The sequence below is a fragment of the Fistularia commersonii genome, chromosome 3, assembly GCF_037954325.1.
Source record: "Fistularia commersonii isolate RoL2024-O1a breed Wild chromosome 3, RoL_Fcom_v1.0, whole genome shotgun sequence".
Classification (NCBI taxonomy): domain Eukaryota; kingdom Metazoa; phylum Chordata; class Actinopteri; order Syngnathiformes; family Fistulariidae; genus Fistularia; species Fistularia commersonii.
The window spans coordinates 20,843,985-21,104,625 of record NC_141286.1 but is presented as its reverse complement, the minus strand read 5'-3'; the positions used below and the strand labels follow the sequence as shown (position 1 = coordinate 21,104,625).

Genomic DNA, 260,641 nt, shown 5'->3' with positions numbered 1-260,641 from the left:
GGAGGAGCAGATGTTTCGACTGAAACATCTCGCCTCTTGGCCCAAAATAAGCAGATGCAGATGATAAAAACGAGATCTAAGAGGGAAATTTGGGATGATCCTGATTATTATGACGTTACGCCGGGCTTCATATCCGACCCCGGCTGGCGCTCAGACAGAAGCTGCAAGTTATTCAACCAGAGCGGGAATCCTGAAGACGGGCCCACGGGCGCTTTTTTTCCGTGGCACCTCAAAAAGCAAATGATCTCCGGCAAAAGGTAAGTGATGTCACAGTTCAGCTGCAAGTCCAAGTTCCAGTTCTGTATTTGGGCAGCAATGGAGGAATGTAAACTACCCGCTGGATACTCATAAACACACAGGACTGCGTAACAACTGTGCTAGAGTGCGAGACCTGATTATTGTCGCACGAAGTGAAACGAAGCGTTTGTCCCGTCATCGCTTGATTAATAAAACTTGTAATCCGGTGATGACTGAAGTGATCGCATCGTCCCGCCACCGCCACCGCCACCGCCACCGCTGAATATTACTTTGCGGAAGAAAAAAACGAAACAAACAAAAAAAAAAAAAAATACCGAAAGTCCGTTCATTTATTTGGTTCTAACAGTGTGTGTTTGTTCTTGTAATCCAAACGGTTTCATGGCCCCGGGGAACACATCCTATTAAAATGTCGATCCCGTGCGTCATCTTTCCCCAGAACAATTCCGTTTTTTTTTTATTCTCTTTTTTTTTTTCAAAATTACAGTCTCATTATTTCATGCGAGTTTGCAAATCTGACGGTAATGAAAACCAAAACCAAAAACACTTATCATACGCTGTTATTTATGATAGCTATTAATAGCATCTCATTTCCTGATCGTGTCATACTTGTTAAATTGTACGTGATTATTAGTTATTTTCTAACACAAACATATTCCAGGGGATTACAGTGGCACATGCTAGAAAGCATCGCGTTGTCATGACATTTTGGAACGAAAGCTTTACCGATGGGTAGTCTTTCCTCGCTTTTCCCTATTTTTCCGAGGCAAAAAGTCATGGCGTCCTTTTTTAATAAAGTGAACGGCATTCATGACGCCTTGTTGGAAAAATGACGGACAGACAGACGGACAGAAAGCGCCGCCCCCCCCCCACTCGCCGAGACCTTCACCAGTCGGTATGTAAATCTCGCAGAGCATCAATCTCCGAGCTCCAATCTAAACACACGTTAAATACACATTCTCCTCTTTCCCCCCACCACCACCACCCCCGCTGCTCCGCAGACCCAAGGCATGGTTCTCATCTACTGGACAATAACAAGGTAGTTAATAGCGGCCCGACGTAGCTCAGTTCCACTCAATGGCACTAAATCAATCTACTTGGGAGTAAACACTGGGCTTTTACGCGACTGGCTCATCCTGAAACATGAGTTCGGAGCGTGGCGTTTTGTCATTTATTACCGTCTGGAGGAATATTTTCTGGAAAACTACCTGATACAGTTTGGACGGGCCGAATGTGAAGGGAAAGAGCGCTGCTCGTGGAGCTAATCGGCCATCCAGACGGTAAAAGCCCTCTTCTATTAAAGCCTACTTTAGGGATGCTTTATATAAAGATACAGATATTATCTTCTCAGTGGTGCCATCAGGGCGGGCGGGGATCAAGGGAGAAGTATATAAATGTTATAAATTTAGCCCTTTTCAAACTTTTTACAGTTTCTAAAACCTTTTCAGGAACAAGGCTGGTTCCTCATGTATTTGGACAGTGAACCATCTTAGTTCCTACTGTGTGGCAGGGTCTTTTTAAGGTTCCACAGGAACTCATAGTTGCTTGGTGAACCCACAAGCTATGCCCCTTACCAGATACCTTTTGCGGCACACCCTTTTTTAAAAGCAATTGTGAACACCGATCACTTGTTTTCTTGTGACCAAATGGACAGAACCATCACCAAATGGGCCGCCAGAGAGGTCCGAGTTCTTCTGGCCCGCTACGGGACAGAAGGGTTCTCAGGGCTCGCTGCAGAACGTTAACATTTTTGCTCAAATAAGTAAGGAGTTAGCTACATGTGGGTGTTGTCTCATGTCTTCAACCCATTTGATAGTCCGTGGTTATTGTTATTCCCACCATGCGGGACATGAACACTTTGGCAACTTGGCTCTCCGTGTTGTCCTTGTCATCTTCCTCTTCTTCGCGTTGGTTCGACTCTTGCATCAAACCACACCGTTCCCTCCGGTGGTCCCTTACTGCCTGTGAGGACCTTATTGTTTTCCTTTCGGCGACTCCCTTCAAGGTTCGCCACAGCGAGTCGACCTCCTCCGTCAAACCCTGTTCTTTGTATCCTCTTCTCTCACTCCGACTAATTTCATGTCCTCCGTCTTCCTCTTACCTGGCAAGCTTACCATCCTTCTACCGATATAGTCACTATCCCGAACTAACATGTGGCGGAGGGTAGTTCTTGGACCCAAATTGGAGCTGGGTAGATCTTAGAACTTTTTTTTGCAGCTCTTGCACCTCCATTGCGCATGGTAGCCAAACTCTGAGTGAAAATCGTTTTGATTCATTCGAGCCTTATTCTGGAAGCCGGAGCTTCACAGAAGTTTCTTCGCCCAGATTCATCACCGGCTTGTGTTGTACGGCGGCGAGCCAGAACGATCCCCAATTCCTCTTCGAAATACTGGGAGGATGAGATGCTGATCTTTGCGGTTTCCTGGAAGAAACTCAGCAGCTCCTTCTTTTCTGGAGCCCGTGACAACTCCATCTATTTCAGAAAGGGAAATTTGTCACGTTGTCTGCGTTTCCAGAGGAAGAGACTGCCTCTTTTGAAAGGTGTGCGTCGAATTCTGTCCCGATTCCACGCAGCTGAACAATTTCACCAAAATCTCAACGGCCTAATTCAAGCATTTTCCTTTTCAGCTTCAGCCATTTACAAAAAAAAAAAAAAAGGTACGCCAACAAACGTTAACTGAAAATGAAAAATCAGGTTACAGTTTTGGGTCCGGAGACATTCAGTGGTAAGTAAGAAAGTAAGAAGGCAGAGGCAGTGAGCAGAACTAATTTCATCAAATATTAAACTTGGTTAGGAGCCTCGGCTGAGCGGCTCACAGCTCCAGAGGGATTTCCTTTCAGTCCGGCTGCATGATAAGAGCTGTGGATGGGCGGGTACCTGGTTCTAGCCGGGATGGCGGGGGGTCCGTAAATTACCTTAATTAATAGCGGCACGTTAATCGAAGCCGGTCGGTTAACATCTTTCGTGAGATTCATCCCAATTTTCAACTCAAACTTGACTTCCTCGACCTACCGCCCACTCGGGTCAAACTTTTGGAGCCTCAGGGTGAAACCGTCGTTGTTCCTCTTTCCTGGTCCTGGTAGCCTCGGGGGGCACGCGGCTCTTCCACGTGTCCTTTCAGAACCGCCGCCCGCCCCCTCCTACGCGATTCCCCTTCGGAGTCAACATCACCGCCGGGGGAAGACGGAAGTATGTCTGAAGGTCCAACCAGGTCAAAAGATCCTCCGAACTCTTTGTCTTGTCAAGATTCTTGGCAGGTTAACTCTTCATTTGAGGCCAATTCCCTCGCGCGAAGTAGCGCGGGTTTCTGATCCCGGTCGGATTTTTCGAACCGCGCCGATGCCGTCGAGGACTCGACAGGGCATCTCGTCTTCGGGTTCCCTTCCCCATCCAAGGATATCTGTATTTTTCTACATTTTGGCAAAATGCTTGAAAGCTTATCTTTTTTATATTTTTAAACACGTCATACTTTACTGGAGAGCTTGGCTCTCTATTGAATCTTATCTAAAGTGAGTCGTATTGTATCGCAGATTGGTTTCCGGTCAGCACCCAAATACAGATCTTGATAAACCTTCCTCGCTACTTTGACAATTTCCTACTCCAACTTCTCTGAGATATTATTCGTTTTGGGACGGCACTGTAGTGCAGTGCCTCGCTGCATGAAGGTCACTGCTTCAATTCCAACCGGGGGCCTTTCTGTGTGGAGCCTCCCCATGCCTACGTCGGTTTCCTCCGGTTCTTCGGTTTCCTCCCGCAGTCCAAAAACCCGCGGTCGGTTCATTCGAACCCCTAAATTTCCCCGGTTGTCCATCTCTATATGTGGGCCCATGATTGATCCAGGCTGAACCCCACGTCTCACCCAGTGGACTAACTAAATAAATGAATAATAAGTGTTGCGAATCTAATAAAGTCATTTTCTGTGCCGAGGCTAATGTTGTTACCATAATTTCTTGAACTATAAGCCGTTACTTTTTTCAAACGCTTTGAACACTGCCTCTTAAACAATGATAAGGCTAATTTATGGAGTTTTTTTTTTAGCTAACGAGCATCATGCCGCCAAAACATTTAGCCTCGTCATATCGGACCGACGAAATTACCGCGAAATTCTCAGGCTGTTCAATTCCAACACTGAAGAAGACGAATTTAATGGTTTTAGGAGGCGATCGAAGATAGTGATCAGCTCAGGTAGGACAAAACGGGGATAGGATGGATGGACTTTCCTCGTGTTGTTTATTATTAATCTTTTTCATCGGCCGTGTTACAAGAACTGTTCGTAAAAAAGAGTTTCTAGTATGTATTTGTGGATGTAACAGGTATGTATTTAATTACAAGTTTAAAAAAAAATTCTGTAAATATCTCATGTTACAATATGGACACCTGCAGCTTTATAGACCTATACATGTACACATTTATTCATTTATTTTTAGATAGTGCAGCTTATATTATATATATGATGAGATTGTACTTGTTTTTAGTTTTATCCACCCCACTTGTAGTTTTTAATTTGATCTCATTCTTACTTGTTTCGAGTTTTATCTACTGCTTCCGTACTGTCTTTAATTTAATCACATTTTCACCTGTTTTTAGTTTATCTATTGTTTTTTTAATTTGTACTGCCAATTGTACTTGTTTTTAGTTCTATCCTCCCCCTTGTGCCTTTTAATTTGATCTCATTTTTTACTTCTTTCGAGTTTTATCTACTGCTTCCTTACTGTCTTTAATTTACTCATTATCACCTGTTTTTAGTTTATCTCCTGTTTTTTAATTTGATCTAATTTTATTGTGGTGCAATGCTCTGCTTTGCTTGTAAACTTGTCGACCCTGAAAATGAGGGAGACCTCAGTGGTCTTACAAGTATAAATAAAGGTTTGATGTGATGATATGATATGATAGATTGACAAAGTCCAACAATATCTGTATTGAAATCTGGCCTTTTTAGACCCTGTAAATTGATTTAATGCACTGAGATAAACGAGAAATTAAATTAGAGGATGGAGACGGAGTGAAGAGTACTGTAGGTACCGCAATGGAAACGCAGATATGCGATTGGCTAAGGAGGAAAACGTGAACTCGGCCCTGTATATTTGCCTTTGTCGTCAATATCAGGGGTGATGCAAGCAGTTTCTACGAGTTCAGGGGAAAAGGGAAAAGGTCACGGGGTGTATTTATCTTCGGGCATGCTCAGGAGATGTCGAAAATACATCCAACTCCATCTTAAAGAAAACTCTTAATGCACTCTGTAAAATATGGCGCCGGTTCCGCCCAGACCTTTCGCTCTTTTTAAGCTCCCCGCAGGAGTTCCAAGGTTTTTATCCTAAATATTTCGACATAAAACTTTTACGCATCCGGACGCTAAAACGGACTCGCGCGGAATCGTCCTCAGCGTCTATTAGTCATCTCCCGCACTCTTTCCTGCTACAAATCTGCGGATTTCTATTTAGAACGGTGGAGGCCCCGGTACTTTGGGTGGATGTGTCTGGTCGGCGGCGGCGGTGGCGGCGGCGGGCCCCCGCGTGGGGGACGGATGTTTTTTGGGGATAAAGTGAAGTGCATTAACTGCGGGCGGCCTGTAGGTTGGCACTACCCCATCGCCCTCCATCGCCTCCACTCAGCCGAGGCGTACTTAGCGGCATTCATAATGCATGGCCGCCGCCCCTCCACGCACAGGCCTGTCATTGCCTGTTCCTTTTGACAACTCAGCCCAACTCCACTTTTTCCCTTAAGAGGATGTGAACGGTTGCATAATTTAGATGCCGCCCGCTGTTTTCTGGGTTCATCTCTTATCAAAAATGTAACAGACTGAGTTTCTGGGGTGTGTGTGTGTGTTGGGGGAGTCTTTTTTTTTTTTTTTTTTTGAAGGGAGGGATGGAAGATGTTTGAGTTGAGACAATGGACTGAGACATGGAAGCTCAAACTTCTTCCCCTGATTCTTGGACTTTTTTTTTCTCTCTGAAACTTTTCTGATCGACGACACCTGCCATCTAAAATACCCCAAAATGGCAAAGATTTCTTTTTTATTTTTATATCAATCTTCCACTGCAAGTGAGGAAGTCTTGTGAGCGCACTTGTTTTGAGCCTGGGTATCAAAGTCCACGTGATAAATTAACGTATTGTTTTTAGGTGGAACCGGCGAAGGGAAACAAATGGCACATTGAAAGCGATTCATGCAGCTGCGGCCGGACGAGGGGGTCAAGGTTGCCGAGGTCATAAAGAAAACACAGGTATTTAGAAAGAAAAAGGAGTCGAACACCTGCCGAGAAGTTTCTAAGGATTCGAGTTATTAATAGGTGAGACCCGCTTGACTGTGGAATGCAGAAGCGAGAGGTAAAAAAAACATTCTGAAAGTAAACAGAATTTAAAAAAATGCCACGATGTGAGCGTAACCTTGTGTTTTCAATGCGTTCATTCCTGCCATGTGAAGACATGAATAAACAGGAAGGGCAAAATAGTGTGCATGTGTATAATCCCAAACAGCACACCACAAAAATTGCTTATTTGTCAAAGCGGTCAAATCACTGAAGCATGTACGATACAGGTTTTGGGGAAAAGTAACTATTACGTGAGCAGATACAGTTACGTTACCGAGCTATGACTGCGCCCCTTCACCCACTTTCTGCAGAAGTTACAAAGGTGAGCGGTTTAAAAGGTGACAGAAAAAGAAAACCAGAGTTGAGAGTATATGTGAGTACTATCTTCAGATAATTACGACCGAGCCGTCACATTATACAGCGGTAATAAACATTGTATATTAAATAAATACTGAATGTTATGGCCTCTTAAGGACTGCTGTGTTAAAAAAGTTAAAAGTTTTTAGTTAACAATGTAAGTCGCTGCTCATGTAATGGCGCAGAAATTAGAAAATTACTATGGGGACATTCATGTTCATGCAAAAAAAAGGCCTCAGAAGATGTAAAGGAACAATCTACTCAAATGAAGTCATAGAGGCGACGACTGAGTTGTACTTTTGTGATGTAATGGACACAGAGTACAGTCCCATTTTCCTTTCGGCTTTTTCCTTTCTTCTTGCACAACAACTAACATCATATCCTCTCCCACTGTGTCCATAAATCTTCACTTTGGTCTTCCTCTAGACCTCCCGTCTGGCAGCTCCAGTTCCAGTATCCGTCTACCAATATATTCACTATCCCTCCTCTGTGCATGACCCGACCATCTCAGTCTGGCTTCTTTGACCTTCTGTCCAAAACGTCTAACATGTGCTGTTCCTCTGATGGACTCATCCCTGATCCTATCCATCCTCGTCACTCGCAAAGAAAACCTCAACATCTTCATCTCTGCAACCTCCAGCTTTGACAGCTGTTTCTAAACCATACAGCATCGCTGGTCCACTACTGTCTTGTACACTTTTCTTAGTCTCATAGTCTTCTATTGCTTAGTACCCCTGACACTTTTCTCCACCCATTCCAACCTGCTTGAACCTGTTCCTTTTCCTCTTTTCCACACTCTAAACTGTAGACGCTGAGTACTTGAAATCCTCCATCTTCTGGATCTCCACTCCCTGTAGCCAAACCGTTCCACCCAGGTTCCTCTCATTCACACACATATATTCTGTTTTTCTGCAACTAACCGTCATTCCGCACCTCTCAAGATTTTTGTCAACCTGTTACCCGCTCTCACTACAGATCGCAATGTCATCCGCAAACTTCATGGTGCATGGGTTAGGGTTAGGGTTAGGGTTAGCCTGTCCCGTCACCACTGCAAACAAGAAGGGGCTCAGGGCTGATCCCTGATGAAGTCCCACCTGCACCTTGAACTTCTGTGTCACACCTACAGCACACCTCACCACTCTCTCCCAGCAAGCATACATGTCCTGCACCAGTCAAGCATACTTCTCTGCCACTCCAGGCTTCCTCAAACAATACCAGAATTCCTCTCTCGACACCTTGTCATATGCTTTTTCTAGGTCTATGGGTACAGAGGACTATACAATACAATAATTTAATCAACAATGTGATAATAAAGGTGGAGGCATGACTGTTCAGTACTTCTGTGAATTAGTTAAAACTACTTTGTATCACATGACGAAGCACTGACAGCTCATGACAACTATTGCACAAAGTACTCATACAACAAATAACAATGTTGTAATGAAGTAACAAAGTAACGGCTGCTGCCGAGGATAAATAACAGCGACATTTTGTTGCGGAGCAGTAAATAAATACTCATCTGATGGACTGTTCCCCAGAACCAGCTGGGAAGAGCCCTGTAGAAACCGAGGGCCGTTTAAACAGACAAACAACGAAACAATGCTGGCCGGCGATTGGCCGAACCACCTGCCCGTCACTGCCAATATCAAAGCCAGCGCTGAGAAGTGTTGTATAATGATTGATGTAGGCGAAAAAAAAACATTAGTTAATTATAATTATTGTTATTATAAGCGTTATTTTTATTATTAGCATTGTAAGCATTATTAGTAACGTTGTTATTCACATTATTATTGTTGTTGTATTATTATAATTGATAGAATTATGGCTATTTATATTGCATTATCATTATTGTTATTATTATTATTATTGGCATGATTATTTTTATTGTAATTATGTTATTAATGCCCACATTATTATTGTTGCTGTTATTTCTGTAGTCTCTGGGAGATTGTCAATGTTAATGCAGATCTAGAAAACAGAATGTAAACAGAAAACAACAAAATGTAACTTTTCTTTCAATCGTTTATGATATAAAATGTGTGTTGATGCCTTTGCTTTAAGGGCTTTAGGGGTCTGTTTCCTCCAGATGTGAGATAAGTGTGAGGTTGCATTCTCCAGTTTGCACGGAGTGAGCTGGAGACTTGACAGAAGTTGAAGAGCGAAGTGGACGAGGAGGCCGCCGTGAACTTTCCGTGCCTATTCTTAGTGCTCGATCCAGCGCAAAGAGCCCATCTCCTCCATACCTTATTAGGAAGGCAGCGACAAGGGGACATTGTTTCCGACAGAAACACACCAGCGCGCCCGTAAGGACCCTTTCAACAAAAACAATGAGAAAATAGTGGGGACGGGCCACTTTAGACCAGTCGCCCCCAACCTTTTTTGTACCAGGGACCAGTTTTATGCATGAAAATGTTTCCGCAGACCGATTAGAGGTTAGAGGTTCAAGAAAATCTTTTGTCAGCTCACGGTATTTAATCTGAATACAATAATTACAGTTTATACTAGGCAATCACAATAATTTTGCACTAAAATAATAAATAATAAATAATAACGTTTTTAGGGTTTCATAGCTTCATTACAGGTTATATTAGGCAATTACAATTATTTTGCACTATAATAATAAATATTAAATAATAACTAAAAGTTTTTAGGGTTTCATAGCTTCATTAGCTCGGCATTCACTGCAAATAATGCATAGCATTTGTATCACCTGTTGTGATGAAGCTGTAACTTAGGTAGGCATCTTGATATTTTCTTTTAAATGCAGCCTTCTTTTTGCTGGAAGTGTGCGACGCTTCCGCGGTCTCGTCGTTTGCTCGTTTCCTCACGAAAAAGATCTCTGGCAACTTTTGTTTCAGGCTCTTTTTTTTTTTTCAAGGGCTAGCTTGTGGTGCCCGATATGTGAAATGGAGAGTTAGGTTCGGCAGTAAGGTGAAGGCGGAAATAATCGTTTTTCAAAATAAGATCCGGAAGGTTTAATAAAAAAATATATTTGTATCAAGAATTTTCTTGGTGGACCGGTACCAAATGATCCTTGGATTGGTACCGGTCCGGGGACCCCCCTGTTTTGTGCACTTTCTAGTGGAATTAGTTGGAGAAACACAAGATGGAAGGTCAACGCGTCACCAAAAATGAGCTCTCAGAAGCAGTAAATCAATATTTTCTTTGTGCTACGGCGACAATACTTCTGTTGTCTCAGGATGATTAAAGATTCTACAAAATTGCAGGATGGACGTAATTATTTGACGTTATTTTGATGACAGGAGAATACCGTGCTCTGAGTTCTGATCTACCCGACAGTGTGTACTCCCACCCCGCCATTATGCGCCAGCGACAACAATGGCTTAATAGTCTTCTGACGATCATGCAGTAATTACTGTTTACAACAAATGTGCCTCGTGATGGAGAGCTTTCTTGATCTAACGGCGAGTCTGTAATCTTAAGGATTCTCAATCTGACACGGGTGACGAGGCGTTTTAATTTCGCGAGTCCCGGTGAGGTCCGGATTTCACACACCGTTGATCGGCCTTCGCTGTAGGGATAATCTTCGTCCACCCGTCTACTGCCTCCGTTCACACACAAGTGCTCTAAAGGGCAGATCTTGCTGAAGATGTTAAACACACCAAGGTCAAATCATGTTTTTTGGTTGGGGGGGTGGGTTGGTTGGAATAATAATAACATATAATAACAATAATTAAAAATCCACTTTTATATGTGATCCATAAGAGGTGCTTGTAGAAACTATGGGGGTCAAGATTTGTAATTACGCGAAGTCGTGCGTGTATTTTGATGCACACTGTCAACAGGCTGAGTCGCGCGTTGGTTGTTGAGCCTACTTTATTATCATTATTTATTATGATTATTACTGTAATTATCATTAGCATTATTATTAATACTAGCATTATTTGCATTATTATCATCATGATTATTATAATGATCGTCATTATTATTCTCATCATTGTTATTGTTATTATTATTATCATTATCATTAACATTACTAGCATTATTATAATGATCATTATTATTATCAGCATGGTCATTAGGATTATAATCATCATTATTATATCAATGTACAATGTATATCAAACTAATCTGTACCCTCATCAGTTCTCCATAGAGAAGCTCATTAACAGTTAAATCATTCAAACACAAAAATAAATATAAAGAAAATAAATAGATATTTTCTTTAAATTTATCTTTCAACGATATTGGAATTAACACCTTTAGACATGCTCGAGCCACGATTGCATTTCATTAACTCGCTGTTACGTTTCTTTTTTAAACTTTTATCTTCTTTATTTTTTACGGTTGCTGCTTAAAATTCTGTGAAAAAATGCAATATGATTTAACAAACAACAGTACATCAAGATAAAGCCCCTTGACATATTGTTGATGTCAAATGACACTTAAAAACAACAAGCTAACCATATTTGCTGTCAAGAGTTTTTACCCTTGCAAAAAAAAAGAAGAAAAAAAATCTGAAGAATTTTAATAGTTTAAATGGACAATTTAAAAACGGGCTGACGGTTTATTTTCCATGTCATGCAATTAAAATGATTCATTCCATAATCCATCCCGTAACATCATCATCAGTCATAACAACAACAACAATGTAAATGTTCCGAAGGCGAAGAATTCGCACAGCGTGGGAAACTGCGAGACGCCGAAAAAGGAAAACGCTTCATACGACACGACACGGATGGCGAGATGAGGCGCAAGAAGATAAGAAGGAGTGCCGCTTGAATCCCTAAAAACTTCCGGGCCTGCTCTGGGGTGCTGTCTCAGACCGGCTGCCTGGGATCTGTGGTTAAAACGCTCGAGATCGGTGACAGGATCAGGACCGGGAGCCTTGTGAACAAGTCTGATGCTTAGCCTCGTATGCTCACCGGTGTTTTTCTCCTCCGGGACCGAGGGAGACATGGCTAGATGATTGCATTGTGGGGACACTCCTACTTGTTCCTGTCGGCTCCTAATACTCCCCCCATTTCTTTCTCTTCACTCTTCCTTCCTTCTCTATCTCCTCCTCCTCCTCCTCCTCCTCCTCCTGCTGCTACCCTTCCAGCTTAGCAAGACAACATACCGCCTGCCTCTTGTTTGGATAAGTTAATGCTGAGATGTCAGCCTTGATTCTGATGTATACCACCTGTCTTGGCCTTCGGCTGACCTCGTCCTCCAGCTCCCACTGCTGAGACATTCCAGTGCTTTTCTGGGGCTGTGTTTACACTGCAGCAGATTGCCCTGAACTCCCGATCTGCTTCATCGCCGCGGACGGCGTCGGGCCTCCGTGCCTCCATCCTGTGTTGTCCCAATACGCGCGTTCATACTTAAGGAGGAGGCTGGACAAGCATCGGCCGGAGTAGGGGGTGCACTAAGGCGACTCTAAACAGAAAGTTAAGAACATGAAATAAACTCTCCGCATTTATTATGCCAGAATTCCCGAAAACAATGTCAGTTGACGCTCTAGTTGTGAGAAGGGGAGGCCTGTGAGTGCCTCCAGTTAATCGGATGCCCCGGCCCTGCCGCTCCAGCTCGTGTGAATGGCATTACCTCACTGCCTTTGTCCTTTCAATGAATTAGAGCTGTTGATGTACAGTTTAAGTCCGAGCAAGATCCGAAATGAAAGACCGACATCGTAAAAATTCGCTTTTTGGGGGGAGAGAGGGGAAAGGGTTCACTTGAAATCTTCGGCTTTAATGGACATTCATTTTTAGTGTTAGCTAAAGTCAGCTTTTCTTGCACTAGGTGAGAATTTTATACATCCAAATGACAAGATGCTATACCAGGATGTGAAAACATTGCAACACGCGCCTATTACAACAAAATACAAGACATAAAGGCTTCCCACGGAAAGCGCTGGGTAAAAGTCAAAGCAGGAAGTGCTTTCAGTTCGAGAGCAAACATCAACTCAGGCTCAAAATGGAGGGCCTTAATGTTTTATGGGTCTTGATTAAAAAATACCCATAACCTTTTTTCACAACATGAACCCCTGCTATTTTTGAAATTGCTGTAGCACAATTTAATCACTTCTAATGAAGAAATAAGTACATAAAAGCACACAAACAGGATAAAATAACCACTCTGTCTCGAAGTGTTTTTACTTGTTTTGGCTCAGAGATTAAACAATAGTCCTGATTCTCGGTTCACTGTGCTCACATTATATCCCGAAATGACTGGGAGCTTTGGTAGTTGCTTGGATTTAAAGAAAAAAAGGCTGTTAAATTAACTCACCCGGGCTGATATCAGGGTTTTATCTTTATATTTGAGCTGCAATTTGCTGAGATTTCTCTCTGAAACCGGATAGCAAGCGCGTCAGCCTCGGGTAAATCACTGTGCGTTGTCGCCACCTTGTGGCGTGAAGAAGGTAGTGCAGTTGCAAACCGAAATGAGAATTTACCTAAAGAAAAGATCTGCAAATGCATTTTTGTTGATGGTCTTTGTAATGTCAAATGCCCAATGGAAGTTTTGATGCAGTTTGGAAAAACTTCAATAATTTTATCTCATTCCATCGCAAGTTCAGTTGCACTTTGCATGGGTAAAAAAAAAGGCTTGGACAGAAATGCACACGAAAAGGGCAAGTCAATGTAGTCAAAGGATACAAAAGTGAATAAGCATTCAGCCACACCTGAAGGAAGCCAAAATAGTTGCACGGACTTGCAAGAAAATTATAAAATATGTGTGTGGAGGTTCTCAGTCATCCAGGTCATGGTGAATTCTTGTTGTGGCGACTGGACTTGAATTTCTACACTTGAAGATATTTCATGCTTCTCGGCTGAGGGGTGACACATCAAAAAGTATAAAATATGTGCATTTTTGCCTTGTTGAATGAGCCTGCTTAATCTTAATTTTTCCCTGCTGGATTTAAGGACCCATGTAGTGAGCGGTCACTGCTCTGTCTTTTTCTTTTGTCACACCGGTAACTAAAACAACTCAGAATTTTGAAATACGCCAATTCTACCAGTCTTTATTGATTTATAAATGTATTAATGAGTATTTAAAATTGGCATGAACTCACCAGCCATGTTGCAATCTGTGTTGATAAATCTTTGGCATTTTGGAGTTTGGGTTATTATTTTGCCAGTACCACCAAGGTGTTTTCCATGTGATCCTTTTACATTTATTAGTTAGCTGCAAATCTGCCTCTTTGGTTCAGGTTTCTTTAAACAGACGTGTCAATAAAAATGTTACATGTAATTTTAAAAAGTATGTGTAACTATTCATTTTATGATAAACAGATCAGTGAACAGATCAACCATTTACAAATGTTTTAATGTAAAAGACAAATCATAAGGACAAAAGGGGGACATTATCTCGTCATTTCGCTTATTTGTCCTTCTCTTTCTGCTCCTTCTCTTTTTTGTCCTTCTCGGCCTTGGCCTCCTCAGCTTCGTGCCGCTTGATGAGCTCTTCCACCTCTTTCTGTTTCAGGACCTTGATCTTTGTTTTCCCCTCTTCCCGTGTCAGGGTGGCAATCTCCACTGGAAATAACCGAGAAAATACAGCGTTTCATTCATTCACTCTAAAACTCGCTCTGCGTGCGACCACCTTGATTATAGATTAACTTGACAATGGTCAGAGATATACGTATGAGGTTAAAAAAAATTGAAACGATGCAGAGGAAGTGCAGCTGAAAATTAAACATGCAAAACCATCTTCTGGACTTAAGTCTGAATATACATAATCAAGTAAAGAATAACTATCTCAATAAACTGATTTAACAGATTTTAAATTCACAAGGAAGTGCCAAAAGTAAATTGACCTCTAGTCCCTATTTAAAATCAAGTAAAATTACATCTAACAAGAAATTACCTGAAAATTAGCAGGCAACTACTTGAAAATAATCAAGAAATTACTTATTACAAGTTTGTGATTAATTATCTACTATTCTACCTAAAATGTCATTCAAACAAACGATAAGTAGTGACCTCAAAACATTTAAATGACCAGGAAAGTATCCCAGTTAGGAACAAAACAGTGATGGGATTCCAGACTAGAGGAGGGAGCATACAAGATGCCAAGACGTTGACCCACCTTTCTCTGCGGAGAGCTTGCTGACATCCATGGTTTTGTTAAGTACTTTGACAGCCAAAGCAAGAGCTGAGGACAGGTTCATCTCGCCCTCCTTGTAGTCCTGCTTCAGCATGGACACTGCGGCCTGGAGTCAAGAAGGGTCACTGTAGCTCCAGTTTGTTCGCTGTTTTCTTGGAAGTAATTCCTTCAATGATGGCTTGCATGCGTATATTTTTTCAAAAGTATTAAAATGACTCTTTATCAAGCCCACAACCTTGAGTGTTCGTCACTTGACGTTATGACCGTAAACTTCCAGCAGTTTCTTTAACCGACAGTTACAGAAGGAGTTTGGAACCAGGTACGGATCGAAGTTTTGCACAATGTTCTTGACACACATAAATGATTGTGTATTGAAACGGAGCGTTCGCCATATTATGGTTAAGCCCTACTGACAGCTACGAGCAGAAACTGTTCATGTGTTCTTATTCCAGACTTACCGCACTGTTGTTGCCGATGCAGGTTGCCTTCCAGCCTCCGTAGTTTCCACTGGGGTCACTCTGGTAAAGTTGGAAGCCGTAGTGTTTGTCCCAGCCCATGTACAGAAGAGACACACCAAATGGCCTCTTTCCTGTCAAAAAATTCATGAGGTTCAGAGAATTTTCAAAGGAGTCTTAATCCCCTATTCTGGAACGATAATAATATCAGATAATTCAATTCCGTGTAATTTTTAAGGTAAACATAGTCAGAAAAGCTGATTTATAGGAAAAGATATAATGTTGGTGTTGACCTTTTCAGCCCCTTCACTGTTAGTTTGTCATAAAACATCAGGCACATGATACTTTTTTGATTTCTTGCATAAAATTAGACCCGTTCATAGTCGTCTTCTCACGATTTAAGCCAAGACAGTAAAGCCAATGTACAAAAATAGTGGAATTTTCCTTAAGAAAAATAATCTTTTTACATCCTTAAACAGAGAGAGATATTGAAATTAAAGATATTGCAAAAGCACATTCTAAGCAGAAAGTGTATTTACCTCCAAACTGTGTATAGGCTTGTTTGATGTCACACAGGGCCGTCACCAGCTGCTCGCAGGGGATTGGCTCCTGGTACTGCAGTAAATACCTGATGAAGGACAATTTCATGATTAACTATTTAAAATCTGAAGCACAAATGTTTTCTTGGAAAATTCTTTTCAGCACAGGACAGAGAGCATTTTCCAAAGGTCAAAGGTATTTTGTGTATTTTTCTGGTGGTTCTATGTAAATGTTATCCTTATACAATTCAAAGTCATTTTCTCTCAACTATTTATGAACAGCTTTCATTAACATGTTAACATTTCTTGATGCTTTCTGGTGTCTTTTAAGACTTTTTGTGCCAGACATCCTTATTATTTCAAATGTGGCTAATCTCAAATTAACAAATTACATTTTCCTCAACTTTTGAAAATATAATCTGGATGTATTCAGGAAATCTTGCATCAAATTTTACAGAATATATATATAAAAAAAAAACACATTTAGAGATTATTCATCATACATTGTTATACTGCTCTGCTTTAGAAGACGGTGTTTCACCTAAAACTTACCTCTGTGCAATGAGCCGTAGTTCATTTGTCAGTACATTTGCATCTGATGTGATTCCTGCAACACTACAGGCCATGTCTCTGAAAGATAATCACAAACACAAGATCGCTGGGTTAAAACTCCAGAGCCCTTCACCACATATTTCCCCGGGTGCTTCCCTGAGATACTCTTTCTTTTTCTTGAAGTTAACTCACTCGTTGAGCTTGTAGATCTTCTCTGAGAAAAAGACCTCATCCAGCAGTTTGTGGATGTTGCGTCTCTCGGCCGCCAGCAGGACGCCGTCATTCGCTAAAATCCCCAGGCATGTTCCGGCGTGTCCGATCGCTTCCATGGCGTACTCCACCTGATACAAACGTCCTGAATAACGGAGAGAAAGCAGCAGTTGGAGGCTCCGTGATGCTGCAGGCGTCCACACTCACTCATAATTATCCACTTCATGAGATTAAATGATAAGTTACCTTCAGGGGAAAATATGGTCGTCCGGGAATCATATCTGCGAGACTAGAAATCAACAAGATACAGATATTAGCTAACAAACGAGGCATGAAATGAACGATTATTTTCATATTTTTGAAAATAATGTCTCCTACCATTTTAGGTTGACACGAGAATTAACCTACAAAACACAGAAACAAATGTTATATAGGTGGAGGTTCCATCAGCCAGCAAACAAATTTGTTATACGGACGTTCTGCTTCTATCGAACTAACAATAGTAATTCCAGCGTATAAAGGTGGTGTACTTGCTGAAAATAGCGTTTAAAGAACACTACTTTGTTGTGTAATAGCGCTACAGGACCTTTATAGGAATCGATAGCACATTATGTGTGACAACTGGTTAGCATAAGCTAACTGCTACTCAACAGAATGAATCTGCAATATCCGGGCATGCTAGTTCGCTAGCACGGAAAGACTCGACAAAGCTAAACTACACTTACACTTGGCACTTATCCTAGGGAAAAGGATATAAACTTGAGAATTAAGCTGTTTTTTTTCGTCTACCTTTAAACGGAGATGATATAAAGTTTCTTTACTTTCCCACGAAGATGAAGACTCGTCTACTTTCAATTTGGTACTTCCTCCTTTACCGGTCTGGGGCGCTGCTGCAGTCGCCAATAGCTCGCTAGCGCCACCCCCTGGTTGGAGGACCGTGGTTTTCTCCCCTCCAAAGAGTAAAGTGTCCTTTTTACAGCTTAATAAAATGCACGTATTGAGTATTCTTCGCAGCATTAACCTGCACTTGAATTTAAATTGAGTTGATAATTTCAATTATTTTTTGCACATGTGTACACAAGTTAATGAGAATCATGATTAGCTTTATTGGCCAAGTATGTTCGTACATACAAGGAATTAGGGGCCGGTTAGTAGAAATCCCTTGTACTGACTTGAAGGTAAACAAAGACTGGACAAAAGAACATTAAATAGAATACAAAAGGTAGCCAATTGGGTAACCCCCTCGAGCAAAGTGGTCAGGAAGGTAGTGGAAAGACATGAATAAAATATTTATAAACATGTCTGTATGAGATAAAATAAACTTTATTTATCCCTATAGGGAAAATTCCTTTGTCACAGCAGTGTAACAGTTATCATATCAAAAATAAGAATGAATATAAATAAAAATAGAGAGACGGCTATAAGACAGATGATAGAAAACATCCACAAATAAATTCACAGCAGGGAGAACAACAGCAACCCCATCAAGGATGATAATGGATAGCAAAATGGGACAGTAAGGGTAATAAATAGCCAACCAGTGCTAAACGACAGTATAGAGTGACAATAGCAATGACAAGAATAAAATAAATGAAAAAAAGATTGGCAGGATGCGTACCAAAGAAGAGTGCGCTGGCTACCATAGACTGGTAGAAGGTCTTGAGGACGCCACGACAGACGCCAAATGACCTCAGTCTCCTCAGGAAGAACATCCTGCTCTGACCCTTTGTGTAGAGTGCATCAGTATATATGCAGTATGTATATTACTTACAACATACATATATATAATGATTGGAGAGGTGGTTTACACATGAAAAAGGATATTATAGTAAAATAGGAATACAAAAAAGAATCCACTTCTGTTGCATGAGAACATCCATATATAATCCCTAAATCCTGGCAACATGGGTATTAATTTTCTTCTGATAGACCAATATTTTTTTTCCTTTGGCATGTTTTTGGACCTTGGAAGGGAACCGCAGAACCCAGAGGAAACCCACGCAGACATGCAAACTCCCAGTGGGAATCAAACCAGGGTCCTTCGTGTTATGAGGCAGAAGCGCTAACCACTGCACACACCGTGCCCCAATTTAATCCCTATGAACATTATATTGATATTTTCTTATTATATATCGATATATAAATGTAAACTGTTATTGCTGAGTCTGTTGTCCAAATGCTTGTGTATGTTCTCTTCGGGTTTTCTGTCTTTCTCAGACCAAAAACATGCACACTTTTGAGTAAAGAATGAGCATTACAGACAACAAATGAATGGATGAATAAATTAAAGTCAAAAATGTACGCTGTTTTCCAACCCGTAGGGTGTCAGAGCTGAAATACTGGGATTATACGACGGTCACAATAAGTAACGTAGAAGAAGAATCCAGCCGCTTGTCATTGGTTGTCACAGCAGCCTAGCGTTACAATGGAAGCTGGAAGTTAGCTGATTACCCCGAGGGTTGCTAACAGCGGTGTATTGTAGAATTACCCGTTCTGTGACATCGCACGGGATAGCATGTCGTTTAGCCCGTCTCTTACACGGCGTTCCGAGCAAGACAAGGGGTTTAAAGAAAAGGTGAGCTTTTGCTTATCTATTTCTAGTGCTGGGTTATAACCCATTAACGCGTAACGCTGTGGAACGAGATTTAGCTAGCTCTCCGTCCGCTAACGCGCGATTAAGACTACCTCATACGCACGTTCTCTGCATTTATTTTAAATTTTATTTTGTGCACTTCTTTTTTTTACCCGCTGTCAGAGTTATTCGTTAAACTCCGGTGGCTTCTCATCAATGAACGTCGTGTCCCCTGACCACTGAGGTCACACTTGTTCAGTCAAGCGTCTTTTATTCTGTTCAAATCCTTGAAGCATTTCTGTAATTCCGGTGTTTTTCAACCGTCCACGTTGACCTTTGACCCCGTCCCAATGAGTCACATCTGGAAGGATGCTGCGACCGTTCAGTTATTACTGTCACTTCGGTTTACTAAGATTTAAATGGAAAAGTGGAAATTATTTGCTATCGAATCAGAAATCTAGTTCACATGCTTACACTGATCAACGTTCTAGTTTTTGTTTGTCACCTGTTCCCCGATTTACATCTGAAAATCAGAGCATTTTATCCAATAACAAATGAGAAAGAGGTGCAATTTGAGCACTTTATCAATTAGTGCTGTTGTAAACAATTTTATGTCATTCTATTGCATGGTTACCCCAATGGTGATAAGAATAAAAATAAGATTAAGAAAAACTTTATTATCCCGAGGGAAATTGTTGTCCCAGAGTTACAAGAAAAATATAGCCGTAATAAATTATAATAGAAATTGTAAAAAAAAAAAAAGAAAAAAGGGGAGAATAAAAAATACGAATAAATCATGAAGTGTCTTAAGTAACAAGTGAAAACTATAAAGTCTTTTAAATAACAAGTGTAAGATAAGGAGTGCACATTTTATGAAAAAATATTGTACTTGTAGCTGTTAAGAAATATTGCTATGAACAATGTTGCTAAGATCGGTAAGTCAGATAATGCAGTAATCGCATAACGTGTAAATGATTAGCCCTGAATCCTTGCTCTGATTCCTTCCACTTTCGAAGTTTGCTTTGTACCCTTGCGAATACAGGATGTCAATCCTTCACTGTTTTGTCACAGTAACTGAAGTTTATGTAAAAAGTTTGATTTCGATGCCACCTGGAACCGTTGTAAGTTAAGAAAATGCATCGCAATGCCGTGATTTTGTTTTGAAGTTGCTATTGCACTGCAGGTTGCACAAAATGAGCCTGAAGGTTCTCTGGGTCATAGACCTAGTTTTTTTTCCCATTGAGGACGTTTCACCTCTCATCCAAAAGGCTTCTTAAGTCCTAAAAGACTGCAGGGGGATTCTGATTTATAGGGTGGTCAGTGGCCTAGGATGAATGAGGTTTGATAAGATAATGAGTGAGTTGTTGCATTGTATTTGTGTTGAATGGGGTTGTCATGTTAATGTGTGTTGCAATTTGTGTCCCTTGAGAAACAAAAATAAGAATTCGAGGAACTCCCTTGAGTTGGAACTTGAATAGTTAATCAGTGTTTAGATTTTCGGAAGAACAAAAGAAGCCAGTTAGTTAATGCGAGCTGAGGCTCGGTTGGGGGTCGCTGCGGTCCGGTGTGGGTTGTTGACCTCCCTGGGTGACTTGTAGGTGGCAGATGAATCTGCAGATATCTCCCGACACACACATTAACATAGCAAACTCCTTTCAACCTAGAGCATTGCCCACTTTCATACCTCTGCAGTTATCCACTGGACCCCCCCCCCCCCCCCCCCACACACACAGTATTTTTAGAAGTGAAGAAGCTTCTCGGATGAGATGTGAAACGTCTTCATGGAGAAAAAAAAAAGTCCAGTTGCCACAATAACGTTTGACGGTCATAAAAAATTGTGGCGACTCTAACAGCCTTTAAAAAAAAAGCTCAATTTATGTATATATTTATGCACTGTTTTGTTTTTTTCCAATTAATGTACATACATTTTTACTCTCTGTATTTTATTCACATTGTCCAGTCAGAGCCAGATCTAAGCAGAGCAATCACATTGCAACCATACAGGGTTAGTCGTGATATATAAGTTGCTTGAAAGGAGATGTGCAACACTTTAGTGGGTCTCAGCAGTTGGATACATTTGCAGAGGTACCTGATGACGGTCGAACATTCTTGTTGTCAGGTGTCACTCTGATGAGGGGACCCCTACAGCCGGCAAGATGCAGCAGAAGAGGAACATCCAGATCATTGAGTGGGAGGACCTGGACAAAAGGAAATTCTATTCCTTTGGAGTCTTCATGACTATGACCATCCGGGCCACTGTGTACCCGGCCACGCTCATCCGCACGCGGCTCCAGGTGCAGAGGGGCAAGTCACTCTACAGCGGCACCTTTGACGCCTTCTTCAAGATCTTGCGGGCGGAAGGCGTGCGAGGTCTGTACCGCGGCTTCATGGTCAACACCTTCACCCTCATCTCGGGCCAGGCATACATCACAACGTACGAGCTGGTGAGGAAGTACGTCTCGCGGTATTCAAATGACAACACCGTCAAGTCGCTGGTGGCGGGCGGCTCGGCTTCCCTGGTCGCCCAGAGCATCACTGTGCCCATAGACGTTGTTTCGCAGCAGCTGATGATGCAAGGCCAAGGGGAGCACCTCAGTCGCTTCCGACTCCACTGCAGCCAGGAGGCCGGAAAATCCAAAAGGGTGTTCGGCCAAACAAGGAACATAGTGGCGCAAATATTCGCCGCCGATGGTTTCCGGGGCTTCTACAGGGGATATGTCGCCTCCTTACTAACCTACATCCCGAATAGCGCCGTCTGGTGGCCGTTCTACCATTTTTATGCCGGTAGGATGAAACTCTCGTTCTCTCAGAATATCAAGAAAAGACAATATTAGTTGCGTTGCTGTTTCCTTTATCAAAATTCCTGTGTATTCCTCTTTACTGCCACGGTGTCAGGCTGTCAACTCAGTAATGCTTGCGTGTCCGTTGCTCCACAGAGCAGCTCTCCAAAATGGCTCCCAGTGACTGTCCTCATTTGATTCTGCAAGCCATGGCTGGACCGCTGGCTGCAGCGACCGCCTCAACCGTCACCAACCCCATGGACGTAGTCCGAGCCAGAGTACAGGTAAGCGCCACCTAGCGTGACCTAACGGTCGGAGTAATGTGTGGTCAGGCTCGACTAGTTATACAGGTTATTGGCCCACGTGGTGGAAAATACGAAGGTCTGATGTGCCGGCTGTAAAACCAACTCTTAAAAAAACAAACAAAAAAAAAGCCAGTGGCATCAGCCGCCACGCCCATCTGTTTGTAAATGTGTGTGGAGTTTGTACGCCGTTGAAGCCACGACCTCGTCCGAAAGTTGGGAAGTGACTAGGCTTGAATTTTCGGACTTTAGGTCTTTTCGGCGGCCCTCGCTGTCTGGTTCAAGAAGGGTTTTATGCTCGATATTTTGTTAAAATCTGTAACTCAAGAGGGTGATGTGAGCATGCAAAGTGGACACAAGATGGGGCTAATATGTAATTTTTGATACTTTACATATGTGTGTGTGCGATTCAGGTGGAGGGGAGGACTTCGATCACAGAGACATTCAAGCAGCTGATCAGAGAGGAGGGATTCTGGGGTTTGACCAAAGGACTGTCGGCGCGCATCATCTCCTCCACTCCCACCGCCATCGTCATGGTGGTTGGCTATGAGACGCTCAAAAAACTGAGCTTGAGGCCAGAGCTTGTGGATTCGCGACACTGGTAGAAGATTCCCTGACCAGTATCATGCACGCCGCGTGTCATCTGAGCCCCCCGGCCCCGAGGGGGCGCCGTGCAGAGATTGAAAAGTGGCTGGTCTCCTGGTTTTTATTGGTTCCACTCTCCCACTGCCCTGGAACACTCCTGACTGTCCTCAATCACGAATGTTAAATCAGTGGAACGTACCGTGACGAACCACAACGATAGATTCAGTGGCATCTCCAGCAAGATTCATGCACCGTCTGCCATTTTTGTTTTAGATCTATAACGTCACTTTACGTAAGTGTGGTTTGATCGTTAGATTTTATCCCGGGGAACAAAATTCATTCACGTGGGCGATTATTTCAAAGGTTCGTCCGATTTGTTGGAAACCGATGAGCTGCCTGCTTACAATGTCGTGTGTTGCTGCTAAATAAGGTTATTGCTTGTTATTTAAAGTAGAAAATGGTCAATCCAAAGGATTTATTTAGCAATGGAGGAAATAAGGAAAAAAACAAAAAAAAAATCAATGCTGTTTATCTGATTTTTTTTTTTTTTTTTTTCTCCTGAAGGCCATGTAGACGATCATACTCTGCTGTCATTGATCACCGCAGTGCTGTTGCAGGCTGCAGCCGTTCCTGTTCGTCTGAACCAAACCTGCATTTTCTGTTTTTGGCCTTTTACTGTATGTCGATGCCTTCATTCTGTGACTCGTGACTTTTTTCTTTTTTCTTTTTTTTATTAATTTTAATATTCTGATTGTGTGCAAGAAGAACTGTAGTTCTGCTCGAACACGTCTGATTTATTTGTTTAAGTTGTTGCACAAACTGGGTCAGAACTAAATAAAAGAATAGTCCCCAGCCAATGATTATACATTCAACTTTTTTTTTTTAAATTTTAATCAGTGTTTGTACTAATGTGATTTTGTCGCAGAAAATACACAAGGGTAGCAGTTTTACTTTTCTGTTTCATTGGTTAGTTTTTTGTGTGCAATGATGTAAATAGTTATTTTCCTATTTTCCAGCGCAAAAATGTGACTGTACATTTCTTGTTAACTGTGCAAATAAGTTCTGAAAAGAATTGTTCAGTGATTTATTGGTTTTGTTATGATGTGACCACAGAAGTTTCTGTTTTTTCGTTTAAATATTTTGAGGGAAATGAATTTCAAATTGAAACTAATTTTGCCCATATTTTTGTATTTAATATAATGTTTTGACACTGCAGATTTTTTTTTAATCATTTATCATTAGCAGGCTTATGACTGGCTTTTTGAGGTATTGAGAGGAAGAATGTTTGCTGGCATTTTATTTACAAAGCCTTCCTCAGGCCAGATTGGTGAAGTTTAGGTTCGGGTTTGAACAGTTTATTGGAAAAAAAAAAGATGATAATCAGAAGGCGATGAAGTTGCCGAGACCTAGGAGGAGACAATGTTGATATTTGCACAGCTTTTTGCCATTTTTGTTTCAAAGGGGTGGAGATGTGTAATTTTTTTTTTTTTTTTTTAATTTGCTCTCCCTTCCCATCCTTGGCGATTTTTTTTTTACATCATATTTCACACCATGCGTCACATGTGTGTCAGTTTAACACCCCCCGTCAATAAAGGACCAGAACCTTTTAACAACCTAATCTCGCTCCACTGTTTTTTTTTCTTTTTTTTTCGTCGAACCACCTGCCTGCTTCTGAAAATCAATTTTTGAAATTTACCATGAAATAAAGAGCTTCCAGTTTCCAAGCTTGCTTGCAGTGCTGCGGCTTTTCAGCATGGGGTCTTCTTCTCCCCAGGGTTCTCCTGTGGTCCACAGAAATGCAGCAGGTTCACCGAAACCTGTATAAGGGAATAAAAATGTAATTTTACGTCTCCTTATGTGGCCTTATGACTGACAGGTGACTGGTCCGAGTAAAACCTCACCTCTTGTCCAATTTCAACCGTGATTGGCAATCCCAACCTCCCCTCACCTGTAGAATAAGTGGGTAAATAAATGAATAAAACCAAAAGGTGTTATACATTTGAGACGTAATCCTGCATTTATTTGCAAATATTCATACAATAATAAAAAAAATAATTCAACAGATGTCTGTTTTTGATAAGCTGAAAATTAATCAAACGCAAAGGAGTTTTTGTTGGTTTCTTCTGAGTTTGGTTATATTTTTTTGTCCATTTTTTTTTTTTTTTTTTTGCCATTATTTATGTGATTTACTGCTGACTTCCACAACACTGATTTTTTTTCCCCCCATTTATATATTTACCCCTAAAGGCCCCAATACACCTTTGTGCTCTTCAATGTAAAAACCAATTCTCCTTTTTCAAGCACTGGGGAGGTTTCATGTTTTTCAAATCACATGGTCTCAAATGCACCTGTGAATCAAGCTCTTGCCGTGTTCGGTTTCAACGCAAACGTACGAAACGCACGCACGCAGGAACAAAGAGCAAAAAGCATTTGACTTCGGGGGAAACTAAATAGGAGGGGAGGGGGGACAAATGAGATCAGACAAAAGCGTTTTCTCAGTCGTTTCCAGACTCTTCGTCTCCCTGCAGATTTCTGAGGTTACATCGGGTTCACGGTGCTTCACAATGATTTAGCCGTGATAGAAGCTCACACACCCGTCCTCTCGGCCCAGCTGCGGGCATGGAAAGGTATCTTTGCTGGACAAAATAAAATCTCTGGCTCTCCAGAGGGAAACCTTCCAATCCTGTTTCACATTATTGATCTTATTTTTAATGGCAGGGAGTTAACCTTTTTTTTTTTTTTTGAATGTGGAAATATGTTCCCGGCGGTTTGATTTCTGTTTCACGCTCTTGTAACTTGATCTAAAAAGAACTGTGGTCCTTTTAATTCATTCGTTATCTAGTGTATCCATCTTTTCCTTAACGTAGGGTCATGTGATGCCTGGGGGCCAATCAGAACGCAGAACAGGTGATACCTGGGGTTTGACCTGGATCGGTCGCGTGTCAATCAAAAGGTCTTAGGGGGCTTTTTTTTTTTGGAAAAACCAAACAAACCAAACAAAATAATGGAGAGCTGGAGATAACATCAAGCTGTCAGTGCTGCTGTCTTGTCACGGCAACTGAATTGAATTTTCTTTACTTGAAGACGCTTCACCATAATATAATGGTTATATTCGTAAAATCCCCGCAGGTAATCGGAACTGAAGAAGCCCTCGGACGAGGGGTGAAACGTCTTCAAGTAAAGAAATTCAAGTCCAGTTACCATGACGAGAAGAATTCGACAAGATTTCACTTTGACTTGGATGATTGAGAACATCCACAGACATATTTTCAGTATGATATAGTTTGCGCCGGTCCCTCATACCGCTCTCTGTCTCCATCGTACTCCAACCGGTCACGATCTTTCCGCTGTTTTTTCCTCACCGCTGTCACCGGGTGCTTGCTGAATCTTGGATTTCTGTGAACAATTTTATAGATATAAATGTAAGCTAAAAAAAAAAAAAAGTAAATAAACATACTTGACTTGTAAAAGAATTGAATCGGCTACCGGAATTGAACCCTCTTGTTGTGAGGTAGCGGTCCTAACCTGATGTGAGGATGAGTTAAATTTGACAAAAGCAATTCAGCGGTGGAAAAATTAACAGATTAATATGAAATCTTCATCGGGAAACGCTTACCTTGATTCTGTTGGAAATGATTCCAGGTTCGATACCTGTCAGTGCACGGCCGGTGGTCCGCACACAGTTTGGCTCCAGGCAAACCGGCAATTTATCTTCTCCTATTCTTTTATTTTTTTATTTATCCTCGGCAGCCGGACGAATATCTCGAGTCTCACGTCGGCTCCATTTGCTCCCACAAAACTTTCCCTCTCCTTCCCTCCATCACGTTCCCCGCTGGAAATAAAAGCGTCCGCAAAGCAGGAGACAAATGTACTGATGAATGAAAGATGAAGGAGGCCCGATGGAGCTGACACCGACACTTCCTGCTGGGATGACGGATGCTCGCCGCTTGACTCTATACATTAATTATCAAGCGGCGGTTGAAGGCACTTTGTCAAGAAGACTGATGAGGGGCTTTCGAGAGGGACACACACACACACACACACATAACTGACTTGGCTGTGGTTAGAGGCAGGGCCTCTCATTCTCATGGGGTGCATGTGTGTGTGAGCAGGGTGGGCGGCACACCGGCTGAGAATGCTTTTGCGGATATCGGATTGAAATGCGCGTGTTGCGTAACAGACATCATCGGTGTTGATAGCTCACCTCGTCATCACAATGTGATCCGACTGGATCCACAGGGCTTGGCGTGCGAGCCGGAATGTTCCAGGATGGGAATGAGTATTTTAATAAGGTGTTTTTATATATCCAAGAAAAGCCCCCCCCAAAATGTAGAAAAAAATAAGTTCAAATCAGAATAAATCTTAGCTTAAAATGAAATCTTGCAGTCAGGGTCTTGAGGGTCCTGGTGCCTGTCTCTCTGGGCCTGTCACCTGTTGATCGCAGCTCGCTGAAAAAAGAAAACAAATCAACATTTATTCAACTTCAAATCATGAGCACATTTTCATCACGAGCAAGAATTCAGTTTCCAAATATATTGGCGTTGTGTAGCATTGATGCATTTCAACTATGTCCAGGGACAATAGGTCGTCATGAGTATCACATATTTCCTTCGGGATAAATAAAGTTGCTCTTATTCTTATTCTTATTCTTATTCTTATTCGAGTGTCTATTTTATCTCCTGGACAGAAAATGTTGGCTTCTTTAGGTTGTTTCAAACACTGCCCCCTCTGTCGCGTGGAGTCCCGCAGGGTTCAATCCTGGGCCCCATACCGTTCTCTCATGTTGCTGCTTTTTTCGGGTTATCAGTTGCTTCGGTGGCATCTACCTTACTACTTTATGCCAATGCATTCAGGAGTGTTCTCTTTAAATAACAGGTGTCCAAACGTTGTGCAAAGAGGGCCATATTTGGTGAAAATCTTTCCAGGCTGACATTCAGCCTGACATTCTTTGAACCATTTCATGAACTTTTTTTTCTTTTATTGTTATTATTTCAAATGGCATACTTTTCATGTCTTAACACAAATCTATTTTTTTTTTTAAAATCACTGTCTTTCATATTTGAATAACACATAAAATGAGGATAACAATTGTCTGGGAAAAAAAAAAACCTTAAGAAAGATTAAACATATCTACGTTTATTTGAAAAGTGACATATTATTCACTACTAAATGCTCACTATGAACTTCTAAATTCAAAAGTGATAGTCAAAACATTAAGGGGCATATGAATCCCTGTATTACTATTCTGGTGAAAGATAAAATGACATAGATAAAATAAAAGATAAATAATTTTTGTACATTGTGTTGTATAGTGTGGTCAACAGTGCTAGTGGCCACATATGATTGATTTTATGACAGAGGTTGTGGCCTGGCGTAAATTTGAACATGACCCAAATTTAGCCCGCAGGCCGGACTTTGGACATGCCTGTTCTGAACCTAAAGGTTTTAAACAACTTGCAAAGTTAAATGGAAGTTTTGATGGCATCAAGATCGAGATGCACGATAACAGCTGTCACGATTCCAGACATCAAGTAGTGTGCTCGTCAAAATTTTTATCTCTCAACAACCCTAACCAATGAGCCGTGAAATAGAGTAACTGTTTTTGTTTGAATGCGCTAACAGAGAAACATTCTGTTGCTGAGTGGCTTGATTGTATTGTTTCTTCTTTATTTTGATATAATTTGATCCGAGTGCAATTTCTGTCTTAAAGACGGGCGAAATAAAAAGAATAAAAAAACAACATTAAAGTTAGCCTGATGTTTTAGTCGATGTCAAAAGAGTGAACGGTTATCAAAGATGGCTGCCATGCCACTTTGACTTCATGCCCTCTGAAGGTCACAAGAACATTTTTAGAAATCCTACGGTTCAAGTCTGAATTGTTTTAACACAACAGTCTCGGGGTACGAGACGGATGGTCCGGATCAGGGATGAGTCCGTCAGGAGGACGGCACATGTTAGATGCTCTGGAGATAAAATCACACTGCGATGGGAAAGAAATAAGATATCATCACAACGTTGATCTTTAAGATGAATAAATTAATTACAAATCTGGTGGTAGCTATCTTCTTAGACACGGTGATCAACCCACTCCACGACGCCCTGGTCGGGTACGGGAGTTCTTTTTGCACCAGACTGATCCCACCAAGATGCAATACCAAGCGCCATAGGAAATCATTCCCGCCGGAAACCATCAGAACATATAATTCCTCGGCCACTTGGCGTCAGCTGGCTTTTGGTGGAGTCATCATGTGTAATATTTCTCCAAATGTGTAACAGTCCAATTGTCTTCTGTACATTAACCCTGATTTATACATATAAAAACTACATGTAATCATATATGTGTACTTGCAAATACATACACATGTATATACATTTCATATATTTTTACATACCTTAAACTAAACTTTTATTTATTTTCTTCTGATCTTTATCGTTCATTTTCATTATTCTTAATTTTTATAAAGAGTTCTTTTTTTAATTCATATCCACTTTACTCTGCAAACAGGAGCTGCTTTCAACAAAACGCAATCAAATTAAGAAAAATTTATATTTTAGTGAAGAAAATTGAAACACACACAAAAAAAAAAAACACCTGAATGAAATATTTCAGATTAAGTAGAATATTTAGTTTGGTCCTCGATGTGACAGATGTGTGATGGAAAATGGAATTAAAAAGCAAAACAAATCCATGCTGATTGATGAGCCGCCTCACACTGAAGATGAGGCAGTTACCCTTCTGCATAACCTAAGAAGCGACTGTTAAGGGAGTGAGTCAGAGTGTGTGTGCACGTATGTGTGTGTGTGTGTGTGTGTGTGTGGGAGATCGTCTACTGAGGATCATTACACAGGGAGGAGAGACGCGGCAGTGAGAAGCCTGCAGAAAGGCAGCTGACGAGACAGAGGAGAAGCATCTACGGACATACCACCACCGCCAACCGGAGGAGAAAAAAAAAAATGCTGGACTTTTCGGGCAACTGGAAAATGAGAAGCAGCAGTAACTTCGACGAGCTGCTCAAAACCTTGGGTGAGAGACGCTTTGGTCCCATTTCCTGCTAGAAGATAAGAACGCGTGTTTGGTAAGAGATACCCAAACGGTTGGCTCAATGCTTGATGAACTGTCTGGTGACTTTTTTTTTTTCCTGAGCCAGTGGAGAGAAATACCTGAAATACTGTCATTATACTGCGATTATGTTTGATCGGGGTTTCAAGTGGAGACAAAATGATTTTCTGGCTCAGCAGACTTCGGTGCTATGTTGCAACGGATGGAGTAAAAGTAGGAGGATTTAGAAACTAACTTTTGTCGAGTTGTATGTACCATAGCGAAAGTACCCTGCAGTACTTCAACTGTACTATGACTGTGACGGAGGGCAAGAGTAGTAGTAATAGTAGTAGTAGTAGTAGTAGTAGTAGTAGTAGTAGTAGTAGTAGTAGCAAATAGCAGCTGACAACTTTTAATGATCTCAGCAGAGCCTTAATAAAGCAAATGTTCATGTCACTGCATGCCATACAAGCAACATTGGCTAATCTCAAAACAAGATTACCATTTTTATGTGGAACCTGTTTTATCCTGTATAAGCACTACCTGACAATTATAAGAATTTAGTCTGGGCGGCGCAATTCTCCTTCAATTCCATCTTTCGCGGATTATTTCTCCGTCAAATGAGCAGGCTGAGGGGGGACACAATGTATTGGCTGACGATGAAGCCGAAGAGACAAAAGGTACAGGATGGCATCGTCAGGGTTGCTGTTTAAAATCTTGTAAAAAAATTCAGCTAGGGGGTGACTGTTACTTGCGCTCTCAGGTGTGAACGCCATATTCAGGAAGATCGCGGGGACTGCGGCTTCGAACCCCCACGTGGTGATCCGGCAAGACGGGGAGCAGTTCTACATCAAGACCTCCACAACGGTCCGAACCACGGAGATTAACTTCGTCATCGGCGAGGAGTTTAACGAAGAGACCGTGGACGGCAGGAAGTGTAAGGTAATTCGATTTGTGGTGCACACAGCCAAATGTGAACCGTTTCAAATAATATCTGCATGGATGTCTTTCTTGCAAAGTGTTGAACCAACATCCCGCAAAACGGCTCCAAAAAGCTGTAGTGCTTAGAAACTAATGGGTAGCGGTGGATTGACAAACGATACCCGGGAATGACCTTTGTAATGACGGACAGGACCAAGAGATAATCGCACCCTGCACTTCAATCACTTTGTTTTACGTGCTGACCCCCTGAGTCCGGAGAGATAGATGCGGTGGGGAAAAAAAAAAACAAAAAAAAAACAATTGCAGTGCCGTGTCTCCACAGAGCCTGGCCACATGGGAAACTGAAAACAAGATCTACTGCAGACAGAATCTGCTGAGCGGCAACGGCCCGAAGACCTTCTGGTCCAGAGAACTCAAAGGGGACGAACTCATACTGGTGGGTAGCCATGGTGGTTTTATGATAATGAGAAATTTGGTAAAGAGAAAGAATGTACAATTATCTGTATTCAGCAAAATTAAATCAGAACTTTACCAAAGGAGAAGATAATTGTAATTGTAACATTTGTCTCCTGAGATTTCCATTCTTTGTTGGAGTCAATCGACTTCTTTATTCCTGTATTTTTCCCATCAGCCTGACGTTGATGCGCATGTACTTTCATATCAAAGATTGATGCAGGACTTTATCTCAAGCCTTTTGTTATTGCTAGCGCATGGTTAGCTTAGCTTAGCACTTGATCAGGTGACCGCCGACAACAAAATTCACCTCACACCTATCATCAACCAAGCTCACGAATCAAATGTCATATCGCCAATCCAAAAGAAAGAAAAAAAGGATAAACTAAATTTATCTCATTGAAGAAAATCCAATATTTTTGTTCATACTAAATAAAGCGTTTGGGGAGCGAAGGTCTGCTCACTATTCAACAACGATCACTTTTGACATTTTTTTTCTTAACCGAGTCAAATCACTGTGTGAAACACTTCGTGACCATGCATCAGAATCAACCGATTACAGTTTCTTGCCAAAAAAAAATAAAAAAAAATACCGAGGTGCACGAACGTCGAGGCCTGCGAGGGGTGATCAATCAGCCAGATGGGACGACCATGCTGAGTCCACGGGACCAGCCCCCTTGCAGAAAACACTCAGACGGATGCTGTTATTTGGATTGGATGCGGTCCTTCAAACTGGAAAGAATGTTAAACAGGATGAAATCTGGTTTTATTTAAGATAAGGGTGTGTGTCCGTCCGTGTGGAGTGATGTGCTGTAATCTGACAGGCATGTGAAGTAGAATCCACAGGATGAAGAGAAAAAAAAAAGAGCTCCTTTTTAAAATATAACAATCTGGGAAAGGAGAGGCCCTGGTAATTTACTCCCATTGAAAATATTGATGTTTGGCACGGAGTTGATGTGAAAGTTAGCGTAGCGATGGAAAAAAAAATGATGATGCCATCTATTGTTTCACAGACTGAAATAATAGATGGCACCAATTGGACAATCAGTTTTTTTAAGCTACTACAGCCATAATTTGGAACAGCAAAAGAGAATATGAAAGGAACTTTTGAGGTCCTTTTCGGTCATTTTTGACACGATCCAGATAAAGCCAAGAAAGAAAAACAAAGGAAACCGATAAAAAAATGTACCAAGGATTAAATGAAAAGACAGAATAGCTGAAGACCACAGTAGAAAACAGAGTACTTCAAAAATGGAGCATACATCTGTTCCCAGAAGGAACAGGAGACATACCTGAGGCCATCAGTGCTACCGCCAGATCCACGGTCCAAAGGTCTACACGCAGGCTGAACAACGATTTCATACAACACATGAAAACACAGTAAGGCAGAAAAGGGTAACTGGAGCAGAGGCAATAGAGACCTCAAGTGGAGTGCTTCTTTCATAGAAGCGTTGTAGGACAAACGGGGATTGTAGGACATCGGCCACATCAGTCAAATCCAAGAACAATACGACGGACAAGGGACAAACTCTTACCTCAGTGGGGTGTAATCACATGGAAGGACAGGAAGAAAGTGCAGACCTCTGCGAGAAGACAATCAACCAGTGTCATTGAAAGCCCTCGAGCCCTAAAATCTGAAAAGGTCCCGCACAGGTAGTTCGCCTTCCTACCTGACATGGTATCACTCAAATGCGCGAATTGCCAAACGGGCATTACCCTCCTTTGATGGAGAGGACAAAGCTTTGGTTAGCGTAAGGGGGAGTCACCATCTCAAGGACCAAATGGAATTCCAAGTACCCTGTGCAAAAATGTATAGTACTGAACTGTCCTCAGGATAGTCATGCAAATGCTTGGGGACGAACAAGAGCAGGCTTTTGTTTTAGATCCGGGTGGGAACGGACCTTAACGTGGCGTTCTGCTGCTAGCAATCCTTTCCAGGGCTACTTAGATCTCTTCAGATACCAGTTCTGCCCCGCAAAACTACCTGTGCTGATTTTCATAAGGAACAGATGGAAAACAGGGATATCATGTACGTTTAAGGCTTCTCTATAATTCATCCAAAACCGCTCTTGATGTGGTGATATTACAGAAGCTCCTTCAATCACTTCCTAATTGCGCGGCTGTAGATTAAATCATGTTCTGTTGGAGAACATATTTGGAAGTATTTAGTCATGTGCATTGATGCCTACTGATACAGTGATGTTGGACTTTAGTACATAACTTTATGGCAATTTAAATTCTGACTTCATTTTCAGACCCAGAGCGTTTGACCACTTCCTGTAGTCTTTGGCTGGATTCCGTAGAGCTCAGAATCGATTGTTTTGAGAATACTTCACACAAAAATGCAATTGGAGGCAAAACGTCAACTGAATTAAGTTTTCAATCCCAAAAGCCTCTGCTTAAGTTTGAAAGGAAAAACAGTTTTGCAGCACTATCTCAAACAAAGGCAGCATAAAATGCCTCCACAAACAGCCCATCTGGAGTCATTTTAGTTTCTTTGAACGCTCTGTGCGATTAGAAAGAAATAATTCACGAATTGTTTTCCTGTAGGAATGCCTTTTGTAGCTGCGTGTGCGTGATTATCTAATGAGTCTGGAGTGGACTCTGCTTTGACGAGTGGCCTAAAACGCATGCCATCCCTCCCGGGGTAGAGAACGCGTAAATACAAACACAAAACGATACAGACAAGCGGACAGCTAATCTTCTCCCGGCGTCACCAGTGAAATGAGTAGAGAAAGAGGATTAATGCACACAGGAAAAAACAACCTCTATTCCAAGCTAAGCTATTGTACATATATACAAAGATGTCTACAGTTTCAAATTAGCTAGCCAGTGAGGCGTCTGGGGTTCTTTTGTTCAAAAACATGTTCTTCTGTGGACTCCAATTGGCTTTGTCGAAGACTGGAGAGAATGAAAATGCACCGCTGTGTTTGTCTCCCCTCAAAGTCTGCCTGGCCAAGCGCCTGATGGGAGTTGTCCGCAAAAGGAGGCCCCTGCTGCGGAATAATAGGGCATTCTGCAGTGCTCCGCATCCTGGGGTACAGATGTATCCGCCGCCGCCGGCCGCGATGCTGCACCTATGTAGCTTCCAGACGCCAATCAAAAGCAAAAGCGCCAATACTTTTCGGCTCTAGACTGGTCTATCCTGATTTCTGATCATGGCGACGAGAGGGTGTGTTCAGGACAAGATGGTGCCTGTCAACACTTAATTACGGTGTTAAGTCGACACAAACACGACAATTGTTTTGGATGATGATAGGTATGACGATCTACCGCTGTGTGGTTTCTGTTAGGCTGCGGAAAAGGGTACATGTGAAAGCTGATGAAAGTGTTATGAATGTTTTCTTTTCAATTTCATTTCAGATCTTAGGAGCCGACGACGTGGTATGCACGCGGATCTACGTGAAGGAGTGAGCGGACGTGGTGCAGTGTCAAATGCGAACCTGTGCCAGTGGTTTGCGTCTTCTTCAACCATCTTCTGGACGCCACCTCTCCTTCTCTTCCCGAATCATTTTATTAGGCATTGGATATGAAGTGAGTCATGAAGCAGCATTTTTGGGGTTGATGCTCTGTCTCGGGAGAATCTTAAAAACGATAGGAAAGATAAAAGTTGTGGGAGAAGACAGAACGTCCAAAAAAATAAAAAAATAAAATAATAATAATAATAAAGAAATAAAATGATGTCCATTGTCACATTGATGGAAACAAAAGAAATTAGCTGATTTTTTTAAAATAATTCAAATAAGACAAACTTAAATCATGGAGATGGAAAAAGAAAATTACCGAATGAGTTTCTGTCTACTGAAAAGATTGTTTAATGCCAAACACCATACTAACACTCATGTACAACGTCATAAAACTTAAGAGGAGACATTTAAACAAGGTACAAACATTGTCTTTATGTACAATCAGCCCCCCGGGACGTCCTGCGGAATTTCATATTAAACACTGTAAATACAAAAATAAAAACCCAAGTAATAAACTGTTCAAAGATCATCTGGAGCCGGTCGTGTATCTTTTGGGGATTTGTCTGCGCCTTCCGACCCGTATTTTATTTAATCCATTCATAAAAATGTACAAATGTTGACGTGAAAAGTCTTGAACTTCCAATTTCGATTGTTTCACACCTCTTCTTCTTTTTTTTTCTTAAAAAAAAAAAAAAAAAAAAAAAAAAACAGCAATCACTGTGACGGGTGTCTTCACATTAGAAACTAAATAAAAGCCTTTAGTTTAATCCGATCATTCAGCACAAAACATCTGTAGCGTTTCCTCTTATTTTTAAATAAAATCCAGCTGACAGCCCCGTTTTAAGGGGACGGAACATTCCCATTTGTTATTCCCGGTTGCCGTACGGAAATGGAGAGATCCGATTGACCACAATGAGAGATTATTGCTTGTAAGTTTTGCAGATCCTGAAACAGCATGGAGTCACACACCTGGCATTCTGGCATAAATGCACAAGTTTTTTGAAACTACACATTAGGTCATGGAGATTCAAGAGTTTTTTTTTTTTTGTTTTTTTTTTGTGGAAAAAACTGACAGTGTTGCTCAGAATTATGTACTTTCAAAAATCCAGAGAAGAGTGGCAACTGTTACAAGCGGGAATTGCTGTTTTGCTACATTCAGTCATGTTAAAAACGACAAGTGATACTGATGGCAAAGGCTGAAGGCTTAAAAATCTTCGGAAAAGTAACATTTTTGTCAGGAAAGAAATGTATTTTTTTTTCCTACTGATGAAAACGAGAGAGTGAGTGAGAGAGAAAGAGAGAGAGAGAGCGAGAACAGACCACGAGCAAAAAGGTCTCTGGACACCCTTTGGTTTATAAAAAAAAAAAGAAAAAAAAAAAAAAAGAAAAAAGTTAAAATTTTGCATTTCTTAAATTTCTCTTCAAATTCTGGCTAAATATTGACACTAGAGGATTAATGCACGCTATACATCAATGACACTTGAAAAGAAAAAAAAAATCTAGATTTAAACAACACATATATACACACAATGAATTTGGGCATCATAACTTATTGTACTGATCAATGAGAGATTGCCAGCCATGTCGAAGATGAAGTGCGGAGTCGCACCTTTGCCATCTGGGAAAACGGGAGAACATTCAGGAGCTATACAGTTTGTGGGTTTTTTTTTTTTTTTTTTTTTTTTTTTTTAAAGATCGGATTCGGCTCCAGGTCTTTACATCTCGCTACCTAAAGGAGAAAAGCTGAGGTTCCTTTTTTGTTTTTTTGTTTTTCTGAAAACAAAACAAAAAAAAAAAAAAAGAAGTTCAGTGAAATGTTTGAGCTGGAGCCTCGTTCGGGGAGTGTTTGTGCGCCGGCTTGGTATTCTAAACACTACAGGTGCCCCCACCCCTCCCAACCCCCATCCCCGACACTACAGTGACAGCAAGACCTGAAAAACTAGTATTTCGTTCACTGCAAACATTGCAGTGGGACTTGAAAAAGTTGTGGCAGAGTTTCCCGTGTGGTTCCGCCAACATTTGCGAAAGAACAAAAAAAAACAAAACAAAACAACAACAACTTTAAATTCAAAGTTAGATCCGGAACTACTCTGAAAAACTTGGCAAATGAATCTAAATAACGGCAGGTTGGAAATTGGCGTGAAGCTGTTTGTGTGTGTGTGTGTGTGTGTAAAGTCATTCCCGGCAGTCTTGTGTGAAGAAAGTCTCTGCCGCAGTCAGCTACAGTGTTCTGTACTTCACCCGGTACTTGTTAATGTTGAGATAATGGAGGACCTCTGGGACGCAGGTGGTGGTGCAGGACACCAGTCCCTCTTGTTCGTCTCCCATCAGCCACTTCTGGCTGTGAGAGGCCATGTCACTGGTCACGTGCTCCTTGGCCCAGGTGTCCACCCAAGCCTTGAAGCGCTTGTGCAGGCGTTTGTTGACCCGCTGGTGAGACTGGAGGAGCAGACAAAAATACACAAGCGACTTGAGAACTCAAAACTCTTTTTCAGGTGAAATGGCATGAAATTGAAGCAAACAGCTTTTTTCTTTTAAATCAATAATCCAAAAGAAATCTACCTTACAAACATCTGAGGTAATTTCATTGCACCTAGGCACCTATTACAAACCTGAAAAACTTGCATCTGTGATATGCGGACAACAAAATGAGCCCTTACGATTTCCATAGATCCAATCAAAAATGCTCTGATAAACTGTGATGCGGTCTACTTTGCTACAATGGAAGCCAGGATGTGCAAAGAAATAAAGTCTGCGCAGAGGACGAGTGCTAGACATCAGGTTCAAAGAAACCGCTTGTGGACTTTCTGCAGACTTTTGCAAGGTTCCATTAGCGTTGAGTTAAAGATTTGGGCACATCATTTTGATATTTTCACTGTCGGGAAGTTTTGCAATTTTTTTTCCCCCCAACAGCTTTCAGAATAAGCTTATGGTTTATCTTCCCCGCCAATCACAGAAATACAAATAATTATGATTGTGATCAAATTTGATTTTCTGTTTACCTGATGAGCACGTGTGAGAGCTGTGTGCCGGTACATGAAGTCTTCCGATTTGCAGACATACACCATCTTATAGGAGTTGAGCTTGAACATGCACTCCATCTTCAGTTCACTCTTGCCGTCGTGCAGCTTGTCGGAACCGCCTTTGGTCATCCTCTCCTGCTGGAGTTGCTCCCATCCTCGCTGGCACTTCCTTATCCTTCTCAAATTCCTGTAGGCCAGAGCAGATTGACATTCGTAAACAACACAAAAAGACCCCAGGAAATGCACAATAGAGCAAACAAAAAAAAAACCCAACCAAACAAACAAACAAACAAACCTCGGCTTTTTATTTCACACATCAGAAGAGTGCAACATGTTTACAGGTAAAGTTGAAAAGCATTTCTAAATACGTCAAACAATTTTATTTTCAAAGTAAGCAAGTCATATGGCACAATTTAGAGATAGACAGAATGGACTATTTTTTTTTTCTTTACAGCTTAAAAAAGGTGGGAAGCCTTTATAAAAACACAAAGGTTAACAAGCTGATTCGTCTAGTCAAATTTGAGAAGACTGTCCCTTTCAACAAGAATTTTTGAACCCATGCATTGCAACTCACCGGGAAACAGAATTAGATTGGGAGTCAAATCATTCGTGGGGGGCAATGTTGATCTATAAGAGCAGCAGAGGCAGCAGTCGTGATGTGTCTTTTACAGTGCACTTCCGTTGCACAGCCACATAGTTAAAAATCGATACTTGGCAAAACAAACGGTAGTATTTAGTGAAAGTCGATCCCGATTGTGTGCAGGTTTAAAAATAAAAATGCAAAATTGTTCACCCCACCTGAATGAAGGTTTTAAATGTGTACTTACCACACAGGGTACAGGTGAGCGAGGACTGAAACCGTGAAGCATATTTTTGCATTCAGGGCTCCACTTTAAAGACATGACAGGCCAATTTCAGGTGAAATGGTTAGAAAACAAATACTACAATATCGCTGCCGGATTGGAAACCAATGAGCTGAAATGCTTTGACGTACACATACTTTCACCAACAATGTCAAGTGTTATGATCATGAGATGAAGACCCAACACAACTGGAAAATGAACTGCTGGTCTCGTACTGCCACTGAAGGATTTCGTGGAGAGCGGTCAAGTGTTTTTGACCCCTTGTGCTGCTGACCTCTCATAGATTTAGAAAGTAATAAAAAAATAATAATAATAAATACAAGATGTGGGTGAGCCCAATGATAAATCATAAGCCAGATACCAGATTTATGCAATGGGTTATAAAAGGAAAACGAAGAGAGAAATTGTTCTGTATAAAAAAGCCTTTTGAAATGTTAATGACAATGGACAGCCATCTCAAAAGAAAATAGAAAAAAAAAAAAAAACAACAACAAAAAAACAGTGCTAAAAACAAAAAAACAATAAACCCAAAAACAAATAAGACGGGCTTTGTAAGTGACACTCATCTGGAGCTTTAAGAGAGCAGACACAATCACTATTCGCAGCTCTGATAAGTCAGGAGAGAAAGAACAACAACATATGAACATATAATTTAGATGACCATTTTATTTACAAACCCTATGTCCTCTGTACAAGTGTTTCAGATAATTAGCTTGACCAGAGTATTAAAAAACTTGAGCACAAATCTCTCAAAGTGGTGGAAAAAAATCTCAGCCACAACAAAAAAAGTTGCAACGGGAGTGCACTGTTTCCACTGAAATTCATAAACATAACACTGAGTCAGACTTCGACAAAAAAAGGGACATTTGAACATTTACATTTTAAACAGTGATTGAGTCACATACAGGACCTTTGATTTTCATACAATCGAAAAGAAAGGGCTTTATGAGTTGGAAAAGCCGCTACTTCACTGTTGCTTTCTCTCAGGCCTATTACAAGAGCTGTAGTCAACATACTCAAAGACATTTTGCAAAAAAAAAAGAGAAATATAATAACAAAGAGGTGGCATCCATTTGTTTTTGCTTTCAGTTGCTTATTAAATTATGTCATTACCTAACAATGAAAATAGTTTAAGTTCAATACCATGTGAATAATCAAACCAAATATCTGCTAAACTGGAAATTCCAAACCACAATCAAACCAAAACCATTTTAAAAACCTGTAGTTTTTTTTTGCTTTTTTTTTTTTTTTTTTTTTATAAATAAAACTCCTATTAAAAAGGAACTAAATGAATAAATAAATTCCCTTTTAAAAAGAATGACCGTATAAAGTGCAATCTTCTATGGGAGGCAGAGGTCAGAAACTGAAATATGTTCATCAGCGGACAAGATTCTCCGAGACGGGAATTCAGTGTAGAAATGGAGTCACTCTTTTTCGGTAAACGTCACCAAACTCTCGCTGTCTGTCCTTTATCAACGAGGCCGAGCTCTCAGGCCCAAAATGCTTCAATTTCAAGAAATGGGTTCCTAAGTCAAAGCCACTGTTTAAAGTAGTTGTTTGGTAGCTTGTTGGCAGTGAGTGGGGGGACAGGACGGGGTTGCGCTCTGCTGGCTACGGCCTCAGGGGACAGAATTTAAAGTGAGCGGATAAAAAAAGGGTGACATGGCTGGAGCCTCACCTGGGCAGGAACACTGGTTTCTGGGCCAAATGCTCACGCAGCTCCGGAGACGCTGAATCGGAGTTCAGGTACCTGCCGACGTAGTCCGACCACCTCTGTGGGAGACACAGTGAAAGACATCTTTAGTCGTTCAACGCCATCTTGTCAACAGGCGCTTCTTTCACAGTTAATAAAATTACTGTTCCTAAAAAAAAAAAAAACAAAAAAAAAAACGATATTTTGGTGTTTTTTTTTTTTTTTGTTTGTTTTTTTACAGGCAGTGTCCCCAACCAGAAAGACTGTTTCAGTAACACAAAATCTCAAAATCTGATCCGGCTTCCAATATTCCTGCTATTACCTCGAGATATCCATAAATTTTAATTGTTGATTTTTAACTGTTGCCTAGTGTCAAAAAATGTGATAGTCAATTTAATCACGTAAAAGTCCACTTAAGAGTTATTGTACATTGCTTGTGTCATTAAAAGATTTATCAAATCTTATTTTAAATTCCAGCAAAAGAGAGGAGGCTATTTTCTATGAACAGACCCTTATTGACTGCTTTATGACGAATACTGCTTGCTGCGTTGGCATGTAAGAGCTGCCAAAACACTTAATCATTTCACAACATTTTTTTTTCCCTCCCGGTAAGGCTGTTACTCAGGAAAACTGATGTAGTCGGTTCAACTTGCTTCGAGAACGAGGCTTGTCAAATGTTACATGAATATTTATTCAGTGATTGATTCTTGCCTCTGCTGGCTCATCGGAGTTCTCCTCTTCAGTGTCCAGCAGCTCCATGGTGAGGCTGACGGATCCACGGGTCTTTATGAACATCAACTTGAAAGGTAAAGAAAGGCATACGTCAAACATGGCTGTTCCTGTCCTAAAAACAACTTTAAAACAATTGATAACAGATAAGAGCCTGAAGGATACTCTATTTTTGCAGCTGAGGCGGAAACTTAAATGAAAATAGCTACTACATATGTACATATGTATAACCTGAAAAAGCAGGGATTGCTATTATACGTATCATAGAATATTCATTATCCCATTGACATGTGCACTTAGTTAAGTAACTGCCGATACATAATGGTTTATTGATGTAAAACAATTCATACAACAGCCAAATTACAATATCTAATGGACAGAATGTATGCATGAACACTCACAAATTACTAGTTGTCTGTCATTGCACTACCAATAAAGATTATGAGTCTTTCAATTTGCAGTGTCTGACACTAATATTACAGACTGTTTTACGAACTTAGATATCAGTTGATGTTCAAAGATGGTACAGAAAGGGGCTATAATACAGCATTCCTGACACATTGATCCAAATCGTCAGTCTCTTGATAATGCAGGCTCTGTTCAAAAAGTTTCATGATATGTTGTTCGTGGTACCTTGAAGCAGTTCTCGTCTGACATGAGCTGCTCGGCTTTCCGCTGGTAGGCACTCTCTGCTGTGGTTCTGACTGCCTGAGTTGCCAGTGCGCCGCCGGTGGCCTTGCTGGCGCTCTCGCTTAGGTACACGTCTGTCACGCGAGTGCACACATCGTCGGTGACGAGGTGCTGAAGCTAAAAATACAAAAACACGCTGGGTGTACCACAACTGTGTCCAGAAAGCCGCAAGCCAACAATAACTTAGTTATTGAAAGGTTGTAACGGAATGGACAAACATACTGAGAAGCCTGCAGCGTTGTCGTGAGGCTGCACAATTGAAAATGTCCCCAATACTCACACTTGTTAAGTGTTTTTGTTTAGTTGCAAAGTCTTCAATTTACACAAATGAATGACTATCATTTAATGCTACATAAAATATTTTCGAAAAACATTGACTACTAACAATTAAAAAAATACATTGAATTAAATGCTGGTGGTTGTGATGTTGCTTTCCCTGATAATGAATAACATGGATAAAGCTGCGTTCATGAGGTTTGACAGGATAAAATAAAGGTACAAACCTGCCGGACAATGCTCTGGATGAGTTTGTCCATGGTGAAGGCAATGTAGGCATGGATCGTAAACATTTCCCTCAACGAGTCTTCGTACTGAGCCGGCTCCATGTTGCCATCCAAAAGGTTACGCACCATTTCCAGAAAGACTGAATAGTAGTCTTCTACATCAACATCCACTGCGACAAGAACAAAAACAAGGTCACAAATGTATCTACAATCACATGGTGGTGAAATAGTAGATGGATACTGTAGTGTACTGGAGTACAATTGACTGATCTCATGTTTTAAAGTTACTTCTGTACTTACTTGGCTCCTTCATCTTGAGTTGGACCGCGGGGTTCTCATTTTTGTCCTTTTTGAGGCCTAGTATTTCTCTTTCCCACGCTTTCTCGCGGGCATCCTCCTCAATCTGCTTCTCCGCCTGCCCGTAAATTCGCAGTAAACGTGTGCAGAGGATGTGATGAAGGCGAAGAAAGATGTACCAGTAGTTGTTAACGAAGAACAGATTATAAGTGTCGTCTGTGCCCCGCAGCTTCACAGCTGCTGTGTTGCCAAAGAGGAGCTTGGATTTTGACAGGCTGCTGCCGGGCAGGCCATTGTGCTTCTTGGGGCCATCTTGATCCATTTCCATGTCCTCCGTCTCTTCTTCTTCCTCTTCCTCCACATCGGAGAGCTCACCTCGCTGGGCGAACAGGAGATCAGGGATGAAGTGGTGGATGATCTGTTTGATCTTGTACTTGTCTTCCTTCTGGATGCCAACTTGTCGCTTGACATGGTGGATGATGAGCGCGGCGGCATCCTCAAGGATCTGGCTGTCCTCATAGGTCAGGTTCATGTGTGGGCCGCTGGGAGGTGGACTGGCAGTTTCCTCAGAGGCTCGCTCCTGGCGCTGGAAAAGGTACAGAATTAGCGGCTTGTTTATCTTTTGGTGCTATAGCTCTTTCAAATCGCTGACGAGGGCACATTGTTTCTTACTTCATCGTACAACATCTCAATTTCATTCAGCAAGGTCTTTGAGCGAAACACTTTGGTATCGTTCTGTTTGAAGTTGATGCCTTGGTGGTCCAGAGACTTCAGATAGTACTTCTCGTTCTGCTCACGCCAAATCTTATTGAAGCCCCTCTGGGCTTCTCTCCACTCCTCCTCCTTCATTTTTAACCTGACAATAAGAGTAACAGATGATGCACAGCCACAGGTGATTGAGAATGGAACGGCGTGTGCTTCAACAGAAACCACATCTTACCTTTTGAGCACGATAGGGACGGACACGGCCGGGTTCTTCTTGAGCCCATCGATGATGTCGTGGGCCCGGTCCCCATATATTCTCTGGATGGCTTTGCGATGAATGACCTCCGATGAGCCACCCATTGTGTTGTCCAGCTTGAAGCGCTGCTGCTCCTCAGCAGACATTCGCGAAAGCCTTCGCTGCACCGACTCGAGGGCTCGTATCGTGGCGAGGTTAGTCTCCAGCACGACGTCCAGCTTGAGGGACCCAGTCACAGTGAAATATGTTGAGATTTGATGCTTTCTAAACCAAAAGTGGTTTTCTGCAAATATCTACTGTAAATCTGATGTATATAACTGGTCATCAATAGCATTTGGGTGAAATACAGCGAGCATTCATTACCAAATTCATTAACAAATATATATATATAAATAAATATGAGGAGTAGGGCATTCCCACCTCAAAACGCTCATCCTCACATCTGTAAATGTGCTCTTCATACTGAGTCTTTTTGGAGCTTACAAATGTAGAATCCTCAGACCATGACGGAAATGACACCCAAGTGTCATTCAGAACCTGTGAAAGCAGAATTGTTTAGCTCCTACTTTAATCTACATAATGAAAAACGATAAAAAAGCCAATAGGGGACTCGCTTCTCTGCACAGTGGCGTCCTTCCTGTGCACTTAGGTTGCTGGTAGCTCTTTGGCAGTGCTCTGTAGCTTGACCCCAGCCTCTTGCAGGAAGCATAGTCGATCTCCATGGCGATGCCCTCTGTTGCTCGCTCCTTAGGTAAACTCTCCACGTGACTCGACTCCCCATGGCTGGATTCGCGGTAGCCCAGAAAGTTTTTAAACCATGAAAATATCTCTGGGAATTTTCTGTCAGGCGTTCAACAACACACGGGAAATGCAAGTTAAATAGATGTATGGGAATGTAAGGGTCTTTTAGCTTTGAAATAAAACTGCACTTGTGACCAGAGAACTATTAAACCACTGATGTAATGCTTAAATTCCAACAACAACAAAAAAAGTTAACAAGATGGCTATACAAAAAGTAGACACATAGCACGGGGACGGTTTGCCACTGCAACAAAAAGATGGCTTCTTATGACTAATGCACCAGCAAGCTGGCCTATGAACTCACCCGAGAAAAGGGATCACTAATTGGACAAGCTCAGCACGCGAGATCACCTCCTGGTTGAAGATGTGTAAACAGCGCAGGAAGTTGTCATAGGCCTCGGAGCTCCGGAGAGCCTTCTTTACCTGTTAATGTTTTTAGTGAGGAGAACAAAAAAAATTAATGACTTAACCTTGATCCAGCCCTTGCAACCCTGTGTGCAGAATAATCTGTATGGGAAGGTTGAATGAACTGAGATTATGCCATGATATATGTTCCAGCGGCCATTTTTCTGTTAAATGTCAGAGGAGAAGTCCGATGAATAACGGCGGTGTTATTGGTGTGAACAATTCTGACCTTCTCAAAGAACATTGTTTCTGTGCTGGTGCTGTGTTTTCCCACTTCCGTCATGCCATGGTCTTTCCCCACTATTTTGGGTTTCTTCTGCAAGGATGACATGGATACAACACACATGAGATTATTCATTTTTGAACAATTTAAAAAACTTTTGATTTTACGTTAGGAACCACATTAGCTAATGTCACACCAGGAGAAGGTAACTAGCAGAATGAAAACAAAGTTAGCTCGATATAACTTGTAGATAATATAAAACATAGAGCAGTGCTTACCTTGATAGGTGGCGTGACTCCCAATGCAGCAGGTCTTTTGATTGGCAGCCCATTCTGAATTAGTCTCTGCTTGTTGTTTAGCAAGGGTCTCTTTACTGTGCCGCCATGATCATTGCGCACGGACTCGGCCCTGTCTGGGGGAGTCTTGCTCAGCAGCTGAGAAAAAAATGACACGCAGTGTCACAAGGCAAATCAATCAAACTTGTTAAAATGATCTAAATATTATAGAATGGAAGCACCAGATTGATCCAAATAAAGGATGGCATACACTTGGGCAGAAAAAAGGGGATAACATTTGCAGTGTGACTGATTCAAGTTATACTTTCCATCAATTTGCATGTTTTCTGACAGGCAATGGGTTACTATCCATGTTTCACCATCTTTTTGATGGCCATTATCAAATGCTTGATGTACAGATAGAGAGCTGGTAATGAAACACCACTCAAGGGAGGTGTGAACCTTGTGTTCTAGCACTCCACTCCAAATCACAGCTGCAGTAGAAAACTGTTTGGCACATTTTCAGAGGCTTCAGCTAAACGGCAGTACCTGCTCATTCTATTTTCAATCATGCATTCATCATCTATTAATTTTATCGAATGAGATGATTTTAATGTGGCAGCTTCTTTCTGACTGTTAACATCACTCTCCATGACCTAAAACTTTTCATGAAAGCTTTTGTCAGTTCCTGATCAACTTGCCTTACATTTGAGAAACCTGATTCAGGACCATTACCGTGTCTCTTACGAGATACATTGACAGGTTTAATTATGCCTGTTGAAAATGTCTTCAAATAAAACAAATCTTCACATTTTCCCCCCTGACTGATGAAGAAAAAAAAAAGTCGTATTGTGAAAAATTCTGTGTTTCATCAGAAAAGCCTGGGGGAAACTATTAAAACTGCTAACACAAAACTTTCCACCAGTCATTGCCATGAAGAATTTTGACATATTTTCAATAACAAAATTCACCACATGATCTCAGTCCAATACAAATAGCCCTGTCTAAAAGTCTATTTCATACACACCACTGAGCTGTTGGCATCAGGCAGGAACTGTCCAAATTCTGAGAGCAAATCTTCCTGGTTCTCGAAGAGCCTCGCCACCTGAGTGTAGACTTCCTGCTCAGTCAGGGCCGGAGTATAGTTGCCTCCAGCCTCTTTAGCATTTCGCTGTTCCTTCTGTAGAATGGGCAATTTAAGAATAGACATTGAGGTTACCGCTACAGAGATCTAAATTCTCTTTATCGAGTAACAAAACCTGGGTGAATGTAGTTTCAAGTGGTCTTGAATGCTTTTTTTTTTTCCTCACCTGGTATGTATGCAGAATTTCTAGGAAGGCTTTGTAAATGTCTGGCTGACCCTGGAAGCGGTTCTTGATCTTGTTGACATAGTTTATAGCGTGGTTGAACTCCACGGGCTGGTTGTTCTGCAAAGGCGGGCCACCGGATGGGGTGCTGCTCACTGGAGTGTGAGACTGCACAGAAGGCGAGCGTGGTGAGGCGTATGACGGGATGGATGGATTAGGCTGGCTGGTTGGAGTGTGGGCTGGAGACTGCATCGGCTTATGTGACAGACAAAGAATCAACATGTCATTATATCTGGCAGAGCTGTTTGGCATGAAAGCAACACATTACCGTAATTTCCGGACGATAAGCCACGACTTTTTTCACTTAAACAACGATGCGGCTATTGTGAATTATTTTTGGGGGGTGGGGGGGATAATCAGCTTCACGCTGCTAAACATTTATCCTCATCCCATCAGACCGATGAAAATGACCGGGAAATTCTGAGTCCGTTCAACTCAGACACCGAAGAAGACGGAAGCCCAAGATAGTGATCGGCTAGCCAGTGCGGCTTATATTGAGGAACACTCAATAGTCCGGATATTACGGTACCAATGTTATCTCAATCAATCAATCAATCAATAAATAAATGAATAATAAATACGACCCCTCTATTTCATTAACCGTGTGAACAATTCATTTGTTGCCACTCTACCTTATTGGTTTTGTTTGCCGCAGACTGGGCTGGGATGGGTGGAGTGGTGGTAGCGGTAGTGGGTGGGCTACTCTGTGGCAAACTCTGGTGCTGATGTTGGTTCGTGGGTTGGCTGGGTGCCCCATTCGCAGGGATGTTTTGAACGGAGATACCGTGAGGCGTGATGTAGTGGATCTGGCCTGGCGTGGTCACATTGACCAGATCATTGGTTTGAACCTCAATCTTGTATCCAGGCGGTAAGAAAGTGTTGAAACCCATTATGAGGTCTGGATGGCCCTTGAAGAGCTGCGACACACGACTAATAACTCCAGGGGTGTCTATGCTGTAATGACAGAATACATGACGACCATTTTCAGATGCTTTATCAAAAACTCAAGCATTCTATTTTCTAAGCAAGCCATTGCTACTGCTAATAGTGGTATAGCAAGACTATTAATGTAATTGTATTTTTTATTGGATCTCACCTCTGTGATTTGAACTCTTTCATAATATCAAGGAAATCATTATAGACTTGAGGTTGATTTCCAAACTGGAGTTTCACTTGATCCAGATAGGATAATGCATCTTCAACCTGAAGAGAAAATGTGAAAAAGTTGCTTAAATCACCGAAATAAGTACAATTATAGATGACTGCAAAAATACTGATCGACTGTCGGAAATTTACGACTTGCTTCCAGACTCACTTTCAGCCGCTGAAACTGCTGCTGTCCTTGGGCTGAAGTCATGGGTGCAGGTGGATGAACATGACCTTGGACAACTGCGGGTCCCTGGGACTGAACCGCTATGCTGTGAGTGTGGGCTCCAACGTGAGGTGCAGCACTATTATGTCCATGTCCACTTGTGCTTTGAGGCATTGTGGGCACCTTTTAAAAAAGAATTAGTATTTCAACAGGCCCTTTAAAATTCTGCCAGCACACCACTAGAGAAACTTTACATTTGAGAATTAAGCTTTCAGGCAATTATGGGTTGCAAAACATGTATTGCGAACGATGTGAGCAACCAAAGAAGGGCATCTAATCAGATTGCAATATACCTGGTAAGCTTGTGGGAGAGAATACTGGATGCCAGTGGATGGCTGCATGTTGTCTGTGGTGGTGACGGTCCTGTGTTGGAAGCTCTCTCCAATACCCTGGACCAGGGGACTACGCGACTGCTGTTGCTGGGATGCAAATATTGGTTCTGGTTGGTCCTCCACAAGCCTCTTCATGTTATACACATGCTCAAAGGACTAGAAAGGACAAAGACAGTGGGAATGTTAGTAGTCTGCAGGGTAAAAAGTACAACTCTGTTTTTTTTAACCACAAGAAGAGGACATATGTTATGTAAAATTCAAAATTCAGCTTTGGACTATTTAGAAGTGTGTTATCACACAGGTAGTCCAGCAGAGTGCGCTCAGACAGGGTTGTTTACTGTTGTCCCCACTGCCTGCTGCACATGGTCGATAGGAAGGAGCACTTTAGGGCTCCACAGATGACTGAAAGGTTTCGGTCTGCATCTGTCATTCGCACTTTTGACACTGTGTTCCTACTGACTGGCATCTCACGTCATTTGAAAGTGAAACAGAATGCATCTCTGGCTTTTTCATTTAACGGTTTCAAACATTCTTAAATAGGAGTTATTGGATTATTGGGCACCTTTTGATAGTCGTATCAATACAGAATCATTTATCAATCAAGTTTCAAAATGTCTCCTCTGAAAACTTTGTAACTGATTTAAAATGATGAAATTGAATTATAATATAAATGCATTAGAAATGATAATTTGAAATCAAAAGTAAAACTAATTCAAATGTCAAACTCGAAAGGAGGAATGATTTCTTATGAGTTTATTACCCCGATGGCTGTGAACTTACAGAGCACGGGACAACATAGCAACGTTTCGCGGGGATCACGAACGCTTAGGGGGGCAGTAAACTTTGCACAAAAATATCGAAAAAAATAAAACAATAAAAAAAATATCGCGTGTTATATCTGATTGCTATCGACACGTTTCAAATGAGGGAGAACGAGAGAGGGGGGGGGAGGGAGTAAAATAAAAAAAGAGGAGTAAGCAAGCGTCACAGCGCTCGGCCGGCAGGGGGGGAACGGCTGCGTACCAAACCGAAGGTCGCTGCCTTGCCTTGCAGCACCGCCAGGTTTCGGAAAACGCAACACACGGCGGCTGAACCCCCCACGGTACCGACCCGCTGAGACTGTGCTCGATGCTTGTGCAGTTTTTTGGAATATTTCAGAAGAGACGCCTAACAATCACGGGGTGTGGGTGGGGGGAGAAGAGGAGGAGGAGATCTGCAAATGGCCGACTAATGCGACCGGGGCTAAATTTAAGAGTTAGCCGCCAGTCGACGCTTTACAGACATGAAGGCGCTGCCTCACCCCTCCCCCCTTCTCCCTGCCAAACAGCGAGCGTTACCCATTCGTTGTCCGCGAGATGACTGCTTTCGCTTGTCAGGCAGCTAGCGCTGGCTTTCGTCCGAGACAAAGTTGTGTAGCGTAAAAGCTAACATTCGCTTCGAGCGGACACCGCTGTTAAATCGGCGGCGACGGACGATACCGTCGGGGTGGTTCTGTGAGGTGACCCCCCTCCCCTGACAGTTCTCGGTATATGAAGCTAAAAAATCCAGATGATTTTAACGAGCTGGCTAAATAAACGTACATTTATGTGGAGAATGTTGAATAATGGAAACCCAGGTGACAAGTAGACAACATCGGTGGCTTGACCGGGTCGCAACTCGTCCAACGTTGCGGAGAAATTCCGGTTTAAAGTCAGTTTGTTGGTGGTAATTTTCTCGAGCTTTGCAAGTTGTGTTCGTCGCGGGGAACGCTAGCGCGAGACAGATTAGCAATAGCCGCCAAGCTAACGCTAGCTTCCACGTAACGTCGAGTTGACACTAAGTTGTAAGAGAAGTTCGACAGAATAAGCGCTGTTGCCAAACAAGCCGCCTCGCCTTCGTAAAAAAGTCACTCTCACAATTAGCCCGGCACTCGCGGTAGAACCGTGCGAGAAGCAGCGAGCAACGAAACGCATCTTGTCAGATTCATCTTCTTAGCGTTCGCTTGACAGCTAAATCATGGTCGCTACCCGTAGCATGCTAGCCCCAACTTAGTGACGCTGCAGGCTGATGCCCTCGCTACTCAACCCCTTCGCTTTCATCGACTGAATGGAAAAAAAGCGTATGGACCTCGTATCGTCACAGAAAGTCACCCAGCACACACGACTTGTTCTGCCCGACAAGGTTATATAGCCGCTATGCTACATTAGCACAACAATCAGTTCGAGCTACGTTCGGCTAACTGGCTAGTTCAACTTACCTCGCAGGGCTGCCGCCAGCAACAACATGCCGCACCGGTGTAACGGGGCTCGACCGGGGAACCGCTACTCCCGCATTCACCAAGCTGGCACAAGATGTGAGGTTTTGTGAATCGGACTCAAAAAAGCGATGTCAAAAAATTGAATTGGCCGTATTGGCCGCGTAGCTAACAACAGTATGTATGAAGCGGTGTTCCTCGAACATAGAGGCGTGTCTTTCATGAAGGCGGTCAGTCTCCTCCCACTCCGAACCGAGATTGGTCAGATCCCTGAATGAAAACAAATACAGTAAAAGCCGAGCCAGTATATGTGGCCGAGGACTTCAGGTTCATACACACACACACACACACACACTGCACACACTGCACACCTGGACTGCAGTGTCCATGTTGTTACCTGGACAGACCAGGCGAATGGCAGCACTATCAAGTGTTGTAAACAAATAAAAAAAGGTCCATTACTACATCACACTCATTACTTGGGTGTGAACTGTTTGGGCTCAATATAAAAGTATTTGTTTTTCACACTCCCTCACGCAGTTCAGTGTTATTGTCATCTGAACGGCCTGGAAAAAAGTGTTCTCTGTGCGATGGTATTCTGACTTTGCCGTCCACAGTGAAGCCAGATATTTTGATAGGGTGCCAAAGACAAAGAGAAATAGGTATAGGAGACCAAACAATAAATAAGAAGCATAACGGGATGGTATTGGGTGAGCAATGTGAGAAAGTGCAAAGGGAAAATGTAAACACTTGGACTCACTGGACATGCAAGTTGACATTGTGCAGATTGACATGTAAACAGTCATGTGCAGCTTTGGGTGTGTAAACGGTATTCATATCAAATTAATTTTCTTCACAGCGGCGTTGACTTTTCTATGCTAGAACTGAACACAGTTGGACTTCTGCGGGTTGCTGCAGTTGATATTTTAAGATAGAAAAACCGTGGTTCAGAAACTTCCCACAAAATGATGTACATGTGTGACTATTAAAGCAACATTATTACTTTGACATGATATTGCCAGAAACATGTAGACAAAAAAAAAACAAAAAACACAACATAAACAGAAACTAACATTTGAGCTGACTGAAAGATATATCTACCTATTTCACTGATTTTTCGTCATGTCTTTTGTATTTTACTTTAATATTGTTTTTATGTTGACATCTTGGAAAGGCTGATAGTCATTATGGTAATATATGATAATATATGTATATATAAGATAGAAAAACATATATATATATATAAGATAGAAACACACACACACACACACACACACACACACACACATATATATGAATGTATATATATACTGCTCAAAAAAATAAAGGGAACACTTGAACAACACAATGTAACTCCAAGTCAATCACACTTCTGTGAAATCATAGTGTCCACTCAGGAAGCAACACAGATTCATTTTGACTTGTTTTGAGGACATTACATCAAAGTTGGATCAGCCTGGAGTGTGTTTTTACACTTTAATTTTGAGTGTGATTCCTAATCCAGACCTCCATGGGTTAATACATTTGATTTCCATTGATCATTTTTGTGTGATTTTGTTGTCAGCACATTCAACTGTGTAAAGAGCAAAGTATTTCATAAGAATATTTCATTAATTTAGATCTAGGATGTGTTTTTTAAGTGTTCCCTTTATTTTTTTGAGCAGTGTATATATATATATATAATATACAGTAATATATTATGGTTAGTGGTCCAGAGGAAGCGGGGACAGCAGTAATTTTTAACTGATTTGCTTTGAATATGCCATGGAAACACCTAGTCTGGGGCTCTTGAGAATAGATCAGGGGAATAGATGCATCTGGCTGCCGCCACACAACTATCCTGTGTTTTGCGTTAATGTCAAATGCAAGTATGAATAGGAATTTGATTATGGGCTTTGCCCTGCGGACAGAGATGGATAAGTTGCAATGATAACCAAGCTCCTGCTGGAGAAGGGAAACTGTAAAGCAGCAATTGAGATTGTTTGTAACGGGAATATTATCGTTAAAAATGCACCGAGTCATCATATTGATGTACTGTAATTTATCCAATGTTGCGTTATAGTCAATTCAATAGTATTACATGTGTTATTGCAGGCACACATTTTTTGATAATGGTTCAAATATATGGTTAATTAGCATTTTGACTTTGCCCCAGGCTCTGTTTAGGACCATAACACTTTCAACACATTGCAAAAGAAAATATAAAATAAATATTTGTTGACATCATGAAAGGGAACTCCCAACATGGCAACCAACTGTTCGAGCCGCTGCCCTCTGGCTGGCGCTCCAGAGCACAAAAATGCCAAACAAACAGACTCAGAGACAGCTTCTTCTCAAAAGCAATGACCACACCGAACCCACACAAACACAATCCCATACAACTCTCCACTCCCTGCACCTCTGCACACCTCTGCCCCTTCATCCTTCAAGTACTATCACTCCCAGCGCATTATTTATACTAATTCTAGTACAATATACGACAAGTGCGATATACCTCATCTCAACATGTTTACGAGAGCATTACTGATTGCTCCAGTCACACATCTCACTGCACGGTATCGCTTTTCATTATTTATTATCATATTGCATAGCACAGTTGCATTTTTCCTTTTCATTTTGTTTTTTGTTTCCTACATCATGGAACAGTTTCGTTGTGTTTCTAAAATGCAAGTAAAACAAAAGGTGTTCTATTCTATTCTATTCTATTCTATTCTATTCTATTCTATTCTATTCTATTCTATTCTATTCTATTCCATCAAGATCTGTTCCACCTTTTCCTGTAGAGGGCGCTAAAGTTCCACTCACCAGAAAAAACAATGGCAGACTGCTCCTTTCCACAGGCCATCCCTCTGGAGACTTCAAGCAAGTGTTTGGTGACTCCCTAAAACTCAAAAAACACTTCCTACTCACTCACAACAATAAACTGCACCCACAAAATCCCATCTGGCAGATGTGTTCTGTGTTAATAATGTCTTACCTGTTTGACTTTGTAGCAGAACATAGGTGTGGAGGATGCAATCTCTTCCTCTTTCATTGGGGCTTATTCCACCTTTTGGTGCAGGAAGCACTGTGAGAGTCAACTTCTTTGACTTTAACAACCCACCAACCCAGAAAGTGGACTCCTACAAGTACCTTGGGGTCCACATCAACAACAAACTGGACTGGTCATACAACACTGATGCACCCTACAGGAAGGGTCAGAACAGGATGTTCTTCCTGAGGAGATTGAGGTTGAGGCCATCAGACTGTACAACAGCAGTCTGGACGGCGCACAACTCTGACCGCCCTGAGTGCTCCTGTGCTGTTTTCACAATTCCACAATCTCGCTACCCTTCCCCATTTACTACCTCACCCATTCACATCATGCCCTAACTCTGCTGTCTCTCTTATCCTTGTTTGTCCCAACCCACACACATCCCGCCTATTTTTATTTATTTTATTCATTTCTATTTATTTTTGTCACTCTATTTTTACTATTGTTTTGTTCTAGCTATGTATTTTTCACCCTCACTGTTCCTTGATGTTGCCGATTGTCATACCCGATGTTGTCGTTGTTGTTGTCTGCTGTCTATTTATCTGCTGTCTATTTATTTGTGGATTTTTTTTGTCTTTCTATCTTCTGTCTTCTTCTCATATTCATATTTATTTCCTTTTTTTGACATTAAAACTGTTACACTGCTGTGACAAAGGAATTTCCTTATCTTATCTTATCTTATCTTATCTTATCTTATCTTATCTTATCTTACTTCTACAACACCTAACCACTGTGCGTTGAAGTATATACATACAGTGGAATAAATCTAAAGGGGAATATACATGTACATTATATTTGAATGTTATTCTTTACCTGTCCCACATTAACTTTCAATTTTTTATTTATATGTATTTATGTGATTATTTTTCTGTAATGCTGAGACGGTCTAAATGCGTTGTGAATGAAAAAGCCAATTCCTCCCCAGGACTCTTACTTATGTGTTTCTGAATTCGGAACCATTCATCTTTATGTATTATATACATTTAAAGATTTTTGCTTTTAGCATTTTCTTTAAAAGATCAATTGTAAATGAGTAAATGAGTAAATAATGAGTAAATTAGTAAATTAGTAAATAAATTCTGAATGTTTTGTCAAAGTCATTCAACATCAACTTGTCTGCGGAATTATTTTACTGAGGCACAATTTGGAACTTCCCTACAAATGGATGAAATTCCGAGTTCTTTTATTAAAGTAAAAGAAGTTATACAACACCATAGGATATTGTCTCACAAGTAAAATTGACATGCGAAAATATTATTTAAATAAAAGAATGCAAGACTTCTCAGGGAAATACATTCAAAGAGATTTTAGTACACAGTGTGGAAGAATATCCTGTGCAACCTGTATACTATTAATATTATAATGCCGTTATTATGCTGTATGCTATTTTTTACTTGTACATCAGCGTATTTATTTGAAATTCTAAGATTCATGCAGCGTGTTAATAATTGGAGGTATCAAGGCTTGAGTCAGGCGCAACAGTTCAAAAAATTATCCCTTTGGCCCGATGAAACACTCTGAGAACATATATATTGACAACCAACCAAATGACCCTCTTCTCGACTTCATATTTCCCCCTTAAACATTTAAATGACAACCTTATTCCATACTGTATATCTATATTTAAATATATTTAACAGTATATATACAGTTACAGTCATGGTTTCAGAATAAATGTTATACATAAGACTACACATTTGCAAAATAGAAATTCCGGCTTTATTTCCTTTAACTGAATAAAGGATGAACAAACTGGAAAGACTTTCTGCGATTGCTAACGGCGAGATGAGAAACTAAACACATATACAAAGGGCAGAAAAAAATATATCAGATGGATGCCATGAGGTCAAATGTGATTTTTCCAGGATCTTTTAATGGAGGAAGAAGAGTTGAAGAAGGACAGTAGGGAGCATCACTGCTACTGTCACGACCCAAGATCGTCCTGGAGCAGCTGCAGGAGAAGTGAGGAGATGACAGAATTTACTACGTACCAAACATAGAATAATTATATAAACTAGTATGCGTCTCTGGGTTTTACTTGATTACTTCCAAAAATGTCAGCGCATGTCTTTTCCCACCATTAAAAAAAACCATCATAGAATCCTCACAACCTAAGTAAAATGGATGCTTAATAAAAAAAAAAAAAAGTGGGGGAAAAAAAATAAAATCCATCTTACCAGAGGTGGGATCAGGAGTTGCTACGGTTGGCGGGATGGGCGACGTGGGATTGGTGGATATGGGAGGAGGCGTCACCACGAGGCTCACGGGTCCAGATAATAGGGTGCGTGTTTCGCTTTTCAGGGTGTTTTGCAAGACTCTCGAATCAACTTTGCGGTCGCACAGATCGGGGCAAGTCTCAGAGGGTATGGTGGAGATGCACAGGTTGACGTTGCACTTGACGTACATCTGTGCGATGGAAAAACAACGAAATAAATATTACAGCTGTGGATGAACAGCGGAGGGTCACAGGCATTTTTTTCACGTTTGCATTTGTCTATTAACGATTGTTCCTTTTTTTTTTTTTTTTTTTTTTTTTTTGCAAAAACAAACAAAAGGCCGGAGGAAAAAAAAAATGTTAGTTACAATTCATCATGAATACCTTCTCTAAAACATATCACTCCTTCTTGGTATTCCAGAGTGGTCTATGATGCGGTATGACAAAATCATCAACAGTTTATAATTTATGATTTATAATTGAATTATCATATTATATAATCATTATATATTATTGAATTATAATTTATAATTTATGCTATAATTGCATGATAAATAAAATGAATTAAAAAAAAAAAAAGGCTGACCGTGGTTCCCTTGGTATTCATGGAGCTCATATCAAGACGATAGACTTTGGAATTGGATTGATCCGTTACAATCTCTTCGATTTCCCTGGAACTGGAGCACCTGAAAGAGATGATGACAATTGCCATTTTAAATTTGTGCAATATCATGTCAGCCAAAGGCAACATAATGGCAACCGTAGGGATTATAATGATTTTAGTTTGTTTGTGTCACTGACCCATCCTCCAGAATGGGATAGGACTCGAGAAAGTCTTCGGTCTCAGACTCCATGCAGCTGCCGACGATCATCTTGGACTCTTTCACCGTGCAGTTGGACATCAAATAGAGATCCAGGTGGCTGAGCTTGGAACCGACAGGCCCAACTCCGAAGGGGTCGGTGTCTCTTTTCGCACGAGGCGAGAAGGGGACGGACCGCAAGATGGGATTGCGGGTGAAATCTGAAAAGGGGCCCTCCCCCGGGTAGTAGAACCGAATGTCGAACGAGAGCCCGCCAAAGAGCTCCTTCTCGGTAGGCACTCTGATGCCGAACTCGGGGCCCTTGACCTTGGTAACAGGGATGCGGCAGGCCAGAGGAAGGACGAAGGATGGGAGGCGGCTGATTATGGTGTTTGGATGTACGCTTTGCAAGACATTGGTGTAAACCAGCTCAGAGCCTGAGTGCTGAAAAACACAATAAGGATACCATGAAAGAACGAAAGGTAGAAGGGTTAAAAAATGTTGACACAATCGCTGCAACCATTATGACATCACACTTGACGCGGGCATGGACGAGCCTTAATGAATGTTTAAAAAAATTTTAAGCTGACAGTTGAATAGTTAGATAGAAATGGGAAAAAAAAATAGCTTTGAATATAGTTTGACACCCTTCTAAGCTACTTTCACCACATGAGAACGCTAAATGACATACAGAGTATAATTCAATTGATTGATGGTGATATTGTCATGATGGAAAATGTAAAAATTCTATTAAATTCACGTTTATGCCTTATGTTATGTTTCCCCTATTAATGTTGAGTTGGTTTAACAGGGAAACCTCCGTCAAACTTGACTTTGCATGAAAAAAAATAACGCCACAGCAGTCACATGCATTGGTAGTTTGCTCTAACCAAAGAAAACAAAAAAATCCAACCCAGAAAAAAAATGCAATGTCAATTTTAACAGACTCCACGCAATATAATCTCACAAGTACTCTAACCTGATTAGTTTCTTTGTTGCGCTAGTCCCATTGGGGACTTAAATAAATGAAATTAAAAAAAAATCCCCTACCATTAAGCAGCTGGTTATCTCTATTTTTATGTTTGCTCACTTTTATTTTACTCAATATAAAGTTTTGCTCAATGTCCATGACAGTTGTAATACCACGGCGTCGCGTTGCCTATTTGCACACAGCTCCGAATAAAACGACATGGAAAAAACGCAAATTACCACGACTTTGGTGCCGCAGCCAGTCAGGGAAATTTCTGCCGTTAGGTGGGTGTCGTTGTAGCTGACAGGACAGGACGGGCTGTTGAGCTCCAGGTTGTCCAGGTTGATGTTGTTTAAGGAGCCGATGGGGAGCACCAGGGTCATCAGCGTCTTGTCGCAAGTCAGCTCTGCAGAGAAAATAGAGAAAAAAAAAGTGAATTACTTGCACAAAACAAGTAAACTCCCGCTTTAGAAACATTTTGTGACACTGTACTGACCTGTTCCCTCAGGCAGAGCCCCCATTTCCTCTGAAAATGTAAAGAAACAATATTGTTACAATCGAAGATAAGCCCGTCGTCGGCATGCACATGTTGTTCCGGGGCGCTCTGGGTCTTACTTTGGTACAGCCACACGCATCTGGGCTCGGACTGCAAACTGGAAAGAGAAGACGCGAGAGATGTGATATTTATTGGACATTTATTTATACGGGCGGCACGGGAGTACAGCACAACGGAACCTGGTTCGATTCTGACAAGGGGACCTTTCTATCCAAAAACATGCGGCAAGTTAAAATTGGGAAAAATTGCCCCGAGTGAGTGGTGGTCCGTCTCTATGTGTGGCCCTATATGTGGAGATTGACTGGCGAACCAGACCAGGGTGTATCCTGCGTCTTTCTCAATGATAAGCAGCAGAAGATGGATGGATGGATTTATTTATAAGTGTATTTTTTTAAATTCGCACAGAGTATAATAATATATTAATTTTATTTCATTTTATTTCATTTTATTTCATTTTATTTTATTTTATTTTATTTTATTTTATTTTATTTTATTTTATTTTATTTTATTATTTAATTATTACATGTTACGGAATAATTTAGAAAAGCAATTACTCACTCTTGATGTAACATGTTATTAATAATAGACAAGCCTTATGTGTTCACAAACAGGTTTGGGATGCCTTCAATTATGTTTGATGAGGTACAAAAAAAACAAAAAAACAATACCGCTAGCAGTCGCTGGAATTCCCACCTCTTAGTGTTTGCAAGGAAGCAGATGGGCAAAGCCCGGGGCAGCTTGTTTTGGGAGCGAACCCACGCCATGGTGATGCTCGCCATGGAACTGACGGATTCGAAGTCCACCTTGAAGAGCCCGGGAGGCCCCACGACGGCGATCTCCGAAATGCTAAAAGAACATAGGAGAACCTTTTTATTCCCGGCATTTTATAGCAGGTTACTGCACATTTACACACACGAGATGAAGACTCGGCTGTGAAGGCAATCACTCTCCTCCCCCGTCAACAAAACCAATATCCCGAGACGCTCGATCGGCTCCACTCCGACGAGCAGCAAACAAATAAGGTGCCTGTCGCTCCAGATTCATACTTTCAACTTTTACCTGTCATCAATGGATGATGAATATGAGGTGCGTCATGAGCATACCGTCAAAATTGCTTTTTCATTCCATTGTTTTTTTTTTCTGTCCCTGTCAGGGCAAGGTGTCCATCCCTCATGGCGCTTCTTTCAGCAGAAGACACACAAAAACCGGTATTTCCATTGAGACGATCTCTAACTTGGTGTTTTGTGTTGGCCGTTAATTACCTCTGATGCGAGGGTATAATCCAAATAAAAAAGAAAAATAATAATAAAAAAAAAAAGGCAAGATGAGGTAAAATTAAGGACTTCACAAGGATCGATTTCTGAAAAACAAAACCAAAGAAAACAAAAAAATCCAACCCAGAAAAAAAACGCAATGTCAGCTTTAACAGACTCCACGCAATATAATCTCACAAGTACTCTAACCTGATTAGTTTCTTTGTTGCGTTAGTCCTATTTGGAACTTAAATAAATGAAATAAAAAAAAAAAATCCCTACCATTAAGCAGCTGATTATTCTTATTTTCATTGAAAAAAAAAAAAAGTATAAACCATATCTTTAATTGGTTTCTTCTGCCGTTCCCTATTGTTGACAGTTAAAAAAAGATATATTTTAAGGATAATTTCAGATGCCGAAATGGCGGAGATTGGTTCCCTAACCCACCTCTCCTCCGCCGACTGGTAGATGGCGTTGAATTTCTCCTGGTGGTATGGCAGGATGTAAAGCGTCGTGTCCTCGGCGGGGGTTTCGCCTGACGCCATCGGCTCGTCGCTGCAGCTGGCGGAGGACTCCAACACTGGATAGACGTAAAAGATTTATAATTATAGCCCAAAAAAAATATTTTCTTCAAAAATGAATGGGTGGGGGGGCTCACCGGTGATGGAGAGGTGCACTGGAACGGCACTCATCGGGTTGTTTTTGGTGGTCTGGCTCACTTTGGGCATGGGAATCAGGTCCTCGGCCATCAAGTAGACGGAGTACCGGCCCGCCGGTGCTGCCCCGGTGAACGTCATCATGCACTTATCCTGATAACAACATGGATGATAACAACAAATAAGAGTCAAAATTATTTTCGTCCTTTTTTTTTGCTTTCAACTAATTCAACTAAACCCACTGCGTACAGATGGATCTGTGGTTATGTTTTTGAATTTGTTGGTCGAAATCTAAAAATCTACATGTGTGTGACACACATCCGAAAACACAATCAGGAAAGGCTGAGATATTGGGGGGAAAACTGCTTTATTTTGTGTTGTTTCAAGTGTGAATCCAACCGAGGCCTGAAAAATGGATTCAGAGGGCGAGGGAAATGGAATATGTGCGTCACAAAAGAGATGCTCCTTTTTTTTTTTTTTTTTTTTTTTAAGTGTTTTATTTGTAGCACAAAGGGGACTCACCTCCTCCAGCTCGATAAAGGGGTGCAGGGCGCAGCCCACGCACTCGCCCTCGTCCTCTCGGGCGAAACGGCACCGCACGCGATCCCCGTCCAAGTCTTTGACTGACAGGTGGTAGTGATGGGGGCAGTTGGTGCGGGCCCTGCATGACACAAACAAGGTGGAGTCATTCTTTCCTGTTCTTTGTGTCGTCGGAATCCCTTTTTTCTTCTTTTTTTTTTTTTCCCCTGCAACATTCTTTTCAATCAAGCCAAAGAACTAGTTCCAGTAAATTTTTTTTTTTCTGAGCGTCACTGCAGGCCCACTTCCCCTGAACATAAATGAAGCTGAGCTCTTGTTAAACTACATTTTTCTTTAACATCTTTAACGTCCTGTTTAATGTATCTGGGTCGCGTTGTGGTTGTAAATACTTAAAGATTGATGCTAATTATAAAAATGAAGAAAAAAAACAGGCGTAACTTTTGGATTCTGCACAGTAGCTGCTAAATAGATTGTAAAGCCATTTTAGCTCTGAGCTTTAATTTTTTAAAATGTATTTTTAAAATAATTTTTTTGACTTGATCTTTTACACAAAAAAAGGATATATTAATGTATATATATAAAAAAACAAAAATGTCGTACATTCTGGATTCATTACAAATCAACTGAAAAATTGCAAGACTTATTATTTTAATATTGCTGATTATGGCTTACATCTTAAGAAAACTCAGAAATCCTATCTCAAAAAAAGTAATTTTTGTTTTTTTAATTGCATTACAGAAGATAGAGAACTTTATCACAATATTCTGATTTTCTGAGACAATCCTATATACACATATCTATATGTATATATATATACATATATATATGTGTATATATATATATATATGTTCAATCCTTCTTTTCATTAAAGGGTGATTCATCAGCCGTTATTTGTGGCTGGATATTTTTTTCTTTTAACAATGAAGATCTGCGTGTGTGTGTGTGTGTGAGAGTGAGTTCATCTTACCTAAGAGGAGGAGGGAGAGCAACGAAAGGAGGGTGATTGAGGTGTCCGTTGTTACTCCGTACATGAGGCCCTGCGTTCAGCGATACATAAAACTCTGTGTCGGACCTGGAGAGCCAAGGAGAGAACGGCCGGTGTTTAAATCATGAGAAAATAAATTGTTATTCGAAAATATGCACTGAGAAACTGACAATACACGTAACACATGTGTAACTAATGTATTTGTCTAAATTAAATTGAAATGTAAAAAAATGAATGTTGAGAGAAATAAATTACAGTTCTATGAAAGCCTGGATGAGTCTTGATTATATTCTAAATCAATCAAATAAAAAAAAAAAGGGGGAAAAAAAATGTTAAGCAGCCATACAAGGACAAGAAAGTGACAAGCTAGAAATAAAAGTAAAAAATAAATAAAATAAAATAGTATGTAAAAAGTATGAAGTATATTCTAAAAAAATAAAGTAATTTTTTTATTTTTTAATTTTTTAATAAATAAATAATAATAAAATAAAAACATGTCTCTGTATTTACCAATATAGAGGAATAAATAATGTGGAAAGCATGAATGTGAAGTAACGCTGTAACTGATTAGAGTGAGAAGATGTTTAAAAGATTTCTCTGACTTTTTTTTTTTGTCAAACAGCATTCTTAGGTGTTATTTTTGGAGGCTGATAGTGAAGCCATAAATAGCACGAATAATAAACAACAGTTCAAAACATGCCATGAGGACGTCACAGAAAGATAAGGGCCTGACTGTAATTCCTTCCATAGGAATCTGGCTACAAAAGAGGAAAGAGAGAAGAGGGATCGCGGGTGAGACAGGTAAGGTGAAAGGTCAGGCCGAAATTTTCACATCATGAAAGGACTTCCAGACAACAAAAAGTGAGGAGGATGTTCGAGCCTCGTACCCCAGACTGATGGTGCTGGTGTAGTTGCTGGGAACTTTCTTCAGCCACTGCCGGACGCACCAACCAGGACTGGGCTCGCTTCCTTCGAAGGGGAAGGAGGTGGCGTGAACTTCGCAGTCTTGGTCGTCCGCGTCGCACAGACCCGATAGCGACGGGCACGGGTTGGAGGCGATGGCGGTGAAGTGGGCTTTGACCTGCGGTGGGCGACGGGTTTAAACAAAATCAATGGGGACATTCGACTCTCCCGTCCAATTGATATGTTGGCGGTTTTGCATGGCCAAGTGTAGGCAAGTGGAGTTATTGAACCGTCTTTAAATTAGGGTAAAAATACAATAATTCTCATGTTACTTCTTTGATATTCAAAGAAAATGTAAAATACAATAAAATAAAATCGTTTTCCTTCATTTTGATTTCTGCCCGCTGCATCACATCATTATCAAAGCTAGGTCTATAGCACCTTTTTCGTTTATTTAGACACCGTTCTTAATCTGTGCGCCTTTTTGCACACGCTTTGTTTCTCATTATATAATACTCAATTGCTGTGGCGCAATTCCTGGTTCGATTTCCGTCTCCCTAACTGTTCCCCTGGTCTTGCAAGATGGAAGCTCATGGTTCATCCATGATGGGGTTAAATGCAGAAAAAGAGTTTTCCTGCAGGGGATTAATAAAGTATAATTATAGTATAATTATCTTTACATGCCAATGGTAAAACGATGCACGCTTAATATTTGCAGTCAGTGTGGGTGTGTTGGTTAGACAGGGGAAAATATCTTGCCCAGGGTGCCAAAATGACAAGGCGACGGCAGTCAGCCAATTGTCAATGCAGTTCTCAGGTTCCTATTTTTTTTTAGTCTCTGTAGGTGCAGCACTGCAATATACTTCAAATCGGCAATGAAAATTTTTTGAAAAAATAATGTGATATTAGGAATAAATTCTTCAATTATTTTCTCCAAGTGGTTAGTGATAGGTTTTTTTTGTTTTTTTTTTTAAGAGGGAAAAATGTATGCCTACCATTTTGCCCCTATCGTCCCCTTCAGATTCCAGGGGCACAACATGGACTGACATCCCCAGCGAGGAGGCCTCGCAGACGGGGACGAGCAAGACCCCGGCCAAGCTCAGCAACACGATCCCCCGTGAAAATAAATACAGCATCTCTCGCCCCTGTAGAACCAAGAAAAAAAAAAAAGAGTCAGAAAAGATACGAATCAACCGGTCGTTCTCTTAAGAAAAACTAAACTCCCCCTGTGGGACTGAAGGTAAGGCACGCACAACAGGTTGTCTTGTTATTTTCATTACGGGTTAAGTGGTGGTAAAACCAGATCTGCTAATGCCCGAAGGTTTGGCGGAGGTTGGATCGGGGACGTCACAGCAACTGATGACAACCTACCCTTCTGAAAATCACAGGTGTTGTGGACTTCTGAAATTGGCTGGTGTTTTCGAAACAATGAGAAAAAAAACAATAATGTGTGTTGTTTCTTTTTTAATTTCTCATAAGCGGTCAAAAAAGGCACACCAAACAACTTTTTTGTTCTAAAGGTTTTTAACAGGTGACTGGGACTCACCTTTTCAGCTTGGACATGACCTACCCCTATTTCTTTAGTTCTAGCTAAAATAGTTTCAGGGAGCAAAAAATATATATCTGGTATGAAATCAGAAATAACTGAAATGCTTGTCTAAAGTCTGGTTAGGTGTTACATAATTGGTATTACGGCTGCCTATCAGCTGAGCTTCCGGGAGATCTTTCAAGATATGCGACATTAAAGAAAGACTTGTGTCAACAATTGGATGTTGCTGACGTTCACATCTTATTTTTCTTTCAAGGCAAAAAAAAAGGTTGTTGAGAGAGGATATGTCATGTCATTTTGACCAACGACGAGTTTTACTATCCTTAAATAGTGAATTTAGTTGCGATACATGCAATTAAAAAAAATAAAAATAAAAAAAAAATCTAATTTTAATCTTTTTTCAACTGGAAAATTTGTCCAAATGGTGATTAATAAAAAAAAGAAAAAAAGAAATTATCAATTTTTCCTAAAAATGTAAAAAATGATTCAGTGGGTCCCAAATCTGTGCCTGTCACATGTGATGAACATGTGTAGGACGTGAGAAACTTGCCACCGACTGCTCGGGTTAGTTTTTCTAAACTTCACTTTTATGACATGGAAAATGTTGTTATGTGAAACTTACGGATATTATCACTTCATTAACAAGTCTTTTCAATTTTTTTTTTTTTTTTTTAATATTTCACCGGTTGGCAGCTATGGGCGAATCACGGTTGTAATAACAGCTTTCAGGTATGCAAGGTTTTGCCCCTCCTTACACCCTTCAGGTTTGTTTTATGTTATTTTGTGGAAATCATTCCTTTGCAAAGCTGATCAAAATTGTATCGCAAATCATTTCTGAAATTTGATTTATTTTCATGTCTATTTTAAAAAATTGCCATCAGTTATAATGTTACCTGCTCTTCCAGTGACTACTCTTATTAAAAATAGCCTTTTATCAGTTGGAAAAGCATGCCATAGCAGGTTTGTAACTTAATTCTAATTATTTAGATATACACCTTAACATGAATACTGCAAAAAAAAAAAAAAATCCTATCTACCAAATTATTTGGATTCACTGCAAAAAGCAAAGTAAGAACATCATTGTACACATGAAAATTAACACTTGAATAAATCTTGAATCTATTGAGATTGGTGAATAAAAATATTGTAACTCAAGAACACTGAAAAAAAATTAAAGAGATAAAAAAAAAAAAAAAAAAATTTCATTACCTTCAAAATTCACCAAGACGCAAGTTCTTTCAAAACCTACTTATGTTCCACTTGATACGAAGTGTCTTTACTCAGGAGCATCAACAGAATAAGGTTGCTGAGGGGAGGCGTTCTACTGTATATAGGACTTTGGAATTAAGGAGGAGAGTCTGCTTTTGGGCAGAGACAGAATGGGGTTGAACTGGCTGAACCAGAAACAAGACAACAGGTCCACGTCAAGTGACCATCACACAAATATTACCCTGAGGTTAAGTCAATTGATGAGGCATTCAATTATAATACCTTTGCGTGGCTGTGCCGTCAGTGCGTTCCTGCGTCTCTGGGGATGACGCCTCACTGCGTCACAGGAAGTAGAAATAAACAAAACCAAAAAAGAAAGAAAACAAACACACACACAAAAAAAAAAAAAAAAAAAAAAAAAAAAAAAAAAAAAATCACTTAACTCGAGACGATCATTTGTTTATCAATTTTTTCTTTTAATGGAATGTCAGACAAATTATTTTCTTTACAATTGCGGTACAAGATCCCCACTCAAACTGTTCATAGCAAAAATTCTGGTCCTTTTCTCGAAGTTACGTAATACTCGGATAGGTAAAACAAAGGCTTTTTTTCCTTACTGCTTCTATTTTTTTTTTTTTTTTTTTTTAAGAATAACTGATCTTCACACAAAACATTATTATTCAAAATGTATATTTGGCCAGGTATGGAGTAACCAGCCTAAAAGGAGGTAGGGTCCCTTGAGTTTTGTCACCCAAGGAAGTATCTCCTCCTATAGTGGTAGAGTGCAAACAACGCAGCCTCCCACCTCCCTTTCCACCCTGTTGGTGTCGCAGGAGACGCCAGGACAAGGTCGCGTCGTGTATTACTGGCCGTTCTTCACGTTGAGCAGTTTCTCCTGCGATGAAAAGTACAGAAAATCAAAGTTTTAAGACAGAAAGGGTTAGCAAATGTGGTGCTTTAAGCGGAAATAAAAAAAAAAAAAAAAATTGAAAAAAAATAACAAGCCTTACTTTGATCATAATCTCCAGCTTGACGGCATCGGCGGCGAACTTGCGAATGCCGTCGGACAGTTTCTCCACGGCCATGCGATCTTCGTTATGCTGCCAGCGGAAGCTCTTCTCATCAAGCTGTATCTTCTCCAGATCACATGCCTTGGCTGCCAAAACAGCGAGAGGAGAAAAAAACAAAAGAGAATTAACACACGTGCACACCAGTCCCCACAGACGACGATTCACCTGAGGCACTCTGATGTCTCTTGGCAACTGAGGTCAAGGTGCAGACATGAAAAAATGCCGACGAATTGGTTTACTGGTTTAATATGCTGCATGCGCGCCCAAAGAAAACTTCTGTAAACTATTGACACTATTGGGAAGGGGCATATGACTGAGTGTCAGAAACACCTCGAAACGTATACTGAGAAGGTATGCTGCAAAACTTGCTCAAAAACAAGCTTTTTCTGGAGGGGGTTTTACTTTGGAGTCGGATGAGAATAGCTGGCATAGCTCGGCTTCGGAATTGGGACGGTACCTGTCTCCGCACTGAGGGTCTGCGTGACGGCGCCGTGGTCCTGGCTGAGCTCGGCCAGGAGCCCCGGGGAGATGGTGAGCAGGTCGCAGCCGGCCAGGGCCTTCACTTGCCCCGTGTTCCGGAAGGAGGCGCCCATCACCACGGTGCTGTAGCCAAACTTCTTGTAGTAGTTGAAGATCTTGGTTACACTGACCACTCCTAATGGGGGGTGGGGGAGGGGAACAGCACACGCACGACGTGCGCACATCAGTGTGATATAACAAACCTACCGAGGAGAACCGTGCATCAAAAAAACCCCAACCTGCATGCAGATCCAACTGAATTCTGCACTTCCTCTCTATTTCTTCTCAGTAACATCAGAGAAAAGTGATAGCCTACACCTCTGACTCAAAAAAGGATCAGGACTCCCTGGGGTGCGTATTTTTTTTTTTTGGGCCGGGGTCACATCTGTACTACTGGCCTGCAATAGTCACTCACTTAAAAAAAACAAACAAACAAACAAAACCCTCTTAAACAATCACTTGTATCCTCAACCTGTGAAACAAGATGGTCACTTCACAATTTGTATCAACACCTAATCTGAAATCAATGAGGAGGGGAAAAAAAAAAAATCATAGTTGATGTTAAGACTCCATTAGCGTTCCATTGTAACATTGTAAGGGAAGGTGCCATGTGTCCGGACAGACTGAATATCATGAGTGAGTCATAGTATTATGAAATCATGAGACCAAGAACTATTCCTGGTCTCGCCTACTGATTGTACATTATGTAACATTTAAATAACTTGTTTCAAAGGCTGGGTGTGGGTGTTGCTTGTTCTGGTGTTTTGCCATTCATCTTAAGTTAGCCTCTCCGATTAAAACGTGAGGAGTATGATTTGGGGCCGTAAAATCACGTTCGTGTACACGCTCCACTTGAGCAAATGCCAACACCTTGTGCGGCGAGGCCACAGAAATTTTTGGCAGATGCAAACCGTGTGCCGCTGTGACATTAGCGTGTGCGTACACGGACGCTACCTGGGTCTTCGTGGGGCTCGAAGCTCTTGCGATCTGTGTTCTCCTTGTACCAGTCCAGGATGCGCCCGACGAATGGCGAGATTAGCGTTACCTTGGCCTCAGCGCAGGCGACCGCCTGGGCAAATGAGAACAGCAGCGTCATGTTGCAATGAACACCGTGCTTCTCTTCTAGCTCCCTGGAGAGGAGAACGTGAGGGGGAACAAAAAATAAATAAAAAAATATTGATATATAAATACATATAAAAAATGTATATTTTATATAGATCTATAAATATTATAACTTTTTTTTTTTTAACTTCTTAAATACTGGGAAGTGACCCTGGGGAACATGCTCACGGTGTAGTATTAGCTCACGGTGCAGGTTTTTTTGCACCGAGCATGCGTATACACAGCACAGAACAAGAAATATGAAGTAGAGCAAACAAAACCCAGAGACACACCATGGAAAATATCTAACAGGGATAACAAGATCAGCGGCGAGAGACTGAGATAATGAGACAAACAAAGCCAATGCGAAAGCTAAGATGAGGAAATATGATAAAGGGTATGTAGCACTTGGCTTCATTTTGACTAAGGTGGGAGACGAGGAATGACCGGTGTGTTTACTGTGTCTAAAAATGTTGGCAGCTGACAGCATGAAGCCAAATAAATTAAGGCGTGACGTGAAAACGTTACGCCCCATCACGCCGATAAGCCGCGTGAGTTTTTTCAGCGAAAATGAGCCGAATATTGGCAACACTCATCAATCATGAAGTACCTCTGTGAAAGCTACATTCATAAAGTTATTCTTTGTTGCAAGTTGATCTATATTTCTTTCTTTTTCCTTTTCTTGAATGTTAATAAGGATACAATGTTGTGCAGAAGTGCACATTTTAACAACTTTATAGACAAACAAAACTGTAATATTTTCTTCTTCCCAGGGTAGGGCGAGGGTAACAGAAAAGAACTGAGAAGCACTGGAGTAAATGCAAATTATTTAGATTATATCACCACTCCCAAGAAGCACATTGTCCTTCTGCATTGACGTACACCATGGCATATCATACACATGTGTCACGGGTGATCATGAATCAGTTGCAAATAGTAAACAATAAAACTTGACCTGACGGGGGACGTAATGGAAAAGAAAATAATTTTGAAAGCCTTACGGGATTTTAAAATGACATCAAATAACCTGTGAGCAGACAGGTATCACCCCCCAAGAAAAGCATTAAAAAAAACAAAGAAACATTGAGGTGTGTGTGTATATATATATATACACACATATATATATATATATATATATATATATATATATATATATACTGCTCAAAAAAATAAAGGGAACACTTGAACAACACAATGTAACTCCAAGTCAATCACACTTCTGTGAAATCATAGTGTCCACTCAGGAAGCAACACAGATTCATTTTGACTTGTTTTAAGGACATTACATCAAAGTTGGATCAGCCTGGAGTTTGTTTTTACACTTTAATTTTGAGTGTGATTCCTAATCAGACCTCCATGGGTTGATACAATTGATTTCCATTGATCATTTTTGTGTGATTTTGTTGTCAGCACATTCAACTGTGTAAAGAGCAAAGTATTTCATACGAATATTTCATTAATTTAGATCTAGGATGTGTTTTTTAAGTGTTCCCTTTATTTTTTTGAGCAGTGTATATATATATATTGTGTGATCAAAAATATTGTGCAAACCTGCGAGATCTCACAAATTGGGGATGGGGAGGAGAGACAAATGTTCGAGAGATCTCAAAGAACTGTTAACATGATGAGCAATGTTCTTTCTGATGGTCTGAGTGGAAACGCAACAATTGAGTCGGAGGGGTTTATTGAGTTTTATTTTGACCTTGGCTTAAAACAAAGAAATGAAAACAGAGCTTGGCAGTAGACACAGGGTTTGTAGATCTGTCCAAACTATTGCAGCTGGTTCTTTATTAAATCAACCAGGAGCGCAAGATCCAGTACGCTTTGTGCTTTGTGTTCTCGCTAAAGAATCTTTTAGAGGTCTCTCACTAATATCAGACCCATGTCAACTGCCAAGCGTTGCTTTAATAGACCCAGGCCAAAATAAGAATCCGATTTCTCTTTAGTTGTTCATTGCTTTAAAAAAATGTGACCTAGTTTGTTGATGAATAGCATAAAGGCAAAGAAACACAACAAAACATGTTGTATGCCGTGTTACTTTATTTTAAATTTCACTAAATCAAAGGGTTCTGTGGCTTTTCCACTCTTTGAGCGGTAAAGGTTGCTGACCCCTGCCTTAGGGGCTTTGTACAATCTAGATAAAATATAAAATTCTGTCATGTCAGACTTGCATTGATTTCAGGCAAGTATATAAAAATGGAACATCCCTGGTGTATTTCAAAAGTGAATTTCGTTTCAAAGGACACTTTGGTCATGTTGTAACATAGGGGAACTGCGAAACCGACATGCCGTCAAGTGGTGGGTGAACTCTAAAACAACATTGGCCAATTTTTTGTTGGCACTGTGGAGAATCAAAAAAAAAATAAGAAAATTTTCAGCCTTGGCTTCAAACAGGAGGACTAATGTTGGTTTCATAGAGTAGAGTGTTGACAATACTCGCATCAAGTTCACTGAGCGCATGTCTCCACGGCAACGAACACAAACAAGCAAACAAACTTCTTTATAAAGGGAGAACGTTTGCATTATTCTCACTGTCTTTGCTTTTCGACCATTTGTCGAGTAGTTCCCTTTGATTCCACACCTGTGTTTCTACTCGGGATTGGGAAAGTCTCGTTGTAACCAACTCACCTTCCGGCTTGGATCCCCTCCCACGTGGACGACAGCTTGATCAGCACTCGCTCCTTGCTGATGCCCGCTTCCTGGTAGAACGCGATGAGCCTCAGAGCCTTCGCCACCATCTCATCTTTATCGAAAGATAGCCTGCGAGAAGCAAAGGGGAGAGTCCGTTTTGGGATGCAAAAGTCTTTGTTACAGCTTCTTCAACAATAACCATACACTTTTTTTTTGTGTGGAAAGCTGGACATTATTTAGTGTTGACCATTTATGTGGTAGAAGTCAAAGTCCCCATAGGGATTAAAGAAAAACACAATCGCTTTATGAGAGATTTACCAACACCTTGATGCTGAATTTAAGGAACTAGCCAAAGCTATTGTTCAGCTTCGATGTTGCGGACCAAGACTTTGAAAAACTCGTCTGTGGTTATATTTCCGTGTTCAAAGGGCCAACAAACATGTTTTGGGCAAATGGCTGTTCCTCTTCTCAAGGTAGTTGTAGTAGAAATTGGACTCCTACTTAGAATAGCTTGCTTGGAGCCTTACTCAATTTTTCCAGAGAAGTATATTTCCAAAAAGAACTGGTACAACAGGTTATTGAATAACAATTTAATTAAAAGAATCCATAATAAAAGAAACCTATTGTGTTAGGACTCTGGTCAACACCCTGAGACTCTGGGCGGGATGTTCTGTGGCGGAAGCCATTCTGCGTATTACGTAAGTCGTATTTTCATTCAGCGGTGGCACGCAATAATGTAGATAGTGTTCTCGGGACATACGGCGTGCGCTTACCTGGCGTCCACCTCGGTGGACACTCGGCCCGGGACCTTCTTGAGGATCTCGAGCCCGAAGCTCACAAACAGCTTGTCCATGACATTTGCGACCTGCACCTCCTCAGACCTGACCAGAAAGACACGACACGATAATGACAAATCCACTGTGCATCTAACTAAATTAATGTTTTTTAATGCCACTTTAAACAAATTTAATGACATGTCCGATTGCGGATGCATTTATTTATAAGAAGGTCAATCATTTACATCTGTAAGAAATTTGACACAGTAGCTAATGTGTAGATATGATCTTCTGAGTGATAATGGGACTAAGGAATCACATGGATTTAACTTTGTGTATGATTATTTGGTGCACATTTCTCAATTCGTTTCCTTTTTGCTGCAACTCTGGTGTTGTCACTTCATGCACAGTCTGAACACCAGCTGTAAATAATAGCCATTTATGGGGCTCTACTTGCAAATCATCACCGGTCAAAATTATTAAATGTTTATAGAGCTTTATCAAACTAAATTGTGAATAATGTTTTCCCCATCAATTGTAACTACATTTTTAATGCCTCTATACGTTGAATTTGATGCTTTTTAATTCTCTTAAAGGCCTTAATTTTCACAAAATCTATTCAATGTCTTTTAATGTTTTTTAATGACCTGCGGAAATCCTGTAATATTCAAAGGTTTTTTTTTTAAGCAATGTATCAATCGCAGTATTTCCTGCCGACAACGAAACTCTTCTTCCGGGGTGGCGCAATGCAGGAGGCAGAGCAATCGTCTTCGGACCCAAACTTTCCTGGTTCGATTTCCAGCTCCTCCGACTGTGTCGAAGTTTTGTTAAGCAAGTCGATGGCAGCCTACTTTTCATGGTTCATCCATGATGGATTCATCGCAGTGAATGAATTTCCCCATGGGGATTAATAAAGGATAAATTATTATTATTATTGTTCTTATTTGCCAAAGTAGGGGAAAATCTCTTTTCAGATTAAAAAATAAAAAAACAGAGAATGTCCCGAGGGCGAGGAGAAATGTGAGAAGAGCTACATATCAACAGATTCTAAATAAACCATTTCCCTATTATCTGACACATTTTGTTTTTTTTTTTTGTAGGTGATGAAATTGCAAAAAATAATCACAACTAATTCAACTGCACACGAGAGAACACAGGATTTTAAAAATATGTGGTAATCAAAAGAGACATAAAAAGGCTTTTTTTTGGGGGGGGGGGGGTGATTTGACACATGTCCAAGAGAACGTGTGTCGGAGACGGAAAATACTCTTGGTGTTGGTTATTTTATTTGTTTATTCATTTTGACTCTTGAATATCCGTGAAGCCTTACCCGCCTTTAGCGATGCCATATTTGATGGCCTGCTCGAGCAGGTGCTGGTAGGCCGGCATCTTGCAGGCGGCTAGGATGAGGGAGGGGTTGGTGGTGGCATCTTGGGGCTTGTACTCGTCGATGGCTACAGGACAGAATAAACAGCAGTTTGATGCTCGTGAGCTGGGGCTTGACCAGTGTTACATTATGAATATGATGAAACTAGATGCTAGACTAGTCTTTGTTTTTTATTTCTTTGCACGCTTAAAGTTTGTTTAAGTTGTCAACCTATGCAAAACAGAACTTATATCCGCTAATTTGAGAAACAACCCCCCCCATCCCAATGTAACATGGCAGTTATAGTTAATACACTTGTACATAAATACTGTTTAATAGCATCTTCCTGAGTGGTGACAAGGGAAATTAATAAGCTGCAAAAATACAAACAATGAAAAAAACAAAACACTGACAAGTATGTACTGAGAACAGTGAAATGAGGGAATTAGTTTGAGCCTGTTTGAAATAATGATGGCCATTCATCATCCTCCCCTGCCTTATAACAACACAAGAAGGATACACCCTGACAAACCATCTAAAAACTAAAGTGAAATCAAGACGAACCAGACTGGGACTCTGAGGAGAGAAAATGTCGCCACCTACTGTGGAAACTGAACCAAGCGGGAATTGAACGAACGCTCTGTGTAGGGAAGACAAGAGGAAAATTATAATGGGTTAAGAAACTATTAGAAGATACATAGCGGGTGCTGAGTAATAGTTATATCAGTTTCAAGTCTTCTTTTTTTTTTAAATCTGTTTCTCCAAAACGAAATGCATCCTGTTGACAAGGCAGGGCGACCAATTTGGATTTGTGTGTGAACGACGGCCCCTTTAAACAGTTGCTTTGGGGGGGCAGGGGGGTTGTTCAGCAGCACCAGTCAGCGCTGCCAACTCTTCGGCCTCTGATGGAACAAAGCCCGCCTGTTTCCATAAATCATCTGCAGGTTTCTAGAGCTTTCCATCAATTGGAAGAATTAAGTTTTTTTTTTTTCCCTCCACTCAACAAATGACCTGTTCTGGAGAGATTGTTTTATGTGGAGAGCAAAATTTCACGACCCAATCCGAACGTCACACAGCTGCGGTCTGTTTCGCCAGAAATCAGCAACCCGTGCGAATTGTGATGTGGATGTTCTGACTGTTTTATCGTTTGCTTTTGAATAAACAGCTTTATCAGAGCTCCGTACAAGATGTCAGATGTTTACGGTTGGAGAGGCATGTTGGGACTTGTGTACTGATATGAGGAAAATGCATTAAGCATCTGAACAGATTAGAACATCCGTGAAATCCATTAGTTCAGTGTTCCTGCGTGTATTTTAACACATTCCGCCATCGTCTCTGATATGATGCCAAATCTGACACTGAAAAGGAAGTGGAATCCTTGTTTGCAGCGCAGTTATGTCATCCTGGCTCAGGCACCATGAACCCTACAGGTGAAGGGGTTGCATGGGTGCCTGGATTTTTTTAAACTGTCTTTTTTGGTAAAGAAACCTCTCTTTACACTTCGGAAAAACACTCGTTGTCATTCAGATTTATATCCCCTCCCCACCATTTCCTGATTGGATTGGATGTTCTCCACAGAATTTCTGACATTTTAAAACGCACTGCATTGAATCGTACTGCTGGGTTCGGTGAAATGTGCTTTAAACATAAACTTGCTTTGTCTGGTGTGACGGGAGTGAAAGGAGGCACGACATGCTGACATGTCAGCCTGTCCGCTGTTGCCATTATTATCATGTATTTGCTTCGTTTTGGGGTCAGAGCTGCTCGGCTAAAAGGGATGTAATTCACCAGACAAACTGTGGACTGATTCGGGTCTTTATTGGTGGCGGTTTGTTTAGTTCAATCCCTTTTATATTTGCATGTTTATTCACCTGCTGGTAGCTGTTTGCAGCCACATCTTGCACATGCACCTGCACAAATCTCAAGCTCACACACCTCAACGGCTCCTTGAGAACACTGGTTTAATGTCCAGAGATGAGTGTAAACACCTGCTCTCATATCAGATTTCATTTAGCTGCTAGGTTAGGCTGAGCAATGGGCGTTCCAGTCATTGTCAGGATGCCATCGAGCGTATGTATCCATTCAGATCAATTTGATGGGTTTTCTATGCTGTACTTTTTCTCCTGCTTTGTCCCCACCAAAACGAGTGGAGGCTATTTTTTTGACTCGCTGTTTATGCTGGTGAAATCGACCACATGCTTGCTGCCGCAAGGGAATTTGGATGGTTGCAAAACAGCGCAGCCAAGTTTAAACAGGTATCAGAAATGAAAGTCCACACTGGTGAAAGTTTGATTAATTTGGTAAGTGGTTGTACATTTCTGCGCTGATTGACTTCTTGTTGACTGCATAACCCTTGCGCTATTACTGTCCCCAGCGCCATATGGCAATGCATCCAATAATCAACTCAGATTGTTCTGTAAGCACCTAGAAACATGGCACAATTAACAACTGCGAATAAAAGAATCACTGAAAACACCACAACACTGACAAAACGTGACCCCCATGAACCCTTTAATGATCATGGCTGCTTTACCAACAACTATTGTTAAACATTTCACAACTTGTGAAAACATGTTTTTTCCCCGACTGATATGTGTAACTCAAGAATGCAATGTTGCACCATGTTGCACTTCTTGGGTTAAACGGTCACGCTGCTTGCGACCCTGATGACAAGGCTTCTGAAACCAGACTGATGCTAGATTTTCGAGACCCCTACCAATGCAACAATCTATAAGCAAATATCCTAAATGTAGCTCAGACACACACAGTATGCTATTCTGAGAAAAACTTTAATCACTGTTAGGGAAATACAGTTAAAAAAAAAAAAAAAGACAATGTATTCAATATGGGAAATAATGTTATGAAAGGAGTGACAAAAATTTGTTAACATCTCGCTCTGGTATGTGTTCAGACACATCTAGCTGTGTCACTGGAAGAATGCTTAAAAAAATGTGAAACTGATAAGGAAACCTTAAAAAAAAAAAAAAAAAAAAAAAAAAAAAGCCTATGTAAATATTAGAACTCTTTGAATATGTAACGGATTTTCCAGACCGCTACAATTATCCTCATTGTGGATTGTCTTAATAGGTGTGTTCAAAACTGATTTCAAGCTCAGTTCCTTTCACAGGCTGACAGGAATGATAAAGGTCATAAGTGTTTTTTTTTTGTCTTGCTTTACAGTTCAATTTATATACGCGCAATGTTATAGAAGTTGAGTATTTGCTCTCTCTATATCTATATACTGTTATGTCTGCATCAAAACAGGCACTGCAGGCTGTATGTGCATCTTCCCCCATCCAATCTAATTTTCTATCTTTGTTTCTCAGTGCTGCAGCAAATTGCATACATCCTGCCCCGCAGACACAGCAGGCTGCTTTGTCAACAAACACCGTTCCCAATTTGATTATATTGATGTAATAACATGTTTAATTAGCGATGCGACATTATATGCACAAGTAATTTATGTAGGCTCTTTCGATCTACCCAAATGCAATCTTAGTTAAAAATGGTCAAGTCAGTGCCAGATTGGCGTTACAAAACTGGAAATTGAGCAAACACTTGCAAAAGAGGTCCATCTTTTTTTTTTTTTTTTTTTTTGCAAGAACACACCTGAAGTAACAAGGCTCACCACACGTTACCCTGAAGGGTGTAAAATGACCAGCCTCCCATTCTCATCCCATTACAAAGAAATTCTGTTGTGTCATTGTGAGTCTGCAAGCAGCTTCAGTTTGCATCACCCTCTAACTGATTTGCTTAACAGACTTCCTTGTTCACATCTACTTGGAAACATGACCCTTTACTCTGTGAAAAGAAAAGGACAAACAAAGAAGAATAATGTGCTACCTTGTGTGTACAATAATTCTGGGACATACTGATGATGAGGGGAGCTTGAGGGACTGCGATGAATATTATTAATTGTTTCTGACATAGGAATTGATGTTTACTAATTCTATTCTTTCAAATGGCCAGAGGTTTCAACAGTATACATGACACTCCTCAATACTGAATCACAAATAATAATGGAATATTTATGATGGAAGAAATCATGCTGGTAGGCCAGGCATTGGTTATCTGATTAACCGTTTAGATCAGGACAGATAACATTTACACTTTGACCACGGAAATAGGACGTGCAACATAGATCCTACACAATGTAGCTCAAAGAACAGTAACTTTGGAGTTTGTGTTGTTGCATGTCAAAAAAATACTGACAAGTTACTCATGGGCTGTGAATGCTAGCTGTATTGGGTTTGTTTGCAGGGATGAATATGCGGCGCTATATGAAAACGGAACTGGCGTTAATAAGTAAGCCAAGTTTGACACCGCAGCTAATGCTATGTAGCAGAGATAATCCGATTATCGGTGTGTGGCTAGCAGGGCTATTTAGCATCACTAGCTCGCATCCGTGGACTGTCTTCGATGCTAATAGGAGTTCCCAGTCTCACCATGACTAGCACTTTCGGCAAACAGGTCGACGACCTTTAACAGCTGGCTCCATCCCTGTCACTCGCTAGGCATGCTAACGGCTAACACTAGCATGTGCGGGGAAAACCGGCGTTTTACCGTTGAAGTCGCCGGTGTCCGCTACCACCACGGTGTGCTTCTTCAGCTGGTTCAACGCCGACTCCATTTTCAGCCGTTTGTCTGGCGACGCATTGGACATGTTGAACACGGACAGGGACCCTTTTATACACAGAAAACACGTGAGCGAAACGCGGAACGCGAGTGTGTCACGGGGGAGAGTGCGTGCAACAGCGTGCGCGCGCAAGGAGGAAATAGCCGGCGGGAGCGCGCGCCAAACTTCACGGAAGGTCGAGCCGAGGCGAGAGGCTATTAGCTTAAAAACAACCAACGGCGTTTATTAAAAAAAAACAACAATTTAAACATTTTAGTTAAAATCTCGGTAAAGCAATATAATTTAAAATTGGTCAATCCCGAGGCACCGAGAGGAGGTTATATCGCCCCCAAGAGGAGAAGCGTCTGCTCTACCGTACGGGCCCCGAGAAAGTAGAGCAACGGACCAAGAGGATGCTAGCTAGTTACAAACATGTCAGTATGTCATTAAGACTGGTTTATTTTTGAAAATACTCTTATCAATTAAAAAAAAATATCCACATTCAATACTGATAGTTTCTATATAACATAATGTACAATATGAAAGCTCTAGCTTGCTTGAATGTAGCAGCAGAGGAAAGATATTCTAGGAAAATTAAGGTTTCTAGCAGCATACAGATAATACACAATGTACTTATCAAACATATTGCACGCATTTGCATACATACAACTGGTCACTTAGCAGGAAAAAATATAGTGTAGTACAGTGATCAAGCCCTGACAATCAAGCAATCTATCAAACTTAAATTTTAAACAGGGTTCTTGACAGAATGCTATTGAGAATGCTTAGATAAAAACACTTAAAACGCACATGAAAGTTAAGCCCACTAAATTACTTTACTTAAAGCTAGTACAACAACAGAACGTCATGGAAATGGCGATACCAATGTTATACCGGATTCAATGAAAACAAAGGAATGAGCTAAGAATAAGTTGGAATATAGGGTGTAATGGACCCTAATTGCTGCAAAATATGCTTCATTTGCTCTGAATGGCAGCAAGAATAAATATATGAACTGTTAATATTTACTCATATTTTCCATTCTTTCGGTGTCTCAAAGTTACCCTGATAGTTTTCATCCAAGACTATTCTCTTCTTGCTGTCAGCTCGACATGACAAACCTGTTGCTTCAGGTCTACTTATTGCATGTGAAAGTACATCTTAGCCACCATTTAGCTGCCTGAATGGTTGCTCACAACTTTTGAGCCCTGTGGGGAAAGGCTGGAGGCCAAACAAAGGAGTTATTCAGACACTGATGTACACTTCTTGTTTCAGAACACTCTAGTTACACAGGTTTCCCGTGAATTTAAGGACTTTGAGACTTTGGCAAAGCTATGATATGTCAACTTTTTACTGGCCAGAAAACCTTAAATTCAGGGTATGTCAGCCAAAGAGATTCGCTTTCACAAATGCGTTGCGTGAGATTAATCTTGTTGAGCTCAAATTTCCGTTTTAAAACCTCAACAGAAAAACACGTCTATCCTGATAAATAGAGTTTTTCCGAGATAATCCATATGACTCGTAGCGTCCGGTACGTAAGACCCACTTTCCAGTACTTCACTACACCCCGGACAGCCCAAATGAACCTGCACACAAAGGCAGTATCTTGAGTAAGTGGTAATGATTCATGGAGAGGCTGGTATGTATTGACTTTTAAATTTATAAGCTCCCTAAGCACCTCAGGACAGAAACAACCCAGTTGCACTGTACTGAGGGAACGCGTCATATCCCCGAAATTCATCAATTCACACAAATTTAACTGATGAGCTATACCACAGAGGCCGAAGTGATGTGAATTAATATCGTCAAATAATAACTCTTTCATGACTAGATCAATAGAGGACTCTCCAGTGCATAGATCAGACAGAGAGGAATTATTAAAAACCAAAGAATTCATCCATTATAAATAGTGAATTTCTTTCAGGATAAATTACCGAAACAGCAGTGGGAGGAGAGTGCATGAAAAAAGTCCAAGGTCAAACACAGAAAATCCACAAATCAAGATAACCAAATCTACAAGGTCTTAAACCAAAGCAAACCTCCGAAAGCACAGTCCTGCATTTTAGGCACACTGATGAGGAATAAATGCTAGACCGAAACACAGAAGGAGGAACTGGCAACGGATCGAGGGAAGAGTAACGAGACACTGTTCAAACACACACAAACGCACACAGAGAAAACTTAAGAATACTGACGAACACCTGACAAGTTTTCAGCTGAGAGGTGTGGAGAAACCCAAGAAAGACAGTAAATCGAGGGACAATTAACAGCAGTTGACGAGATAAGAGGGGAAAAGCCGCAAGCTTATAAGGCAGAAGGAACATGGTATAGGTCATTCCCGAAAGGGTCCTTTTATGCTCACCACACACTGATAGCAAGGTGATTTTCAGAAGTGTGGAAAAAACTCCATAATTGTTAAACATATATTAAGACCAAAAATATATAAATTCAAAAAAAGCACATTTGCACAGGATTGAACTTCTTCCTGGGATAGTGGGGATCTTGAGTCTCGAGCATTTTTATTTTGGGTAACAGTTTCAGATCCCCTGTAATATAATTGCAATTCCACAAAAAAAGGAAGTCACTACTGTGTCCTCCCAAAGACACCCTATTACTCACCCCGGGATGGGTCCGGGGATTGCTGCCCTAAAACTGGTCCCATCACGGAGGCCCAAAGCGTGAAATGTGGAGATGGTGCATGAGCGTTAAAAAGGGAAACTGTCACGGCCCAACTAAGGAACTCTTCACTTTTTATTACCATGCAAAGCGATGCAAAAAATTGAGCTATTATCCATAGTGTGGCACAATTATACTCTCTAGCTGGGATGTCAGGCTCTGCTCTGCACACCTGAATGAATAGTTCAGTGACACGGACGTTGTCACGGGCCGTTTAGGTCCATCCCATTACCCCCATGTGTCATTTTTGTCAATGTAATTCAGGCATAACATTATGCAAACATGATTCATTGGGAGAATGAGGAAAAGAGAGAAAAATATGACATGCTCTGTGTGTCTGTCAGTGTGTGTTTTGGGTCAGCGTCATTTGCCAAAGTAGAAGCGATGATCATTTCAATGTCATGATTCATCTCTTCATCAAAATACATACTGTATTAACACACGGGGAGAGGCACCTGTTAAATAGTTACACTGTAAAAAAGCATACTTAATAGTCAAGTGCTAAGATATTTGAATAATACCATTACATCACATTACAGCCTTTTGGCAGACGCTTTTATCCAAAGCGACTTACAAGAAGTGCAATCCAGTCACTGAAGATTCAAAGTATCAGTAGTCGGGAGTCAGAAGTGATCACTCAACCAAATAGCCATCTCAAAAACATATACATACATATTTTTTTTTTGGGGGGGGGGGGCAAAGTGTGATTAGAAGGGTAGTATTGATGAAGATGTATGTTTTCAACTCATGGTGAAAGATGGGCAGCGACCCCGCTGTTCTGACATTTTTCGGGAGTTCGTTCCACCACTGAGAAGAGCCGAGACCGGTTCGATCGGGGGCTCGGAGTGATGGGGTGGACGGTCGCCCAGAGGTGGCAGATCGGAGGGGACGGGAAGGGACATGTGGTTTAAGATGGGGCCCGATAGGCGAGCACCAGGGACTTGAACTTGATGCGGGCGGCTATCGGAGGCACGTGTAGGGACATGAATAGGGGAGTTGTGTGGGAGAATTTGGGACGGTTGAACACCAGGCGGGCTGCCGCTTTCTGAATAAGCTCCAGAGGCCTGATGGACCGGCAAGGAGGGAGTTGCAGTCGTCCGGACAAGAGATGATTAGAGCCTGGATGAGTATCTGCGCTGTATCCCCTGTAAGGAATCCGCGGATCTTCCTGATGTTGTAGAGGAGGAATCTGCAGGAACGTGCGACCTCTGCGATGTTCACTGAGAATGACAGTTGGTTATCCAGGATCACATCCAGGTTTATCGCAATTGTGGTCGGCGTTAGGGACAACCTTTCCCCTGGAGAAAGAGCAGCTCAGTCTTGTCTAGGTCGAGCTTCAGTCGCCATCCAATCTGAGATGTCGGACAGGCAAGCTGCAATTCGGGTCGCCGCCTGTGTGTCCGACGGAGGGAAGGACAGGATCGGTTGTGTGTCGTCGGCATAGCAGTTGTAAGAGAAGTCACGTGAGCGAATGACAGAACCAAGCGATGTTGTGTACTGGAAAAAGACGAGAGGCCTAGAACCGACCCTTGCGGAGCAAAAAAAACATAAAATTTTGCTGTCTCACCACTTCATCGAACTTTTTCTCAGAAAAAAGTTGATCTTAAGATGATAAGAATAATCTTTTACACGTAACTTTAACTGCCGGAAAAAGTCCAACCGGAGTCCACTTTCTCTGTGGAAGATATAACCAAAGCCGCGACCGCACTCTTGTTTGAATAAACACATCTTCTATATGGAAATTACCCACCTACTCGGAACATTTCAACCGGTCGGACGATTAGATGGGACCACAAATGTACACAGAAGCCTCTATAGTGTGAGCAGTTAGAACACAATGAGTCTGTTGGCACAGAACTGTTCTAATTTACCAAAGTTTGTTACTCTCGTACAGGCACAGTGCCCTAATCCATGTCGTGCTGCTTCAAACAGATTTGGCTGGATTACTGCAACTTTTGTGTTTAGTGAGTGATAACATGAATGAACGTGTTAGTGCGGTTAATAAGGGTCTGTTTTTTTCTTCGCATAAAAGCCAGTGCAACGCTGCGCTTGAGCGAATAAAGAGCCCGTCCTTGTTAAATCCAAATTCCTTAACTTGTAATTGCCTCTAGCGATTCTAGTTGACCACAATACTGTATGAATTCAGACATTTTTTTAATCCAGATTTTATTCATCTCCTCTCACCGTCTTTGCTTTTTTTTTTTCCAAGTGTAGGATATCCCGCCGTCCAGTCGTTTCTCATCGTCACGGTGACCAAGCGGGTAGAGGCTGATCTGGCTGACTTGTCTCAGGACAGGTAGGTGGGTAGGTGGCGGGTGATCCTCAAGGCGTGGGGAAAAAACTAAGCAGGCGAGTAAACTGGTTGTTTAATTAACGTCCCGCGCCGGCTAGAATACCAGTTTCTCACTTTGCTGGAATGGAGTTCGTAGAGGAAATGAAAATCAGTCTTTGGTTTACAGACAATTCTGTAATAACAATCACATTAGAATAATTCTGAGATTTTTAATTTTTTTATCCTGTGAATATAGGCTCTCAATATTTCTACCTTTCCCGCGGATTATTTGCAATAAAAAAAACAGGAGGCGTCTTAATTCAAGAATCCTTTTCGTTTGCCTTCGTTTGCCTAAAATACGCGATAATTCAGCCCATGAGCTTCAGCGGCATAATGTCGCCGTCACTTACTCCATTACTGAAATTGTTGGTCCGCGATACTGACACATTAATATTTAACAATGTTTCACAGTCGATACTACAGCCACATGCTGAAGAAGAGACAACACTTAGCAGCCATTATATCACCAAACAATTCTAGTCACAGGGATTCAGAAATTTTTCAAATGTTTCTGAGAAAAATGGGACGTATTTCCAAACTGGCTCTCATAACACTGTGCAAATAACGGTCAAACTGATTTGGTGGTATCAGATTGATGTCGAAATGTGGTTTATCTCTGCAAAAAGCCGGTCTCGCTCGGCACGCAGATTATCTTTGAGCAATGGCCGGAAATATTTGGGTGCCGACCTTGACATCCGACCACTACATTCTTTTAAGTTCATATTTGAAATCCGAGTGGATGTTTGAGCCAAATGTAATAAAATTCCCTCCAGGTGTCCCTGAGATATTGCGTTCACGGGAACAGGATCGACGTGAGGTCAGAGTCACCTTGAGGGGGTCGGACGACTGAAAAACAAAATACCCGCCCTGCCCGTGGACGCTGCCGCTGTAGAGGTGTGAATGAAAAACCAACACTGTCGTTCTTACTTTTAACATATTTTGGTCTTTTCTTTCCAAAAAAAAAAACACCTTCTATTTTTGTTTTGTGAAGCAAATAGCGGCCAAATGTTGAATCCCGTTACTTCTATTAACAGTAAAAGCTTGATCGCGCACACAAGTAATTTAAAATAATATCAGAATGCGTTTGCTTTTTTTTCCTGAACTTGATCTATCATTGAACCAACACAATAATAGCGATCTAAAAACTATTCTAAACACTACTTATAAAGGAAATCTTTTTTTTTTTTTTTTTTTTAAGCAGACTCAGAGAACAGAGCAAAGAGTAGTGACAAATACAGCCACTTTCTCTAAAAGTCCTCAATCAGACTTTCGGTAAATACACGCAAATACAATAAGTCTAGACATTATTAATCAGATTTGAAGTGTCTGCGGATGTATTGAGTCGTCCAAATATTGTCGTAGCAACTGGACTTGTTCAGTATTTGAAAACATCTCGCTTTTCTTCCTGCACAGGCTTCTTCTGTTAGGATTAAGATTCAAAAGTGGCAGTTTTAACCACCACTAGATGTCAGTATTTGTTTTTACTAGTAAACTTTAATCATGTGCTTATTGAAAGAAAGAGAGAGAGAGGGAGAGAGAAAGAGAGAGAGAGAGAGAGAGAGAGAGAGAGAAAGAGAGAGAGATTTTTGGAAAGAAGATCTTGGGAAGTTTTGTCCGATCGGGGAAAGAGGAAGGACGGCCCGGACAGTGTGAGAAAAGTGAGTGGTAAGTCATTTTCCCCTTTCTTTAACTGTTCGTAATCAATAATGACTACAGTAAATAAAAACACACTCCTGTTTCCGACTGCTCCTTTTACTACCTCCCACCTTTTCTCTCTGTGAATCTCTCCCCACCCGCACACGTTGCACAGATGTGAGCGACCTTGTTAAAAAGATTTTTACTTTGATAAATGGGGAGATTATGTGGGCTGCAGTTGTCTTAGTAGGAGGGATAAACAATATCCAGGGTACTTTTATCTTCAGTGAACTGGTACGGGGGAAGGTCGCACTTGGTCGACTTCAAGATGTGATTACACGACTCACACTAACGGTCCAACGTTCGGGGGTGGGGTTGCCCAGAAACTCCTCATTATTGTCTTAAATTATGTCACTTAACAGTTACTGTCTACAAAAAAATTAAAAAAAAAGGAAGAGAGAAAGTCTTGCTGTGCTGGGCCGTATAGAAATGCAGCAAGTGAACTCTGATTGGCTGAGGAATGTTTCCCCTGGACCTCAATGAAAGACAGAAATAAACTCGTGGAGCAGAACAACATTGCAGAATACCAACCATTCCTTAACTTATTCCCTCCCTAAATGTTTTTTTTTTTTTTTTTTTTCTGGAGGAGTTTCAGAAACCTTGTGGGCCTCATTGACTTCGAAAAGCTCTGACTGGCAGAGCAATTCACCGTCTTACAATGCGGCCTTATGTTGGCTTTGCGATGGTCCTTAATTCTCCCAAATGAAGTTGCTCCATTTTACATAAGGTGCATTAAAATTAAATGTAACTTTAATGAGGGAAGCGCAACTGTCTTTTTGGGAGACATCCATCGGGAAAACGCCCACAGCAACGGGTCTGTCGGGGGATTTAAGACCAGCTTGATTTTTTTTGGGACGTCTTTCTTCTCGGTGCATCTGTGAGAACTGTAAAAAAAAAAAAACCTGTCTAAACTACATCGAGAGAGCGTTAGATTTAGATGTCGGTCTCAGAAAAAGGAGCCGTGACTCTTAGCAGTCTTAGTTTTGGAAATATGTTGTATAATGAACGCTTGTGGACAAACTGGCGACTGAAAAGGTCGTGATGCAACGCTACTCTGTGTCAACAGGAAGTGCTTGGCTGCCGTGATATTTTGGGTTCAGGCTGTTGAATTCATATTTACCGCAGGGTGGTTTATAAGGCCAACATGCGGCGTGACAAATCATAAAATAAACCTCCATAATTAAACACCTGGAAAATGACAACGTCTTGGTGGACAGATGCAGGCTGATCTATCAATGCTAAATGCTACGCTAAAACATAGCCGCAATGAAAATAACAGGTAGCTAGTTTGTGTACCGTTTAAAAAAAAAACAGCATTAAAAAGGCAGCTGTCACATTAATTTCTTCTTTGACAAATTGGGTTTGTGATAAGAATCAGTTCAGCGATTATGAGTTATCTTGGAGTTTGAGCAACAAACTCAGAACCAATGAAATCCGCCAAAGAGGGAACATACATAATGCCTGGCTGTGCTTCACAACAGCTGCTGCCTGCTGCTCGTGACACGTCCCGCTCGGCAACAGACCTGCTTGACACATTCCAGGATGTGCACGTAGACACCAAAGGGACGGATGCAGCTTCCTATTCCCGTGTCCTCCCACGTTTCATCAACTCCGGTAGGAACTGATGAGCTGAAGGTATCTGGACAGTCGGCAGCTGACTCTTGTTTACGTTCAAACTGCCAGTCGGAGCCGGGACGGAAGCAACCCCCGCCGCTAATGTTACACCGGGCTCTGCGTTTTTCCTGTATGGTGCTCTTTTGACGCGAGCGGGGAAAATATGTTTGGTTGCGGAGCTTTTGAGAAATTTCTTTAATCATCGCAGTTGGTGCCGTTCGTTCAAAAACATCTCCGCGGCTGACTTCTAGGCCTCTCAAGGTGTGGCGACTCTCTGGATAATTGCCCCCTGAACACCGGCTCTGCTTTATTCAGACTAAACAGGGCGACATTGTGCTGCCACCTGCAGGTCTTTCTCTTCGACCCTTTTTTCATCCTCGACTGCGTCAGTGTTCTCCCGTACCACTGAGTCTGAGCGCTGTGGAGGCGAGAAAAAGCGGAAAAATCTGCAAATAATTGTTTTGCTGTTGAGATAATGACCGTTATTGTGATAATTCAACGGCCGATTCGGATCCCTCGCTTTCGTCACGGAGATGGATGAATATCGGCGCGAAAGTCACCCCGTCTACATGTAGAGATTGTGACCGCGTGGTGTGCAAAACTAAAATGTCAACCTTTGTGAAGAACAGTAACATTGTTTTGAAGGTAGTGATTGGTGATGTACATGCAAGATTAAAAAAATGTTCAACCCTCTCCCTGTAATTTTAACTGAATACGCTCGATGATAACATGAAACGTAAAATACATCTCAAACAGAGATTGTTAAAAATAACATTTTGGACATTTTATTTTAGGTTAAATCTGTAAAACACTACTGGATTTTCATAGAGGAAACATTTCCCCCTCTTCTCTTCTCCCGGAACAGCGAAGGGAATTTCAAATGCACTTAAAGTAAGTGGGGGGATATTCGGCGTCTCCGATCTGCTTGTCTGACATGATCCCGTGAAAAGCGACTGACGTCTTTTCCACCACAAAAAAAAAAAAAACGCCATTGTAGCTTCGTAGTCCCCGCTGGATGTCCGTCCGCAAATACTGCTCACTCGCTATTTATTCCTCCTCGTTTTTTAAGCTTCGCGCACATGTTGTGTTTGGATATGCCGGCTTGATATTCATGAATTGACGTCTTCCTTTTAGCAGGCGCACAAAAAAGTAGCTGCTGATTTGTTAAGTGCAGTGATGTGAAGTACACACACACACACACACACACGCCAGAGTTCTGTGCCCCTAAAATAGTTGACATTTTATCCTTTTCACACACATCAAAATACCATTACATCCCAGTCTTATAGGATCATAAAAGAGCCGTCCGTGCTTGATTTATTGGCCGAACACGCAAAGTACACGCGTCGAGATGAAAAGGGAAATAAAAAGCAAGAGGCTGCGGCTTTTTTTTTCGCTTTCAATCCGTCCGTTAAAAATGTGAGGTACCGACTTTCCCTCCTCCAATCTGAAGGGTCTATTTTGTCTCCTTGTCAAGAGCTCCCCGAGATGTAAGAGCCGAGAGAAAAACCACAAGCCATAACCGCAATCTTTCACTGTCGCTGACTCTTGGTCTCACACCCAGTTTAACACGGTTTCCCTTGGTTACATTGCTTCATGTTTGCTTTCCCTCTCGCACCCTTTAACTCAATCTGTCCACTGTTTTTTTTTGGTTTTTTTTTCCCCCTTCCAGCGTACACATGCAGCCATTTATTCTATTTAATGTTTTGTTTAGGCTTCTCAGCACTGGCTAAAAATAGAAGCCAGCATTCTCATGCTGCATTGTTCTTTTTTAGCTCTTTTACTGGTCTTTACATAAACCAGTCATTTCGCATTGACTTGGGAGTGTTTTAACATGCCGGCGACCCACAAAAACAATCCCTGTAAATTTCTTTGGAGGTTTTCATTACGGCTCCTCAGATGTCTCACAAAGCCGTCTCTGAGCCGCTCCGTCGGCGCGGTAACCGAATCTCGTAGCGACAGCGTGATGCTCATTTATATTCATTTTTGCCGGTTTGACTCAAGGCCAGTCTTTAGTGATCTTAATTGATTTCGCCTAACTTTATAGAGGCCGGCTCCCTAAACAGAGATCAAGGTATAGCTTCAGAGAGGAAATCAATTTCCATGACTTTAAAATGGAGAGCGCCTGTCAGCGAGATTTGCGGCACAATTCTTTCAGAAAGTTTCCGAGCCCCATAAGGTGTGGCGGTGTGCAAAGGAAAAACGGGGAATTCGACAATCTGTCAAAAAAAACAAAACAAAAACACCCGATCAAATATTGATCACAGGCCCTTTTGTTTGTTTCCCTCATCGCAAACTCAAAATATCAAGTCATAAAAAGCGCCGATCCTCTCGGACGCAGTCTTTGGTGTATTTTACAAGATCTGTTTGTTGTCGCGAGATCCTTCGGTCCGCTCGCGTGGTTTTTGCCCGTTCCACTAAATTACCCAACCATTTTAGTGTTAACACCGTCGACGGCATTGTGTCCGGCTCTCTTGCATTTGTGAAACGGTGTCGGCGTGCTGCGTCTTCTCATCTCATCTAATTTGTCCAATTTTCTCTCTTAACCCACCTGACTTGTCTTTCTACATAGAGGCTATTTTTCTGGAAAAAAAACAGCATCTACTAAATGTTGCACATCGTGTAAATGTGTCAGGAGTCATTATCTGAGACTGTTAAAATGTAAAATTGCGCCCCCAGCTTACTTTTTTCGCCCCATTACCGGCATTATTAATATAGCTCACTGAAACATTTACTCAGAAATGTCATCGGGTTCCTGCAGACTGACTTTGGAGTCTCAAGGTTCACTTTACTCATCCGTTAAAAAAAAAAACATGGAAATCACCGTGCCCCCGTCTTCAAGGATGGCTTTAGATGTGCAAGACGATTCATAAAAATCAGCAAACAAGGATGTATGTATTCCAATTTACGTCCTTGTTGTGCGTTTTCTGCCTGAGAGCTGCGGAGGGAGAATATGGTAAATAACGCGCAGCAGACCCTCTGACAGAACGAGAGAGAGGCGGACAGCGCAGTACCAACATGTCAGCAAGACGATGCCGCGCAGTTAGTACGAGTTTGAGGGGAAAAAAAAAAAAAAAAACAGTCTCGCTTATGGAGATGTGAGGAAGCAGCAGGTTGGGACAAATCTGCACATCGGCTTGTAATATTATATTACACCTTGAGCACTCTTCAAACCAGCTCTCCCTCCATAAAATCCTTATTTCGATTGTATAACATCCTCCTGCCACAGTGTTGAAACTATCGTAATTTCCGGCTTATTGAGCACACCTGAATATAAGCTGCACCGGGTAAAAATTGATAAATATATGTGTTCATATATAGGCCGCGTTTGTGTATAACCCGCATATTTACACAGAAATATGTTGACCATAAACTTTTTTTTAATCTTTTTAATCACACACATACTGTTAACATCCACAAATACCGTACTGGAAATGATTAACAATAAATAACACAAGGAAAAAGTCTATCCATCCATTTTCTATCCCCGCTTTGTCTATCCCGGCTTTGCTGGGCACTAAAACCGTGAAAGTCGTTTTCTTCGGTGTCGGAATTGAACGGCCTCAGAATTTCAAGGAAATTGATCCGATGTGACGAGGCTAAATGTTTTGGCGGCATTAAAAAAAAAAAAAAAAAAAAAATCCATAAATTAGTCGCATCATTGTTTAAAGCGTGTGAAAAAAGTAGCGGTTTATAATCCGGAAATTGCACTACACATTTTTGCGAAAATTGAAAAAAAAAAAAAAAAAAAAAAAATCGCTAGTAATCAAACTGTCGCAGCCACACGAAGGCAAAGAGCGGCTGCAGTGCAGCTGTAAGATCTTCAAGTGCTTTGTCCACCAAGGCAACATCAAGACCTTATTTCAAACCCTGATCTAACAATTTTGACAGACGGAGGAACTCCTTTGTACTCGGGTCTATTCGCTCGAGCCTGTGGGACTCCAAATCTTTTTGTTTGATGGCTGATGCTCACACCCCTTCACATAAAACACTTTGCTTAAAGAGGTGATTTTCGTCGGCGATGCTTTCAGATTGTTTCCGTCGGTTGTGCAGGGGAATAAATACAGAGACGCGTCTTTGTCTGTTTAGATATTTAGTAGTAGACGTTCAGTCCGACAACTGCTCTTGGGATGGCGCTTGACACTGTGGAGTGGTTTTGAATGCTCATAGTGTTAAAAGTACTTTTAATAACAATGCGATGAGTGAGAACCAAGCATCATTCATTCATTATCTACAGGACTGTCTCAGAAAATTAGAATATTGTGATAAAAATCTTTATCTTCTGTAATGCAATTAAAAAAACAAAAATTACTTTTTCATGATATTCTAATATTTTTGAGATAAAAAAATTTGAATATTGTGATAAAAATCTTTATCTTCTGTAATGCAATTAAAAAAACAAAAATTACTTTTTCATGATATTCTAATATTTTGAGATAGGAGTTTTTGAGTTTTCTGAAGATGTAAGCCATAATCAGCAATCTTAAAATAATAGAAGGCTTGCAATATTTCAGTTGATTTGTAATGATCACAATATTATGATTTTCTGAGACAGTTCTGTACATAAAATTCCATCAGAGAATGTCATATTTTCTCTTTGCTAACTTTGGGGTTCATGGTCTTATAATATTTTATAATTATTAGGTATTGTGCTTTTTTTTTTGCTCCTCTCTAATCAAATCACTGTATCAGTCATGTGAATGTATCACCAGTCAGGATTAGTAGCCTTCTGCCATTTGTTTTGTCACTCCGCTGAAAAAAAAAAAAAATAAAATTATCATTCTGGTAATGTTTCTTCAGCGAGGAAGAAGCAGACCACGATGGCCAGAATAAAACAAACATTCTCGAGAAAGCGTCTTCGAGAACCTAAAAGTGCGACAGTGCATACATTTGCAGTTTTCTGCCCACCATGGTGGGCCCACCAAAACAAGGTAAAAATTTGGACTTAGTGTTACTTCTAGGTGATGATTTTACTGGTTCGGCCAGCTTGACAACAAATTAGGCCGTATGCATCATGTAGACCAGGGGTGTCAAACTCAAATACACACAAAACTGGGACAAACTCGCGACCCAACATTGACATTTATAGAAAAAAAATCTTCCTCCAGATATAACAATGAACCTTTTCATATGGACCCAAAACAAGTTTTGCTTAAAAACTAAATATGGAACAAAATAGCTTAATACTATACAATGTATAACTTAATATAGCACACATACAAAATTCTGTTTTCTGCCTAAGTAGCAGGGCGCTACTATTAGCATAAGGTCGCTATGACTACTGTACACAGAGGAGAGGGCGTTTATTTTCATGCCGAAACATCAGGAGAAGATTCTTGGATTTGTAGAATTAGCGATACATGCACTGTACATGCACTTTAATAGTCATTTGGTATGGCTTTGCGGGCCAAATATAATTACAGTGCGGGCCAAAAAATGGCCCGCGGGCCGGAGTTTGACCCCTATGATATAGACATATAACCATCCTCTCATTCATTTATGGACATATAGAGACAGACAACCAATTGCTCCTTCATTCAAGCATCATAAAGAAAAAAAAATTATATAACATACAACCATTCACTCTCTCATTTACACATCTCGACAATTTTCCTGCGTTTTTACAGATCATCCCCTTACAGATAGGAACCAGGAACCTTCTTGCCGTGGATTCCTTACAGCTGCGCCGCTGTGCCTCCACATCATAATTCATGATGAACATCGTCTTATAATATTTTAATGCTAAAATGCTAGACTGTTGATTCTCAGCTTCGCAATTTGCCGCATGTCATCGTTCCTTTCTTACGTGGCGAAAAATGTGTCACCAGCTTTTCTTTTTCTCTCCCCTAAACAGTAGTCTTAAGATTACATAAGGCTTTTCTTTGGTGGCACTTGAAACCTTAACTTCATTCTATTCACCCTGGAACGCAGACACACACACACACACACACACTCCAAAACACATCTAGGAGTGAGACTTAACACACACACACACACATGCACGTACACACTTCCTTGGTGCTGTCAGACATTGAGATTCTCAACCTGTCAGCAGGCTGGCATGGGACTCGGAAAAAAAAAAAAAAGATCGTAAAGATTGAGCGATATATTGTTTGATTCTAAAACCAGGAGAAATAAACTGACGGTATTATGGAAAGCTGTGGGAGAGGTTTATATTTTTTTCTCATTTCTTTTTCCGTAAACCAGACTTAATTAGAAGGAGCAACGCTCGGTCTGGGAAGACAGTTGTATTAAATCTTGGGTCGCTCTGATGGATTACTACAAACATTTTGGTTTATACTTTTAGAGTTACGCATTTGAATTATATAGATATTTACTCGGTTAAAAGATGCGCTATCAGGCTGCGCTATTCAACACACCGGATGCGGCCGTAGCGGCCACTTGGCCATCTTGATGGATGGATAACGTTGAATAAACAACAGCGCTTGTTTATGGTGAAACTATTCCACCTCCAACAATCCCGAATTGGTAAATATTCAGATGTGTGTGAACATCGGGGAAAGTTGTCAAGTTCATAATTTGTATTCAAGATTTCTATGACTGAAAAAGAAACAAAAAGATAACAATTTAGGAGGTGTTGTTTAATATGACAATTACAGATGATATTGGACACACAATAATAGTTTGGGTTCAAGCTATTCCCGCTTTTGTGATTGATTGAGTTAACCCGACGCTGCTAACTGTTACATTTAAAATGACTTAACTGGTATTTTAGTATTGTATTGTATATTGTTTAGAATTGTGCGCTTGGGTTCTAGCTGTCCACTTCTTGATAAGCGTTAAAACGAAACAAAGAAATCAGAAGAAGAGCAGAAAAAAAAAACACATGTATGACAAGGGTGGTTGTTTCAGCTTACAAATCCTGTCATGTTGTTTTCTTTTTTTTTTTTTCCCGCCGCTCTGCCGTTACCAGGCAGCCGTGCGCGTAGTGCACTCCGCGGCTCCTTCAAAGCGTAGATTTGAGAAGTAAAAGTCTATGCTGTGCCTCTCTCAAGACTTCCCACCACATCAAAAGATACTTTGTACTTGTGTTTTGTGGGCGATCTGTCCCCTGACCTACATAGGCCCCCTTTTCTTCCCTCCGATCTCATGTTTTGCTTGGACGACCGCAACGGAGAGGAAAATACGATACCGTGATCCCCCGCTTATCGGCAGACGCTTCGACAATTTAGTTTTAAAAGGACCCCAAGTTACTGAGACATTAATGTCCTATTTGATCAATATTTGTAGAAGCTACATAAAAATGACAAGGTCTCACAAGGTATCTTAGTCTGTTTAAAAGGGTAAAAAAAAAATGCGTCCGTTGCCGTTTACGACCTGGGCTCTGTCTCGTTCTTTGCAAAAACTGTATCATCTGTGCAACCAGCACAGGGGTCAAAATTAACTTCAAAATGCACGAATAGGTAAGAGTCGGGAAAAGTTGCGGGTATGTGTGCAGCAACTGCGATGCTATGCTAACAAAGAAAGAGCGAGCATCTCCACATTTTGTCATTGGCTGGTCACTGTAGACCTGGGGTGGGTAAACTTTTAGGCTCAGAGGCCGCATTGACTTTTAAAATTTGACAGATGGGCTAGGTCAGCACAAGATACGCTACATTTAAAAAAAAAAAGCATTTGTTAACAGCACATATCAGACTCGTCTGACATCTGCTTTGAAAATAAAACCAGCTTGGTTTTGAAGGCTCTGATGTTCGCTTGCGTTTCATGCACGAATCGGTTTTTCCCTTGTCGCTTCAGGTCCAGCTCATTCATGTGTGCCAGTATGTCCACAGTAAAGGCTAAATCTCAAAGCCAATATGACCCATTCAGCTCAGGAAATGTCTCAAGTGTTCTCAAGTAGCTCTAAAAATCAAATTATCTCCTGTTTGAGCTCCCACATTCATTGATCCAATCATTCACATCAAGTTTGAATTCTGTACCAATATTTGGCGGGCCGGATTAAAAAGACCAATGGGCCGGATGCGGCCCGCGGGCCGTAGTTTGCCCAACCCCTGCTGTAGACTTAGCAGCTGCTGTGTTGACTGACCAGGTGACTCAAGATTCAAGGTGTTTACAATCATGTGTATCGTGTGAAAATCTGTTTCTCTGTACAAAGAAATTTTTACTTTGCTTCCCACAGTGCATTTAGACATGTATTGATAATAGCCAGCATGCTACGGTGAGCAAACAGGTCTGCCACAGAGGCCGCCATGTTGGCTAGGAGTCAGCTTCGCCGGTCTTTTCGTCATCAGATGCTACTTCTGCTGTAGCGGCTTGTTGACATCCTCGAAGGATGTCCTATGGTGTTTCTTTGAGCGGGCTACACTCGTTTCCCCTTTTTGTACGGTTGTGAAAGAAATCACAGTGTTTGGCTGTGGTGTCCGTTTAAAACTAGCGGCGCTGTTAGCTCTTTCAGCAGCTTACCTCGCTGAACGCGATTCGTAAATCAATTCGTCGAGAAGCGGCGAGAAGTCAGTGGATCCTTAGGAAGTTGTGTGAGTCTACAAGCAATTTCCCATTCCTTTCTTCCCCGCCTGTCCCTAGAAAATCTGTGTAGACTAGCATTAGTCCTTTTGTTTCCCCTTCAATTTTTGACATTACTACCATTTACACCAAGGGGGCTCACACTTTTTCAGCATACTTATAAAATGACCAAGTCAAAATAATCTACCCACAACAAAAATGCAAAACATTCTTTATGCATACAATGTATGTTGATGTACCTCGCATAACCGCATGAGCCAATATTGCTCGACACAAAATAATGTACATTTTTGTCATGACCCAAGTTCACTCTGATGACTTGCACTGAATTGAATCATTGTCCGGACAGTAGCTGCTTCCAGCCGGCCTTATTATCAATGACGTGACTCACCCGGAACGATGCTTCGGTCGCGGTTTCTGCTTTTGAAGTACGTTGCGTGAAAAGTGACCCGGGATTTCAGTTCCTTCACCGTTCTCTTTCTCAGCTCGCTTTTCGGCCGGATGTCCGTGTTGTACTTTCCACCAACGGTCCAAAAAAGCCGTTCCACATGACCCTTCTTCGGTATTGCGATAGTTGACCGGCAGATGAGGCGAACGCATATGAAAATGACAAGTTTTTGTCTTCTCACTTAGTCTGGCTCCCCCTCTTATTTTATACCCTTTCTTAAGTTTAAGAGAAAAAAACGAGGGCTAAAATTTGGTGGTAACTTTTTGCTGTACTTTGCGCCGTTGTTTGTGCACCCGCAATGACCTCAGTGTCAGAAAAAATCAGAAGTCATCTGACTGGCTGCCCTGTATATCAATCGAGAGACAGGATGGACGATAGCCTGACGTCTATTTTTTTTAATGCAATACGATCTACCGGTATTACCCTTGCGATCGACTGGTAGATCGCGATCGACGTATTGAGCACCCCTGATTTACACCATACTGTACTAAGCAAAAGTTAACAATAGCGGAAAGTTAACACGAGTTAACATCTTGATACATTTTCTACCATGCACGTGCTGCGCTAGAAAAACAAAAGTGCCCCCCCAGGGTCAAAATATGTGTTATAAATTGCAATATTCAGAGAAATAACAATTATTTTTGCTAGAAAAATAATTTTTTGCTAGAACACATTCTAGTATAGGACCAAGAGTAACACGTATTTATTCATATTAGTCTTCCCAAGCATGGTTCCCTTTAACATTTGCGTCTCAAATTGATATTTGGCTCCTAAAAAATTAGCTTGCCTTTCGACCCTTTGATTTTGCAATCAGGAATATGATCCGGCGAGCGGTAATACGTTATGTTGATTTGAAAATGTCACTTCCACCTGCACCCCCGCCCCGCCGCCTTCAGAGAGTTCAGACCGATTTGCCGCTGACGTATATTAATCATTCATCGGACGGCGCCTCCCTAACCATACTTTCGCGTCTGACGTCAGGTTTTTTTTATATTGATACCATCTGTCCTGCTCTGTCTCACGGTCTTGACTTCTCCTCCGACGCCGATAATCAAGTGGCTAAGACGCCGTTTCCGACGCCTTGAGGTGTTTTTTATTTATTGCTAGGCGGGAACAAAAGATTTGCAGAAGATAAGAAACAACTTCGGCTTTGCGTTTACGCAGACGTCTCGCCGAAAACTACCTTTGACCTGGTCATCCCTTGAACCCCCTCGCACGAGTTTGCACGTTTTGATTAACTTTCCCTTTTTTCTCACCTGTATGTTGCCGCTAAAGCAAATGATGCCGGCGAGTTTAAAATAAAACACGTGCCGTGATTTTTCCGCCAATATATGACGTGTAAGTATTTCGGCCCGCAGGTCCGTGGCGCCGACGTGCCGTGCAAATCTGACAAGCTGCCACGCGGCTAATTAGGAATCATCTTGTTTACCGACTCTGAGCCGTAGCGAAAGAGAGAGGAAGAAAAAGACATTATACTCAAGCAATACCGATAACATGTTGAAAAATAAATGACTGCCCGGATAATGATCCCGCTACGAAACAACTTACCGACGAAGATTGTATTCCACCCCGTTTGGTGGAATTTGTCGAGCAGAACAGCGTTTAGAGTGACAGTCAGCGCGCAAAGATACAGAAGAGGTGGACAATTAATAACTATTCAGTATATTGAGCCGGTTTACTAAGGATATCCTGTCACGGATTCATAATCTCAGAATACCGATAATTGAAATTGCTTTCAGAGCTAAGCAGCAAAACAAGCAAATAATTCTTTATGCCATGAATGCTGTTCGACCTGTTGAGATCACAGAATAAAACAATCATTTTTTTTTTTTTTTGATTTTGTAAAAAATGAGGGGAAGAAAATACCAAAAAAGGAAGGAAAAAAAAAAACCTCCCTCCCCATATGCTCCGGGAGTGACCCACCAAGCTTGATCTAATGCCACACTGCATAGTACATGAGCTGACAACTCCAGTTTCCAGAGATTAGAAGTAAATGGCATAAGCACGCACAAACACACACACACACATGCATGTGAGCACATAAGCTTGATCTGAAGTGTCACACTTTGAATAATTGCCCCTCCAAAATAAATGCTTTTCATTTTTAATTCATTTGTACACTACAATGAGAAAACTGGGGGAGAGGAGTGGGTGGGACGCAATTCGACATTTTCTCAGATAGTGTACTCGGCTGCGGAAACAAAACAGACCTAATTCAATCTGTCATGCGAAGACCAATTTTTTTTTTTTTTTTTTAATTTTTAAATAAGCGTCACAACTTACATTTTTTTTTTTTCCCCCCCTCGGCATAACTTCTGCACATTGATGCGGGTAAATCAAAAAAAAAAAAAAAAAAAAAATCCTTTTTAATCACAAACACAACTTTTACTGTTTTATTAGCCCCCATTCCCCTTTCCCCCTAGTGTTGCATTTCGAAGATTGTTTAATACATCTTGGGTCTCCGCGATTTTTTGAATTGATTCGTGTAATCATATCGCTAATCTGCTCTCAGGGGTGAATGTCGTGTGCCATTAGCCAGCAGTCAACCCCCATCCGTCCCCCACCAACCCACCACCACCTCTCCCTAGCCGCAATCAGCCCTCGCAGAGGCCTTGAGAGCCTTGATTACCGAGCCGTTTGTCAGCCCGCCTCCGTCAGATCTGTAGGTGGAGTGGGTTTTCCAGTCTCCGGTACGGTTTCACGCCGCTGATTTCTAACATGTAAAGCTACCCGTATATCTGAAGACTTGGAAAAAATATGGTAAAGATAGGTCTAGAGTCTTAAAGATGTTTTTACATTATATTACATTACATTACGGTCATTTGGCAAAATTCAGTCACCGAAGATCCGAAGTACCAGTAGTCGGAAATCAGAAGTGACCACTCTACCAATTAGTCATCTCAGAACCATATACATACATACATTCATTTCATGCTGTTTTTTCTTTTTTTCTTTTTTTAAGGGGGGTTTTAGGGTTGAGTGCGATTAGTTGGGTAGTGCTTGGTGAAGAGGTATGTTTTCAGCTCAAAGATGGGCAGCAACCCTGCTGTTCTGACGTTTTTCAGGAGTTCGTTCCACCACCGAGGAGCCAAGACTGAGAAGTGCGGGGGCTCTGAATGATGGGTTGGACTCATCCAGGCTCTAGTCATCTCTTGTCTGGACTACTGCAACTCCCTCCTTGCCGGTGCCCCAGCGGTAACCATCAGGCCTCTGGAGCTTATTCAGACAGCGGCAGCCTGGTGTTCAACTGTCCCGAATTCCCCCACCCAACTCCCCTACTTATGTCCCCACACTGGCTTCTGATAGCCGCCCGCATCAAGTTCAAGTCCCTGGTGCTCGCCTATCGGGACATCTTTCGCTATTTCCCGCTCATCCACACTGCCGCTGCTGCCGATAGCGCTCTAGTAACCGTTCATCTAACAGGTTTCCCGTTTCCGGTTTTGTCCTCATCTATTTGTTGTCGGTTGAGATTCGTCACCGTAAAGACGAAAAGATTGTTGTAAATTGTCCTGAGCCCAAGACTCGTAAAAGCGAGATCAGATTACCGGCTTATACCTCACGACTGAGGTGATGGGACGGCATCACAACTACAGGAAAACTCCCAAAATTTATGACATTTAGTTTTTAAGTCTTCAACCTTGAAAATCTTTGGGTGTGAGCCTCGCATAAAACGAAAAAATATCCGACTAGGCCTGCCGATCACAGATAAGGTTTATCTCGTTTCACGGTTTCGGTTCAGAACCGCACATCAGTTCCCGCTACGTCGTGTTGCGTCCCTTAAAAGAAGGCTTGGAACGCTATTACATTGCATATTCAGTCGGCCCACGATCAGAGAGGTGAGAGATCGGATCAGGTGTTTTATTTTGAAATTGACTCCGCTACGCTTCTTTAGGGTTCTAACTTGGTGCTGCGCTGAATCGCACCCCTTCCCGCTGTTTGTGCCGAAAAGGCAGAAACAAATCCAGCAACCCTTCTGGAATGGCGCTTGCAACTATTCCAGCAGACGTTTAGTAGTTTAGAAACTTTCTCCTGAACAAAACTATAAAAGCAACACATGAATTATTAGAGATTTCTGTTTTTTTTGAACAAAATAGCTTTGAGGGAAAGGAAAGAGAGATCAAACTAGATGTATTATTATTATTATTATTTTTTAAACAGATTTGTGAAACCTGACAGAAATGTATGAGTAATTTCAGAAGCAATTTAAAAAAGATTGCAAATCTTTTTTTTTTTTTTTTTGCAAATTACCATGGCAACAAGGAATGCCTGCGATAGCATCCCCTGGAAAGTGGTCAAATTCTGCTCTTATGCGTTGTGGTCCCATGGAGGTCCGCGATATAATTAACATTCACAGCCTGCCACTCCTCAGTCTGCAGCGACTTGTTCTCAATGAGAAGTTCGTGAGGTACTTCTTTTTTTATTTCTTTTTTTTACTGCCAGAGCCTGCGGATTAGTTGCCATGGAAACAAAGTTGTCAGAAGTCAGGAGGAATACCTTACCCGCTTCTTGTGTTTCCCTCCCTCGGTGGATGACATGTTTCAGAAAGTTTGAAGAGTGTTGTTGACAGAGGCTAGGTTGCTCTTAGGGACTCTGACAAAACTGTGGTACAAAAAAAAAAAAAAACTCAATATTTATTTCTTCTCTTTCTGTCCACCTGAGCTTGGCTCCTTGGATTTAATCCATCTACCGAGTTATGAGAGATTTTGAATTGGTTCTATTTATTTATGTTTCAAATTAATTAATATCAATCTATCAATCTATATATTGAATAAGCACAATATTAAAATAAAACAAGTTATTAAAGCAAAAAAAAAATGGATTTCAACAAAGATAAAGACCAAGACTACATTCACCCAAAAGAGTGAAAGAGTGTTTGAATTAATTTGGGTTTAGTGATGAAATAATTTCATGATAAAAACTCAAAGTTTGTGTCACCAAAACACAATACGGCAACGAAACCGGACAGCTTTTCATCGACGCACCGTTTAGTCTGACATTTTATGGATGAATTTTTCAGTAACAGGCTGCACTTCTAAAACTGCTAAAATAGCTATAATTAGCCTGAGTTGCAACGACCATGTGTGCTTACTCGGGGGAACGGCGTTTTTTTTTTTTTTTCGGTTAATGCAATTCTGAAGTAAATCAAAAGTAAAACACGATCAAACGGCGGTATCCGAATTCTATAATTACGACTTTAATAAGATGAATCGCTTTCGCTGTTGACTAAAGTGATCCGATATCATGCTGACGGCGGGTGACAAATAAGGGCATCCTTTTGGGTGATAAATTAAAGGAATCACAAACGTTTTGTAATTTGAAAGTCTCCATTCTCCCGTAAAGCCCCCTTGAGAGAGTTGGATAGATGAGGCTCTTGCAAGAGATGTTCATGTTTGCGTGACAGTGGCTCAAGTGTACTTAGATTCACGACAGTGAAGGGCGCAGCATACAGTATTCCATTTATTTTCAAATTCATGAAGGCAGCGGCACAGTGAGCCCCTGTGCCCCTTGTGCAAATCTCTGCATGCATAATGCCATTCCGCTCCCCAATGCCCAAGATTCACAGAGAAGAGGTTGAGGGATTTGGCAGACAAATGCCCATCATTTTTGAAAATTCCAAGAATTATTTCAGCGAAAGCGACAAACCATTGCAATAAAGCAGTAAAAAAAAAAAAAAACAAGATTAATAAAAAAAAATAAAAAAAACAATCAATTTCCTATAGTTCTCCTCCCTGGTATTATTAGTCTGTCGATAACGTGTTAATTTTGTTTAATCAATCTGAGCAAGATGGCTCGGCTTTTGTTTCCAAACCCATCGTTAAGCTGATTTCTTCGTAATCGGTTAGCGCAGTGCGCAAACTATCATCCAGTTATCCTCAAAGTGCCGATAGCGATTATGACAAATGAGTTATCTCAGTAAAAAAAAAAAAAAAAAAAAAAAGAATTTTTCTTTTACTAGAGGAGATATTGGAATATGTGTCTGTTTTTTTTCATGTTTCAGTGTGAAGCGCTCAGCCAATAAACGCCTTGCTTTCGGGCAAAGACCGCTTGAAAGGAAATGATCCCGTTCACTGAATCATTTAATAATGTTTGAAAAATATATGCGAATACACGAGGGTTTTTTTTTTTTTTTTTACCCCCTTCGCTTCCTGTGTGTTGGCCCAGCTCTTGCACACCTACAATATATTTACTCACTTCTTTTCTTAGAAATTGAGCAGAGGGGCTCTTCAGGCATATTGTCCAGCATTTCCCCTTGTTTTTTTTACGTTTTTGATAATACTGCCTCGTACTTGTAAAATTCATCCATTCATTCATCCTTAGCATCTAGCCTTGGGGTACCAGGGCTAGTAGCAATTAGAGCTGCACAGTCTTAAATGGCCTTGGAGCTGTACTTTTTAATTTAAGCGTTCATCCAAATCAAGTGGCATAAGTATTCATTCATTCATCCTTTATATTGCCTATCCCAAAGTCAGGGTCAAGGGTGTGTCGGGGTTCACCCTGGACCGGATCATTCATTTATTTGTCATATTGAGATATGCTGTTATTCACCCTCCCGTTCACAACACTGGGAAATTTGGGAGCTCCAATGCTGTACGATTTTTGGACTTTGGGAGGAAAACGAAAGGAATTTCCATGCAGATACGAGGAGAATATGCAAACTCCAATCACAGAAAGGCCCCCTTTTAGAATCGAACCAGCGACCATCTTACAAAAGAAAACGCGATACCCCAAATAATAACAAATCCTGTATAAATCTTTGTTTAACTGACAGGGAAAACGAGTTTATGCGGGGTTTGGAATCCGCCAGCTTTCCCGTGGAGACCGGGTCCCCGTCTTGAAACGTTTCCCGCCGAGGGATTTGTTATGTCACAGTCACACGGTCATTAAAATGCAGCTTTCTGTAATAAATGACTTCTAGGATCTCAAATTTTTTTTTTTTTTTTACACACGAGCTCGTAGACGGTAATTACTCCGCACCAAAGGTCAGGATGACTCGGTTGATTCGATGTCATTTTTTTTTTTTTTTTTTTTTTTCCCTTCGCCCCTCTCTTTTCAAACCTGTCCGAATGTGACGCGACTTAAACTTTTCAAGCCGCCGCCTAACTGCCTCCTCGGAGCTATGGCTGGATGCCCTTAAGACACAATTAACTGTCAGGAGAACATGAAGGACCAGCGTCCTTGAGGAAGGATGGAGCCCACACACTTTCCCCGACCACGAGTCATTTCACGACTGCTCCAGGGACTTTATGGCTGGTTATCTCCGGCGCTCTCTGTCGCCCGGATCAAGCAGGCCTGCCTACACACATCCACCTATCCGAGCACCCCTCCAATTAGATTTCTCACCGTGGGATTTCAGCTGTTTTATTTATTTTCTTTTTTTTTTCCGCGTGTGTGTTTTGATACGATACGCTCGTAACCCGGTGACGAGGGAGGGCAGGATGCCTCGGCGTTTGTTTGTACAACGCCTGGCTATGAAAAACAAACAAGGAAAAAAAAAAAAAAAAACCCCAAACAAACAAACCAAGGGTGATTCTTTCTTTTACCTCTCAGTCGCAACGACGGGAATAAACGCTTCATTGGGGCCGCAAATGTGCGTTTAACTACAATAACACGTTCGTTCGGTCGTCGCATCTCATTACACTTCTGCACCGTTTGGAAAACAGTCCAAATGTTGTGCGACGGAGAGAAAGAAGAGAGCGTTTATCTTCACGCCCACGCTGCAATTTAAAATAAACTGATAAGAAAAAATACATTCTGAATACCTTGTGATTGCGCGTTCTCTCTAATGCATTGCAACTTCAAGGTCTTTGGAGTTTAGTAAGAACTCTGCGATAAAAGACGGACCGAAGTTGAACTTTCTCCCAGTTAATACATTCTGTGTAATGAACGATGCCGATTGGGACGATGAAGAATTTGAGTGGCGGCCCGATTTTAATTTAGTCATTTCATTATTCTTTTTTTTTTTTCCCCCCCAGTCAACACAGAGAAACAGACTTTTTTTTTAAATTACATTCAAATCAACTATTGGATATTTGACCCATTTCTGAAGAACGATGAATCGGTCCCGGCACCGCAAATGAATTTTACTCCGCTCCGTGGTGCCGTGTATTTAGATAAAAGCGATTCAATTTGCTTTTCGTTCGCCGCGAAAAATTTATGCGACCGGTAAATAAACACCTGTTAAGCGACGCGCTTGAAGAGAATTGATGCCGACTGATGCGGTAGCCGTGGCGACAAAGGATCAAATGAGGAACCGATCGGGGAAAAAAAAAAAAAAAAAAAAAAAAATGACAATGTGGAGGAGGGGGGTTAATACACCCAAACGCATCGTGTTGTTTATAAGCACGACAATTCACATTCTGAAACACTGCATCGCTGACGATTTGCCGAAGAAAGAAATCCCATGAATTTAAACGTAAATTTTTCAACATTTATGTGCTGAGCTGTGTCCACAATGGACGGTAACCATTATATACGATATTAATGATTCAAAAACGTCTTTACGATTTGGCTGAGTTCCTCCCCAATCAGAAACGCGTAATAAATTCAACCCTGTCGGCGAGAGACAGGAGACAGTAATTACTGATTCATTACATAAACAGGAGGTGCTTTTACTGCAGCGTCCCCCCCCCCCCCTCCAGTGAGCGATACACGATATCAGTCCCTGTATTGTTTGCTAATCCTTTCTGCTGCCGAGGGGATACCACATTAACATCAAGATTATTTTCTTACTCATGTCCTTAACAGCGTATTAGAAACCACGTCGGAACGACATGCGAACTCGATGCGCAAGATTAAGATATTATATGTGTGTTCGCTGAGTTCTTACATGGCCGATTTCGGCGGAAAATACCTTTTCGATATGCCGTCCCTATTCCGATTTTAACTTAAATATTGGGATATTTTTTTTCCCCCCAGTTTCTGTGATTTCTTGCAACTTTTTAAGTTAATTTCTTGCTGAGTTTCTCAAGTGTAGATTTTATCGGTCTATGTTCCTCCTTCTTCAATTCCTTTAGGGTACTCTCTTCAGGGGTCGCCACAGCAAATCAACCTCCTCCAGCTGACCCTATTCTCTGTATCCTCGTCTTGCACACCAATTAACTTCATATCCTCTCTCACTACGTCCCTAAATCTTCTCTTCGGTCTTCCTCTAGACCTCCTGCCTGGCAGTTCAAACCCTGAACCCGTCTACCAATATATTCGCTATCCCTCCTCAGCACATCACCGAACCATCTCAGTCCGGCTTCTCTGATCTTCTCCCCAAAACATCCAACATGTGTTGTCCCTCTGATAGACTCATTCCTGATCCTATCCATCCTGGTCCCACCCAACGAGAACTAAAACATTTTTATCTCTGCGACCTCCGGCTCTACGTCCTGTCTTTTCGTCATTGTCATTGCTTCTCGAGCATACAGCATCACTGGTCTTTCTGCTGTCTTGTACACCTTTCCTTTCACTCTGGCTGATACTCTTTCATCACTTATTAACCCTGGCACTTTTCTCCACCCATTCCAAATGTCTTTGAACACTTTTCTTCACCTCTTTTCCACACTGTCCATTACTCTGGACTTTTGACCCCAAGTACTTAAAGACCTCCACCTTCTTGACTCCCGGTAGCCTCACCGTTCCATTTGGGTTCCTCTCGTACACACACACATATTTTGTCTTTCTGTGGGTAATTCTTTCCAGAGCATACCATCACCTCTCTAGATTTTCCCCCACCTGTTATCTGCTCTCACTAGAGATCGCAATGTCATCTGCCGACATCATGGTCCATGAAGATTCCTGTCTAGCCTTATCTATCAGCCTGTCCATCACCACTGCAAACAGGAAGGGGCTCAGAGCTGATCCCCGATGTAGTCCCACCTTCACCTTGACTTTCTCCGTCACAGTGACAGCACACCTCAAGACTGTCTCACCGCTAGCATACATGTCCTGCACCAGTCTAACTCCAGACTTCCTCATACAGCACCATACTTCCTCTCTCAGCATATATTTATTGGCACAGGATACTTCTACCTATTCTGAAACTTTATTTCTATTTGGAAAGCGGATGGTGACCTCCCTGTAGTTGCTTTCCGGGACACTCCTGAGCTCCACATGTGGAAATCCCTGTTCTAGAGTGCCCCCTGCTGCAGGTTATTTTTCTGCCCATGCGCCTAGAACAGTCTGAGCCACCACTCAAAATTGATGTATACTGTATGCGTCAGCAGTTAAGTTTACAGCTACTTTTCAGCCTAATCACACTCAATAACAGATTCATATTTTGGATTCTTAGGGCGAACTTTGCTTGAGTCATGGCTAAAAAACAAACAATTTATTCATCTTATTTCTGGGGCTTTCAACCCTCAGTTAATCATCTTACACTTTAAAAGGCACCAGAATCAAAAGCTCATTTCCTCCTGATCGGGGAGGCTCATTCAAAACTCATTAACTTACATTAATTATTGTTCTTCTTTAGAAATGTCAAGACCTCTTCCGTAGCTCACTTCAGAGGCAGGGATCAAGACTGAAGGTGACCAACACACACATCCCCTGCGCTAAATCATCACCCTGTGGGATCTGTGCACGTAGGAGTTCTATTTTTCTTATAACCAAACCATTATTTATTTCGATGCCTCGTCGCGAAGACAACTTTGACATCCTTTTTGTTCGGATTACTTTTAAAAGGACTGCATCCGTCTCTTATTTTGTTTGGCGCGTACCCATTTCAGAATTGCCATTCAGGTGTTCGTCGGCAAACAAGCCTGCGTTCAATGTCACCGGGACGTCATCCGTCCGCTTGTGAAATGTGACTCATATCTGCCGCCGACCTCACTCTTGGAGGGGGTAAAACATCCTACGGGCTGATTCGCCCTTCAGAAAAATCGCCACCCCGTGATTGATTTGAGGGAAAATGTATTTTGAATATCCTGACGGACAAAAAAAAAGGAAGAAACAAAATCGAGTTATTATTTTGACGGGTTCCATCGGCCGACCCGAGTCCGATTGCTCTCTGGGTCTCAGATGATCGTTTGATGGCTTGCCTTGTGGTTTAGTTTTATATCCAGGCTCTATTGTGCCGTTGACCAGTCTGGGGCATCCCATAATTCAGAAAAAGTCTGTGGAAAAGTACAGTTTTAGCACAATAGCCGGTTTGTTAACTTGCGAGTTCATGCATGGTGGTCATTTTAGCTGCATGCTGCGTAATGGCTTTTTATTTTAGAGTGCATATAGCTCATACTGCATATTTATTCATTTATTCGAATCACATAGAGGAAAAAAAACAACAACAACTAATCACCCTCTCATTCGCGTACAGTAATTTTTTTCCCATTGAAATCAATGTGAATCCCGTTGATCTGTTCTCCAGCATCAAAAATCATGCTTCAGTTTTCTAAATCTTTTCAGTGGGGGTATCTGTGGCAAAATCACAGAAAGGAATTAAAGATAACCTTAATTAAGGCCGCGCTTCTGGTGCTCTTTCACTTCTTGCCAGCACTGTATTCAGCATTTCCTTCACTAAATCAACAAAAGTAAAGCTTTCTGGCTAATGCTACCTCCAGCACGCCGTCTTTCATTAATCCAATCTAACGACAACTTTGCTTCGATAACGTAGTCACCTTTTTAGCCACATCAGCCGTCTTTGGTCAAATACCGCTCTCACGCTTGGTTATTATTTCCTTCTTCAGATCAACTGTAATTCTTAACTTCTTCTAAGCACCACTATCACATGCATTTTTAACATTTTTGGGAGCAACAATGAGAGCTAGCTGAAAAACACAAAAAAAGCATGATAACAGGAGACTACATGAATGATGTAAACAACACGAAGCAAAACGCACGACCGCCGCTAAGCTACAACGCCACAGTTTTTTTTTTTATTGTGTTTTATGTGTTCCCGCGCTGAGACTTGTACACGAGTAGATTCAAAATTATATCGAAAACCCCATTTTTTTTAAGAAATAGCGGCATTCGTGAGCAGAGATGCTACAGTCCTACCATTCACTCTGTCATTCACATCCTATGAGGAAAAACAATCAGCTACTCTTATACTCAGACGTTATATTGAGAACCACAATCATTCACTCTCTCATTCACATGTATGGACAATTTAGGGTCTCCAATCCACCTGCTGTGTGTTTTTTGGGTTGTGGGAGGAAAGCCCACAAGATTTCATGCAGAAAAGCCCCCTGTTGGAAGAATCATACCAGGGACCTTCACGCTGTGAGGTGGAGGCTCTAAACGCTGCACTGCTGTGCCGCCCCCTTATTCATTCTAATGGATCAAATTGAAATGCTATTATTTAATGTCAATTTCATTACCATCCACCATGTATTTCAGTCATACATACAGGACTGTCTCAGAAAATCAGAATATTGTGATAAAGTTCTTTATCTTCTGTAATGCAATTACAAAAGCAAAAATGTAATTAATTCTGGATTCATTACAAATAAACTGAAATATTGCAAGCCTTTTGTTATTTTAATATTGCTGATTATGGCTTACATCTTAAGAAAACTCAAAAATCCTATCTCAAAATATTAGAGTAAAATATTAGAATATTATGAAAAAGTTTTTCAATTGCATTAGAGAAGATAAAGAACTTTATCACAATATTCTAATTTTCTGAGACAGTCCTGTATATATATATATATATTAAAGAGTGTTAATATTCAGTCACAGCTTCACATTAAATCATATTGCTGTCTAAATACATATACAATTCAGATACTGTAGCTCAGGGGTCTCAGACTCGTGGCCCGCGGGCAAATTGTGGCCCTCGGAACAACATTTTGTGGCCCCCCTGCCTGAAATCAAATCTTTGTGTTAGTGCAGCACGTGTGTTTTTTTCTCACATGCATCTGAGGGTTTTATACAGTGGGTTTCAAAAAAAAAAAAAACGTGCAGGGAAAAAATGTAAAAGTAACTTTGCAATGTATTTTTTGCTTCAAAATTTGAAAAAAAAATGATTTTTTGATGAAGAGAACGTCTAGTGACATTGTTGAAATTATCTTTTCTTTTCTTATTTCTATAAAAAATCAAAAACAATAACAAAAACAAAAACAAACTGGCATAATTAAAAATATTGATTTAATAACCATAATAGGCATGTAAACATGATGCTTCCTCTTATACATGCTACCAATCCATTTTCTAATAAATTCTAGTGCCAAATTTTCCCACAGTGACAAGATTTTCTCTTTTAACTCAACAATATTTTTTGGTGTAATTTGATCAATTCTTTTTTTAATATTCATTTTTAATATTAATTAATGTAGAGGAACAGTTTGTTACATATAAATGTTTTTATAATATACCTGTTTACCTCCTTTACACTAAAACAAAGAAAAAATTTGGACTAACTGTTACTTCTAGGTAATGATTTTACAACAATTAACATCTTAATGCAAATTTTCAAAATAAAATTTACTTCAAAGAATTAACACATACGTGAGATTCCATCAGACAATCTCATGTTTTCTCTCCGCTAACTTTGGGTTTCATGGTCTTATAATATTTTATAATTATTAGGTATTGTGCTTTTTTTTTTTCCTCCTCTCCTTACAAATCACTGTATGCGGTCACCTGAATGTTTCACCGGTCAGGATTAGTGGGCTTTTGCCATTTGTTTTGTCACCCTGCTGGAAAAAAAAAAAAAAGAAAATTATAATTCTTGTAATGTTTCTTCAGCAAGGAAGAAGCAGACCACGATGGCCAGAATAAAACAAACATTCTTGAGAAAGCGTCTTTGAGAACCTACAAGTGTGACGGTGCATACATTTGCAGTTTTCTGCCCACCATCGGACTTATCACGTATTTCATATTTATAGATTCTCTCGAATCGGCGATCGCATCCTAATAACGGCTTACGATGAACAAAAACACGTAGCTTAATTACTTTATAAAATCCATCCAACATTTGCGGTTTATTTTTGAAACAGTTGGGGTGGTGGACAAAAGACCACCAACCGCAAGTGCGTACTTACTCTTGTTTACGTGGCAACAACAGTGATTAGCTTTTAGTGTTTTCTCTCTGTTCACTTGGGGAAACTGCAACGGCCGCCCTTCGTCTGCATTCGATAAGCGAGAACGGGAGGGGAGCGGGGGGCCGTTGCCTCAAGGGGTCGCCGCAGCCAATCACCTGCCTCCGTATAACCCTCTTCTCTCACATCATGTAACTTCATATGCATGTATATTATGCATAAACATACATATACATTCCCTTTAATCCAAAAAGGAATGGTGTTGCTTTCGCTATCAACAAACAACCCACTCCATGATATGGTGGTCAACTACAGGAATTCTTTCCTTGCTATATTTCAATCTTTACTCCTTTTTTATTTTATCTTTATCACTCGTTTGCTACTTTATTCTTGATTTTTAGATAGGGTTCTATTGGATTCTTCCCCATTTTACTCTGTACCAGGAGCTCCTTTTGATAAAAAAGCAATTTCCCCCTGGGGGATCAATAAAGTATTCTGATTCTGATTTTATGCTATGGTTCGGTCATCATCGTCATCATTGTGTCAATATAAATAGATTTTTTCTTTTTCAAAGAAGCGTTAGAAGTAAATACGTTTATTGTGGTCATCGCCTCTAATGCGGAGCAAGGTAGACATTACTCAGTTTCAAAAATGTCTTTATTTCAAGATGCTGGCAACTTTAAATCGGGATATATTTTTGAAATAAAGGATAGGCAAGCGGAGTATTCTCACGTTATGGAGAATTTAATTGCTCTTTGGCGAGTTGTCTGGTTACTCCATCACACAAGAAGTTATTCATTTCTCATTAATAATTCCTTTTGGATTTGTTCCGTAGATTTTTTTGTTTGTGTAATCTAGCAGTCGGATTTGTTGTCGGGCGAAGACAGCCTTCCCGTTATATACACTGTATGCATATTTGTCTGATCTTGGGCAGCATTTGACAGGCATGCAGAACCTTCATACTTGGACGCGGGATTAGCGGCAGAATGCGAAATGATAAAAAAGAAAAAAAAAAAAATGGGAACACATACATAGATCATGTCTGCAGGTGAGGCAGCTGTCACGTTGGCTGTTTTTAAAGGTACAAAAAAAAAAGATCAGAATCCGTGGCGAACCTGCTCTCGGCCCTGCTTTGCAGAGATCCCTGTTGATGATGGAGATTAAAATGAGGGGGACAGGGTTTATTTATAGAATCCACTGTCATTTTCATTGTGCAAAAAAAAAAAAAAAGGAAAAAAAAAAGGAAAAAAAAAAACATTGCCAGCTTGTGTCAAAACTCAACTAATAAAGCACCTAGATGTCAGATCCCTGTTGGCTCGCAATGGCAGGGCAATTCCATTTGCACATTTCAAACCCACGTCGGGACGTAGTGCTTGGCGGGACAAGCAGGAGGAAGAAAAATTGGAAATAAATGTCACATAATAAAGGCAAGCAAGCTGAATAGAAAGCAGAGGCAGCAGGACAACAATTGACATTATAAATCTTTCTATAAATCTTGGCGAGGTTTGCGTTTTCCTCGAGCGGAGACGCGTTTCTAGTTCACGTAACCGAGAACTGACGCGGCAACGTCCGCAAATCACGCGGTAGCAGGGGATTAGATTAGATGACCGTCTCTCGGACTGTGAAAATTCGGTGCGCGACGCGTCGACATTTCAAGAATTGGAGATTTCTCTCCGGATAAAGCTGCGCTTTTCTCGTTCGTGTCTGCTCGATCATCGGTGACGGGTAATTACATCACGTGAAAGGGACTAATGAGAAAGCCACCACAAGGTGCACTTAATGGATGAGTGGTCTTATTAGCGGCGTGGACGTGTGAATCGGTGCTACGCTGCCGCAAATCCTTCGCACACTGATATATGGATCCATTATCCACGTGCTCAAGTAAATTCTCCAAACACTTTAATCCATTTTATCTAATTCAACATACCACTACGTTATTGGCGGCGGAAGACCAATGTCTTTGTTCGGAAAATGTCAACCCCGACGATGTTGGTGAGGACCTTCCCTGAACAGTTTGCCATGGTAACGTCATTACGTTTGCGCCCCGCATCCCTATTCAAGTTTATTTTGGTATCATGAGTGACCATCTGTCAATATTTCTTATGAAACCAGAGAGCATCAGAGGCTTGAAAGTATTTCTTCAGATCTGGACAAATATTGACATTTGGTGATCAATGTCATCGTGACCTCTCTTTCATCCTGTTTGGAAACATTTGATTGCTCTGAAACGGCTCTTTTGAGGTTTTTGTAATACAGTAGAACCTTGACTTACAATTGCATTGCAGCTTTGGAGTTTTCCAATACGAACTGCTGCTCGGTAGATTTTTTTTTCCGAGCCGTGAGCGAGCGGGATGAGCTTTTGACAACGTCATGCCGCCGTTGTTGGTGCAGTGGCGTTTAAAAAAATGGTCCGACACTCCGCCATTAGATAGCCCCGCGAAATCATTGAAAAAAAAACAAGGTGTATGTGTTGTGGTCTTGTCCATGAAGAGATGGAGAACTTCTTTTTGGAGAGATTCTGTGACGGAGATAAAACACATTTATGGGGATTGGGTGCAGATGAGGCATCGGTAGGGTCATGCAAAGTCAGGCGGGGATTTTTTGATAATTTCAAGGAATCGGCATTCGGTCTTTTGCTAAATTAAGTTTAGCATTAAATTGTAGCAAAGTGTGCAAGTTACATTTAGCAATACATTGTAGCATTAAGTGTCTAGCAAGTAAGCTAATTTAAGCAATCTTCAAGGTGAAAACACTTAATAAAACCAGTTTATTTCTTTAAGTTCTCTCAATTCTCTCTCAATGTATTATTATTTTGTATAGAGCATTTGTTATTTATAAATTCCATTTTTCTGTTTAAAAATATGTAACAAAATAGGGAGCTGGAACAGATTAAAAGCATTTCAATTTGTTTCAATGGGGAAATTTAATTCGCGAGCAAAACTAGTTACGAGCTTGGTCACGGAAAAACTTAAACTAGCAAGTCAAGATAAGCTCGCAAGAAATCAAAGATGAACTTTGGGATGTTATGGTTCAAATGTGAAGATCCCTTTCGATTTATCAAAACGTGACGTATCGCGGAAATCTCTGAAATTCAAACGTTTATTAGGACTTCAAAAAACAAATAAACAAATGAGACTGTTTAACAAACAAAGGATAAATGATCACCTTCACTGTGACATTATAATATTGTGCATAAATACCTTTCTGACCGTCGGCTGCAGCTTTGTGATGAGGCTAAATATTTACAGAGCAAATGTCGTAACTCCCAAAAAACAACATATTCATCTGTAAAAGTCATACATTGCGGCGCCGTGACGACAATATGTGATGCAACAAATTCTATCACTCTATTACCGTCGGATTCGGATGAAAATTCTAATCATTATCGAGATGTGGCGGCGATTTGCGCAATTGGAAACTGACAGTCCAATACGAGTCGTTCAAGACAACCGAACAGAGAGGTATCCACTCATTGGTTGTCACCCGAAAGCCGTCGTCAACCGTCACGACGCGGATGCTTTGAAAATAGCTAACACCTAGTTTCGGTACACAAGGACGTGGCACATTGCGTTGTGCAGGAGGTAGAGCGGTCCTGGTTCGAGAGTACCAAAGTGTTGTTGAGCAAGATACCGAACCTTAAATTCTCCCCTGGTGCTGATAGATGGCAGTAAACTGCTCTTGGTTCATCCATGATTGGTTAAATCGGGAATCGGTAAAGGTTTTGACTGGCGGGCCTCAAAGGATAGAATAGAAGCGCATGAAAAAGCCTTGAAAGGATTTGGTCTTTTCTCAAAGCACAAATATGCAAAGCTCATTGGATAAATTGTTTTCCGGATGCATTGATTCTATAACCCAGTGTTCCCCAAACTACGGCCGGCCTCCACATTTTGCCCGACCCCTGAACAATATCCGGAGATGCCTTATTTTAAAATCATGCAAATAATGCAAAAAAGATTACAAATATAATCATAATGAAATCTATTGAGATAAAATCCGTTCTACAACCATACTGGTAGTGAAATGTGTTGTGTTGGTATCATTTTGGTTTCATAGCCTGCTTGCTTTCTGTTTTTCACAGTGAATTTGATATGAGAGAGCTGCAAACAGTTGCATCTACAAGAAAGTTAATTTTCCTTTTTTTTTTCTTCTGTGAAATACTCAAAATGGGTTATTTGGTTATTATCTAGTATATAAATTGTGTTATTAATTTCATTAATAATGTTATTATTTATTTTCTGATTTTTTTTCTTCCTGTAGGTCAGAAAGGGTTATTTTTTGGTTATGTGTGGCTTTCTGGAAAACAATAAATCTTTACGTTTAGACACCTTTGCAATGGTCACACTTTTTGTTACAAACTGAGAAGGGAAAAGTTATTTGGTCCTTGCAGGAAAAAGTTTAGGAACCCCTGCTATAACACAAAGCCACGTCTGGTTTCAGTGGAAGCAGTATTGTTGATCTGCTTTTTTTGCCAGTTAATCCAAGTCTGGGGTTGTTTTTTTTTGGGAGAATTCTCAGGATTTGGTCACTTAACATATATCTCTGGTTTGTTGGTGTTTATGATGCTGAATGTCTACTCATATATGTAGGTCAAACAACGTCAGCAACTTCTGGAGGTTTAGAAACATGGCTATCACTAATTTGAATGCAAGCATAGAACTTGCCTCGGTACACGACTCTTTAATCGTGGTTAGTCGGTGAAAAAAATTTGCAGAGTCTGTAAAATAGCCGTGAACTTCTGAGCCGTGGCTTCCCGTTCTTGTGTCGACAGCTCACTAGCGTAGTTAGCATGCTTTGTGGCATGCTAAGTTGTATTCTTTGAAATACGCGATAGTTTTTTTTGCCATATCAGGCATACAGCCGCTGATTCTTTAAACACTCGGCACTCACTGTCCACTCTCCATTCCCTTGATCTGCTCATTCTTACAGACGGTTTCGAAGGCAAAGTGAAAAAGGGATGTAGAAAGTAATTTGGGGAATGTGGGTATTTCAGGGAAACAGTAATTAAATGAGGTTTAATTATGATAAAATTGAACGTTTGGTGCGCTGGATTAAAAACCCAATATATGGCCTGCGGGCCTTGGTTTGCCCATACCTGTGTTAAAATGCAAAGAAGGAGTTTCCCCATGAGGGATTAATAAAGTATAAGTTGAAAAAAAGAGCGCAAAGCCTCTCAAAGAGGTGAACTTGAATGACAAACACGCTAAGCTCCATAAAAATGACTAAATCTTTCGATACTACTGGATGTGTAGATCCTTTCTTGAAGGAATGAGATGTGAGACACCAGCCTTGACGGTAACCCTCTTCCTATTTTCCGACACCAAATAATGCTGGGCGTAACTTTACAATTTTGGAAGTCACAGACTTAAAACTGAAAGTTGAAAGGAAATCCCAAGAGTCTTAACTGGAGTCGCTCCCATCATCTCTGTTGTCAAGGAGAAGCTGGTAGTCTTAGCGCAGTTGTAGCTCCGTAGGACACACTCAACAAACAATCGATGAGCCCCAAAAAAAATCATAAAAGGTCAACAATGTTTTTCTGATTCTGAGAGACGGTGTTTCTATGTTGTGTGGATGAACGGGAACGGCGAAGGACGTCCCAGTCAGAATGGACCATCCAGAAAGAGGAAGGGGCGGTGGAGCTTTGGGCAGAACAGCTCGGATTGTTCAATGACAACTCCGATGACATGAGCGAGTGGAGAAGGAATCTAGTTGTAGCTTCACACAAGACTTTTCCAAATCTTTTCAAAAAGGTTTTAGATGTAAGATCTGCATTCTGAATTCGAACTCAAGGTCTTTAGATGGTAGCTTGTGTAAGTATAAGATGAGTCTTTTCCATGTCCTCCATCACTTCCTCAACGTCTCCTAGCAGGTGGCTCCAATCTCAGCGCCCTTCTCCCCAGATCTTCACCATCCCTCATGTCTAAATCATCTTATATCCAGAATGTCTAAGGTGATGTCCCTCAGACGGACTCATTCCTGATCCTATCCATCCCATCTTCACCTCTGCTACCTCCACCTCCTATCTTTTCCTCAATGCCATTGTCTCTAAACCGGACATCATTGATATAGAAGTCAACAGAATTTTTATCCACATCAACTGCCTTTATTTTTCTGTTAGCGATTGCGCAATGTTTTTACCTGTCGGAGTAATGGACTCGAAACGAAACGGCCAAATAAACGAACAAACTCATTTTGAAACGTAACCGGCCTTGAATGAAATGTCAAAACACCATCGGGCGTCAGCCTGAAAGCCGTGTCCATCATCACTGATGGATCCTTTCGCTATGCGAGAGAGAGGGAGGGAAAAAAAAACAAAAAAAAACTTTGGTAAAATCACTGCCAGCCGGTCCTGTTAAACACTTCTTCAGAAGTGCATCCAGAGGTTATAAAACTTTTCAAAGTTCCATCGCCTTACCCAAAAGTCCCAATGGAATGGATGCTAATTCAAATGACCCTCTGCAGGTCTGCAACAATGAGCGGCTGAATAATGGGAATTGTGGGAAGGGTAAAATATGAAATGGAAATATATTCTTGGTTTGGCAGAAGAATCCTGTAACCAGATGGAATACATAGATGCTTTTGAACATCACAACTTTGCATAAAACTGCATCGGAGACAGCTGCAGTGATCAGGAACGGAGAAATCGTGTATTCAAACATTCGTTTAATAATTATCATAATAATAATCTATAATTATCTACAATTAAAAAAACAAAAATTACTTTTTCACGATATTCTAATTCTTTTGAGATAGGATTTTTGAGTTTTCTTAAGATGTAAGACATAATCAGCAATATTAAAATAATAAAAGGCTTGCAATATTTCAGTTGATTTGTAATGAATCCAGAATGTATGACATTTTTGAAAAGCATCTTGTGATAGCTTTTCACAAGATGCTAAAGAGGTATACTGTTTATAACCTTTTTGACTGGGAGAGCCATAAAAGCCAAATATTTCTAAATATATTTAATTTGGAGCCATACAGTATTTTTACTGTGTAATAAATGAAACATGTCTTACTTTTAATGCGACCTCTGGTGCTGCATGGATTTGTTTGAAGTGCCGCTTTATATTTGACCGTTTCATCGATGCAATTTTATCCAAAAATTTATCCAAATGCAAATTCCTCAGTCCACGCAGCCTGGAATGCGCGGTAATCATGGTCTTTTTTTCTTTTCGCCATCTTTTCCGTTACGAGGGTTGACGCGGATAAACTAGTTAGCTGTCTGATAAATTAATTTCTTCACTTTTACAACGACCCGGACGTGCACGGAAGACAATGGTTCCCGACCTGACCGACGGGTGACCCGTGAAATTTATTTTCAAAACTAATTACTGTATACTTTACTGTAAAGAAATATCACAAGTATTTTAAAATCACTTCCAAACTGATTTTTTATTTTTCAACTCAAAATTGTCTGGGAGCCATATGCCGTCACCAGAAGAGCCATATATGGCTCGCGATGTTTATACGATAATAAATCGTATCAACTGCTGAAACTGTGACCCTCCCTCCCGTTTCAAGGGAGCAGCAGGACGGACAGTTTATTCATTTTGTTAATTTGTTTTTAGCATTTCTTCGGGAAGCGTTAAACAAAAACAACGAAGAGCCGACGTGCTTAAGCCATCACGATATCACTCGCATGCACTGAGCTTGTCTACAGCCATCGGAAAAATCATTTTTATCTATTTGTGATACAAAAAAAAAAAAATTACATTTCCTCCCGTAACGTCTCGACGTAATTATTATTAATGGTCTTATTATCAGGAGGTTATAAAAAACTAATAGTAAACAACAGAGCAAACCCTTGAATAGCAGCTCGCAATTATTTTGAGATCAGTACGAGTCTTGTACTAAAGTTCTTAACCTTTGTATAGATAAAGTGTTGTTTTAACGCTTCTCATGGATCCCCCAAAAAGCAAACATGAAGGTCACTAAGTGGATGTGAAGTTTGTTGCTGTTGCCATGCCTGTTTTGGATTTAACTCCTCCACGTTGACCCGAAACCGACCTTTCCGATTTGCAATAGCAAATCACTATGGAAGAGCTATGTTTAACATTTTTCATCCAAATATTTTTCATTCTGTTGCCAACTAATAAGAACCTGAACCTAAGTTCTTTACTGTGGTGTAAGATGATTAGGATTTGAGGACTTTGGAGGAAAGCTGGTCGGGGACACGTCAGAATTCAATCAATGCTAGAAAGGTTGATATGATCACTAACAGGGTCATCATCCCTTTTTAAAATCTTACATTCTGTAATTAGCCTGTTAAATACGCTCCCCCTCCTCCCGGTGAGGGGTGAGATTTGAAGAAATGAATTATTTTTACAGCAAAATAGGCAGGACTTGCAGTTCGCAGTCCCACTAAAATAAGAGTGCAAACAGACTGCTGTCCACATGCGTCACAAACGAGTTCAAAGAAATCTCTGTCCACCCTGGAACACCGTGTTGCACTTCCTGAACCATCCATCTGCTCTCCTGACTTCATGCCCACTTATTTTTTTTTAAACGTTGTATTTCATGCTGATGATCCTGATAATTCAGCCGTCCTCATCTGCACTCTCCTTTTCTTTCCATTTCCTTTTCAATATTTTGTTGTTTTTGGGTCAAAGGATCTCTGTCTACGTATTGCCAGCATCATTTCACATTTCACATCTATTCCATATTTCAGAAAAAAAAGTCTTGATTTCTTTTTTTTTTTCTTTAAAAATTTCCATCTTGTTTCTTTTCAATGCACAGCAACAATATATATCTCCTGTTGAGGCCATTCCTGATGTATTGACTCTTGCCATTGTACGCTTTGCCTCTATTCTTTTTGAATTCTGTGTTGTTTTCACTGCGCTTTGGATACAGGAGACCAAAACATGTTATTCAACCAGCCTGAAGTAATAATAAGATCTTTAACATTGATTTTTTTATATTCTTGTGCTTTTTATGGTAGCAAATGAAGATGCCTCTTGCCATTTTGGGGTCCTACAGGGGTATATTCTAGGTCCTCTCTTATTTAGTTAGCACATACACATATGATGTAGATTTACTTTCTATTTAAATCATACTTTTAGTGATTTGTTGAGCCTATGTGTTGCCTCGCAGAATTTTCTAAAAGGAAAAAAATGTTGTGTATCTCAGGAACATCTCACCCCGGCACTGTGTGAAAGTGCCCGAATGTTTTTTTTTGTACCTCACAGTCAGAGAGACACAGAATCCAGATTGTTTTAGAAATACTGCACTCCTAAAACACATCACATCGCTACATCAACTTTGAAACAGCTGGTGCCGAGCCCTGAACTCCCGAGAGGATTTAAAGAATTCTCACCATGACCAACTGTAGGTTGGTCTTCAAAGGGGCAACTTCACGGATTTAACAGTATTAAGTTATCGTGTGGGATTGCGACGTCAAGAAGCAGGAAATAGCACAGAGAATTTATTAAAATAGACAAAAAAACAAAACAAAAAAAAAAAAAGAAAGAAAGAAAATGAAACCATTTAACAACAGAGAGCCCCAAACCAATGATGGAAGAGGACTGGAAAAAAAACAAAAAATGTTAAGTGATCAAAACATTAAATGCGAGCAGACAAATTGCTCTGCTTCACGACTGCATGTGAGCGGGTTTGGAGGCTGAGTAGGAAAGAAAAAAAAATATATCCGGTGGCGTGAAGAGGTTAGTCACTCATGTCATACCTGTCCGACTCAAGGTGAAAATAGACTTCACTGAAGATGCTATTGAATTCTGACAATGGGCTGGAGAGAGTATTTATGTATGTCGTTTCCTGATCCTGGTCTCTCCAGCTTCCAGCCAATATTGGTTCCTTTTTTTTTCCCCATCTCTATATTCTCAGTGCGTCATCCATTTGATTTCCTCTATACTTTACTTTTGCAGCACATTTTATTGTGATTCTACCAAGTGAAACCCCCTTGGGTTAATACAAAATGCTACCCCGAGACTTTAATATTTTGTAAAAGAATCTGGCGCGTTTTCAGATTTGCTTTTGTATTTCATGCGTTGTTCAAAAGCCCCAAATATCCAGTTTGTTGTGTTGTGACTCAATTTGAGCACGATCGCAGCTTGGCTTTGGCGAGTCCCAGAAAATGATACCAAAATCTCAGGCTGCCACAAAAAGTGAAATGATTTTTGTTTCTCTCAAATAAGATAGGATAAGATATGACGTCCAATCAGCATGCAGTGCCGCTCCATTGGGAAACGCCCCTTATTGGGGTCAACTGAAACTTGCCCCAAGTTCTCTTAGACATTCATGGGAAATACTTTTTTTTTTTAGTCAATGTGTGGGATTGCAACACTAAGAAGCAGGAAATAGCATGGAGAGTTAATTAAAACAGAACAAAAAAAAAAAAGAAAGAAAGAATTTAACTATATTGTATTATATTTTCCGCACTATAAGGCGCACTGCATTATAAGGCGCATAGAATAGAAACTACTGTCGTGGCTGGGGTTGTGTTATGCATCCACTAGATGAAGCTGCGCTAAAGGGAATGTCAACAAAACAGTCAGATAAGTCAAACTTCATTAATAGAATACAAACCAACGTTCTGACAACTCCGTTCACTCCCAAAACAAGTTAGTGCATTCACAATACGGTACCGTACGTACCGGTAGCTCTTACTGGTATTTGTGCCGCCTTTGGTGAAAACAGTTTTTCCAACTCCATTTGTCGCAGTTCAAAACTTGTCATAAAACGAAAGCACCAAGAAGGACCGCCTCTAAATTCACTGATGTTCATGACGCTAGCTAGCGCTGTTGCCTTCATTGTTTAGTCTTGGCGCAGGTCATCTTGTTGCTTCCTCGACTTCCGCAACATTGATTCATTACTGTTGAATTCTCTCGCTGCAGCTCTATTCCCGTGCTCTACTGCGTGACTGAGTTTGAACTCTGCGTTGTAAGCGTTGTGTCTCTTGAAAGGTGCCATTTTGTGTCTTTATTCACATGGGAGTGGTGTGGGAATGGAATTCCCCTTTACTGTAACTTCAGCGACGCCCCGTTACTTCGGTAGCCATAATTAACCGATATTGATCCATATATAAGGTGCATCGGATTACAAGGCACACTGTCATTTTTTTTTAGGAAATCAAAGGCTTTTAGCCTTATTGTGCAGAAAATATGGTACATAGAGCCATGTACAGAAGCAGAGGAGAAAAATCTCAGGTTGTCACCTGAAGTGACCTGACCTTGATTTTGATTTCCATCCATTCCCTTTCCTGATACGCCGTTAGGCGAAGAGATTAATTCTCTATCTCTGGATCTGCCATGTTAGATGTCACTTCCTTTGCCGTCTTTTTCAGAACATCCTCTCTTAAAGTGACCAGTTGCAACCGATGCTCCTCTGCAATCGGCGCAAATAGGCTCTGGTTGTTATATTCAAGCGAAGCATGAATCTCCGCGATGCTCCTGTGCGGAGTGCGAAAGAAACAAATGAAATGTTTTATGACTGCAAAGAAAGGACAGCTCTTAGAATACGAAGATGGACATACGGCAATGGGCGATTTGTTTTTAATTTTTCACAAGGCGGTTTTAAGATACCGTCAGTCATTTGATACATAGGAGCATAGTCGATTTTTCTTCATTCTGTAGAACTACACAAAGAGGGCAGGTGGGCGTAGAGTCATGGTGTAAAGCATAGAATCATACTTTGCATCCACCCACAGTCATGTTGTGTGTCTCTGTTTGTCTCCAAGCGTAGCGCACGGTGTAATTACATTTCAGCGTGACAGTTTTCACAGCTGCTGACATGAATGGGCTCGACCACATACATGCGGCAAACGAACAATAAGTCGCCCGATGAGCATTTCATGGTAATTTTACTGTTATGCCTGCGTATGTTTTGAGGTAGCGTGCGTGTACGTATCGCTGCGTTCATTGATTCTTTTATTTGAAAGGTTAATTAATGAGTGTGAAAAGGCTTAAAATGTTAGACTAATGCAGACCAGCTGCGTTTTCGATTCATATTACCGTTCGACATTGGTTTATGTCTATTTCTTTTTTTTTCTTTTTTCAATTCATGTTTATCAGCAATGTTAGGCCATTTGGAAAAAAATCGGAATGTGGACCACTCCGTTCTCATTATCCTCTAATCGCCATGTCAACGCAGTCGGGACATAAAAAGTGTTGCATCCTTGCATGCACGCCTGACTCTCATTTCATCACTCTGCGGCGATGTTTTGGTCCCGGGAAAAACATCTCATCAATTCGAGGCCGGGTTGCGATTACAGCCGCACGGTTATTAATGGGGCCCAGAGGATGACCTTTAACCTTTGATGGGTGACTTTTCATCTCGGGAAATAGATCACCACCGTCGGCATGGAATTAACTCTGGACTTACGACTAAAGTAAAACAACAACAACAAACATACGCTAATGATATCTTTCTATCCCAGTTTTTTGGTTTCTTCAAATGATTCCTATTAAACAAGACACTAATAAAATGATAACCATACCTACTATCATACAACTTGTTCACAACTAATCATTCAACAGCGCATTCCTCATTACGTAACTTGAATTTATCATGAGATTAGATCAGTTTGTGTTTTAATCTAGATTAATCTCGATTAATCAAAATTAATCTCGATTAATCTCAATGAATCTCATTTGCCTTTTCTGTGTGGCATCGGTGTACTCCCAGTACCTTTATCGTGGGCTCTCTCAGGTTTCTCATCCTCAACGGCCGCGGTTCCAGGCAGTGGCTAATCTAGGGACGCACGTTCCCTGGATTAGCCCCAGATTAATGGTTTGTCTGAGGTGGATGCCAGCCGGGTTTGGTCGCAGCCTTCCTGTGAACGGGATAAGGGGTATCAATTATGAACAAATGGAAATTCAGCACAGTTTTTCCATAGTTATTCAAATCACAAAATAAAACTTACTCATTTCGGAAAGGTGATGTTTTAAAAGTGCTAAGAATATCTAGAACTCACAATGGGTCAGTCTCTTTCTCCACCATTAATTTTAAAGTCGGTGTTTTCCAATAAGTCAAATACCCATGTGTTACATAAAAGTGATTACTACTGAAGGTCGACCCCTGCAGCTTTTACGCCCATTGAGAAAAGACCCGCCCAGAACCCCCCCCAAAAAACTCAGATCACACTCCTTCATTTAGTCAGGGGCGGTTTGTTCATAAGGGTGATCCGGGTGATGCGCCGCCAAAGCGAAAGAATTTTTAAAATACCATTCTCTTGCTTTAACAGCAGGTCTGACCATTGTAGCTACCTTTGAATAGATCGTCCAATCAGAATACAGTGTTCCTTTGTGGGGAAACGCCCCTTTTTGGGGTGATTTTCAGTCAGGTTGAAATCACCTCATAGACTCTAAGGTGACATCTTTTTTTTTTTTTCCCTCCAAAAAAGGGGACTTCCATGCATTCCCTATGGGTTCTGGGAGGGCTCACATATTTGCTTTTGTCATACGGGCAATGGTCAAAAATTCTTTCTTCACTATCTGAGATTTTTGGGGATAAACTGACATTGGCTAATTTACCTTTAGAATGGGACATCTTAGTCATCATTGCAAAAATTGCCAACCTGATAATTTAGCCAGGAGCTGCCGCTGCATTTAGTTAAATTTGTAGTTTTGTGGCAATCAAAACAAAAAATACTTTGTTATTACCTCTACAATTACAATAAATGCGTGGCACTTATGAAATGTACTTTTTAAAGATATATATGTGTATACTGTTTGAAAGATTTATTTTTGGGTGGGGCTGGGGGGGGGGGTTTACGCGAAATCAGCTCTATAAAACCCACGTGGACTTTTCTTCATTGTTCAGTCAGCTGCTTTTTTACATCTCTAGTTAATTACAGCGCAGAAAATATTCCGTAATTTCACGCTGCACCATCATCACTTATTGAATTCCATTATGCTTTATCACTAAGGACACATTTAACGCTGATCATTGCTCTCCGTAGCACATTAGATTGTCCTCAGTGCCGGGACAGAATACTAATCTCATGATATTCTCGTACAACATTGATAGGTATCTCTTCTTCAGTCAAACTGCAATTATATCCTCATATGAGAATCGAGACTGGAGTCAACACGTCCAATTGAAAAGGAACGAACTGAAAAAAAAAAAGTTTTTCAAGACAAAGATCTCTGTCTAATTTTAAACAGAGGACAAACATTTCCATTATAAGAGGGAACGGTACGCTTTTTTGAAAAATAATCATTTTTTTTCCTGCATTTAAAAGCACCTTGTTATCCAAATTATATTTGTTTTGATGACACTGACAAGCGTTCTCTGCCCTCATCCAACCCCGAATGAATTCCACTTTAAGAGACAGTCCTGGCACGATTGCAATTCAAGCACCGACTTCATATCTGAAAATGTATTTTCCTTTTCCCGTTTAAATATGCCGCTGTGAGTTTGAGCAAAGATTTTGTCGATATCTCAAAGCGATACTTTCTGTTTGTTGTTTTTGTGTTCCGCCATCCTCTGATCTGCAGTGAAGGAGATTTTAAACAGCCGGCAAACAGTGTTGCCATATTTGTATATATATTGCATATATATTCTATTGATTGGAAACTGGAAAGTATTTTTTATGCCCTATGGTTTAGAGACAGGGCGGTTTAACTAAGTTGATTATTATCACATCGATATTTACCTGGAGTCTCAGAAGTACTGCTCTGCAGAGAGGTAATGATCCTGCATGGATCTGTCAGATCAGTTTCCCCAATTTTTTGCAGTTCATGGTTACCGCCTCCCCGTTTTTATTTTGGTTTTCCCCCATATCTTCCCCAAACCAGCCGCTTGGCCTCTCTGCAAGCCTGCGTTCCGGTCCTGCTAAACCCCTTGAGTTTTTTTTTTACCCCTTGCGTGATTCACATGCTGAAATTAAAACACAAATCAGGCTGTGAAATTTTATCCCGCTATATTTATGAGGAGAATATCCCTGTTAGTGTTGTACTAAAAGCAGTATTGAAATTTGTAAAAAAAAAAAAAAAAAAAAATCTGAATACCACAGAGCCAGAAGTGCCTTAATGGAATAATTTTGATTGTATCAAAAATATGTTAGCTGACCTAAGTTTGCGTTCTTTTGCCCAGAGGGGAAATAGAGATCGTCGCCTAATTTCTGGTAAATTTTTAGACTAAAAATTAGAAAAAAATGAAAAGTATAATTAAATCCCATTAGTGTGATTTTTTTTTTTGAAAGCACTCACAAATAACACTCATTGAAACAAAGACTGAGAGCTTGTCATTATATCATTTTTTTTTTCAAACATGGATTAATAAGGCAATTCTTTTATAAGCGAAAAATCATTACTTTCAGACGCAAGGGGTACTACAAATACGAAAATATATTAACAAGGATTGAGAACCGGGCCTGAAACAAATAAGTTGAATAAATCTAAAATTGAACTCGTCTGGTGACCTTGTGATATTTCATCCCAGGATTTCTGGAAAGCCGTTACAATTTTCATACAAGATTATTTATGTTGCCCGTTCTGTAATTTAGGTATTCCTAGGAGCAATGTTCCCTCTTAGCTGCGCCATTGTGCAATTGTGCACTGCTCGCACACTCGGCGCACAAGAAAACCTATCCAGCGCAGTGTGCGCACTGCAAATGAATTAGATATATAACATTTTTTTCTGTAAAATTTTGCTGTGTAACTCAGTGGGTGACAGATGTGGACAGGTTTCCAGCCAATCATATGATACGATGCAAATACGCCACGCAGCCAATCACGGCATTTGACAGTACTTGCGTACGTGCTCTGCCCATACACTCTATATAACAATAATAACTGGCGGAGTTATGCTAATGCTAGCATGCTAACCCCTTATAGTGGCAAAACGATTTGGCAGTGAATGTGATATGTCCACTCATTAAACCAAAGTAAAAAAGAAATGCGGTTCTTTTAAGCTGTGAAACTGGGTGATATTTTTTTCTTTTTCGAGTGAGAAAGGTCTGCTCTGAAAAACATGCAGCTAAGCTAAAGTAGCTAGCGAGTTTTCTAATGGAAAAATATGGACTAAATGGGTGCTGGACTACCTCAAGCGATACATTCAGCAAAAAAGTCATACAAATGCTGTTGGAATTATACAAAGACTCAAGATGGGAATAGCAATTGGTACAAAAAGAACAACCTGTCACATAAAAAAAAAAAAAAAAATCTGACCCTGAGCAAGTTAAAGTTCTAATTGACATTATTTTACTTGCCATCAAAATGAATCCATCAATGCTGTCAATTGGCCAAATGAGTTAAATTAAAAGTAAACAAATGGAAATTGCTGTTGTAATTCGATTCTTTTAATAAGTCATGGAACTTGCTATAAGCTCAGGTGTGATACTGGTGTGTGGACACAGTATGCACACCTAATGGTGCTCACAGTGGTCCTCAGTGTGCTCAGGGAGGTTGTCTGTATACCCAGACATATGAAAAATTTGAGGGGAAATTGCATACGAGACTCATATTCCAGCCATAAACATGGGGAAATCAAGACAGTTACCCCTTTACAACAGCAGGGGGACCAGGACGCAACATCCAAGCACGCCACTACATTTACCTCTCATTTACACAACACAGACGTTCACGATCATTTCAATATGGGCCTGTGAATAGAAACCACTGGATTTAAAGAAGATTAATTCCTTTATATTGTTTCTTATGTAATTTTTTTTCTAAATCACCTATGCAGAGACTATTCATGGGGCGCCGTCACACATGTGAATTCACAGCGGTTGTATTCGTGCGCTGGCGAGGTGCTTCGTTATTTTTATTTGCAGACGAGTCGCAGTAAGGTGTTTGGCTTTGTGAGTGGTGATTAACTATGATTCGTCACGGTGTTGATGAGTTTCCCGCCTCATGATTCAACTGAGTATTTATCTCAAGAAAGTGACTGTTGATTATAGCAATTAGCGTCTTAATTGACAAGTTAGCGAGATATTATATATATATTATGCAGCCATGTATATGAATGATTGTTGGACAATAATTGAAAAGAGGAGTTTTCGTTTTTGCTCGGTGTAAGTATCTCAGTATGTAATTAGTAACCTCTCAACCAAAGCTGATTATGATGGTGGAGAAATGTTCCTAGTTATACAAAGATCTGCATAAGCATGGAGTTTCTTTGAATGTATAGTTAATCGACTGCTGAGTGTAACTCAAAACAAAACAAAAAATGTTCTGGCTACGGAACAGACTTGATGGGAGTCCTCTTTTAGTCAAAACCGTTGATTGGTCATCGTGAATGTTCAGTGTTGGGGTCCAAGTCGCTGAGGAACATTGTAATTTATGAAGAAATATCTAATTGCCCTCAAGGAAGTAACAGAAACCCTTACTGGATGAATGGAGGATGTAGATCGCACCAATACATGAAGAAAAAAAAAACCTCATTAAACATGTCGTATAGAGACACAGAACCATTCATTCACATGTGAATTACAGACATTCACTCTCTTATTAGCATCCCATTTACGCAGAGACGTGCAGTCAGGAGAGGCCGTGCCTCACTTGCCAATCTTGGAAAGAAAAAAAATATAAAATGAAAACAATAATCAAGTGGTTATATTTATCAGTGATTTGCAGTATAACGATATATTTCATTCAACTTCACCAGTTTTAGATTGTTTTCCATTCAATGAAAAAAAAAAAAAACACATTTACTGGTTAAATACTGAGAAGAGACTTGCGGTGAGGTAGCGGACTGCTAAGTCTCAACGTTGACCCGATCGCTGTCTGTCCCCATTAAAATGTTTAAACACTTTTTCTATATGAACACCATTTCCAATGTACAGTGTTTTTGTCAACAACTGTATGTGTGGTACTAGTTTCTTGTGCTGAGGGATCATTAAACGGCTGCAAAGAGCCTCTAAGTGAGGCACACAGTTCTCCTGCCTCATGGGTTTGCCATAAACCTCGCCGCACATCACTGCATGTGGACATACAACAATTCACTCTCCTCTCATATAGAAACACACCTCTCATTCCATCGTCATATAAAGGCAAACAACCACTCAGCCTCTGATTCACAAGTCACTTAGACGGACAACCATTCACACACCATGTAGATACAGTGGGGCAAAAAGTATTTAGTCAACCACCGATTGTGCAAGTTGACCCACTTGAGATGACATAGGTCTGGAATTGTCATCATAGGTACACTCCAACTATGAGAGACGGAATGAGATTTTTTTTTAACGAATTTATTTGCAAATTATGGTGGAAAATAAGTATTTGGTCAATAACAAAAGTTCAACCCCAATACTTTGTTAAATACCCTTTGTTGGCAATGACAGGTCAAACATTTTCTCTAAGTCTTCACAAGGTTTTTACATACTACTGCAGGTATTTTGGCCCATTCTTCCATGCAGATCCCCTCTAGAGCAGTGATGTTTTGGGGCTGTTGCTGGGCAACACAGACTTTCAACTCCCTCCAAATATTTTCTGTAGGGTTGAGATCTGGAGACCGGCTAGGCCACTCCAGGACCTTGAAATGCTCCTTACAAAGCCACTCCTTCCTTGCTTGGGCGGTATGTTTGGGATCATTGTCATGCTTAAAGACCCAGCCACATTTCATCCTCAATGCCCTTGCTGATGGAAGGAGGTTTCACTCAAAATCTCACAATACATGGCCCCATTCGTTCTTTCCTTGACACGGATCAGTCGTCCTGGGCCCTTTGCAGAAAAACAACCCCAAAGCATGATGTTACCACCCCCATGCTTCACAGTAGGTATGGGGTTATTTGGATGCAACTCAGCTTTCTTTCTCCTCCAAACACAACAAGTTGAGTTTTTACCCAAAAGTTCCCTTTTGGTTTCATCTGACCATAAGACATTCTCCCAATCCTCTACTGGATCATCCAAATGCTCCCTAGCAAACTTCAGACTGGACATATACTGCCTTTAGCGGGGGCGGGGGGACACTGCTTAACACTGTCTGGCGCTACAGGATTTGAGTCCCTGGCGTAGTGAGTTACTGATTGTAGCCTTTGTTACTTTGGTCCCAGCTCTCTGCAGGCCATTCACTAGGTCACCCCGTGTGGTTCTGGGATTTTTGCTCACCATTCTTGTGATCATTTTGACCCCACGGGGTGGATCTGGCATGGAGCCCCAGATCAAGGGAGATTATAAGTGGCCTTGTATATCTTCCATTTTCTAATAATTGCTCCAACAGTTGATTTCTTCACACCAAGCTGCTTACCTATTGCAGATTCAGTCTTCCCAGCCTGATGCAGGTCTAAAATTTGGTTTCTTGTGTCCTTTGAAAGGTCTTGGCCATAATGGAGTTTGAGTGTGACTGTTTGAGGTTGTGGACAGGTGTCTTTTATACTGATAACCAGTTCAAACAGGTGCCATTAATAAAGGTAACGTGTGGTGGACAGAGGAGCCTCTTAAAGAAGAAGTCACAGGTCTGTGAGAGCCAGAAATCTTGCTTTTGTGGAGGTGACCAAATTCTTATCTTACCAAGGAATTTACCAGTTAATTCATTAAAAATCCTACAATGTGATTCCCTGTGATTCTTCCCCCCCATTCTGTCTCTCATAGTTAAAGTGTACCTATGATGGAAATTACAGGCCTCTCTCATCTTTTCAAGTGGGAAAACTTGCACAATTAGTGGCTGACTAAATACTTTAATTCCCAATGGCTTATAGAGAAACACCATTCATTTACAGGTCATATAGAGAAATACATCATTTACTCTCTCAGTTCCATGTCATATAAAGATACATAACCTCACTGACACATCATATGGGGACTCTTCATTGGTAGGCCATTAAGGCATCTCTATATCATATAGAAACACAAGTTATATAGATATACAAACAGTCACACAACATATAAAGTTTTTTTTTTTGTCGCATAGAGACACATCACCGTCAAACACAGACATTCTCTCTTTCATCGGTACATCAGTGAGAGAGCGAGTCATTCACATATTATAAAAAGAAATAAAACCCTTCAATCCCTCATTTACACATCATAAGGACAAAAACAACCATTCACTGTCATGTTGGCACATCATCGAAGCAATATATCGATTCACTCTCACACAAAGAAACACAAAACTTCATTCTCATTCACGTCAAACAAAGACATACCGCAATTTCTGGACTATTGAGCGCACCTGAATATAAGCCGTGCTGGCAAAAATAAATAAATCAATATATGAGTACATATGTACATATGTACATATACATATACATAGACCGCACTTATCTATAAGTGGCAGGTGTCCACGTTATAACATGAGATATTCACACAGAAATATTTTTTTTTACTTTTAATTGAAAACAAAAAACAAAAAATTAGCCACATCATTGTTTAAGAGTGTCAAAAAAGTAGCGGCTTATAGTGATTACGGTACTATTCACTCACATGCCACAGAGAGAAATAAAAACCTTCACTCCCTCATTCACACATCATATGGAGACACATAAAGGAAAATATTTGAAGTAAAATATACGTCTGCAGCCGAAGGTTTCTTTTCAAAGTGTGAAATCATGTGTGAAATCAATCCTATTAATTTACTTCGAGTCAAACAGTACCAACACGGTTCTTATAAACTTTGGGAACACATTTCATCCACATTTGGATGATTCTTACGCTTCTATAAAAAAAGTCAGTGGCTGTCAGCAGGTGGTATTTATCCTTAAGGTAGAACTTATATGTCTGAAAGAAAATCAACGGAAGACATTAAAAATATAAATTATATTTTTCATTTTGTCAGACTTCAGTCCCAGGCTATCTTTGGTCAACACATAGAAGCCACGATGCCATTTTTAGTTTCCTTTTGGTACGACTCGGCCCCAAAATTGCACACTTCGTTGCCAGAGTTTGTTTTCGCTGTGTCAAAGGAGGCTTGCAGAAGTGAGCAACAGCGGCGGCGACACTGTACTTGCAACATTACTCAATGATAAACATTATCGTCCGTCTGTCAATCAGATCGGATCATCGCGAGTTTCCTTTTCACCGTTTCGTCGCCGTTTCGAGGCATCGACGCGCCATCTTTTCACCCAAGTCGCTCGGGCATCGGGTCACGTTCAATCTGCGGGTTTGGACAAAAAAATAGAAATCCGTTCCATCCCGATTCGAGCCGCGAATAAAAAGTCAGCGCCTCTGCCGCCGCCGCCGCCGCTTTGAGGCATCCCCTGCGGGCTCATAAAGCAACTGACCCAGATGGCTGCCGGGTTGCGGAGAGCAGGCGGTTTATTTTGCTTGAATGTCAGCGGCGGCTACGTTTTTCACCTGGAAACACACTTCAGGAACGAGTTGTTTTGAGGGTGGGGGGTGGGGGGTGCTGCATGACCCCAGAAGGAGTGTGTGAACGAAACCGAGTGTGAGCCAGAACAACCTCTGCGTGTGGAATGAGATCCAAAAGAGAGGCAGGGAGGAGGAGGAGGAGGAGGAAGTGCTAGAGCAAGTGCTGCAATCTTCTCAACACTGTGCATTTTAACATTGCCCCAGGTTTGTGTGTGTGTGTGTGTGTGTGTGGACATGTGTTATCTGGTGGATGGTTGTGCATGATTGGCGGTTTTGGGGGGGAGGGGGGGTTGGAGGCAGTGATTGGTCACCGGGGCGGGGAGTGGCCAGAATATGAACAGCCGCTCCTGGTACGCGCGCTGCTGCTAGTTTTAATTTTTATTTCGGGGACGGATCTCGGGGAAGAGGAGTGACGGCGTTGCGAGTGCAGAGAGGAGAGCGTCTAAGCCGCTTGGGGGGGGGGGGGACGGAAGGAAAGCAAGGGAAGGGAAAGAGAGAGAGAGAGAGAGAGAGAGAGAGACAAAGAGTCGGTGAGCGGGAGAGGGAGGGAGCTGGAAGCAGCCGGGCTGGACTACCGCTCAAACACCGCAGTCGCTCTTTCGCTCCTCTTGAAGAAACTGTTCTTCCTCCTTGATCCTGCACGCCTTCCCCCTTCTCGAGCCTCTGCCATGACCCGGGTGGACGTCCCCCCCTGAAAGAAGAGGAGAGAAACCGCTATAGTGGCAGCGGGGGAAGGGTAGAAGGGGAGGGTGGGAAGACACTGGGAGAGGAGAGGAGAGGACGCCGTGCACTTTGCCTCGCCGATGAGAGTCTTGGAAATGAATTAACCGCCGTCGGCGCAGTTGGGGGGGAAACGCGCGGTGGGGGGGTGAAAAGAGTGCCGGGTAACCCCTCGACACTTTTTTTTTTTTTTTTCCCTTCCCCGGGGTAGAGAGGGCAGAGGTAAAAAAGAGGAGATCGAGCGTTGCAGAAATCCACCAGTCATCTTGTTTCACACTTTTTTTTTTTTCTTCTCCCCCCCTTCACCCTCCTCACATACATGCGTTTTCCATCCATTCACATTTTTTAAGTTTTTTTTTCTCAAAATCATCCATTCAACCGCCACGTCCCATCGTTTCATTTTCAAACAAACCCAGGCGACGCCCCCCCCCCCCCCCCCCCCCAAAACCCCCATCCCCCCCCATCCCACCCCAGACGGGACTCGAGGCGGATACGCCGACCGTCGGCGAGTAGAGTTTAAACGGCGCCGCTCGGGGAGTTTCCTCATGAGACCAGGTAGGACGTTTCCGGATCGAGCCGGCCTCGAGCAGCCGGAGGGGGTCGACTCGGAGCGCTCCGGTCGCTCTCCTGATTGAACTGTTACAAGATGAAACTGCAAAAAAAAAAAAAAAACAACCCCAGCTTATCTTTAGACTGCGTGACACCTGTGTTTGGAGGGATTAGAGAAAGGTAGACCGGTGGGACGGGCAGATGTGCGCGCGCGTATGTGTGTGTGTGTGTTGGGATTACGTCCTAAATACATAGAATTACACAGGTGTTGCGGCGGGATTATGCAAAATCTCCCGCTGGATCTAGTGACACGATAGTGAATGTCAGAGCTCTGTCTTGGACAGATTATCTCAAATCGGCGCTTGAGGCGTAAATCTATCCCAGAACAAGGTTGGGTGGGCGGGGGGGGGTTCGATAATTATTTCGAGGCGAAGTCGGAAGAGAACCGAAGCACCGGCCGTCGACTCCCCTGCGTGTGGAATAACTTTGAAGACTCCCCCCTTTCCGGACTTGCGGACTTGAACTCCAGTTCAAACTCTCAACCCCTCTGCCGCCTCTCGCCATGAGACGCTCCAGCACGGACGAGACCCCGTACCGACGTAGTCCGTCTCTGGACAGCAAGCCCGACACGCCGCCGTTCACCTCTGGGTTTCACCGCTTCAGCGGGGAGTTCGAGTACAAGAGGCCGCCGTTCGCGTTCGGCTTCCACACGACAAAAGGGCCCCAGACGTCCAAGGGGCGCTACAGCCAGGGGAAGAAGTATGTGGTGTTTTACCTGGACCTCTCCTTCATATTCCTCCTAGAACTGCGGCGCTGCAGGATGGCCGAGGGCTGTATGATGGCCCTGCGTTACGGAATGGTCTTCTTCAACCTCCTCTTCTGGGTGAGTGTTTCCCAACTGCTTTTGCATCCTAACTCTAAAACTTCTTTTTTTTTTTTTTTTTTTTTTTTTTTGAGGTTTCTTTAAAAAGTCTATCTCTGCCTTGCTTTGCATCTGTTCAGTGAGAGGAGAGAGAGTGTGTGTGTGTGTGTGTGTACCAGAATGAGAGATCACGTATCTAGATCATGTGCATAAAGCCCAGTGTGTGGGCGACTCAGGATTTCTCTGCTCCCCCTATACGGCGCTGGAAGCGTGGGTGCTCGCCTGATTGTTTACCGCGTTCGAGTTTTGTCGGGTTTCCCGGCGCGCATCTCGGTGCGATCGTCGCGTCGTAATTCACCGCCTTGCCTCCGCGGCGTTCGTCCTCTTCATCGTCCGTTTTCGGGGCGGGGGGGAACCGAACCGGCCACGTTCACGGCGAAGTTTTTGAAAAGGCGACCCCCGATCCGGCGCTCGCCTTTTGATTTGTGTCGCACGCCTGCGAGAATCGGCGACGGTGACCGGACGAGGCCTTGAAGACCGAAATGCAATCTTGCCGCCGAGATGAATCCTCCCTAAGGGACGGGTGACCTCTTCACCTCGACGCATCTTTTCTCTGCTTTAAACTCGTGTCATCTAACGGCGAAAATGGGAGTGTGTGTGCTTGTTGCCGCGGGTGATAAAGAACTTCTGCTTGACCACATGTAGCCCACCGGAGCCAATTGTCATTCAGCTACGATCCCGTGGGGAACAAAAAAAAAAAAAACGAACTAAAAACACTACGCCGGTATGACGGCTGTCTTTGGAAAGAAAAAAAAAGTGTTTTTCAAATGTTGGAATTCGTTGAAGCAGTTATTTGAAGAGTTCACAAAGTGTTTCAGGTACACAACTGCCGTCTGCCAGGTTTCCATTTTCACTTTTTAAACGTGACCTCACCGCAGACGGCGGATTGAAAAAGTAGCGGCGTGGATTACATTAACGCTGACTTGACTTTCAGTTTTTTTCCTCAAAACAAGATGAGTTTCAAAATTATAAAGCCTGTTAAGCACGGTGAGAAAAAAAAAAAAGAAAGAAAAATTAAAAATTCAAAACGTTCGTTACTGGATCGAGTCTGTCCTCAATCTGCCAAAATCCTCCGGCGTTGACTGACGCTACACTGACATCATGACGTGGAGCTATGATTTCTATCCATTCATTCATTATCTAAAGCGCTTAACCCGCACTCAAGGTGGCGGGGGTGGGTTGGCGGGGAAGGGGGGGGGCTGTTCCAGCTGTCATGGGGCGAGAGGCGGGATTCGGTCGCCAGTCGATGGCAAAGTCACATGGAGAGCTGCACCCGTTCACTCTTTCATTCACATGTCAGATAGAAACATAAAATTATTCACTCTCTCACTCATATGTTATAAAGACATGATCTTTCATTCATGCAACAGAAACCATTCACTTAATTTTCACACATCATGTAGATATAAAATCATTCACTCCTTCATTCTGATATCAGGTAGATATATAATTGTTTACCCTCTCATTCAAAAGTCATATAGAGACATACAATAATTCACCCTCTCATCCACATCATAGAACTATTCACTTTCTCATTTACACATTATATAAAGCAGGGGTGTTAGACTCGTGGCACTCGGAACAATATTTTGTGGCCCCCCTGTTTGAAATCAAATCTTTGTGTTAGTGCGGCCCGTGCGTTTTTTTTCTCACATGCATCTGGAGGTCTTATATGGTGGGTTTAAAAAAAAAATGGGTGAGGAAAAAATGAAAAATTAACTTTACAATGTATTTTTTGCTTCAGAATTTGAAATTGAAATTATTTTTTTATCTCTATAAAAACCACAAAAATGATAGTAAAACAAAAAAAAATTGGCAAAATTAAAAAGATTAATTTAATAACCAGAGTAGCTACCATTAGCCTTGTAAACATTATACCTCCTCTTATACATGCTACCAATCCATTTTCTATTAAATTCTAGTGCCAAATTTTCCCACAGGGACTAGATTTTCTCTTTTAACTCAACAACATTTTTAGGGTTTAATTTTATCAATTCTTTTTCAATATTCATTTTTAATATTAATTCATCATGTATTTTTTATATGTACATTACGTATAAAGATTTTTATATATACATGTAATACATATATAACAATATTTCACTCCATGTAGACCAGGGGTGTCAAACTCAAATACACAGTGGGCCAAAATTCAAAACTGGGACAAAGTCACTGGCCAAGATTGATATTTATTGAAAAAAAAACTTCCGACAGATATAACAATGAACCTTTTTATATGGACCCAAACAAGTTTGGCTTAAAAACTAAATATGGAACAAGCATAGCTTAGTACTATACAATATATAACTTAATATTGCATACATGCAAAATCCTGTTTTCTGCCTAAGTAGGAGGTTTGCCAGTATTAGCATAAGGTCGCTATGACTACTGTACACAGAGGAGAAGGCGTTTGTGGGTCCTGTTGTGATTTTCGTGCCAAAACACCAGCAGAAAATATTTGGATTTGTAGAATTAGCGATACATGCACTGTACACTACACCGGCGGGCCAGCTCTAATAGTAATTTGGTATGGTTTTGCGGGCCAAATATAATTACAGAGCGGCCCAAATGTGGCCCGCGGGCCAGAGTTTGACACCTATGATGTAGACATACAACCATTCACTCTTTCTTTCACACGGCTGGTCAATTTTCTAGTTTCCGATCAACACGTTTGTGGACTGCAAGTGGAAACCGCAGACCTCCCTGTTGGAATCCAACCGAGAACCGTCTTGCCCAAAAGCACAAGCGCCAACCCAAACTGCAATTCCTTCTTTTTACAAAATGGATCATCTTGAACACATGGTGAGAGGAGCGATGGTTCGCCGTCGTCACCAGCAGAGGAAAGGCGGCGTCTGTCATTTCCATTCTCCGTGCGTCTTTTAAAACTGACAGTTCGAGAGGCGGGGGGTTCAAAATGCAATGAAACCGTACTTGCGTTTCCAACCAGGAGCCGCGAGTCGACGTATCTCATTTGATTTTTTTTTTTTTTCCCCGGGTAGGACAGCCAAAGTCAAAGGCTGAACACGGCGCAGGCATCGCAGTCAAGCTGTTATCAAACGGCGATCTAAATTCAAAGAGGATTAATATCAGCGCGGGTGATTACCGTGAACAAGACAGGTGCTGCTGTTCTGAATTGATCAAACGTGCGAAAAAAGTTAGAAATCTAAACAACACTTTGTTTCGTAGGCGTCTCTTCCAATGGGGCCTTTTTTTTTTTTTTTTTTCTAATGTGTTTGTATTCCCCATCGTGAAAGCGCAGACTTAAAATGATTTTGGAAATCTCTCACGGAGGTGTTAATGGCAGAGCGAAGATGGGAAAACGGAGCGTAATAGCCAGACATTTTCGCTTCGCCGGGAAAGCAGGTATTGTTTTGATCATAGCGCGTCTGTTAAAAAGGAACACAAAAACAGTGTCACGTCGGACCTGCATGTGTTCCGGGCGCCACGTGGACGCGGCTTTGCAACGTCGTGGCGAGTGGAACAAACAGTAACAAGTACAAATCCCAGCAGGAAAATCCAGTCATGCATTTTGACCTTGGCGGAGGGAGATACAATTTATTTTTTCTCGCGTAAATTATTTCATCATGACGTGGATATGTTGAGAAATGGATTTTTTTTTCCCGTGTTATCATACCGATATTTACGCTTGAAACAAATGGGACCGTTGAAAACTCGTGTTGTGTTTTTCTGCCTGAAATGAAGCGGGCGTGGGGGAGGCGGGTGTCAAAGAAACACGGTGTTTTGTGAGTGTATCATTTCTGCTGACATACCGACGGCTGAGACTCTGCGCTTCTTTATTTGAATAACTTACAAGCGTTTACACGCAACGGATGTCAGGTGTCAAAAAAAAAAAAAAAAATCTATAATTTTCCACAGTATTGCACACTTCTCTGGGGATTTCAGACTAAATTAAAGCAGACGACCGAGAATAACCCTTTACCTTCTTTCTAATGGATCCAGATCCGTCTCCCGGCTGCTTAATTGATGCTGCAGAAAAGTTTCGGGGCTCCGACTACTTTCCACACGTGTCATTGTGTGGATACACAAATAAAAAAATAAAAATAAAAAAAAAAAGGAGGGAAAGTAATTAAATCTTTCCTTTGCATACGTCTGTGTATGTTTACCACTGCAGGTTGGAAAAAAAAAAATAATATCAAGCTTCCAAAATGAAATAAGCTCCCCCCTTAACGCAGATAACTCAGATGTATAAACATATTAATCCGACACCTCTGTCACATGCGGCTTTCCTCATAATAGTCCCGGCTGTACGTGCACGCGCACTGTCGCCAGGCAACGTACGAGAGGATTTTTTTTTTTTAAACGGGTGGTAAATTTGAAACTTTCCTTCCAGGCCAGGCGTGCCTCGGGCGTCCCAGCGCGTTCTGAGTGGCAGAACGGTCAGTGTTTTCAGGAAAAATGGCTTACGCGGGTCCTTTATCACAAACAAATGGGGCTACAAACACATTTTTTGATCAAATTTTTTATCCACTTTTTATCCACTTTAGCCTCGATACACGATACACGCACATACAAACAAACTCACGCTTTCCGCCTTGTGGCTTCGTAGTGTGGTGGCAGTTGTGCGTGCTACTTTGCTTTGTTTACATTGTTATTGTTGTTATGGCTCCTTCAAAGGTTAACAGTGCTGGTTATAGTCGTGTAAAGAAGAAGTCAAGAATTCGTGTCAATCTGAAGAGGGAAATAAGAACTACACGTGGGAGCGGTGTTAAGGATCTCTCCAAGAACTATCTGTACGAGCCTGAAGAGCGAAGATGCGCTAAAGACGGCTGAAGTAGCTAAAGGAGCGACTTTGTTAGCAAAGCAAAGGTATCGGGTTTTAGAAGAAATTGAAATCTGACTGTTAGTTTAGATTAACGAAAGACAGCTAGCTGTAGATAGCGTTAGCGAGGGTTTTGCAATGCAAGAAGGCTTTATTTTTGCTGATTTAGGGAAGGAGGTACTGGTGAGAAAGAATACAGTAATAATCAAGTTTATCTTTAGGTGATTTCTGTATTTTTGCCACAAATAAACCCATAAAATGTTTGATGAGGGTACAATATGTTTGTAGAGTTGGAGAACGGATCAATGGATCAAAAATTCATTTGGTTCACAAAGAAGTCAAAGAACAAATTAAATTTGTAAGCCGAGTTTCTACTGTATTGTGAGACTCCACCCCATGGTTACTTTATGGGAAAGTCCCGATAAAGCAATTTTTTTTTTTTTTTTTCATAAAAAAGGGTGAAGAAACGCATACAAGCAGGTTGAATAAAAGAGTTTCAGCTTGGATGAAAGGGAAGGTATACAAGACAGTTTTGAGACCAGCGATGCCGTATGGTTTGGAGACACTGGCATTAAAGAAAAGACGGGAATAAGGAATGAGTCCATCAGAGGGACAGCACATTGTTAGATGTTTTGAAGAGAAGGTCTGAGAAGACTGAAATGGTTGGGTGATGTACGGAGGAGGGGTGGTGAATATATCGGTAGAAGCACGCCGGAATTGGAGCTTGAGAGGAAGACCAAAAAGAAGATTTATGCGTTGTATTGAAAGAGGACATGAAGTGAGTTGGTGTGAGAGAGGAGGATACAGAAAACAGGGGTTAGATGGGGGAGGTTGATTCACTGTGGTGACCCCTGAAGGGAAAAGCCGAAAGGAAAAGATGATCAATTATCATTAAATTTTGGGTTTTATGCATAAGTTATCCAAAAAAAAAAACAACTTGAGGTTATTCAAAAAAAAACAAACTTTTGAGTTTTACCAAAAAAATGATCTGAAAAAACCTAACTTTGTCTGCCTTTTTATTTGTTTGTGTTTGCTGGTATCGTTGGGCGAGGCTACACGATGGACCGTTTGCTGAACAATCACGAGGCCGCATCTATAGAGAAAAAAAAATTCAGTCTCTCATTCAACATCACATACAGCCGGTCCATCGTTTTCAATTTCTTTTACCCAAGGTTTTTTTTGTGGTTATGTCACCATCCCTTCTCCTACATTGTGATGTACGTCACATTAAAACAAATTTTGCTGGGGAACTAGTTGGTGAGCGACAAATACGTTGTCCCACTGCGCTTTACGGGGAAGACAGCTCTGTTTACGGGGCTCAATAGAAGTGAAATTGAATTGAATAAAACGCACAGACACATTGCTCGGTTGATTGGCCGAACCATCTACCTCAGATACCACTCCAGATGCCATTGCATTAGCTTGATTGAGTGACTAAGACACTGGTAGTGGCTCCTGAAAACATTATCATGGGGGACAACTTTTGCAATGATGCCTAAGGTGACGCATTGAATACGCAAATTAGACAATTGTCACGATTTACATTTGTCTTGTCAAAATTATATATAATCTGTTTAATATTTAAATTTGGCCTTGGGGGTCTTAATTATTTTGTTCCCAATTTTTCTTTATTACTGCGTGGGCTGAAATGAACTTTTTTGAGAGATGCAATAGAATTTTTCTGACCTACTATATTGATATTGAATGTGCGTAGTTCGAGTAGATGCCCTTCCTTGGCCTGATCGGGCTATGCAATAATTAAAAAAAAATATTAAAAAAACACAAAGAGGATACTTCTATCTACATAAGCTACAACATAAGTCCATCTAGGATTATTCATGAGTGAAATTGTCTGCACTGACTAGAGTGGATTGGCCATTCATTCATAGAATAATTATCAGTTTATTTTCAGATATCGCTGAATGTGAAAAGAAAATGTTTGACCGTTGCCTGTATGACAAAAGCACTTACCATAATTGTTTTTCACACGTTTTAAACACTGCAGCTTAAACAATGATGCAGCTAATTTATGGATTTTTTGGGCTGTCGAGCTTCATGCCTCCAAAAACATTTAGCTTCGTCACATTGGATTAATGAATTACTGTGAAATTCTGAGGCTGTTCCATTCTGACACTGAAGCAGACACTTTAATAGTTTTAGTACAAAGATAGCAATAAGCTAGCCGGTGCAGCTTGTGTTCAGTTGTGCTCAAAAGTCCAGAAATTATGGTACGTGCTAGCCCTCCTGCAGGAAATGCATTTTAGTGCCAGGTTTTTTTGTTTTTTTTTAAAAAAAAAAGAGGATTTCACATGAGAGTCTATGAGAGAACTCATTCAACCTGACTGAAAATCTCCCAAAAAGGGGCGTGTCCCCGCGGAGCAGCACTGCACGCTAATTGGACGTTACATTCAGAGGCAGCTACAATGGTCAGAACTGCTGGAACAGTTAAGTAGAAAGGGTTTTTAAAAAATTTCTGTGCTTTGGTGGTGCGTCGCCCTGATCACCCTCATGAACACGCCACCCATGATATGCACAATACTCTATTTTATGCTTAAACTGACTACAAAAATTCTGTTACATCGCGCCAAAAGAACGTAATAACAACATAAGTCGACGACTGGCTGTTGAGACATACAAATACTCCTTCTCTTATTCACACAGACTGGTAATTTAGGGGCTTCTGTTTGCCTGCTGCGTGTTTTTGGACCAAGGGAGCCACAATCAAACTCCGCACACCCTCGTTACTACGTTGGCACACACTGGAAATTAACTAAACCAATAGATGATGGCAACAGCGGGCGACTTTTGCAGGAAGAGGAAGTATTAATTGCGATGAGACAACGTGGGGGTTGGCGTCATCGCTGTGAAAAAACGGGAAGATAACAGAATCATTTAAAATTGGATAGAAAGCGATGTCAGGCTGTGTGTGGGACAAACAGGGGCGGTGACACGGCAATCAGAAGTGTCAGGACTGTCTGGGACAAACCGTCTCCTCGTGTCAGTGTCACTGACTAATTTGCTCCGGAGGCAAGTGCTCGGGGAGGTCAGGGAGTCAAACTGTGACGGGTTAGGCGGTACGGTTGTTATGATTGAGGTCAGAGCTTTTGGTCCGCGCGCCCTGCCACCGGGATGATGGGAACGAGTGCAAACGATAGAATATACCGGAGCGAAATGAGTGCCGCTCGACATCGGCGGCGACGATATTACCATCTGCACCCTTAGCCGTGTTTCTCCGATGGGAAGGAAACAAATGATTGAAAAAAGCAACAGTTTCAAAATCGTATCCGGAGGAAGAGCAACTAAAATTTTGTCGCTCTGTGGAGTTGTATGCTTTACCGCCATGCCATATTGACCAATCATTCCAGACATTTTTTAATGGGCTAGGTGGGATGTATCATATTATCAAGACATTAAATGTGGACTTTTTGTACGAAAAGTCCCGTAGTCTAACGTAAAACAATATTTTTGACCAATTAAAACCGAACAGTCCGAGCAGTCAAAGGACCGTGAGCACCAGCTATCGCAAGAGCCGGGATGAGGATCAGCACCTCCAAATCCTAGACAACGGTTCTCAGATGGAAACAGGTGGAGTGCCCACTCCGGGTCAGGGAGAAGGTCCTGCCTTGAACGTAAAAAGTACAAGTATCTCGGGATCTTGTTCATGAAAGAGAGAAGGATGGAGCAGAAGATCCACAGATGGATCTGTGCAGTGTCACCAGTGATGTGGACTCTGCGCTGGTCTCTCGTGGTGAAGAAGATGCAGAACAAAAAGGCAAAGCTCTTACTTTACAAGTCGACATACCATCCTACCCTCAACCTATGGTTGAGGGTAGGATGGTATGTCGACTAGTAAGAGTGCCCACTCCGGCCCTAGTCCACATAGATCGACATAGGATGGTATGTCGACTAGTAAGATCCAAGATCCAAGATCCAAGATCCAAGATCCAAGATCCAAGCGAGCGATATGCCTTTTTGTCTCTCCCTCTTAGAAATAGGGGCAAAGGTTCGGTCATCCAGGAGGGGCTCAGAGTAGAGCTCCTCCATGTGGAGAGGAGCCAAATGAGGTGGCTCGGGTGTCTTGTCAGAGTGCCTCTTGGACACCTCCCTGGTCGGGTGTTCCAAGTATGTCCAATTGGTGAGACTCAGGACCCGTTGGAGGGACCATGTATCTAGATTGGCCTGGGAACGCCTCGGGATCCCCCTGGAAGAGGTGGACCAAGGGGCGTCCGGGGAGAGGGGAGTCTGCGCTTTTCTGCCTCGACTGCTGAAAACATGACCAGAACCCGCATTAGAAAACGGACAATGGTGCACATGTTGAGTCCTGAACCATACCTTGTTCAATCTGAACCTCAAGGACCCGACAACGAACGATTTTTTTTTTTCACCCTGACTGTTTCTACTTCGATCTGATCACACGTGTAAAATCCAGCTGGCTCTGCAGCCGGAGGTGAGAATAAATAATGGTAATGGGGGAGGGGTGAGCACGATGTGTGCTGCAACATAACTTTTCTGAGACAAAAAGACAGAAAATCAGAACATAAGTTCCGCGAGGGTGAAATCAGGTGTTGAGGAGGAAATTATAAAGTAATTTATTGGTAAGTATCTGCGCATTATGATGTGTTTTCGGTATAATAGCTTGTTAGTTCAGATTATTCTGTGTGGAAAAATGCATAAACTTAAAATGCCGTGATGGTTTTCTTTCCACTTTCAGCACGATCGAGTGACTCTTCTCAAAAACTTAAAATTAGTTGACGGTCAAAATCACAACAATTAAAATGACTAAGTGCCTTAATAGCCGCCCAAGACTTAAAAATAAATAAATAATAACAATTCAACCAAAACAGTTATTTCTTGCGATTTTTTTTTTTCCTTGAAAAAACTGGATTACCAACCAGAGAATTATTCAGTTCATGGTGAGGAAATGTTTATGTTATTTGAGTATTTGGATTTCGTTTGTTCAAAACATATTTGGTTATACAATATAAAACCAACAATATATGTGCTATTCTTTGGATTTAGGCATTTATGGCAATGGATTTAAGAAAAGTTGGACAGTGTGACGTTCTTTGTCCTTACCTGGAGGACACCATTGCCCCGACATTAGATGAAGAAACGTGATTTAATAGTAGTATCAGAACTTTTGGTGTTCTGGATGTAATATCTGACCCGTTATCGGATAGATTTGTGTTTCTGTTGCTTGTAAAATAACCCGAGTTGGGATTCTGGACTTCACACTTTTCATTAAAAGCTGCATCAACTTGAGGATTGTCATGGAAACAAGTCTTTTTTTTTCCAGGAGAGTATGAAAAGGAACAGAAAGCTCTAGGTTTTGGCTTGTATGTGTTTGTGCAATTAGTATCCTTTTGCGCTCCGTCTTAGATTTGGGAATACTCCTGACAGCTGGTGCTAACATCAGACATAAAACACAAATTAGAATACAATCACTCCTTGTTACTCTAAGCTTCAGTCACTTGGTTATGTGTTAATTCCTGTTCTATAAGGGTGTGAAATAAGCCCATCACTCTGACCATTTACATTTACATCTGTGTGGGTGATGTTAAGCCCTCCTTCTCTGACAAAAGCATTTTTGGAGAAAATTAAAAGGGATGGATGGATTTTTTTTTTTTTTTTTTTTTTTGCCGCTCCTGGAGACATTCACATTATTCCACAAATGACTCTGGCAGAAAATTGAGTAAGTGAAAAATAAACACTAAGAGCCGTCTGCCCAGATGCAAGGAGGAACGTGCCCGACAGCGAAACGCACCGAGAGAAAACTCGTTTTTTTTTTTTTTTTTTTTTTTTTAAATTAATTTTGTACCCGGGAAACGGCGGCTCTTCGAGGGGGAGGTGAGGGCTGGGCGACGGGAAGACAGTGGGAAGGAAGAGACACGTCCTCTGAAGTTGTGTTTACTTGTCATTGCAATGTAGGTCAGAGCCCAGTGGAGGATCCATAGATTGCCAGAGTTGTGAATGGGTTGCATCTGTCTCCAGTGATTTAGCCGGATCAATAGAAATGGCCTTTCTACTGATTTGAGATGTGCCAGCTCCTCCCCGCCGGCCCCCGCTGCCACGCAGTCCATCGATTCGCAGCAGGACACGGGACGTGTTCAGCATGAGTGCGTTGGATAATGGGGGGGTGGGAGAAGCTGCGGTTTGCATTTGCTGAGTTTGCCGTGTTTGTGCACACAACTCACACGCCACGATGCCGGCCTCACGCTACGTTGCGGGGAAACTTCCACTCCTGTTGACAAATGGAGAAGGGAACGCCGGCGTACACTCGTTGCTTCTTTTCCTTTCCTTCATCTTTTCAAGACGTTCGCATCCGCTGTATTTTTATCGATACACAAGAGGTGGTTGGATTCGTCTGACAGATTTTTGTACACAGGAAAGCATCTTCTCAGTGCGTCCAAATTAGAATATTTGTGTCCCCCCCCCCAAAAAAAAATAAAAAAAAATCACATTTTCTTTCTTGGCTTAAAGAGACGGCTCCTCTGGGTTTATTGGCACTAGTTTAAAACTTGAAAACTTCCTTTGATTCCATTTCTACATGATGTGCAGACACTAGATTTCAGCACTGCCTGGGTGTTGACCTACTTGAAGTATTCTGCAGCTTGACAAATCCTTTTTTTATATGTGCGTGTCCATATTTATTTACGCGGGGTCACGAGCCGGTGAGGATTTTATTCATAACAGACCCGTGAATGTTTCCGGTGCGGGATGTTATGTATAGCGACTGTGAATAGCCCATCTTGTGGGTGTAAATCATAAATAAACATGATTTTGAGTCCATTAAATCTACTTGTTAGGGGGATGCATGTTTGGATATTTAGCGCCCCAGATTCTTCATTAAATTTGGAGGAGAGGCAACTGTTTGGGTATTAGCGAAGGCAGTATTTTAAGACACCAGTGTTGCGTAAAATACATCAAGCATGGCTGCAAACAAGTGTTATTTGTATTCATTTGCCGTTTTAATTACTGAAAATGCTGAGCTTCACAAAAAAAAAACTCTGGCCTCTTTGCAATGTGGGAAAAAGCCTTGTGTGGACATTTTCTGCTGCAGTATGTTAGCGCTCTGATACGTGAGGTGCAATGAGCTTGATTGACGGGATTTGAAAAAAATATTTCTTCCTTTTTGCACAAACGTCCATTGTACAACGTGTAATGTGTTTCCATAAAGTGCAGCAGCTGTTTTCCTTAACAGTAGCTGGAACATAACATGGACTATGTCACCATTCAATGCTGTAAAATGGTTAGTAAACATAGATACGGCATTATTATATACTCTCACCATGACATCAAATGACCCCGGTATTTATAATGAAATAGAATTGAGGATGAAGGTTATGTGGCATGCGATTAGCTAGACTATGAAAACGAAAAAACAAACAAAACAAAATCAGATATTGTGTAATAGGTAGCAGTATTGTGTTTTCACTCTGCATAACTTTGCATAACCAAATGAATCAAGAAAAAAAAACCCTCATGTTTGCATTTTGTCAAACTATTCTACCCTGAGCTTTGTCATTCCGCTCCCATAACGTTGTTTAAATTTAGAGAAATCCATCGGGTGAAGCTAGCGTATCGCACTAACAGCGGCAGCAAGCTGATTCTATCAGTTAATAAACTTGTTTTTTTTTTAATTTCATCTCTCACGTGTCTCGCCCTTACACTTCAACATTACTTTTTTGGACGACCTGATGAAAAACGTTGAGCAAGCTATGTAAATTATATTGATGCCACTTATTCTAGGATTAATGGCTTTTGAGGGCAGCCGCTCGCCATATATCACTGTCACGGTCACGCTGGGGCAACATGGCATTTAAGCCGACCCGGAGGAGAACAACCTTTATATATGTACCTCCCAACAATGAGAAAATTATTTCTGGCGTATTTTTACAGTTTGCGTTCACTAACACGGAATACCAGAGCATCAAATGACTGATTTCCCCAGTTTTTTTAAATAGCTTAGCTCTCAACCAACAACTGTTGACTGAAAATTAGGGGAGATGATGGAGAAGTTCTCAGAACTGTCAGGCTTCAATTTGGTTCTAGAAACTTTATTTTTTGCATTTAAGGGACTGCGGTAGGGACCTTAAATGCCAAATTAAAAAAAAAAAAAAACAAACCATGGCAAAGAAGAGGAAGTTGAGAGGCGAAGATGCCAAAGTGTTCAACTTCTGCATCGCGTTTTTGGTCCATTTCTTATTCGTTCTGTCGCAAGAAAACAGCAGATTGGTGATTTCAACTATTTTTAAAAATGGCGCTCCGCATGCTGCCAGAAGCATCTGATAATAGGCATGGCTTGTGAGATCCAAAAAACACCCATGCCATGTGAGTTCCTATCGAACTGTAAAAAAAAAGCCAACCTCGGAGCAGGAGCTAAAAATTAAAAACGAAAAAGTGACCCAGATCCTGAAAAGTTCAAGGATCTACCAAAAATCCCTACAGTGCGAAAGCAGCTCATGTTTTACAATCTCCAGGCAAGTCCATATCGAGAGTCACATCTACGGCGATAGGTTTGGATGGAGTGTTCCGGTCGAACCAGAGAACGCTGGCGACTCACGCGCAGACCGTGCAGCACTTTGGTCGCACATCTGGAAACAAGCCTCTGGTTCTGGGTTTTTTCATTATGTGCAGTCGCGGGACTTTACCCGTGAAATCTTTGCACTTAACTATACGGAAATTAGGGGTTGAAACGGGGCAAGACTTGTATACTTTATCATGAGGTTGACACGCAGGCATGCTGGCGTACTGTTACACGCAAGCGGCCGCATCAGTAAACGGATAAAGCGGCCGGAGTTTATAGTTTTGGGTTGGGTCTTACGACTTGAGACTTCGGTAGCAAATGGCGATGACAAGTTTTGGGGCGGGCAGACACGGTTATACAAGTTGTCCCCGGCTCACCAACAGATTATTAACTTGCGCTGACACATTCTGCGACGGAGTCGGGCGATGTGCATATTGGGACTTAACCCATTTATGCCATCTGACAGAGTGAAATTAAAAATAGATATGTATATATATATATATTTAGCATCCTTGGGTTTTTAACAAAATAGCATTTATTATTATTTTATGCATTTTTTGCAGCCCCCTCTCACACCTCTTGGCCATTGTTATTCAGGACTGGAGTCGGGTTTTCAGAATCAATATTTGACACACAACACACTTATTCCCATCCGTGGGAAGTAAATTTGCAGCTCAATATTATCACAGCAGAAGTAGGACATTTATTTACTTTCTCTACCTCTGGTTATTTATACTACACTTATCACTGAAAATGTAATCAATTTAGATTGGAAAAACGTAAAATGAGCAGTATATTTGTTCTAATGGACTTAAGGCACAAAACAAGCTCAAGAACATATTGTTTTCCTCCCCTTTGAGCTCATTTTTATCGCTCCTGCCTCTTCGCTCTCTGTACACACCATTTTTTACATCCAATTTCATCCTCTCCTCGTCTCTATTCTTTCCCAACACCCGCCCTCCCTCATTCTTTTTTTCTCTTTAAGTCCCTCAAGTTCTGCTTTTCAGTCTCCCCAGCATCATATCTCCCCCCTCTTGGTGTGAGGTTTCTCCCCGTAGTTTTATTTCGCTTCAGCTTCTCACCCCGCTTCGAAAGACGCGATCTCGCCAACGTCTCCGACGGTGCGGACCGCCGGCCCGCTGACATTAACGCCCCGTCAGAGACCACTGCGACAAAAATGGCAATTGGGCGGGCAGGCGGGCGGGCGGGCGGGGGGGATTGATTGACCCTCTATTTGCATCTGTGAAAACAGATTTTGCGCTATTATCAGACAGTATTAGATATTTCAACGTGTCTGCTCTGAAGACTCCGTCAGAGAGATCTAACAGCAGGGAATGACCTTTCTCTGCATGTAGGATTTGCAAAATGGCGCCATCATCACCTTTGCCGATGATGACGTGAGTCAGATCGTTTCAAATCACTCTCATTGCCATGGATTAGACAATTCGGCGTTTTCAAATGCTCTACTGAGGCTTTTGCGAGCGTAGTTGGTTGCCGTTTTTCCTCAGCACAAATAACACAAGTGACGCGTAAAAGACAAAACAAAACATAATTAAAGCAGTTTGCGCCCTAAACGTGTGCTGTTTAAGGACAATTTTTTTGATAAATAACATGATTGTAATCTATAGAGCACAAAAAAAAAAACAGATGAGTGCCGTTTAAAAAAAAGGCTGTGTAAACAGCTCCCAACTTCATAACTTCCGTTCTTCCTTTACGTGCTGCGGCGGTAAACATATTTATGTTTATTCATTGAACCGCCCCACACTCAAAGTCAACGACGTTGTAGCTGCGTGGGAGGGCCCTTATTTCCTTTACAAATTATCCAGGGAAGTACTTAGCGAGAGCCGCGCCTGCTATTTTGTCAGCGTTATTACAGTGAAATATTTCCACGCTACGTCAGTCTGTCATATCGTAGCGCGGCTAATCTCTGCACACATATGGCTCCGTCCTTCTTGTTGTTCCATAAATCTGAATTTCAGCGTACTTTTGCCCAAACCGCGGTAAATTACACGGTCAGATTTGCATCGCTTAATAGTCGAGCCTTGAAAAGTACTGAGGGTTCCTCCGGTTCGCAAGGGTGTCAGAGATATGATGGAGTGTTAAACAAATCAAAACGCTGTTAGGGCGGTTTTGAGAATGTCTTGTCGATTTGGGTCGGGCGTCAAAAGTAAAAAAAAAAACAAAAAAACCCCAAAAAACACAGATTGTCTTAACTCCGATGAAGGCGACTGGATTGAATCTCAAGACTAAAGTTACGACTAACGCGGTAGGGGGCACACGGCCCCGGCGTTAGTGGGATAATGAAATTATATGTCCAATTATGGATTTATGGATGACGAGATCCATATTCTTATAATGCCACCGTGACTGAGAGGACTGAGAGACTGAACCGACTGCCCGAGGGATCTCCGTGATGAATGAGAGGGCAGAATGATAAACCGAATCAAAGGGTACGACAGTGGAGCTGCTGAATGTCCATAGTTAATTTACGGCTATCCACCGTAATTTTTTTTTTTTTTTTTTGCTACCCTTCAAAAGGAAGCTAGATATGATTTCATAGAGTTTAGCGAGAGTCACCATATTTAAATGTTCATGATGCCAAAAGCATCAAATTCGAAGTAAATGCGTATTCTTTTGGACTCAACAATGTGTTAAAGGCGATCAGACATGATGTGAATTTTGTTATCTCCATAAAGAAATTGACCCTTAGGTCAGTTAGACAATAAAACGTGACCGGTCGGTTGCTCAAAAAAACACAAGAATAAACTAGTTTTCATGCCCTTTTTAAAATTGAAATGACCTCACTCTACAAAGTAATAACTTTGATACACTGCCTATAATCATGGCATCACCGGAACATGGACGAGTACAGGAAGGGGAACTCTTCTTCTGAGATAGATTGCCAGGTTGGTACCTTTTCTACAGCATGAGAATTCATAGAAGAATATTCATTGGGGGTTTGTTTCTATGAACTGTTGTTGATTGGAAAAGCACCAATACCGTCAAACCATTTACAGTTGGGCGCTATTTTAGCGGGCTTACTAGCGCAACATATACATCAGACAGTTATGAAAGGAACGTGATCGAAATTTCTGGCTTCTAAATCAGCAGTTATGGCTGCAAAACTTCGGTTGTGATCTGAGATATCTGGCCCAAGAAATTATTTATATTAATTAAAATGCTTGATTTATTACTCCAATGCATTGCTACTAACACATTACAGGGAAAAAAAGGGTCAGTGCCCAGAAACAACCTTGTGGCAGAGCTTTCGGTTTAGCTTTAAACCGAAACTGCATGTTTTTTTTTTTTTAATCTTTGAATCATAAAATCCTTCAAGAAGTGTAATTCTTACAAATATCAAACATACCTTGGGAAAGTAAGAAATTAAACCTTCCAGTGTGAAACACCTTAAAACACAATATCCTGGTACATCAGACTTTTTCTTCTTTTAGCATTCGCTGACTCGGGAGGTAGACAGAAAATGCGTCTAAATGAAAATGACATTCCAAAAAGATTGTCTGAACGTCATTGGCCGGCGTCCTCTTTCATTCATACCGACATCCTTCGACTAATGAAAAATGTAGCAATAATTTGAAAAATGCTTGGTATGTATTTTTTTTTTTAACCGCATTGCAAAAGCTATAGCCGTGCTTTTTTCCCCCCAAAAAATTAATAGGCATTGAGTAATCACAGTTGACAGTTATGACTCATGAATATGTTAAATTATTCATAAAGGACAGTTGAGGAGCGGATGTGTCAAACCAATGTGCAGCGCGATGGGACAACAGCTTGCCGCGCCGCTGTTGTGATCGGCATTTTTTTTTTTTTTTTTTGCGATGGAGGTTGGTCGTTTATTATCCCCGTCCGGATTGAGGTTGTTCCAAACGGGATTGGTTCGAATAAACGCCGCCTTCGCACTCGGTCAACAGGCACCGAATTGCCCATTCGTGAAATCCCGTCAGGTCGTCCCTTCTTTGGCTACGTGTACCCTCCGGAAAATGTCGCTTCACCACGGAAGATAAGCTGCTGGATGTTTCAAGGTGCAGCAAGGTTACCATTATAACCTCGCTGCCAGTGAAACCTGACTTTTGAGCAAACTCTCCAAGGAGGGCATCACTGGGTCGCAATTATATTCAGCCAAGATAGAGGTATAGTGGACTTCTAAACTTAGACTGTGGCCGCTCTTTGGAGACAATCGGTGCTGTTGTTCCCTGTTTTGACATCACCTTATATTGGTATTTAATACTTTTTTTGTCATTTGTCCTTGTCATTTGAAGCTGTTCTTCTCAAGATGTATGCTTTCGGAAAGATTTTGGGATATTAGTATGCCCCGGGTATACGTTTGCCCCCCCAGGTTGGTTCGTCTCATTACAGATGGAGACCAGATGGTATCAGCAAGCCCAAACACCTCACCAGCTCCTTCTGACGTAGGAAGGGAATAAAGAAAAGGAGCTTGATATTTCTAATTGACTGCACGGTGTCTTCAAGTCAGTTCTGACTGACGGGGCCAAAGTGATTTTGACCAGAGCTCTATGTATCCTGTGGAAAGGATGCAAAAAGAAGCACAAATAAAAACCCTTATTTACTATAAAGGATTGTAGAAAAACGCTCATTAATCCCGCTGTCTTTTCAAAAACGCCCATTGTTGTTTAATCTCACCAGTGATCTTAATCCATTTAATAGTTTTTATTAACGTCAGGCCACCTTGCTGTTGCTGCGCAGCTCATTTAAACAACGTACGTAAGACAGCCGTCACTATTCACGAATTCTCAGCGGTTGACGCTTAACCTCGATCAGTGGGCGTTTATTTTTTTTTAATTAAATTCTACTTTCCTTTTCCCATGTGTCTTGTTGCTCGATAGCCGAGCAGCCCTGACCCGTGCTTTTAGCCGGTCTGAATCCGACTCAAAAACTATTTTCAAGTATATTTTTCGTATAAGGCTTCCGCCGGTGTATACACTTTCGAAGCGGCGCATGTTACGGTAAACATGAGGCATCACATATGACACGGCAGGCACAACCAAAGTGGAACTCCCAATGGAGGCTGAAGGGAGACGGTAAACTGACACCCAAACTCAGTCATTCAACACACTTCTGCCAGATCTGTCACTTTATCCACTAACGTCAGGAACTTTCAGTAGACGACAGTCACCAGCTCTTGCCTCCCAGCGGAAGAAAAATCTCTCCCTGCAATTTGCACTGAGGCAACATTCACCGTATACCGTATCTCTGACGGACACATTTTTTGGGTTATTCTTATCAAATAAGTCACATTTGCGGTCTTTTAAGGAATGAACATTGAGAGTTTGCCGGGTTACAAAATAATCTTTTTGTTTTGCTTTGCAGCTTGAATCGACTAATTTTTGTTTAATGGACTGAGATTGATCGTTGTGAGTAAACAAAACGGGAGCCAGATCAGGCTCGATAAATGAAAAAAAATGAAAAGAAAAAGTCTTATGTGGTGAAAATCGGTTATATTTGCTAAATGTAATTTGAGGTGTTGGAAAAAGAAATTAACAATGTTGATCTTTGTTTTTTTTTTCTTAAATATGAATCTTCGATAGATAGGCCTGTGGCCAGGTAGCTAAACCATCGGACAGGCAGGATAATACTGATTAATTTACAAAACAGCAAAAACTTAATGAAGATCAAATGTTTCAATCATAGCCGTGGACAAAAAAATTCGAATGAAAATGCAAATGAAAATTTAAAATACACAACACAAATTATATCAGTCTCTGGCAAAATCAGGCTCACTCACCTTTTTTTACTCGTTTGAAACTTCATCCGATAGTTTCCAATGGCGGTATGTCTTGACTGCTAACATGTCCTTGTCCTTGTCCTAACAGTCGAAGGCATGGTATTAATCACAACCCTTTCAAGATAGAAAGAAAAAAACATTTTGCCCGATTAACAACTGAATTCTTGAGATGACACGTGAAATAAGCTGTCTCAATTTGTATAGCGCTTTATTTACCATGTGGTTTCAAAGTGCTTGTCACTGGCTTTTGCATTCACCCCTTCATGCGCGCTCACAACCCGATGGTGGCAGAGCTGCCTCGCAAGGCGAAAGCAGACAAATCGAGATTAACTGGCAGGGATGTGAATCTTGAGCAAAAAACACTTTGGCAAGTAGGCGGGAGTGCCGGGAATTGAAACACTAACTGTCCCGTTGGAAGGACTCCGCTCTATCAGCTGAGCCATAGCCGACCAAGAGACACTGTGCCTATCTGTCTTCAAGCCGGTGACTGACTAGCAATCATTCATTATATTAGAGCCTATCCCAGCTGTCATTGGTTGAGGTGGGGTTCACCCTGGACCGCTCACCACTCAATCACAGGTCCATATATAGAGACATACAATCATCCGCACTCTCGGCTTGGGCAATTGGCGGTCTCAAATGAACCTACTGCATGTTTTTGGAGTGTGTGAGTAAAACCGGAGAATCCGTTGGAAGCCACCGCAGGCATGGAGAGAACATGCTGAGAACAAACACAGAACCCCCCCCAGTGGATGCAAACCAGGGACCTTCTTGCTGTGAGGTATATTTGCTAACCCTGACCAGTGAGCAAGTGGAGCAAAACATGTATGCTTGATTAGAATTAATGAAGTCGGTTTTTATGCTTGGGTTATTTGGAGTTTTAGCCTTAATTGGGGCCTCACATAAAAACCTTACACCTTGTGATGGGACACAGGTGTTATCATTCATTATTAGGCTCTGAAAACACACAAAAAAGCAGTGCTGTGTTTAGCATCCGGTTAATATGCAGGAAAAACTCACTTAATATGGGCTGAAGACAAATGTTGCACAAAGGTGGTGATTAGATGGCAGCAGGCGGCAGTGCTTGATGGCAGATACCGAGCAGGTGTGGGAAGTCACAGAGGGAGCCAGATCGTAGGGCCAACACTTACAGCCCGTCAAGTGTCACGAAAAGTTGTCACGACGCAGCACCTGTTAACACTTCTCCTGAATTCTCCCCTAAATGCCGCACTATTTCAAGAGTCACCCGCTGCTTGCAAATCGGCCCCCATTTCATCTGTATATTTCGAGCGAGGCCTCCCCTTTTTTTTTTTTTCCTGTCCGACTCGCTTTGTTGTCGTGTCTCAGATCCGACGGGCAGCTGTGTTAGTGCGGCAGATTAGCTCAGCCATGCCTCATCACCCTGCGAATCACGTGACCTTCCGTTAAACAAACCCGTTCAATTTGGGTTCCTGCTCTGCTCCGCAACAAACCGCTCACCACCTCGCAAGCTACGGCAGCCCCAAAGTCCCTGTCATTAGCGAACGCTCATCTTCATTTGTTACTCAGATTCTGATGCGCTAATAGCGGTAGTATCTACACATTTTTAGGGGATACGGTTAAAACCACTGATTTTGGCAAATTCGAAGTATGGGGGTTCATTCTTGCCATTTCAGTAGCCGAACCAGCAGCATGACTTTCACCGAGACTCATTCTCTGGCTAATCTTGTGTTTTTGTTTTTTTTTTGTTTAACCTGCGAGGCTCCTTCTCGTAACCGAGACGTCCTGACACCGCTTTCCTGTCTCTAAGCCTAAAATAATCCCTGACGATATCAGCAAGGCTTTTTTTTTAGGCTTCACAAAGACCCGCAAAGGACATTACGCAACTCTTTTCAGAGGTGAACACATATTGTTTTTTTTTTTTTTTGTTTTTTTTCATTGTTTTGGCTGGCGGAGGAACTATCAGTGGATCTGTTTTTCATTTTGCAAAGAAAAAATAAAACGTCTTTGTGAGATCTGTTTGTTGTCATTATAATCCGTCAATGGGGAAAGAACAATGTAAATTTATTGTCATCAAGACAAGGACAACTGTTCTACTGCTACAATAAAAAAAAAAAAAAAAAAAAAAAAAAAAAAAACTTCACAAAGCTGTTTTGGGATTTTTTTTTTTTTTGCAATGTAACACCTGTGCTACATTTAAATTCATATCCCAAGATCAATGCTTCTACAAAATCGGATCTTCGAAAAATGACCCAGAAATCCCCTCTGAATCAAATCTTGAACAAAAGAAAAGGGCGTGTTTGTAAAGGGAGTTTCAGAAACAACGACATTGAGTAAATCAAATCTGGAATATGCTGCTTTAAAACATGGGCGCTTACTGAATTAAGTCTCTTGAGTTAATATGTTTAGGTTTTACAGTTTTTTTGTGCGGAACTCAGTAAATTTTAAATATTTGGTCATGTAAGGGGTAATAACTTTCCCTTTCGTATTTTTAAACAAGCATCTTTCATGCAACCACCTTGTCTTTTACCTGTCAATCAGGAGTTACTTGTTTTTTTTAATCCATTTTACACATGCGTTGCACACCTAAATCTGGTCCGTACCCGAAGGAGGGTGCAAACATGTAAAAGCAATCAGTTGAGAAACAAAGAAAACCAAAAACAAAAAAAAAGAAAGGCTTTATTCAACCGGCTCCCTGGTGCAATGTCTGTGTCATCACTGATACAGCGTGTGTGAAAATAGCGTTTGGGCCAAAACCAGTATCTCCAGCAGGTGCTAACATTTGCAAATACAACTTGCATGTGCACAAAGGCAACAACTGACAATAAGCGAATGTGATCCTTCACACGTTGTCTTAAGTTCATACATCAAAGATTTTTTTTTTTGTCTGTATAGTTAGTTATTTTTATAACTTTACCAATGCTCAGTTCAGCTCGGGCTCACATTAACAGTTCCCTTCGTCGTCTCCATGGTAACGGCAGCTGAGGATCCTGGGTAAGGTACCCTTCCAAAGCGGATAAAGAAACATTTTTTTTTTCTCATAATTGACAGGGATATAATTTTAAAAATACTAAATTATACTGGGGAATTATCACAGGAGCTTCTTTTGTGAATAATTGTCGGGGATTGAAATATGAGAAAACTGGGAATTGGGAAAATAATTTATGTTGGTTTGGTTGGTCAACACATTCACCATATTAAATATTGATTAAAAAAACACAGGAACACATGAAATACATTTTTTTAATTTGTTTTAATACAGAGGACAAAAGACTTCCGAGGAATTCATCAAAAAGAATATCCTCAAAATAATAGGAATGCTTTTTTGATTTCAAGCTCATTTGCACACAACATTTTAATGATATCACATGAAAATAGTTGTGAGGATATGACATAATCCCAGAGCATTTATTAAATAACTGCAAAAAAAACAAAAACATACAACATTCATTTCAGCGCCAAGCGGTTTTAATACGGATGATTAGTAATAATAAAACTCAACCAGAAAAAACTGCTGAGTAAACCAGGAGAAATGCATGAAATATATTGACTGCGGGGTTTCATTAAGCTGAATGTTGATGCTGAATACCGCACCAACAATAAAAATTTCATGTCCCCGTAGACGAATAGAATAAACATGACTATTTCATGAACTTTCATGAGACCGGGTTGTTTCACTATCCTCAACACCTGCTTCAAAGTCACTGTCAGAATGCAGAGAAGCGCCGACGCATGTTCTATTCATATATTTATTTATTCATTTCCCGGTCAAATGGAGCAAGGTATTAAGCATTGTTATTTTCTTTTTTTCATTTCATTTTCAATTTCGACGAACGATAGCCTTTTAGGGTTTGAAATTTCGGAGGGACTCAAGAGTTTTTTAAGACCGTTTTGTTCTGCGTGCGAAGAAATAACATCCTACAATAACTGATTCGGCTCAAATTCGTTGTTTTTCCAGAGCGGGCGGTTGAATTTAGTTTCTATACTCCCCCCTCCCCGTAACGAAGGTTTCTAATTTTCCGCCTGCAAGCTTCGATGAGCTTTAGGTTATCGCCAAACGTGAGACCTATTCAAGCGCCCTTGGTCTTGTTGACGTTTTTTTTTTCTTCCGGCATTATTGCTACAAGGTCTCAGTCTAGCAACTTACCAGCCGATTCAATGTTGTAGATACGTGGATGATTGTTAGGATAAAAACCGCTGTTGGACCTTCTGTCGGGCAAACAAACACACACATTGATGACTCCGCGCTGCAGGAAATACACCGGCAAACATTTTTCAATCCATCACACATTAATAGTTCTAGGATCCAAAGAGGAAGGCCCGGTCTTAAACTGGACCGTAAAAGTTGAAGCTTTTATTAACACTGATAAAAATTGCATCTTCTTATCGACAGGGGGAGAAGGGAAAAGGGCGGCGGCGGCGGGTTTTGCGGCCGGGCTGGGAATAAGAAAGAGCAAGGATGAGGGTAAACAGGGGGAGAGTATCTGTATTTAAATGAAGCCAAATATGAGGAAAATGAGTTTGGACCACAAGAGAACCAGATGGCTTGGTGGGAGGTGGGGGCGGGCGGACGGGGAAGGGATGGCGGGCTATCGGGGAGACGTACAGCAAAGAGACCGCGAGTGGAAGAAGACAAGAGATGCAGGGTTGGGGTTTATCTTTACCTGTCGGTGCGGTCGTGCTTTAGAGCGGCGTGGGAAATGCTACTGCAGTGTTAGCGGGCGGAGTATCGAGCAGCCAGAAGCGCTAGTGCGGAGGGGGGCGGGGAAGGTTTCCAGGAGGGACCTGGAGAGGGGGTGGTGGTGGTGGGAACAGGTTGGGAAACAGCAGGTGGCGAGGAGGGGGTCAGGAGAAATGTGTCGCGGTAAAAAAAAAAAAAGCTCAGGTGGCCTTTTCTGATGCTGTAATAGCCCAAAACGTGTTTCTTTGTGGAACACGAGATAAAAATAAACAAAGGGACTGTTTAATCTATCGAGCGGTATTTTTGGCGGTTCCCTAACGTTCGCTGCATTTACTCCGCCGTCCCCGTAAGCGCGCAACTATAATAATCGAATTGCTTATACAGCAGTCTATCAATACTGTCACGCTTGTGCCATCTGTCTCCCCGTGCCATGATGGACATTAGCCAGAGGGATCGGGTCGACCTTGCAGCGACTGACACGTCCTGATTGATGACTTGGTATTCAGGTTTCTTCCCATGTTGTCCGGGGTTATAATCAACCTCATCATTCCCATGCACTCTGGTCAGATCCGGCGAAAAAAAAAAGCGGTGCGGCTTTTAAAACAAAACGAAGAAAAGAAAGACGGAAGAACTTTATCTCTAAGGACACCAGGGCTGCTCCAATCAATCTCGTTGCAAAGGAGGTTTCGGCCTTAATATATCTGAGAGACACCTCTGCCGCTATTGCCTCACTGGAGTCGTGCGCTGATCAAGTACCACTTGTTCCCTTTTTTTTTTTTTTTTACAGGAAGCACAGATTGTCTTAGAGCAACTTTTTGGTTGCAATTGAGGGGCGACCCGTCCAGGGTGTACCCCACCTCTTGACAGCTGGGATAGGCTCCAGCATCCCCCGCGACCTTGAGGGCAATATAAGCGGCAGACAATGGATGGATGTATGGACATTTTGGTTGCCCCGCTATTTTTAGGGCAACCAAAAGTGTATCTTGCTAACAGAACGAACATGGAACCCCCCAATCGGGGGAATGGTTGTCTTGCAGAAAGAGCCGATTGTGCTGAAATCGGCAGAAGATGAAAAATCCCCGCTATATGTGTTATATGAGCAGATTCTGTGATGGCAAAATTAACTGTTGTTTTCAAGAAGGTTGTTTGTTTGATTGTTAATTTCGGCTAATGATGCCTTCGGTTCCCCTGCTGGTTCTCGCTTATTTCCCGCAGACGCTTTGAAGTTGCAAAAGGAAGAAGAAGAAAAAGGAGAGCCAATGTGATGGACTCAAATCTGCTTTTCACATTTTAATGTTGAAACCAAATAGTAGTACTCGTGTTTCATTATGAATTAATGGTTACAGCAGCTGTGCTTTTTGATATTAGCTGGATAGAAATACTCAGCAGATTATCAAGGGGTGGGAAATACGGCCTCGTGTCAGAGTATGAAGAATTGAAATGGCAATTTAAAATAAAAAGGCAATGATCACATTGGCTACATCGGCCGGCTCTAACCAAATTACGATTCGTGACCTCAACACAGATGCGCCTCGCTTGAACAGATGATGTCAGCAGCCGGCTGATGATCACATTCGCGCCATAAGCGCGCCCTTTTTTTTTTTTTTTAAATCTATTTACCGTAATTGTGTTGGGGATGAATCAATAAGGTGATATTTTGAAATACCGCCTCGGCAAGCGCACTTCAAGTATTGATCTTTAATTTTTATGGATACTTTAAATTCGCCTCATCGGGTGCAAAAGATTTGGTAATGCTGCCCCCTCTGTTTGCATTTAGCTCTCAAAAACAAAAGTATTGCATTTGGAATATGATATGCTGCTATTTCTTACCAGTCATTAAAAAAAGGGTCATAATCTATAAAATATAACAACGTTTTTCATTGAGAACGATGTGAAAATCGTGTTCGAGCCCACGCGTTTGGAACCATCAAAGAAAGCGTACCCGGGCTTTCGGGCATTTCTGCATTTGTTTGATTTTCCAAACCAGAAAATCCTTGTCCAATCAATGCACACGTCTGTGATATATTTCTCAGCGTTACTGTTCTCTCAAAGGGGACGATTCCATAGAGGAAGCCTCTGAGAACATGGCTATTCTAAGTGTTTTTACAAAGCGTCAGTGGGTTAGAAATAATTCATTGAATCAATGGCTGATGACAAACAAGCAAGTAGTGAATTAGTTAGACCATCTGTCACATTAATCACACTCCCAAGTGTCTACTAACTACAATTAAAGTACAGCAGCTTGAGATCGCCATATTTAATCATAGATGTTTTGCCCAAATAGCCTGAGAAACCAATTAAGGCATGTGGCGAACCGTTATTATCTTGATGCTTTGCTACACACTGGTGCATGTGATGTCTCCGCAATCTTTCCCTGACTGGCAATTAACGGATAATAACCACCCCTCCCTCCTTTTTTTTTTTTTTCGTTTGAGTCGAGATCATGTCACCGTAAAGAGAGTCAAGTAAATACGTCATGTCAACATCTCAAATGAATGTTAGCTTAAAAAAAACGTTCTCTGGAAATTGACCGGGGGAAAGAGGGACTTTTGTTTATTTATTTTACCTTTTTTCAGACAAAAAAATTCAATCAAAATTAGCAGACACATCTTGGAGATAACCAGACATTGTTATGAAGATGATTTTCATAATTATGATCAGGTTGAGGATGGGTGATGATGATAATCATTAATATTATTAATATTATTATCATTATTATTATTATTATTAATATTCTTCCCTCAGCCGCAGGGAATCTTCAATCTTCGTAGTTACAGTTAACAGTTAGGACAACTCATATTTCATTGTATTTCTTATTCTTCCTCCTTTCTACTATTATCTATTACTGTTATGTTTTTTTACTTAAAACTCTGGCACAACAATTTCCTTCGGGATTAATAAAGTTGTTCTCATCTCATCTCATCTCATTATTGTTGTAGGCCAGGTCACGCTTGGAAAAGGGACTTTTATCTCATTTTTATTTTTATGTACATATATACATAATATAACTTTATTATTTTTATCATTATTGGCAGTATATGTAATATTATTAGTATCATTTATGCCAATAATGATTATTATTAATATTATCAAGTATATGATATGATATTATCAAATATATGATATTATTGTTATTATTATTGATCTGAGTAATACGCCGACTCCATCGGCTCATTATTGTCATAATTTTCATTGTTCTAATGATGATGATGATAATAATAATAATGATAATAATAATAATAGGAGAGGAGGAAGGAGTGTCGGTAGAAGAGAGAGAAGAGGAAAGGCAAGAGCCTGTGTTTAGTGGCTATGCCCTGCAGGTGGGATGTGAGTTGAGGAGAAGGAGAAGCTCTGGAATGAGTTAGATGAAGTGATGCAGAATATCCCCAGGGATGAGAGAGTGGTAATTGGTGCAGACTTCAATGGGCATGTTGGTGCAGGCAATAGAGGGGATGAAGAAGTGATGGGTAGATTTGGTATACAGGATAGGAATGCAGAGGGACAGATGGTGGTAGATTTTGCAAAAAGGACGGAAGTGTCTGTAGTGAACACTTTAGGGTAACTTACAAGAGCAGAGGTAGGAGCACACAGGTAGACTACATCTTGTATAGACAAGGGAACCGAAAAGAGATCAGTGACTGAGAAGTAGTTGTAGGTGAGAGTGTTGCCAGGCAGCATAAGATGATGGTTTGTAGGATGACTCTGGTGACAAGGAAGATCAAGATGACAAAGACAGAGCACAGGACAAAGTGGTGGAAGCTGAAAGGGAGGAGTGTTGCATGGTTTTCAGGGAGGAGTTGGGAAAGGCTCTGGGTGGTCAGGGAGAGCTTCCAGATGATTGGACAACTACAGCTAATGTTATCAGGGAGACAGGTAGAAGAGTACTCAGAGTATCATCTTGAAGGAAAGTAGATAAAGAGAAAGCGGTTAGCAAATGAGAATTGGGACACTGAGGGGACTGAGTAGATTGCTCAACAGGATCTTAGCAAGAGAGAAGATGCCTGAAGGATGGAGACAAAGTGTGATGGTGCCAATTTTTAAGAATAAGGGGGATGTGCAGAATTGGGGCAATAGAGGGATGAAGTCGATGAGCCATTCAATGAAGTTATGAGAATGAGTAGTGGAAACTAGACTGAGAGCAGAAGTCAGAATTTGTGAACAGTGGTATAGCTACATACCTAGAAAGACTACTAAAAATGCAGTATTTGCTTTGAGAATGTTAATAAAGAAGTGCAGAGAAGGCCAGAGGAAGCTGTATTGTGTTTTTGTAAACCTGGAAAAGGCATATGAAAGTGTGCCAAGAGAGAAACTCTTGTATTATGTGAAGAAGTCTAGAGTGGCAGAGAGGTATGCTAGACTGGTGCAGGACATGTATGCTAGTTGTGAGTCAGTGGTGCGGTGTGCTGTAGGGGTAACAGAGAAGTTCAAGGTGGATGTGGGACTCCACCAGGGATCAGTTTGCAGTGGTGATGGACAGGCTGACAGATGAGGTGAGACAGGAATCTCCATGGACCATGTTTGCGGATGACATTGTGATCTGTTGTGAGAGCAGGGAACAGGTTGAGGGAAATCTAGAGAAGTGGCGGTATGCGCCAGACGAATGAAGGTTAGTTGCGGCAAGATGGAATATATGTGTGTGAATATGAGGAATGCGGGTGGAACGGTGACGCTACAGGGAGTGGAGATCAAGAAGCTGGAGGATTTCAAATACTTGGGGTCAACTGCCCAGAGCAGCGGAGAGTGTGGAAAAGAGGTGAAGAGACGGGTTTAAGCAGGTTGGAATGAGTGGAGAAGAGCGTCAGGGGTACTATGGGACAGAAAACTATCAGCCAGAATAAAAGGAAAGGTGTATAAGCCGAAAGGAGAAGAAGAAGTTGAAGATCATTATAATAAGCATAATAATCGCAATCATAATAATAAGCATAATAACAGTAATCATAATAACAACATGGTGAAATGAAATGGGTTGTCTTGCATCCACAGAACAATAATACCCAGCAAAGGAGAAAAGTTGGGTGTATATTTGCATAAGTTTTCAGCAGTTGGGAGTTTAGGGGGGGGCTGCTGAATGACAAGAATGAGCCGGTAGAATCAGATGTGTCACGGGGAGAAGAGATGAATCAACACAGGTGAGTTGACAAGGGTTGCCGTAATGGGACGACAAAAATGCAAAGCACACAAAAAGCGTAGAGGAAACCTCGGTTTTTGCTTCACCCTCAAACGATAAGACCTCTCTGATGGATCTGTCGCCGAAGAGATTTCACCCAGGCTTTTGTTTCGCCCTTTTCTCCCCCTCTGCTTACACATGACTGAAAGTAGTCTGGAGGATGTAAGGAATGGAAATTAGTTGCAAAGGGAAGTCTTTGAAAAAGCAATTTGAGTATCGATCGGCAATATTTCAACTTCTCCCGCAGGTATCATCACTTGTAAAAAAAAATCACTAAATAACCGCACACATGTCCACACTTTTGAATAATAGAGCGGAGGATCGTGTTTTAACTGTTTCGGATGGAGGGAACCGATGTCGTGGTCGAGATGTCCTTAAAAAGCCCAGTCTCTTGTGCCGACCCAGCCAATACTCATCTAAAATAAATTAGAGCAACTGCAAATTTGAACTGGATCTTTCATTAAAAAACATGGGCCAAACAAAGCATCACAACCAGGTTGTAAAAACACGAGTATTGGCCTGAACGCGCAAGTTCGAGAGTGTCAGTAAACTTATTTTCCCTTGAACGAAATCCCAATTTCGATGTCGGTTTTGAGCCGACGATATGCTTTTGTGTGCCGGGAAACACCGACGTTGATTAAATGTTGGTTCCGTGTTGGTATTTGATCACATGGGATAAAAACCTGTTGCTCGGTTTCATGTTTTTGACTTGCTCTATCACATTTATGCCGGATTGAATCCTTGGCTAAGCAGTTGCACTTGGTTTGTAAATCAAAACGCTGTTAAAAGTAATAACTCTTCTCTGTTATATGCAATCGATTTCTGAAACAGTAATTATAATTATCATTGTTGCTATTTTTCAAACATCTCCAAGACGCTAACCTAGGGGTCGGCAACCCTTAACGCCCAAAGAGCCATTTGGACCCGGTTTCCTTGGAAAAGAAAACATTGGGAGCCGCAATTACTATTTGACGTCTAAAATAAAGGTACCACTGTATATATTGCTTTTTATTACCTTTACACTTTGTATAAACAAGTGTGTAGTGTGTTGCTTCTGATATTCACAAAGTATTACATAGAAAATTAAATTTTATTTATGTAATGAACTCATTTTGAGCTTTCAAGGCGTGTAGCGGACCAGAATTTTAAAAATAAATCGGGAAAAAAATCACTGCGTCAGTAAACAATAAAAAAAAAAAATATTTGCAAAATTTCTTCATAAATATTTATTTTACCTGGTTTATGGGACTTCTGCTCCTGAACTTCTGCGCACAGCATCTGAAAATCGGGACTTTACCGGCTAGCAGGTATACCGGCTTCCACGAGAGTGACGTTATTTTGAGCGGCGAAAAATAATAAATATAATTTTTTTTAATATTTCAAGATCACAATAATCTTCCAACTTAGTAAAAGTAAAAAAAGTAAAAAAAAGTAAAAAAAAAAAAAAAGGAATTAACACAAGTGAAATATACTTCAATTAGATATTTAAAATTTATTTTCCCAAGCCACTTGGAGCCGCAGTGTAAAGATGAAAGAGCCGCAAGCCGCGGGTTGCCGACCCCTGTGCTAACCAGTTGAAATGTCCATTAAAACAAAATACTTGAAATACGCAGCATCACCTATTTAATGCAATTTGATGGTGCGTGCAGGTCTTGTAGCATCGCCCTCCCGTCAACACACACACAGACAAATGAAAACAAGTTTTCTTACTTTTTTTTTTTTTTTTTTTTACTATTAAACTGTTCATTTTGCCTGGCGGGGGTACTCGGCTCTCCATTTGATCGCTCCTCTTCCCTATTCTGTGCGCCCTTTTTTTTTGGAGTTCAAAGACGTTTGACTCCGCAGAAATCCGCAGAGCGGTTCGTTTTCACCCCTCCTGTTTTCTGGTTGACCTCACCGCTACATTTAATACACAGGCATTTTGAAATATGCACTTCTCACCTGCAGAACCAACAGGATATTGAGCGTCAGAAGACTTCCCGCCGTGCAGCTTTATTATGCGGGCTGTAGGTGTGAGAAAAAAAAAAAAAAGCTTGAAAGCCTCCTTTTATTTGATTAATCTCCCTCTTCACCAGCCTTCTATGTCCACTCTTCAGGGCAGCTTCGGGCCGGTTGAGCCTACTCATGTCTTAAACCCCCCTACCGCCATCCAAGAATAGAGAATTTTTCATATTGAGTAGGCTGGTTGATGTGTCGGTGATCTGAACCGACCGAGGCAGGGCTCGACTGCGGGAGGAAGATGAGGACGAGGAGAGGGGGAAGCGAGGAAAAGATAAAACGGGAGGCGGATAGAGGGATGGCAGACGGCGTAAAAGCTAAGGACAAGGTAAGGATACAATATGAAATAAAGAAAATGGAAGAGACAGGGGTGACCATGAGACGGGAGTGAGATAAGGCAGAGCGAACGACGAGGAAAAAAAAAAAGGAGGCGGCGGCGGCGGCCTTAGGACGAAATATTCGTAAAGAAATGAAGGAAAAAACGGTGCAATTAAAGCATTCGGAATTAACGCGTCAAAGAAAAGTCCACCAGGAGAATGAGTGGCAAAATGAAGGAGAGTTATTTGTGTAGGAGTCGTGCCAAGGCGAAGCATGACGCAAGAGACGAAACAAAGAGGTTGGAGAAGAGACGCATAAGCCGAAGTAGCTGCGGATTACTGGGGAAATTCATTCATTCATTCAATTATTCATTTATTTATTATCCGTACCCTTTATCTTGCAGTGGACTGGTCGCCAGTCGATTGCAGAATTACATATGGACGCATACAACCTTTCACTCTTTCAATCACGTAGCAATTTAGCAATTGCAATTGCAATTTAGCAATTTTTAATATGATTTTCTGGGATTCCAAAATACTTCCTGTAGTGTAATGCAGTCGACGTGTATCCATGCAAGCCGATTTTTAAGGATAATTTTCCAAACAGCGTCAGGAGGAGCCCCGGACTGCATTTTAAAATCGATATTAGCTTCATGTGCATGCAAAGTAACAGAAATTCCTTGATTAATAGAATATCGTTTCTAACAGCCCCGAAATGATGCTCTCGTTCGCAAGGCTGAAAAAAAAAAATGCTGTCAATGAATAACCGCTAACTTATTTCGAGTTGATTTCTGTGCAGTGAGGTGAGTGTGTGAGACAGACACGGACTGAGAGCAGAACAGAGAATCAGAGGCGAGCAAAGTTGGCAGTCAGATTCCATAAATGTTGCAGTAAGAGGGGAATTCAAGATTCAGTTTTGTTGGCCGATATCTACAGTACTACAGATCCAAATATAGAAAGTAGGTCCGCATCGCGGCTTCATGATTTGTTGATGGAAACAGCCAGGCCACCCACTCACCGCTCCTCCGACTATACTCTAGCTGGATCAAATATTTGTAATATTTTCATGTCTACACCGGTTTCTCTGAGCGACGAACATTTTAGTGCAAGCTCGCTCCTTGCACAGCTGTAAACATACCGCAAATTTCAGTTTGAACAGCCTACGAACATTTCCCGAGCACCCTAGTGACCCTGGTTTTGTACACACTCGGATGTGCTGCTCACTGTTAAAAAGACTAATTTGGACGCTTCCAGCCGAGTTCCACCAAAAAAAAAAAAAAAAAAAAGATAAAATACCTGAAAAGGTCTATTTCCATAATACTTGAACACATTGTGATGGAGAATACCTCTTTCATACCTAGTTTATATAATTTCTCTTAAGCTTAGCACAGATATGCACAAAGGGGGGCAAGGATATTTAGACAAATGCCTTCGTATATACAGAAAAAAAAAATGAAGTATATCTCGTGCAGTTTGATTTGTATGTCGTGGAGACAGCTGGGGGTCTTTGCACATTTGCCCCCGGGTTTTCGCTTGACCTCCGAAAGGATGATTAGAAATGTTTGCACAGTCTCAATTTAGATAAATTGACAAAGATGGGTGCTTGAAGGGCAAGGATTTATGCCTTAGGCACTCGTATGCAGTATGTAAATGAGCTCAACCTACATTTTCTCACAAGCCAGCGGTTTCGAACGCGCTCGGGCGCGAATCGAGTCGATTGGGAAAGAGTCGCCTCGTCTTTAAACTGTCGATAATTTTGTTTTCCCCTTGCTCGGGCTGTTATGTCCTAATGTGACAGTTATCTGTCCATTTCAAAGATTTGTTGGGCATTTCATTGCTTACTCTGCAGTTAACAATAGCGGTTCTGTAGCCATGCGACTTAGGATGGCGGGCTTACATCTTATAATTTTCCAGTTGTCGACTTAAAACTGGCACTCGTAAGGAAATCGTGAGGTAATCTGGAGAGCCGTAGAACAGTCTTAGCCGGTAGTCTTAAGTCTTAGCGCAGTTGTAGTTCAGTCTTTTCTTAATCTTAGAGCTTATATCAATATCAAACATGCTTGGTATTATCGTAAGCCTTCTGAATCAACCAATAGATGAGCTCCAACGAAAAAAACGTGTTAGACAAAGTGTCCGGAAAAAGGAGAGAATGGCGAACAGCCTATGTACAATATAAACTCACGACTGGGTGGAAAAGGAAAAGTGATAATCAATGATGTTGGAGTTGCTTCACTTATTATCATTGATTTTTATTTTACTTTTATTTTTATATATTTATAGATGTCCATGGTGGAAAACATTGTATGGTGGCAAAAAATTGCTGAAAGACTCTTGTGATTTTCCAAGCCTTTTCAAAATCTTTACAAACCTTTACATAAGATGCTAAGACTACGCTAAGACTTAAGACTCTAAAAAACTAGCCTTAAGATGTGAGGTGTTGGTTGATAGTTTTACTGAAGTATTAACAAATTCTCTAAAGTCTCTTAAGGTGTAGGGCCAGCATAACTCAGCAGCTCTTCCACTTAGAATTAACAAGGTAATATTTTGTTATTTTTTTAATTCAACCTGCATGCATTTACAGGGGATATTAAGCAACGGGAGCCTTATTTACTGTGATCAATCCAGATAACCTTATTAGTGCTGAATCATTCCCGTGTAGCTGCCTTTTCTGATTTTGAAGAAAAATGAACGTGACTTATATGACACTCTCGAAGACCGAACCCGAAGAGCTTGAAAAGTAATTTTATATCAAAGTTTTGTGGCACGCTTACGATCACAGATCTCGGAGATGTGACACAAACTCACCTTAATGAAAGTCACTGCTTTTTTTTTTTTTTTTTTTTTTCGCTGTCAGGACTCTACCTTTCTATTTCCCGGAAATGACACGCATCCAGACTTTACACTAGATTTTGATATTAACATGCAAAAACACGAGGCGAGTCTCAAAGAGTCGACTCGAGGCGTTACAAATTTTTTTTTTTTCAAAACGGTTTATCATCCGGGCACGTTTTCCCAACTCGTCAACAAGGAGGAGACGGAGAAGGATCCGTTTACTAGAACATCTATTCCCGAGAAAATCCCCGAAAAGCAGCCCCTGCGACGCCGACCGGTCCGCCGCGCTCAACAACTCAATGACCAACGGCATATTTATCACCCCTCTCTGTCTCTTTGCTTTCCTAAGTCTCCCTGATTACCTTCATCAAACTGTACACCCGTGCTCCTTTTCCCCGCTTTTTGTCATGCAGTTCTCGTAGGACACTCAGAACCCCGGCGTCTTATCCCCTCCCTCTCCTTCCTCTTCCCTCCTTCCCTCTCTTTTTGCATGAATAATTCGTCATGCCACTCTCACTCTGCAGGGCAAATCTCATTGGTCTCCTTCGCTGTTTCCCCCTATTTTGATTTGTTATGCCAATGCCATTCCCTCATTCACATCTCATTGTTCACTGTCCGTCGACTGTGCTATTACCCCCCTCTCTCTCCTTCCTCTTGCTCATCCCCCGATCCCCTCCCGTGTTGTTTGATCTCATACTTTTGCTGTCAGAGATTTGTTTTTCCCTTCAGCATGCTTCTGAGTTTTCATCTGCAATGCCTTCATCAGCAGACAACACAAAGACCAAGCAGTATCTAGGAGCCTGGAGTTTTCTTTTTTTCTTTTTTTTTTTTTTTTTCCCCATTTCAGCTTTTAGATTTGATCACAGCGAGGGCAGAGCGGATCAATACGGCAAAGTAATGTGATAAAATGCAATGGTGAATACGATGATAAACAAACATAAGAAAAAGAAAAAAAAAAACAACAACAAAAGAAATAGATACCCCCGCCATTTACACACAGCAGGTCCTAAATTAGTTTCGTCCCTTTTATCAATCAAAAAGACTAGTTTGTTTTGCCTTGCATAAAGGGAGGCTTATTTGCTAAGATCACAAATAAAAAAATATACAAAAATAAAACGAGTTGGTGGACCGTTTGGTGGTGTGAAAATGATGACGTTTGAATAAGGTTGTGACATTTGCACTTTAACGTGAGATATGTGTGTTTAAAAGGTTACAGCACCCGGGAGTTTTATGAGATAACTAAATGAAGCAAAATGAAATTAATGCCAAGTTAAGGTGTCTGAGCTTGATAAAACCTACTTTTGCGCTACAGCCACAATATATATTGTGAAAACACAATATGTTATGCTGTATAATGAAGGACGTCAGTGCTGCTGGGGGAACAAAAAGAACATCGGATGAAAATTTTAGATAGTAGTTAATTTTACATGAAGAACAAAAGGAAAAACCACAACGCACTTATACACTGACAAATAAAAAAATGTCAACGACGGGGAAAGAATTATCTTTTCAATATCTCCGACCCACGACAGCAAATCGGCCAAAATACTGATGCAGGCATAGTGAATCCCACGACACGTGCTAAATTCTCCTTATAGTGTTTTTTTTTTTTTTGACCAAAACAGTTGCCTCATGAAAAGAGGCGAATAAAAGTGCATGAACATACTCAGTATAACAGTTTCTTTTTTTTTTTTTACCCTCACAGAGCTTAACTTAATCAGCCTTATAGTGTCCGTATTGTCAATGCAGTTTCTCATTAGCAGCACCTGAACAGGGGACTGAATGGGAGTAGTCAGTCATTACCGGGGCGGAAACAGAGAAGGCATTTACTCGGTGAAATACTACGCTTCTGTTCGGCTGAACGTGGGTCTGTGCATGTAAGGGAGACTGAACAGATGTGGGGGACGAAGCTTTGAAATGCAACATTGTTACAGACGGAAACTGTGGAGTTCCTGCCGAATACCGAGTTGATTTTCTTCAAACGCTCGAGCTGCCTCGTGGTCCTGCTTTATTGGCAAAATAGTTTTCTCTAATGTGGGTAAACAGCCACGACATTGATATATAGACTATCAAGAACTGACGACACGAAATAGCGACAAAGTGTTTTGGATACAGTTGGGTTTTTTTTTTTCATTTAAAGCCGTCATGCAAATCATAAAGTATCACACATTGCTTTCTGTGGCAGATGAAATTGTCCACATTTGTTACTGTCAGTTGGTCTGAATAGTTGCCAAAATATCCCAGTGTTGGGTGTAGAGTCCAATTACTGAATGTATTATGCCAAATTATCAACTGTAAAGCTTTATATGGCCATTATTCAAAAGCAAAACCTGCATATGCTTTTGAACTTTTGTCCATTTCGACCGAACCGACTCAAGGCAGCATTACATGCGGTTTACAAAATCGTCCAATCGAAGACACAGACATACATGTCCAAGTTGTTGCTCAAGCCTGCATTGGAAAATAGCAACTTGCTGATTTTTGAGGCGTTAACATGAAACCAACAGGTGCGGTGGAAGCAATGCTCATAATCCGATACTTCACACTGTCCGTTCGAACTGAAGAAGCTCCTCGGATGAGAGGTGAAGCATCTCCAAGGGAAAGTCCAGTCCAGTTGCTGAGAGAAGATTTTGACAAGAATTGACCTGGGTGACTGAGAGCCTTCACAGACTTATAAGCAAAGCTGTTTAGTGCGGTTAGTTTGGCCTCCTCACCAAGCTTCTCTTGGCTACCTGACCTTGGACAGTGTCACGATGAGCAACGCTCCAAATTTAGCCAAATTGGCAGGAGTGAACTAGCGGAACAGCTTTAAGTTGTGTTGTTCACAAAAATAATTAAAATTCACCGGCTAAACTAACATACAAGCCAATACCCAAGGCCACAACTGGCCTGGTGCTCTTGGTGAGGCCTCTGCAAGCTTTTAGCTTTCAGGTTTCAAACCACTTCCACTAATAGCGAATCATTTGATTAAACGTAAAATGTGAAAGTTTGAATATTTCAGTGATTTTCCGACCAACCCGGGAGACACAGCGGTGTTTCAGAGCTCAGATAATTGAGACGAACTTCTGTGTGCCTTGAAAGTAACATTAATACAAGTGTCGCGGACTCTGCACTTGGGAAAGGCCTGACTTGTTCTCAAACAGAGTTTACTCTCAGGATAACTTTAAATCAGGATTAACTACAAAACTTATTTGGTCAATTACTTCCCCGGGGCACTTAGAGAGGTAAGTTGTTTCATTCTGCTCTAACCCCTCGATGTCAACTAAGAATTACAAGAGAGGACAAAGATGTTTGTTAATCAATGTTATTATGGTTGACAAATGAAGCATCCTATCCAGAAAATCAAGCGAGGTAAGATTTATCAGCGGGTATCATGATTCTGGATGACCGAGAATCCTCACAAACGCTGGAGCCCATCGCTGTAATGAAATGTCTTTCGCTAATGACACCTTTTTCCAGAAAGGTGAGGGGGAAACAATCGATCTGCCGATTTCCAAGGAGTCTGGATTGACGATTTTTCTATCTCAAGACTTGTATCATTATCGGGAATATGCCAGGAAGCCTCTGCTGGGAATGAGGAGGAATTTTCCTGAAAAAAGGCTTCTCACGCTTCCACATTCTGGAACAGCCTCCTTCAGTTGTGCCTATCTGTATCACTCTTGCTTGGCGAATAAGATCTTTCAATCTTCCCGCTAATGTCCTGAATATATTTTTAATTAACATAAATAAAAAAAATAAAAAATAAAAAAAAACATGTGAAACAGATTTTTTTTTTTTTTTTTTTTGGTTTCTTTTGCTGCTCATTTCTTTTTATTTGTTTTCTTTGTTTTTCGACGTCTCCCTCCAGGTCCATTAAATATACATCTGCCACTGACCCGCCAATTACTTATATAACCATGCCATGTGTGAGCAGGCAGAACAGGAACGCCCTGAAAAGGAGCTGCATGCGCTAAGAGTGAAAATCACTCGGCCGCGTTTCTGCACCTCCGCGGCTGCGAAACCAGGTGATGTTCTGATATTTAATTCCCGTACATCGGGGCAGAAGACTGAACTTTTTGTGAATTTCGTGTGGCCTGCAATAAGACATGACTGGCAATTTAGCAAGTTTATAAGCAAAATTGGCAGCAGGTTAGGCTATGCAGTGTGTGTGTGTACGTTTGTGTGCCTATGTCAAAAAAAACAAACAAACAAAAAAAAAAAACCTCACTAAACCAAGCTTACTGTTCTGTATTTTTCCTGTGCATCGTGTATTTGAAGGTGTATTTGCAGTCCCTATGTCCTCTATTGTAAGTCGCTTTGGATAAAAGCGTCTGCCAAATGCAATGTAATGTAATGTAATGTAATTGAATATGTTTTGGGACAATTATCAGCACTTTATTGCGCTGGAAAACCTCAAAATCAGTCGCTACGAAGGGGGTCGAGGAACGGCGTTCTCACACGCCGAATGCCCCGGTGCCAATTAGTCCCTAGGGGGCTTCCTCTTCACCAGATACTTTGCGATCGGTTTGTTTCCAGGTTTTCTTTGAACCGGATTTGTTTGCAACAGCAGGTTTTCTTCCGTCTCAGATGTTTACATGAGTGACTAAAAAAAAAAAAGATAGCGGTCCTCCTCCCCTCATTACACAACTATTATTACCAATACCACCACTGTGTATAGCTGACGGATTAAAGCAGCTTGTAAATGTAGTCTCTTTTTACTATACTCTCAAGGGTTTATCAGTTTTTGCTCTGAATCTATTGCCCCTTTTAAACACGGGGGTGGATCTATGCCGGTGTGAGCTTCCGTCTCGTGGGAATCATTAGGGCTGATGATTGCTCTGCATGGTCGTATAAAGGCAGAGTCGTACCCGGGGCTTTTATGGCGCCAGATGCACCTTAAAATGCAATCACCGCTCCAGCTTGATGTTCTATTCTTGAGACATCAGCCAGCTACCGGTTTGACTGTTAAACACCAAGATTCAACGTTAAGCGTCTTTCCCCCGGTTCGACTAATTAAGGCCTAATCAGAAGCGTGTGTGTTTATTCTCATGTTTTTGCAGGAGGAGGAGCTGGCATTCTTTTTTTTGTTTGATCCGACAAGCAAGATGCGGCTTTACGATTCATCACCCCCCCCCCCCTTCCTTAAATATCTCCTTTAAAATTTTCATGACTCCGAGGTCCATTTTTGCTAACCTCAGATGGTCTTTAATGAAAACACACACACACACACACACACACACACACACACAGATAAGTCACTTTAAGGTGGATTAAGAAGCTTCGGAGACAGAGAAAATGACCAACAATGTCACATATGAATATTTCACGAGCTGCACTTACAATTACACATCTGGAAGATGTCTTTTGAGATCATATGACACTTTACAACCCCGATGTTTTAAATTTGTAATTAATTTGAGCGCTATAAATAGTACAGTGATGTGATTAAGATGCCTAAAGGAGATAATGCACCGCGTGGTCGCTTTCTAATGACCGTATGCTCTTCTTCGGTGCCGCGCCTCCTTTTTCTTTTGGCTGACTCAGATGCCGGATTGCTTTTGTATTGATTCATGTTTATGTTTTGTAATATATTTTTGTCCCCCTTAAAGATATTTTACAATGTCCCCTCTTGCGTGTCCATGGTACAGCACTAATGTTCTAGCGGATGCAGCAACCTCTGTTGTGCTCTCACTATTACAACGTACAAGGACAAATGTGAGCTCATAGTTCTCTCGTCATAATCAAACCCCTTTTTTTTAGATAGATAATGTGTGTTAAAAAAGGGCAAAGACATTAACAGAACACAAAAAAATTTAGTGTTTACACAGAATTAACTATGTATGTTATTAATGAACATTACACCCTCTTTAAGGCAGTGAGTCTGGTTATGGCTCTTTAGAACACAAACCATTTCTCAATTAAAGGCACATTACATTATATTTGGTGAGTATTTGGGATTCAGGGATAATTTATTTTACTTTCCCGATGAGTTATACAGCTTTAGACACCCGGCACACTTACAGGACATGACTCTTTGTCTTTTCCGGAGATTTGTGGCATTTGTACAAAGTTGTCTTTTTGGGGACTTTTGTGATTTATGGGGCACTTTTAGTATCTGGCATTAGGGAAATAAATCAAAGTATATTATGTGTATGTAAGCTGGTACGTTGCTCTGGGACTGTTCTTGCCACGTGTAACAATACAGGTGCCTCTACAACCAATTGGCCAGTCGATATGAGCTAGACCTGCAGGCGGCCTGGAGCTGTGTGCGCATCAGTATCTCAGAGGGTGTGTGTTCATGTGTGTGTGTGTGTGTGTTCGCATTTGCACAAAGTGAAGGGAGAGGAGACAATACTCAAGGGATTGGAAATTCATTGATCACCCTGTCCAGTGTCTTGCTGCTTCCCTCGCTTCCTCTGCATCTTCCTTGGGTCTCACATGTGCGGCAAGTTTATTTATAGTAGGGTGTACAAGGTGTGTTTTTGGGCTCTGCAGTGTTTCAGGCTCACCGTTACGACTACCCTCCTCCGCCAACGTCATTCCAGAGACTTTTATCGAGTGCAGCAATCCCGACATCTATGTGGAGAAAAGTGAAAATGAAAGCAATAGGCTCTTGTATAAAACAGGACACCCTTTCTCTAAACGCTCATTGATGTGAGCTACACTTTGTGCGACATTAAAATGTAAATGTAGCCTCTTCGTAGCACACGATCCTTTCGGGATGTACCGGCTCGTGTTCTGATGGCTGTGAAAGAAAAAGAGAATGGTTAACATGAGGAGGTGATTTTTTTTTTTTTTTTTTTTGCTTGCTATTTGATCGTATGTGCTCAGAATATCAAAGAATTAGAAAGCAGAGGATGGTAAGGGGCGAACTGACGGTGTGGGGATGCCGGTGTGGGTAGGGGGCAGGTATTGCTTGAATCTTGTCAGTTTGTTTTTATGCGCAAGAGCCCGAAGCCTTTTTCCACATCACGATATGTTGGCTCTGGTGGTTTCGGTGGCAGACTTACAGTATAATATATGGATCTCATCCACAGCTCGAGTGTGCTCTGAAAATCCATATGCAGCTGACTTCTACCGAGACGGCAGAGGATATCTATATCAGGAACGAGATGATCAAAACATCTTTTGTGGTTTATGTGTTTCTTCGCGAGTTTCTGTTTTACCACAAAGTAGGGAAAAAAAAAAAGGGACAAGGAATATTACCAAACTGGATAAGATCTCTATTTGAATGCAGGAGGCTAAGCTGCTACTTCACCACTTTCACTCATGCGCGACAATAAAGCTTTATCACTGAGCGTCAAAACAGCAGAGAGTTTTGTTTGTTTTTTTGTTTTTTTTTCCACAGCAACCTTCTAAAAGATTGTGAGGTAATAAGAACCCGAGTGAAATATCTTTCCGCAAATCGGAAAGGAGCGTGGATGGATGGATAATTTACCGATGATGCTGCGAGCCCCCCCACAAGAGAATTTTCAGATTGAAAATCCATGTAGTTTATTAAATTGTCAAGTAAAACAAAGCTGGCGTAATTTTTCAAAGCCCCATCCTGAAATATTGAAAACATGGGACGTGATCTCATTACCGCTTACGTCTGTGGAAGTTCCGTAACTCTCATCTGAGGCAACTTGCTGCTGAGTTAGTATAATCACTTATCATCAGCGGATAGCCTGCAGATGTTTTTGAGACATTTCGTTTGTGTACCTCTGTGGGTTTTTGTTTTTTTTGGGGGGGGGGGGGGGGGGGGGGGAGTTTAGGCCTCAAGCTCTCTGTACACTCTACAAGCGTTTTTTTTTTTCCCTCCCGTTTGAATTCAGAAATTACTTTCTCTCCAAAAGGATTACCCACTCATAGCGATACTTCATTCCTGTTATTGTAATTTGGGTTGTAAATGACACCGAGCATCGCAGGTTTCAAAAACAGCGGATAGGGATGGTCCAGTAACCAAGGCTCCGTAGCCCTTGGCGGTAATGGTCATGAAACCGCCGGGTGCAAGTCTGATACTGCACTGTTGGGTGTGACGCCCACTGAAATAGAATTTCACCGCGGTATGTTACTTCAATCCTTGGATCCAAGGTTTTGTTACGGAGCCTTAAAAAACAAAAACACAGCATGCTCTCACGTTATGCTCGGGTAACCCCCAGAATACTTTTGCGCTTGGCAAGTAGACTGGTTAGAATAGCCTGTCTATTTGAGCTGACTGCAACCCTTAGCTATGAGACCTCAATTTATTTCGTTTTTCTTCACCTCATCTGTCTATTGGCCGGCTGGCACATCTCGGTCCCATCGCGCTGCAGCCGTATTTGATGAACATATGAGATAGTCATTGTTTTGACAGGCCTGTAGTAAGGGGCTTTAGTAAGAGGGAAATGAGTAGTGCATCTGAAGCAGCGTATCTACCGGAGTTAAATATATAGCATCTTTAAATTTTAATGTGGGAGATAGACTAAAGCATATATACAGTATATACAGTATTTCATGCTTGAATGTATTTGAATTGGATCCTTTCAAGAGCCTCAAATATGAGAGACCCTGTAAAAAAAAAAAAAAAAAAAAAATCTTTACATAAGGGAATTTCTACGCTAGCACATACTCTCTGAATTTAGACCGGAGATTTTACGTTTGCGTGAAATTTATAAAAATGAGGTAAGTGGCAAGGTGAGCACAGAATAGCTTCTCTCCTTTACCTCACCCTGCTGACCACGCCGACCTGTGTGACTCTTAAATTTAACAACTGATTTCCCGGGTGAGCAGCAGCTGTCAGGCCTTTATTGTGGGAAGTAGGTCAGCATCCGAGTGCCAGGCATTCATTTTTTTTTTGTTGTTGTTGTTGTTGAAACAATTAGTTGGTGACCATACCTTAAGACGAGATGCTAGAGTTTCGGTCGGGGAGGGGAGGCTGAGATTGCCCGAGGCAGGGCTCTCTGCCTTCGCGTCATGATCACTACGGATGAAGGTGAGATGATGGTTTCCTAAGAGCTCTAATTGCAAAATAAGTAAATGTCAATGTGACTAGGAACTGATTTGTAGGCTCCTTGTGACACTTTTACTAAGTATGTAAGTTGATTACCATCTCGATCTGTATAGATACGCTCCATTCCGATTCTGCTATGACATATTTATCTGTCTAATTTAGCTAAATCCCATATTCATTTTATATCCATCCATCCATAATTCATTAAGTAAACTAAGGAAACCCTCCAAGTGCCACAAAGCCCTTTTTCTTCTGGTAGTCAAATTTGTTTTCTTTCAAAACATGTCACTGTGAAATATAAAGAATGATGGCGGTCATAATGGTGGCCGCTCTGTGGTAACACAGATGCCTCACAGCAAGTATGGGTCAGAGGTCGATTTTCCCCCTCGTGGGAAGGAAATAGATCAGTAAAGCTTTTGTTAGGTGTAATTATAGTTTGGCCATCTGATGAAGCCGTGGCCCGAGGCTTCACACCTTTATATTTATAGAGCGCTGCCAACTCTCCTTGGGTGGTCATTGATACAAATACTGAATCTCTCTGAGAAAGGGTTTCATTATATTAACTTTAGATTAAATTGATTTTCTTCCATTATTATTATTATTTTTTTATTATTTTATATATATACATATATGTATATATATATATATATATATATATATATATACATATATGTTTTTGTTTTTTTTTCCTTCAACAATTCAACACACTCCCAATGCATAAACATCTGTATTGCATTTAAATATTATCTCTCAATCCCAAAAAAGTAATTTCTATTATTCTTTGATTACTAAAACTGATTAGATACCAATGCTGGTGTGGGTAAACTGATTGCCCCCCGACTCTGCGCTATGTTGGGGTCCCATCCGGTGGATGAAAAGGTTGCTTCCCTCCACCTTTGGATTGTTGTGTGTGCCTTTGTACCCAACAGCAGTTCAGACTACCCAACCTTTTTGGAGTCTCAAGAGGGGATGCAAAAGAGCGTTCCAGTACTTTGCGCCAGTCTATCTTATTGAAGAAGAAGCTGGACTTGAGCAGAAGCTCGCAAGGTTGCAGAAAAGAGTTTTCTCCGCAGGGGGTCCGGGCTCCCCCTTAGAGATCGGGTGAGGAGTTCGGCTATTCGGGAGGGGCTCAGAGTAGACTCACTGTTCCACCATGTGGACAAGAGTCAGATGCGGTGGCTCTGAGTATGTGGCCAGAATGCCTGTTGGACGCCTCCCTGGTGAGGTGTTCTGGGTATGTCCAACTGAGAGGACGCCCTGGGGAAGACCCAGGACATGCTGGAGGGACTATGTCTCTAGGCTGGCCTGGGAACACCTCGGTATCCCCCCCGGACCAAGTGGCTACGGGAGTGGGGAGTCTGGGCCTCCCTGCCCCTGCGACCTGACCCCTAGAAGATGGCTTGAAGGCCAATGAAAAAATGAGTACGCCGCATAAATTTTTGTTTGATTTACCTTAAATTAGATTCAAAACTATCACATACTGCACAGTTGGAGATGAATTTTGTTGGCACTAAAAACGATTTCCAGCCTTGTGATCTCAGGTTTTAATTACTAGCTTCAACGTTAAAAATGTATGCTCAAATCATTGCAATAGTTTAACACCCAGTGCCTCAGCTAATCTGCCGCACCAGGACTACGTCGGCTGGGTTTCATCAGATTCATATATTTCTAAACGCTCATTAGTTTACTGAAGCATATGGTATTTTAAAGTGGTGATGAGGAGAAGGGCTGGAAAAAAAAATCTAATTTGAAATAAGTAATGCTGTTCACGTATGTTCTTTTAAGACTATGACGAAAAGACAGTATTTGACGAAGAAAACATATTTGGGGGGCATAAACGTCTGGATAATTCTGATAACACTGTCAAAACTGAATAATTTTGAATGAATACCTAAAAGGAAGAAAAAAATCAACTCAAATTCTAAGAACCATCATTGACATCCTTTTAGTATGATAGAGGGGAGAAATGCTTCTGTTCTTGTATAGCGCTCTGTGGACTTGGCTTTCTGACCCCTTCAGCGCTACTATTATAACTGCTAAAAATCCATATAACCTCACCCCGCAGACATTTAAAATGGGGGGACAGTGAAACAGGAACAGGATAAAGTTCATAGTCACTCTATCAAGGGTAAAGTACTGTATCATATTACGTGAATGCTTGTAATTGTGAATGATGTTCCCATTTATGGATATAGGCTCACTATGTATCACATTGCATCTTGTGTTTTCTTTTATGCTTAATGAAGTGTTTAATGTTGTAACTCTTTGATTATACTGCATTTCCTTGAGTAAGCTCATCTCAGACTCTACAAGTGTCCTGTTTCACTCCAATCCAACACCGCTGTGCCCCAAATTACTATATAATAAAGTGTAACAAGATCTAACAATGGGGAATCTTCTGTGGCAATACGCTGTTATTAAATTGAAAATTGACGCCTGGGCCCATCTAATACTGCCAGGGAGGGGGAATTGGAAACGAGATGTGCAATAACCAATGTGCAATTTTACAGCGCCGTCTTGTTGAAAAGGTCCATCATTGACCCAATAACAAAAGAAAAACAAATACATGAATGCAAAGCCAAAAAATGGCCTCTAAATTCCCAGAGTTTTGTCACCAAGGATGTCCCAGTGATTATTCTCTATTTCTTATGTTCTTGAAGCTCTCTTGGTTATAACTAGTATCGATAACATCTGATTTTACAACGATGATATTGTATGAGGAAGTCTGGAGTGGCAGAAAAGTATGTTGGCCTGGTGCAGGACATGTATGCAAAATGCGGTTGGTCCTGATGATATGATTTTGGAGATATGTTAGTGTCTAGGAGAGGCAGTGGTCAAGTTTCTGGTAAGATTATTCAGCAGGATCTTAGAGAGTGAGAAGATGCCTGAGAACTGGAGAAGTGTGATGGTCCTCATTTTTATGAATAAGGGAGACGTGTAGAATTGCGGTGAGTATAGAGGGATGAAACTGATGAGCCATACAATGAAGTGATAGGAAAGATTAGTGTAGACTAGACTGAGAAGAGAAGTCTGCATTTGAGAGCATCAATATGGTTTCTTGCCTAGAAAGAGTACTATGGATGCATTATTTTTCAAAGAATGCTGATAGAGAAGTACAGAGAAGGTCAGAGGGAGCTGGGTTGTGCCATTGCAGACTGAGAAAAGCACAAGGTGCCGAGAGGTGATTCATGACATTGTATGAGAAAGTGTGGAGTGGCAGAGAAGCATGTTGGATTGGTGCAGGACATGTATGCATGATGTGAGACAGTGTTGAGGTGTGCAGTAGGTTTGACAGAGAAGTTCAAGGTGGAGGTGGGACTACATCAGCGGTCAGCTCTGAGCCCCTTCTTGTTTTAAGTAGTGATGGACAGGCTGATAGATGAGGTGAGACAGGAATCTCCATGGACCATGATGCTTGCAGATGAGATTGTGATTTGTAGTGAGAGCAGGGAACAGGTTGAGAAAAATCTTGCAAGGTGGAGGTACGCTCTGGAAAGAAGAGGAATGAAGGTTAGTCGCAGCATGACAGAATATACTGTCATGCGTGGGAATGATTGACCCAACTGAAAAAGTGAGGGTACAGATAAAGATAAAGAAACTGGAGAGTTTAAGTACTTAGGGTCAACAGTCCAGAACAATGGAGATGGTGAAGAAGCGGCTTCAAGCAGGTTAGAATGGATGGAGCAAAGCATCAGAGGTACTATGCAATAGAAGAATATAATAATAATTAATTAATCCCTGTGTGGAAATTTGTTTAAGAGAATTTTGCTTTGCTGACAGAAACAAAAGCAAGGCAAAATATATATAATTTTTTTTTCTACACTGATTTAATAACAGATACGACAAGGATTCATGTAAAGGCATTGAACAGAAGTAGAGCAGGGGGCAAGGCCTTTATGCTATTTGCTTACAAAGACATGTGAAACTTGCGTAATTAGACGTATAAAGAAAATGATGGCAGGAGGAGATCAATTCAAATCAATCACAAATTTCTGTGATTCATTTGGGGATCGAGTAATCAAATAGAGCAATATAATGCTCATGTCATTAACAGGATTTATATCAATTTTTTAGCTACTGTGGCCAGAGTTACGATAAGTATTATCAACAGAGGTGTTTCTGATTTGTTTTTAATTTCAGTGCAAATGGCCTTGCAAAGTTAAATGGTAGAATACATCTCACATAGCTTCACGTTATCAGACTGTCACTATACAAACAGTGGTTTTACCATCCGAGAAGAAGCTATTACTGGTACATTTTTCATGTTTTTTGTTGCAACAACGGCAAAAAGCATCTGTTGACTGGATTTGAAAAGCAGTGCCTGAAGAGATTACCATAGATAGTGCTATATGTTCGATCGGAACTGGAAATATTCCTCAACTGAAAGAAGGACAAAGAATGGCAGTATAGACTTCATTTGACTGAAAAGATGTTTTCATTCTGCCCTTTACTGGCTTTTCCAGAGAGTGATTTTCTCGCTGGTGGCTATGTGCAGTGACAATCTTATTGTTCAGCCAATCTGCTCATTATTATTATTTTTTTTGCGTGTGCCTGCGCTTCTCACCAAATTGTATTTACTAAAGTTCTTCTCCGATGGTTCATTGCACCAAAACCATCTGGCATGTTGAGTCTTCAGTGAGCCAGTGGAAAAAAAAAAAAAAAAATCTGTCAGGAAATATTGTTATTGTTGAAATAACAATATGCCACCACCATCGGGATATTTCACACCTTCAAATAAACAAAAATGAAACGTAACAAACATTTAGGATTTATTGCCAATTTGCCGCACTAGACTTTGTTAGTCGCATTTAGCTCAGCTCTCTAAAATGTAAGTTTTCAGCTTACGTATGGAATCATTATTTTTTTCAACAAGCTGCCCATGGCTTCATTCACAACAGCCTTCTGTAAAATCTACAATTTCACTACATTTTCATTATAACAACACAATATATTTCGCATGTACGATAGCCGTGGTCTGTGCTCTCTGGTGATAAATCACATTCTGTCATAGTGGTGATATCTATCCAGTGCAAAGGTTGCCAGGCTTTGGCACAAACAAAACTAGAGGAGCCGGGTGGAGGTTGGGTTTTTGCGGTTCCCCTTTGCAACAGGAAACAGGATGTTTTGTGATAAATTCTCAGTGTGGGGATGACAAAACAGCCTAAGGTGAGGAACACTTCCTGGCTCACAAACGGGGACACGAGTAAATTCCGAAGTTCACTAAAATGAACATTGGTCTATCCTCTCTGCCACAGAGGGTTAAGACCGACTAAATCCGACTAAATAAACCATATTCCCTCCAAAATGCAGTTCTACTATATATTAGCGATGGGCTGATTGCGGTTTTCGTGTTCCTTTCTAATTCCAAACTGCCCAACTGGGATTCAAGACTCATTCAAATGTTCTTTTCCGGACACCTCGGGCGCTATAAACAGGCATTGTAAGCTACCTTTAAAAGATACCATTTTGAATTGTTCTCATTGGAGTTGAATATTTCACACTCCAATTCAATAGGGAGCAGCATCCCAGCAGATATTAAATAAATTTAACATCATGAAAGTCTTCCTGGTGCTGGTAAAACGTTACTAAATGTAAATTACTGAATGCAATAAACTGTGAGATACCAGTGTTTGAGAGGAATCTCGCGCTGTCCACTCGGGAAAATAACAATAATACTGAAGGATGTTAAAAAGAATGACTAACCGCCTTATTCTTGGAATTGTCTCTCTACCGTGCAATTGGAGACAGCGTCTGGCATCCAGGCTTTTTTGATTCTCAGATTTGCTGTCGGGTCAGATCATTTTTACCTACTAGGCGATGAAAAATCCTTTTATCAAGCAGGTTGTTTTTTTTTACTTCTTTACCAATTTCAGACACACAAATGAATCAAGCATTACAAGTGATTGCTTATTAATGGTGCACGACATGAAAAAGTAACTGCCATCAAAAGGGGAGTCAAGACATCTATGCTTTAAGAAGCTGGATTTTAATATTTCTTATTAGATGGAGAGGGCATCCCTTGGGGAAATTGATGACTCTCAAGACGCCACCCGTGGGAAACTTGCAAAGCTGCACCAAGGGGAAAATAATATTAGGTTATTTTTTGACAATTAAGACTCAAATTCCAGAAAGTAATAAATGTAGAAAACAAGTTATTGACATCAGAAACTGTTTCCTCAACAGGAGCTTTCGGCCGTGGTGGTTATCAATACGATCGTGTCTCACGAACATATATTGTAAATTTAGGTTAGAGTAGAATGAGAAAACAACAATTCCAGTAATTAAAGGCTCAGCAGGGCTCTTTGTTACTTAAAAGACATTAATGACGCTTTTCTAGGACTTTTAATAAGAATTATAGTCTTCAGACCATGACCTAAATACTGAGGATACGTTTGAATTTTGCAAATTTGTAAACACACCACCCCTTTGCTAAAAGTAAGTCAACCTCACTACCTCACTTTACGTCATGTTGGCGGTCATCCATCAACAAATATAAAGTATTAAACTTAATGCGCATTTCTAATCGTCAGTAAAAACCACACTGCTGAGAAAAAAAAAAGTCCATTTGAATTTCTTATCTGCAAACTTTCGAGTTGGGTTTGTAGAGTCACTTAAAAAAAGGACAAGAGGAGTTAACAACCTCACCCCGGGCTGAAGTCACGGCCTAAATTTAGTTCAGCCGAAAACAACTTGGCAAGGACGCTCCCTTAAATTTCTGCTGTCTTCATTAAATCCCTAGCAGTTTTTATTATTGTTATTTATATATAACTACCTATTCAAATGCCAAAATTAGACCTTGGAAAAAATCTTTGAGGAGTTAATCGTTATTACTGCTTTCTGTCACCCACAGATCCTTGGAGGAAAGTGTGTTTTTTTGTTTTTCTTTTTAAATTGTAGTATTCTTAGTTATACAACAAATTTATTTTTTTGAAAAGTCCCTTCTTGTCAGTCTGGATGAATTAAAAGAATTGGGACACCCTTGTGGCACTTTATTACCTCCCCCCTAGGTAATGCTAAATCATTCGGGGATCGATGGCTTCACCGAGGAGCCGAGAATTACTTCGTAAAATAGCTTTAAAAAAAAAAAAAAAAAAAAACCTGAGAAAAAATTAAAAAAAATAAGCAATGAGATTTGCTGCGCAGTCCCTGAATTTAATAAGAAAGCAAATGTGACCTTTAAAAGGTATGTGGAAGTTTTGTGCGTTGTTTGACATTCATCTAAGTGTACATCACGGTGCCGGCACAGGATGTTCATCTTTGCCTGTTGTGCGAAGCTTCCTTGGAAAATGTTATGTCCTTTCATGCCTTTTAGTTTGTCCCTGCTGCTGTTGGGTTGAGAGGGGGCCCCGCTTTGCTTTGAATATCGTATGTGCGTTTTTTTGTTTGGTTACGTTTATGCTCTCTGAATGCTAGTATGGCATTTGGCAGATCCTGAGCGGAATATTTGAAGCTATTGGAGCCTGAATAAACGCCGCAGTTTTTTTTGTTTTTTTTTTAAACCTGAAGACAAAGACACGCTGGAAGGAAGAAGAGCAAAGGGAGAAAACACAACAAAATAAAAATATATGACGTTATGAGCTTGCTTTGGACTGCGGATTTTGAAGAAAAGGTTCTGAGGTGAATAAATGCTTCATTTTGGATCCTGAGAAGATTTGAATGGTTATTTGAGATTTTAGGGAAGATTAGTGTGCGGTGAGACCGGTCCTTTGATGAAAAGGAAACCTTTATTCAGGGATTGGAGGAGTCCTGGGAAAGCTCAGGAAAAGTATGAGTTGAAGTTACTCAAGCAGAGCCAAACCCATGCAAACATATTTTGACCAAGAGAGAAGCCGACGGTGTATTTGCAAAGATAGAGGACGCTGAGAAATGCTCTCGCCGATAAAACGTAGCCAAAGACGCTCATAGTGAAATTTGTGACCGTCAGTCAATGCAAGCTCTCTCCCGTCTCGTATGTTATTATGTAACTACTTCTGCAAAATTGAAATCTCATTGTCAAGTCCTTCATGGAAAGGGATGGTTTGAGGGCATCGGGTTGGTGGCTCTGCATCTAGCCAGCGTGAGAAGTAGCGGGCTTTTCTGCGGTAGCAGGATTACGCCCTCACGAGATGCTGTGAGGTGCTAAATGTTAATATAAGGTATATTTCAAACACACTTTACAAAAAAAAAAAAAAAAGAAAAAAAATTCATGCATAAATTCCACAGCATTTATCTCTGTCTCCTGCTTCGGGTGAACACTTCTTTGCAATTCATTATTAACATCCCTTGTATTCGTCCTCGCTGTTTATTGTTTACTTATTTCCCCCAATAAAAGTAACATTTGCATTCTGAGGCAGTAACTAATTTGCATATTGCTTATGAATCAATATATTGTTTAGCAACATCTTATTTATGAGAAAAAATTGGATCGGAATGAACTCTTTTTCTAATACAGTGTCATAACATGCTATATATTTTTAACCACTGCGCAACGTTGTTTTGTATCAGGTACAGGCAAAATGAAAAAATTATATTCAGCTCGACTCTTGACGAGGCTTCTCTAAATAAATCAGATCAAAAAAAAAAAAAAAAAGCAGATGTAAGGACTGGATTCGCACTTGTGGGTCAAACTAAATTCAGGTTTAGCAAAAACAAAATGGCTCCAGACAGATAATGGATGAAACATGGTAAATCACACAAACAATATTCTGAATGGTGCGCATGACAAAGTGTTCAAATTAATAGAGAAATGTACACGTGAGTTGTCATAGCTCAAGAGAGATGAAAGCGATCGCAAATGCGGGCTTTCAAACATCCGACTGAATTACAAACCGCAAGCCCAGATCAAGAATGTCCGCAGCTCAATTGTTTATTTGATAAAACAACCATTCAGAAACAATGCACTTTCATCAAAATGATATTACCGCGTGCATTTCTGCTTCACTGCTCGACGTCGGATCAAATAAAGTGAATAAACTAAATTTATCAGGGGAACCTTACCTACTCTGTTATAATATTAATCCTGGTAATAGCCATGATGCTGCCATGAGCAGTTAGTCATACAGGTGAAGTCTAAGCCCTGAGTTACGGATGATTTACTTATTATTTCAATATAATTTATTTATTATTTACAAATGTGAGTAATAAGAATAAGAATAAGAACAACTTTATTTATCCCGCAATTGTTGAGCCAGAGTTTCAAGTAAAACATAACAATAATAAATAATAGTAGGAAATTGTCTAAATAGTAGAAAAAGGGGGGAGAATTAGAAATACAAATAAACTATAAAGAGTCTAAGTAACAAGTCAAGGCTATAAAGTGTCTTAAGGTCTTAAGTACCAGGTGAAAGATAAGGAGTGCACAAGAGTACAAAAAAATATAGCACATGCAGCTGTTATGAAATGAAATATTGCACACTTATGAATATATATACAGATAAATTATTACGATTTGCAGTAAGTGGCACTTGTTATGGTTTAAGAATTTGAAAAAAAAAAAAAAAATCCCACCCACTTACTGTAAATCATACATAACAAATTTCAAATTGGTGACACAGTGCGCTCACAGGGGGCATCAACTAAAAAGTCTTTCGGTAAATCATGATTTGGAAAACTGATTTCAAAAATGATATATTGATTTTTTTAAAATTATGACTAAGAAGAATTAAAAAAAAAAAAAAAAAAAAAAACAACGTTTAGGCTACTCAATGTAAATCAGAGGGTCTCGTCCTCATCCACTACTTTGGAAAGCCTCAGGATAATTAATAAAAGCTTGCGAAACAGTGCCCATAATAGCAAATTTGCACTTGCATCATCGAATCCTTGATTTTTAAGTATGACGCCGCTTGCATCCACACATCGCCGTGCTCGGGGTGTCAAAAGTTTGTGCTGGACCCTTTCTGCAGCTTTGAATAGCACCCATGTGTCCTCCAACACATTGCACCGACGTCAAACTGTTCTCCACCATTCACTTTTCGTCCTTCAGCAATCCATCTCCTTGTAGCCTGTCGTCATTTGAGAATACACCGCCGGGCGCTGTAAGGGTCTGCTGTGAGCAGCAATGACCTGAAAAGGCCCTTCGGTGAGCTGAAATTATCCAGCTGTGGAAGATGTTGATCAGAAATCTAAACCCCATGGGTGCTTTTTATTTGAGCTTTGTCCTACTTCTGGCATGAGGGGCTCATTAAATAAGATCTAGTGTTGCACTCGGAAATGGCGGAAAAAAAAAAAGTTTTTTTTTGTTTTGTGATGGTGGGGTAGGGGTGGGGGCACTGTCGCGGTCACGTATTTAGCTACGTAAATTCTATTGCCGTCGGGATTACAGTCAGCACGAGCGGGTCCGTGTATGTATTTGTGTGTATATGATGGATGCTCTTTGTGGATGTGCCTGACACATGTCGTGAATTTGTTAGCATCTGCCTCTAAAGGCAAATATTGGGATGCATGAAGCACACGAATAAAAAAATAAATCCTCTTAGACCAGCTGACATTTTTTAAGCGCGGTGACAGATGTTGGTTTTTCACGTAATGACACGGCGTGTTCGGTAACAATGACGACGAGTTCATCATCCCTTGCGAATCCACGCAACATTTCCTCCAAAAGGACAACAGCGAAAAGCGGGAGGTTTTACAATAAGAAGTGAGACAGACAGTTGCCATAGGGAAGCGTCAAAAGACAAATGTAGCATCATGCCAGAACTACAGTAATACCGTAGTATCGGGTAAAATTGTCTGTAAAACCATGAGCCAGGTTTTTAGTAAATGTATCTAATATTTGGGTATATGCTGTATATTAAGATAACACAAAGCACAAGTGTTAAATTTCTGCAGAATTAATGTGAGAATGAATTCAAAGGTAACCCACCATTAAATTAACTTTTTAGCACAGCCGCTGGCATTACCATAATCCTCCATGTTTATAACTTTCTGACATTTCCTTTGTGGAAAAACTGAAGGTGAATGGCCTCCTTAGCAAGTGAAAGTGCAAGTGTCAGGTCCCCGCTTCCTCGGGGCACCGAGGCAAAGTGTCGCCCGGGGCCCCCGAACCGCGAGCGAATGTAAACAATTTGTCATTGGCTCAAAGTCATACGTGACACTGCAGTGTTCCCTGCTACAAATCTGACTGCTCCAGCAGCTCCGGCTCTGCTGATGCTGCAAGTTGCGGATCAACCGGCTAATGATAATCCAGCATCGCCTCCGCTGACAAAAAATAAGCATAAAACCTGTAAATTATAGAATGTAGATAAGAATACTATTTTATCTGCTGCGTCAGGCTGAGATTTCGGAATAAGGTTGACAAAAATTGCGGGTTATTGTTTGGAAGGTTGGGTGGGTGGTGGGGCTTTTTTGAGTTAACGGGATTCATTTTGAGGTGTCCTCTGAAAGGGATGCTCACAGGAATTTTAAAAACACGGAACGCAATCTCTGGTGAAGAATTCAGATTCCCTAATTAAACCGTCATGGTCTTATTAAAGCCTTAAAAATCTCTGACGAGTTTCCCTTCGTGCTGATGTACGGAGAAGTTTTAAAGGGTTTGACCCTGACCATGCTTAACTGATGAGGGGATTTGAATTTTGGAAGCAACCGCCTTAAAATCGCCCCGTCTCGCTCTGAAGAAACGATTTAAAACATTTTGAAAATATTTTTAAAACCTGTATTCAATCCGCAATCCCTGTTTCACGATGAGAGGTCATTGCTATAATCAACCTCACCTTGACAAAGCCCACTCGGTTTAAAAAACGTGTCAGGCTCTCTGCTCCGACGATCACGTGTTGCCTGTCCGCGAAATGCATCGGGAGATTTTTTTTCGTTGCACGCACGGCGTGCCGCGTGCATCCATGGATGCATTCTAAACGGCAGTTTGTTTCATGCTGACATTTAGCAAATACCATAAATAATGCATTTAACTCTCAACGGTGTCGTCTTAACCACAGTCAGAGCGGCGTAACTCTGTGGTGTGTGTGTGTGTGTGTGTGTTGGCTTGCAATAACATACAGCCAGTGACTGAAGCTTCATCTTCATGTAAAGCAATGCACCTGACTGATTGTCGAAGCCGAGGGGCTTTTTGTGGATTTGCATGGCCTCGTGCACCTGGTGTTTTGACGATGTATATCTGGTTCAGATCAAATTTCCAGAGAAAAATATAGCTATAACTGCAGTTTGAATAACCTACGTTCGTGTTTTAAATTCCGTCAACCCATGCGGATTGTCAACGGCTTACGTGCACATGATGCACGGTCGTGAAAATGTACCTTCCGTCATAGTAAATGATTTTGTTGCGTTCAAAAGCAGCCATGCGAGTGTCGGAGCTCTCTCGTAAAGTCACCTCTCATTGCGCGACTATTTTTATGTATCTCTTCATCCCCTGCAGGCTTGTTGCTTTTAATTCTCACATGTATGCTTATGTATCTTTATAAGCCATCAGCAACATGCAATATATTAAAAAAAAAAAAAAAAAAAAATCCGTGCATGGTGTTTATGTGTGAAACTGTTTAGGGATAAACATTGATTTCTTGCTGCGATGACACTTTTATGCTTCTGTGTTTCCTCTGCAGTTGGGAGGATGTGGCATCCTCGGGGTGGGAGTGTGGCTGTCGGTGACCCAGGGAAACTTTGCTACCCTTTCATCATCCCTCCCCTCCCTGTCGGCGGCAAACCTGCTCATCGCCGTGGGGACCATTATCATGGTGATTGGCTGTCTTGGCTGTGTTGGTGCTGTCAAAGAGAGCCGTCCTCTGCTGCTGACAGTAAGTCATTTGCAACGATGCCTTTGCCGCTCTTGTTGACTCTACGAAAAAGGATGGGACGGATGCGAAAAGCATTTTAGATTCCACTATATATTAACGCATACATATTAATATGTGCGTTTCTCCCAGGCTTTCACATTTCTACTTTGGCAGCCTCTGCCCGGTTGATATTTCTGGGGAAAACTATTTTGCATACACCCGGATGGCGGTTGAAGGATCAGTCAAAATTAGGTAATAACAACAAATCAACTATATGGTTGAAATAAAACATGTTGCTTGGGCTTTAAATCACTGAAATATTGGAAATGACACAAAATACTTCAGATTCAGTACTGCCTGATATATTCTATGATATCTATTTTAATCAAAATGTGTTTTATGATCTATTCACATTGATTGATGACTTCAAAAATCCTTCTCATTATAATAATAATGATGTGGAAATGTTTTATCATAAGCTCGTCAACTTTTTCTTGAGGGAATCCATTTCGGTCTTCTCTGAGTCTTGGCAATCTGTCACGAGTCAATTTTGGCAATTAGTCTTCTCAAAAAATCTTTACTAAAAGGACCTAAAGAAAGAAAAAGAAATCAGCTATCAAGAAATCAACAGTGTATTCAGCATTTTTCAGAATTCAATTTTCTTCTTCTTTTACGTCTGGCTTTTCTCTTTGGGCATCACAACAGCGAGTCAACCCTTTCCATCGATCCCTAATCTCCGTATCCTCTTCTCTCACACCAACTAACTTCCCTACGTCCATAAATCTTCTTTTCGTTCTTCCTCTAGACCTCCTGCCTGGCAGTTCCAATCCTAGCACTCTTCTACTAATATTTACTATCTCTGCTACCTCCAGATCTGCCTCCATCCCTTCAAACCCACTGTCTCCAAACCATATAGCATCCATGGTCTCAACACTGTCTTGTACACCTTTCCTTTTATACTGCTCGATATTCTTCTATCGGATGGTACTCATGACACTTTAATCCAACCTGCTTGAACCAGTTTCTTAACCTCTTTCTTAATCCCCATCTCCTGTAGTCTCATCATTCCACTTGGGTCCCTCTTATTCATTCATACCTATTTTGTCCTGCTGTGGCTAACCTTCATTCCTTCATCTCCTTGCAAGAGCATACCTCCACCTCTAGACAACATGTTTTCTGCGCTCACTACTGATCACAATCTCATCTGCAAACATCATGGTCCACGGATATTCCGGTCTAACCTTTTCTGTCAGCATGTCCATCACCACCTCAAACAAGAAGGGGCTCAGGGCTGATCCCTGGTGTAGTTCCACCACCACATTGAACTTCTATGTCACACCTGTAGCAAACCTCATGACTGTCTCGCATCTTGCATACATGTCCTGCACCAATTTAACATACTTTTCTGCCACTCCAGACTTCCTTATACAAAACCCTAATTAATCTGTCGGCACCCTGTCGTATGCTTTCCTTGGTCTACAACGGCACAATCCAGCCCCCTCTGACCTTCTCTGTACTTCTCTATCAGAATTCTTATAAAAATAATGCAAATGTAGTACGCGTTCTATGCAAGAATCCATACCGCTGCACTCAAAGGCAGACCTCTGCTTTCAGTCTAGTCTCCATTACTCTTTCCCATAACTTCATTGTATGGCTCATCCACTTTATCCCTCCAGCCACATGCGGCTGTTACGTTCATGTCAATTTTTGTGTTTGTGTGTTTTTTTTTTTTTTTTTTTGCTGCACAAGTGAAAAACACACAAACACAAAAATCGACATGAACTCAAGAGCCGCATGCAGTCCGAGAGCCACAGGTTGGCCAGGCCTGCTCTATAACTTTCAATTCTGCACGTCTCCCTTATGCTTATAAATGGGTCCCATCACACCTCTTTTCCATTCCTCAGGCATTTTCTCACTTTCTAAGATTCAGCTGAAACATCTAATCAGAGACACTACTGCTGCCTCTCCTAGACACTAACAGACCTCCACAGGTATATCATCAGGACCAAGTGTGTTTTCACTCTTCACCCTCTTCAATGCCTTCCTCACTTTACCCTACTAATCTCTGCCGCTCTACCACTTTGTGGTCCACAATAGTCACCACTTCTACCCTTCCCTCTCTTTCATTTTTGATCATTTATCAGCTCTTCAAGGCCCTCTTTCAATCCTCCCATCTCTCTTCTAGCATCTGTCAATACACTTCCCTCTCTATCCTTTATCACCCGAACCTGCTGTACATCCATTCAATGTGTAACTCTCTGTTTTGCCAACCTGTATAAATCATTCTCTCCCACCTTACAGTGCAACCAAGCATACAAGTCATCTCTGTGGAGGTTCTCAGTCATCAAGGTCATAGTGAACTCTTATCAAAATCTTCTTATCATGGCAATTGCACTTGACCTTCTTCACTTGAAGACATTTCACCCCTCATCTGAGAGGCTTCCTCAGTTCACGTGAAACGTCTTCAAGTGAAGAAATTCAAGCCCAGTTGCCACGACAAGAAGATTTCGACAATCATACAATTCATCATACCCCCTTAGTTTGGCCTTTGCTCACCCTACCTTCACCTTGCACTGCCTCTCCCTGTACTCCAGCCTTCACTTCCTCATTCCACAACCAAGTCTCATGAGCATCCTGACCGCCCAGAAATTTTCTAAATTCCTCCATAAAAGCCATACAACACTCCTCCCTTTTCAGCTTCCATCTCTTAGTCCTCTGCTCTGCCATTGTCCTCTTTATCTTTCTCGTCACCAGAGTCAAACCCTACAAACCACCATCCCATGCACCTTCATTTCCCAGTTTAAGACTCACAAGTCCATCTGACCATCATTTCACCTCCAGAACATTCCTAACAAACCTCTCCTCCAAGAAATCTCTCATGCAATCTTTTCACCTAGTCTCCTGGGCACAGTTTATCTACCTTCCTTCTCTGCACCATGTCAATCGACTCTCTAGCTTTTCCTGTCATTGCCCCAACATTCAAAGTCCCTACTCTCAGTCTCAGACTCTTGCCTTTCCTCTTCTCTCTCTGCTTCCAAACACGCCTTCCTCCTCTTCTTCTTTGACCTACAGTAGCCCAGTTTCCATTGGTTCCCTGTAGCTCATCGGTACCAATGGCAGTTGTCGATAACCTGGGCCTCGACTGATCCGATATGATCTGGTTATTAGGTTTGATTGCATGTTTTGCTTTGGCCTTTCTCCTCTGCCTCTTCGACCCAAATTAGCCCAATTTCCAAGGTTACCCTGTGGGCCATCGACTGAAATTCGCAGGTTCAATTCAGATATTTGGTTTGGGCACAAGTTTTACGCCAAAGTCACATTTCTATTTATATTAAAAAAAAGTAATTACAAGGTCAGATTTACCTTATCTGTAATGTGATTACAGTGATGATTCTATGTGACAATGCCATCCGTTATCTTGAATACAAGTGATTTTCTGTCCATGAAGCCGCCCAAATGACAGGTTTGAGGACACTGACAATTAACTCATGTTAATGTGGTTAATTACATAGTTTAACCAAATAACCCCCACCTTCAAACCCTGCTGCTGAAGCATAATTCTGGGAAAAAAAAAAAAGAAGAAACTTTTATTAATGGATCGCAACATACGAAGGATATTCTGATTTGCTATGATCCAATCAATAACTGGGAATTCAATCAATAACCAATACTGCAAAGAAATGTGGCATTAGTTATAGCAGACTCACTGGTAAAATATAAATGACATTAAACCATATATCATTTACCATCTGTTGAAATCCTAGGAGGGTACCTATCTGAGGACATTTTACAGAAACTATGTAAAAAGCATATTCATATCAAAAGTTAAGCGATCTTTGAATGGTAATTTCTTTCCTAATATATAATTTATATTGATTTTATATTGCAACTGCTCAGTTTGCTTATTAGTCTGGGGGTATAATTGCTATTGTCAATCATGTGCCGACAACAATGCGGCAATCAACAAAAAAACACAGAAAATCAAGTCATCATGGCCGTATGCGCCTGATAAAAACATAATACACATGTGCAATTAGATACGAGAGAAGGAGAAAAAAAGGCTTTTAGCAAATGCGCAATCAGTTCAGTTCAAATGTAATTTATGAAATTAAGTTTTCACACATTAGCAAAACCATGGCCGTCATCTTTGTCAAAATGATCACCCGCATCCAATTCTGACAAAAGCTTTAGTCATGTGATTTGACAACAGCCTGCCTCAAAGGGGAAGAGAAAAGGATTTCATAAAGAGGCATGATAAAGAAGGCGAAGTGTATTGACCAAAATACCGGAAAACTACATCCCGATGTTTAGTGCTGGGCACAATGCAATCAAGATTACTGTTTATTTTACAGAATGACGAGAGCAAAACGAAAACAAACGAACAGCGAAAACGAAAAAAAATAAAGCTGTTTCATGAGACCATTCGACTGAAGATAAATAGTTAAAGCTGTTTGTCAAGCTAACAGCGGGGACTGTGTGACAGTTAACTGAGCCTGAATGTTCGGGCAGAAAGTAAATATGGACGGGACAAATTATTAGGGTTCGACTGAGTAAATGAATGGAGTCCAGGTGGCTGTGCCCCCCTGGTGGAGCAGAGAAGGTCACTGCACGGTTTAATGAGTGCGAGAATAACATGAATCATATCCTGTGCCCCTGAAGTGATTTTTTTTTCTTAGCACTAGTCATACATTTCAGTCTCTGAGAAAAAAAAAAAAAAAATCCACAATCATTTTATGTAGCAATTTATTTCAATGCCATAAAATTGATTGTGTTCGGAACGATAGCCTTACATTCATACACGTCTGCAGTATGGAGCCGGAGATTTGCTCTTAATGCCAAAATAAACATGTTGTAAAACCACTTCATGCAAATGTTGAGTATGTGTTATTTTTTTTCAGCTCAATGCGAAAATATACAGTTGCCATTTGGTCCACTTCGGGCAATTCATTGAAATAAAGCACTTTAAGAGATGTCGCCATTTATTACGCTTAGTTTACTTGTGGAACAGCGGTTCTGCATGCATTGAGTTGAGCTAGGTATCTATGTTCCCTTTTCTTTTATGGGATCATGGCAAATGGGCAAATTTAATTAAAAAAAAATTGTATGGCAAAGTGGAAATATATTATATATATCACACATTGTTCAAATTAAATCATGTTTGCTTCAGTATTTGAATATGACCCTCTGTATAATGGGATAAAAAATTATAACTATTTCTATCTTTCCATTTTAATATACTCTTGCTGGAATGTAACTATATGAAACTGAGAATTGAAGAATCAAATTTTTCCTTTACGTTACCTCTGGTAGCATATGAAAAATACATGCTATGTGCGAATTATTGAATATTTCATTTGAAATGTACCCTTTGAATCGACTCCTCTAGACTTTCATTAATTCCCCTTTGTGGGAACGACATGAAGACCCACGGATCCCCCTCCCACCCACTTAAAAAGGATGGCTTGAAATATCTTGAATACACCACCTAAAGCATCAAACACTGGCATTACACATGATTTATTTAAAAGAATAATAATAATTAAAAAAAAAAAAATTAAAAAAATTGGCACCGCAGAAGTAAGCAATTATGTGCTTTGTGGGATTAAGTCTTAGTGTCAATCATTAGCGTGATCCATGACACAGTTATCACATCGGTTCTTGCGCTGTGTCAATATAATGAGAATGGGCAAATTAGGAGTCTGCCTTAATGAGTGGCAGAGCACTACTTCCTCGTGGAGAGGGAAGATGGTTCTCCTTCAATATTTCAGGGCCAATTAGCGTGTCAATCGCTGACGCAGGAGACAGAATATTGCGACGTTGCTTTGAGATTTTTGAGGAGTGTCTAGTGGCAGAAGTACAATTATGTGCTTCTTTCAGCCATATAATAGGATACTATGAACCTCAGTTACAGTTTTATAAGCCTTTTTTCCCCAAACAAAAAACTGATTATTGAATTTTCTTTTTTTTTTTTTTTTAGCTGAGGTCTTTAGCCAGGATCCCTCTTGTGTTGTGCGGCTTTGGCTTTTGCAACGACAACTAAAAATAAACACAGCTGAGAATGTGAGCGTGTAAACCGATCTCACAAATAAACAACATTCCAGGCCCTGGTGTTAATTGTATATTTCTTTCTAAAGTGAGTGACAATTGCACATTTTTCCCACTAATTTATCCTAAGAGAGTGATAGGCGCTCGGAAGTGAAAGAAATATCAACACTCCTGCAAATAACAGGTCTTTTCCAATATCTGGCAGTCTGACACAAGCACAGACTTGTTTGCGATAAAGAATGAGAGTTTGTCCAAAGTCTTGGTACATTTAGAATTTGAAGACATCAGACTTCATGAAAAATAGTGTAACACAGGAATATGCCATATTTATAATTTGTTTCCCTTCCCTTTAAGAAACAGACAGTTTGTGGAGTCATGCTGTCGCTGTACTGTGCCTTTGATAAGAGTCGAGGCAAAGGCCAACAAAAAGTTCAATCCAGTACAAAAATAGTGTCACTATTCACTTGGTAGGATTTGAATTACAAATTATTGCTAGTCCTGTCACTTCATTAGCAATTTAGATTTCTGACAAAACTATCAAGGAATCCAGTAACCCTGCCCTATATGAGGATAGAAATCGCAGAAAATGAAACTGACGCCAAACAATAGCAGCTCAATAGCACATATTCGGCATTGGATCAGTGATCTGTAAACTTAAAATGTAATTTCAGTCATTTGGATTTGACCTTGTACCTGAAATATTCCTTATGATTTTCTTGTTACTTCCAACACCTTTCAATAACGGCCTTTATTATAAAATATGCATATAATGTCATTTTTAGCAATACTTATGTCTTTGCTTTGTTTTTGTTTTATTCCCAGTAATTCGTGGTGATTGTTTGAACAATTGATTGTGAATTTTAAATGGAAGGCCTTGATCTGCATCCCGTTTCTTGCTTGGCCCTTAGCTTTTTTTTTTTTTTTCCTTCCTCTTTTCCGTGCTGCCGTTTAATATTTTATGATTTTCATCAAGGTAAGAAGTACTAAAAGTCACATTTAACACCAGTGAGTTCAGACACTCGAAATCATTACAGCTCAAAGGTCACAGATGAGAGGCTGGTGAGTCTGTGACTTTACTTAGCCCATAATTAGTCACAAGGGGAGATCAGCATTGCAGCAACGGGAACAGATTGTTTACACCGAGCAGCCAGAAATGGGTTTGAGATATAAGGGCTGTAAAAGTCACCGGACCCACCACAAGAAAAGCCATTACCAGCGTTCATACATCCTCATGACAGCAACATCCCAGAAGGCTATGATTTCAAAAGTGCTGATGGAGTTTGTGTCTGACAAGATGGACATACAAACAGTCTTTGTAGCTTTCACGCCCCTTGAAATCTCAGTAGCAGGAGAAATCAATTATATGCCTGGACTTTGATTGTAGTTCTTATCCTGAAATATTGTGTAGCGCGTGGAAATAGATGTCACACAAGACTTAATAACTTCCAGGGCTCTCGCCGCTTTTCAAATGCTATTTTTAACCACAGGAGCGAGAGACAATTCCGCAAATTGCGTAGGCCTAATTGGGAATAACAGTGTGGTGTGAGCACATTGTGATGGAAAATAGTTGAAACTGAGTGAAAATAAAATGTTGCCGGTCCATGTACATGCCAATAGTTCCTGGACTTCAAATAGAATCAAACAATTTCACCCCCCTTGCTACTTTCAATAAGAAGTGAGGCTTCTTATTAGCATGCTAACATTACCTCGATGTGCTAACGCTAAAGTCCCTTGGTGTTCCACCTGTGTCAAATCAAATCCATATTCTGTTAAAAATACCTATTTAGTATCTATTTCTCAGCTGTTTGCTCAGCGAGAAAACAAAAAATTCACTTACCAGCCTTGTTCAGTTATAGAATTAGTACTCTAACATTATTCCTGGGAGCTAACAGGAAGTACACCTCTTGCGCATTTGGCGTAGTAAAGATCATGTGACCAGACTGCGTCACCTAGTAGTAGAAAGGAAGAACTGCAGCCGAGGCGGCAAAATATTATTTAACATTTTGCGCCACAAATGATTTTGTTTTAAAACATTACCGTAAGACCAGCAAAAAAAAAGAGCATTCATTTACACGCCAACCGTTTTGTGAATTACATTGACTTTCAGTGTAAAATTAATTCTGAATGTGTTTACAACCAGGTCACAATTTTAAAGACACTATTCTACGCTCATCCATCACTGCTGCCTCAACGCCTTACCAGTAATATTATTATATGAATGCCTTCTTTGCACTTGCAGCAGAATGTCTTAAATATATTTACATTTGTGTTTACTTGCATGATCTATTTGACTAAACTGGTAATATAGTGTACTTAAACGCACCGCAAATATTACAGCGTAAATCAGGGCTCCAAGTGAGGAACTGCAGCACTATTTTTTCCGATGCTTTCAACCACTCAGCTGTAATAAAATAAGCCGCAAACAAGAATAAATCAAGAAAAGCCTCCAGAGCTGTTGTCTGTCCTGCATGTTTTTTGCTTCTCCCCGAAGGCCTGTTAGATACAGACCAGCCACACCTCATTAAATCTCACAGAGCAAAAACTAAACAACTGCAGACCTTCAGCCCTCCATGACTGGAATTAAAAGCTCTTAAAGCGTCACTTGACCGGGTTTATACTGACGGGCTTGTTTATACCGCGGCGTGTGTCCCTGTTATTTGAGAGGGATTTACCTGCAGATGGAGAGAAAAATACGGAACTGAAGTAAATGGTTTCCCGCTATCATTTAGAATGACCCCTAAAGAGATCATCGAAAACTGTATTTGATAACAGAATATGAGTCTAATTGTGAATATTAGGCCATGTTACAAATAGGGCACCATCATGATATGCCCCAATATCTTCATATTTTTCGTTCCACTTATACACAATATGAAGATCAAGTATAGGAGTATAAATGTGAATTTTGGTCTTTGTATGGAATTAAACGGTTACAAATAGAGTCCCAATATCTTTATGATGAGATGAGATGACATGAGATGTACACTGATGATCCCATGCTTGGGAAACTGTTTAGCAGTAGCAACAAGACAATGAAAAGATAGCTTAAAAATACGAGAAAAAATAGATAAATAAAAACATAAATAAACAAACTCTGAAATGTAAAAGTATAAAAAAAAAAAAAAGATACTTTTTTTTTTTATACAGATTTCCTGTATCTTCCGGTCTGCTTGAGAAGCTGCTCCGCTGTTTATTCAATATGAGGTGGAGAGGGTGGTTTGAGTTGTCCATGATGTTCATATACGAATGACCCGGGTTAGCCTCCGTTACAATGACAGGCTAATATATGAATTTTAGCGATACAATCCAAAAAAAAAAAAAAAAAAAAAAAGGCACTGTACCTCACCTGTCCTGCATCCACTATGTAAATTTCATGAGCTTCAAGTGAAATTACGATGTCGGAAAAGTGATCGCAAAAGCAGAAAATAACGTTTTTCAATGCATTGCTTGACCCCAGCAAAAGGAATTTGTTATTTGCCGTTCTTACCCCCCTGCAGTAAGTCATTCCATGGATAGAGCCATGGTTGTGAATGAGAGACGTCTGCAAGGGGGCAAACTTCTGGTGGCTCTAGCGCCCTTTACCTGCTCTTGGTAATGTATTTGTGTCTTGCAATGCCCAGACAAACTCGCTTGCTTGAATTATTGTAACCGGCATGGTATATATTAGCCATGCATCACAGAATAGCTGTCTCAATGGCAGGGGAAGAATGCCTGTTAAAGACTATTATTGTTTTATTTCATTGAAATTCATATTAATCTTTCCCATCGCTGCTGCAAAGACATTAATTTATTTCATATTGAATAATGGCGACGCAGCAGAACAGTATGGCGGTGGTCTAATGGTATCCTTGTATGTTTTGAGAAGTATGTAACACAGTGAGATGGTGAGAAAGCACACAACAGACTTGTCTCCATGTATTGATTAAAAAAACCCAATTCCAATGAAGTTGTGTAAACTGTAAATAAAAACAGAATACGACACATTCATTTATTTTGAATGTGTTGCAGGTATAACATTCAAAATAAATGAATATTTGTCAAAAAAATATATTATCTTTGGAGTGTATTCAACTGCATATAGGTTGAATGTGATTTGTATATCATTGTATTCTGTTTTAATTTCCATTATACCCGACTTCCCAACTTCATTGGATTGGGGTTTTGTACATATCAGTGACGTGCAGTCTGGGGAGGCAGGAGAGGCAGGAGAGCCGTGCCTCACTTGCCAAATTAAATGGCTATATTTCTCAGTGTTTGCACGATATAGGTATTTTTCATTTAACTACACCAGTTTTAGATTGTTATTTTGTTCAAAATTGCTGGATTTTCACTGTTCAAATACACATTTGCTGTTCAAATACTGAGAAGAGACGTGCGGAGGAGCCGCGGACTGTCGAGCCTCAATATCAGATTGCGCAATGACGGCTGACTGCTAGCATGCTCTGCACTAAGACCATATTGGTGTCTCTCTGTATTTCGCCATTAGAATATTTAAATATTTTTGCTAAATGAATTTCTACAGTGTTTTTTGTCAACAACTGTATGTGTGTTACTAGTTTCCTGTGCTGAGTGATCACAAAATGGGTGGGAAGAGCCACGAAGTGAGGCACGCAGTTCTCCTGCCTCATAGCAGGGTACACTCGTGATTTCAGGGATTCTTCTTGGGATTCTTCATAAACCTCACCGAACATCACTGGTACATGTCTATATATACAGGACTGTCTCAGAAAATTAGAATATTGTAATAAAGTTCTTTATATTCGTAATGCAATTAAAAAAACAAAAATTACTTTTTCATGATATTCTAATATTTTGAGATAGGATTTTTGAGTTTTCTTAAGATGTAAGCCATAATCAGTAATATCAAAATAATAAAAGGCTTGCAATATTTCAGTTGATTTGTAAGGAATCCAGAATGTATGACATTTTTGTTTTTTGTAATTGCATTACAGAAGATAAAGAACTTTATCACAATTTTTGAATTTTCTGAGACAGTCCTGTAGATACACTGTGGCCTGCAGTGTCCATTTGCACAAGATCCCTTTAGACAAAAACTACCGGGGTCCCGCTGGAATGCAGTTTCTTCCTCTTTTTTTTTTTTTTTTTCTTCTCGGAAAAGATATTTCCCGCGGTTAGTTTACGACTGTGAGGTTCCAAGTGCCGTTTTAATTGTACCATTAAGAACACAACTGCTTTAGAGCGACTACTTAGCCCGAGAATTTACGGATGCTTTTTTTATATTGGCCTTTTTTTACGTCTCTTACAAATTGATTTGATTATTTACGCTTAATTTCTTCAGTTCATGGTGTAACAGTGTATAAGTCCTCCAGGTTGATGTAATAGCTTTCTTGTGACAGCACAATGTATTCATGTGCTATCCAGTGACCCCATTTATTGCCTGTGGTCTAATGGAAAGGCCCTACATTTCTTAATAAGAGCAAATTAATAGGGAAATATCACAGAGCTGTGAGGGATAACTTGGAGCTTTTTTTGGGGGGGGGGTTCAAATTTTCGGGTGTATCACACAAAATAAACTCTGGGGCTGTTGTTTGAAGTAGTTCAGAAGGTTTACTAAAGAACAGGTCATTTTCTCTGTATCGCAGTGGGTCGCTCTCATTATTTTGTACTTTTGGCTGAAGAATTGTAGTGCACACCGAAAAAGGTCATACATCATTGCTTTGTGGGATAAGAGAAGCATTTGTGCGTCCTTACTGACATTTTCACATTATTATAAGGGCATTCGCTTTTTTTTATTTTTTTATTTTTTTTCACATGATCTGCTGTAACAAGTATTTTTTTCTGTTTTTTTTTTTTTTTTTTGCTCCATTCCAAAGACCGATAAAGTTTAATTCAAAGTCATTATGGGATTTCGGCGGCTCCGCTCAACCTGGAAATAAACAACCGAAAGAAACCCCTCCAAATGTAGCCTTTGGTATTTCACACAACGCCGAACACGAAGCTCAGACGATGAAGTCTGACAGAACGCGAGGCATCGATTCCAAACCTGCGTTGCCACTGAGACACTGAGTGATTCATTGACGCCGGTGTTGCTGAAAAGGCCTCAGGCCCATCTGACAACCCTGTTCTATGCCAGTCTGGAAGTGAGAGAAAAAAAATTCTCATATCTACTCAAAATATACAAAAAACACATAGGGAATCTTTAAAAAAAAAAAAAAAAAAAAAAAAGTTATAAAAAGCATCTTTGCTTTTGAGATATATTTTTTTTTTTTTACCTTCAGAAAAGGTTCTGTGCTTTCTGTGCATTCTCCGGGAGACAAGCAAAAGTCGAGCCTCGTTCTCCATGACAATGACGTCTGCAGAGATGAAGAATATTCAATTTCCCGTGGTCACGTCAGTGATGAGCAGCCGGTGATGCGTTCAAGGACTGTACCCCCCCACCATCTCCCCCACCACCTCCCCCGAGATGTGAATCGCTAAGTTAACTGGGCTTTTTGCCGAGAGAGCGGCAGCCCGCTTCAAGCTGCGGAGTCAGGCTTCGCTCTGGCTTCAAATCACTTTCCAATTAGCTATTCATAAAAGAGGCAAGAATATTGACACATAAAACCGAAAACAGTGATGAGTCCCACAAGGAGCAGCGATGCGTTATAGAAAAGGAAACTGACAAAGCCGCGATGTAGTTTGCTAATTCAACTACAGCCTAACCCTTATTTTACCAGAATACTGCTTGTCACTCAGGCGAGATTATGGTTAAATACTATCATTTTTCACTTGAGTTTTCCGTACTCGAAGGAGAAGACATTTCCGTCAAACTGATGACTCATTAATCCGCTTTGGACACTGAGTGTTAATTTTAGATGTCTTGTGGAATACAAAACAGCTTCGCTTCCCCTGATTATTTAGGACACTTTAAAAAACAGAATATAATATGCACATTTTTTGCAAAGCAATCAGCAATTGCACAAGACTGTCCAAATACAGTAAAACCTTGGCTTGGGAATTGAATTCTTTCTTTGAGTCTGTTAGCAAACTTAATTGATTTTTCCCATCGAAATCATAAGTCAATCTTATTGATCTGTTCTCCAGTCCCCAAATAACAGACTACACTCTGTTTCTATGGGGTTATTTGTGGCAAAAATACAGAAATAATTAAAGAAAACCTCAATTATTACTGTGTATCTGGTGTTCTTTCTCTTCTTGCCAGCACTTGTACTCTCAGTTTCCTTTGCTAAATCAGAAAAAGTTGGGCTTTTCTTACAAGACCCTCGCTAATATTATCTCTTTGTCTTTCGTGTCTTTCGTTAATCCAAACTAATAATAATGACTTTGCTTCTTTAACATAGTTAACCCGTAAACCACATCAGCCATCTTTGGTGCATCTTTGTTCTTTAGCCTGGTACAGATGGTTGACTTAACCATGTTGTGCTGCTTGGCTATCATTTCCTTCTTCAGATTGACTGAAATTCCCGACTTCTTAACACCACTAATGACAAAAAAAAACAAAACAAAAACAGCGATCTAACAGGAGAACACAACAATGAACAATATAAGCAATGCGGAGTACCACGCAAAAACTGCCGCTACACTACAACACCGCAACGCAGAAAGCCTATAAGTGCGTTTGTTTGCGCGTTCGTGCATCAAAGCTTGTTCGCGGGTCGACTTTAAAATTCGACCAAAAAAAAAAAAAACTCGTGGGACGATTTCTTTTGTATTAAGGGACGGTCGCAAGCAGAGGTTGTACTCTGAAGTTCTTCGCAGATGGGAATTGAGCCCTCTGGATGGTGGGCCCACCCTTGATTGTAATGTATCTACCCCCTTTCTAGCTCAGACAGGCAATGCCCCCCCCTTCTTTTGAGACGGAGAGCTGTGTCAAGTGGCTGACAGATGAGTCCTGAAGCGTTCTGGGCACAGGAAGGGGACGCGTAAAGATATATCACCAACCGAGCACTTCATCCCAGAGGCAGTACAGTAAAGAGATGAAATTTGCCTCTTTGAACGCACTCAAAATAAGGAGGAAGAGCACATCACAACTCCGGGCCCATCCTACATGCTCTTGACTTGTCAGTTAAAAATACTGAGGCGTGGCGGCGACTTCTAACTCCCGCTCCTTAAAACTGTCATCGCGTTACCCTTTTTGTGCTCCACCCTACACGAGATATCCCTCCCGTGCAACGTGTCCTCTCCAAAACCAGATGTATATTTTTTAAGCCCTCACTTTCTGCGAAAAAAAAAAAAAAAAAGGAAAAAAAAACGAAGCCAATTTTTTTTTTCCCCCTTGTGTCTCCACAGTTCTTCATCCTGCTCCTGCTCATTTTCTTCTTGGAGATTCTGTCCATTATGCTTTTCTTCATCTACCAAGACGAGGTAAGTCCCGCACATTTGTTCTCGTCATGTCACAGCCCGAGAAAAAGTCTTATTTATCGCCGCTTAGCTAGTGCATTCAGATAGCTGCTGTACCTTATAAAAAAAGGACCCAAAAATTCACCCAACAAAAATTGCAAAATTTGGGAATACATGTGTTCCCATCTATTTTTTTCAGATTTTTTTTTTTTTTTTTTTTTTTTTGCTGTTTGAATGACAAACACATTTTCTGGGGGTTCTAAAAAAAAAAAAAAAAAAAAAACGACTCCAATTTGCCTTCTTTGTTTATAAATCTCATCTCATTTCAGATGACCCCCCCCTTCGTAAATAAATATGTCAGGCGAGAGAAAAGGAGAGGATGAGCTCTTCCCTCCTCAATAGGAATTTGTAATCCTTTCACATTTTTCAGCAAAGGTTTTAATAATGCATTGAAAGGGCATGTTAAATTCATTGCAGCGTTAATTAAGACATCGGGGGCTGAATTTTGGATTCGCTTCAAAACTTTAACAATTAATACCACACATTTGTTGTGTGTGCTCGGCAAACTATGAAATCCTGAAGATTTCCGCACTCTGCCAGTACGTCTTGTGTTCACACACACACACACACACACAATAATGATCACGACAATGGGTATTAGCTGGACTTTGTGGGATTAGCCGGGCGCTTGGGGGGTGACATTCTCCACAATATGGTTGATGCATGCAACGGGTCCATTAGCCGACTCTCACATCTGCTGCCAAGCTAGATTATGTTTATGTTATCATGTAACGCAGACTTTGCATTTGCTACAAACATTTGCCGCCGCCTCACATCTGAGGCGCTAAATAGTCGAATTGGCGCCACGCCGACTTTTGCGCCATTTGAGTCAAAGGTCCGAAGCAGGAGAGCAGCCGAAGCCCACCCGACAAATCCGTCGTCTTCGCTCGGGAGCAGACACAATCACGACACGACCGAACAATCGAAAACACGTGGCAGATTAGTCTTTAAACGAAAAATCGGCCAATCACATCCCGGATGCCACCTGGGATGCCGTGATACGAATTAATATTTTAGTGGGTGACAGCTCATATTTTTCACAGGATTTTCTTTACCTATTGAGAATTATAAGGTAAATCCTGTTGACCTTAGATGTGAAGGGATATGCCGTTGACAATTTTATTTTTTTTTAAAAGACAGACCATAAAATGCCATAAAATGACGATCAGACAGACAGACAGACAGTATGTGACTCGAATGCGGTGGGTTTTCGCTGCTGTGTCACCCAGAGCGATGCTTTTGGCCTTAGTGAGAATTCATGTGGTGCCCCTCCTCTATCTGCAATTTACAAACTACTTAAAAAAGAAATTGTTTTTTCCCCATTTTCCCCATTGTCTTTAATTCAAGATAACATACCACCCAATTTAAATGCCTACCGGATGAGAAATAAATACAAAAAAATAGGAAATTTAATACAAATACCCACACTGCAAATTAAAAAACCCTGAAAATAAGTGAATAAATAATAAAAATAATAGTAATACATTATGAATACAACAAGGGATCAAATTCACTGATTATTTGGTATTATCATTTGTGATATTTTAAAATTAAGTTTGTTATTACAGTTGGATCAATGCAAGCTTTTGCACTTTAATAATTAATATAGATAACTAGTTTTAAAATTGTTATATTGAAGGTTAAAAATTTTCTGTTGCACCCCCCAGAGGCAAGGACTATTGCCTTACGTTTTGTATTTTGCAATAAAAACTTGCCTCAGTTTTCCTTCTCTGACTAACTCCCCTGCAAGGTTTCTACTGTCCCTGACGTGTAACGTGTCGGATCAGCCATGCCAGAATGTTTCCAGCTACAGATTGTTCAATCTGCGTTTTTCAGGCTGCATTCTTTACCACTTTGTTCAAGAAAAGCGTTCATACGGCACGGCAAGCGACAAATTCGTCATCGAATTCAAAAAGCACAAGGTTATTTATGATAGGCTTAACAGTTGCAATGCAACAAACAAAGCTCACAGTTCTGGCTGGTGTTTTGTCTGCCGTGTGTCAAAAATAGCAAACGCTGGGCGAGATAGCTTATTTTCGCGGCTTACTTTTTTGGGAAGACATGATCTCGATTCACACGGCTAAGAAAAACAAGGGTCCTTCGGTTTTGCGCCGATGCCGGACTGTGCGACACACTTCCCTCACGCCAATTTGAGTGTGAGGCTCAAAATAGAGAAGGAAACCCACGGGCTATAATCCGGATCAACTTTAGTCTGCATTGTTCCGATAAACCCTATATTGATTTCATGCACTTTTTTTAAATAATTATTTAAATTTTAACATTGATTCAAAAGGTAAAAAGAAAAAAAAGGACATAACATCTCCCTACCTGAGTAGATCAGGTAATAAATCGGAAGCTTTCATAATTTTATGAACAAACTAAATGACAAACCGGATGAAGCTGTTCTTGCTGAACAAATTTGAATTTCATTTACTTTTGAAGAAGATATGCTATATCTTTTTTTCTTCTTTTAATGGATTTTTTTTTTATTAAAAATGGGATTTCGGGCATAGAGCCCAGCCCTACAGATGGTGCAATAACATGGACTGTTCAGTATAGCGGATGCCCTCTGGAGGCTCTCGGTATCCACTGGTGATACATCATAGTGGGTCTTCATAAATCCTGAGCAATTCACAACCAGTTGTGTTGCATTATTCATGATACAAAGAAATCTATCCCAAAAGACTCGAGCCAAGGACTGTTTGTAATGCCTTTCTTCATTTTGGTAAATAACAACGTACTTTATTATCGCCACCTTTACTGTCTGAATTATATTTGCCAGCAGACCTTGGTTCTGCTTTACAGGCTTTCATCTCTTTGTTATTGTAATTCTGGCATGATTACATAATCGCCTCGTGCATTTTATTCCCATTACAGTAGTAGAACCCGATGAGTATTTCTCGACCGACACGTTCCCCGGGGTTTTGAGAGAAATATGCCGCTGGTGTTGTTGCGCCGTATTTACCTTTCACACGAAAGACGTCTTTTGTCTGAAGTCACCTTTTCTTTTATCATCGGGGCCCTCGCATCGTGATCTGCATAGCGGTGAGTACGGTTCAAAAAGTTCGACTTGCATCGTCAAAATCGAAAAATCGGGAGAGACGTTTCTTCTCAAATATTTATACTCACAATAATTCTAGTTTTGTTCTGCACTTCTATTTTAGGTGCCAAAATAGACAGATATAATTCACTGAGTTCAAGGGAAAATGATATATAAAGTTAATTTTAATATGTCCAGGCTATGAATATGCTAATATCCTTATTAATCTCCATATTTTTCTTTAAGTTACATTTCAGAACTATGCAGGGCTTTTGGAAATTACTGTAATCACCATGCGTGGTATAAATTATGAGCTCAGACGGTGGAGGGACTCTTTCCCTGAAATAAATGCGCACGGGAATATATATAAGTCAGGAACACAAAATAAGATCATGTTCCGTGATTTTATCTTCTCGTGTATCTTGGTTTTAGTGCTCTAGTTATCTGTGATGATCAGAATCTGCTGTGTTTCACCCGCCTCCATCACCATGGTAACTCCCTGCAGTCATTCCCAATGTAAGCATACAAGTCAGAGCCATTCCTTCAGTATGCAATACCTTTCAGTTGCCATAACATAAACAGATTGCAGCAGGAGATTCATGTCGATGAGGCTTCAGGGATGGTCACGCTCAGAGGCCGGGTTTATTACGCCTGCTTCGGATCCGCTAAAAAGCGCAGTAATGCAGTTTGTAGCTGCTTCAAACAGCCCGCAGATCTTCGGACACCTTTTGTTTCACTTTGACGGTTCCTGAAGACGATGAAAAGGTACGACGAGGTGAAGTTCAGCGGGACTTACAGTGTCAAAGTGAATAAGAATAAGGCTGAGTCCGTGGCATGATATTGAAAATTGATGTATGGCTGTTTTATTCTCTCTATGTCTGGGTTTTACAACCTTGTCAGACCGGCTTTATTATCACCCCCAAGGAACACAAACAGAGCCATAACCACTGCGGACCACCGCCATCTCTACGGTTTATCATCTAATAGCAACTGTCATTTGCATTGTTTTTGATCACATCCTAAATGGCGGCGATGACAAAGAGGTGTAATGGAATGAAATACAGGGTCACTTCCATCGGTGGCGTCGTTTCCCGTTCATCTTACAGACGGGGGAAAAGGAGAGGAAGGCTAGTTTCACTTTTTAGGAGCATGTTTGCGAGTACATGCTTTTAATCGAATTTGCATTAATGCTGTCGCGCATAAATAAATAAAGTTATGGCATAAGCTGGGATGCCATGGAAATCTTGTGCAAACAACTCATTTTCAAACCCCCGAAAAAAAACCAAATTTCACCAAAACTACATCTTGCATCGCTTTTTCACACTTCGGATTTTCAGATAATTTAAATTACATGGACTTCAGCCATTCACTCAACAATGGCGGCGTCACTTAAGCATGCGACAAAAAAAAAAGAAAAAAGACAACACAAACAAAGCTCATGAGAAAGAACTTTGACAAAGTTGTCACGTAGTTCTTGATTTTACGGACGCACAAGTTCCAATCAGTCAGTGGATCAGTTCCACAACACCTTGCCTTTCCAGCTAAATAAATTCTTCTGACAATAATTTTTGTCATAATGGTTGTTATAATTGTAGACTGTGGATCCATTCAACAGCCTTCATAGATTTTAGAGGCCTCAACAAAAGCATAAGTAAAAGGAGCAAACAGTGGGAGCCAGTCAAACTGTGGCATTGAACAATAAATAAAAGTAATAGAAATTAATTGCCGCTCTGTCTCCAAAGGTCCTTGAAAAGTCCGCGTGGAGTTTTCACAGATTGGTTGTTATGCGGTGTTAATAGCAGGATTTGGAGCTGAATAAATGATTTAAAAAAAAAAAAAAATCAATAATTGAAGCTTTCAGCGTTTGCCAATTTGAAAAAAAGTATTACATCGGAACATTTCATGACGCTTGGTATTCAAATTAAATTGCGCTGTTTTTGAAGCATTCCATTGATGCATTCTCAGTTGGTTATTTTTAATCATGTACGTAAATACCTGATGAAATAAAATATTATAGTTGGTCAGACGCTTTAGTCTTTATATTATGAGCCGCTGGGGAATCCTAAATTAAAAGGGTATTTATCCACTCTGAACTGAAACAAATTCAGTTCTTGAACCTTCACAAGTGATACAAGTGATATGTCACAAACTAGTATCAATGTTGTTTTCCCGTATTTCGTTTTATCATGATTTTCAATCTCCTGCATGAAATTTCAATAAATGATTAACTCAAATATTTGTCTTAACTATCGCAAATATGTTGTCTGCAACTGAGACTCACAATATACGCTTGTAATCGGTTGCTAGACAACGAATTACAAAGGACTGAATATTATTCTGTAATGCAATAACAAAAACAAAAATGTCATACATTCTGGATTCATTATAAATCAACTGAAATATTCCAAGCCTTTTATTATTTTAATATTGCTGATTAGGGCTTACATCTTGAGAAAACTCAAAAATCCTACCTCAAAATATTAGAATATCATGAAAAAGTAATTTTTGTTTTTTATTATGCATTACAGAGGATAAAGAACTTTATCACGATATTCTAATTTTCTGAGACAGTCCTGTAGGATGACCTACAGCTGTTTCTGGAAGACGTTTCGACCCGATTCCAAAGAATCTTCCCCAAAAAGAAAACACTGATTCTCGTAAAATAAAAATAAATTGCTGTTGATTCATTAGATTCCAGGTTCTATAAATTCATACAAGAAGCTGTTTTTTTTAACGCGCCTTTTCCAATTGATCTCAAATGACCGGTTAAAATGACAGTAACTGCTGCTTGGATTGTAAATGAAGCAACTTCTGGATTGTGAATCTGCCCCTGGCCTTTTTTGGAATTTTTAAAATTTTTTTTTTACATTTGCTGAGAGCTTTTTGGCAGGAACCATTCAGGATTTTGGTCTTTAGCTCCATATTACGGCAGCAATTAGGACCCCATTGGGAACGGCTCTCACAATGTGATTTGAGCCGCTCTGTCTCTTCCTGCAGCTCGAGAGAGAAGCAGTTGCATCAACCTTTGTAAATGCCGTCATGTTTTTTTTTTTTCCTCTGGGTTGTATCCATCCCAAGGGGAATAGTGGTCATCTAGTTATTAACCTTCTCCTTGAAAAAAAGGCGATTAAACGAGATTAGCCAGTTAGCACCTTTTGCTCCAAAAGTTGGAAAACGCACCGTACGAAAACAGCCGGGTTACCTGCGATATTTCTAACTCGCACAAATCCTTTTCATCCGGAATGCATATTGTTTCTAAATCAGTGGCGCACGTACGTTTTCACCGCCGAGACCCAATTAATATGACTTGTCAAAATAAAAGGAAAGCGAAGTAAGCTAATAGATTTAGCACGTTATATTGCCTTGGGGACTTATTTCACGATTTCAAAGTGTTTTCACCCGTAAAAAAAAGTAAAGCGCCGGTTTCTAACACGCCTCTGAGATTCGCCGCAATGCAACGTTGCGCACAACACACCCAACCGGTCATTTATTTTTCACACTCCCGCTTGTACATATAAATGCCAGGCCTCCTGCTATGTCTCAGAAGCCTGCAGCCCAGGACCGGCGCCAAGATGAAGTGACTGAAGGGGCTGTCAGGAATGGCGAGTAGGTTATCATAATGCGTTGCCTGTTTCTGCTGATTTCATCCGGAGGGTAGCAATTTAGTACCATTTGGAATCGATGCGCAGTTTTCCCTATCATACTCTCATGCTTTCGGTTCTCATGTAAAATCGGGGCTACTTCGGGGAGAGAGTGTTGGGTCACCGCTTACATTTTGTGTCGCGTTCCTGAGAAATGCGGACAACGGGTAATTGTAGTTGAACCAAACACGATCGAAACGATTACGCAGGGCGATTCGGGTTCAAGATCGACAGCCGTACGTAGCGCTGTCGATCTTCAAATTAAATGAAAATGCTCAACCCGGCATAACCCGCAACCCGCCCGCTGCTGAGGCTTAAGGGCATTAACTCAAACTATATTTTAAATCTTCCTCGGAAGCAAAAGCGATTGACTTCGACAGCGATCAATCCAAACATTATGACCAGCCGCCTAATATCGTGTGCGATATTGCCCACAAAAACAAAACCGACGGGAAAAACAAACGTATGGCTCGAACCGTCAACTGATGTTGTAATATCTTATATTAAACTACATTCTAGACGAATATACTTTTGTCGCCCTAAAATTGTCTTTCAATGTTTGTTGAGCATTGCGAAGGAAGGATAATTGTGTGTCATTTTCGGCTGCCTTCTACAGCGCTCGTAAAAACTCGTAAAAAAGAAATAAAATAGATAAATAAATAAAAAAGACAATTTTAACACCCATTCCAACTGGGAAAAATCCAGGTGCTGATGAACATCATTCGTTTTGCCTGAACACTCCAGACGACGATCAAATTATCCCTAAAGTGGGATTATTTCCCAATTACTCGTGAAAGTCGTAACATAAATCAGTTTTATATTTAGAGAAGTGTCCATTTGTGATGCCTGGTAATGACAACTACTCTGCGCTACCACAAAATGAGCTCAAACTCTAAGTCTGGATGTTTATCTTTGATATTTTTTATTAAATAGAGTGGGATCCTTGTTGCTCAGTGGGTGAATTAAAAGATTAATCTTGTTTTCTATCAATGACTTTGTTATAATTTGCCTTTGGCCTCATCTTTATCCTGACGTTAATGGGAGCAGAGTGAATCCCATTTTCTGTTTGACGCTTCCTCGTATGCTGTATTAACTTTGCTATTTTATTCATTCAAAAACAGCAACACGATGAAGTCGTTTTTTTTTTTTTGTCAAAACTGCAATAAACAAGGCGAAGAAAACTCTTTCCCTCGCTGAAAACACATTGATATTTCTCAGTGTCAAACGCGCCTTACTGTGCCGTCGGACCCCGACAAACCGCGGTGTCATATTCCGGCAGCCTCGGCAGTAAAAAACAAAAATAAAAATAAATCTTCAAACGTGCCCGTCTGCGGCGTTCATTAAAACGAACGACCGCAGTTTAGAAAACTGTTTTCAAATTTGTTTTAGGAGTTCGTGACTCTCATCTTCCTTGTTATCTGCCTCCGCAATAACATTGCAGCTGAATAAAAATATCTCTATATATTCACAGCATAATGAGTTGCATTAAATAGGCTATCGGACACGAGCTTCCCCCCCTTGTGTGTGTGTCGCGGCTCGTCCCGCCGGGCCGGCGTGTGACCTCACACGGTGTTTAGTCATCGGGTCAGGAGTCGCTGGAGGTGACCGAAGTTGCTGTCATTACGTATTTGTGATTTCCTACCCGTCCACGGACGGAGGGGCGGCGTGAGGTAATGCCTCTGCAGGAAAGAAGGAATTCATGTAAAAAAACAAAAAAAAACCAAAAGGAAAACCCCAAAAGACCATTACAGCAGCCATTAATCGATGCACTGATGCGGCTAGCTTGGCGTCATTTGCAAAAAAATAAAATAAAACTCATATTTAAAAAGTTCTGGAACACCTGATTTCAACCCTCTGTTTATTTTTATCAGGCGCTTCGTCCAAATGTCTCCGTTAATACTCATATTGGCACGTTCACAAATCCAGATACCTCGGTGATGCATCTTTTCCCATGAAAACAAAAGCAGTTTTTGTCCAATTAAAGGAGAAATTTTAATTTAATCCAAAAACTGTTTGAAGCTACCCGATGATTTGGCACTTTCACCTTGCTATCATATCATATTACTTTTTAAAATCTAATTAAAAAGTGATGATCTCCTCTTCATGTGTGTAATCACGCATGGCTAAAAGACTATGACTATAACGGCCGTTGAGGCATTGTGCGGTTCCGCAAGATCCGGTGCCAGGATACATAACCGAGCTCCGAAAACACCTTTCTGTCCAAACAGATCCGCGAGGGCTGCTCGTCTGCAGCTCCGACGTTTAGACTAACAACAAAAGGCAGTGTGATTTTTTTTTTTTTTTTTTTTCCCCGTGTCATCGTCCTGGCTCTGAAACGACTTCCCGCTCGGCATCGGATCTGCTGACTCAGCAGCTGCAATATTGGTTCCTGTGTGAAAACTGTGGCGCATAAATGCATGTGTCTCCACGCGCTGTATATTGTGTGTGCGGATACACATTTACATGCGGTGTGTACATCGCCATGGCGACCGAATTCATGCATCCGAGTGCGTTTATGTATAAATTCAAATTAGGGTCGGAACTGAGCTCTCCTGGCTCTGTCTCAGTGTTGATGTTTTAATAAGTTGGGGCAAATACTTGAAAATTGCCTTTTGTTGTTATTATTAGCAGCTGGAAGGAGACTTTAGCAGGCAGAATGGAAAACACAACTGTTTAACATTTTAAATAGTATCTGTTTGTTCCTATGCATTCATTTGAAAGTGAAATGATCCATGACCTTGTTGGACTCGTTGTTTTATAATTATATTCAGGGTCATTCCCTCATCATGCCCCTCTAAATAACTTGGCTTGATTGTGTGAAGAAAGGATCCGCTGTTTAAACACGATAAACCGTGATCAGCTTCACAGGAATGATTAAAAATAAAGCGTTTCATCAAGTTTTTCGTGTGGGAGTCCATGAAAACGCCGGCAGACCCCACTTCCCCGCATCTGCTGAGAGGTTAATTGTATTTTGAAAGCGTGGATTCTTGCAGCACTTGTTTCCTCTGGAAAAATTAAAATGGAATTTGTGTTTTCCCAGCGATAACGTGTATCGGACTTTGAAACCATACGATAGAGCAAAACACGCGGTATGTTTCCATTCATTTTTCCCCAAATTCCCTTCGAGGAAAGTCATTAAATGCATCCGCTGAGCTGCTAGAGTGGGACTTCCCCGCCTTTTCACAAACTCGGTCACTCCTCTGTCCCGCAAGGTGACACGAACGCAAGATAAATGCATGTATGTAGCATTAAAAAGTAATAATGTGCTATACAGAAAGGAGAAATTACGACACATGACACCAGGCAAGGCCATTTTGGAAAATTCATTCATTCATTACTCAACCGACTATCAGTTTGTCCAACCAGCCGGGTCGTGCTCCTCTATCCGGCCCCCTACCCCGAGAAATAAAAAATCTTTTACGACGGTGCGGCGCCGCCAGCGCACAACCCCCAACCGTCCACACGTGGGTGGTACAGAGGTAAAAACATTCACCGCCGTTTAGCCCGTTAGCAGTAATGTCGGAGGTAGTTGACACGCATGCGCGCCTAAAGCTTAATTTATACCATAATTCCCCACCCATTTCGACATCCTCCGAAAATGTGTCGGGGCGATAGGATGGGTAGCGGATGTGAATTGGTCCGCTTTCCAGCATCGCATTGACTCCTGCTCTTTCTCCAAGACCGTCTCCTCCCTCCAAACCGGCCCGTCCTCCGTTGCCTGCTGTGGGTCGTTTTGCCCGAGGACATCGCCATTTAACAGCTCCGTAATTGAATAACGGAGATAAGCAAAAAGAAAACCTAAACGGAAATGCACACTAAATCAATGAGGACTAAATTATAGCTATAGGTTCATGGGTTGTTGTGTATAAGTTTAACACAGAGCGAAAACACCAGTAGTTGCATGCAGCCGCATTTGGCTCCATCGTACCGCAGTTCTATCCCTCGGCGTAACAGCAAGAGTGAATTTCGGAATTTGAGCGAATACGCATTACCGCAATTTCCCGACAGAGCACACCTGAATACAAATAAATTTTTTTTTCCGGAAGCGTGTTCGTATTTTGATTTTTTCGTATCTTAAATGAAGTTTTGAATTCATTTGTTCCAACCCCCGCCCCAAAACCGCGCAAAATGGGCTTTGCTATTATTTCCTGCTTCATTTCCATAGAAATCATCTTCTTTCTTAGTTCCCAACTTGCCTTACCACTTGTTTTCTATGGCACATGATGATTATTAAAAAAAAAATAAAAAAAAATCAAAATCAGCACAAAGCTACACAAGAGATAGGACCTTTTTAGAATTTAGATTTTCTCACTCTCGTATTCAAATGTATGAATTTTTTTTCATTTTACAAGGATAAAGTTTACTTGAATCGTGCTTTGTATCTTGAAATATTCAGATATAAAGTGATTCGTATCTTAAGGAACCACTGAAATTACACAGACAGTTTTTATGAACTTTTAATTCTGCTCTTTTTTTTTCCCCTAACGGTGTTTGGACATGTATGGTTAAAAAAATTTTAAAATAAAGTAGCCTACCAGGAAAAGTCATTGCTCGGTACGCTTCATCCTTATCTTACACACTAAAACCACTAACATTGTCTCCTTCAGTGTCGGAATTAAACTTAAATTCTTCCGTCACACGCTTCTTTAGTCTCTCTTTTGTTTTCGCTCTCTTTGTCATTTGTGTGAATCCCCCCCCCTGTATTTGTCCTGTAGCATCTATGTGTAGCTACTAATGGTAATGGTATGCAACACCTTGATCAATTTGTGTATTTTTTATTCATTTCTTTGTTATTCGTTTGCTTGTTCCCTACCGGAAAAAGTTCTCCGGTGACTTTTTTTTTTCTGGTTCTTTTTTTTTTTTCAAAGGGCTAGCTTTTGGTAACTGATGTGCGAAAGGTCGCGAAAGAGTTCATTGTGGAAGTAAGGCGAAGGCGAAAACAGTTGTTTTTTCGAAATAAGATCCCGAAAAACTATCATTTGTACCGAGAGATTTTCTTTGCAGGACGGTACCAAATAATCTGCAGACCGGTACCGGTCCAGGGACCGGGTGGTTGGGGACCGCTGCTAGAAATGGCTTATGGCTAACCATTATTAACATCTCACTATTAATTACTTATGCTCTACTACTGTGTACTGGCTCATAAGTTGGGACTGACCTTGTCTAATTTGGTTGTGTGTTTCCCATAGCTGATATTATATTTTTGCAACCGGAGGGGCGTCAGCGTCTTTTTCCTTTTTCTCCTGGTGGTCTCGCCGCTAATAAGCTGATCATGATTGTGAAGTAATTAGATTAGCAAAAGGGGAATGGGGAGGTGATCCACCAGTGATCTCTCTACTTTGAATTCAGGTGAAATGCAGCCACTCGAGCAGCAAAGCAACCAACGAGCATCCGCGTGACAATATGCCATCCCATTTCAAGCCCGATAGACCCACTATTTCCACGCCGTTACGATTCCGGCATCAATGTCAAAACCCTTTCAGCTTGTCAAGATATGAAAATGTAGCACCCACATCTGAATACATTTGAAGCCTGAGTAATTTTCATTTCACGTGGACTGTGAAATGCGATTTGGTAAACACCCCTAGCTAATCACATTACTAAAATACACCCAAGATGGGACAGCGTTCGTATGAGAACGATCAACCAACAAGATATTTGTTTGCGGAGTCTTGGATTACGTGCAACGGGGGAATGTTCGGTGTGAGCGGTAGAGATAACAATGCCGAACGTCGAGGAGACGGCGCTTATGATTCATTTGAATCGCAAGATAAGGAGCTCCGTCGACATTTAGGGAATTAAGGAGGAGTTAAAAAATCACTCAGGTTTTGATTTTTGCCTCGTAAGTTTCCAGTCACACCGAAAAAGGTTTTCGGCTACAAGATGCATTTCTTTCCCCGTTTCTTTCAAAATGTTTTTTTCAAGATGTGAAGAACAGCACAATCATAGAATCAGCAGGTTCGAAAAGTAGCCGCTCCGAATTTTTCGAAAACAACCCTCTTTGTTCAACCCTTTTTGTTTGGCTTTCTCGCAAGCGGTAAGAGACTGCGATTGTGCGGCGCACCTTCGGCACCAAACTAAAAAAACAGACTTCAATAAGAAGAAGTCAATGCAGAAAATAAGTCACATTGCAACAGCATCCAAATTCTGCACGTCGGAAATCATAATCGTGGACTGTTCAATGGGTCGGAGTGCTTTTATTTTCTCCCTTCTCTGCCCCGGCTTGTGAAAAACCCTAGCAGTAGCTAATTCGGGCGAAAATCCCTCCATGGCCAATCCAGCCAGAAGAGCTTGGACCTCTTTGTTGGTCCATTTCTCGCTGGTTCCGTCCATTCTGTTGCAAGAAAACAGCTGACCAGTGACCAAAAAATGTATTTTTTTTTCACTCTCCAAGAAGTACCTGGGAATGGGTAAGGCTTAAAAGTTCCACCAATTGCTAAGCAACTACTTCATATAGGAAACCATAAAGAGACCCTAAACGAGAGTAGGTGCTGAGATGGTTTGAAGAACTGAATTCAATGGTTCCTATGCCGTCCCAATGCACGAATATACAGCCGAGTTCCCGAAAAGGCTCTTGGATTTGCAAAAAAGTTTGAAAAGCCCTTACGATACGGTGAAGTACATTCAGGTACGGCATCCGTCTTATCGGTTTCTGATGGATGAATTCAATGAAACAGCCAAAACGCCTCAATCACTGTAATATCGGCCTTGGATGAACATCTGCAATACCGCAAGATCCTTGAAAGAGCAAAAAGCGTCATGAAATAATAACCATTAGGGAGATTGAGCTCCTCTGGGTGAAAGCACAGCCGAAGCCTTTGTTCGACTCTGTCGATTTGCAACAAAAAAAGGTGCGTGAGAGATTAAAACATTACGTCTGGTTGAATTTTGCACGTGTTGTGATTAAAGAAATGTTTAAATCCTTTTTTTATTGCCGCGGATGTCATTTGGTAAATTTGTCAGGGGCGACTTCCTTCCCACTAAAACAAAAAAAAGTCACACGAAACAATAACGTCATTACGGCGATAACCGGGTGAAGAGTCCCGACTTCTGCCGGCAATCTAATGAACAATTATTATTGTTCACTCAGAAAAAACAAAGTGGTTCTGTCGAGACTTCCGTCTGATTCGAACCTTAAAAGAGGAATCCTTATGAAGCGTTAAATTAAAGTTTGGTTTAACATAATTATACATTTCAGAATCTGTGAGAAACACCGCAGGTGGTTTTCTTTGTGCTCACTCAGTGGTGGAATATAAAGTTTTTATAACTGATGTTTATTTTCTTTGGAAGGGGAGCGTGCAGAAGACATGGGTTGGGGGTTTGATACCCGTTTCTCCTTGTTTGCATGCCAGAATGTGCTTGACCACTGGTTTTGCACCTCCTATGTTGGATCAGCCGTCATAGAAGTGTGAATGCTATGAAGTGTGAAGTGTTTTGAAATCATTTGACCCAAAAAAAAAAAAAAAAAAATGATGTCATGACTATTGTTATGAGTGATCAAATGGCATATTAAGTCATGCATTAGGTTTCCTTCACCATCGCCTGCAACTGTTGATGTCAGGTTTCCAAGTACCGCCTTCCATTTCCATCCATTTATGACAGGTAACAAAAGGCTAAAATGTGGAAAAAAAAAAAAAAAAAAAAAAAAAGAATAGCTAAAAAATGTAAAAGGTGGCGATTGATTCTGAGGTTTTATTCTGTTATTCATGATCTAATTCCGTCTGGAGTTCAGGGTGTTTGAATAGATTTTCTCTTTATTATTTTCATTTAAGTTAATAGTACCGGTGATGTGGGGATATTAACCAAATTGTTGCTTGTATAGTTTCCGCGAAACTTTGTTCTAAGGCTTCGTAACGTCTGCAGCAAAATCCATAATAATCTCAAATCAGGCTTTTGTAAACCCTATATTATAAATTTACAAATGTACAATACAGACAGACATACAACCATTACATGAATTTTCAGATGTTTCTTAAAGTCTCTCTCAGTCCTTGTTGTGGTCTGCAAAAACAGCTGCAAACAGTTTTAGAAAAAAGCGAGAAATAAATATAGGATTTTCTGTCAGCTAATACAGTTCGGGGCAGACAGAAGATAACAAACGTCAGTTTCAGAAAGAATTCTGGTGCTTTTGTCAACAGCTGCAGGCAGAATACTTCAAATTTTGTTTGAGTGACACGTGAAAATAGATTCTCGCTTTCAGCCTCGGTTACACGCCGTCTGAATCGGTCCGGAGCCCCGCGCACCGATCTCTGAGCTGACATTTAGGGTTTTGATCACAGAAGATATTTCATCTCGATCCCAGCTAGAGCGCGATGGAAATCTTGTCCGAATCTTGGCGCGGCAGATTCGAGATCGCGCTCAAGCGAGGTCCGTCGCACCTGTTAACTGCATTAATATTCTCATCACGAGGTTCTCCATTGTTAATCAGGAAGTGATTAAGAACAAGAGGGAAGAGACGGGATCGTTCTGCCTATAATGACTGAGTTTCACTTAAAGGTGAATGGGACGGATATTAGAATTGCATGTGTGTGTGTGTGTGTGTGTGTGTGTGTGTGCACCCCAGGATAGAATTAGAAGTCAGAGACAGAAGACTCAAGAGTTGGAGGGCGGGGGTTCCGGTATCTGGTAGTGCCACTAGATTTCACACACCACTTGAAAAAACATTTGAGCTTTAAGAGAAAAACTTTTAGAAGTTTCCAAGTATTGACTGATCTGTCCCGGGGGAGCGGAATACTAAATGATGACTTCTTTAGAGGAGTGTCTCCCATTCCCCCACGCTCGCCCCGCGACTCCATTTTTCAAAATGTACCCGCCGCACACTTCCGATGAGTTTCGCTCACACCCCGAAACGGGCAGAGACCGGGGGCCGTCGTCTGTCTGCGAGTGAAGTGAATGTCCTTGTAAAATCCTTGACTTGAGCCCAAATTGGGTTGGAGTCAAGGGAATGTAATCTGGGCTCCGGCTCCCTCGGAGGGAGGATAAAATGAAAGCATTTGCAGACAGCCGCCATTTGCCAATAAGCGCGGGCACGCAGAAATAAGCCAAGGCGGGGGTCCGAGCAAGACGTTTTTCGAGGTTCTTTCGGGAAATGCGAAGACGACTGAGTGGACGGATGACGGAAACGTGGTAATTTCAATGAAGGAATTTATCAAGGCCCTTTCAGTCCAAATGACCCTGCTAAGGGACGCGTGCTGTCCAATCTCCAGGCTGGTACCGCCATCGCAGGAGATGAAGCGGTACATGTTTAAGCAGTCTGACGCTCGTTCATTCCTTATCCGTCCCTGTGCTCAGGGTCAAGAGGAGCCCATCCCAACCTTCATTGGTCGATAGGCGGGGACCGGGATGGAGTCGATTACAGGGCAACATATAGAGCAGTGGTTCTTAACCTGGGTTCGATCGAACCCCGGGGGTTCGGTGGGTCAGTCTCAGGGGTTCGGCGGAGGTCATGACACACATTGGTGATGACATCACTGGCTGAAGGTGATCACGCTACATAGCTTGGCCTATCCGTGCTGCAGGGATTTTGGCGCGCTCAGTTGTAGTAACTTGTGACTGTCATGATGGTACGTCATGTGATTTCTTTCTTAATATTTTAATCCCTTCATACTAATTATGTCGGGCAAAAAAAGAAAGCGGTCGGCAGAATACGTACAATACGGATTCACATGTATGACGGAACGTGATTGGAATCGATGTCCTAACTGCATGATTTGCAAAGACAAGATGAGCAATTCTAGTCCAGCACCGGCAAAACTAAGGGAAGGCTTCCTTCAGCTGCATGGATATGGGAACTACAAGAACATAGCGCTTGCTGAATTCAAGGTGAAGGGAGCCAGATTTGATGAAAAGGCTACTCTGCCTGTTCTTTGTACCCATCAACAAAACGATCCTCGATCCAATAAAGAAGGGTTCGGTGAGTGCGCATGTAAAACAGGTGGGGTTCAGTACCTCCAACAAGGTTAAGAACCACTGATATAGAGTCTCTCTCACGCAAAAATCTTGGGAATTTAAGGGTGTTCGTTGAGCTTGCTGCATGTTTTTGGACGGTTGTAGGAAACCGGAGAACCCGTAGGAAACCCATCACACCCCGGACCTTCCCGCTGTGGGTGCTAAACGCCGCCTGCATTCTGACGTACGGTTACCCAACGCGTCGGCTGGTAATCCACCGAAAGACAACAAGCTCCGGTATCTTCTTCGCTAAATCTTCCCGCCACAGTCACGGGTATCCACAGAGTATCTAAATTGAGGCTTTTGTCTTTCTCATCGCTTCCTCGCTGCTGGAAAACCGATCTTGCGCGCTTTTTTTCCCGCGCTGTCACAAATGGAACGCTTCCACGTCAGACCAGGAGCCACGCAAGCCCTTCCTCAACCTCCTTCCCCACCCCCTGCAGTGTATATGCTTTTATAAAGTCTGATCTTCCTCGCCCTCCGGCTCATCGTGTCTCTTTTTTTTTTTTTTTAAGACCCTGTTTACTTTCTTTTTTTTTCTTCTTTTCCTTCCGCAACCACATCCCTTCCCCACCTACATCTCTTTTTCCGAGCCCTTCTATCTCGCCTCCTCTTGCTTCCCCTCCATATACATCTCATCTCCTTGTATCTGCCAAATAAATTATTGAGGGCCCATCTTTGACTCGCCTGGCGTAGTTAAAGGGCGACTGAAGTTCTGAGGACAACATCAATTCTGAGCTAAAAGTACAACCATGGCGTAGGAGAAGTCGGCTCGCCTCATTTTCACGGGAGTCACGCTTTCCTAATGACCTACTTAGTTTAGAATAGAGTGGGTTTTTTTTTTTTTTTTTTTTTTTCTTCGCAAAACTTCAGATGCCTGGAGTTTTCCCCCAGTCCACTCCGATGCAGAATAACAGCCTCTCGCACTACATTCTTACATCACTTTCGAATTATCTTGCATGCCGCCTTGCGCCGGAGTGGCGACGTCACAAAGAAGCTTTTTAAACATCCTTTTCATGAATCAGATCAACAATCCTATTGTTGCCAGCTTTGTATTTTAGGACTGGGTGGCACGATATTTCGATTCTGTCAGGAGTATCTGTGTGGGTTTCCTAAGAGTTCTTTTTTTTTTTTTTTCCCCAAATACCACAGTCCAAAAACATACTGTGGTCTCATCAGAGACCCTAAATTGCCCAAGTGTGAATAAGAAGATTTTGATTAGGGGTGTGACTACATTTAATAATAATCTAATTTAAGTGTGTTCAACATTCATAAGCTTTGACCTACCAATACATGTTTATGTTCCAATCTGTCTTCAGACCAGTAGAGGAGTTTCAAAAACACACGTCTCTTCAGCACGACCTGCTTAACTTTCCTTTCGTCGTCATTAGTTTTTTTACATTGTTTTTCCGAACGGCAGTTCGTGATTCTCGGCGGCTGACTCGTTCCACGGCGCCTCCTTTAGGCCCCGATCTTCAACCGCGGAGAAGAGAGCGGTCCACGGTCCAGAACAATCCTCCTTGCAAGCCGATCGATCGATTTTATACGACGTGGAGTCGGACGTTTCGTTTCTGGATTTGAGCCCTGACGTGTGGTTGAGTGTTCACTGGCAACACGTTGTTCACTCGTGTTAGCGGTGCAGTCACCCTAATTTCCAGACTATTAGCCGCTACTTTTTCCACATGCTTTGGCTTAAACACTTGTCCCATTGGACCAATGAAATTACCGAACAGTTCACAGTGGACCAATGAAAGTGTTCGAAACATTCCGAAATAGCATTAAATCCAATAAGTATTCAAGTTTATACAGCTTGGAGTTTATGGATAAAATGACGATATGGTCACAATAATCACCTGCCTAATGATTATGCACACTGTGTATTTGGACAGTAACACAAGTTTTGTTGTTTTAGCTATTTAAGAAAACATTTTCAGGATACAATTATATAATCAATATGGGCTTTAAGTACAGCCCTTTAATACGTAGCCACCGCTATTTCAAGGGACAAAAAGTAATTGTACCATTGGCTCACAAGGCTGCAAAAAACATAACAAGGCGGACTCTTCCCTCGGTAACCTGTCATCGATTAAGCAGTTAAAAGGTCTGGGGTTGATTCCAGGTGCGGCGTTTCTATTTGGAAGCTGTTGCTGTGAACACACAACATGTGGTCAAAGGAGCTCTCAGTGCTCTCTCAAAGGAGCTCTCACCATTCTGAGGCAGAAAAAAAAAGAAGAAATTCATCAGAGATAGCAGAAATGTTAGAAGTGGCCAAATCAACAGTTTGGTACATTCTGAGAAAAAAGGAAAAGATTGCACTGGTATGCTTGGGAACTCAAAAAGACCTGGACGTCCACGGAAGACAACAATGGTGGATGATCGCAGAATCCTTTCCATGGTGAAGAAAAACCCCTTCACAACATCCACTCAAGTGAAAAACACGCTCCAGGAAGTAGGTGTATTGGTATCTAAGTCTACCATGAAGAGAAGACTTCATGAGAGTAAATACAAAGGATTGACCACAAGGTGCAAACCATTAATCAACCTCAAAAATAGAAAGGCCAGAATTGAGTTTGCCAAAAAACACCTGAAGAAGCCAGTCCAGTTCTGTAGCAGCACACTTTGGACAGATGAGACTAAGATCAACCTGTACCAAAATGATGGAAAGAAGAAAATTTGGAATAGAACTGGAACAGCTCATGATCCAAAGCACACCACATCTTCTGTAAAAGATAATGGATGCAGTGTGACGGCATGGGCATGCATGGCTTCCAATGGCACTGCGTCACTTGTGTTTATTGATCATGTGACACAAGACAGAAGCAGCCTGATGAATTCTGAAGTGTATAGGGATATACTTTCTGCTCAGATTCAGCCAAATGCAGCAAAATTGATTGGACAGCTCTTCCCAGTACGGATAGACAATGATCCAAAACATACTGCAAAAGCCACCCGGGGTTGTTTTTTAAAGAAAAGAAGTGGAATATTCTGCAATGACTGAGTCAATCCCCAGATCTCAATCCAATGGAGCATGCATTTCACTTGCTCAAGACAAAACTTGAGGCAGAAAGACCCACAAACGAGCGACAACTGAAGACGGTTGCAGTAAAAGCCTGGAAAAGCAACAAAAAGGAGGAAACCCAGAGTTTGGTGATGTCCATAGTTTCCAATAAAATATTGAAAAGTAAAATTTTACTTGGGGTTTATCTGGCCCTGAAATGAGGAGCGTCTGCATAAAAATAGCTATAATTCCCACATGTTTAATCAGAGATTTTTGTTCAACCCAACTTAAACAATTGAATTAAGCCTTAAAGTTTGCGATTCGATTCCACTGTTGTTGTTTCATTTCAAAACCAGTATGGTGGCATAAAGAGCCAAAATCATGAAAATGGTGTCCCTTTCCAAATATAATGGGCCAAATTGTGCTCATTAATCCAAAAATGATGATATCTTCTGCCGCAAAGTTAATATTAACAACCCGCGTCTTTGTAAAAATATGATATTACCTGCTAGCTACAATATGTTTCGCACTGAGGTGCTAATGAAGGCTAGAGGCTCCTGTGATAGGCCAACTCCCTCCCTCATAAAGTGCAAAAAACTGCATTTTCGATTATACAACCATCCTAATTTTTAAATTTCAAATTTTTAAATTTCTTCTTGCCATGTCTTTCATGCTAAAAAAAAAATTCTGTTATCAATAAACGTATGTGTTTAAGTCCAAGCCCTGATTACAATACAAATTTATTTCAAGCATTTATTCAAAGATTTCGAAGTACCAAACTACATTGTTTTCAAGTTGTAGCAAGCAGAGCATGAACAATACACCCATTTCATTTATGAAGTAATACTTTACACTTAAATCTGCATTTAGTCGCGTCGCTTATTTTGTCCCCTCCCCCTGTTTGATTGTGTAAGAACAACCAAACAGCAGTTTGTTCAGTTGAGGCAACTTTAGCCTCGGTGTTGTAAGTAAAATGAAAATAAAAGCCGTTTTGAGCGGTGCATTTACGTCTTCTCATGGACAGTTATTTTCACCATTTATCTTTTATTTGCTTACATCCAGCTGAATAATTACTTGCTGCTTAATGATTTTTTTTTTTTTCTTGGTCTTTGTGGAACGGTGTTTCTATCCTGTAACGCTAGAATATGACGATTGCACAAATGGACGGGTTGTAATTACAGTGGAGGGAATACAAGCTGAGCATTCGGGTCACCTTTGCCTTTGGGGCTTCTGGTCCCCTTATTTTATTACGCTGCCTACCAAAACGGCTGCACACAGACACCTAGTATTTATTACCTTTGAATGTTTTTACTTCTTTTTACTGTGACCAAATCAACTGCCGTGGCAAATATAATGGTTCCTTAACCCACTCTGTATTTATGCGGTTTAGTCATCCTTAGATTAGGGGAGAATAAAAATCACATATATGCGCAGGAGATGTGGGTTGTCACAAAGTTTGAGATATTTATTCCATTGTAGGGTAGGTTGATTGAGCTGTAGAAATATTACAATGTTGTAATTTTATATTTTATGTTTTCCCTTTTTTTAGCAGTTGAATATTACACAATAAAAGCTTCTAATTTCTCATGATCTAATTTGTATGCTGCTGCAAAATCTGACTTTTTCCCAGAGCCTCTTAGGATGCATAAGACTTCTCGGACCGTTGGTATTTTCTGTCTCCATTACTCAGACAGAGGAGAAAAAAAAAAAAAAAAAAACACATTCTACATATTGTGATGCAGAATGAGGAACTACAGAGACAGACTTTCTAATTATACCGTACATCTGGTGAATTAATGGCCTGTAATAAGTAAGTAATAAGCAAAATAAAATGAAAAGTTAAGTATTCCTGGTCTACAGTCCAAAGTGGGTGTTGCTTATTTTCAAGCAGCTGTTTTTTGATGAAACCATTCAATTTTCTCTTATTATATTAGCTGGCACACAATTACCTGTATATATGAAATATTTCTTAGAATTATTATTTTATGAAAAAATCTTATACTTGGTCAAAATCTTGCCGGTATAAAAAATGAAAAGATTAAGGCTATAGTGAACTACCGCCAGGCTTGTGTGTAAGCCATATTTCTCCAGGTATAGGCATTCATATAAATAAACCCATGTAATCCTGTAGACACTCGGAATACCGCTGCAAGGCCGGTTGAAATTCATAGAGCCCAAATGCAAAGCCAACAAGTCGTAAAACCGGCCACAGACAATTTACTGGCAACCGGGCAACCGCCCACAACTGCATCGGAGAAACACCCCCTCATGTTTACTGACCGGTTTTTAGATAAGTGAGCAACTCTCAGGCCAAACAATAAAAATAGATAGCCTTCAGTAGTGTACTGGGATCAAGGCGAGATAAGATCGAGAAGGTTTCATGAGGGTTTACCTTGAAACCCAACAGCCAACAGCAATAAACGAAAAACAAGCCCGAAAAATAAATTTAAGAAATAAAAAAATGAAAAAAAAAATGCCACAAACTGACTTAAACACTTATCATATGGTTAACCACATCACAAACTTTGAAGGTAGATGCTGGTGAATACAGCATCCAGAGTAGGCTGTGACCTAAAAATGAAGACTGACACCACAGTGCATAATAATAGCTTTTATCAGATCAGATAATATCCCTTCTATTCTCTGTTAAAAAAAAAAAAAAATCAAAAAAATGTTAGCGTAGAGAGTCCTAGCAGCAGTTGTAAACAACTGCAAGGCTTCCCTTAAACCACACCTCCGTCGGCAAACAAATAATTAGACCCATCCGCCGCATAAAAACACTTGCCATGTCACCACGAGGCCAGAGAGGAGGATGCGGCGTAGAAGTAAAATAAACAAAACCTCGTTCCACATGCAGTATAATAAGGATTCTCTATAAGTCCGTCCACATGAGACAGGCCGCTGTTTGGAGACAAACCAAGGACGTATTCGTTCGAGGACGGGCTAATGGGGAAGACTCGGCGATGTGTCGGGTTTCTGACACGCGAAGAGCCCGAAAACCGGAGGATGGAACAAGGTCGGCGGCGATGGGCGTGATTGATGTCTGATTGGATCGACAATCTAAATGAGTAAACAGTTGCCAGGGGAAGTCTGGCTTCTCTAGGTATGACGCGATGAAATACAGCGACTGCGAGTCGGGGGGTCAATTGAAGAATGATTATGTATGAGAAAATGGGTTGCAGCGGTCGGCAGTCCAAACTCCCCGCGAGAAGGTTCCTAGTCACCGGGGCTTTTCTGTGTGAAGTCCTCACGGCCTCTCGCGGGTCGACAAACAACCGGCAGGGTAATTGAACACTACATCATCCGTGGGCGTCGACAACAGAGTGGATGTCTGTATGTGCGGTCCTGTGACGGACAGGTGACTGGTCCGGGGTGAAACTCCCGCCCGGCTTAGATTCGGTTCCTGCTTGCAGTAAAAGCGGTGCAGATAATTCATGAATTCAAATGAAAAAAGAAAGAGTAATAAGGCTCAATGTGCAACAAACAGCATCAACACTGAATGGTACATGTGGAGAAATCGCTTTTAAAGGATGGTATTAAAACGAGATGAAAACAGATCTCAACGAAAGAATGAAAAAGAAAAATTAGCGGCTTGGATGTTAAATGGGTGTTTTATATATGCCGTTTTCACATGTAAATGCAAATCAAAGCGCCTATGATTTGTATTTACTGTCAAGCCGACGGCTGCAAAGGTGTGATAGAAGGCGCTCGTATCCTTGACGCCTTGTGTTTATGTCATAATAGGTTTGTTTAATGTGTTACAATAACAGGATGGGAACATTTTCAAGTGTGATAATGATGGCAGAAAGCCATCTTTCTGCCGTTTCCATGCTTCTTTGTGATCAAAGTTGCTGAGTTGGGATTTTATTCATATTCATATGACCCTAACCCTAACCCGAACCCAAACATTTGATACATTTTAGATCCAACATCAGGGGGATAATACTCCCCAGGCTCCCAGTAAAGTCTACTACGGCATGCTGGAGAGGAGGGTCCACCATGTAAGAATAAGAACAAGAATAAGAATAAGAATAACTTTATTTATCCCGAAGGTAATTGTTGTGCCAGAGTTACAAGTAAAACATAACAATAATAAATGATAATAGAACATTGTACAAACAGTAAAAAAAAAGGGAGGGGAGGATAAGAAAGACAATTGTATAAACAGTAAAAATAAATAAATTTAAAAAAAAAAAAAAAAAAAGAAGAAGAAATAGAATAAAAAAATGTAAGACAGACCCCAGATCAGCATGGGCGGCCTTCTGCTTCCATCGGTTGGGGTAGAAAGCGAGAGAGATGAACAGAGAGTTAGAAAGTGTAACTAAGATAAGGGTTGGGAGGGCCAGGCACAAATGGCTACCAATAATAACAGTCGCACTAACAGTCACATGCTAAAAGTTGACATGATACAATAATAGCTGTAATATTACTAAAATAACTATGGTGGATGCTGGGCATGAAGCCACGGCCCCTGAGAACCTGGGAGGAGTAAGAGTAAGACACCAAGAGAAATATTGTTGCCAGAAAAGAAAAGGGAATATGATTCAATACTTGACTTTTTGACCAAGTAAACGTTAGAACATAAAACAAGAAACGTAAACGGCAAAGTTGCACCTCTCTCACTGAGTAAACAGAAGAATTCAGTTGTGTTTTGACATGAATTGGAAACAGGTAAACATGCCGGGCACAGCTTGAACAACAAGAGGCATGTGGACAGTGGACTTGAGCGACGGCAGTAAATTGTTGGAGGTGAGGGAAGGTTAACCTCTGCAGTGATTTGTAGGTAAACACAAAAATCACATAATAAATCCTACGATGCACCCGTGCCTGCGAATTGAGACAGAGTGGGGACACGCTTCGACTTATTGTTAAGAGAAATGTTCCCATCTGCACCCACCTGCAACCGTGAAAAATATTTGAGAACCGCCGATGTGACGAAACGCGGTGAATGCCGTGAATGACTCGGGGAAGATGACACCTAAATGAAACGATTACCGGGAAAATAGGCTGCTGCGCTGATCGCGATAAAGGAAATGCTTTTAGACGGGGGCAAAAAAAGGATTGTCACGCTGAGCCAAGATTGCAGCTATGTATATCTATGTATATATTACATATAATGTATGTAGCGGTGTGGGAGAAGCGCAGCCATAGTGTTGTTGGAGTGGCAATGTATTACCAGTTTATCGAACACTCAATAATAAATATAAACATCAAAATTCTGGTCACACGGTGAACAATTAAGCCCAAACACATCAGCTGTCACGCATCGCAACCCACTGGGGGATTTTCTGTGAGACGCAAGGGGAATTTTTTTTTATTTTTTAATCGACAGACACCAAACAGGAAGTTCCAGAATCGACAACGCACTTCGTAATGGTTACGTGCCGATGATGTTTCTTCTGCGGCTGACGTTATTTTTTTTCCCCAATCATGCTAATTTGGGTCAAACCGCGCTAACATGCGCATACACGCAGACCTCGCCAGGCCTTGATAATTTGGGCATGTTAAATGTTAAAGGGTACAAAAATGACTATATTAGCTTGTTGCAGATTAAAGCTATCTCGATTTTTATCTCATTCATAGAATAAAGTGCAACATTGTTAACATTTTTTTTTTTTGAAAAATTCATAATTTAGATTGAAATAACTCAATAACAGGTGCTCAGGTCAGTTTGACAACTCGTCGGAACACATAATTTCCAGGAGATCCTTTTTTTCGCTCAAAAGCACCACTTGAATTGGATGACCATAATGAGAGCGCACTGCACAAAACACAGCTCGATGAGGTCTGAGGACCGCCGTCCTGAAACTGCTAACTCCAAAACCGCAGCAACCCACGAGTCGCCTTATTTCGTCCATCTGCTTGTGTGAAAAGACGGATGCAAGAGTGGCGTCAATAGAACAGCACAGGATGCATTCCTGGTACCATTAACTAGCATTGTGGTTGATTTCTAATGTTTTTGGTTTTTCTTCTCTCATAAATATTTTCCTGTTTCCTCAGATCGATCACTACGCGCAGAGGGATTTGAAGAAGGGCCTACAGCTCTTCGGCACAGAGGGCAACGTGGGTTTGACCAATGCCTGGATGATCATCCAAACTGATGTAAGACATGCAACCGCTGCAGAGCCAAGCGCGGGAGTTTTGCTTGGGAAAAAAAAAAAAAAAAAAAAAGCAAGAAAAAGAAAAAGAACTAGAATTGACATAAAACATTGAGCTCAGATGCTCCATAGAAGTTTTTTTTTTTTTTTTTTTTTTCACTTTCAGCTTCCTGCGGTCGCGATGATGAAAAAAACTTTCATTCTTTTCTGAATTTCCAAGAGCGTCCCATTCAATTTAACTTTAGAGGCCATTTAACAAGTCAACTCATGCAAAATACCTTGTCACATGCCGAGATACATGACATCCCAGTTGCATTATTCATCATGACACCGCTTTCTTTTGCCGCTGGCAAGGTTTCACGAGTCGCACAAAAATGATCACATCAAATTAAATACGAGTCGTCGCCCGTTGAAGGGACATTTGATTTAAATTTAGACATTTTGTGTTTAAAAAAAGGACAAAGCAATGCCATCGCCATTTAATGTTAATTGGATCCAGACATTTACAAGAACGAGGATGAAAAAGACTGCCTCAGATCTCTTAGGACCGTTAGAAACACTTGATTGGAAAAGTAAAACCGATAACTGCAAACATCACACTCTTAAGTAAGCTTAGTTTACGGCTCCGTTTCATCTGAATATTAGTTCTTTGCTTTTTTTTTTTTTTTTTTTTTTGCTACTGGTAGAATATAATTCGTTAATTGGTGATCTGGAATGGAAAGTACAGCGGAGGACGCATGCCGCAACTGGTGGGAAGCCTTCAGGAAACATTGCGAGGAGAGATCGGTGACACCGGGCCCATTTACGACATCCGATGATACGACTCGTAGTTTTGCTCCATTTCGCAAATCTGGCCAACGTGGGGTTGGTGAGGCTCTGAGTGTGTCTGGGGGGGGGGGGCTTACTGTATCAGCGCAGACATAAAATATAAAAAGGATCGTATTTCTATTCAAATAATATATGCAAAAAACGTGTCGGAGCGATCATTTATAGTTACTGCAGCTCGGCGGCTAATGACATATGTGTGCACGTGCGACTGAGCGCCGTTCTCCTTGTTAAACCAGCGAGATGGTGTGTATATGGGGCTCCATAAAGTCAGTGTCTGGCCAAGATAAAGATCATATAAAGAGAGTTCTCATTCTGTCACCGGTCCCCCCCCCAGTGCTTCCTTTCGTGCACGCGGGTCACCGAAGAGATAATAAAGCAGATGCCCGCAGCCCCGTGTTCGCTCTGATTATTTTAACGGCTGATTACCGAGCATCTGTACGCGAAGGATGTTTTTCGGAAAGGAGATTTGAATACGAACTAAACATCGATTGCCGATTGTACCATCAATCAAAAGAGGAAGTATTTCCCATCATCTATTAACATTGTGAAGTGACATTTTAATATTCTGGATTTATTCCATAGAGCACCCCTCTCCTGTGTCTTTCTCTCTCCATAAACATATACATACACACACACACACACACACACACAATATTTGAAACAGTGCAACGGTTTTGAAACAGAGCAAAGACCTCGCAGATCTTTTCCGTCGCACTTATTGCTGAAATCGCACACTCATCCAACTCTCCGAGGTGGCGTGGAAGTCACAAATTAGCATACAGTCCCTTGATTCTGTACGAGAAGCGGCATCGGGGTGGAGAAGAAATCGTTTGCTGGAATCAAAGTCCACTGAATGCGCAACCATCCGGGGGGCACTTTATGGTTTCCTGAAATACGCTCGTGATTTAAAACGTGGCGCGGGCCGTGATTTCTTACCGGGGAGCCAGGGAAGAAAATGATTTTGGAAACAAATGATATGCGGGTTGTTCAAAGGGGGCTGCAGTTCGGTGTAATATAACTTGAGTTACCTTTGTAAGGCCGGCCGGCAACACCATCTTCGTTTGCCGCGATGCATTGAGATTTTAATTCAAAAATCACTTGACTGTATGTCGGAGTTGACTGTATGGTTGCAATTTCTGTACCGCACACCTAAATTGATGTTTACAAAAAACTAACACTGACTATACCCTGAATGCCAGATATGTCCATTTTAATAAACTCAGGTTATCAGCAAAAACAAAGTTAAGTTACACAATGTCGATTATATGTCATTTATGTCCTGTCACTGATAATAGATCCTATAATCTGGGATAGATCATGAAACACTAGCAGATCAGCAAATTAATCAGATGAAGAATAATGACATCAGGACGGAGTACAAATTATTATGTAGGAAAATGTGACGTAATTCTCAACTCGTTTGTAATGCAGTTTCGCTGCTGCGGAGTGACCAACCACACGGACTGGTTCGAAGTGTACAACGCCACCCGCGTGCCAGACTCCTGCTGCCTGGAGTACAGCGACAACTGCGGCCTGGACAACCCTGGAACGTGGTGGACGGCGGTAAGCGAAAATACCCCTCAATGACGCATCAGTTCACTTTGGTCAGTCTTTTGTCATCATTTTGTCGAACCTTTCAGGTGAAACCTTGTCGGGATTGAGGTTTCCCTAATTTAGGAAGCGCCAAAGGATCGGAAAGGCGCGGCCCGGGCGGTCACTTAAGCAAGGGCGATTGACTTGGGGTACATGATCAAGCGGAGGAAGGAATACTTTGAGGAAGTGTTAAACCCGAGTGGCTGCAAAGAGGAGGCAGAGCAGCGAGACTGTGACGGAGCCTTAGCCTGTGGGTGTAGATGAAAATTATCCGGAGATGCTAATGCTTCCGTAGATTGCCTGGCTTTCTCGTATGACCTGACTCTCAAGTATAAACGAAGGTGAGAGATCATACCTACGGTCTGGCGGACCGGGGCGACTGGAGGCTCCATCTGAGAGGGGAGTCAGAACCTTCAAGTCAGAGGCAAAAAAATTCTCTGCTGGAAAAAGATGGATTTTTTTCTCGCGGGTGGCCAAAACGTCGCCGACCCGGGTCGAAAGGTCCAGATATTGTCAAGCCCCGGTCGAAGTCGGATCGTGAGTCACACAGCGGGATTGCAGTGGTGTCGGCGTGCAGGTATGCAAAGGTCTTCCGCGGTGAGGAGGCCGCTGAGTAAGAAAGAAGAATTCTAAGAATACGTTAAAAGCCTCCCCCTATGGACACGAGTGCTCTGTAGCGTGCAGGGCTGTAATGACTTTCATCGCGGCTGAGTGGGCTTAGCCTTTGAGAAGGGATGAAGAGCTCCGACTACCGGGAAGGCTCGAACTGAAGCCGCTGTTACATTGTGTTCGGTGGTTTGGTAAGGATGATTCACGATGCATTTACCTTTCGGGGTACCTGGGCTCGAAAACACCCCGCGGACCCTCGGAATTTGGCTGAAGACGGACTACGGTCCCCTGGTCCTGGATAGACGGGTCGCGCGTGGCCAGATACCCTTCCACGAAACCTCATGTAAAATCATCGAGAACATTAAGTGCGTCCCCTGTGTGGTAGCAAATAAAGGTAATACTCATATAAAGTGACAAAATCAGTCGGAGGTATCCGGACGATTCCTCTGACGTCTAATCCCTCGCCCTGTCCTTTCTGGGATTTTGATTACATGTAAATAGTCAGAGGTTATATTCAATCATGTGTGAGTCTTGAAAGAGACAGAGCTTCCCGAGCGAGAGCGATGCATCTCCCTTGAGTACCTCTGGGTTCATTTTGAAGGTGAAAGACCGGAGTATTAAGAACATTTGAAAAAGATATCGAGCGGCGAACATTCAATGCTCTCAATGTCGTCGAAGAAATCGGTTACGCGTAACGGAGGACTTCACTCATGCCGTTGCCGTGCTGCGGATCGTGCGAATCAAATCCCGTTTAATAACATCCGCGGCTGGTATGTAAAAGCATTAATTGGGACATGTTGCAAGATTAAAAGGGTTTGGATATTTTGCCGCCCGTGAGGAAATCGAGTGTTCGAGGAGATGATAAGTAAGGACAGCTCATATTCATTATTCATTCTGAAGTAGATGCAACTCCACCCACTTTTGACTTGTTCCTCACCCTTGCACACTCAGCCGAACCGAATTCTCAAAATATTATCGCCCTCATGAAAGCACTCAGCGGCTCGCTCAGCTCTCCATAATGCGTCATTTGCACAATTAGTCCGAGATTTCGTTGAGTCGTCTGCCGGGCAGTGGTGAGAAGGGTCAATCTTTCAAACGCAGTTGTGATTTCACCCCCTAAAGAAAGAAAGAAACCTCATATCACACCACTCTAGACCCAGTTTCTCTTAAAATTCCGGTCTGCTTTCAGTTCCCTTGTTCCATCGGTCAGAATCTGCCCTCTTGACTAATGATCTCCTCCAAGCAGCAGATGCATCAAATTCTGCAATCCACTATCTTTAATATCGGCCTGTCTCCGCAGACACTCATTCTGAAACACTGGGCAGCTGTGAATCTTTTACCGGATTCCATTTGATTTATCCAGAACAACCTTTTCTCAGATGGCGATCCGATCGGTAGTATCATACCGTCGTTCACCGGTTTCGAACAAATTTCGCTTCCCGATTGTTGTTCACCATTTTGTCACATCGCTTAATTTAACCATTGAATATTGGATTTAATTCCACTTTAATGACTCGCCTTTGGGGTCTAAGAATATCACCTAATAACACAAGTGCCGGGTAACATGACTTTTTAAAATCAACTCGATACATTACAACAACTTATGTAAGAGTGTCACTTACTGGCCCTTACGTAGGGTACTCAACCTGAATATATTACTTCTATCAATTATTGCTCGGCTTCATCGACAGTTCCGATCCGTCACTCAGGAAGCTGATGTGATGATGTCAGGGGACACAAATGACCCCCACCCCCTTGAAATGATATATAAGAATAATTTATTTTACAACAAATTATCTGCCTCCCCTTGACTCTAAGTCAAATCCACTATATGGCATCGCTGCTTTCAGCCTTTCTGTTCTACTGCCACCTCAGGCACTTTTTGTCGCAGGTTATTACATTATACACGGTAATTAACCATAACACCATATCGCTTCTCAGCCCCTTCAGCTCAACCGGCAGGTTGAAACAGAGCTTAGCGATTTACCGTCACCGCAGCCGATATTGGTTACGTCCTGTACAAGGCGTGCACGGGCTCGTGAGTGCGGTTGTTTTTGTGAGAACGAGTGAAAGGGGCGACACTCCGATTACCAAAATGGTTCCTACCTGGAGTTTTTTTCTGAAATCACAGTTGCTAAGCAAAGCAAATTCAGAGAATGTGGCTTTTTAGGCTCATTAAGCACTTCAATCTTGAAGTACTTGGTAGTTTGTTGTTTTTTTTCACCTTGTTTTTTACAAACGTAGGAAGCGTAATCGTATCCTCAGGGGTTTTTGACTGCACAGTTCGCAAACGCAGGTGACAATGAGATCTTCTCGGGTTTATTTGTCCCTAAAACGTCGTAAAACCAACCGTGAATTCTACCAGACTGATCGTTTTAAAAGGGCGGAAACATATTTACCCTAATTTATAAAAACGCATTCTAGGTGCTGAAACCAGGAAGGTACTTTCCGACTTTCACCGCACTTAATCCAATTCTAGTTGTCATGACAAATATGACAGCCTCTATTTCTACAGGATGTAAATCCTGTGAAAACCTCTCATTACCCTCCAGTACATGGTTTTGTGATGAATAGAAAATGAATAAAAGCTTGATCCTTGATGTTGGCTTGCGTTCTTGTAGTTCGTGTCATTGACAGTTGAATGTTCCTGAACTCAGATATTGTGTGAAATATTTTCTGCCAATGAAAGGATGCGTTGAAAAACATGCACACCTGTGGTTACAATGTAAAACCATGCAAAACGTTCAGGGGCAATATGATGAATAGATTTTTTTTTTTTTTTTTTTCCCGTTTTTTTGTTTGTCCGCGAATCCGCTCAAGAGTGGTTGCCGAAATGGCGCAGGGAGACGAAATCGCCTGCGTAACTCCGTCCGTGTGAAAACTACCATTCAAAATATCTGCGGCGACGTGAGGAGCGGTTCAAGAGCTTCGGGTCAAACACAAATTTATCTACTGAACTTCTTTAGAGAGTCAAAATACAAATTGTCAAACGCTTTACAGAGTCGCAGATGATGGAACAAGGATAGGGTAAAAACTCCCTCGATGCTGAAAGACAAAACAAGCTGCTTGGCTTTATGTGATTTCCACAGTTCATCTCTTACTGTGTGAAAGAGATAGGGAATGGTTGGATGCCGCTATATATACAGTATATTGCCTTATTTTGGAGCAGCGACTGGTCCAGGGTGAACCCTGCCTCTCACCCTATGACATCTGGGATGGATTCAAGCACAGGATCAGCATGAAAAAGAACAAAACTTAAGCAAACATTGCAAACAAAAGCACCTTTAAATATTACTTCTCCCAGAATTGTGTTTATATGCTGGACTGAAAAATCCATTTTAGCAATTTTCTTCGAAAAAGAGGGGGGAAAAGGCAGTAACAAGACAGAGACGTAGTCGCGTTCCATTCGTTTTCACCTGCTTAACCAGGTCTTTGTGGCGGAGTGAATAAGTCAAAGCTGAACCTCCTAAGGGAGCCAGGATGGTCCCAGATTAGACAAGATATTTCATCCCTCCAGCGTGTTTAGAGTCAGCTTCTAACCAGAGGCTCCAGTGTTTTCTTTGGCATAACAGACCAAAATTATTGTCAGAAATCCTGCAGTATCAGCGGTAGATTTTGATCTACCCGTCCGACACCCACTCCTTATTACCCCAATTATAAACAGGACCCGGGATGGCTGAGCTCAGCAGCAAAGTCTTCAAAAAACTTGAAGGAAGCGTTTTTCTTCTGGCAGAGAAGCATGGCCTGGTGCTGCTGCTGGAGCGAACCCTCGCCACGGACGGGACAAGCAAGTTCCTTAAAGCGTTACGTGGTGTCAAAAGCCATCAAAAATAAAACTTTAATATGAGTAATGATGATAAAAATGGTTTTATGTCTCTATTTGATTTGTGAATGAGGGCGTGAATAGTTGTATGTCTGGTCCAGGGTTAAAGCCACCTCACGCCTGATTGCAGATGGGATTCAGCATCCCAGTGATCCTGAGAGCAGGAGAAGCAGTCTAGATAATAAATTAATAATATTACAGTGACGTTTACTGTAGCTTGTTGCTAATTGCTAATTATATTACTCTGTAGCCGAGTAGTGAGAAGGATCCCTGGGATCACCAGTGCCCCCTACCATGAGGCACAGTTACTGCGTGCCTCACTTAATGTCTTAATGTTGACGAAAAACATTATACGCATCAGCTAAACTATATAGATTTAGTTCACATATTAAAGGTGTTTAAAAATTTTAATAGTGACATACACAGAGACAGCAATATGGTCGCAGCACATAATCACATAAAAAATTGCACATAAAAATTGCACATAATCATTGTACAATCCATAGTGTGCTCAGCCGGTTGCTGTGTTACCGCACGTCTCTTCTTCATATTTGAATGGTAAATGTGAATTTGTTTTTCAGCCATTTTGAAAAAGAAAAACTAAAAATGGTGAAGTTAGGTGTAAAATAACTTAAATATAACCATTTAATTTATATATTCATTTTAAATTTTTTTCCTTCCATGATGACAGGTGAGGCCCGGCCTCCCCTGCCTCCACTGACTGCACGTCACTGAACAACAATAATAATAATAATAAAACTATAATAGTAATAATAATGATAATAATAATCATTAATAATTGTTGTAATACCAGCAAAGTAATGATAATAAATCCTTATTAGTCCCAATGGGAAATTCATTCTCTGCAAATAACCCATCGTGGATGAATGTGCCAGGGTAGCAGTTAGGGGTCCACTATCTTGCTCAACAACACTTCAACACACTAGGAGGAGCCAGGAATTGAACCAGGAATGTTTGGTTCCAAAGACAATTGCTCTAACTCCTGCCCCCTCAGTATTCCTACACTTGGAATAACAACAATACTATTACTACTACTTATAATAATGGAAAATGTACAACTGACCTTTGTTCAGTGAGTCATATGGACCCTCAGTAAGATCTTATCACTGATAGTGGAGATGAAAAAACATAAGTTTCCAAGCTTTTTCTTTTTGTTTATTTCTCCACGGTAATAGGTGTAGTTGTATTTCTTCCTGCGGGAATACTGTTGGATTATGTTTGATGGGAAAGCTTCCTGTGGATGATGGGCATATAAAATATAGGACTTAACATATGCTTGAGTTAAATGAGGCACTTTGCATAATGGAAGGAAAGTTAACAAAGTAGTAGCTTGTTCTTTTGTCTCTGTTGTTCCACCTTGCAGCCAGCCTATAGAAAATTAGTTTTGTTTTTTTTTCCTTTAACCAAGACAATACATATGGTGTTTTTTTTTTCCTGTCATAACATTAATTACCATTTTGTGTACAATAACAACATGGGGAGGAAATGGTTCAAAATAACTGATGCTCAATAGCAACTCAGTGGGAGTCGTTGGCTTGTTACCATGACACTTGGGTAAAGTTGCGCCTCAAACGATCAGTTTATCACCATTTCCTCAGTCACAACCCGCAGAGTTCGACAATGATCTACTAATAATTAAACACAACTTGTTGAAAAGGAAAGGACTACGGAGAGAAGAAAGGATGAATAAACAATTGAGACAACAAAAGATGCATTAACATCATCGAAATCAGTCAAAGCTAAAAAGTTGACCCACTGATGTTAAACTTTCTCGTATGTGTCGTTATTTATGTCTTGCGCCGTACTGAACGCTCTGGGAATGACTTTGCAGGACTTCGAGAAGGAGAAGTTTTTTCAATATTTTTTGGAAAAAAAAAATATCTGAAGATGAAGCCAAATGATACAAGTTTGAATTTATATATTCTGAGAGGCGGCTCGGAGGCCCTCCCGGGGGTTGCAGTTCAATAAATAATGGCTTACCGCATTAGTTTTCATATCGATCCGGCTGAGAATTACTTTTACTTTCCTAAGTAAAATATGGTCTTTGTCAGGGGTCTGAGTGTGGACTTATGCGCAGTCTGGAGTTTGGCTAGAGCGCTGAAACGGAAAGCTCGGATGTGCTGATGTTGCATTTGTTCCAAGTGCAGTTTACACACGATTGTGTTCTCATTTTGGCATGACAGTCCAAGCACATGGTTTTTGTCAGTGACAGCACTCGCAGATGCTTGGGGCTGATTACATGTTGATGACCCCCCATCTTGCCATCGCCTCATATTGGTCGTCGAAGCCGGGTCGAGCGTTTGTCGCACATGTTGCACAGGATCTGATGTTATAGCGTGCAGATCGGTATTGCGGTTAAAAACAAAAAAATTAACATCATGCTAGCATATACATATATTTTGTCGGAATTAGCTGCTTCACCAGGCCTAACAACACTGAATTCCAGCCACGTAACTCATCTTCAGTGGATCTTTGGTCTTCAGTTAACAAATGGTTGACTTAGTGGTGCCGTAGTCCTTAGCAAGATTGTTTGCACCAACACTGCTCTCATATTTAGCCATTATTTCCTTCTTCACATCGACCGTAATTCTTAACTTCTTCTGAACGCCAGTATCACTCGCACTTTTAAACTTTTTGGGAGCCATAGTGAGGGCTAACTTATTGGGGGAAAAAAGCCCAAAAGTTAGGTATAACAGGAGAGCCCAACGATGAACGATGTAAACAACATGGAGTAGCATGCACGATTACAGCTACGCTACAACCCCACAACGCGGAAAGCCCATGAGTTTGTTTATTTTCTATGTTTGTGCACCAATGCTCGTCCAAAGTGAAGCTAACACACGATTGAGTTCTTATTTCAGCATGACAGTCAAACTATGTGCTTTCTATCAGTCATAACTGCATATACTTGAGGCTGATTTGATCTCGATGACGGTCCTTCTTGAGGCCGACTGATAATTGTCTCTAAGGCGATTGTCCAGGTCAAGCGAGCTTGTTGCACGTTAAAAACGAGAAAATGACATGATGTTAGCATGTACATATGTTTTGTAGGGACTACCTGCCTCAGCGGAAACGACATTTCTCAAACCATCCTCTGTTTGCATTGAATTTGACAACGCCGGCACTAAATCAGCATGCTAAAGCAAAGGCTTCTAACAAATGAGACCTCAACTATTGCAATCTCCAGGCAAACTATCTTTCATTAATCCAGGCTAACAAGAACTTTTGTGCTTCCTCTATGACTTGGGATCTTTGCTGCGTTAATGTCGTCACCCCTTTAGCCACGTTAGCCATTTTCAGCACGAACACCTCTTTCAAGTTTAGCTATTATTTCCTTCTTCAGATTGTAATTCTTAACTTCTTCTGAACTCTATCACTAATACTTTTAATGTTTTTGGGAACCATAATGAGGGTTAACTTACTGGAAAAAAAAAAAGCACAAAACAGTGATATACACAGGAGAACACAATGATGCCTACACACCTGCTGCTACGCTACAACGCCACAATTTGGAAAGCCAGTGAGTTTGTTTGTTTGTGAACCGAGGCTCGTTCGTAGGTCGATTCAAAATTTGATTGAAAAACTCAGTTTGCATACCGATTTGTTTGTGTTTGTAAGTCCGGGTTCTACGTTCTCGAGAAAAGGGATACGACATCGAAATGATTACGGTCGGGCAACGCCGAGCCGCTGCCGAAGAGAGAAAATGAATCAATGTTTAACGTCCTACTTGATAGATAGAGGACGAACCGGCCCAGAGTCAGAAATGCCACACGAGGCCCTAAGTCTTTTTAACGGCCATGCAGAATCGATGTTGGCGAATGCTTCTTGGAGGTCAACAAGCGCCGCCCGGGGTCTTCGTCCATTAATAATGCTGCAGTTGATCCCCAGAGTGTGCATGGCCCCATGGCCTCTTAAAGTAACTGGACTGAAATCTCAATTTAGGGAGATTCGCATTTAAATTGAGATTCATGAAATGTCACAACTTCAAATGTTGAGAAGGGGGGGGTTATTTTCTGAACTATCAGAAAAATATCTTTCACAGATCGCGTGGATACTGTATGATTTTTTTTAAGGGGTGGTTGGGAAATGGCATTCCGTTGCATGTTCTTTTCCACATCCTGACCTGCAAGCCAATATATCCCGGCTAACGTGTGTGTGCGTGTGTGTGGGTGTGTGTGTGTTCCTATACAGCCTTGCTACGAACGTGTGAAGAACTGGCTTAATGAGAACCTGGTGGCACTTTGGATCTTTGCTCTGTGCACAGCATTAACTCAGGTAATTACGATTTTCTTCCTTTCACTTCTTTGCCAAGGTCGGGATTTTCAAACATCGCATAGATCCATCCTCCATCCGCGAGGTCTCCGTCCCAATGGCACAAGATCCGAATCTCATGTTTTTCTTTTTTTTTTTTTATGTAAAATGAACAAATGAATGCAGCTACCATGATTTATTTCCCTTATTCTTTATTTATTTAAAACAAGAGATAATACCCTCTGCATAACCACCATGCAACTTTTTTTTTCCCCTGGCATTTCAAGAGGTTATGCACATTTTTTCCCAAATAGGTTATCTGAAGGAGCATCTCGTTGTGGAGGTGAGGGGGGGAGGAGGGAGCCGGGGAAACGCGGCAGTCAGCAGAACTTTCTTTTTTTCCCGCAGGTTTTATTTATTCACCTTGATTTGTAAAAGAGACAAAATCTAATCAATCCCCGGATTATGGGGTACAACACCTTCACGCGCGCCAAGCTGGCCTTTTCACGCGGAGCACCATTTCTGCCGCCCGCCTCCCACTTTTACAAATGAAGACCACATACGAGGGGGACTGACATTCCATAAAATTCTTTTATCTCCTTTTCCAGCCAAGTGGTACATGATGTGCTTCCTCAACCAAAGAAGAGAAATACACTCCGGCTGAAAGCATCGATCACGCGAGGCTCCCGTGTTGCTGCGGGCTCATTTTTAACAACCCATTAGATTCCCGGTGCCATTTTACCGCAAAACAAAAAACCGGGAAGACGGTACGATCAATACTAGACGTAGCAGAATAATAAGCAATTACCTGATTTCTGTCAGTGATATAAAACACCAATCATCACGCTCGATGCAAAATATTTTATTACTTTTTAAAGTGACTATTGACCTTTTAGTCTTCTTTATCAATTTTTTTTTTTTTTCTAACGTTAAGGATAAGGCCGTAGGGACTGCTCAAACCTTTTCAGATAAAAATGAATAAATAAATAAAAAATAATCGGCATCTGGTGATGTTTATAACAGAAAAACAAATTCTAGTTGCCAAGTTGTTGTTGTTGTGTGATTCTGCCAACCAGTTTTAGGGTCCAACTGTTTTCTGTCCAGGCTTTTAACATGCAGTTCAAATATGAAAGCAATTAAGCCGTAAGATTTTAATGGGTTTTTTTTGGGGGGGGGGATTTGTGTGGGGAAAAAACTGTGATAAAAACCTTTCCTTTTGTCAGGACACCATTATAACAATGACAAGATTGCTGTGTCACATTGAATCCCGTTAGCCGTGACCTTAAATTACCTTAAAGCCAATGAACAGGAATGAACCGGTCTTCCTAAGTTGGCTTTTATTGCTCCAAAAATTTGGGAAAAAAAAGCCAGCTTTACATAATTTGCCAGCTATGTAATTGTGGCCCAAATTTGTAACTTTTTTCATTTTGGATCGAGAAGGAGATGGTTTAAAAATCCAATAGCGCCCATCCCTCTGCCTCCAGCACCGACCCCAACCTGTTCGAAATTGTTCAGCGGTAATGGTAATTTGGTTTGATTTCACTTTGAAAGTCCAAGAAGAGCCTCAACGGTTAATAATTTAAACGGCGTTCAATTCAACCGACGAAGGAAAGGAGACGTCCAGTCGGAAAGCGATAGAACCCCCTCCTTTTGTCAACCGGTGTGGCCTGTCAACATGGGGCATAATTAATAAAATGAATTATGGCTTTTGTCCGATTAGATGGGCCGGGACCCCGACGCGTCGCACGTGGCTCCCCGTAGTATCGGTGACACACTACACAAAACGGGACCGGTAATTAATGTTGTCAATTATGCCTGTTTATCCCGCTTTCTGCAAATCGACTGCTATGAAAAAAAGGGCCTATTATGAGACGCATAGGGACACCGCAACTAGATCATGTAAAGCGTTTTAAATATTTCAGGTAGTCAAGGAAGACTTTCATTAATAATTCCAGTGCAGTGAAATTTAACCGCGATACTAGGAAGTAGGGAGCACGATGGCGCAGAGGTTAGCAAGTCCTGGGTTTCGATATACTACATGTGAATGAGAGGGTGAATGGTGTTACATCGCTTTTTCACGTGTGAATGACATTGAATGGTTTAAGTCTGTATGACGTACGAATGACAGTGAATGGTTGTTTATTTCTGAATTACATAAATGAGAGGCAGAATGCTTGTATGTCTTTAAATGACCAGTGAATTATAGTGAACTGTTTGATTTTGTATGATGTGCAAATGAGAGGGTGAATGGTTGTATGTCTATATGATGTGTCAATGATCGTGAGTAATTATGTCTGTAAACCAGGGGTGGGCAAACTACGGCCCGCGGGCCACATCCGGCCCGTTGGTCTTTTTAATCCGGCCCACCAATGATTGGTACAGAAGTCATCCTTGCTGTGAATGATTGAATGATTGGGTCAAGGAATTTGGGAGCTCAACAGGAGATCATTTTATTTTTGGAGCTACTTGAGAATTTTTTCTGAGCTGAATGACACAGATTGGCTTTGTGATTTAGCCATTACTGTGGACATACTGACACATGAATGAGATGGACGTGAAGCTACAAGGGAGAAACTCGCAGCAAATGTCAGAGCCTTCAACACCGAGCTGGTTTTATTTTCAAAGCAGATATCAGACAATGTTCAGACAAATGTCAACAAATGCATTTTTTTTGTTTTTTATATGTATCATGTCTTGTGCTGACCCGGCCTGTCTGTCAAATTTTGAATGTCAATGAGGCCCCTGGGCCAAAAAGTTTGCCCACCCCTGATCTATACAGTGTCTGAATGAGAGGGTGAATAATTGTATGTCTCTAAAAGACATGTTAATGAGACAGTGAAATCAAATTTTTGTGTTAGTGAAGCCCGTGTGTTTTTTCTCACATGCATCTGGGGTTTTTATAGAGTGGGTTTCAAAAAAAACAAAAAAAGAACGGCCAAGGGAAAAATGAAAAACTTTGCAATGTATTTTTTGCATTAAAATTTAAAAAAACAAAATGATTTTTTTAATGAAAAAACATCTAGTGACATTGTTAAAAATGATCTTTTCTTTTCTTACTTCTATAAAAACAAAAAAAGAAAATGCGGCAAAATTAAAAAGATTGATTTAATAAGCAGAATAGCCACCATTAGCCTTGTCAACTTTATACCTCCTCTTACTACCAATCAATTTTCCAATAAATTCTAGTGGCAAATTTTCCCACGGTGACAAGATTTTCTCTTTTAACTCGACAATATTTTTAGGGTGTAATTTCATCAATTCTTTTTTAACATTCATTTTTCATATTAATTGGTCATGTATTTTTTAGAGTAACAATTCATTACATATAAAGATTTTTATAATTGATCTGTTTACCTCCTTTATACTAAAACAAAGGAAAAATTTGGACTTATTGTTAATGCTAGGTAATGAATTTACTTGACATTAAATTAGGCCGTATGTGGCCCCCCGACCAAAATTAGTTTGACACCCCTGGTCTATATGATGTGTTAATGGTGATGAATGGCCTTTATTTATAGGTCAATGACAGAGTGAATGGTTGTGTCTCTAAATGACATGTTAGTGAGAGAGCGGGTGCTTGTATGTTGCTATATGACGTATAAATAAGAGTCAACAGTTTCATTATATATGATGTGTCAATGAGAGTAAGTGGTTTTATGTCTCTTATTGAGAAAGTGAATGGTTGTATGTTGCTAAATGACGTGAATTTTGAATATCGTCTCATTCGCAAGTCATGTTGCATTCACATGTCACGAAGTTGTTATATGACGTTTAGGAGAGAGTTAATGGTTGCATGTCCCTATACGAGGCCCCGATGTCGACTGTCAGTCCAGGGCGAACGCCGCTTCTCACCCAATGACAGCTGAGATGGGCTCCGGCACCCTCCCAAGTGCATGATAAGCTGTATCGATAATGAATGAATGAATGAATATTTTGAAGAGCGAAAATCTGTCAAGCTGCATGAGAAAAGCAGTCAAGCACGGTGCTCAGTATTGGACTAATTGGAAGAAATTTTTTTTTCCCCTTTTAAATTGATCATGTGCATATCATGCCGGTGGGAGACTTGGCTGGCGGACAGGCATCACACTGACACTGCAGAGTTTTTTTGTTTTTTTTTTAAACTTTGCATGAAAAGCACATCAAATATTATTCTCCAAGATACAACCTTGTTTTAGAAGAAACACACCAGGGCCTTGTACTTTGTTGAAGTGTATGTTATTAGAATAATAAAGGGTCAGTTATTTTGCACCAGCCCGTGTTGCCACAGCGCTCTGCCTTGCAGGCCGACGGCCCGCATTAAAAAAAAAAAAAAAAAAAATTCGGTCTGCTAAAATATTTAAGCAGTTACTTTTTTTGCCATTCATAAAAGGTAACAAGAGAGCAGTTTTGATTTTTTTTTTTCACTTAAATCCAAAGGTGTAGTATTGATATAGAGACAATTAGAATGCAGGCTTTAGTTTAGAAAATGTGAGGAAGCTGCAAACTGCACCCAGAATTTATGTACATATTTAAAGTCATTTTCAAAAGTGAACAGCTCAAATCCTCTGCTTTTATCCAATTAATCTGGATTTTTTTCTATTTTTTTCCCAACTTTTCTGTCCGCTTTAAGATGTTAAGGGTTTGCGATGCATTTTTTTGTTGGCTGAAGCGTGCAGGATTATTGCTCTCCTACTGTTAATTGCTCTGAGTTTTTGGTCCGAAGGTGAAAACGGACAATATGACACCATCCATCTGCAATGCCGTTTAGCAGCCCTGCTTACTTTGACTCACTAACCAAGACATTATTTTTATCTCTAAATGAAGACATTTCTTTATTGGCCTTTTGCCGATGATGTCATCGATGAGGTGTGGTGGCGTATAAAAGGTTATATGGGACGGTGGCATCGTAAATTCATTGGACATGATGTCATCACTTTCTTTTTGAAGCCGATGACATCATTTCTTGACATCAGTTTTTTAAATTTTATTTGTTTCATCAAAAAAAATTAAAAAAAATTGTACAAGCTTTTGTATCTTCATTCAATATGGGAAATATGAAAAAAAAAAGGTATAACATGTAGCTACACAGCTAGATGGTAACAAACAAATGAAGATTTAGATTTCAATCATGGAGAATGAATTGAAAAAAATTATTATATAAAATGGATACATCATGGAATATCAAATTATGCCTTTGTCCCAAATGAATAAAAAAACAGACTCTCCAAGGTCCTTTCTTTTTCGATTGGTTTCAGACGGAGCTAGACATCACTTTTCACCAGGAACCAGGGTTAATTTGCTGGGCAGAAAAACACATGCATGCTAAGATCCCTGATGTATTCGGCCGTTTTACACTCTTACAAAGTTTGCATTATCAAACCGCCATGTGCTCACGCTCTCAAGATATTAGAAAAATCAGATTTGCATGAGAACAGAAATGTTTGTCGAGATTTGCTGATTCCTCTTTTGTTGCCTGCAGATCTTGGGCCTGGTCTTCTCTATGACAATGTTCTGCCAGGCGGTGAAAGTAGAAACCTTCTATGCTTAGCAATCATCCACTGACCTTCAGCGCATTTGGATTGTTCTTCATCAGAGACGGAGAGTGATAGACCCACCCTCCTCATCGCCCCCCCTCCCACGACAGACTCTGACTGACCCCCCCCCCCCCTCATGTGACACTCTGTCTTGGATGTTGCCAGCTCGCATTATTTTCCTCGACAAGCACAGTGCCACTGTAATACTCGAGTCGTTATTCCTATTATTTGCTCTGTGTCAAATGCTAATTCCTGTGACGCATTATGACTAGTATAATGAACATGTATAAAAAAAAAAATTAAAAAAAAAGAAAAAGTGTAACACCCTTTTTTTAAAATGTTTGTTTTAAATTATTTTATGGTTTGTATGTGTTTTCAAAATCCAGAGCTGAAGTCGGAGAAAGTGAAGTGCTGCAAGTGCATGTCTCCTGCGGTGGTGTGTATTAAATGTTTTGGCTCTACTGAAATCACACGTTGACGCGTCGTTCCTCGACAACACTTTTCCGGTGGACTGTAGCGGATTAACTGGCCAGGGGAAAAAAAAAAAAAGTAAAAAAAAAAAAAGTGGCTCCTTCAGCAGACAGATTTACACTTAACAACGGCACGAAGAGAAGTTTTTCCTTTGGAAATATTAAAAAACAAGACGGATCCTTCGGAACATGGATTAACGTGGAGTCCTGGAAGCAACCCAAGGCCCTTTTGTGCCGACTTTTGTTTTAACATGAAAGGAGAGAGAAAGAATACCCCCTGAGAAGAGTGGGACCTTTAAAACTTCAGCTGAAAACACCTCTTACAGTATTTTCCTATGGGGCTAATTTAATCAATGAATGCCCGGCGTAATTACAGCCTGGATTAGACTTGACAACCAAAAGGTAAGGGGGGGGGGGGGGGGGGGGGGGACTCAATTTAAGATAAATTTCCTGCTGACAAATCACGTCCGGAGCAAACACAGTTACTTTCCAATGCGATTTCCTCCGAAAAAAAAAATATATATATATAAATCAGAGAAGTCGGGCAGCAGATGGCAAATTTTACACAACACGCACCGAGACCTCGACAGAATGACAAACACATACTAACGGGGTTTTCCTGGAGACCCTCCTTCTCGACAAAAAGCCTTCAATTTCTGTAAATTCTTGATGTATCATGCATGAACCGTGTTACAGCTGTGCCTGCATACTAATTTCCATCACCTCCTCTTCAATATTTCTGTCTTATTTTGTATTTTGCACCCCCCTCCCCGAAAGAGAAGACTATTGCATCTCAAGTGTTTGCCTTTGGTTATTTCCCTGGCATTTGTGGCTACAGTCTGGCAGTAGGCTCTTTAACTTTAAAGATTTCTCATTTGCATTTTAAAGCCTTTGGATGTGTTTTTTTTTTTAATCAATTATTTCATAACTGAATAACATTCAATTGCCTATTCTTGCAGTGTCCTCTCAAAGTTTAACTAGTTTAACAAAGTTTAATCCACCAGTCGATCGCATGACGTTTAAGAAAAAAAATAAAAAAAGGTTTCAGCCTATCATCGATCCCGTCACTTGATTGACATACAGGGCAGCCAATCAGATGACATCTGAGTTTTTTTCACTGCACGTGCACAAACAACGGCGCGAAAGGCAGCAAAACTAACAAGCTAGTCAGCAAGTTAACTCCAATTTTTAGCCCTTGTTTTTTTCTTTTAAACTTAAGAAAGAGAATAAAATGAGTGAGGGGAGCTGGACCAAGTAAGAAGACAAAAACTTTCATAAAGAATGGGAGGAGGGGTTTGGTTTTTTTTTCCACTCACAATGACATTTTCGGGGAAAAACATGACATGGACATCCGGCCGAAAAGTGAGCAGAGAAAGAGAAAGGAGACTTTTCGCACAACATACTTCAAAAGCGAACGCCGCGACCGAAGCATCGTAACCGGTTGAGTCGCGTCATGGTTTATAGCTACTGTCCGAAATATGCAAAAATGTACATAATTATTTTGTGTTGCGCAATGTTGACTCATGCGGTTATGCAGGGTACATCAACATACATTGTACATATAAAGAATGTTTTGCAATTTTGTTTTTGGTAGATCATTTTGACTTGGTCATTTTATAAGTAGCGTGAATGCTGAAAAATATGAGACTTTTATTTATATGATATAAATCAGAGACACCTTCAGTGTCCCTCTTGGGTTAGATTAATAGACTGACATGCTAAAATATGAGAATTCATTCATAATCTATGCCTGTGTATCTATATAGAGACATAATTCACTCTTATTCAGACATTATAAAGAAAGATACACTAGACCCATTCACAATTTCATCTAGACTTTATATATAGGCGCCAACAAGTCTGTTTTTCATTCGCATCATATAAAGACATCCATTTGCGCTCTCATTTGGATGTTATATGGAAACAAAACACAAATCACATGGACATAATTCACTCTCATTCAGACATTATACATAGACATAAAACCATTTAGACATATTGACACCAACAATTTATTCTCGCCCAGACGTCATATAGACGATATAATCATTCACTCTCTCATGAGATCCTGCATCCAGTGTCAATCTGATACGTTGATCAAATTTTATATTGAAAAGATGTGACCGGCCTTCAAGCATCTCAGACTTTAAATCTATGTATATCTCAATGTCGATGAGCGCGATGTTAAAGGGCAGTGGGAGGGGGAGCTGTCTACTTCGCACTATATGCTACTTATTTCCAAAGACTGATTTGTAAGGATATAAAATGGGATTTAAAACATTGAGTCGGACTCTCATCTACAATCCCGGTTTTCCAGGCTGTCACATTTCAGAAACCTCTCGATTTATTTCTACGAGGTTTATGAGTAGGCGAACTAAAAATGAAAAAGGTTGATAAACAAATAAAATCAATAGATACTCATTTATTTTCTATACCGCTTATTGAGGCGGAGGCACCGACCGCTGCCGTAATGTGAACGCTAATAAAAAGGTAAGCCGCGGTCCTCCTTCTTGGTTTATAAATTAATACAGAGAATTAGCCACAAAAAGGCTAATTCTCTGTATTACTTTATAGATAAAGAAGGCTTTTCTTTTGGTGAATAATGTGACATTGATCGTCTCAATAAGCGGCTTCATCTGGAAACTGTTTTCCTCCGGATAAGATCTGTCACAGCACGAACACGATGATGATCTCGGGCCAGCTGAGACACACAATCCTTCTGTTGTCTCGTGCGTCGACTACAGGCCTCCTGCCAGCTGGACAAGCGCGAGGGAACCTGAGGAGACATCCTTATCAGATGCTCAAAAAACTCCTTTGGCTCCACTCGTGAAGGTGACATGACGGAACGGCACCTCACGCCCCCCCCCTATCCCTTCTCCCCCCCTGCAGATGTTACCGTTCCTTCATATCTCTGCTGCCCCGCCGAGGGAGCGCCATTTTGGTCGTTTGCCTCTTGACGTCTCATTCTTTCGCTCACTACCAAAAGTTAATGACCATAAGAGAAAGCAGGGACATAAATAGACTGGTAAATTGAGAGCCTCGCTTTCCGACTCAGATCATTCTTCACCACGAGCAGAACGGTGCAGTGTCAGCATCTCCACCGATGCCTCGCTGACTCTCGCTCCATCATGACAAGGACTGGGAGATATTTGAACTCCCTTTTTTTTTTTTTTTTTGTCAGGAGAGGCGAAATTTGCTTAAAATCGAGATCGGGGCGGCGGGCCACATCCCCTGACTTCCTGACTCAAATGTGCTGACTCCTCAGCCTTGGAACCTGCTGGAGGTCAAACTATCGGAGGACGGGGACGCTGTCGGACTTTTTAAGTCGCCGCCTTTATATAAAACTTCATCGACCTTGTAGTCACTTAGCACAACCTCAGTTAAGCTACAGCGCTTTCCTTTACAAAAACTTGTAACTCCTGAACTTGATGGGGCAGGGAATGGATGTAGCAGATTCTATAAATAATGCATAAATAGACTCATTTATAGTTTCAATCTGTAACCTTGCAAGTTAATGTGATGTTGGGAAAGGGTTGTCAATATTCGAGAATGCATCCCGGCCCCGCTTCACGGCACAAATAGCGCAAACTATGAGTGGCGCACTGATCCGGGGTGTCGGAGTGGAAACAAAGGTCGCGTCATTGTCATCCGGCAACAACAATAATTCTACGAGTAATATCACTCATTGGAAAATGGTGTTAAATGGGTTATAATTGTGAAACAAATGCATCGTTGGAACAAAGGAGTTGAAAAATGTCTGTGACTTTGCGGCGTGTCGTCTCCTCCCTCGGCGCCTCCGGACACCCGGTCCGTGACGGTCATGGACGGAAACCGTGTCAAGACGCGGCCCCGGAGCCCGATATCTACCAGGAGTGTGTTTCCGCAGATAAAGCGGGCACGGCTCTCGCCGCTGGTCGTAAAGAGAACCAGATGGCGGGTAACAACGGTACCAGGACCGCAAAGCCACAAAAACATCTCCAGCCATCTGCGGGTCACCGATGGGGCACAAACCCCTGACCCCCTCCAGCAGGCCCGGGGGGGTGTAAATGTGCTCAAGCGATCGACAACCCGGTTAGAAAACGCAGAAACCGATGGGCTGTTATGTTTGTGCTGAATGGCAGCGCACCAAACGGCCGTATATTGTGTACTTGGCGGCGTTTACCTGTTTCTGGCACTCTTGCGTCTAAATTAATTAAGCTTGTGAGTGCGAAAGGCAGCTCGGTAATGTGGCGAGAAATGGAAAAAGATTTATAAAAAAAAAAAAAAAAAAGCTGCAAACAGAGAGCTCATACAGTGAAAGTATTTTTTTCCCCATCCCCCCCCATAATGCTCTGTTTGAACAATATAGCAGCACACACACACACACACACCTTACACTGAACAGAAATCCTAGAACATATACCGGTCCGCTAATTCTGCTTACTGAAATATTCAAATGAATTTGAAATGCCACCAGTTGATGTAACCTTTAAAAAGACAGCTGAAATATTTGGTGGTAATTTAAAAAAAAAAATAATAAAAAGTAATTGCCAGTCAGGGGAGGTGTGTGTGTGTTAACACAAATGCTTTGAAAACTATTTGATAGAGTTCACTTGACCTGGAACCACCTTGTCGACACATAAAACACTGAATAATCTGTCAGGTTGTGTGCGGCACTTCAAACCAGAGCATAAGACGCATCATTGACTATTAGTTTGAAAATGTTGTTGCGCACGCGGGACGTCACTAACCCTCTCCGATTCCCCACGTCTCCTCACACACACACCTTTCAGATTCACCTCTCTGCCTCGGCCGATCTTTCTTTCCCGGGCGATGCATTATTCATTCCCATGTTCGCGGGCTCTCTCCCATCTCGTGCTTGATCAATAAAACATACCTGTGTGCTTATTCACTGACCTCTCCATCCTCCCGCCATGTTCCGAAAGCCAAATCCACAGTCCATGCTGGGCTGATAAAACCGTAAAGACGGATGGCCTTTTCAGACAAGGAGAAAATGACAATTTTCCAGCTGCCCCTGGTTTCCGCGAGTCGGGCTTCCAATTCAGCAGCGGGGTGGAGGGAAGAATCGCCGTGATCGCGGTGTAAACTCTTCATTTTGGCTATAAGCCTGACAAAAGTGTGCGCCTCTGCAATTATGTTGCCCTAAGCAGACACTCATCAGTTTCCGTTAGTCAATACAAAGCTCACATTTTGATCAACTCAAGGTTATAGGGGGGATAATTTCATATCCATGGAACGGAAGGTAGTTGAGAATTCTTATTGATTACCCTATTTTGAAAATAATATTTCCTTTTCAATCCAGCATGTTCATGTTTTAAGTGATTTTCTTTTGAACACATTTCTTGCTCTGTGTGGCACAAGAAATTTTCAGGTCCTTTTAAAAAAAAATATATATTTTCATGTTGATTTTCAGTTTTTCAACTGTGTTTTCTGATGAGATTTTACGAAATCACTGTATCGTGACGTGGCCTTTGGGTCCGGCGTTCAGCACCTAGAAGTTGCCCAGCCTTCACCTGTCAGTGGATCACTAACATCCTGATGGACAGGAAGCAGCAAGGGACGCCGGGGAAAGTTTACATCAAACACCTGGACAATCAGCCCTAGCGCTCCTCGCTTTCTATACAGTCATCGCAAATGCAGTGTGGGTAGATCATGTGGTATTTAAAAAAAAAAAAAAAAAAAAAAAAAAAAATTGAGCCCATCATCCATCCTCACTGTGAAATTTGTTATTTAATTGACATACAGGACAGCCAGTCGGAAATGTAACCTTTCCTGACACTCTGCAAAGTGCTGCAAAACTATGGCAAACTAAGGACTTACCTAGTTATCCTCCAATTTATTTCTTTTAAACTTAAGACAGGGTATTAAAATGAGGGGGAGCTGGATCAAGTGAAAAGCCAAAAGCTTACCACTTCCATAAGGAGTGGGAGGAGGATTTTTTTTTTTATTAAACTGTAATTTTCAATGTGCATTTACCTCATCTGCCAATCTACCATCACTATAACGAAGAAGAGAAACGTAAAGTGGCATTTCTGGACTGTTCATAAAAAAAAATTTATTTTTTTTTTTCCTTCCTCCAACAAGAAAGCGGAGGAGGGAGGGAGGAAAAAAAAACATTGTCCACTTATTTATGTGAGTCATCCTCCCCCTCCGAAGATCATTAAGTCCAAATACCGTTCTACCATGACTGATGATCATTTGGAAGTGTGCTTGAGGCTGGCGATCAGTAGCTACTGTCCAGACTATACTTCCCTGGCTGAATCCATTCATGCAAGTCAAGTGAGAAAGGCAATGACCTAAAAAAAAATAAAAAATAAAAAAAAAAAAGTGCAATTCATGCAGCTATGCAAGGTACACCAACATATTGTGCATAAAGAATTCAATGCGTTTTGCATTCTTATAGTTAATCATTTTGACTTGGACATTTTATAAGTAGCTCACATGCTGAAAGTTTGTGCACCCCTGCTCTACACTAGTAATTTGCACAATTTTGCAAACAACAACAGTCATCTCCCTCATGAGCCACTGGTAATATGGGGCGGTATGATCAACATGGAGCAGTGCGCTCAAAACCATACTAGCTCTTTTACGATGCCCTCTATCATTATACCGAACAGAGCTGTGGCTTCTCCGGGCACCTGCAGGTTTTTTTTTTTTTTAGGATCCATCATCTAAAAATGTGGGTATTATAACACTCAGGAGCTGCTGATCTAGATCTATTTCAGTCATTCAGCCTCTGATCGCCTGGTCAGATTTCAGAAAGACTGGAACGGACAATCAGGATATAATCATAGGTGCCAAAATGCCCTCTATTCGGGACGCGGTCCCTTCCAGTTTCGGAGAACCAGGCAATAATCGTCACTGCTGACCCATCACACAACCTAGTCGCCCTTTTCTCCACTGGCGGAGGCACAAATCGTCATATGCCAGTTTTCTTCCCACTCACCGTCGCTCTGCTAAAAACCAATAAATCCCCACAGCACCCTAGCTGCATCTAGTCATTGGGTAAATCAGCCAAATTCCTTGTATGTGCAAACCCACTTTACCATCAGATAAAATTACATTTAAAAAAGAAAAAAAAAAAAAAAAAAAAAAGTCTGAAGACTATTTTCAACATATCGCCACGGACGACAAATTAAATGATTCACTTGAGAGAGAAGGGCTCAGCCATTTGTTCAAAGTGGGCGAACTTGCATTGAAGCCTGCATCTTCATATAGGGAACGCTGCCGCTTGTTATTTTTCGATTACAATTATAGTTCTTTCGTACATTACAGTGTTTTATCACTGCATGTACTTTTCCGGTAAGTACAGCTTACTACTGACATTTAAAGCTTGAGGATCATTTGCCACAGCTCTGCAAAGAAAGTCTTTCTTGGCACAAATTATAGTTTTCATTAGACCTTCCAAATCTTATTTGGACAAAAAAAAAAAAAAAGAAAAGTGTTTCCACTTAGCCATGGAATGAAAAAAAAAATTAGCAAGAAACAAAAATAGCTGGAAGAGCATTTTTCGGGTGGAAACAAACGATGAGACCGAAGCGTCGCTGATTGCCAACAAAAGAAAGATTCCTATCTAAGTTACAGGTTCATCGCAACAGGAGATACACAAGCTATGCAATATTTGCACTAAAATATAGCACAAAATTGTAATTGTCTAATGAAGTCGAATTGTTGTATTCGGATTTACTACTGGGAACTGACAAGTTTTAATTATTCGAACCCCCAAGCCTCTAACAATTCCAGAAACATTTTCATGCATAAAACTGATCCCTGGTACAAAACACAAAAAAAAAAAAAAAAAAAAAGTTATGGACCACAGATTTAAAGGACTTCACTTGAATATCTGCTGCATTTACAACCATGTACATAACTTCTTCGGATCAATGAAATAATTCTGATTGGGATGTTTAATGAGAAACAACATCTAGTGGGTTGATCGTGCATCTACGCGTTAATGTGCAACGTCCTTCTGCAGATGTTTTATTCACCTTGTGTGTTTGGTGGACCCACAGCATCAGGACGGCCTTTGGTAGATCCATACGTGTTCCCATCAATATCAGAAGCAGGTTTCAACCCCCTTTCGGAATCTGTAATGATAGAGAGAAACTTTATTATATAATCGCGATCATGAAATATTTTTCTTGTATGTATTGATTAATCAGGCGCGGAATCCTGAAACCTCCCTTTTGGAAATCCCGGTAATTTTTCCCAATGCTTTTTATCAACGGAGCGTTCAACCTTTTAAAAATCTACGAGGCAGAACTCCCGAATCTATTATAGCGGTGTAGATTTCCCTCAAAAATATTCATTCACCTGCAAAAATCAATTCAGTCGGGACCAGACGAGACACGAAAATGGCAAAGAATTTGACGCAGAGTGGACCTCAAGTGAAAGAACCCAGAATACACGCAGGTATAGTTGTAGGTGATCTCATCAATTACGTGCTGTAAATCTAGATGCTGGCGGTGGGAGAGAATACGGAGGGCGTCCGTCTCAGCGAGAAGGTGACGGGGAAACCGCAATCACGGCGGCACGGGAAGCGAGAACCCATTTAGAAGCTGACGGCGTAAACAGCAACCCTGTCAGGCTGTGATTGTTTGGACCAGATGCAGGGAAGTCGGAGTTTGTGACTTAAAGCGCCGAAGCCATGAGACTGTCGGTCGTCCAGATCGGACCACATTGTTTTGACCGCTTGAAGAAGTGTATACATCCCATGACCTTTTACGTCTAGATTAGGTGCGGTTGTTGCTCAGTTGGCGGTTCGATCCCCAGCTCCTCTTGCCTGTAAGCCGGTGCGTCCTTTGGTAAGACGCTTAACTCAATTACTCCAGGTTAGCTTCTGGCATGTGTGAACGTAAACTCCAGAGAAAAAGCACATTGGAACCGCAAGGAGATTTAACTTTAGTTAAGGAATCCATGCTCTTCATCCCGAGGATTGTTACAAAAAAAAAAAAAAAAAAACAACCTCTCCAGAGCCCCCGTCAAGTCAGGGTTGGCCGATCGTGACACAAAAACGAGGCTAAACGTCTGGATGCACTGTGTGACAGCCTCAGCTCTTCTTTTAGAGCCTATAGGAAGAGATAGCCTGGATGTCCGCAATGAACCGAGCTAATGTGTGTGTCCTGGCTGACTGAGTCACCCCTTGGCCCCCGGGAGACCGGGTGAGGCTGACACACTCGGGATGGTTGTGCCGGCTGCGGTCGTAATGTAAAGATTGAAGTAGACGGTTTGGAGGATGGAGATAAATCACAACTCCTCCGTTGCAGCGTCAGTCGGCAGCAATAACACCGTACAGTATCAGCCATTATCTGGAGATCTGTTCATCATTTTCTTATCTAAAATGTATTTGCGAAGGTAACCAGGGTCTCATTCGTATATTGCAAGCAGATATCGGCGAATCGGTGTATTACACTGGATCTTAATGCCCGATAAAAACGCGATTGCAAAGGCTTACGACTAAAAATTAGTTTCCTTGGGGGAAAACCCATTACCATTGTAATATTTTAGAATATATTATGGTTCATGTAGTTTAGGCATTCAAGTGTAAGTTACAGCGGCGGCGCCGGAAAGTGACTCACTTTTATGATGCGAAAAATCATACGCCGAGGTAACGATTCGAAGAATTCAGAACAGCTCAGCGATAAAATTCATAAACAAAACTTAGCAAATCAAGGTGAAATTTGTGTTTGAATCAATTTGTGCGAACGTTTACCTAAAATCTGTGCCTTGTGTGTCCAGAAATCACTTCTAAGCTCCGACTCCCCTTCAGCCATCTCGCGAAGCCACACCGCCTTGCGGTTTAAACCCCGCCGGAAAATGACTCGGGTGATCTTTAAAGACAGACATGAACAAGCACGTACTCATTAAAACAGCTGTGCACGTAAAGGAGGAGGCCATTAAAAGCAATTCTAAATGTTAAAGGAACTCGGGGCTAAGAAACTAGAGCAAGTCGTGTTCTCCCCAGTTTATAGTTGGAAAGCAGCCGTGTTGCGAATAAGCTGCTTTTTTTTTTCTTGCCAGGTGACCAGTTATACATGAGGAGCGGGATTTAGTAGGTTTACCAGGAGTTTGAGAGGGTGAATTAGGGTCGAAGTGAAATGGAAATTTAAATTGACCCTTGGCTGAAAGAGGGGAGTCCGATATGTGCGCTGCCCAGATTTGAAGCTCGGCCAGAGGGTTTAAGGTCTGGACTCTAGGCTACCTCCGGTTTAGGTTTCTCAATCTTCTATTATAAAGTTCTCGTTTCACCTCCTTCAAAATGGCAGTGCATTACGTCACCGAGTATGAACTCTGGTTTTGTGCATTTATTCCACGCCATCGTTTCTTGGAACTGTGCTCGTATCGCATCTGATTTAAGGAGATGACGTCTTCTCTGAACTCAAGTTCAGCATCTGCTAACTGTTTTTTTTTTTTTCTTCCTCTAATTAAAAAGGGACACCAGTTAAAATAAAAAAATAAGACATTGCTCTTGTATGCGGAAGGCCAAAAAAAAGGGGGGTGTTGGATACCCGGCAATATTCTGTTTCTCTGTGTCCACTGGAACAGAAGAATGCATTTGGCGGTGAGCAAGTAACTGCAATAGTGACCAGAGAGTAGTGTTCTTTGCAGACCTCTTAACTTCTAAATAAATTAAATGACAAACTAAACATTAATAAATGCATGTTTTAGTCCCTCTTGCTGTGGACTTTTAAATTACTAACCAAACATGCATCAGAATGTCTTTTTTCTCTTTACGTAAACCCGACCACTTGATCACGAATGAATGTAGTTTCAAGTTAGTACCGCGGCCGGCAAGGATCAGCTGTTCCGCTAATTTGGTTGTAATTGATATACCGTGATAATTATTGAAAAGCCTTAGATCAGGGGTCTCAGGCCAATTGCAGCTCTCTGAACAATATTTTGTGGCCTTCGGCCTGAAATCAAATCTCTGTGTTTAGTGCCGGCCCGTGCGTTTTTTTTTTGCTCCCATGCATCTGGGGGTTTTATGCAGTGGGTTTAAAAAAAAAAAAAAGCAAGGGAAAAAATTAAGTAATTTTGCAATATATTTTTTGCTTCAAATTTGAAAACAAAATTATCTTTTGATGAAAATAAAACATCTTGTGACAGTTAAAACAATATTTTTTTTTTAGTTCTAAAAAAAAAAAAAAAGGATAGCAAAAAAAAACCAGGCAAAATTAAAAAGATTGATTTAATAACCAGAATAGCCTTGTAAACATACCTCCTCTTATACATCCTACCAATCAATTTTCAAATAAAAAAATAAAAAAAACAAACTGACAATTTCTCCCACAGTGACAAGATTTTCTCTTTCAACTCAACAATATTTTAAGGTGTAATTTCATCATTATTTTTTTAAGATTAATTTATTATGTATTTTTAGAAGACCAGTTCATTACATATAAAGATTTTTATAATTCACCTGTTTACCTCCTTTACACTAAAACAAAGGAAACATTTGGACTTAATGTTACTTCTAGGTAATGATTTTACTGGTCTGGCCTGAGTTTTGCCTTAGATTGACGATAAATATTTAAATGGTTTGTGGGTTCTGCAATATCACGCCAGCTCTACTTTGGTTGCACCCAATGGGGTTCTAAGATTCATATGGCCACTCCCCAAAAATTCTGAGGGATGATGTCCCAATTCTTTCCATTCAACAACAAAGAAACGGAAATGTAAATTTTTCAGACATCTCCTGCACAATCATTTGTTCCCACTTTGTGTTTTTTTTTTTTTCCACCCAACTAATGAAACAAAGATGATACTCACTTGGCTGTACTTTTTGTATTTCTTTTCCTCTCGGCTGTTCCCTTCAGGGGGTCACCCCAGTGAATCATCTGCCTCCATCCAACCCCTTTTTTTCTCACACCAACTAACTTTGTGTCCTCTTTCATCCCATCCATTAATCTCCTTTTTGGTGTCCCCCGAAGCAAGTCTAACCCCAGCATTTACCCACCCAAATCTTCATTATCCCTACATGTCCAAACCACCTCAGTTTGACTCTATCTCCAAGGATATCATCATTCCTAATCACACTACCATCTTCCACACCTTTTTATTTCATTCTGACTAATACTTTTCAGGCTCAGGAGTCTGTGAATTGTCCGAACCTGTTCCTCGTCCTCATGATCAGTCTTGATTGTATTCACCTGTTTCCATATAAGTGTGCATGTAGATCATCTTCCTGTCCCTTCGCTCCTTGCCGGAGTCAGGTTTTTTTTTCGAAATGTCACTTCTTTTCATCATGGATTTGGGTTGCGTCTCCCTTGTCAAGCCCGACCCTCACAGATACTCTTTTATCGCACCTGGAAAGCAAGTTTTTTCATATCTTTACCGTACCCTCCATTGCTCTGGACCGTTGACCCTTCAGTAATGCAAATCCCCTCCCCCCCTTCTTTATCTCCACTCCCCCGTAGCCTCACCGTTCCACCCGCTTCCCTCTTATTCATATATATTCTGTCTTGCTGCGGCTGACCTTCATTCCTCTCCTTTCCAGGGCAAATTTTCCACCTCTCTAGAATTTGCTCCACCTGCTCTCGTCGCAGATCACAATGTCATCTGCAAACATAATAGTCCGTGATTTCTGTCTCACCTCATCTGTCAGCCTGTTCATCACCACTGCAAACAAGAAGGGGGTCCTCGGAGCTGATCCCTGATGCACTCCCACCTCCACCCTGAACTCCTCTGTCACACCTCACCGCTGCCTTCCAAAAACATACCCGGCACCACTCCGACATACATCTCTGCCACCCCGGAGTTCCTCATACAGCGCCGCGGTTGCTTTCTCGGCGCTCGTCTTTGACTGTACTATTTGGAGTGCTCAACAGGAATGATCTAATTCACCGCGACGAACTGCAACCCGCTAAAAATCCATATTATACCTCCATTTGTGTGATCTTGTTAGCTTACTGACATTTGAGTGTGACACTTCTAAATTGTGTAGTTTATCTTTGTTTGTAGTTCCGAGATAATAAGGCCGGGATTACATCAAAAAAGCCCGTGGCGCAGACATCTGCGTGCTTTTGCTGACGGGAAGAGATGCTGGTGAGTCTTGAAACGGTGTTACCGAGTGCACTTTTATCTGTGTTCCGCAATTAAGCCGTGCCGTAAAATGTCTCGGTTCTCCATCTACGAGCGGTCTTGCAACTTAACTTGCCTGTTAGAGAGCAGCGGCTTCATCACGCGTTTGCCTCCAAGGGGTTCGGCCTGAAAGAAAAAAAAAAAAGATCCATCTACTAATATAGAGCACCTCCATTTGAATATTTCATGCAGTATCCCTGAGCATCAAAACCAATCCCATCCAATGTCTTAGCTAACGTGATTAGAGGTACTACATTATTAACACAATGTGCTACAAGTATTCCCTAGAGTGTCTATTAGGAAGCTCAACGACGGTTTTCTAACAAATTCTATTGTCAAAATGATGTTGAAATGAAATGGGGAAAAAAAAGGCTCTTCTCTTTAACTTGTCCCATCATTTGATCAAATGTTGGATTTCGGCCTCAAATCTGTCATGATTCTGTTTTGGACTCTTAGTTTTTTATCCATTCGTTCATCCATTCGTTCTTTCATTCATTATATACACTGCTTTTCATACCCACGCCTTTAGTAGTGCTCCATTCATCCCCTTAATATTTGTTATATGGCTATAAAATTGTCAGTCTTTTTAAGAATTTTTCTATTTTCTTCACCTTTTTGTTGTAGAGCTATGTTTCCCTGCGCACTTGCTGACTAAGTTCTTGATCCTCTCTGGTTTCCCTCCAGGAAAGTTTCTCACAAACTATATTTGTGTTCATGAAGCTTGCTGTAGATGCTGCTTGCTCGCTCTGGCTAGTACGCTCTCTGATGATCCAGTCAAAAGGTGTGTGACTCACTGATGTTAGCGTAGCCTTCTAGAAGGCTTTGGCGTCACCTCAAAATCTGATTGGTTGAAACAGTTTCATCAACATTTATTTTTCGCCAGGGCACCTGTGAATTGGATTCTGCTGGCCCCCGGGCAGATTTTTTTGGCTTTGACCCAGCCCGGCAACAAATAACAGCTGAAATTTGATTGGTTACATGCTCTTTGTTCAATGAAAATACATGTCTGGAAGCAGGACAGTCAGGGAAAAGGCTATGCAAGGAAGCGGACAGACCATTTGGAATTATCTAATCAGGTTCGAGATTCAAAAGATAACTAACATTCAATTGTAATTAAAATCAGTATGTGATTCAGATTTTTTTTGGGCCAGCAGAGAAGACCTTGCAGGCCCTGACGGCCCACCGCTGCAGCTTATCCCACGCTCACTGTGCTGTATTTTAATTTCTCTGCTTTTCCATTCACTCAATGATTTGGCTGTTTCACCATTTTAGTCCTCTCTTTTTCATTTATTTTTATGTAGACAGTGGCTCTCAAAGTGTGTCTTTTTCAGTTTTTCTGTCGCGACCTCCGTCTTCGTGGTAAATTCGAAAGTCTGACAGCTTTGAGCCTTCTTTGGTCTCCTTCACCGGTGCCATTACCCAAGTCATCGTCATTGGGGTTAGATTAGTTCCAATTTTAGTTTATCCACCAACTGCTTTGCTAATCTGGATTTCTGGCTTTTTCCCTCATCCCTCCTGCATTTCAGTGCCTTCTAACTAGAAAAAAGAAAGAAACATTTGCTCCCCCCATTATAATTACGGGGAAACAATGAAAGGCCGCCGCCGAGCGAATAAACAACGAAGGCTTCGCTCTTCTTGAGTGACTAAGTACCTCCAAATTACTATAGATAATAAGTCTGAGAGGAAAAAAAGCAACATATCAAACCGGCGAAAATGCAGTGGCGGCCCGGTTCGGACCGCACCGCGGCAGAACAATTGGAAATGAATAAAAAAAAAAAAAAAACGGTCAAGATCAGATTTCATCTAGCTGGATCGCAGACCTGCGGGGAGGTAGGCAGCAGGGACCAGGGCGGCAGCAGCAGGCCTGGAATGGCACTAACAAATTATGTGCCTGAAAATGGAAGGGGGGCTCCTGCCAGGGCCAAATGCATTAACTACGCTGCTCAGACTCCATAAAGAAGTCCACCTCTGTCCTCAGGGGAAAATACATCGTTCATCTCGGCACAATATGGAGTTTAACTCACCGGTATCTGTGACAAATAGCTCTTCTTTTATTTGAATATAACCCTAACTTTCGCTAAAGTGCGTGCCGAGGTAACGCGCAGCTGAATGGAGGAAACATGACAAGGTCGAATATGCAAATGAAATTTTTTGACAGTTAAGAGATGGAATGGAGCTGGTGCAAGTTGTTCCCAGTACTGGGGTCAACAGCTTTCACAGCACTACAAGTTAAAACTGCTGTGTTCGGTTATGGCAAAGATGTTACTTCCTTTTTTTTTTTTTTTTTTGATATTTATGAATATTTAGTGGCACTCCGCTGACTAAAACAACATCACATTCCACTTTTGGAAATGGTTGCCCTTACAATTTGTGTGTGTGTGTTTGTGTGTGTGTGTGTGTGTGTGTGTGTATGTGAAAGAGAGAGAGAAACAAAAAAAGCTTCATCTTTGTTTATGAAAAATAATTTTTTTCAATATTCCAATGAAATTTCTCATCTGTTATTTTCAAGGGTACTTCTTATTATCTAGCCTGAAGTGAGCGGAAAGTTGGCCTTAATGTTACTTGTTAATATTTGATTTTGTATTTGACACACTCATCGAAAAACAGCTGCCGTGGAAACGCATCTGAATGGGCATGA

General features: G+C 41.0%; 7 protein-coding genes across 18 annotated transcripts; 3 read left to right on the top strand and 4 right to left on the bottom strand.

Moving 5' to 3' along the window:
- Nucleotides 1–14,169: 14,169 nt before the first annotated feature.
- On the bottom strand, nucleotides 14,170–17,619 carry psma4 (proteasome 20S subunit alpha 4). 2 transcript variants are annotated; one of them, XM_086144073.1, is made up of 9 exons: nucleotides 17,513–17,619; nucleotides 17,102–17,127; nucleotides 16,970–17,012; nucleotides 16,706–16,868; nucleotides 16,514–16,591; nucleotides 15,962–16,050; nucleotides 15,426–15,556; nucleotides 14,950–15,073; nucleotides 14,170–14,396 (listed from the first exon to the last, which is right to left on the bottom strand). In XM_086144073.1, the coding sequence occupies exons 2-9, from the start codon at nucleotides 17,102–17,104 to the stop codon at nucleotides 14,242–14,244; spliced, it is 786 nt and encodes a 261-aa protein (XP_086000199.1). In that variant the 5' UTR covers nucleotides 17,105–17,127; nucleotides 17,513–17,619; the 3' UTR covers nucleotides 14,170–14,241. The 2 variants fall into 2 exon arrangements, with proteins under 2 accessions (XP_086000199.1, XP_086000200.1); XM_086144074.1 differs by having other exon boundaries at nucleotides 17,545–17,617.
- Nucleotides 17,620–19,122: 1,503 nt separating this feature from the next.
- On the top strand, nucleotides 19,123–24,662 carry slc25a44b (solute carrier family 25 member 44b). 2 transcript variants are annotated; one of them, XR_015105936.1, is made up of 5 exons: nucleotides 19,123–19,298; nucleotides 21,415–22,079; nucleotides 22,232–22,359; nucleotides 22,791–23,254; nucleotides 23,527–24,662. XR_015105936.1 is itself a non-coding variant. In XM_086144072.1 (4 exons), exons 2-4 carry the CDS (start codon nucleotides 21,452–21,454, stop codon nucleotides 22,980–22,982), a joined length of 948 nt encoding a protein of 315 aa, XP_086000198.1. In that variant the 5' UTR covers nucleotides 19,123–19,298; nucleotides 21,415–21,451; the 3' UTR covers nucleotides 22,983–24,662. The 2 variants fall into 2 exon arrangements, 1 of the variants encoding a protein (XP_086000198.1); XM_086144072.1 differs by having other exon boundaries at nucleotides 22,791–24,662.
- Nucleotides 24,663–29,784: 5,122 nt separating this feature from the next.
- On the top strand, nucleotides 29,785–35,392 carry LOC147235820 (cellular retinoic acid-binding protein 1-like). The gene is made up of 4 exons (XM_086144071.1): nucleotides 29,785–29,986; nucleotides 30,765–30,943; nucleotides 31,266–31,379; nucleotides 34,760–35,392. The coding sequence occupies exons 1-4, from the start codon at nucleotides 29,917–29,919 to the stop codon at nucleotides 34,808–34,810; spliced, it is 414 nt and encodes a 137-aa protein (XP_086000197.1). The 5' UTR covers nucleotides 29,785–29,916; the 3' UTR covers nucleotides 34,811–35,392.
- Nucleotides 35,196–50,925, bottom strand: LOC147235819 (paired amphipathic helix protein Sin3a-like). 2 transcript variants are annotated; one of them, XM_086144069.1, is made up of 21 exons: nucleotides 50,634–50,922; nucleotides 48,359–48,553; nucleotides 48,009–48,188; nucleotides 47,790–47,896; nucleotides 47,326–47,647; nucleotides 46,637–46,888; nucleotides 46,354–46,506; nucleotides 45,330–45,485; nucleotides 45,058–45,144; nucleotides 44,728–44,846; nucleotides 44,237–44,462; nucleotides 44,043–44,159; nucleotides 43,602–43,840; nucleotides 43,334–43,517; nucleotides 42,665–43,247; nucleotides 42,365–42,534; nucleotides 41,805–41,978; nucleotides 41,154–41,240; nucleotides 40,428–40,522; nucleotides 37,866–38,073; nucleotides 35,196–37,302 (listed from the first exon to the last, which is right to left on the bottom strand). In XM_086144069.1, the coding sequence occupies exons 2-21, from the start codon at nucleotides 48,530–48,532 to the stop codon at nucleotides 37,084–37,086; spliced, it is 3,852 nt and encodes a 1,283-aa protein (XP_086000195.1). In that variant the 5' UTR covers nucleotides 48,533–48,553; nucleotides 50,634–50,922; the 3' UTR covers nucleotides 35,196–37,083. The 2 variants fall into 2 exon arrangements, with proteins under 2 accessions (XP_086000195.1, XP_086000196.1); XM_086144070.1 differs by lacking the exons at nucleotides 35,196–37,302; nucleotides 37,866–38,073 and adding an exon at nucleotides 39,398–39,563 and having other exon boundaries at nucleotides 50,634–50,925.
- Nucleotides 50,926–54,830: 3,905 nt separating this feature from the next.
- Nucleotides 54,831–65,386, bottom strand: LOC147235818 (uncharacterized). The gene is made up of 15 exons (XM_086144068.1): nucleotides 65,301–65,386; nucleotides 63,538–63,687; nucleotides 62,527–62,720; nucleotides 61,622–61,726; nucleotides 60,637–60,775; nucleotides 60,117–60,267; nucleotides 59,906–60,038; nucleotides 58,899–59,051; nucleotides 58,265–58,302; nucleotides 58,146–58,175; nucleotides 57,889–58,055; nucleotides 56,681–57,123; nucleotides 56,466–56,565; nucleotides 55,842–56,070; nucleotides 54,831–55,615 (listed from the first exon to the last, which is right to left on the bottom strand). The coding sequence occupies exons 2-15, from the start codon at nucleotides 63,676–63,678 to the stop codon at nucleotides 55,536–55,538; spliced, it is 2,103 nt and encodes a 700-aa protein (XP_086000194.1). The 5' UTR covers nucleotides 63,679–63,687; nucleotides 65,301–65,386; the 3' UTR covers nucleotides 54,831–55,535.
- A 369-nt stretch (nucleotides 65,387–65,755) lies between these two features.
- On the bottom strand, nucleotides 65,756–77,530 carry taldo1 (transaldolase 1). The gene is made up of 8 exons (XM_086144067.1): nucleotides 77,327–77,530; nucleotides 72,728–72,851; nucleotides 71,395–71,502; nucleotides 70,619–70,750; nucleotides 67,844–68,019; nucleotides 66,828–67,025; nucleotides 66,311–66,456; nucleotides 65,756–66,195 (listed from the first exon to the last, which is right to left on the bottom strand). Exons 1-8 carry the CDS (start codon nucleotides 77,424–77,426, stop codon nucleotides 66,163–66,165), a joined length of 1,017 nt encoding a protein of 338 aa, XP_086000193.1. The 5' UTR covers nucleotides 77,427–77,530; the 3' UTR covers nucleotides 65,756–66,162.
- Nucleotides 77,531–83,955: 6,425 nt separating this feature from the next.
- tspan4a (tetraspanin 4a) lies at nucleotides 83,956–244,917 on the top strand. 9 transcript variants are annotated; one of them, XM_086144062.1, is made up of 8 exons: nucleotides 83,956–84,051; nucleotides 85,563–85,695; nucleotides 131,873–131,952; nucleotides 187,514–187,705; nucleotides 201,980–202,054; nucleotides 227,718–227,819; nucleotides 230,075–230,206; nucleotides 238,881–239,266. In XM_086144062.1, exons 3-8 carry the CDS (start codon nucleotides 131,890–131,892, stop codon nucleotides 239,118–239,120), a joined length of 804 nt encoding a protein of 267 aa, XP_086000188.1. In that variant the 5' UTR covers nucleotides 83,956–84,051; nucleotides 85,563–85,695; nucleotides 131,873–131,889; the 3' UTR covers nucleotides 239,121–239,266. The 9 variants fall into 9 exon arrangements, with proteins under 9 accessions (XP_086000188.1, XP_086000187.1, XP_086000185.1 ...); XM_086144061.1 differs by having other exon boundaries at nucleotides 85,563–85,716; XM_086144060.1 differs by lacking the exon at nucleotides 85,563–85,695 and adding an exon at nucleotides 105,087–105,140 and having other exon boundaries at nucleotides 83,989–84,051.
- Nucleotides 244,918–260,641: the final 15,724 nt, after the last annotated feature.

Coding starts and splice junctions, on each gene's coding strand:
- psma4 (XM_086144073.1), bottom strand. Junction 16,869..16,969: donor GACCATATTTTCCCCTGAAG/GTAACTTATCAT, acceptor TCCGTTATTCAG/GACGTTTGTATCAGGTGGAG. Junction 16,051..16,513: donor CTACGGCTCATTGCACAGAG/GTAAGTTTTAGG, acceptor GTCCTTCATCAG/GTATTTACTGCAGTACCAGG.
- slc25a44b (XM_086144072.1), top strand. CDS start 21,452: ATGCAGCAGAAGAGGAACATCCAGATCATTGAGTGGGAGGACCTGGAC. Junction 22,080..22,231: donor GTTCTACCATTTTTATGCCG/GTAGGATGAAAC, acceptor GTTGCTCCACAG/AGCAGCTCTCCAAAATGGCT. Junction 22,360..22,790: donor TAGTCCGAGCCAGAGTACAG/GTAAGCGCCACC, acceptor TGTGCGATTCAG/GTGGAGGGGAGGACTTCGAT.
- LOC147235820 (XM_086144071.1), top strand. CDS start 29,917: ATGCTGGACTTTTCGGGCAACTGGAAAATGAGAAGCAGCAGTAACTTC. Junction 29,987..30,764: donor CGAGCTGCTCAAAACCTTGG/GTGAGAGACGCT, acceptor TTGCGCTCTCAG/GTGTGAACGCCATATTCAGG. Junction 31,380..34,759: donor AAGGGGACGAACTCATACTG/GTGGGTAGCCAT, acceptor ATTTCATTTCAG/ATCTTAGGAGCCGACGACGT.
- LOC147235819 (XM_086144069.1), bottom strand. CDS start 48,532: ATGAAGAGGCTTGTGGAGGACCAACCAGAACCAATATTTGCATCCCAG. Junction 48,189..48,358: donor CTCTCCCACAAGCTTACCAG/GTATATTGCAAT, acceptor CTTTTTTAAAAG/GTGCCCACAATGCCTCAAAG. Junction 42,535..42,664: donor ACTCAAGATGAAGGAGCCAA/GTAAGTACAGAA, acceptor TTCTTGTCGCAG/TGGATGTTGATGTAGAAGAC.
- LOC147235818 (XM_086144068.1), bottom strand. CDS start 63,678: ATGCTGTATTTATTTTCACGGGGGATCGTGTTGCTGAGCTTGGCCGGG. Junction 59,052..59,905: donor TACCAGTCGGCGGAGGAGAG/GTGGGTTAGGGA, acceptor ATGTTCTTTTAG/CATTTCGGAGATCGCCGTCG. Junction 58,303..58,898: donor TTCCTTGCAAACACTAAGAG/GTGGGAATTCCA, acceptor TTCTCTTTCCAG/TTTGCAGTCCGAGCCCAGAT.
- taldo1 (XM_086144067.1), bottom strand. CDS start 77,426: ATGTCCAATGCGTCGCCAGACAAACGGCTGAAAATGGAGTCGGCGTTG. Junction 72,852..77,326: donor GGACACCGGCGACTTCAACG/GTAAAACGCCGG, acceptor TCTGTCCTGTAG/CCATCGACGAGTACAAGCCC. Junction 66,196..66,310: donor AGCTGGAGATTATGATCAAA/GTAAGGCTTGTT, acceptor TTTTCATCGCAG/GAGAAACTGCTCAACGTGAA.
- tspan4a (XM_086144057.1), top strand. CDS start 131,632: ATGAGACGCTCCAGCACGGACGAGACCCCGTACCGACGTAGTCCGTCT. Junction 131,953..187,513: donor TCTTCAACCTCCTCTTCTGG/GTGAGTGTTTCC, acceptor TTTCCTCTGCAG/TTGGGAGGATGTGGCATCCT. Junction 230,207..238,880: donor CTGGAACGTGGTGGACGGCG/GTAAGCGAAAAT, acceptor GTTCCTATACAG/CCTTGCTACGAACGTGTGAA.